The sequence below is a fragment of the Desmodus rotundus genome, chromosome X (genome assembly GCF_022682495.2).
Source record: "Desmodus rotundus isolate HL8 chromosome X, HLdesRot8A.1, whole genome shotgun sequence".
NCBI lineage: Eukaryota > Metazoa > Chordata > Mammalia > Chiroptera > Phyllostomidae > Desmodus > Desmodus rotundus.
Window position 1 is genome coordinate 70,234,935 of NC_071400.1, and position 288,358 is coordinate 70,523,292.

Below are 288,358 nucleotides of genomic sequence, written 5' to 3' on the forward strand. Positions count from 1 at the left end.
GGGGACAGGGGTGGCCTCAGAGATCCTTTAAAGGTTACTGTTTCTCTTATGACCAAGGCTTGAGTTCTAATTCAACCCATTTTTGACCTCATAGAGTACAAGGTAACTGATTACCTTGGTCTGGAGAAAATAATGTTTGTCAGTGAGTTTTCTCTATACACACCATGGAACCATGGTTTGTCTCTTGGCCTATTTGCCAGTTGGACATTAAGAAGGGATAGTCAATCTGTATTGGACTCAAAGCTTTAGATGGCGAGGCTCCTGGCTGACTTTGCATTGGTGGAGCCAAGCAAAAGAGACTCTAAGCAGATCTTACAAGTATCAACCCTCTCCATCCGTCCTACCTCACCCACTGAACACATGATTCACTTGGAGGCTAGGTGAGGAAATAGAGTGTCCATAGCTAAGGAGCCTGCATCTTCAAGGCTCTGTCAATGGAAGTAGATGTGCACAGCTTGTCAAGGAGGAAGCTAACATAGGCTGTCTGAAAGATGGGGTAGTGGGAACATAGGCTCAAGTTTCAAGTCCAGGAACTGTTTTATACCAAAGCAGGAGAGATAAAAGTTTCTAGAATCCAAGTCAGAGCTGGTCTAAGACTTTTTCTGCCACCAGTAACTTATCGGTCACAGGCATACGCAAACCCTTTTCCAGTCTGAGGGCAGCAGAAGCTCAGGATGCTTTGGTAGCAGGTGGATACATTGACTAGGGTGGGATGACAAGAAAGTTTGCTTCAGGTTCTCATCAATTCACCAGACCTGGAGCCAGCACCCCACTGTAGCTAGCTAACCCGAACAAAAACACTATATATAATTATTTCTTCAAAAGTCATCCTACATTGCTTCTTTCCACTTTTCATTCTTAGATGTGGCTTTCCTAGTGGTCTGAAGAACTATACCTCTGTTTTAATTGGAGCCACCTCAGCTAAAACACATGATATCTTTTTTCTTTTCCCAAATTTATTTTTAAGTATTTTATTAATTTTGATACTATAATGAATGGAATTTTTGAATTTTATTTTCTAATATTTTGACAATAGTATGAAGGATTACAATTGAATTTTCTATCTTGATCTTGTTTCAAGCAGTGTTTCTAAATATACTTTTTAATTATAATAATAGATTTCTCTTTTTTCCAGTTACAGTTTACATTTAATATGATTTTGTATTAGTTTCAGGTTTACAGCATAGTGGTTAGACAATCATATGCTTTACAAAGTGACCTCAGCAATGTTGCCAGTACCCACCTGCCACCATTCATTATTGACTATATTCCCTATGCTGTACTTTACATCCCTGTGGCTACTTTGTAACTACCAATCTGTACTTCTCAATCCCTTCAACCTTTTTACCCAGTCCCCCAACCTTCTAGCAACTCTCAGTCTGTTCTTTGTATCTATGAGTCTATTTCTGGTTTGTTTGTTCATTTATGTTGCCCTTTAGATTCCACATGTAAGTGAAATCATATGGTATTTGCCTTTCTCTGACTGACTTATTTCACTTAGCATAATACCCTCTAAGTCCATCCATGCTGTTGCAAATGGTAAGATTTCATTCTTTCTTATTGTATATATGTACCACTGCTTTTTTATCCACTCTATTGGTAGGCACTTGGGTTGCTTCCATAGCTTGGCTGTTGGAAATAGTACTGCAGTTGAACATAAGGGTGCATATATTCTTTCTAATTAGTAAACACCTGTAATATTGTTGAATCACCCTTATGTTTGGCAAAGCCAGGATCCACTACCCACATCCCAGGGCCATAAATAACTCCCTTGCTGTTTAAGGGTGGGGCTCCAGATTCTACACTGCCCATCCAAGTCATTGCCCTTGCCACCGTCAGTTTTCTAGGTTCCTACCTGAACAGCTCCTAGCCCTGACACACTGATTTGCTCAAGGAACAGTTGATTAGTTTGATCATTTGCAAAAGTGTGGCAATTTAAGATTGTCTTTAGATTCTGCATTTGCAATACTAGGGAAGAGCCTTCCTGATTTAATTGTGGGCATATGGGCAGGGGAATTGGGGAAAGAAGTGGGTATTCGAAAGGAAAATGAGAAATCTGAGAATCCCACTCAAGTATGTGCCAAGGTAATGGCAACACTGTGTGGTGGGTCAAAGTGTGTCTCAGAATTTTGCTGGCTTGTTTTTTTCTTTCTGGCTTTTTATCTTGCCTTCACCAGTCACTATTTTATCTCACTTTCCTCATGTGTAAAATGGGTTGTTGCAAGTTTCAACTGGAATCATGCAATGTAAAGCCTTAGTAAGGTGCCTGGTACCTGGAAAGAGCTCAATTAATATTTGTTACTATCTGTATTGGTCCATTCCGGGAGTAATTGGGGTGCTGGAGGAAGGCACCCCAAATTGCCATCTTCCCAACCCCCAAGCTCAATCGTGCACTAAGGAGGCTAATGGGAAAATACTGTGCAGAAGGCGGCCAAGGGGTGGTGCCTCCAGGAAAGGACTTTTGCAGGCTCCAGATCGACCTCTCTGCCCAGGAGCCCTTCCTTCCCCAGGTCTGAGCCTCACAGCAGGGCGTGGACCTGCGGGCGGGGCTACGCTCCCCAGCGTCGTGGGCAGGCAATCTAGAGGTTCAGCAGAGGCAGTAGTTCTTCGGGCAGCGCTGTGGGTAGGAGCCGAGACCGAGAGACCAGAGCAGCTGGCACCCAGGTGGCCTGGAGAGGGGCGAGCGTCATGAGCAGAAAATGCGACGTGGTCGTGGTGGGGGGCGGCATCTCAGGTCAGTCGTGGTTGCTGCGCGTCCTTCTTCTTGCTCCAGCGCTCGGAGAAGTGCCGGCTAGGAGAGGCGTGCAGGGCGGCCATGGGAGGGGGTTGTGCCTAGGAGCCCTTAGATTCTCCATGCACCAGCGGGGATCTAGTGTGTCCAGAGTGCTGCACAGAACGCTCCCTCAGGGGGCGTATTTGGTGCGTCCCTGAACAGAAAAGCATAGGACTGGAAGTCTGTCAAAGGTATGAGGATTTGACTTTCTCACCTGGAAGAGTGCAAAATCTATGTTTGCTGTAATTTTCCAAGCAACGGGTAAGGAAGGTGGGGGGGGCGGGCAGGAGAGGGACTCCTACTTGGGGTTAGCAAAGGTCTGTCATTTGCCCCAAGCGAAGATGAGTCACTTGCTCCAACGGGACACTCCACACCCACGCTTGGAGCAGGCAAGCACCACAACTGTATTGTTATCCTGACATCAGGAAAATGTCCTTGAACAGCTCCCGCTTCAGAAAGAAGGGGTTGAACTCTGTGGCAACCGATTCCCAAAGAACCTCCTGACCCCGATTCTCTGGGGTTCCATGATTGTCATGGTTCTACCTGGGGCTGCAGGGCCTTCTTGGCAAATGTCTCTTCTCTCATGCTCTCCTCCTCCCCCCACCAACGCAGGACAGCCAAACCACCCAGCAGGGTTGGGCTGGAAAAACTTGGCTCTCTCTGGCACAACCCATATTTGGCAGATATGGGGTCAGAGACTACCCTATGAGAAATGAAAGTAGGGGAGGATGGGTGTTCACACAGAGGGGCTGCCAAAGACAGAAGTCAGAAGGAAGGATGAGGTCAGTGGGGGACCCCGCTCTCTGAGGAGGGTCAGTCAGATCATATGGGGGGGGAGTGGTCAGTGGGAATAAAAAATGCTTCCCCAACAGCCTGTTTAACAACCCTCTGGAGATGCTTTGCCCGAACACACAGGGCTTCCTGGTGCTTGAGCAGTAATGAGGACACCAATGAATGTGTTGGCTAAGACTTGCAGATCTCAGGAGCAGGGGTTGGTCTTGTTCCCAGTGAGGTCAGCAGGACAGAGGTGCTCTGACTCTGCTGTGCTTTTTGAGTAAACCAAGGCATTGGGTCCTGGGCACCTTCCTCCACTTCAGCCTTCTTTACCTTAGAGTCATATTTCAGGCTACCACTTCAGTCAGCTGGGATGTCTTGAGCTCACCCACACTACACTTTGTGCACAGTGCTGCAGGTACATAGATGAATAGATACAACAGCATGCTGAGGTGGGCCAAGGTTATATAGATTTAGTTTTCTTTTAACATTTTTGTTATCTTCTTTCCTGGAGGAACTTGGACTTAATAGCACGTCTATCTAGGTATTTTAGAAAGTATTACTAAGTGCTTCTTGATGCTTCCCTATAAAGCACCCCATCTTATGGAAGCTGAAATTTCTCTTCCCAGGTCCTCAAAGTCTTTTTTGGTCCCAAGTATATCTAAAGGGTTCAGATTCTTTTATTCTACCCCCTTTATTTTGCTCTTTCTAATTCATACTCCAAACTGTCAAGCTCACTCAAGTTATTTATGTTAAATTCATATGGGAAGGATAGGGTGGGTTTAGCTATTTTTACAAAAAGTTGTGAATCTCTATATTCATCCTCAAACTCTAAAAACCAGGGACTGCTGAGCAGATCTTCCTTTTCTCAAAAACATTACATAGAACAGGCATTGTTCTAAAAACCAAGGAACTAGGGTTCCAAAGCATTACTCAATTGCTCTACCTACTACCTCAGAATTACACCAACTTGTCATGGCTAGATTACAGGGTCTGTGTGAAGATCAAGTGAAACGTTGAGTGTGAAGATGGCTTTGCAATTGTCATGTATGACACAAGTTCCGACAAAAGTTTTGTTTACTCAAACAATAACCATTAGGATAGGTTGTGATAAGGCGTGCAAAAATAGATGACCTTGTTAGTGCCATGGAGATATGTCAATCCAGGAAGAGAGATGAAATACACAAACAAAGACAATATAAGATAGAAGACAGTACATATTACAAGAAGAGTCCATTAATTAATTAATTATTCATTAATGCAATGAATATTTATTTCCTGTTCCACATTTTTTAACTGATTTTATTGTTGTTCAATTACAGGTGTCTGCATTTTCTCCTCCCCACCCTCAATCCAAAGACACCTCCTACCCTTGCTTCCACCCCCGCCCCTGGTTTTGTCCATGTGTCCTTTATAGTAGTTCCTGAAAACCCTTCACCCCACTGTCCCCTTCCCACTCCCCTCTGGCTATTGTTAGATTGTTCTTAAATTCAATGACTCTGGTTATATTTTGTTTGCCTTTTTCTTTTCTTGATTATGTTCCAGTTAAAGGTGAGATCATATGGTATTTGTCCCTCACTGCCTGGCTTATTTCACATAGCATAATGCTCTCAGTTCCATGCATGCTATCACAAAGGGTATAAGCTCCTTCTTTCTCTCTGCTGCATAGAATTCCATTCTGTAAAAGTACCATTGTTTTTTGATCCACTCATTTGCTGATAGGCACTTAGGTTGCTACCAGCACTTGGCTATTGTAAATTGAGCTGCTATGAACATTGGGGTACTTAGGTTCTTTTGGATTGGTGTTTAAGGGGTCTTAGGGTATAATCCAAGCAGCAGAATTGCTGGGTCAAAAGGCAGTTCCATTTGTTTTGTGAGGAAATTCCATACTATTTTCCACAGCAGCTGCACCAGTCTGCATCCCCACCAACAATGTACTAATGTTCCCTTTTCTCCAAATCCTCTCCAACACTTGTTTGTTGCCTTCTTTATGATAGCCATTCAGAATGATGTGAAATGGTACCTCCTTGTGGTTTTAATTTGCATCTCTGATGGCTAGTGATGCTGAACATCTTTTCATAGGTCTTTGGACCCTCTATATGTCCTCCTTGGAGAAGTGTCTGTTCAAGTCCTTTGCCCATTTTTTAATTGGGCTGTTTGTCTTCCTGGAGTGGAGTCCTGGGAGTTCTTTATATACTTTGGAGATCAGATCCTTGTCTGAGGTATCATTGGCAAATATGTTTTCCCATACAGTTGGTTCTCCTTTCATTTTAATGTTGTTTTCTTTAGCCATGCAGAAGCTTTTTACTTTGATGAGGTCCCATTTGTTTATTCTTTTCTTTATGTCCCTTGCTTTAGGGACATGTCTGTGAAGATAATTGCTGCATGGAATGTCAGATTTTCCTGTCTATGTTTTCTTGTAGGGCTTTTATGATGATACAACTGATTTTAAATGCTTTTAAAATGCAATCCACCTTGAGTTCATTTTTGTGTATGGTGTAAGTTGGTGATCGAGTTTCATTTTTTTGCATGTAGCTGTCTAGATCTCCTAACACCATTTGTTGAAGAGGCTGGTTTTACTCCATTTTATGCTTCTTCACCCTTTGTCAAGTATTAATTGACCATAGAGACTTGGGTTTATTTCTGGGCTTTCTGTTCTGTTGCATGGGTCTATGTGCCTGTTTTTATGCCAGTACCAGGCTGTTTTGATTACAGTGACCTTGTAATACACTTTGATATCAGGTATTGTGATCCCTCCTGCTTTGTTCTTCTTTCTCAAAATTGCTGGAGAAAACTATTCCAGGTCATTTATCGTTCAATATAAATTTCTGAAATGTTTGTTTAATATCTGTGAAATATGTCATGGGTACTCTTAATAGGGATTTCACTGAATCTCTAAATCGCTTTGGATAGTATGACCATTTTGATGATGTTAATTCTTCCAATCCATGAGCATGGTACATGCTTCCATTTCTTTGTGTCTCCCTTAATTTCTTTCTTCAATGTTGTGTAGTTTTCTGAGTACAGGTCTTTTACATCCTTGGTTATGTTTATTTCTAGGTACTTTATTTTTCTTGTTGCTATATCAAATGGGATTTTTTTTCCTGATTTCTGTTTGTGAAGTTTCATTGTTGGTATACAGGAATGCCTTTGATTACGTTTTTAAAAAAAATTTTATTGTTATTCAATTACAGTTGTATGCCTTTTCTCCCCATCCATCCACTCTACCCCAGCTGAACCCACCTCCCTCCCCCACCTCCAACTTCCCTGTTGGTTTTGTCCATGTGTCCTCTATAGTAGTTCCTGTAATCCCCTCTTCCCACTGCCCCCCCCCCCCGGCTATTGTTAGATTGTTCTTAACTTCAATGTCTCTGGTTATATTTTGTTTGATTTTTCTTCTATTGATTATGTTCCAGTTAAAGGTGAGATCATATGGTATTTGTCCCTCACCACCTGGCTTATATCACTTAGCATAATGCTCTCCAGTTCCATCCATACTGTTGCAAAGGGTATAAACTCCTTCTTTCTCTCTGCTGCGTAGAATTCCACTGTGTAAATATACCATAGTTTTTGGATCCACTCATTTGCTGATGGGCACTTAGGTTGCTTCCAGTAATTGGCTATTGTAAATTGTGCTGCTATGAACATTGGGATGCACAGGTTGTTTTAGATTGGTGTTTCAGGGTTCTTAGGGTATAATCCCAGCAGCAGAATTGCTGAGTCAAAGGGCAGTTCCATTTTCAGTTTTCTGAGGAAATTCCATACTGTTTTCCACAGTGCCCTCACCAGTCTGCATTCCCACCAACAGTGCACTAGGGTTCCCTTTTCTCCACATCCTCTCCAACATTTGTTTGTGGATTTGTTTATGTTGGCCACTCCAAGATTTTATTAATGTATTTGGGTGCATATATATTTACAATGTTTATGTCTTCTTGATGGATTCTTCCCTTGAGTATTAAGAATTGTCCTTCTGGGCTGTTTTTGTGTCGCTTCTTTTGAAATCTGTTTTGTCTGATACTAGTGCTGCTACCCTGGGTTTTTTTTGGCTGTCTATTTGTTTGGAAAATTTGTTTCCAGCCATTCACTTTCAGTCCATGTAGGTGTTTTTTTCTGATGTGGGTCTATTGTAGGCAGCATATGTGTAGGTCATGATTTCTTATCCATTCCACTATTCTGTGTCTTTTGATTGGGACATTTAATCCATTTATGTTTAATGTTATTATTGAAAGGTATTGATTCATTGCCATTTTTTCGTACCTGTGTTCCTCTCTCTCTCTCACTGTTTTTCTTCCTGGTCTTAAACCAGACCGTTTAGCATCTCTTGCAGAGCTGGTTTGGAGGAGGTATATTCTTTGAGGCTTCTTTTGTCCAAGAAGCTCCTTATTTGGCCTTCCATTTTAATTGAGAGCCTTGCTTGATAAAGTAGTCTTGGTTGCAGGCCTCTGGTTCTCATTACTTGGAATATTTCTTGCTATTCCCTTCTGGCTTGGAGCATTTCCATTGAGAATTCAGCTGCTAGTCTTATTGGGGTTCCCTTATATGTTATTTCCTGGTTTTCCCTTGCTGCCTTTAAGATCCTCTGATTGTCTTGGAATTTTGCCATTTTAATCATGATTTGTCTTGAAGTGGGCCTCTTTGGGTTCCTCTTGCTTGGGACTCTCTGTGTTCCTGGATTTGTGTTTTGTTTTCTCTCATCAAATTAGGGAAGCCTTCCATCATTACTTTTTCAAACAGGTTTTCTGTCCCTTGCTCCTTTTCTTCTCTTTCTGGTATCCCTATTATATAGAGATTATTACATTTCATGTTGTCCTGCATTTCCTTTAACCCCTTTTCATTCTTTCTGAGCCTCTTTCCCTTTTCTTGCTCATTCTGGGTGTTTTTTTCTACGTTATCCTCCAGCTTGCTGATCCGATCTTCTGCTTTATTAAGCCTGCTTTTGATTCCTTCTACTGTGTTCTTCAGTTCAGAAATTGTGTTTTTCACTTCCTCTTGGTTCTTGTTGATAGTTTCTATTTCCTTTTTCATGTTGATACAGTTTGCAGTGATATCATTGTAGTTTCCCTGTAGTTTTTGGTAAATCTCTGTGAGCTCATTGAGCTTCCTTATAACCAATACTGAACTCAGTATCTGATAGTTGACTTGCCTGTATTTTATTTAGCATTCTTTCTGAGACGTCCTACTTTCATTTCATTTGGGGATTGTGTCTTGGTCTTCCCATTGTTTGTGAGACTCTTCTTGTTAGCCTCTGCTTCTTAAATTGATCTGTTCTGATTCTCTGGGCTTATGGTGTGAAATTCTGTGGTAGAATACCTGTGAGATTCAGTAGTACAGTCTCCTTGATCTCTCAAGCTCACTGATCTTGGGCTGTCCCTTATGTTGGCTTTGTGTATGTCTTTGGGTTTTGATTGTTGTTGGGTCTTTCTTTGTGGGTCCTTCCCACCAGCTGGTTAACTGAGGGTCACTCTGTCTTGTATTCTATTGTTCAGGTGTGGGCAGGTTGTGGTGGAGCTGGTTATTCCATTCGTACAAGGTTTTGAGGCTTTTCTCTTGCTCTTGTCCAGTTGTTTGTTCTGAGTAATTTCTCCACTGTTTAGTTGTAATTCCAGTTAGGTCCTGAGTTGAGTTAGTGTGGTTTCCACTCACTCCCTCACCTTCTTCCATTGTTATCTGTTGGTGGTTCCTTTGTTGGTGGGTTTCCTCTTCCAGCAGGTATCCTGGTGTTCACAGCTTGTACCTACTCTTTTTTGTGATCAGTTGGAGGGGGAAAGCAAAATGGTTTAAGACAGCAGGAGTGTATTCTATGATATTTAAAGTACCAGCCCTTAGAGAAGAGATAGGAGATCCTTTGGATATATATAGTGTTAACCATGATATTTCACCCAAGTAGCCACTTTTTAGAAAGGGTGAAAAGAAGATAAGACTCTTGATGCAGGGGGAGGATTATGAGTTGGATCTAGAAAGCAGTGAGCTTGTGGGAAGTCAGATTATGAGGTAAAGTGAGAGTAAAGTATAGAAAATAGGTGTAGTGTGTGAGAGAATAGATTTAACCACACCAGTAATAAAGTTCAGGAAACAATGAAGTGGGCTAAGATGTGGGAGTGGTGCTGTGTAGTATTTACAAATGTATGGAACAGGTATTATTTACAATATGGAGCAACAATCATATGACAGACTCTATGTGATTTGTATAACAAGAATAGGAAGTATAGGACCTAGAGTAGTGTGTTAATGAAACACAAGTGAAGTAAAAGACGGTAAATTGACAATACACTATGAAAGAGAGAATAAGGGGAAACCAGTCACACAATATAATTTAACCAGCCAAGCAAAGAGGACTAACAGAAAGAAGAGAAATACAAAAATACTAATAAAACGAGAGATGTAAGAATAATGAAAAAATAATAATACAAATATATAATAACTTGCAAGTTCTCTGGAGTAGCAAAGTGAAATTTGTCTCCCCTTCTCAGCTGTTGGGATGCCCCCTCTTTGGGTCCAACTCTGGTCTTTTCACAGTTCCAGGTTTTATTGTCTCACTTGTGGGAATTTTAAAAAAAAGAAGAAAAGAAAAAAAAAGAAGGAAGAAAGAAAAGATAAAAAGGGAAAGAAAGGAAGAAGGAATTAAACAAGAAAGGAGGAAAGAGAGGAAGAAGGAGTTAAAAAATAATACAATAAAAAACAATAAATTATTACTTAAAAAAATCCTCTTGCTGGGTTCAAACTGGCCAAGTCAGTTTTGCTGGTCTTCCTGACTGCAGCAGGCTGAGGGGGGCTTGGTTTCACTCTTCTTCCTTCCCTATAGGCACTTGGCCAGCCTCCAGCCCGGTTCCCTAGCAGCCTCTGGTCCCGCAGTTTCAGGTGCACACTCTCCTTTGGGCTTCGGTGTGAGCTCCGGGTTTTCCACATTGTGCACTCTCCCTGGGGCCTCGGGTATAACTGGACCCTTCTGCATCACCGAGGGAGCACTGTGTGACTAGTTGCGGAGGGGGCTGGAGTGGCTGTTGCAGGAGAATTGGCCAAAGACCCCCAAGTGTTTCTTTTTTCACTTTTTCTTTTTGAGAAATTCTTCCTGCTCAAGCCTGCCACTCTATACAAGGAAGGGCCTGTCCTCTCACATAGACCACCTCTCCAACTAGACTGGGGACTATCCAGGTTAGGGCCCCTCAAGGCTGGTCTACATAGTCTCTGTGAGTGCTCCCCACCCCTGTGTGTTTGCTACTTTGTCCTTATTCCCCTCCCTGCGACTTCAAGCAACCAGGTCTCTCCTGGTGCTGCTCAAACCTTGTTTGGCAGGGGATGGAGCTGTTGGCCTGGCTCTCTCCCAAGAGTCCTGCAGCAGACTCGGCAGGTGCTGGGCTTGTGGCTGCAGCCCCCTTGGTCCCCACACTGGTCCCAGGGACCTTATTGTCCTGAAGCACTGTCCTTACCATTTGATTTTTCAATGTCCTCTGAAATTTTTGGTCTCCTATCTTCCTATATGTTGGGGTACTGTTGGCTGTTCACTCTGTTCCTCGGTAGATCAGCTAGGTGTTTCACACGTGTGCAGGGGGGAGTGGAATCTGCTCCTACCTATCTCACTGCCAACTTAGCTCTTCCCTGTTCCACATTTTATCCCAAGGAAAATGAAAGGTGAATTATACAGGATCGTTGCCTCTGGGGTGCTCACAAGTTGATATGGGAGGCAGAGTCATGAACAAACATTAATGACCTATGATGACAGGTGGAAGAGGTCTAGAGAAAGCTGAACTCTATCTGGGAAAATCTGAGCAGACTTCACAGAGGAGGTGACAGTTGAAGTAGGTCTTAAAGAATGAATATGAATTCACTGGAGGTCTAGATGAATAAAGCATTTTAAGCTAAGGAACAGCTTCAGAAGGGAAGAGGGTGGAGACATGTGCAAAAAAAGTGAATAGGATTAAAAGGTACACATTTCTAGTTATAAAATAAATAAATCATGGGGATGTAATGTACAGCATAGGGAATATAGTTAATAATATCATAAAAACTTTGTATGGTAGCAGGTGGTTATTAGACTTATCGTGGTGATGACTTTGTTAGATATATAAATGTCAATCACGATGTTGTACACCTGAACTAATATAATATTGCATGTCAGTTATAATATTTTAAGTTAATTTTATTTTATTTTAAATTTTTTATAAAGTTAATTAATTTAAAAAATCACAAATATGTGAAATAACCTGGTACCATGCTTATGAAACCTTGAGAACTTCAGTGTGGATAGTTGGGGGGTCTAGTAGAAGACCAAACCACAAAGGTCAGTTGAAATGAATTGTGGGGAGTCTTTTTTTTTTTTTTTTTTTTAAATATATTTATTGATTATGCTATTACAGCTGTCCCATTTCCCCCCCCACTCCACTCCATCCTGCCCACCCCCCTCCCTCCCACATTCCCCCCCTATAGTTCATGTCCATAGGTCATACTTATAAGTTCTTTGACTTCTACATTTCCTACACTATTTTTACCATCCCCCTGTCTATTTTCCACCTATCATCTATGCTACTTATTCTCTGTACCTTTACCCCTCTCTCCCCCTCCCACTCCCTTAATGACAACCCTCATGTTCTAGTTGTTTGCCTAGTTTGCTCTCATTTTTGTTTTATGTGTGGCCGTTAATAACTGTGAGTTTGCTGTCATTTTTACTGTTCCAATTTTTGATCTTCTTTTTCTTAGGTAACTCCCTTTAACATTTCATATAATAAGGGCTTGGTGATGATGAGCTTCTTTAACTTGACCTTATCTGAGAAGCACTTTATCTTCCCTTCCATTCTAAGTGATAGCTTTGCTGGATACAGTAATCTTGGATGTAGGTCCTTGCATTTAATCTTGGGTAATGTAATTATGATGTGCTTTGGCGTGTTCCTCCTTGGGTCCAGCTTCTTTGGGACTCTCTGAGCTTCCTGGACTTCCCGGAAGTCTATTTCCTTTGCCAGATTAGGGAAGTTCTCCTTCATTATTTGTTCAAATAAGTTTTCAATTTTGTGTTCTTCCTCTTCTCCTTCTGGCACCCCTATAATTCGGATGTTGGAACGTTTCAAGGCGTCCGGGAGGTTCCTAAGCCTCTCCTCATTTTTCCAAGTTCTTGTTTCTTCATTCTTTTCTGGTTGGATGCTTGTTTCTTCCTTCTGGTCCACACCATTGATTTGAGTCCCAGTTTCCTTCTCATCACTATTGGTTCCCTGTACATTTTCCTTTGTTTCTCTTAGCATAGGCTTCATTTTTTCATCTGTTTTTCGAATAGATTCAACCAAGTCTGTGAGCATATTGATAACCAGTGCTTTGAACTGTGCATCCGATAGGTTGGCTATCTCTTCGTCGCTTAGTTGTATTTTTTCTGGAGCTTTGAAGTGTTCTGTCATTTGGGCCATTTTTTTTTTTTTTTGTCTTGGCGCGTCTGTTACTTTAAGGGGCGGAGACTTAGGTGTTCACGGGGGCGGGGTAATGCTGGTCACAGCGCTGTGACGCTGTACGAGGGGGAGGGGTCGAGTGGGAGCAATGGCGCCCCCCACACTCTCCTCCGGATTTCAATCTTTCACTCCGCTACCCATAATCAAACTGGGCCACTCTGGTGCTGGTTCCCGAGTGGGTGGGCCTGTGCACACTCTAGGCCCCTGTGGGTCTCTCCAACAACCTCTCCCGTGAGGCTGGGAGTCTCTCCTGCTGCTGCCCCAACCCCCACGGGCGTTTTCAATGAGGTTTGAGGCTTTATTTCCCTGAGCTGGAGCCCTGGGTTACGCAGTCTGCTTCGGTCCCTGCCGTTTGTCCGGTTTATCTGTGGGCGAATGTGGTGCCGCGGGGTGCTACCCACTGCTCTGCCTGCCCCGCTCTCCGCCACTCTGAGTCCGCCCCTCTGGGTTTATCTGTGCAAATGTGGGGCCGCAGGGTCTGCTAGTGCTCGGACTGCCTGCGCCATTTGTCCCACACTCCACCAGTCTCGGTCCCGCCACAGCCACGTGAGTCCTCTCCACCCCGGTGCCCGTCTCCGCCCCTCCTACCAGTCTGGATGAATGGTTATTTTCTATTTTCTTGGTGTTGGTCCCCCTTGCTGTTCGATTCTCTGTCAATTCTGGTTGTGCGAGGAGGCGCAGTGTGTCTACCTACGCCGCCATCTTGGTTCTCTCAATTGTGGGGAGTCTTGTATGCCACCTCAAAAGTTTTAGTTCTTTCTGTGGTCATTGAATGGCCACTGAGGATTTTTCATTCACAAAGTGACATGTTTCAAGTGACAGTGTTAGCAAAAAAAGCCATGTAAGGAAGAGGATAGTAGGTTTGGGGGAAAGATGGGATATCTGGAGGTGGAGGTGCTGGAAAGACACCGGGGAAAGATGTCTAGCAGGTAGAAATGCAGGGAAGAAGTTGGGCTTACAAAGAAGTTTTAGTTGAAGCCACTGAAATAAATAAAATGACCCAAACCAAGAGTGTAGAGAAGAGAGGAGGCCAGAACAGAACTAGAAGAGAAGGCACTTACTTCCACTACATGAAGGAAGATATTTAGTCATTCTCTATATGAGACAAGGAAACTGAGAAAATGGAAAACACTTTATTAACCTCAAATCTTAGCTCAGATGTCATTTCGCAGGGCAGCCTTCCTGAATCCCTCCCAGATGGTATTAGATGCCTTTGTTTAACTCTCCTCTGCCACTTTGTTCTTTCCATGAGTTTTTAATTGTTTACGTATTAGTATAATTATGTACAGATATACTTTGTTTTATTGCACTTTGCTTTATTGTGCTTTACAGATAGTGTGTTTTTACAAATTGAAGGTTTGTAGCAATCCTGCATCGGGAAAGTCTATTGGCACCATTTTTTCAACAAGTTCAGATGATAGTTAGCATTTTTTTTAGCAATAAAGTATTTTTCAATTAAGATATGATTGTTTTTTAAAGATATAATGCTACTGCACACTTAGTACACTACTGTATAGCATAAACAGAGCTTTTATATGCACTGGGAAAGCAAAAACTTTGACTTGCTTTCTTGTTATATTTGCTTTCTTATGGTGGTCTGGAACCAAACCCTTGATATATCTGAGGTATGCCTGTATATTCAATATGTTTCTTTTTCACTAGACTGTAAGCCTCTGGATCCCACAAAGGTATCTTTTTTCCTCCCGTGAGGACCCACAACCCCCAGCTCCAGAGCTCTGCCTGGCCCAGTTAGCACTCAGTAAATATGTCAAATTAATGAACATTACACCAACAAAGTAACAATTGATTGGATCCAAAATCCACACCAATTTATAACCAACCCTTTCAGATTTCCTGCCAAATCATGTTAAGAATAGGAAACATAGTAAAATCAGAATTTTAGAATTAGTTAGGTGACTGATCCCATGATTTACATTTAAAACTGTCTGAATTTGATTCTTGTTTTTAAACTTTATTAATTATTAAACTTGGTACATTCTGATCATGCACATGTACTGATTTTTAGAGCTGTCAGCAAATTTTAGTCACTCCCATTGAGATAAATAGAGCTGTTGTGGGGATATAGCTGGTTAATATAGAACTTTGTTTTTTGATGCTTGAAAAATTCCAAGCAAATTGTGAAACAGCTTTTTAAAAATATGTGTGCAATCTAGATGCAAACCTATCAATAAACCCTTCATGTAAGGAGCAGATCATCTCTGGAACATTGGCAAAGTAGCTGCATTTTCCAGATGGAACTGGACCGTAGCACATTGTTTCTGTTTCAATGCCCAGTTTTAGTGTTCGGGCTGGTGGAACCATGGAAACTATCTTTTGCAATTCTGGAATGGCTCTTGCTCAGTCCTCAAAATAAAATCTAATAAAAAAGGGAAACTTGAAGTAGAAAAGAGAAAGTGTGTGCTAGGCTTAAAAGAGGAGATTCATCCATCTGAGTGTGACAGGCACTTGGCTAAGATCCTGAAAGAGTTGGAGCTCCAAAGTTGTAAGCAACATGTGGCAGATGGTCTGTGTGCTCAGGAGAGCAAGTTTGCTGCAAACTGGCAGGGCTAGTCTGGGCAGGGAGTGTCAGACATGGCCCACAAGGGATTTTGAGTTGAGTGAGGGATGCGGTAGGCAGTTATGGCCCAACTGTTAATGGCAAAGCCACCTCCTCATCTTGGATGAAAAAAGATGGAGAACATCCCTGGGCTCATATAGCCCACCTGAATGATTTAAAAAATTATAATTGTGTGGAAGTGCTTAGAAATTTGGATATGCTATCCAAGGAGAGGACACAGAGAAGCTGTATGTGAAAGTAAAAAGAACACATACTTTGCTGTCAAACAGATGCATTGTCTATCCCATTTCCTTTACTGACCTGTGCGTCACCTTAAAAGTTCTATAACCTCTTTGTTCTTCAGCTGCCTCACCTGTAAGATGAAACTTTAAATGCCTTTATGGCCAAGGATTAGAAAGGATGAAACTGAATGGTTGTACACTGTGTTAGGATTAGATAAAATGTACATGAAGGACAGTGCATGGAGGTCATTATGGGTACAGCTTGTACCTTTATGGAAAATCTATCCTTGTTTAGCTTCTAGGCTTTTTAAAAATATCTACGGGAGTAGAAGCATACATTTTTGTGTAATCACATATTCCTTTTTCACCAACCAATAATGTTTCTTGCTGTGAGGCCTTTATAAGGTGGCAATAGCATTTGAGGTATATATGCAGGCATCAACAGGTACCTGCCTGGTTCCAGCTACATCCTGCCCCAGCCTGTCCCTTTATTTCATCTAGTGAGGAGCTTGAGAAGTTCAGGTTCACTGTGATTCTGGGATCCACTGTGTTCCTCATCAGGAGAAATTTTGAAAACCTAAGATGTGTATTTCATCAACACTCTAGTCCGGCTCTAATTCTGATTCTGACCTGGTCCTCACTTCAGCCACCTGACTCTCCTCTTAATTATAATAAATAACAAATGTATTAATAATAAATGATAATATTATTTATTAAATAATAAGTAAAGTTGGCACGTTGAGCACTGTCTACATGCTGAACAAGATGTTAGGAACTTGACTTTTCACAGCAGTTCTGTGAGGGTTTTGAATGATAAAGCCCTGTTCCTTCTGCTTAATTTTACTAACTGGAGCACACTGGGAGGGGCCTGCTTGGTAGGCCATGTGGACAGAGCCAGGTGCTACTAGAGTAACAATTTCTATGTCCCTATGTATCCTCAGAAGTCACTAAGGCATGTTTAAGGCTTGGCTTGGCTATTATCAATGGTGACAGTTTTCTTTCCTTTTTTTATAGGATTTTATTTATTTATTTTTAGAGAGGGGGAGGGAGAAAGAGGAAGAGAAACATCAATGTGTGGTTCCCTCTTACTGTGTTCCCTACTGGGGACCTGGCCTGCAACCCAGGCTTGTGCCCTGACTGGGAGTCCAACCGGCGACCTTTTGGTTTGCAGGCTGGCACTCAATTCACTTACCCACACCAACCAGGGCAGTGGTGAGCTTTTCTTTCTCCTCTGCCTGGGTGTTAAGGTCTAGGCTCCCTATCCTCAGGGACAGTGGTGGAGCATAGAGGTTAAGATCATGGTATATAAACTAGTTCCACTGCTAACTAGTTCTGTCACCTTAAGCAAAATCAATAACCTTTCCATGCCTTGCTTTTCTTATCTGGAAAATAGGGATAATAATGGTATCTGTTTCAGAAGTAGTTGAGAGGATTAAAAGAAAATTCATGTAAAAAGAAAAAATTCATGTAAGGTGCTTGGGAGTGGGGCTTGGCATCTGGCAAGCACAGAGTAGATGTTGGCTAGTATTGTTAATTGGTGTGATAAAATAACCACCAACCACTAGCAGGTATGAAGTGCCAGTGTGCCAACTGATTCTACTCTCAAACTTTGGGTTGAGGAAGTGGCTAGCATCTGTGTATGCACATGCATATGCACACACATGAAATATTATCATGTAACAGGGATACCACTTCTCAGCCCTGCTTTCTTGGCTTGCATATGATTTGCTAATGTATTATAGATGATGCAAGAAAGCCAGCAGCTAAATTTAAAGGCAAAGCTTAAACTCTAATTATTTTTACTATATTTAAGAGATAAATATATCAAGAATTTTAAATGCAGAACACATTTCTAAATGAAGATTTCTAATTCACTTGGTGTCAATACTAGGCTTGAAAGGTTTTCTTAGGCTCCGCCGAGGAAGAAATGCCAATCAGCCACAAAATTAGGCAGAACAGAGCTTTATTGGGGTTTGCACACCCGGGTGAGGTTCCCCTGTCCGCAGAGCAGGGCCTGGGAAGTCGCGCCCAAGCAGGGAATATGGCGGGGTTTTATGCACCAAATTCTGGTTGGCTTTCTTTGTGGGGGCTAGGGATTGGTCTCCTTGAACAAAGCAGCAATCTATCATTGGTGGTTCCCTCGTTTGATGTCAGCCGTCTCTTCCGGGTTGTAGTTTGACTGCCATTTTGTTCTACCCCGCCCATCCTGACATTTTGACCTCTTTGATAGGATAAGGGGCGCCGTGTTCGATCTGGCTACTTCCTACTGTCTGGGGGGCAGAGGAGAGGGGCTAGAGGTTGGCGGCTTTAGACGGATGATGACGGGGGGGGGTGATGGGAAGCTACAGTTGGGGTAGAAGTGTCCCATACTTGTGGGTTGACAAGAGACGGGAAATAGGTGGAGCTGGAGGAGGAGTTGGATTTTCTAACAGTGGAAGGATAAGGGAGGAGGAAGGGGTAGGGATTCTGGTGACCTGGAGAGTGGCGCCTAGTAGTTGGAGAACGTCCCTTCCTAGAAGCGGGATAGGGCAGGAGGGTATGACAAAGAATGAATGGGAAAAGGGAAAGCCGTCCAGACTGCAGTTAAACACAGGGGTTCGCCACGGACGAGATGGGGACCCATCAACCCATATGACTGAGATCTGGGAAGGAGCAAGAGGTCCTGAAAAAGATGGTAAAATAGAGTAGGTAGGCCCCGTGTCCACCAGGAAAGGGATGGACTTACCCGCTACCTGCAGTGTTACCCTGGGCTCAGCGATGGTGATGCGGGTCTTCGAGTCCGGGACGCTTCAGTTGTCTAGGAGTCTGAGAAGTTCCGGTGTGGCCAGGGAAGAGTCCACACCTTGATCGGCTAGTCCCCCGCATGGAGGCGCCAGGGACGAGCCTCTAAGGGTACAGGCATCCCTCCACTGGCCAAGCTGTCAGCAATTGGGGCAGGGCTTCGTTAGTGGCTGAGGTTGAGGACACTGGCGGGCCAAGTGTCCTTTTTTGCAGCACTTGAAACAGGCCCTCAGTGGGGCGTTCTTCGGCCCGGACTTAGGCTTCTCCCCTGCGCTGGTGTTTGCCTCCAGCCGCAGGGCAGCTAGCTTGGCTTGGGTCTGCAGGGCCACCTTTTGCTGTAGGCGTGCCTGGCAGGCAGCCTCAGCCTCTGCTTCCCAATTATTGAAAACCTTAAATGCCATATTTACCGGATCTCGGATGGGGTTTGGGGGCCATCCTTGGCCTTTTTAAATTTTCTTCTAATGTCTGGGGCCGACTGAGAGATAAAGTGAGTAGCTAAGACAGTGGCCCCAGCGTTAGAAGCCAGGTCAAGGCGGGTATGGAGCACCATTGCCTCAGTTAGTCTGTTGAGAAATAGGGCCGGATTTTCTCTGGGGCCTTGGGTGACTTTTATGAGTTTATCGTAATTGACTGCTTGAGATGAAGGGCAAGGGGAAGGCAGAGACCTCCTTTTGGGAATTACAGTTGTTAGAGGTGGAAAGAGCCTAGGCGTTTCTCAATTGAAGAGAGGTCAGTTAGTGAGAAGGGGACATGGACCCGAACGACACCCTCTTCTCCTGCCACTTCCTGGAGGGGGCAAATACAGGAGTCTAGGGGCTCTAGATTCTGGCAAGAGTGCGTGTGAGCTGACTGGGGAGGAAAGGTCTTCAGAGGGAGGGGAAGAATCCGGCTGAGAGGGGAGGGCCAGGGCTGGAGTAGTCCTTGGCGGGATCTGATAAGGAGGAGGAGGAGGAGAAGCAAGATCTTCAGTGGAATCAGAAAAGGAGGAAGGGTTTTCTGGGGCAGTTGGCTTAGGAGGCCATACGGGTCAGAGTTCCCTCGGGCCAGGAGAACCTGAGCTGTGGAGCATTGGGCACACAGATCAGGGCGGGAGCACAAGGCCCAAAAGCCCTGAATGTATGGGACCTCAGACCATTTGTCAGTCCGTCTGCAAAAATTATCTAGGTCAGTAACGGTAATGAAATCGAAAGTACCTTCAGGAGTCTAGGTTTCGCGATTATCGAGCTGATATAATGGCCCGGCCATTAGAAAAATCAGCTGTTTTCGCTTGAGACCAGGATCAATAGCCGGCAAATTTTTCAGGAGGCACCCTAGAGGTGACTTAGGGTCTGGCTTGGACTCCTGCCCCCCCATTCCTGGTCCCGGGAGGATTAGCAAGTGGGAATCAGCGTCCCTCAACCCAAGTTGCTGATCCGGTCAGGTAAAGATGAGGATCTAGGCCCAGGGACGTCTCCTCCAGTGCCTACAGCCCCTCAGCAGAGGGAGAGCAGCCTCTCCTGGAAGGGTCACCCCGACGCAGCGCTGCGAATTGGTGGGAGAGCAGCCTCTCCCAGCAGATAGGGGCCTGGAATCAGTGTTTGGGAACCAGAAACATAAGGGCAACAGCACATACCCTGGTTCTTAGTCCGGACTGGTGGGGTGACCACCAGGCCTCCTCGGGGAGTAGGAATAGGAGTGGTCTTCAGCAGACAACAACTCCTCCCGGGTTTCGGCACCAAATGAAAGGTTTTCTTAGGCTCCACCAAGGAAAAAATGCCAATCAGCCACAAAATTAGGCAGAACAGAGCTTTATTGGGGTTTGCACACCCGGGCAAGGTTCCCCAGTCTGCAGAGTGGGGCCGGGGAAGTCGCACCCAAGCAGGGAATATGGCAGGGTTTTATGCACCAAATTCTGGTTGACTCTCTTTGTGGGGGCTAGGGATTGGTCTCCTTGAACAAAGTGGCAATCTATCATTGGTGATTCCCTGGTTTGACATCAGCCATCTCTTCCGGGTTGTAGTTCAGCTGCCATTTTGTCCTACCCCACCCATCCTGACAGGCTCACCTCAATGTTACTCAATTTAGCATTTGTTTCCTTAATGGATTTCCTCTTTTCCTGGTGAAACCATAATTACAGGAGCAGCTATTTCCAGGCTTTTACCCTTTACTCATTTTCATATCAGCTATTTCCTCCATAACAAGAACTTATAATGTGTTTGGACAACATTTGTTCACAGTTACATAGGTGCAAAGACACACATTGAGAGGATTTTTGTAAAGCGGTTACCTTATACAACTGATATGTATGTCATCAAAGTTGTTTGAAAACATACTACAGTTTATAGCTGAAAAATCAACTTGTTTTAATGGCTCTTGCATTTTTGACACTAAATACACAGATGACTTCTGGGTCAAGTTTTTCCAGTGAACTTGAAGAGATAATTTAGTTTCTAACTTACTTATCTGACATTTGAACCTCAGTAACACTTCATGTTACATTGACAGAGTAAAATCCTTATAATGTTTTAGTGTCAAGTATTACTTTTCCAAGTATCAATAATGACAACTAGTATGTTATCACCAAATTCTCAAATGTACATTTCTTTATTCCTGTCAAGATTGAAACTACATATGCATATGCACTTGACTGATGTACATTGAATTAGAACATCTACAGTTTAAATAACAATTAAGATTACTGAATATTAAATTATTATGGGTGACAAGATCATAGGATAATGGCAGATGTCAGTCAGCATCTGGGACAAATTGTGGGGGGTTCCACCCGCAGGGCCCCCCTGGCCGCCACGGATGGGAATAAGTCTACCAAGACATGATCTGCTTGGGGAGGAAAGGTGGCCGATCTCTCAAAGGAAAAGGGCCAAGAGACTTTTCCTCAATGGGCTTTTATTGGGTTCAATTTGCACAGGAATACAGGTAAAGCTCATCAATCATTGTCAGGCAGTAAGGATCAAACAATAGATAACAAACAAAGAACTCTGAGGGTTTATTCTGAGTCAGGGTCAGTTAGCTAAAGGGCTATAAGATTTTGGGAAACAAACTCATTTCAGGCTTGGACCCTTATCATTTAAATTGTGGGTATTAGCAAAGCAGGTTTCACAGGATTTTATGCATTCTTTCTTAGGCCTGATATCCCCAGGGAACCTGCCCTTTCCAGCACAGGGCTGCACCCACCTCTGGCATTGTTTCAGGCTTAAGTCAAGCAGGGGAAGTAAGGCAGCCAAGAGATTAGGAGACTTCTTGCAGACAGAATGAGGACTCAGGCTATGTCAAAGCTGAGGAGCGAGGGTCCATCACTCGCTTTTTCTATAGCCCCCCAAGTCCTTCCCTGTGGGACTCTTCATGACCATGCCTGTCTTAGGTTGTCCCTCCCTTGAGGAATCTTACCCATCATTGGCTGGCTAGTCAGGCTCAGGGCCAAGCAGGGTAAAGTGGTCAGGGGCGGCGCCCAGGCCGGGGAGACAAGCTTTGTGTCCTTAGTGGCTTATGATCCCAAGGTCTCTGACTCAGCCTTAACCATGGGAGGTTACAGCTTCTGACACCATGTAGGGTGGTTCCCAACAACAAATGACCTGTGTCCTGTTGCATTCAAACCTTTAATTTCATCTAGGGAGTTGATGGCATTATATTTATAGCCTTAACAGTGCTCCCTGTGTATCTCTATTACTAAATCTCATTTAAATTACTTGTTTAAACATCTGTAATCCCACACCTGACCATAGGGCTGACCAAATTCCAGGACTTTGTATGATTGATTTCTTTATCTCGGGTGTTTAGAAAGGAATTCATCCCACCTAACCCCTAGAAATTGAATTAAATTGGTAGAGTCCCTTGAACATGACCATGGGTCTCCTCAGGATTTGGACCCAGAAAAGGTAAGCTCCACAATTAGAAACCTATTGAAAAAAAAATGGAGCAAACTTTTCAACTCCTGGAGGAAGCAGGATAACACAGAAGTTAAATGGTTCAAATCCTACCTATGTCCCTAACTGTAGCTTGGGCTCAAGGTTACCTACTTCCTCAGTCTCTAGATCCTCACTTATAAAGTGGAATGATGGTCCTAGGGCTAACTCCTGTGATGCTGAATAAATGTTAAATATGATATTTTTACCAGTGAACTGATAGTACTTAATGGAGGGGATCCTGGAAATGTACCAGATCAAATACTCTTCTAAGTCTAAAAAATGAGCCAAATTGAGAGGCTGTGTTCAGAATGAGTGTTTTTATCACCATAAAAGAATTCTTTGGAGATTTACTCAGGTTAAATGGGTAACATTACCATTTTGGAAGGGCTCAAGTTTTCTAGGCTTAGTTTTATAGTAATGTCTCTGCATAAAAGTCATTATTTCCCTTAATAGAGGGAGTATAATGGTACAAAAGTCTGTCTTGATTTTGAATATGCAAATCACATAAAACTCTTCTAAGCTAAAAAGACGTTTGCTTTAGTAGAATCATTGGTGTCTGAAGGTGATGAAAGCATCTTTAGAGTTTTTAGCTACTAGTGAGAACACCTGGTTTTCTGTCCAAGGAAAAACAGGCCAGAGAGGCCAAAAGGACTCCAGGACTCACAGCCACTTCTTTTGAATAAAACTACTGCCCTGGGGAATGCACCCCAGATTTATGAGGAAGTGCAATTGAAACAATAACCTGACCAAATGATGCTGAGTAGAAGGTAAAAATCACTAATACTTTGAAAGCACTGTTTTTACATTTTACTTTCATATTCACAAAATGGATCCATCTTTGACTCCTTCAGTTAACTCAGTAAACAAAAGTACTATACAAAACCAAGTCCCAGTAGGCAATGTTGATAAAGCCAGCACATACCGGTATTTATTTACTGAAGGAAGTTATAGAAAAAGGGTAAGACCAAGTTCTTACCTTAGGAAACAAGACCAACACATAAGGAACCATTAATAATAATATATAATTGAGTTCTGTACCGTGGGACCCAATGGCTAAGTTACAAAGAAGAAATAATTGAAAATCCAAGGAGTTGGAGAAGGTCTTATTAAGAGAGTGTGTCATGAGCAAGGGAGCATCGCGGAAAGGAGTCACTGACATACCTTTGTGGCTTTGCACAATATCATGTTTATTAGGGGAGACCTCCCCAATAGGCCAATAGAGTTATACACAGGTTACACACAGAAAAGGAGGAGGGCTTACTGGATAGAGCAAACAGAGCAAGCATCTGGTGCAAAGTTCTGATTGCTGGAGGCTCCGCAGATGGAGAGGAGTGCATTGGTCTCAAACCAGGAGGCTACAGTGGCAGCACACTCCTGGTGGACCAGAAGTCCTCTAGGGCTTTGAGTGTGGCCTGTGGTACAACCAAGCTTGAGCATGGAGTGGCTGCAGCTCTGGGTTCTTATAGCCCACAATGGGCGACAGTCATGTTCATATCAGTGTCCAGGTGGAGTCCTTATCCAAGTGTCTAGACTTGCAGTTTTACATGATCTGGGCCCATGGGGCATTCCCATTACACCCCATTATTTCAATCCTGGGCATCATGCCACTTGACATAACTGAAATGGCTGACAGTGACTCCATATTGGATTATCAAAGGTATCCAAAAAGTCTGCTCCGCTCTTGCTCTATAAAAAGTGGAATTCAAACAGGTCTTTTTTTATATATCCTCACCTGAGAATGTGCTTATTGATTTTAGAGAGAGGGGAAGGAAGGGAGGGAGGGAGAGAGAAAGAGACAGACAGACCGGCATTGACTGATTGCCTCTCACAGGTACCCTCACATTGACCGGGGACCGAACCACAACCTAGGCATGTGACCTAACTGGGAATCAAACCCATGACCTTTTAGTTTGAGGGGCGAGACTCCAACTGAGCCATATTGGCCTGGGCTTTAGTAGGTCTTGAAAAACAAATAAGATTTGGGTGGGTGGACAAGAAGAGACAGTCTTTAAAGTTTAGAAGAATAATATAAATCATAGAGACACAACAAGTAACAGCTATTTCTGTTTATATGAAGGTAGAAATCTCAGCAAGACTAGAATAATAGGATGGGGAGACAAGGGTAATAAAGTTAATAGAAAGAGGGCAGGATCAAATGATGACATATTGAAAAGCAAAGGTAGTAGTTAGATTTTTTTTTTCTGTGGTTGGAAATAGGGAGCCATTGAAAATTTATGCTATAAAGATAAGGTGAGCAGTTGTGTGCCTAATAGGTGAAAGAGGGTAAACCTAAAGCCAGGGAAGCCAAGAGATAGGTAGAAGTTCAGGAACAAACTGAGAGGTGATCAGCTGATTATAATGAGTTGGGTTATCTCAACCCTCAAGGAAAGTTGCAAAAGAGGCAGAGGGGAGGCAAGAATAGGAAGGAGGTCTTCAAAGGCATGCTCTGCTTTCTTCTATTTTGCTGAGAATCCACCTAGAAAAGAAGTATCACAAAAAATTAATGTTTTCCCTCTAAAGTTTTATCATTAGAATTAAACAACTTGACATTATTTAAATTTTTTGCTTAAAAAATAAAATCAGAGATCTTTCTAAGGGCTTTGACCCAATTTACTAAATGACAAACACACATCTTGGGCAATCTCAAACATGAATGAATGGTTCATGCTATTTGTTATATAAAAGTTGTCATTGAAACCTGTTTGTTATAGGCTGTATCTTTTCTGCATTGCAAGACAACAGAGTTATCTAATTAATGATGTTAAACCTCTAGAAGCACAGGATGAATGACATCCAAAAATTTTAAAGTATTATAAAAAAATAGCCCTGACCAGTGTGGCTCATTTGGTTGTCGTCCTGCAAACCGAAAGGTCATGGGTTCAATTCCCTGTCAGGGCACATGCCTGAGTTTCAGGTTCAGTACACAGTCGGGCCACATGAAATAGGCAACTGATTGCTGTTTCTCTTTCACACTGATATTTCTCTCCCTCTTTCTCCCTCCTTTCCTCTCTCTCAAGAATCAATAAAAGAAAAACAATTGTTTTAAATAAGATTTAAAAATTACATATAGATATATACTTAGTAAATAATAGTAGAGATATGAAAAATCAGTTTGCCAACATATTGTAGAGAACAAAATTTGCCAACAGTGAAGTTTTATAAAACTAAAAGTATTTATAACTTCTAGTACCTACAACTTCATTAAGTTACAACTGCAAACTTCTGAAGAACCATGATTTTTCTCTGTATTGTTTTGGGGTGGGGGACAATGTTGGTTTCCTTTTGAAGTAATTAAAAATCCCATTATTAAAATTCCACCATAAAGAAAATTGGTAAAACTTTCTTGAGATGACAATTTTGCAACTCTTATTAAATGCCTTCAAAGGATTACCAACATTTATTTCTATGAATTTTCTAAAGAAATAATCAGAATCATGCAAAATGCTTTTTATTTCTAATAGCTTTAAAATAGCAGAAATTTAGAAATAGAGGTGTTTAGCAATAGGAGATTGGTTAAATAAATGAAATATTATCACATGAAGTAATATAAAGTTATCAAGATTGTATAATAAAGAGTACCTAAGACATAACTAAACATTCATAATATGCTATTATTTATTTTAAAAGAGCTACCAATGATGTGGTAAATACAACATATTGTGCACAAGTAAAATATAGGTTGCAATATTAATAGTAGTTAGTTTTTTTCTAAGGTAAATTATGGATAATTTTCATTTTCTTTTTGCCCTTTTCTCTAATTTACACATTTTCACAATAAGTACTGTTTCTGCAATTCACATTATTAAAAAATTATTCCCATCTCTCCAAAAAATTCTTAAACTGTAAATCAAGAAAGAATATGAGTTCATCTTTCATTTACATGAGTGGTGTTCTTCTTAAAAATTTTGAGGGAATCTTGGTTATTAATTAATTTGGTTATTAATTCCTCACTGTAGCTTATGTTATCTGAAAAAGAGGTCAGGTTGGATAACAAAAACTCTTCCAAAGAGCTTGTCGTTCTTTCTAGTAGAAAACTTGAAAATACCCATTGGAGGTATAATTAAAAATATAATTTTAAAGACACAGTTTAAGACAGAAACACAGCTGGGATCACAGGAATTAAAAGTAGGTCCAACTCCAAAAGATGAGGTCAGGATTCCAAATTCAATATAAAAAAAATCATTGGAAATGTTTTCAAGGTAAAAGAAAAGGCAGGATTACTTAGGCTGGAAGGAGAGCAAATAAAACTATAGACCTAATAGGTCACCTTCACCATTGTGCAATGCTGAGAAATGATGATGAGGCTAGAGTGAAAAATGGCCTTTGTTAAGAATAGTACAGGAAATGTAGAAGCCAAAGAACTTATATATACAACCCATGGACATAAACTAAGAGGGGGGGAGTGTGGGTGGGAGGAGTGGTGCAGGGCAGAGGGGAATAAAGAGGGAAAATGGAACAACTATAATAGCATAATCAATAAAATATATTTTAAAAAATAAAAATAAAAATAAAAAATAGAAATGGCCTTGGTAAGAGATGACTAACAGAAGATCAAGAGCTTAAACTTCTGACATTATGTAGAATTAACTAGAATATGATGTTTAAGATGCTATTAAATGGAGACTATGGTAACATGACAAATATTTGAAAGTTCAGACCTAACCATAGATGCTTTCTGATTATTTTTACCCATCTAGATAAGACATGAATATAGCCTTTGTCTATAGTCTATTATGACAGCTGATCAAAGATCTGTTTCCTGTTTAAATGTTAATTTCCTCTCTAGTTTACATTGAAATCCTATGATAGATTTTAATTTACTTAGGAGCCATGTAAGATACAGTTGAGTTTGAGAATAGCCCTTTTATTCCATGTCAGTCAAAATGAAATAGTCCTTGTTAAGCACTGATGATAAGCACACACAAAGGCATACACTCAAATGAATCATACTCGGTCATCAAATGTGTTTTCCTATCTTGTTTATTCAGTGGAGAAAAAGAAGTCACGTTTGCTCATTTGTTAATGATTGATTGATTCCTTTATTCGGTATACCATTATTAAGTGTCCTATTTACCAAGCACTGGGCTAGGTGTGGGGATATACAGATGGGAGGGGCACATCAAACAGAGGGTGGCAAATGCTGAGGGCTGGTGGAGGACCCAAATAAAATTCATTTGGTTCAGATAACACAGAGGAGAGGAGGATAGCAGCTTTACCTCAGGGCCGTAAAGGACCGGAAGAATGATTTGGTGATAGGAATTATTAGAAAGATAATCAGCCAATTTAAATATTCCTGTTTAAAATATAGCTTAAGTGGTTGAAACTCAAATCTATGCTCTAAACAGCGATTCCCCAACCCTTGGGCTGTGGACTGGTACTGGTCTATGGCCTGTTAGGAACCAGACCAGACAGCAGGAGATGAGCGGTGGGCAAGTGAGCAAAGCTTTGCTTGCTTTACCACCTGTCCCCACCCCACTTCCCCCACTCCCTGTCTGTGGAAAAATTGTATTCCATGAAACTGGTCCCTGGTGCCAAAAGAGTTGGGGACCACTGCTCTAATACACACAGGGCACTAAAATTTCAGTTACTTTTTTTTTTTTTTTTACTGTTAGCCCTAAAATTGCAGTGCAGTGGAAGCCATAGTGGGCTACCTAGCCCTGTTCAGGACAGTTAGTCCCCCATCTCCTGAGAGTGTTGACTAGTGCTGGTTCACATCTGGGCCCCTCTCTGAAATTTGTCCTTGACTGAGAGGAGCTGACTCACCCAAGGGAATGCCTCTTCCCTGGGGTCACCCTACAACAGATGTGGAGGTACAGAGGCCTGGCCCCCTTGCTCAATTCATGACAACTCTGAAGGATAATCTCAGCTGTGGAGCTCGTTGTAGGATTGGCCGAGGCGTCCATAGTGACTGTATGTTCATCTCCCTCTGCTCAATCCTGCTTTTCTTACTGCTTTACATGTATTGAACCCTGATAAAGCTTCTACATGCAAATTTGTCTTAAAGACTGCCTACCATGGACCCTAATCTAGACATACAATGATTGAACAGCATTTTTGTTCTGCATGTCAGAAGGTGCTCTAACCATGAAGCTTCAGTAAGTTGGAGGTGGATGCTATGAAAGGACTTGGGCTTTTTTAGGATGCCAGAAGCCAAAAGGGCCTAGGGAGAGTGCTGAGTCACAACATTTTGAATTGGCATGTCCAGAGATATGATCCTCTATGTAATTCACCAAATGATATAAGGGCCAGGAAAAAATGTAACATGATATGATATGATATGATATGATATGATATGAGATATATATGGGACTCCCAAATCCCAGAATTTATTTATAAAAAAATGTATACTTATTCTTATATGTTTAAACTTCAGTCACCTTCAAACTACTCTCCATTTGATGCAATATACCTATTGAGACTTTTTTCCATTGCTCAAAATAGTTTTTGAACTCATTGATTTTGATGCCTTTTTAGTCCTTCTGCTGTTTTTTGTTTCACGTCTTCCACACTGGCAAAATGTTTCCCTTTGAGGACTTATTTCTTCTGGGGAAACCAAAAAAGTCACTCAGAGGTCATGGTGTTTTAGGTCAAAAACTGCTGACCATTCAGCGTGGTGTGGGCAGGTGCGCTCACAAATCACCCATCATGAAATGAGCAAATGTGTTGAAAGAGTCTTCAAAAAAAATTCACTGAAGCTGAATGCAGCCTCTCACAACAACCCCAGCTGGTACACTGATACAAATGGGTTCCTGTAACACTCACCAAGCAGGGAAACCTGTACTACTAAAGACCCACCCTCCAGAAGATAATTCTGGTGGGGGGTATTCTCCCACATATATATGAGGTCTATCTGAAAAAAGTCTAGGTATTGTTGATATAACAAGAATGGTTTGCATGCCATCAATGTAAACAGGCAGCCAAGGAGAGTGGACTGGAACATGCATGCATGAACAATGATAACTTCATTGTACTGGTCATTGTGGGAGGTAGACACCGGTAAGTGAGCATGTGTACTCTGTGGCCTTCACATTCAAAACGACTGAGCAAGTAGAGCAATGAATCTGCATCAAAGTTTGTGTTAAACTTGAACATTCTCCCAGAGAAACTCTTCAGATGACTCAGAAGGCTTCAGCTATGGGCAACTGGTCATTGGTAGCTTCATTACTACAATGCACCTGCTCATGCATCACGTCTTGTGCAGACTTTTTTGCTGAAACATCAGATCACCCAGGCAACTCAGCCCTGCTACAGTCCAGATTTGTTGCCCTGTGACTTCTGGCTTTTCACAAAACTAAAATCACCTTTGAAAGGGAAGAGTTTTCAGACCATCAGTGAGATTCAGGAAAATACAATAGGGCAGCTGATGGTGACTGGGAGAACTATGTGAGGTCCCAAAGTTCCTACTTTGAAGGGGACTGAGGCATCATTGTCCTATGTACAGTGTTTCTTGTATCTTGCATCTCCTTTAATAAATGTCTCTATTTTTCATATTACATCGCTGGATACCTTCTGGATATATATACATATACACACATACATGCATACATATGTGCATATACATACACACATATACACATATATACGTATATATATGTGTATGCACATATACATATATACATATATATAGTTTTAGTAATCTGCTATTGGTTTTACAGTTGGGCAAAGGAGACAATTGTCTTTAGAGTATGTTTAGGATGACTTAAAAGGCAGGAATCCTGTCCTTTGGGTTCTGGAGATTCTAAACAGAGGTGTCTGTTCAAATTGTAAGCACATCACTGGGTGGGGTAACCGACACCTCAACTGCTGAGTTGTGTGATTGATGTACATCAGAATGGTGAGAATACTCAAAGCAAGGTGCTTAGGGTCCAGCAGTGCAGAGTAGTTGGGAAACAAAGACAGAGTTTTTCTACCAGATCATTTTCTTGAAGATAATTAGAAATGCATACGGAAGGGCAGGGACTGTATATAATTCAGAATTATATGAAGTCCAGTGGTGAGAACACTATTCCAGGGAGAGAGAAAGACAAAGAAACAAATCCTCTCCTTCTCAGGCCTGTGAAACCAAACCAGGTAGAGCTAGACTACTAGTGTGATGACATTCTTTGATGATTCTCTTCTCTAACAGAAAAGAAACAAAGCATATTAATTATCAAAATGTCTGTGAAAGGAAATTGTGGGCTACTTTTTAATCCTGTGATTCAGCCTTTTATATTTACTATGTACCCAAAATCTTAGCTGGCAGCACGCCAATGTATCTCCCTTTGTCAGCTGCTAGTCTTTCATTTAGAAAACATGAGGTCAGTGCCTTCTATGTGCTATATGCTAAGAATAAGCAATCAGAAAACAGTGCAGCTTAACATGTGCACACACATACACACAATGTGTTAAATTATATTTCCTGTGCCTATTAATTGTGGGCTCATGCAAAAAAAATGTACCTTTTAAATAGAAGAAAAACTAGTGTCTTTTAAAGTAGCTCGCTTTTGAAGTTAGAATGGATGCTAAGATAATTTTGGTTTTGGTTTCCAAGTGTTGTGTCCTCAGCTAGCTTTTTTGGTCTTACTCATAGATAGTGTGATATTCCTGGCTTTATGAGGGGTAAGTAGAATATCATACTTGCCTTTTATGTCATCTGAAGTTGGGCTTCTCATAAGAGTGGTTAGAGTCTGAAAGCAAATCACATAGTCTTAGTTGATAAAAGACAGAACATCCATAATACACTGCCTGTGATCTGCTTTTCTACCTTTTTTACTTTCCCTCTGATTTTAAGGGGAATGTGTCTACAGGGAAATTGAGTTTTCTGTAGATAAATATGTCTACCAGTCCATAATATTGAGCTTCCAGTGGACAGGCCTGAGAAATAGGGAAGAGTACAAAGAGGTTGAGATGACTATAATGTAAGAGATGCAAAAACATTTTGTGTGCAGAAGAAAAATTATTTGGGGTATATGCCTTATTTCTGGGTTTTAGTTTGTGAACACAAAACTGTGAGAAGCTGGTGAAAATTATAAAGCTGTTTTCCCTCCTATTGTGTTCTTTTAAAGGAGGGTATGTGTAGGGTAAATGGTGATGGAAGGAGACTTGATTTGGGGTGGTGAACACACAATACAGTGTACAGATGATGTGTCATAGAAACATTGGCAGGAAAATCTCAGACATCCCATGCAGCAACATCCTCATAGACATGTCCCTTAAAGCAAGGGACATAAAGGAAAGAATAAAGAAATGGGACCTCATCAAAATAAAAAGCTTCTGCATGGCTAAAGAAAACAGCATTAAAATGAAAAGAGAACCAACAGTGTGGGAAAACATATTTGCCAATGATACCTCAGACAAGGATCTGATCTCAAAAATATATTAAAAACTCACATGACTCCACTCCAGGAAGACAAACAGCCCAATTAAAAAATGGGCAAAGGACTCGAACAGACACTTCTCCCAGGAGGACATACAGAGGGCTCAGAGATATATGAAAAGATGCTCAGCATCACTAGCCATCAGAGAGATGTAAATTAAAACCACAATGAGGTACCATCTCACACCAGTCAGAGTGGCCAACATAAACAAATCCACAAACAAATGTTGGAGAGGATGTGGAGAAAAGGGAACCCTAGTACATTGTTGGTAGGAATGCAGACTGGTGAGGCCACTGTGGAAAACAGTATGGAATTTCCTCAGAAAACTAAAAATGGAACTGCCCTTTGACCCAGCAATTCCACTGCTGCGATTGTACCCTAAGAACCCTTAATCACCAATCCAAAAGAACCTATGCACCCCAATGTTCACAGCAGCACAATTTACAATAGCCAAGCACTGGAAGCAACCTAAGTGCCCATCAGCAAATGAGTGGATCCAAAAACTATGGTACATTTACACAGTGGAATTCTACACAGAAAGAAGGAGCTTATACCCTTTCCAACAGCAAGGATGGAACTGGAGTGGTTTATGCTAAGTGAAATAAGCCAGGCAGTGAGGGGCACATACCATATGATCTCACCTTTAACTGAAACATAATCAACAAAAGAAAAAAGCAAACAAAATATAACCAAAGACATTGAAGTTAAGAACAATCTAACAATAGCCAGAAGGGAGTGGGGAGGGGATAGTGGAGAGAAGGGTTTTCAGGAACTACTATAAAGGACACGTGGACAAAATGAAGGGGGAGGGTGGAGGTGGGGGAGGGAGGTGGGTTTGACTGGCGTGGGGTAGAGGGGTGAGGAGAAAATGCAGACAACTGTAATTGAACAACAATAAAAAAAAAGAATGGTGCATCTGAAACATGTACAATTTTGTTAACCAGTGTCACCCCCATAAATTCAATAAAAAAGAAAAAGTAAAATGTAAAAACATCAAAAATTAAAGGTATACTTCAGTAAAGAGATGTCTTTTAAATCTGGCTTCCTTCCCTATAGATGAGTTCCTTTGAAAGTGGTTTTCACATTTAAAGATTGCTTGAGAATAAGTTTAAACCAATCTTTAATATTAAAAGCATTAGTGAAATTTAAATTTCCAATGAATATATGTGTCTGTGTGTGTTAAGATGTTTAAATAACTTTTCTTGGAAAATGGGGATTTGAAAAATATTAGCACTTAGAATTTAAACCAATCTTCAAGTCATGCTTTCTATGTATAAAGTCCTGGCGTTGTTTTTTAATATTTTTTGAAATACAGTGGATGAAGACTTCAATGACAATGAAAAATGATGTTTGTGAATAATTCATAAACTGAGAGCTTATTCAGTCTTCCTGTGAAAATAATGGCAACTATGTGTGAAGAACAAACAAAATTCTTATTCAAAATAATAGTCACAATATCTGCTTCATATTTCTAAGGGACCTTGGTTCCATATAATTCTTGTAGACATAAAAAGGCAATATCAGATTTTTCTTCCTCAACAAGTACATCCTTCCTATAAAGTAGTTTGTGTAGTGTCTTGATTTGTATAATTGTACATAAAGGGGAAGGTCAAAAAAAGATGAAGAGTTGAAACGCAGGTTGAGGGCTTGTATTACTCTCACACTATTATTTGTCTAGTTAAATATTGTTTTCACATCTTTGGCCTCTGAGCCTGAGGGTGTTTGGACCTTATAAATACTTATTTAACTAATACCATTTTCCAAAATAATTCCCGCAATCTAAGAAAACACCTTCCAGCTTTTCATGCTATGTATTAACCAGGCATTTTAAAACATCCCTTCTCATCAAAGTTCCCTGTTTCCCTCCTACCTGTCTAGCTGTTCCGCCAGTCTCCTTTGCCTACTCTCTTCACCTCCAGTGTTCCATTTTGGGAAAGAAAACCACTTTCAGACTAGTTTTCAAACTGACACCCTTGACATTTGTAGTGGACACTGCAGGATTCCTACCATCCCCCCCGGCACCCACTCCCATATACAGAGACTTATGGTTTCTGACTGCTGCAAGTCTTTGCCTGAGGACTTTCTCTGGCCAATGGAACCTTCTTGCCTCCCATCCAGGACAGACAAGCAGTGGGGTATGGTCAATACCTCCAGGAACAGCCATTACTTAGGGATGACAGGATAAATAACCCAACTTTCTTACCTCTTAGTTGGAATCATTGAGATGTGTTCCACACAGTCTCTCAGAGGCCCCCAGTGGGATGGAGTTCTTGTGCCCACATTGGCAGCCTGCTTGGTACTGCAGCCCTTATTGCCTACCTTCTTTCCCTTGACTCATATCCCCCAGAACCTATCAGGACTTCTTGAGACCACCTCCCAAATAAACTAGTGATACCCAACTCCTTGTTTCAGGGTCTATTTTTGGATACTAGATGAGATACTTTCTAATTTTTGAGGAATCTCCATACTGTTTTCCACAGTGGCTGCACTAATTTACAATCCCGCCAACAGTGTATGAGGGGTCTTTTTTCTCCATATTCTCCACTTGCAAAATATAGCTCAGACCTGTCCACCTCACCGTCTCCTTGACCTGGGGTTCCTCACATGGACCACAGTAGTTCCCAGAGTCTGCTTATTTACATCCCATCATTCAGCCCAGCCCTTCTCCAGTCCACTATTTTCTTTCATTGTGATAATATATATAGTAAAAAACATACCATTTGAACTATTTTAAGTGTACAATTTAGCAGCATTAAGTATGTTCACATTGTTGTGCAACCATCGCCACCATCCAGCTCCAGAATTTTGTCATCATTCTAAAGTGAAACTCTGTGCCCATTCCTTACATTCCTCGGCCCCTGAAACCCCCATTCTACTTTATGTCTCTATGAATTTGACGACTTTGGAAACTTCATATAGGACAATTCATACAGTATTTGGTGTTTTTGTGTCTAGCTTATTTCACTTAGCATAATGTCTTCAGTGTTCATCCACCCAGTCCATTCTTACACTGAAGGAAGAATAATTTGTTTTCAATGGAAAAAATTCTAAGCTACACAAAAGTGTTTATTGTTGTCATGAAGCCAATAAAGTTGTTCAAAGACAAAGTTGATTAACTATTGGTCTTACCCCATCCTAATCCTCCTGAGGTGACCCCTGCTAACAGCCTGGCATGTGTCCTTCTAGATTTTTCTTCTGGTAGGGTGATCTTTCTAAAATACAAATCTCATGAGGTCACTCTTTTGGTTTAAACCCTTCAGTGGTCTCCCATTAACCCCAAGATAAAGTCCAAAGTGATGGATGTGGCTTGGACACACTGCAGACCTGAGCCCTACCTGCCTTGGAAGTTTCATCCCCCATCATTTTCTTTCATCTGCTCTGCAACCACACTGGCCCACTTTGATGTCCTTGAATAATATACCACAGTCTCTGGCCTTTGCACTAGCTCTTCTCCATGTGGAATTTCTTCCTAACTTTCCTCCTTTCCACATATCACTTTGGTAACTCTTGATGATCTTCCAGAATTTATTTAAAAACTCACTTTTTGGGGGGGTCTCCTTCTCTGATAGCCTTCTGCAAACTACACTGCTTCTCCCAGCTCTACCTTTCTGGCACCTTGTTTTATATTTTTCCTGCCTTCCTTATTATGAACTCCTGGGTGGGGGCACTCTGTCTATTTTCTTCATCACCTGGTTCAGTGCCTGCACCTAGTAGATTCATAGTAAATGTTGTTTGGCTTATTAAATCTTTTTTTGACAACTAAATTTAGAACTGTGGGTTTTAAATTGCATTTATATTGTGTTGTTCCTCTTTTCTGAGTTACTTTAATATAGTGGTTATGGTGGATTAATAACCATTAAAGCACCTGTTGGCTAGGAAAATTGTATTTTTAATGAACAACAGTCCTCCTTTTTCCTGAGTTTTCTTGTCCCATTTTCAACATTCATGTCCTCAACACTTAAGCGATTGCAACTATGGTTCTCACCTACCCTCATACAGGCTACAGTCCCTTATCTGCATTTCCCAAGTGCTCAGAGATATGAAAATTGAAAATACTTTCTGGATCTTTCATCAAAACCTGAGCAGAACTGATGTGTGTGCTTTGCTATTCACCATATAGGGTTGGGCAAAAGTAGGTTTACCACTGTTCATATGGAAAATAATACAATTAATAAATAATAAATATGAGAATAAAGTGTTTCACATACAAGTGTAAACCTGCTTTTTCCCTTCCTGTATGTTACTGCAGACATAAAAGTGCAGTAATTTAAGGGTGGGTGTCCCGATTGTCATTAGGACTATTACATAAAATATGCCTATGTACTGTTTTATCTCTCTAATATCTGAAAACTTCAAAGGTTTCAAATTCATTTGGTTCCAAGACTTTCAGATCATTGAATTATTTGCAAATATAAGTTAGGAAGATGGCATACATTGGAAAATATAATACTTAAAATAAGACAGTCATACACTTGTTATGTGCATCATGAGATTTATGTTTATTATTTGGTGGTGTTTATTTTTGCTAATCACATGGTTTATTGTTTTCAGAAAAGATATGATATTCTCACCAAACTTTTCAGCCAAAATTTAATATGTAGGAGTCTCAACATTTTCCTATTTTATGCTGTCAATACTTTTATAGTAGTGCTTCCATGGTGTCTGTTTTTCTATCCCTCTGAGTAGTGCTGCTATGCCAACTGAACCCCAGAGGACAAGAAGGGTTCCCTATTCACCAACAGTTTGCTGATTCTGGAACCTTCCCTGTGCTGGTCTCAGCCAGTTCCAAAGTCCCTGCTCTGCTCTCCTGAAGCCCTTGTTGCTGTTTCCATGGGCTGGAGACACTGCATGCAGCCCTTTCACAGTGTTGCACTGGGAGCTGCTCCTTCTATACTTGTAGGCTGAAGCCTCAGAGTCCTCTGGTCTGAGCCCCCAGAGCAGATGGTCGCTCCAGAGACCCCTGCTCCAAAGGCCACCACATTTCCCATGCAACCTGGTATGTAAAGATTGGTGGCAGCTATTACAGAAATGTAGGGAAGCTGGGCATTATTTGTAAACATAATTCAACAAAATCTAATTAAACATATAACCACAGAAAAAAATTTTAATGACTTAACCAATTGTCATTTCCCATCATTCTAATGGGGCATGACAAGGATATTATTTGAGAAGGCAAGAAAGAGTAACAAGTATCTTGCCTTGGGTTCCCCAAGAAACTGATCAGAAACTGATCCTGAGATAGGATGTGAGTGCAAGTAATTTATTTGGGAAGTGATCCCAGCAAACACCGATAGAGGAGGCAAGGAAATCAAGAAAGGGTGCATTTTCAAGCATGTTTCCACTGTGGGTGATTGGGGTTCAATCTTGTAGGGGACTTCAGGGAATCAGTGTAAGATATACCTCAATTATCTCCACTAAGGTGTGAGGCAGCTGGGGTACTTAATGGCACCTGCAGCAAGAAATAAGCCCTTGGACATAGTCAGTTTTAGTTATGGGCTCAAATAAGAGTGGATTAGGAAGTAATATGGGTGGTGCATCCACAACACATACTAAAATCTTTTACTAAAACCTCAAAATAACTTAAAAAAGTAATAATAATAATAAAAAAAACTTACCTAGTACTAAAATTGCAACTTGTTAAGATTTTAAATAACATTTTTATTGCTATGTATAATTCACATACCATATATACAACTCACTCATTTAAAGTGTACAATTTAATGGTTTTTAAAACATATTCACAAGGTTGTGTAATAATGATCTCAGTGTAACTATTGAATATTTTTGTCTTCCCAAAAAGAAACCCTACATCTATTAGTTGTCATTCTTCATTCACCAACATCAGTACCACCATGACCACCATCCAACCTCTGGAAACCACTAATCTAGTTTCTTTCTCTAGATATTTGCTTGTTCTGGGCATTTCATATAAACAGAATCATGCCAGACATGAACTTTTAGGTCTGGCTTTCACCCAGCATGATGTTTTCAAGTTTCATCCATATTGTAGCTAGCATGTGTTAGTATTTTATTCCTTTTTATGATTGAATAATATTCCATTATATAGATATACCACATTTTGTTTATCTCTTTATCAGTCGATAAACATTTGGGTTGTTTTGACTTTTTGGTTACTGTGAATTATGCTACTATGAACATTTGTGTACAAGGTTTTGTGTGGATGTATGTTTTTATTTCTCTTGGATATACATATCCATAGGAGTGCAACTGCTGTGTCATATGGTAACTCTATGCTTAACCTTTCGAAAATTATCTTCATAAGATTTTAAAATGTGATTTTCAGTGATTTTTCTGTATACCACGTACTATGAGTTCACCTAGAAAGTCATTTTGTGTTGCTTTCTGGAAAGAAAAGTTGACTGTGTTAGTGGAAAAGATTAGAAGAAGACAGGAAAGACGCTAATTGTAGTAAAGGCACATAAGTAAAGGTGCCTGACCAGATTAGCTGCCTGCTTCTTCCATATGTTTTTCCTAGATGGTTGGGGCTGCAGGAGCTCCTTTGAGCAAAAAGTTCCAACATTCATATGAGTCCACACATGTAAGAAAATACTTATATGTGTATTTAAGTGTATACTTACATATAAGATGTGTATATTTACATGAATATATTTATGTGCATATTTAGACATTATATTTAATGTGTAATAAGTATTTTCCTTAGTCACAGTTATTCTACAAATGTTGGGGCATTTTAGTTGGCACATGAGCATGGAGTTACAGATTGTGATGCAAAACATTCCCTCAATTGGTGAACATTGTATTCATCAGTTTAGAAAGCACAATATAAACTATATTATTAAGTTCCAACATGTACGCAATAATCTAATAAAAATAGTGATCAAAGAAAAGCAATTAAGAGAAATAGCTTCTGAGCCTTGAAAAATATAAGGTGCATCTCTCTCATTTTCCCAATCCATTTATTGTGTTGTAATTGAAGTAAATTTCATAAAATATCAAGTAGTTGTTTATTTTTATTTGATTTTATATAAAGTTGACCTTTGGAAAAGCACTTTTATCAATTTCCTTGCATTTTATTTTTCTGAAATAGGAAGGGTTAGTGGCAACAGACTGTGGTTTAAGAGAAGTTGCAATTATGTGACTCTTAAGTGCTTGATTTTAGGTCTCTAAAAAGTATAATTTTTTAAATTTTAATTTCTTATTGTTATTCAATTACGGTTGTGTGCCTTTTCTCCCCATCCCTCCACCCGACCCCAGCCAAACCCCCCTCCCTCCCCCACCTCCACCCTCCCCCTTGATTTTGTTCCTGTGTCCTTTAGAGTAGTTCCTGTAATCCCCTCCCCTCACTGCCCCGTCCCCACTCCCCCCTGACCATTGTTAGATTGTTCTTAACTTCAATGTCTCTGGTTATATTTTGTTTCCTTTTTTTTTCCTATTTATTATGTTCCAGTTAAAAGTGAGATCATATGGTATTTGTCCCTCACCGCCTGGCTTATTTCACTTAGCATAAACCACTCCAGTTCCATCCATGCTGTTGCAAAGGGTATAAGCTCCTTCTTTCTCTCTGCTGCGTAGAATTCCATTGTGTAAATATACCATAGTTTTTGGATCCACTCATTTGCTGAGGGGCACTTAGGTTGCTTCCAGTAATTGGCTATTGTAAATTGTGCTGCTATGAACATTGGGGTGCACGGGTTTTTTTGGATTGGTGTTTCAGGGTTCTTAGGGTATAATCCCAGCAGCGGAATTGCTGGGTCAAAGGGCAGTTCCATTTCTACTTTTCTGAGGAAATTCCATACTATTTTCCACAGTGGCCTCACCAGTCTGCATTCCCACCAACAGTGCACGAGGGTTCCCTTTTCTCCACATCCTCTCCAACATTTGTTTGTGGATTTGTTTATGTTGGCCACTCTGACTGGTGTGAGATGGTACCTCATTGTGGTTTTAATTTTCATCTCTCTGATGGCTAGTGATGCTGAGCATCTTTTCATATGTCTCTGGGCCCTCTGTATGTCTTCCTTGGAGAAGTGTCTGTTCAAGTCCTTTGCCCATTTTTTAATCAGGCTGTTTGTCTTCCTGGAGTGGAGTCGTGTGAGTTCTTTATATATTTTGGAGATCAGGCCCTTCTCTGAGGTATCACTGGCAAATATCTTTTCCCATACTGTTGGTTCTCTTTTCATTTTAATGCTGTTTTCTTTAGCCATGCAGAAGCTTTTTAGTTTGATGAGGTCCCATTTGTTTATTCTTTCCTTTATGTCCCTCGCTTTAGGGACACGTCTGTGAGGATGTTGCTGCATGGAATGTCTGAGATTTTCCTGCCAATGTTTTCCTCAAGGACTTTTATGGTGTTACGACTTGTATTTAAGTCTTTCATCCATCTTCAGTTTATTTTTGTGTATGGCGTAAGTTGGTGATCGAGTTTCATTTTTTTGCACGTACCTGTCCAGATTCCCCAACACCATTTGTTGAAGAGGCTATTTTTGCTCCATGTTATGCTTCTGTCTCCTTTGTCAAATATTAATTGGCCATAAAGACTTGAGCTTATTTCTGCGCTCTCTGTTCTGTTCCATTGGTCTATGTGCCTGTTTTTATGCCAGTACCAGGCTGTTTTGATTACAGTGGCCTTGTAATACAGTTTGATATCAGGTATTGTGATCCCTCCTGCTTTGTTCTTCTTTCTCAAAATTGCTGCAGCTATTCGGGGTCATTTATCGTTCCATATAAATTTCTGAAGTGTTTGTTCTATATCTGTGAAATATGTCATGGGTACTCTAATAGGGATTGCATTGAATCTATAAATTGCTTTGGGTAGTATGGCCATTTTGATGATGTTAATTCTTCCAATCCATGAGAATGGTACATGCTTCCATTTGTTTGTGTCTTCCTTAATTTCTTTCTTCAGTGTTGTGTAGTTTTCTGAGTACAGGTCTTTTACCTCCTTGGTTATGGTTATTCCTAGGTACATTATTTTTCTTGTTAGTATATCAAATGGGATTTTTCTCCTGATTTCTGTTTCTGCAGTTTCATTGTTGGTGTGCAGGAATGCCTTAGATTTCTCAGTATTGACTTTGTATCCAGCTGTTTTGCCAAATTCATTTATTAGGTCGAGTAGTTTTTTGGTGGATTCTATATGATTTTCCATGTACACTATCATGTCATCTACAAACAGTGACAGTTTCACTTGCTCCTTTTCAAATTATATGCTTTTTATTTCTTTTTCTTGTCTGATTGCTATGGCTAGGACTTCCAATACTATGTTGAATAGGAGTGGTGAGAGAGGGCATCCTTGTCTTGTTCCTGATCTTAGTGGGAAAGCTCTAAGTTTTTGTCCAATGAGTATGATGTTGGCTGTAGGTCTCTCATATATGGCCTTTATTATGTTGAGGAATGCTCCCATTATTCCCACTTTGCTGAGTGTTTTTATCAGAAATGGGTGTTTATCTTATCAAATGATTTTTGTGCCTCCATTGATATGATCACGTAATTTTTGTCCTTGCTGTTGTTGATGTGATGTATTATGTTTATTGATTTGCAAATATTGTACCATCCTTGCATCCCTGGGATGAATCCCACTTGGTCATGGTGGATGATCTTTTTAATGTATTGCTGGATGCGGTTTGTTAATATTTTGTTCAGAATTTTAGCGTCTATGTTCATCAGCAATATGGGCTTGAAGTTTTCTTTCTTTGTTGTGTCTTTATCTGGTTTTGGGATTAGGATGATGCTGGCTTCATAAAAAGAGTTTAGGAGTCTTCCATCAGTTTGGATTTTTTCGAATAGTCTATGAAGGATAGGGGTTAGCTCTTCCTTAAATGCTTTGTAGAATTCTCCTGTGAAACCATGTGGTCCAGGGCTTTTGTGTGTTGGGAGTTTTTGATGACTGCTTCAATTTCGTCTGCTGTTATTGGTCTGTTCAGGTTTTCTGCTTCTTCTTCATCCAGTTTTGGAAGATTATATTTTTCTAGAAATGTGTCCATTTCACCTAGGTTTTCAAATTTCTTGGCATACAGTTCTTCATAGTAATTTCTTACAATCCTTTGTATTTCTGTGATATCAGTTGTAATCTCTCCTCTTTCATTTCTAATTGTGTTTATTTGGAACCTCTCCCTTTTCTTCTTGATGAGCCTACTTAAAGGCTTGTCGATTTTGTTTATCGTTTCAAAGAAACAGCTCCTGGATTCATTGATCCTTAGAATTGTGCTTTTAGTCTCTGTGTCATTTAACTCTGCTCTGATCTTCGTTATTTCCTTCCTTCTGCTTGCTCTGGGCTGTCTTTGTTGTTGTTCCTCGAGTTCTTGTAGGCGTAGGGTTAGGTTGTTTGTTTGAAATGTTTCTATCTTTTTAAGGTAGGCCTGTATTGCTATGAACTTCCCTCTTAGGACTGCCTTTGTTGTGTCCCATAGGTTTGGGGTTGTTGTGAATTCATTTTCATTTGTTTCCAGAAAGTTTTTGATTTCTTCCCTAATCTCAATTTTTAAAAAAAATTTTTATTGTTATTCAATTACAGTTGTATTCCTTTTTTCCCCATCCCTCCACACCACCCCAGCTGAACCCACCTCCCTGCCTCACCTCCACCCTCCCCCTTGGTTTTGTCCATGTTTCCTTTATAGTGGTTCCTGTAATCCCCTCTTCCCACTGTCCCCCTCCCCCCCAGCTATTGTTAGATTGTTCTTAACTTCAAGGTCTCTGGTTATATTTTGTTTTGCTTTTTTCTTCTATTGATTATGTTCCAGTTAAAGGTGAGATCATATGGTATTTGTCCCTCACCACCTGGCTTATTTCACTTAGCATAATGCTCTCCAGTTTCATCCATGCTGTTGCAGAGGGTATAAACTCCTTCTTTCTCTCTGTGGCATAGAATTTCATTGTGTAAATATACCATAGTTTTTGGATTCACTCGTTTGCTGATGGGCACCTTATCTCATTCTTGACCCATTCATTGTTTAATACCATGCTATTCAGTCTCCATGATTTTGAGTGTTTTGGGTTTTTTCCTTTCGGGTTGGTTTCTACTTTCAGTCCCTTGTGGTCAGAGAAAATGCTTGATATGATTTCAATTTTCTTGAATTTGTTGAGGATTGCTTTATGTCCTATCATGTGGTCTATCTTTGAAAAAGTTCCATGTACACTTGAAAAGAATGTGTATTTTGCTTCTTTGGGATGAAAAGCTCTATATATATCAGTTAAGTCTATTTCCTCTAGGGTATTGTTAAGTGACACAATATCCTTTTTGATATTTTGTTTGGAAGACCTGTCCATTTTTGACAGTGGGGTGTTACAGTCCCCTACTATAATTGTGTTTCTGTCAATATCTTTCTTGAAGTCCTCCAAGATTTTCTTTATGTATTTGGGTGCTCTTATGTTGGGTGCATATATATTTACAATGTTCATGTCTTCTTGGTGGATTCTTCCTTTGAATATTATGAAGTGACTTTCTGTGTCTCTCTTTATGCCCCTTCTTTTGGAGTCTGTTTTTTCTGATATGAGTATTGCTACCCCTGCTTTATTTTTCCTGTCTGTTTGCTTGGAAAATTTGTTTCCAGCCCTTCACTTTCAGTCTGTGCAAGTCTTTTGTCCTGAGATGGGTCTCTTTTAGGCAGCATATATTTGGGTTATATTTTCTTATCCAATCAGCTATTCTATGTCTTTTGATTGGAGCAGTTAATCCATTTACGTTTAAGGTTATTATCGATAGGTAGTTATTGATTACCATTTTTTCCTACCTGTGTTCCTCTCTCTTTCTCTTTTCCTTCCTTTCCTTAAAGTAGTCCCTTTAGCATCTCTTGTAGAGCTGGTTTGGTGGAGGTGTATTCTTTTAGGCTTCTTTTGTCTGGGAAACTCCTTATTTGGCCTTCTATCTTGATGGAGAGCCGTGCTGGGTAAAGTAGCCTTGGTTGCAGGCCTCTGTTTCTCATTACTTGGAATATTTTTTGCCATTCTCTTCTGGCTTGGAGCATTTCCATTGAGAAGTCAGTTGCTAACCTTATTGGGGCTCCCTTGTATGTTACTTCCTGTTTCTCCCTTGCTGCCTTTAAGATCCTCTCTTTTTCTTGGAATTTTGCCATTTTAATTATGATGTGTCTTGCAGTGGGCCTCTTTGGGTTCCTCTTGTTCTGGATTCTTTGTGTTTCCTGGATTTGGGTGACTTTTTCTCTCATCAGATTAGGGAAATTTTCCATCATTATTTTTTCAATCAGGTTTTCTACCCCTTGCTCTTCTTCTCCTTCTGGTATTCCTATTATATGGATATTGTTACGTTTCATGTTGTCCTGCATTTCCCTTAATCCCTCTTCATTCTTTCTGAGCCTTTTTTCCTTTTCTTGCTCTTTCTGGGTGTTTTTTTCTCCTTTGTCCTCCTGCTCGCTTATCCGATCCTCTGCTTCATCGAGCCTGCTTTTGATTCCTTCTACTGTGTTCTTCAATTCCGAAATTGTATTCCTCATTTCCTCTTGGCCCTTGTTGATAGATTCTATTTCCTTTTTCATGTTGATGTAGTTTGCAGTGAGTTCATTGTAGTTTCCCTGTAGTTTCTGGTAGTTCTCTGGTAGCTCAGAGAGCTCAGTGAGCTTCCTGATAACCATTGCTTTGAACTCAGTATCTGATAGCTGACTTGCCTCTTTTTCAGTTAGCATTCTTTCTGAGGCTTCCTCCTTTCCTTTCATTTGGGGAATGTTTCTTTGTCTTCCCATTGTTTGTGAGACTCTTCTTGTTAGCCTCTTCTTCTTAAATTGATCTATTCTGACTCCTTGGGTTTATGGTATGAACTTCTATGGTAGAATGCCAATGGGATTCAGTGGTGCTGTCGCATTAATCTCCTGTGCTCACTTGTCTTGAGCTGACGTTTATGGGTGTAACACGGTCTAACTCTGGTCTTTTCAGCACTCCAGGTTTTGTTGTCTCACCTGTGGGAAAAAGAGAAAGGGGGGAAAAAAGAAAAAAAAGAAGGGAGGCAGGGAAAGAGGGAATAGAAAAGGAAAGGAAGGAAGGAAGAAGGAATAAAGAAAGATCAGAGGCAAGATAAGAAGGAATTTTAACAAAAATTAAAACAAAAGAATAAATAAAAGAAGGCAGGGAGAAGGAATAAAAAAGGTAAAGGATGGAAGGTAGAAGGAATAAAAAAAAGACAGAAGGAGAGAAAGGAAGAAGGAGTTCAGGGTGAAAGGAGGAAAGAAAGAAAAAAAAGTCTTCTGTTGGCTTTAAACCGGTCAGCTTAGTTCTGCTGGTCGTCCTGTCTGTGGAATGGGAGGGGGTGGTTGGAAGGATTGGTTTCACTTTTCTCCCTTCCTGAGCCACACTCTTCACTGTTGTTCAGCCTCCAGTCCAGTTCCTCAGTGTCCTTCTGCTCCCCACTAGGCCTTTAGTTCACCAGTTGTGCTGTCCTTGAGGTGCACCAATTAGGGGCAACTCACACTCCACCTTCTTGCTCTTTGCTATCTTAGATTCTAGGGGCTGTGTTGGTGATGCTATGGAGTAGTTCAGCCCCCTACTGGGTCGAGTCTTTCCAGGGAATGCAGTCTCCCCTAGGCCTGCAGCTCCCCTCTGCTGGGTGTTCTGCCTTTGTCCTAGAGAGCTAGTAGGCCCTGCATGGCTCTGTGCGCAGGGGCTAGGTAGGAGTTGTAGGTGTGGTCCCTCAGAGGCAGCCAAGCAGTGGATCAGCCGATCTGCTGCTTTGGGACTAAGTTGCGTGCGGCTGGCAGTCTGGCCGCTTTGGGTCTGAGTCCCGCAGCCCTAGGGTCCACTGCTTTGGGCCTGTAGGTGGTGCAGCTAGCCTCTGCTCCCGGTGCGAACCCACCGAGGTTTCAGGTGTGGGCGCCCCTCCCGCTAATCAGGGTGCCGGTAACCAGGCTTCAGGTGAGCGCTGGGGCTGCTTAGTTTATGGTCCAGGGGCTGAGGGGGGAGGGGCGCCAGAGGCTGCGGCTGCTGCGGAGAGTTCTCTAACTAGCCGCTGAGTGCCTCTATTTTCTTTTTCTTTTTGAGAAATTCTTCCTATTCAAGCCCCCCTGGTCCAAACAAGCACCTGGCTGCTCACACAGCCCAGCCTGGCTCTCTCCCAAGAATCCTGCAGCAGACACTGCGCCTGAGCCGGGGCGTCAGCTGCCCTGGTCCCTGCGCTGGTCCCAGGGACCTTATTGTCCTTAAGCACTCTTCTTACCGTCTGATCTTTCAATGTCCTCTATCTTTGGTCTCCGATCTTCATATATGCTGGAATACCGTTGGCTGTTCACTCTGTTCCTCAGATCAGCTAGGTGTTTCACTGGTGCTGAGGGGAAGTGGACTCCGCTCCCACCTATTTCCCCGCCATCTTCCCCCAATCACCCCCTCTAAATCTTAACTCCTCTACTCCTTTAAAGACACCTGGAAGACGCACCTTTGTTACCTGCACTGTGTACTTTCCAGTCTCCTACAGTATCTAACTATTGGGCCATTTCCATAGCATAAAACTGGAAACATAGAAAGCTAAGAATGCTACACACCACTGATTTCCAACCTTTAAAATAATTTAGGTGTCTAATCCAAATTTAGGTATCCAAATAATTGAGTTTGTCATTACTTTGATGAATTTTTTTCCAAGTAAACTGCTTGGGAAGAGAGATGCAATATTCTTATAATTTCATGGTATTAGGCAGTAGTCTGCCATTATTTCCTGTGTGCCATGCTATGATTATTCATCCAAGGGAGACTCCCTGAGCCAACATCTTATAGATCCTGCACCATTTGGAAGCAACAAATAGGATGATCTTATCAGAAGCTTGTCAGGGGCACGTAGGGACTGCTTCTGAAAGTGGTAAATGATAATTTATTTGTGAAGTATTAATTGATCCTGCTAGTTAAACTGAACTTTAACTAGCTTTTTAAAAAGTACAAAGTGATTATAAGCTTGATCCTAAGTTGGTTGCAAAAGTTAAATATCCATTTAAGAGAAAAACTGGTATTTTAAGATTCTTATATTTAGATGGAGAGCAGAATATTTTATGGCACTTTATATCAATCAGTTTATCAAGTTATTATATTTTTCATTTTTTCCTTTTTGGTACCAGAGTGGTGGCTAAAAGTTCACCTTTAGGGCTGAAATCTGACCCTGCCATTTACTAATTATATAATCTATGGCAAATCAATGAATGTCTCTAATCCTCCATTTTTCTTTTTAAAATAAGGATAATAATACTTCTGAGCATTCTGGTGAAGATCGGAAGCACTTTCTGTGTAAAGCACTTCACACAGAGTAAAGCAAATGCTTGATGCTTTCTGACAATGGTTGTTGTTATTGTAGATATATTGTTTTTAAAAAGCTTACTGTAGGAACTACTATAAAGGACACATGGACAAAATCAAGGGGGAGGGTGAAGGTGGGGGAGGGAGGGGGGTTTGGCTGGGGTGGGGTGGAGGGATGGGGAGAAAAGGCACATAACTGTAATTGAATAACAATAAAAAATTTAAAAAAAAGCTTACTGTATTGTGTCAGGCAGTGATTGCTTAAGTTTTTAAACAGTGCCAATTACATTGTTTAGTGTTTTAGGGCAAATGCACTTCTGCTACTTTATGATTTTTTTCACAATAACATTGCATTTGAGAATTCCCAGACTTGCCAGAGAATGTACCATCTCTTATATTTTGTTGTATGGCAAAACATGTTAAAAGTTCCAAACAACTGACATAGAAATGAACTCAGGAACAACCCTGTTGTAAGTCAGGGCAGCTCTGTATAGTTTTTTTTTTAAATTACTTTATTGTTTTTCAATTACAGTTGTCTGCATTTTCTCCCCACCACTCCCCCCCCAGCCAAACCCACCTCCCTCCCTTGCTTCCACCCTACCCCTTCTTCCCACTGTCCCCTTCCCCCTCCCCTCTAGCTATTGTTAGATTGTTCTTAATTTCAATGTCTCTGGTTATATTTTGTTTGCTTTTTTCTTCTGTTGATGTATAGTTTATTGTTTGCTTACTCTTCCATCAGTCAAACCATTAGTCCTTTTCGCCAGTCATCACTGAGGAATGCATTGACAGCTATTTCTCTTTTTTTTAATTTTTAAATTATCTTATTGTTGTTCCATTACAGTCATCTGCATTTTCTCCCCACCCCTCTACCCCACCTCAGCCAAACCCACCTGTCTCCCCTACTTCCACCCTCCCCCTTGGTTTTGTCCATGTGTCCTTTATAGTGGTTCCTGAAAACCCTTCTCCCCACTGTCCCTTCTTAATGACCAGACTCCAACTCCTCAGGTTCTTGGGCGTTCTAAAATCCCCTCCAGTAAACTGAAGTGACTTCCTTAAGCCACTGATATTTGGGCCAGTTACTTTTCCAATCAGTTTTTTTCAGTTGATATCCAACTAGAATTTTGAATGGCCCCCTATGAAAATCAGTGTGACAAATTGTAAGATATTTCCGAGAACTTACTCTTGTATTGCTCTATTTGAAGATAGTTTTGTAATTTTCTATCTATGACTTTTAAGACACAAGAGCATATAGAACTCTATTCAATGATTCAGTGGTCTGATAGGACCCTGGGTTGTTCTAATAATTGTTTATGTTTAGTATTGGATACTATTGAGTAACTGCACTTACTAAATGACAATACATTTTGTGGAATATAAAATGGTTGTATAAATGAGTGATATATTTCATTCTGAACTTTTTTGTTTTAGCCTCAGCATGCGTAGCAGGTCTGTCTGAATTCCCTGATAATAGCTGTTACCATGGATGCATCTTATTTCATATTTTATTTGTTGAACTGATGCTTGATAAGAAAAATGACATTGAATTGTCCACAATTTTGAATCTAAATAGAAATATTTTCTCTCTCTTTTTTTTTTTTCCTTATGTAAGTGAAATCAGGATACTGGAGTTAAAAACCCAAACCCAATATTAGGGTTTTGCAATGCTCATGCACACTGTATGGGGGACTGTGGACTTTGGGACCCTTACCTCCCCACTCCCTGAAAAGCTCTGGCCCTGCCCCCAAGGACAGGGATGAGAAGATGGATTAACTCAAGTAATGAAGTGTCAAATCAGCCTCTTTAAAATATAGGGTCCTTCTTATAGGTTGGCTGTTAGATGATGAATGAAGCTTTAGCTTTTCATTATGGCTTTTATGGTGGGCTCATATCTTATGTTTCACAGATTATTCTCAAACAAGATACAAGTATGTTTTTAAAAACATGTCAATCCAAATAAAGTGAAAAATATCTTTCGAAATATAATTTCTCCCTTTAGCAAAAATAGAGAGATGTGATCTATCAATATAAAGAGGATGGCACTGAGGCCCGCTGGAAAGCAATAGTCATGGTGTTCACAAATACTGACACTGGAGTGAAATGACCTGACTTTGCCTTCTGGCTCCTTATGTGACCTTGGACATCTTTTTGCCCTTCAATTTCCTCAGCCATAAAATGGGAATTATAAATAGTACTTTTCTTATTGGATTTCTGTAAGAAGTCATTGAATTAATATACAATAAATTTAGAATAACTTTTCAAATGTAGTAAGCACTATATGGCTATTTTTATAGGAATCTTTTTTCACATTAGGCAGGAGTATAAAAGTCCCAGAACTATTATTTTTGAAAGATAAGATTGAAGCTGCTTCATTTATCTGTAAGGCACAGTGTCTTGATCTTTTCTTGATTTTGTTTGGTCTCATAAAAACAAATGAGTAATGTAATTGGGACTGAGAAAATTCAGTTAATCATTCAGAGCATCAGAATTCTGTTGTCTGAGAAAAGTTATACAATTCTGTAAGAGTGGATTTAAAGACTTGGGATTTTAAGACCTCTACGATAAAAAGAAAACTATATCCAAGATGGACTTGTATGTTGTCAAAACTCATTTGGTATATATGTACCACATCTTCTTTATCCATTCATCTACTGATAGATACTTGGGCTGTTTCTATATCTTGGCTATTGCAAATAACATTGCAATGAACAGAAGGATTCCTATACCTTTCCGAATTAGTGTTTTGGATTTCTTTAGATAAATACCCAGAAGTGGAATTGGTGGGCCATATGGTAGTTCTATTTTTAATTTTTTGAGAAACCTCCTCACTGTTTTCCATAGTGGCTGTACTTTTTTGCAGTCCCACCAACAGTGCACGAGGGTTCCCTTTTCTCCACATCCTCACCGATACTTGTAATTGAAAAATAAATAAATAAACAAACATCTCATTGGATAAAGTTTATAGTATGTAAATTTATCTCAATAAAGCTATTTTTAAAGCTAAATCTATAGTGGTGAGTATGTAGTAGGCATTGATTATTTTTGATTACATTAATAATTAAATGGATGAATGAATGCAGTCATTTAATTCTTCAATGATGGATCACATGGGGATTAGGACACATAAGGGGGTAAAATGTATGTCATTGGTTTTGGAACATTACATCAACCTCTAAAAGTCTAATTTCACTGTAAATCTTAGGTCATACGTTGATGGTCCACTCACCCCCCACCCCCAGCAATTTACCAGTTTTTCAGATTTACCTTGGAAATAAAATTGGTGGTTACATTTGGTTCTGAGTCTTCTGGGGCTTACGCATTTCTCTTAAGTGAGGCCTTGTGTTTTTATCTGTGTTGTTGATGTATAATCATACAATTTATTCCTTAAAGATAGACATTTTGATATACTGACCAGAGTTGTTTTTAAGATTTGAGACATTTACCAAAAATAAAATCCCTTTTGTTCTTTCTGCAAATAGCAGTTGGTTTTCTGACTTGGAATTTGGGTCTCTGTTGAGAAACCCTGACCATCAATAAGTTAAATGTAACAGTAGGCCATGTTTGAACCAACATGAACTTTTCTCATTGGCTGAAGAACTTATCTGGAGTCCCTATAAAGTGTTTAATTCTGATTTTTTATTGTATTTTCTCCCAGGCATGGCAGCAGCCAAATTTCTGCATGATTCTGGCCTGAATGTTGTTGTTCTGGAAGCTCGGGACCGTGTGGGAGGCAGGACTTACACTATTAGGGTAAGACATTAGGGTAAGATGGAGGAGAAAAAGGGGATCTTTTTTTTCTTACTGGAAGTCTTGAATTTCATTTCACTTTTTCTAAGAGAATGAAAATTACTCTAAAATATTTCCCACAGCCTCTCTCCCAGTGTGTCTTTTTCAACTCTTTCTACTGGACCTTTTTTTCTTTTTACATCATGATACTTGACACTTTCCCAGTAAATTATTGCACCAATGAATAGGTGTTTAGAATGCATCTCTTAATAAAACAAAGATTCTTGCTCTTGTGAAATGTATGTTCTTTGGGGGCAGGGAGCTAGACAATAAAAAGCAAACAAATAACCAGAAAAGGAGGGATTTCTCTGGTGTTCTTGACTAATAGTTACCCAGATTTACTTGAACACATTCAGATATAAGGAATTTTTCTAATAACTTCTTGTTCAAAGGTTGGTCCTTAGTCATTGGATGTGAAGCTGTTTCAAAACTATATAGAAAAGTTGCTATTGAACATGAGAGCAATCTCAAAGGTTTAAATTATGACCAAACATTCCCCAATGTAATCTTTCAAACATCTAGATTGGCAAACAACAAAGAAGTGATCATTTCCTTTCTTGATTTTTTCTCTAACATTAGATGCCTCAAACTAGCCTCAAGTACTAAGTATAGAAAATTCACCAACAATTCAGAGCTTATAAACCTAAGGTACTAAAAACCAAACCATGTTGTGGTACATTGTGAATGATGGGATTCAGAAGTCTCTTGCCTATACAAAGTTCTATCAATTTTGCTTTAAATTAAGAAATTATTTAATAACTGTTAAATTACATGAATGTAGTTAAGAATAGAATCCTTTTTTTTTGTGCGTGGATACACAAGAGGTGACTATAACCTATGAAATGCCAATTTGCTTATTTAAGGACCCACTTTTTTATCTTACTAATAACATTTTCACGACTATTTATTTTTATTTTTTCCTTGGGTAAACAGAATGAAATGGTTAAATATGTGGACCTTGGAGGATCGTATGTTGGGCCAACCCAGAATCGTATCTTAAGATTAGCCAAAGAGCTAGGATTGGAGACTTACAAAGTGAATGAAGTAGAGTATCTGATCCACCATGTAAAGGTAAGTCTGGCCAGCATTTGAAGCATTTGAAGGCTACCCTATGGGTATTTCTATATATGAATTCTAGATTGATCTCTCAAATAAACTTTTGTGTCCTTGGATGTGTGCAAAAGTATGTATTTTATAAGTGTATTTCAACCACTTTGAGAATTTTTTTCACTGTTATCAAAGTAGAATTAACTGAGAATTCTCAACCTATTTGGGAAAGTAATTCAGCATTATTGCCCATTTGGTAAAAAGTTTAACAAAACTAATAGAGAAAATGCATTTGTGATTAATTTATTTAAAACCTTGGGCTGTTTTATGTGATACAAAAACTTGTGTACAGTTTTACAAGTGCTACCTTAGACTTGACATTATAAAAAGTATTTGCTATATGTCTGATGTAGTATTTTGAAATTTTATCATTGTATCCTATTAAACAGCTAAAGTTACTTATTAGAGGTTTACATAACAGTGGCTCAAGTCACAAATTCCATTTCTTTTTGTGGGGAAGCTCCATTGATCTTCCCAAGATTTCCATGCATTTACTGCATCTCACATTCTCATGATCATTTGTGGCTCATGGTTCCTGCCTCCATGACACCGATGCTCATTCACATCTCATGCCCTCTGACTCTTTTCTTCCTTTTTCTCTATGCCAGCCAGGGTTGAAACTCACCTCTTCATTGTGATTTTCCTCAGACCACCCCAAGCTTTTGTGTCTAGCAGACTTGACTGCAATGTTGAGCAATGTGGTGTGGGAGCTATGGTTAATTGCAGAAACACTAACCTTTAACTTAGAATTGAATATTAGACATTCTAATTCTAATAAGCATGTGTGTCCCTGGGGATTTTTCTTTTTCTTTTATTTTTAAAAATATATTAATTGATTATGCTATTACAGTTGTCCCATTTTCCCCCCCTTCACTCCACTCCATCCTGCGACCTCATCCCTCCCACATTTCCCCCCTGTAGTTCATGTCCATGGGCCATACTTATAAGTTCTTTGGCTTTTACATTTCCTATATGATTCTTACCCTCCCCCTATTTTCTATCTACCATTTATGCTATTTATTCTCTGTACCTTTCCCCCCCTCTCCCCCTCCCACTCCCCTGTTGATAACCCTCCATGTGATCTCCATTTCTGTGGTTCTGTTCCTGTTCTAGTTGTTTGCTTAGTTTGCTTTTGTTTTTGTTTTAGGTGTGGTTGTTAATAACTGTGAGTTTGCTGTCATTTTTACTGTTCGTATTTTTGATCTTCTTTTTCTTAGATAAATCCCGTTAACATTTCATGTAATAATGGCTTGGTGATGATGAACTCCTTTAACTTGACCTTATCTGGGAAGCACTTTATCTTCTCTTCCATTCTAAATGATAGCTTTGCTGGATAGAGTAATCCTGGAAGTAGGTCCTTGCCTTTCATGACTTTGAATACTTCTTGCCAGTCCCTTCTAGCCTGTAAGGTCTCTTTTGAGAGATCAGCTGACAGTCTTATGGGAACCCCTTTGTAGGTACTCTCTCTTTTTCTCTTGCTGCTTCTAAGATTCTCTCCTTCTGTTTCATCTTGGGTAAGTTAATTATGATGTGCCTTGGTGTGTTCCTCCTTGGGTCCAGCTTCTTTGGGACTCTCTGAGCTTCCTGGACTTCCTGGAAGTCTATTTCCTTTGCCAGATGAGGGAAGTTCTCCTTCATTATTTGTCCAAATAAGTTTTCAATTTTTTGTTCTTCTCCTTCTGGCACCCCTATAAGTCGGATGTTGGAACATTTAAAAAGATGTCCTGGAGGTTCCTAAGCCTCTCGTCATTTTTTTGAATTCTTGTTTCTTCATTCTTTTCTGGTTGGATGTTTCTTTCTTCCTTCTCATCCACACCATTAATTTGAGTCCCAGTTTCCTTCGCATCACTATTGGTTCCCTGTACATTTTCCTTTGTTTCTCTTAACATAGCCTTCATTTTTTCATCTAATTTGTGACCAAATTCAACCAATTCTGTGAGCATCCTGATTACCAGTGTTTTGAACTGTGCATCTGATAGGTTGGCTATCTCTTCATTGCTTAGTTGTATTTTTTCTGGAGCTTTGATCTGTTCTTTCATTTGGGCCATTTTTTTTCCTTGGTAAGCCTGTTAGGTAAAGGGGCAGAGCCTTAAGTGTTCCCCAGGGTGGGGTAATGCTGCTCGCTGCCTTTCGAGGCTGTATGTGGGGGAGGGGCCGAGAGGGAGCAATGGCGCCTGCTCCACTTTCTGCCAGATTTCAGTCACTCCCTCCACTACCCACAATCAAATTGGGACCCTCTGGTGCTGATTCCTGAGTGCGTGGGCTTATGCATGCTCTAGGCCCCTGTGGGTCTCTCCAGTGAACTCTCCTGTGAGGCTGGGAGTTTCTCCTGCTGCCACCTCAACACCCACGGGTGTTTTCAATTACACGTTTGAGGCTTTATTTTCCCGCGCTGGAGCCCTAGGTTGTGTGGTCTGTTTCGCTCCCCCACCATTCCTCCTGGTTTATCTATGCGTGAATGTGGGGCCGCGGGGTCTGCTAGCTGTCACACTGCCTGCCTCATTCCACAATCTGCCACCTCGCTGTGTCTGCCAGCTGCCACCTTGCCGCGAGTCCTCTCCACCCCGGTTGCTGGTCTCCGCCCCTCCTACCAGTCTGGATGAATGTTTCTTCTTTATCTCCTTGGCTGTTGGACTTCCATGCAGTTTGATTGTCTGTCAGTTCTGGTTGTCTTTTGTTTTTAAATTGTTGTTTTCCTTCTTTTCGTTGTGCGAGGAGGTGCAGTGTGTCTACCTACATCTCCATCTTGGCTGGAAGCTCCCCGGGGATTTTTCACTAGCCACATTTCTCTGTGTATTCTAGTCTCCCACCATGTTGCTGGGCTTCAGACTTTTATGATATCTACCTGATCCTTATTTTCCCAGCATCATAGTTTTGGGCCAAAAATTCACTGATGTTTTCCAACAAGCTGAGAATCACCTCCTCTTACACTCCTCCTAGAGTCCCACAGGAGAGCTGGCAGAGGTTTTGAATTTCAGTCTGTCTTCCTCACTTGCCTCTGTAGGTGGAAGTGAGCAGTATAGACATATTCCTCGCCAGTAGAAATCATCCTCTGAGGAGACAGGAGAAACTAGCAACAGTCAGTTTGATTCATATAACAATGCTGACACATTGACACACTTATATTATTTATGAGTGATAATATCAAAAAAGACAGATAACAGACTATACATTATGAATCATTTAATATAACAGGAAAAAAATTATCTAATTTGGCACAATGAGGGTAAAAGATTTCTTTAATTCATACATAAAAGTTTTGGTTGAATGTCAGATTTTGTTTTATAAGCTTTTTCACTTTGCTTCCATATGTATCTAACAGAGAGAGAGGCACATCATTTACAAGTGAAAATGTAGCATCGTGATAGTGCAATTTGTTGAACATCAATCAGCAGCACTTACTAAACATCCTTCATTGGGTTCCTTGCTTTTAAATGTAGGTCACATTGACTGATTTCTTCTGTCTCCCTTGTCCTAACAACTAAGACTTACAGAGATTTATTTCCCAGAACACTGGTGGCTCTTTTAGGTTTCTCCAGACAAAGGAGATGACTACAGTTTATATTCACTCTTCTGTCTTTGTGTGTGCAGGGTTTCTTGGCAGTCAAGAACTATGTTCAAGATGTTTGTTTTTCTGGTAATATTTTAAAAAGATTTTAATACATTTTATTAATCATACTATTACAGTTGTCTCATTTTTTTCTGCCTTTTATTCCCCTCCACCCTGTACCCCCCTCCCACCATCATTCTCCCCCCTTACTTCATGTCCATGGGTCACACATATAAGTTCTTTGGCTTCTCCATTTACCATACTATTCTTAACCTCCCCCTGTCTACTTTGTACCTTCCACATATGCTTCTTATTCCCTGTACCTTCCCCCCATTCTCTCCCCTCCCCCTTGCCACTGAAAACCCTCCATGTGATCTCTATTTCAGTGAATCTATTCCTGTTCTGGTTGTTTGCTAGTTTGCTTTTGTGTTTTTGTTTTTTAGGTTTGGCTGTTGATAGTTGTGGGTTTGTTTTCATTTTACTGTTCGTATTTTTTGTTTTCTTTTTCTTAGATAAATCCCGTTAACATTTCATATAATAAGGGCTTGGTGATGATGAACTCCTTTAACTTGACCTTATCTGGGAAGCACTTTATCTGCCCTTCCATTCTAAATGAAAGCTTTGCTGGATAGAGTAATCCTGGATGTAGGTCCTTGCCTTTCATGACTTCAAATACTTCTTCCCAGTCCCTTCTTGCCTGTAAAGTTTATTTTGAGAAATCAGCTGATAGTCTTATGGGCATCCCTTTGTAGGTAACTCTCTCCTTTTCTTTTGCTGCTTTTAAGATTCTCTCCTTATCTTTAATCTTGGGTAATGTAATTATGATGTGCTTTGGTGTGTACTTCCTTGGGTCCAACTTCTTTGGGACTCTCTGAGCTTCCTGGACTTCCTGGAAGTCTATTTCCTTTGCCAGATTGTAGAAGTTCTCCTTTATTATATTTTCAAATAAGTTTTTAATTTCTTGCTCTTCCTATTCTCCTTCTGGTACCCCTATGATTCAGATGTTGGAATGTTTAAAATTGTCATGGAGGTTCCTAAGCCTCTCCTCATTTTTTTGAATTCTTGTTTCTTCATTCTGTTCCAATTGAATGTTTATTTCTTCCTTCAGTCCCAAATCACTCATTTGAGTTCCAGTTTTCCTTCCCTTCACTGTTGGTTCCCTGTATATTTTCCTTTATTTCACTTTTCATAGCCTTCACTTTTTCCTCCATTTTGTGACCATACTCAACCATTTCTGTGAGTACCCTGATTACCATTGTTTTGAACTGTGCATCTGATAGGTTGGCTATCTGTTCATCACTTAGTTGTATTTTTTCTGGAGCTTTGATCTGTTCTTTCATTTGGGCCATATTTTTTTGTCTCAGCATGACTGTTATGTAGTAAGGGGTGGAGCCTTAGGTATTCACCAAGGTGGGGCAACCCACTTCAGTGCATTGTGGCATTGTATGTGGGGGAGGTGTCTGAGAGGGAACAATGCCTCTTGCTCAGCTCACAAGCAGCTTTCAGTAACTTTCTACACTACCCACAAGCACATTGGGCCCTTCTGGTTCTGATTTCTGGGTGGGTAGTATTGTGTACATTCTAGGACCCTGTTGGTCTTTCCAATGAACTCTTTTGTGAGGCTGGGAGTTTCTCCCACTGCCACCACAACCCCCACAGGTTTTTTCAGTCAGGGGTTTTGAGGCTTTATTTACCCACACTAGAACCCTGGGTTGTGCAGTGTGGCCCGCTCCCCAGTTGTTTCTCCCAGTTTACCAGCATGCAAATGTGGGACTGCCTACTCTGTCAGCTGCAGCCTTGCCCCGTCCACCAGCTGCTGCCTTGCCCATCCTGGGTCCTCCAGCTGCCACCTTCCACTCATCCTCTCTGCCCTCGCTGCCCATCTTCATCCCTCCTACCAGTCTGGATGAATGTTTCTTCTTTAACTCCTTGGTTGTCAGACTTCCATACAGTTTGACTTTCTGGCAGTTCTGGTTATTTTTTTGTTTTTAAATTTGTTGTTGTCCGTCTTTGGTTGTGTGAGGAGGTAAAGTGTATCTACCTATGCCTCCATCTTGACCAGAAATAGTGTTTTTTCTGGTAATCTTATGACTAACATTAAGTCCTTATTTGAAAGAGATTGTTTACAGTCATCAACTGTGAAAACAATACTACACAAAACTTTTTCAGAGTGATGGCCAAATGTGCTATTTTCTTAGACTAATTCAAATAATGTAGGTGCAACTACAAAAATACAAGCTATTAAGCAATATCGCTGTCTCGATGCAGGGTAAATACATACACTGACAATGCTCTTTATAAAACTTAAAATAAATGTTATTGATCATTCAAATCAAGGTAGTGCTGTAGGAAGACAAGGCTTGCCTCTTCATACAACCACATCAAAATTAAAACTAAACTATAGAACAACCATCACTCAGAACTGTCAGAAATCGAGGTGAGTGGAAGTCTGACAACTACAAGATTAATGAAACCACATCCATCCAGACTGGTAGGAGGGGTGCAGATGTGGAACAGGCTGGTCCCTCACTCACATGTGATAGACAAAAATTTGGTGGGGATATCTCAGGAGTAAGGAGTCCCAGCCCTATACTAGGCCCCCTGGCCCAGGGTTCCAGTGCCATGCAGATAAGTCCCCACAACTCTTGGCACCAAAAACCAGCAGGGATTGAGTTGGTAGAAGAAACTTCTGGAGCCCCAAGCAGTTCCTCTTAAAGAACAGTCACATGGATTTACCTATTCAGACTCACTCCCTCTGAGCTCCAGCACCAGGGTAACAGCTTGAAAGGCACCAGTGGCATACCAGGAGGAACTCAAGTATGTGGCATCAAGGCAAACAGAGGACGTTGTCCCTTTTCTAAACTCTCCCACCACAGAGCTAGCAAGCTGGAGCCATTTATGAGACTCCATCAAACTGGCTAACACTGTTTGACTCACCTTGGAGATCCCCAGAGACTCTGCCCCACCCAGCATATGGCCCCACCTAAGCTGATTTTCCCTATGAATGGCTGGTCTTGGCTCCTGCTTCACAACTTCCTCAATCCTCTCAAACAAACAACAGCTGGCCGCAATGAGCCTGACGCCCAGCAATAGCAGCTGCAAGCCTAGTTTCACAGCTTGGCTTCCCCTGGGAATCTCCAAGGCCAGCACAAGTAGCAGCCATCTCAGATTGCTTTATAGATCATGCATGGTGGCTCTGGGCAAAACACAGGTAGGGGCTGACCTTGGCCTACATGGCCCAGGAAAATCCAGGGCCAGTGTACCCAAGGGACAGCTGTAGACCACATTGGAACACCACCACCCTGCCCCTGCATATCTGATCCTCCATGGAGGATGGAGGTTGACGGTCCATGGTCACAGCAAAGCCTTGCAGGTGACTGGCCTACGTAAATCCCTCTCATAGACTTGCTAATAGCAACCAAGGCTCAACTATAAGAGGAGGGTGTACTCAGCCCACACGAAGGGTGCACCTTCAGTACCCAGCTTGGGTAATAGGTGAGACTGTGCCACTGGAACCTACAGGAAACCTACTACTTTAGGCCACACTATGAATATATGGAGTCAAAGCAGCTCTATCTAATACATAGAAACAAATATGGGGAGGCTGCCAAAACAAGGAGACAAAGAAACATGACCCAAATGAAAGAACAGATCAAAACTCCAGAAAAAAAGCTAAATGGAATGGAGATAAGCAGTCTATCAGATGTGATGTTGAAAACACTGGTTATAAGGATGCTCAAGGAACTTAGTGAAGACCTCAGCACCATAAAAAAGATCCAGTCAGAAATGAAGGACACACTAATTGAAATAAAGAACAATTTACAAGGTGAAAGAAGCACAAAATGGAGTAAAACCAGCCTCTTCAACAAATGGTGTTGGGAGATCAGGACAGCTACATGCAAAAAAATGAAACTCAATCACCAACTTACACCATACACAAAAATAAATTCTAGGTGGATTAAATACTTAAATATAAGTCACGACACCATTAAAGTCCTAGAGGAAACATCAGTAGGAAAATCTCAGACATTCACGCAACAATATCAAGGGACATAAAGGAAAGAATAAACAAATGGGACCTCATCAAAATAGAAAGCTTCTGCATGGCTAAAGAAAACAGCATTAAAATGAAAAGAGAACCAATTATGGGGAAACATATTTGCCAATGATACCTCAGACAAGGGCCTCATCTCCAAAATATATAAAGAACTCACACAACTCCACTCCAGGAAGACAAACAACCCAATTAAAAAATGGGGAAAAGACTTGAACAGACACTTCTCCAAGGAGGACATACAGAGGGCCCAGAGACATATGAAAAGATGCTCAGCATCACTAGCCATCAGAGAGATGCAAATTAAAACCACAGTGAGATACCATCTCACACCTGTCAGAATGGCCAACATAAACAAATCCACAAACAAATGTTGGAGAGGATTTGGAGAAAAGGGAACCCTAGTGTGCTGTTGGTGGGAATGCAGACTGGTGCAGGCACTGTGGAAAACAGTATGGAATTTCCTCAGAATTCTAAAAATGGAACTGCCTTTTGACCCAGCAATTCCACTGCTGGGATTATACCCTGAAAGCCCTGAAACACCAATCCAAAAGAACCTATGCACCCCAATGCTCATACCAGCACAATTTACAATAACCAAGTGCTTGGAAGCAACCTAAGTGCCCATCAGCAAATGAGTGGATCAAAAAACAATGGTACACTTACACAATGGAATTCTACGCAGCAGAGAGAAAGAAGGAGCTTATACCCTTTGCAACAGCATGGATGGAACTGGAGAGCATTATGCTGAGCAAAATAAGCCAGTCAGTGAGGGACAAATACCATATGATCTCACCTTTAACTGGAACATAATCAACTTAAGAAAAAAGCAAACAAAATATAACCAGAGACATTGAAATTAAGAACAAGCTAACAATAGCCAGAAGGGAGAGGGGAGGAGACTGCAGGGAGAAGTGTTTTCAGGAACTACTATGAAGGACACATACACAAAACCAAGGGGGAGGGTGGAAGCAAAGGAGGGAGGTGGGTTTGGCTGGGGTGGGGAGGAGTGGTGGGGGGAAAATGCAGACAACTATAGTTGAACAACAATAAAGTAATGTATGAAACAAACAAAAAAGAACAATTTACCGGGAAACAGCAGTAGAGTGGATGAAGCCAAGAATCAAATCAATGATTTGGATCAAAAGGAAGCCAAAAAACCCAAACAACCCCCCCCCCCCCCCAAACTGATCAGAGTAACAAGAAGAAAAAAGAATCCAAGAAAAAAAATTAAGGATAGTATAAGCAGCCTCTGGGACAACTTCAAGAGGTACAACATTCACATCATTGGGGTGCCAGAAGGAGAAGAGAAAGGCCAAGAAATTGGAAATCTATTTTAAAAAACAATGAAAGAAAACTGCCCAAATTTGGTGAAGGAAATAGACATGCAAGCCCAGGATGCCCAGAGAGTCCCAAACAAGGTGGATGCAAAGAGGCCCACTCCAAGACACATCATAATTAAAATGCCAAAGGTTAAAGATAAAGAGAGAATCTTAAAAGCAGCAAGAGAAAACCAGTTAGTCACCTATAAGGGTACCCATAAGATTATCAGGTGATTTCTCAAAAAAAAATTTGCAGGTTAGGGGTGATTGGCAAGAAATATTCAAAGTCATGAAAAGCAGGGATTTGTAGCCGAGATTGCTCTACCTAGCAAAGCTGTCATTTAGAATAGAAGGGCAGCCCTGGCTGGTGTGGCTCAGTGGTTGAGTGCTGGCCTGTGAATCAAAGGATTGCCGGTTCAATTCTAAGTCTAGGGCACATGCCTGGGTTGTGGGCCAGGTCCCCAGTTGGGGGCATGTGAGAGACAACCACACATTGATGTTTCTCTCCCTCCCTTATTTATTAAAAAATAGAAGGTTAGATAGTTTCCCAGACAAGAAAAAGAACTAAAGGATTTCATCATCACCAAACCATTATTATATGAAATGGTAAAGATGCTTATTCAAGAAAAAGATCAAAACTAAGAAAAATAAAATGGCAAAAAATACCTATCTATCAACAGTTGAATCTGAAAAACAAATGAAGCAAACAAGAACAGAGAGAGAATCAGAGACACAGAGATCGTTTTGATGGTGGCCAGATGGGAGGGGTTTGTGGGGAAATGGGTAAAGAGGTGAAGGGATTAAGAAGTACAAACAGATAGTTACAGAATAGCCATGAGGATGTAAAGTACAGTATAGCAAATGGAATAGCAAAAGAACTTATACGTATGATCCATGGACATGAACAATGGTGTGGAGATTGCCTGAAGGAGTTGGGGTTGCTGGGTAGAGGGAGACAAAGGGAGAAATAAAAATCAGGACAACTATAATAGCATCATTAAAAAAATAAATGTTATTTCTTTTTAATTATTACAAAGATAAAGCATTTTGTTGTAAAAGTGAAATTAGAGAATATCAGTAAAGAAAAACTGAAAAACAACCCCCCCCCCAAAAAAACCTCTATAAACCTATCTAGAGAAAATCAAATATTCTCTTGGTTCACAGATGCTTCATATTCCTGTATTGCTATTTTCTGATCTCTATTGGAGTAAATGAGGAATATCAATGAACTTAAAATATTGTATGCATATGCTTATGCATAGGTGTACATGTTTGATACACTAACTTACTCTAATGAATTCTCACTAAAGAGATAATTGAAACACTAATGAGAATATGAAACAAAGATTTTTTATTTCAATCTTGATAGATGTCCTAATTTGACCTCCTCATGGCCATAACCCATGAAGAATTATATGATAATGTTATGATAAATCCTTATAGCTAAGAAGTCTTCCCCAAACTAAATACTTGTTCTCCACCATCATCACTTCTATGTCCTTCATTGTCCACATGTCATTGTTCTCATTCTTAGCCTGTAAAAACATCTTGGATGGCTGCAACTACTTATGGAATTATTGACCAGAATTATGACATTCTATCTGCAACTACATTCCAAAGAATGTAGTTCAGAAATTTGTCTCTTCTGTCATATAGGCAGTACTTTTGACATTTTGACATTACTGTCTATTACATGTTTTAAATGCTACTGTCCCAAGTGCAAGCTATGGTTTATGCAAGTATATAGTATATTTTTTGCCTTATTTCTTCAGAGGACTTGCACGTATTTCTTAACCCAGAGGCTGAGAGTATGAAGTATGCTTCTTACCATATTGTCAGATCCTGCTATTTGAATCAGCCTATTCAAGGAATGTGCATTTTAGATTTTTTACATGATTGTTAATGGAAGACAGAGTTTTATGTGTAGCCTTAACAACATCAGGATAAGGAACTTGGGTATGCTGGTCATAACTGGAACTAATGAAATGGAGCTACCCACAAAAGGGAGAGGTTACAGCAGCTCATCATGGGCTAGCTACCTAAGGGAAGGGTGTCTTTGTCAAGAAATGATGACTCAGGGTATCTCTAGTTCCCTAATATTTGTAGGAGAAAATGGTCTGCTGATAGGGTGTGTTCATGCCAGCTCTATAACAGGAAGCCCCTAGTGTGCTGTGATGTGCACTCTTTACTGTCTGCCCCCTATCTGTTGGAAATGTTTATATGTACTGAGTAGCATTCATTTTTAGTGCTACTGTGTATCTGTCTCATGTTGCCAAAATGTGGTTTTCCAAAGCCTTGTTGGTGAATAAAAGATATGATACCAATCTATATTGGGATTTATTTATCAGTGGGAAAAAATTATCACTTCAACTCAGATCTATATAATTTAGGTGTTTTCCTCACTTCTAAAATAGTGATGCAGCCATTAGTGCTTAATGCTTATTGTTAAGCATCTACTAAAATTTTTAATCTGTTTAGAAATAGTCATGCTAATTTCTGCTAGTATAGTTTATAAGGCAGCTGTTTAAGTGCCTTGGAAGTGGCTTATAAAAATTATTCCCTTTTAGGCACTATCTCATAATTAAAAAGAAAAAGACAAAAAAATAAAAAAAATATTAAGCAACATTGCTATATGTGGACTTACATCCCTTCCTCTTTCACCTTCTTTGTGTGTCTGTTTGCATGTTCATATGTATTTGGTTGTTTCATTGTTGTTTGCCTTTTGTTCTTTTGCATTTTTAGTTTAAAGAAGTTAGGGCCTGGCCAGGTATCTCAGTTTGTTAGAGTGTCATCCCGATACTCTAAGGTTGGGGGTTCAATCCCTGGTCACAGCACATACAAGAATCAACCAGTTCTCATTCTCTCTTTCTCTCCCTCCCTCCCCTTTCTCCCCTCTCTCTAAAGTCAATAAATAATGAATTTTAAAAAATAATGAAGTTAGAGAAAATTCTTCAGTTTGGTAGTTTAGACTCTTGGAAAGTAAAGTTTCACTGTCTCAGAAGCTTTTATCAGTATGAAATTTGGAACTAAAGTCTAATCAAAGTACACATGAACTGCTTTAGGCCTGAAGGCTGAACTGTTAAGAGTTGGGTAAATGTGAATATGCAGCATGACTTAATATTAATAGTTCAACCTCACATTGATAATAATTTCCAAACTTCAGCTATCTGGAGAAACTGATTAAAAGATGCTCTGTTCTTAGTATGCTTCCCAGTGGGCAGAAGCCAAGCTCATTGTCAAAGCCCCTTTTGTGTTGTATGTCATCAGTGTCAATGCTTGAAAAGTTATCTGAATGGGGAGACATCTCTCAAATATATTGCCTACTTGTTGCTCCTGTGACTTCTATTGCTCAAACAGCCTCATGGAGGAGGCAGTATTTAACACATTCTTCAGTTTGTTGAGAACTCTGAAATCCCTTTGAAAATACAAGTACGGAAAAAGCACATAAATGCAAAGAACGGTGGAAACCAGACCTCTGTTGATGAGACCAGTTCAGTGAATTTCTTGGAAGAGATCACAGGCGCTGAACTGTCTCTTGGTATTGCAAAAAAGCAACGAAATTGGAGCCAAAATACTGAAAAATAAAATATTCAAATTATCATTGCATTTGGGAAATAGAAACTATCTTGTTATATAGGACCTCAACATATCCTAGGAATCAGCAGACCAGAATATCCACTATTCTTCAGGCTCTTAATATCTCCTTCTCCATGCCTGTACCTCCAACCCTATTAATCAAGGGAAGCCTGAATCAAAAAGTTCAGGGTGCAGTTGCTTCTCTCATGATGACAGAATTCTTCAGGAACAGGTTAGACAAATGCTCGTATTTCACCGAGGAACAGCTGCCCATTTTCCATGAACTTACCACATGTTATACAGACCTCACTGGCTCCAAGAGTATACCCTAGATAAGATGAGCTTCATGAACCTTCTCTTCTGGTCCCACCCATTTCATTTCTTATTTTTTGGAAACAAATCTGACTTATCATCATGGGAGATTCCCCCCCCCCAAATGTGAAGAATAGTAATTTCCTCTTTACCATTTGAAATCTACTTTTCTAGTGATTATTCTAAAGCTTATGTTAAGTTATTCTGGAAAACAAGATACTCATTCTGTTCTTTAGAAAATGCAGGCAGATTTTTGTCATGTAATAGTTTGCTGAAAATTATGCCTTCAATGGGTGGATTTGGAGCAATATTTTGGAATATAAGATGAATTATTTCTAAGCCTTCAAGGTTTCCATTTGGAACTTAAAATATGATAAAACCAGTAAACATATTCTCTGTGTACAAACACACCCATTTGGATAAAGTGGGTAACACAGAGATAATTTTAAATTATGTTGGAAAGTAGAGAATGTATAGAATTCAGTTTCAATAGTGAAATTCACTAATGGAAACAGACTTGTAGCTTAAACCTCGTGCAACTTCTATAGTGTCTATATTGTGTCATCATGGGGTATGGCCAAGTAATCCAAAGGAGATGCAATAACAGGGGCCTAGCTCACCAAATGAAGGTGAAAAATAAGGGCAACTCTGTAACAGGTCAAAGAGATTCAGCAGCCTTCACTAGGGAGGTACTGGCAGGAAGTACAAGATGCCTAAAATGTATTAGTCTACCTTGCCACTCCCTAAAACAGCAGCAGCCTATGGAAAGGCTTAGATGTGGTTCCATGCCAGCTGATAACAGACCCCATGCCTTTCTCTTGGCTTCTGCTACAACTAGAAAATAATAACAATGATAATATTCTTTTGGTATGGACATCTACAACCTTCTGTGTGCTTTCACACATGGTATCTTATTTGGGCCTTACAATTATGAGTCCTAAATAACTAGAACTTATTTGATTGTGAATAGATGAGAACATAAAGGCTATGAAGAGTAAATGACATATGGCAGAAGCAATGGGGGCAGAGCATGACTGAGGTCTTCAGGTGCCAAGAATCCACTGTACAGAGCTCACTGTCCCCTGGCTGGAAGGTTTTCTGTTATTTCCTTCTGAGCCCCAGCAACTGGTTTGCTTGCCTTCTTTCCTGCTAAATGTACACTCTCACATCTTGGAAAAATCCAGTTCAAGATCCTCTTTTCCTTAAAATTTTCTGTACTTGACTACAGTTATTCCACTGGCTGCCTCCCAAGCCCTGTATTCTTATTACTTTCCTGATTACACTTTGTAAAACTTGTTTGGAAGTAGGATGAATAGTGTTTTGTTATTTGTACTTCAAGATTATACACATACACACACATACATATACAGCATATTTTCTTTATATTTAACATTCCTAGATTCCTATTTTTATATGTTCACAAAAAAAGTTTTTATGTATGCTTTTTACTTATGAATATTTAACCAATTTTTACCAATGTTGTTAAAAATTCTCTGTTGAAAGCATTTTAAATAGATACATAATATTCTATTATAAGAAAAAAGTAATATATAGTAGATATTTTGCCAATCAGTTACTGTTAATCATCTACATTCTATTCAAATCATCCAACATTTATTGAGCATTTAGTATGAGTTACTACTATGCAAAGCCCTGTGCTAAGTAATTGAATTTGAGACAATTTGCATTACAGTTGGTGTGGGATTGTGGGGTCAAAGAATCTCTTCTCAATATAAAAGGAAATGAATAAAAGTAGGAAAAAATGACTGAATAAAATAAAGTCAAAAATGAAAGATTCCCATGCCACAGTTAAACCAGACAAAGACAGCAGGTTTAGATCATAAAATTTGATAATTGATGGCAAGGAAAACTTAAGGGTTTTAAATCTGGCTGCTGAATCCCAGAGCTATGACATTGCTGAAAGCAAATTGGTAAGTAGTTTGTCTGCCTTTGAAATTATTCAGGCAATAATATTGGTAATGCTTTACTAATTTCTCTGCCTTTCTATCCTGTGGCATCTCTTTTCTGACCATATGCATCCTGTCCACTAAGCCAATTGCACACAATTTAACATTTTGTCATAGCAGCATCCCATGTCAAGGGATCATCAAATTATTCAAAATAAAGAACTCAAAAATGTGTAAGCTTTGATAAAATTGATGATTATAGTATAGAATGTACTACAGACTGTGTTTAAAAAATTATATATGGTGAAAAATATGTAATCTATAAAATCAGAATGTGGGGAAAGTAAGAAGGGAAGATTTTAGAATGTGGACTCAAACTGGCTGAAACAAATTGGTTGATACCTTAAACTGGTAACCTGTTGTTCCTCTGGCATATTATTCAGGATGGTTCCACTAAAATTTTATTTTTCAAAATATTTACTTCACATTATTGTACATAAGTGATCACATGTCAGTGTTCCAAATGTATCTTACGTAAAAATTAGCTAATGCCCTAACTTAGATGGTTTTTGAATGCCCTAAATTAGTCTGTACATTTGGTATTGTTTGACTCTTAAACTTTTATATCTCTTAGCATGGAAGATGAAGAAAGGCTGTACATTGTTGCTTGAAAGTCTATACACTTAGACCAAGTTTGTATTTGCATTGTCAGTATGGCAAATGAGTGAAAAAATATGCTATTGGATTTTGTTCTTTCTTCCTCCCCTTCTTTTCCCTACCCCTCCCCTCCCTTCCCTTCCCTTTCCTCTTTTTTTTTGGATACAGCTTGTACCAGGACTGAAAACATCAATTTATGTTTATGACAGTGGGGATTTTTAAAAATGTCTACATTCTTTCTAATAAACTGTTGGAAGACTTAAAAAAATGTCCTTCATTGCATGGAATCAGTCTATACCAAAGTTAAACTTATAGCTAATAAAAAGAAAACAAAGACTCAAATATATTAATGATTTTTATGATCTTTTGATTTTATGCTATTGAGCTCTCTCAGGAACAACTATTTCTTTAGGTTTTTCTTTTTTTCATTTGAAGTTTAGCACTTCTTCAGTTTTCCCCTCTTCTTCCTTTCATCCTTCTTTATGTTTTTGTTTCCTTCCTCCCTCTTTAAATCATTTACTTTGCACTGGCTGGTGTGGCTCAGTGGATTGAGCGCTGGCCTGCAAACCAGAAGGTCGCCTGTTTGATTCCCAGTCAGGGCACATGCCTGGGTTGTGGGCCAGGTCGGGCCCTCAGTAGGGGATGTGTGAGAGGCAACCACATTGATGTTTCTCTCCCTCTCTTTCTCCTTCCCTTCCCCTCCCCTCTCTCTAAAAATAAATAAATAAGATATTTTAAAAAATAAACCATCTATTTGTTCATTTGTCTATCCATATCAACAATCCATCCATGCATCCATCATCTGTCTTTCTATATTGTAAATACTTATAAAGAGGTCTGGAATGTCATGCACCAAATGTTATAGCTATTTTAAAACCTGGACTATGAAATTGGAGGTAATTTATTTCCTTCTTTGTATTTTTTAGTACTGCTCCAACTTTTTATAGTGTACTCCTCTCATTTTTACTTTAAAAATGTAATTAGACACAGACTCTACTTTTGAGAACTCACGATCTATGAGATGAAGTTAGGCCTAGTGTTTCCAGCAGATCTGTGAATTTCTCACCTGCCTAAGCAGCAGTCTCCCAATTACAGATCTATTAACAATAACCAAACTGCTTACAGCTTATTACCTGAGCTTTGACCCTTTGAGTTTAGACAGTCTAGATCCCAAAGGAGATGTTCAAATGCAGAACCTCAAAGGGTCTTATCCTGGCATTACTAGGCTGCAGAATTTTCCATCTTTCTTATACACATGCACACACACACACGCTTCATTGTTGAATTTTTGTGTGACCTCGGCCATGTTATATATGCTCTGTGCCTTGATTTCTTCATTTGCAAAAGAAGGATATTTGTACTTGTCCTGCTTAGTGCTTTGAACTTTTAACGGGAAAAGATGATAATGTAAGACTGCTTAATATGATTCTCACGAACAAGGCTTCTATGGTACACTGAAGATACTAAGAATGTTTTGATAGTAAGGCTAGAGTCTCTTTACTTTTCTTTTAAAAACAAAGTTTTCTAATAGGCTCTAGGGATTCTTACTTCCAAGTAAGAATTTAACTGGCAGGATACTAGGTAAGATGAACCTTTACTAATTCTTTTCAGAGAGAACAAAGTCAATAAACTTACGTTAAAAATAATTTATAGGCCCCTTATATACTGAACTTCTCCTGCTCTTAAGTCTGTCTTCTCCTTTATTTTTTTCCCCTCATATTACTAGTAGGCTAAGACACCAGCATTTGGCTGCAACCAAACTTAGATGTCTGTACAAACAGAGTAAACAGATAATAGAAACAGAAAAGAAAATCTTTTTTCTGGCTGTGTTACCTTCCAAGTTTCCTTCAGCTCTGTTTTGATGTCTTTATTTTTTTAAAGATTTTATTTATTTATTTTTAGACAGAGGGGCAGGGAGGAAGGAAAAGAGGGAGATAAACATCAATCTGTGGTTGCCTCTTGTGCACCCCCATCTGGGGACCTGGCCCACAACCCAGGCATGTGCCCTGACTGGGAATTGAACCAGCAACCCTTTGGTTCACAGGCTGGCACTCAATCCACTGAGCCACACCAGCCAAGGTTGTTTTGATATCTTTAGATCCTGCTTATGGGACAGTGGTTATTATTTGGCTCCACTGAGACTGTCTCTTCCAGGTTACTAAGTGGCAGTGCTGGCTCTCTAGTAGAGCTCTCAGGAGACAGTGGGTGTGTCAGAGTTTACTAACCTCTAAATGATCTAAATTCAGAGAATCAAAATGCATTCATTTCCCCCCTTTTTGACATATACATGAAATCTTGGAATACTCATTAAAATTTGAAACAGCACTGTCCAACAGAAATATAACATGTGCCACATATGTCATTTTAAATTTCCTAGTAACCATATTGAAAAATAAACAGGTAATTACTTTTTATTTTAATAATACATTTTATTTAATCCAGAATATCTAAAATATTATCATTTGAACATGTGCTCAATATAAAACATTATTAATAAGATATTGTATATACTTTTTTGTACTAAGCTTTTGAAATCTGGTATATATTTTTACCAGATTTCAAAATAAAATAAATTAAATTAAACCAAATAAAATTAGCAAGTAAAAGAACAAGAGCCTAAGGAGGGCACTGACATGAACTGTCCATTTGGTTAAATTTAGGGCTATTGAGAGACACTGAACCATTTTATTTCATTCTTAATCCAGAAATTTAAAAAAGCATTAAAGCTGCTCATTCTGGTAACACTACTGGAACTCTGTGTCATACCAGATAAATATCTCACATTCATTTCACTTTTCCATTGCAAATTATAAACCAATACGGTTAGAAAAACATTTCTGTATGTATGACTTTCTACTTAGGCAGAAAAAGAAAGTAAAACTATATATTTAAGGATGACTTAGGTAGAATAGATGTTTTGGCAATTGAAGGTTGTCATTATGATACCTAATGACATTGATCATTTGGATTAGAAAGGATGACAGTCCATCTAAAAACAACAGGTTGTTTTTAAGCTGCTACCTCTCTTTCTAAGGTCAGGATAGTTGTCCTGCTGCTATTTTAGGGACCTCATGTTTCTCTCTTATTGTTTCCAGGCACTTCTCCCAAATCATTGTTGATATCTTGTTTATATATCCAGTCTCTAGCTAAGGTTTTTTGACTCTAGAACTCTGGAAGGAAAGCAATTAAAAATAAGTTAGAAGAATGAATGAAGTTAAATTTTTATGATGGCCTATAAGAACCTAGGTGATATGCTCCTACCAACCATTTGACTCAGCTCACTTTAGTCCGAACACTCTGGATTCTAGTATGCCAAGTTTTTTCCTACCCCAGGACTTTTGCACTTTGAGGCAGATTAAAGATGACCACATATTCTTTGTCATTCTTTCTGCAGAGAAAGAGAGGTGGATATAGGTCCAGTTTGGAGGCATAAGCCTTAAGAAACTGGCAGATTCCACTTGTCCCTTGGAAAAATCACTTTTGGAACATTGAGTTACACCACATAAGAAGCCCACATACCTTAGACCACCATGCAAGAAAGGCCAGATGTAAGCACTCTGGTCACCTGTCCCAGTTGCATCCAGCCTTTCAGCCATTCTTATCAGGGCACTAGACTTGGGAGTGAACTTGTCTTGGACCTCCAGCCAATTGAGCCTTCAAGTGACTCCAGCCCCAGGCACTCTCTGATGCAGCCACATGAGTGACTTCAAGCAAGAACTGTCCAGCTGAGCCCAGTCAACCCATAGAACTATGAGAGATAATAATAGGTTAATCTTTTAAGACATGGGGTTACTTCTTTATATAGCAATCGATAACCAAAACATGCTTGTATTCCCTCCACTTTGAATGCTTTTTCTTGGTCTTAATTCAAACATCTCCTTAGAGAGGTCTTCCTTGATAACATGATATCTTAAAAAGTAGCTCCCCTCCAACCTGCTATTCTCCATCTCTAAGTTATTACTTCTCTGCCTGAATGTTTTTTCATAGTACTATAAATGTCTAACATTATATCATATTTGTTTTTCATCTGCTTTCTCCTAGTAGAATGTAAACTCCATGAGGGGAGATTTTTTTCTATTTTGTCCACTATGGCATCTCCAGTACTAGGATAAGGACCCGGCATACAGTGTGCTTTAGGTAAATGTTTCTTGCATGAATGACTGAAAGAATGTGTCATTACCCCTTTGTGAGTGTGTCCTTATAGAGCACAATTGGGTAGACTTTTATTTGGCATTGCTTTTGGAGGCAAAACTAAAATATTTTATTACAAGTAATATAGTACTATAGGAAAATAAGTGCTTAACTTAGATAATGTCAATAGGTCAGTCCCCCCATTTCAATGCATACACCACCAGCTACCACCAAAATTCCATAACAGAAGACTAGTTCCTTTGTCCACAATTAAGTTACAAATAAACTTACAAGTACAGAGGCAAACAAAACATACAAAAATCCTTCAGCTCCTGTAGCTTATGCGTTAACTGGGGCAGGGGGTGACAGGCAGTAAACAAACAAAATATATAGAAAAAACAATTTATATACCTAAGATAGGATTGTGATTTACCATGTTTGATTTTATATTGCTGTCCACTTACAGTAACAAGTGCAATCAAGAAATATGGTAAAATGCAAAATAAAAGTGGTATAAACTATGGATTTTCTTAAAATGAAGTTAATTCAGATGAACCAAACATTCACATATTACTTTGCCTGAAACTTAAAGATGTTAATTTTTAATTTAACACTCTAAACTCTAATGTATATATGAGTTGATTTTCAAATATATTTTGGAGTTATAACCCCATTAACCACCAATTTGTTGAATTATTCAAAAAGCTTTGGCTTTCAAAATCTGTTAGAACTCTTATGTCTACAAGGCTTTGAACTTTTGAGTTCGATCTATTAAATCTCCCATATATATTAAAGCAATGTGTAATGAAACATCACAGCAATCTTTGAAAAATAACAATTATCTTGACTATTACAGAAAATGGGGGGTGTAGAGATTTGAGAGAGTAGGATCCAAATTCAAATAGAATAATCAGGTAGGGCCTCCCTGAGGAGGTGACATTTCACCAAAAAACTAACTCTCATCTGTAGGGTTTGCATGGTATAAATACTTCACCATGGCTCATGTCAACCTACCAACTTATCATTACTGAATGCAGAATTGAGAAGAGAGAAACACAATCAACTGGTCTCGTGAGCCAGTATGAATGAGCTCCAGCACAACACTGGAAGGTCAGAGAGGTAACATCCAGCAGATGGCAGAGGGTCTACAGACAGTTATAAGAACACAACCTTTTACTCTTGGTGTTATGGGAACCCACTGAAAGCTTTTAATAGAGAACTAACATGATCTGACTTGTTTTAAAAGTAATGTTCCACAGAAGTTGGCTCATGAGTAAATAAATAGTCTGTGTGTGTGCATGGACACACACAAATGCATGGATATGTATATATTTCTGTTTCATATATGTTAGTTCACCCAAACACCACACCTTTTCCTATTAAGTCTGATCATCTTTCTTCATTCTGGCATTTAACCAAAAACCTGCTGAAAAAGATATCATATATTATCATGATTTTAGAGTATCTGGCTTATTTAACCCTAGAAATTCTCACAAAACTGAAATTTAGCACATGTCATGAATCCTTAAGTTGTCATCACAATTATTTATACAACTTCATTTCTTTTTTTATATATAACTTCATTTCATTAATTGGTGATGATAGTATTCGTAAGATTTCACTCTGTTCTCCAGATCCAAAGCTCATAGCATTCTATTCAAACTGATATATGTACATTTGGAAAACATAAGTGATATCAGCAGACATTCAAAAATTTTGAAGAGGGACATTCTGAAACTACCCTAAGACCATCCTGCGTTTCTCATTACCATGGTCATCATTTAAACCTACATTAGTTCAGCATAAGTTAACTAGCACCTTCTGGCTTGCTTTGGAATTTACAGCAATCATATGAAACAACACCCCTGAATGGAATTTTAAAATTGAAGCTATGCATAAGAATGGTGTTGGTGGTATTTAGGAACCTTCTTAGTTAACAGATTAATTTTGAGTAAGTCTAAATGAAACAGATCAAAGAAAAATAAAATACTTGTATAGCAACAGACTTCCTGTACATAAATACCAAGGCTTGATGATGGAAAAGGTGAGGCAGTTGAATATCATGCCAAGAAGGAAAAAAAGAGGTAAATGCTTATAAATAGAAGGGAAGCCGTGAATTATTATACAGTCCATCTTAAAGAGTGTCTCTCCTCACTATGAAAGAAATAGGCTCAAAGACACATTGGAATTATCATAGCAAAGCTCCTCATAGCCTTGAAACATGTGTTATCAAGTGTATTTTTGGTGGGAAAGTCAAAAGATAAAACAACCAGTCTACATTTAATAGCATAAAGATTAGTATCATAGGCTTAGAACCCAGAGACCTAGATTTGACTTTCCTAGATGAAGAGGTGAGAGGATTAAGAAGTACAATAGGTAGTTACAGAATAGCCATGGGGATGTAAAGTACAGTGTAGGAAATGGAGTAGCCAAATAACTTATACACATGACCCATGGACATGAACAATGGTGGGGGGATTGCTGGAGGAAGTGGGGGGTGCTGGATGGAGAGGGGCAAAGGAGGAAAAATTGGGACAACTGTAATAGCATAATCATCAACAAAATATAATTGAAAAAACAGAAGTGATTCTTCCCTAAGTCAACACAATTTTACCACAAGGGATCAATATTTCTAGCAGTAAAGCTCCTTTTGGGGCCAAGGGAACCTTTCTATTTATTCATAAAGTTTCCTTTGACTTATTTCAGAATGGAGTTCTTATTTCAAAGCATTGAGTTTCTTTGGGAGGAATCTTCCAACTCAGTGAATCATCATTTTTGTTTGTACCATTAGAGAAAGTAAACATTTTCTCCAAACAATGTATAGAGTGAAAAGTTGGTATCTGTACCAGCATTAATAACAACTATGTAACTGGGTGAGTTATTTAATGGAGAGTAGAATACATGTTGTATTGGATACATTCAAGGACACAAATTTTCATCTTATGAGAACCTCTCTGTAGAGAAAGGTAGACTAACTCTGGAGTCACAGGACTCTGTTAACACCTTGGCTTTCAGTAAATGCACTATGGATCTTGGACACGTACTGCTTTGAAGAAGCCTCAATTTCTAGTCTGTAAAGTAGGACTGTTAGTTTCTACGTCCTAGTGTTGTCATGGAAATTAACTATGATAATATATAAAAATGACTATAAATATCAGGTACCTTCACCATTTTTATAACTATTATGTGATAGAGAAGCCCTTTAGGAGGAGATTATATATATATATATTCACACACACACACACACACACACACACACACACACACACATTTCCAGACTTAAATCATCATATATTGTAAGATTTCAAAATGATAGTCTGGTAACCTAAAGATGGTAATAACTGACATCTGAAGAAAACCCCATTTTGAGAAAAATCATTTATTTTAGAAGTACTAATGCTTCTCCCCAACTCCTCTATATTGTACTATGTCTGTACCCAGTTTACAAAGAGGTTTTTCATCTTCTAATTACTCTATATAGTTTAGGGACATCAAAAGCATTTGGACATCTTTGAAAGACTAGGGATGCACCTGTTGTCCTGCACCTGACTTCAGTGAGGCTATAGTTGGGGCAGGAAAATGGTGCAGTTGTTTGGGATTAGCTGAGCAGCTCTCTGAGACTGGAGTTCAGGGTCCAGGGCTGGAGGTTCAGAGAGGGCTTGACAAAGAAGGTGACTTGCTGAGCACCTTCCCTGACAAGGAGGTGATAGGGTGAGCAGTGGGAGATTAAATTTTCTGTTGGTAAATCCCAGCATGCAGAGTCATGTATGGGCAGGAAGCTTTGCACCTCCTGCTACAAGTCATCCATGGGATTTCTCTAGAGGGCCTAAAGAGCCTCTTTTCATGGGAAGCTCAAGATGAGTTTATAAAGGGGCATTGTGGTATTTATTAAAATAATAATAATATCCTTCTAAGCACTTTACATATATTATCTCATTTACTCCTCACCTCAGCCCTGTGCTTTTGCTCACATTTAACAGATGATGAAAGTGTCAGAGATGTAAAGTAATTTACCTAAGGTGATACAATTAGTATGTGCCAAAGCTCTCAACCTTTAAATGACAGTTGGCAGTACCTTTTGTGGAAAGAACAGTATAGGGACAGTAATGATAATATTAGTCAGTATTTACACATTTTCTATGTGCAAGGCACTCTGTTAAAAGTACATATGTATCATCTCACTGATTGCTGGCAATCACACCATGATAATAATGATTCTGTATACATTATACAGAGGCCCAGCAGTTGAAGTTGTTTGCTTGAATTCACAGTGTTACCTAGTGTTGTGTTGAATGTCATAAGTTGTGCTCTCACTTCTGTTGTAGGGAGTTAAGCAGACCTGAACAGAGCAAAGACAATAACCCAGGTATGGAAAGTCCCAGGGCAGAAAGCCCTGGTTGCTTAGCAGTGGTCAAAATTGTGAAAACAAGGATCTCATCCTCAGGGTAACCTTTCCTGCCTTAGCATATTGCTGGTCACACAGTTTAGACCCTGTGATTTTTTTACATCAATGATCATATGGCTTAGACCCCCCTCTTATCTTTCCTCCCCTGGCATGTTACTAGTCATGAGGGTTAGACCCCCTTAAAGGAGGAGGGAACAAGTGGGCTGGAGAATAGCCCCTATGCACTAAGCCTCCAGGACAATGAGGTTCTGATCCACATCAGATACATCTAGGCCTCAGTTGTGTTTCAGCTCCAGACCCACAAAAGCAGCAAAACCAGACAAGTGACATCTTGGCTTCCTGAGGACCAGCTGCATTAACTAATGACCCCCTGCCCTGGCACTAACCAATCAGTGGAGACCATGACCCTGAAAGGACACAGCTAGAAAGCTGATGAATATTCTGTTGGGATCCTCCCTGGGGATCTCCCCTAAAATCAACACACTTAAAGGTCCTGAAGACAGAGGACCCAGGGTGCTGTCCCTTCCAGAAGCACAGGCCTGTGCCTTTCCCCTCTCCCTGCTCATCTCCCCATGCAAGCTACCTTTCCTTTTCTTTCTCCTAAGCTCCCAGGGCCCTTCTTTTGCCTCTGTAACTTGTTTCCTGAGCTCTTTTATTCTAAAACTCACTTCTTCTACCTCTGTGACTTTCTTTTTTTGATTGTTGTTCAAGTACAGTTGTCTCCATTTTCACCCCACCACAACCCCCGACCCACCCATCCCCACCTCCCACCCTTGAACCTACCCTCTTTGGCTTTGTCCATATACTTTCTCTTATAGTTTGATTTTTGACTCTGAATTCTTTCTTAGCCAGAACTCAAGTACTGAGGTTGATGAACCAAGGTCCAGTCTGATCCCACTGGTCTAACTTCTGGTGTCATTTTTGCCACCACCAACACTTCTAATCACATGTATGTAGATGGGAAAATGGATAATTTCTAAGGATTTCTGATGTTTAAACATTCCAAAATAAGGGTTTGCAATGATCATAGTTAAGCGGGATGTTTGGTTTTATTTCTTTACTGTCCTACAATTCAATCACCTAAAATTCACTTTACATGTTAATATGATCTATTTTTTAGTTACAATACTTCTGCATCAAATATGTGTGTTTTTCTTTCCAGACAAACGAGTTTTTTAACTCTGGACACCAAATGGGTGTCCTACAATTCAATTCAATTTTGACACTAGCCACAGTTAATGTAGACTCCTCAAGGTAAAGACTCAGTCCCACAAAACTACTCTCACTTCAGATGCCAGTTGCAAATTCCAGGCCTCCCGTACTTCTGACTGACCAGCTATAAGTCGGATGTTCTCATGATGCCCTCCTCAGGTTCAAAAATTAAGTAGAACAGCTCACAGAACTCAGAAAAAAAACAGTTTACTTACTACTACTGGTTTATTATGTAGGATACAGATGAACAGCCTGATGAACATTTATAGGATGTGGTCCTGAAAGTTTTTGAGCACATGAGCTTCTGTTCCCATAGAGTTTGTAGAAAGGACAGTATAGGGACATTAATAATAATATTACTCAGTATTTACACATTTACTATGTGTACTACCCTCCAGGCATGTGGATACACTCTTGTTCACCAACCTGGAAACTCTCTAAACACCCTTCTTTAGGGGCTTTTATAGAGGTTTAATTATGTAGACAATAATCGATAAAATCATTCAACATTGGTGATTAAATCTATCTCTAGCCTTTTTTTTGATGATCAATCCAAATATTTATTTTATTTTTTTAAATATATTTATTGATTATGCTATTACAGTTGTCCCATTCCCTCCTCACTCAACTCCATCCTGCCCACCCCCTCCCTCCCACATTCCCCCCCTAGAGTTCATGTCCATGGGTCATACTTATAAGTTCTTTGGCTTCTACATTTCCTACACTATTCTTACCCTCTCCATGACTATTTTCCACCTATCATCTATGCTACTTATTCTCTGTACCTTTCCCCCCCTCTCTCCCTCCCACTCCCCTATTGACAACCCTCCATGTGATCTCCATCTCTATGGTTCTGTTCCTGTTCTAGTTGTTTGCCTAGTTTGCTCTTGTTTTTGTTTTAGGTGTGGTTGTTAATACCTGTGAGTTTGCTGTCATTTTTACTGTTCACATTTTTTATCTTCTTTTTCTTAGGTAACTCCCTTTAACATTTCATATAATAAGGGCTTGGTGATGATGAACTTCTTTAACTTGACCTTATCTGAGAAGCACTTTATCTGCCCTTCCATTCTAAATGATAGCTTTGCTGGATACAGTAATCTTGGATGTAGGCCCTTGCCTTTCATGACTTGGAATACTTCTTGCCAGCCCCTTCTTGCCTGTAAGGTCTCTTTTGAGAAATCAGCTGACAGTCTTATGGGAACCCCTTTGTAGGTACTCTCTCTTTTTCTCTTGCTGCTTCTAAGATTCTCTCCTTCTGTTTCATCTTGGGTAAGTTAATTATGATGTGCCTTGGTGTGTTCCTCCTTGGGTCCAGCTTCTTTGGGACTCTCTGAGCTTCCTGGACTTCCCGGAAGTCTATTTCCTTTGCCAGATTAGGGAAGTTCTCCTTCATTATTTGTTCAAATAAGCTTTCAATTTTTTGTTCTTCCTCTTCTCCTTCTGGCACCCCTATAATTTGGATGTTGGGACGTTTCAAGATGTCCTGGAGGTTCCTAAGCCTCTCCTCATTTTTTTGAAGTCGTGTTTCTTCATTATTTTCTAGTTGGATGTTTCTTTCTTCCTTCTGGTCCACACCATTGATTTGAGTCCCAATTTCCTTCGCATCACTATTGGTTCCCTGTACATTTTCCTTTGTTTCTCTTAGCATAGGCTTCATTTTTTCATCTGGTTTTCAAACAGATTCAACCAATTCTGTGAGCGTCTTGATAACCACTGTTTTGAAGTGTGCATCCGATAGGTTGGCTATCTCTTCCTCGCTTAGTTGTATTTTTTCTGGAGCTTTGATGTGTTCTGTCATTTGGGCCATTTTTTTTTTTTTTTTTTGGTCTTGGCGCATCTGTTACTTTAAGGGGCGGAGCCTTAGGTGTTCCCCGGGGCGGGGTAATGCAGGTGGCTGTGCGGTGACACTGTACGTGGGGGAGGGGCCGAAAGGGAGCAATGGCGCCTGCTCCCCTCTCCACCAGATCTCAGTCTCTCGCTCTGCTACCCACAATCAAACTGGGCCCCTCTGGTGCTGGTTCTCCAGTGGGTGGGCTGTGCATGCCCTAGGCCCCTGTGGGTCTCTCCAATGACCTCTCCTGTGAGGCTGGGAGTCTCTCCTGCTGCCGCCCCAACCCCCATGGGTGTTTTCAATCAGAGGTTTGAGGCTTTATTTCCCCACGCTGAAGCCCTGGGTTACCCGGTCTGCTTTGCTCCCCACCGTTTGTCCGGTTTATCTGTGTGGGAATGTGGGGCCGAGGGGTGCTATCTGCCACTCTGCCTGCCCCGTTCTCCGCCACTCTGAGTCCGGCCCTCTCAGCCTATCTGCGCGAATGTGGGGCCACAGGGTCTGCTAGTGGTCAGACTGCCTGCCCCGTTTGTCCCACACTCCGCCAGTCTAGGTCCCGCCACGGCCACACGAGTCCTCTCCGCCCCAGTGCCCTTCTCCGCCCCTCCTACCAGTCTGGATGAATGTTTATTTTTTATTTCCTTGTTGTCGGACTTCCTTGCCGTTAGATTTTCTGTCAGTTCTGGTTGTGCGAGGAGGCGCAGTGTGTCTACCTACGCCGCTATCTTGGTTCTCCTATCTCTAGCCTTCTTATACTCTCCCTGTAGGTCTAGGGATGAGTTAAATTTGCTGAGCTTCTAGTCATGTCTTTGGTTCTTCTGGCAATCCTGAAGCTATCTAGGGGTCCACAAAGAGTCACCTCATTAGAATAAACTCAAGTAGAGTTGAAAAAGGCTGGTTATAAAGAATAAGAGACACTTCTCTCACTGCTATCACTTAGGAAATTCCAAAGGTTTTGGAAACTTTGTACCAGGAACCGGACACAAAGACCAATTACATATTATCACAATATTGCACTTCTGTAGTAAAGTTTTTCCCAACCATAACATATCTATACAGGCATGCAATTTTATAACTCTTTAATGATGGTTATTTTAACAAACACTTTATCTGTATTTTTGTCTATGAAAAACCACATTAGATGTATTAATTAAACTGGAATATTAGAGCTGGGAAAACTGTCTCTTGTGTTAATTATTTATGGAGTATTTTACGAAATCTTTTAGTGAGACTAAAGTGTTGTTTCCTCTAATTTAAGATTACATGTAAGCTGATGCAGTTGTCAGAGAATGTTAAAATGCATGGAAGAGAATATTTTAATATTTAGACTTATTTAAAATTCATTGGAGTTTGGAGATCATGTGGATTTTAACTCCAAGGTCTTTTCCTAAATAACTCAAAATTATATCATAAGAGATTTTTTTAAAGGTCATTGGAGACATTTTTAAGATGGCAAATTTACTCTTGCTCCTGGCACAAACTTTTATATGAATATTAATGGGATTTTAAAATTATCATCTATAATGTAAAAATTAGCTTTGCCTTGTAGTCCTTACATTTGATTACAGACTCTCTCAATTCCCTGCTTTCAGTCTGATTATGTTTGTAACAGTAATACAGCTACTGCTGCATTTACCATTTTCATTAGCAGTCAGTGAAGATCATGGAGACAAAGAAGATTGTGAACTCCCCAGTAATTGTCCTAAAAGAAAACACTCCCATTCTCATATGCCTGGTGTCTACAAGTTTTTCCTGAGGTTTGGGACACCCCAGAGCCCTGGGATTAAGATTATTTCTACATTGCTGCAGTCTGTTGTGCTCATTCCAATGAATGACTGTTGCGGTGTTTCTCCCAAAGAAGCTGACCCTTGGATGGAGATTAGCATGCAGAAGGGCTATTAGGGGGTGTTCTGGAGACCAACAGCTGTGGATAGGAGGGGAAAGAAGCAGGAGCCAGCGAAAGGAGTAGTCAAATTGTAATGTAATTTCAATGGAAGCCTCAGACAACCCTGCAAGGAATTCTGAAGATGACTTCTCACATCAGTCAGGAAGTCATTGAACTTGTTTCATAGAGAAGGTGGCCTAACCTTGGGAAAAGTAGTTTTTCTGCAGCTAGGGTAATCCCTGAAGGGGCTAAGAACCAATGGTTTCCTGCCAGCCACACTCCTACCAGCTGAAGAAATAAGTCCCTTATTTCTCAATGAGGATGTGGGCAAGCTTATTACAGCATCCACCACATTGACCACATGGATAGTCCAAGTGGTAGTCTTTTCTTTACTGGTTTTAGGCCAGCCTTTACTTATTGGGGCTTCTGCAGACCTTGCCACTTGGCCAATGATATGGCTCATGATGAAGAGGTGTAGCAGTGTCTGGGATAAGATAGATGCAGTCATGAATCTTGCTGACTGTGCTCTTCATGAAATAGTTCCCTATACCCAAAGACTGGGGGTTCCACTAAGGAGCTTTTCAATACACAGCCATGTAACCAGGTAATGGTCATGAAGCCAGCCATGTACCATGCTTTAATTATGATGCTATAATTCTCTGTTTCTGTGGAGCTGCCTCTTCAGCTGGACTTTAAAAGTCCTTGACCCTGGGACCATCTCTTATTTTTGTATCTTCAGAGCATTATATGGTGCCTATCTCTTACCTTGTGGTTAATATGTTTTTACTGAATGAAAGAAGAAATTGCCCAAGTGTTAGTAACACTTAGAAGTACAATGCTTAGCGATTTTTTCCTGGGTCTAAGCCAATCTGTAAGATAATTTTGATTCTCTGCATTGTTTAGCTAAATACAGTGTTAGGTCTAATTTGATAGTTATCTTTTCATTTGTCTCTGTGCCTAAGGCTTTAAAAGTCACAATTACATTTAAGCAGACAGAGTGGCATGGATATGAATCTGGCAATATTTTTGCCTGTTGTTGTCTGTGCACCAGTGACCATTCAGATCTGGGATCTCCTGATGCATAAGATGTGGCATGAGCTGAGAAACTAGCTTGACCTTAAGTACAGCTGAATTTGAAAAACTCTCATTAGCTGTGTGATGCAGGGAAGGTTGTCCACCAACAGATGGGTAGATAAATAAAATGTGGTATATTCATACAATGAAATATTATTCAACCTTAAAAATGAAATGTTGATGCATGTTACAAAATAGATGAACCTGCAAGACTTTATGCGAAGTGTAATAAATAGTACACAAAATCAACTTATATGAGATACCAGAATAGGCAAATTCAGAGAGCCATAAAGTGGAATAGAGGTCTCCAGGAGTTAATGGGAAGGGGAAACGAATTAGTGTCTAATGGATATGAAATTTCAATTTAGAATGATGAAAAGTTCTGAAAAAGAATAGTAGTGATGGTTGCATGACATTGTGAATATACTTAATGGTACTGGATTGCACACATAGAGATGGCAAAAGTGGTAATTTTACATTATGCATATGTATTTTGCTGCAATAAATGGATTGATTTTATGGTATGTGAATTATATCTAAATAAAGTTGTTATTAAAAGGTAGGGTTTATTAACAGTACCTATTCCCCAAAAGATTTGTGAGAATTAAGAATGGTGGGACAAGTGTAACTGAACAACAATAAAATAAAATAAACAAAAAAATGATATATGAGAACTACCATGTATATGGTAAGTGCTTACTAAAAGGTAGTCGTTACTAAGCATGGCATAAAAATTAAGTAGTTATTTTATGCAAAAGAACCCATAAGTCTAAAAGGCAGTGATGCTTAATGACTGGGATGTGTAGCCCATTCTCTGGCTTCTAGATGGATGCAAGAGTCTTCTCAAATGATAATCCATACCTACACTTGGGTGAGAGCTGTCCTTTCTCAGAGTAGTTATGCTTCCCTGCTGCACCTCACCCCACAGTAATAGAAGAAGAACACCTGTTTTACCCAGGTCCTTACCCCCTCACTAGCCTGAACACCTCTGTAGTGAGTCGTAAGTGTTGTTAAGACAGACACAGTAGTGTTTCAGTTAATCACCATGGGACAGTGATCTGACTTCACAAATAAAGAACTCATAAAGAACAGCTTCCAGGTATGTGATTAAAGCATAGCTACCTTCTTGGCCTCATTGCTCTTTGCTATGAATCTCCTCTGTCCTTTAAACATGGTTTCAGATGAACATAGTATCAGATTTTTCTTTGTGGGTCATTGTAGATCATTCTTATTGCTGTATTATATTTCGTTGTAGGAATGTAACTCAATTTATTTATCCATAGTAATGTTAATGGACATTTAACATTTTCATGTATGTGTTTGGGGAATACTTCCTTGGGCATGTATCTAGAAGCAGGTCAGAAGCTATGTGCATATGGAACTTCAGTAGATACTAGCACAGTTTTTGATTAGTATGGGATGAAAGTTCTGGTTACTCCTTAATCTCACCAACACTTGGTATTTACCACACTTTCTCAACCTCAAATCCCTAAACTCTTAGGGAAGGGGCCAAAGATAAGCTTCTGGTACACTCTCCAGTTTTATGTACAGAACAGTTTGTATGTATGTACTTTCCTGGAGAGATCTCATGGTTTTCAATGCATTTTCAGAGGGGCCCTTGTCCTAAAGAAGAGCAAGAACCACTTTTTCAAGTTTCAAGCTTTCTTATAATCCCTAGCATTTTTATAGCATAGGCTTTTATTTGAACCAAGATTTCTCCTGGAAAAGCTAAAGCATCATTCAAGGCCAGAGCACTCTGGAATTTTGCTAGTGCTGGTGCATGTTGGGTGATATGTTGGGATGTTCAAAATTATTTTCCTTAAGTAAAAGGATATTTATTAGGATAATTTAAATGCCTGTGCTATTTGATCAAATAAGCACTTATGTGCCTACAAACTGAAAGAGTGAAAAAAAATGGTGCAGGAAAATGGATTTGAACTGTGGGCATAGTGCTTTGAAAACAACCTCTTGGCATCAATCATGTGTCCTGATGGCTTGCAATATGATATGACTGGAAATGGTTGATATAAGCAGCAAAGGATTAAGGGCACAAAACTCTGCATCCTTCTCAACAGATTCTTATCCTTTGAGGGGACTGTATCAGCCAATTTTCAAGACTCTCCCCTGTGAAACTCAGGCCTATCTCCCTTGGCAGGTGTATTTACAAGATATTATGAGGATAAAGATGATAAAGACATTGATTGGGTCTTTTGGGGGAAGAGGTACAATTTTCAGCTTCCTAGTTTAAATACTTGTTTTAAGTGTTTTCAGAAGAAATTAATTTTGATTGTTTAGAAAGCATTAAGTCAGATGCTGACTTAGGCCCTGAAGAATTCCTCTTCTAATGTTAATTCTATTTTCCTTAATCAGTTCAGGCTGCTATAACAGAATACCATAGACTGGGTAGCTTATAAACAACAGACATTTATTTTGCACAGTTCTGGAGGCTGGGAACTCCAAGATGAAGGTACCAGTAGATTTGATGTTGCTACATTTTCACGTGGCAGAAAGTTTTAGAGTCTCTGTTTTAAAATGTTTTATTTATTTATTTATTGAGAGAGAGGGGAAGGGAAGGAGAAAGAGAGGGAGATAAACATCAATGTGTGGTTGCCCGTCACATATCCCTAACTGGGGACCTGGCCTGCAACCCAGGCATATGCCCTGACTGGGAATCGAACCAACAACCCTTTGGTTCACAGGCCCATGCTCAGTCCACTGAGCTACACCAGCAGGTCTAGAGTCTCTTTTACAAGGGCAATGATCTCAGCCATGAGGATGCCCTCATGACTTAATCACCTTCCAAAGAACCCACCTTCAAATACCATCACACTAGGGTTTAGGTTTCAACATATGAATTGTGGGGGACACAAACATTTAGTCTGTAGCGCCATTCATCCAATCATCTGGTGCTCATCAAACACCAATTGAATATATAACACTCTTAAGCATTATGGGAGGATGCAAATGATTGGTTCCTTTCCTGAACTAGCTGGAGAGAGAAGAGATACCCATGTAGAACACCTAGAGAATAGTATCAAGATAACTTGGGAAAATGTAAGCTAATATGGTAGGGACTTCAAATGGAGTGAACTTGATCTTTAGAGCACTGATCAAATGTGAGGTGAATTTCAGAAGCCTTGGAGAAGGCAAGTCTTGAGTTGGGCATAGAAAGTGTTTTAAGCTTTGTACTGAAGAAGATTAGAAGGCAAGGAGCCTTTGAGAAAAAATGTAGCAATAATACAGTGATGAGGATGGCTTGCTGAGATGAAGGAAACTGCTTGACCAGAGCACAAAGGCCATCTTCTTAGCAGCCACCTTCTTCTGGCAACCTTGAGAAGAAGGGCCAAGAGCCTGGATGTGTTCCAGTGGGCAAGGAGATATTATTATAGAAAAAGAGACAGGATAAAGCTGCCTCCTTCCTATGCCTTCTGCAGTCTATTCCTAATCCCATCTCAGGACATTTGTTGAGGCCTCTGCCTAAAGGCACTCCCCTCCACCACCCTAAAACAGTTGCATGGTTTTCTCCCTCTCCTCTTTCATGTTATCACTTAAATATCATCTTCTAAGTAAGATCTTCTCTGACCACTTTTTCAAAATTGCAATCAACCCCAAACCACCAACAGTTCTTTGCCTCCCTTACCGGAAGTAGTTACTGGCCCTAAATGCCTTCCAGAAAGAGACCTTTAAACCAGCTTAGCAGTGGGTCATAAGAGAAGAGACCTAACTAAGACCTTAAACTCTGAATAAGCAAAACTGAGATTAAATTTTGTTTCCACTGCATACAAGCTGATGTACTTAAACAAGTTTATCACCCTCTCTGTGCATCAAAACTCATTTGTAATATTAAACATAAAATTAGCAGCTTACTGACTGTATTGTTGTGAGAATTCAATTACAGTCATACTTCAGTACTTGTTGGTTTCAGAACTCATCAAACTCTCTGTACTCATTGCATTTTGATGAGAAACTAATGTTTCAGCACTTGGTGCTTACTCAGGACTCATCACACTTGCTAGAACTTGTATGAGTCATAACACCACCCTGCAAGAGAAAACACTTCATCATTCAGTACTCATCAGTTTCAGCACAAGTTCCAGAATGAATTAATGACGCGTAGCAAGGTATCACTGCATATAATTTAATTAAAAATTTTAGCTCAGTGTCTGACAAGTGGTGTTTAATAATTATAATTATAATTAAGAGGCTGGGAAGCTTCATGATCAAAAGCATTAGCTTTTGTCTGAATTTAAATCCTGCTGCAATTTATTAGTTTTGACACATTGGGCAAATAATTATTTAATTTCTTTGTGTTTCAGTTTCTCCATCTGAAAAGGTTGTTGTGAAAATTAACAAATCAATATATGTAGAGTGCACAGAACAAGGCCTGAACAGACTGAATACTCAGTGTTAGCTATTGTTATTTGTTGTTATTATTACTCCTGCAGGGCTTTGCCTAGTTTCTCAGCTACTACCACCCCCATCTTTCCCATTTCTTCCTACACAGACAATTCTAGGTTTTTAATGTGCTTCAGTGCTGCTGGCAGTTTCCAAAAACATTGCCATTGTCGTCTGCCCCTCCCTCGAACTTTGAACATGTGATGATACAATCAGAAGACAGTGTCAGTGCCAGCTCCAGGTGCTTAGAAATGTGAACACGTGAACGTAAAAAGAAATCTATTTGCCTAAGTAAATTTGCCTATTTTTCCTTTTCTCCTCCTCCATAAAGAAGATTAAATTTCTTTTCTTACAAACTAGATCCCATGTGAATCAGTTTTGTTGGCTTCTTGAAAGCCATCCTGCATTTCCAGTGCTTTGAGAAACATCAATGGGTTGCCTCTTGCATGTCCTCAATCAGGGACCTCTCACACACCTCCAACCAGGGACCTGGCCTGCAACCCAGGCATGTGCCCTAACCAGGAATCAAACCAATAACCCTTTGTTTACAGGACAACACCCAACCCACTGAGCCACACCAGTCAGGGCCAGTGATTCCCAAACTTTTACATTTCTTAAAAATTATTGAGAACTTCAAGTAAGCTTTTCATCACATGACTCTATATTTCCCATATTAAGAATTGAAACTGAGAATTTTTAATATTATCTATTAACTCTACTAAAATAACACTAACCCTATTGCAAGTTAAAATATTTTATGAAGAAAATAGTTTTTAAAACAAAAAGTCAAGTTGAGTGACATTGATTTAATTTTTACTTATCTCGTTCACATCTGGCTCAATAAGAGACAGCTGGATTCTCTTTCATGCATTAGCATTCAGGTGTTGCAATATGTTGTTTTGGTTGAAGTATATGAAGGACACCTTCCTTCATGTGTGGTTAGAAAGACTCCATGAATGTGTTTTGGGGACCCTAAAGGGGTCCTTGGACCACAGTTTGAGAACTTCTGTTCTGTGAATATTATGAAGTATTATGTAATAATAATAATAATATGCCTAGTGAGTAAATGAACAACATTAGAAGTATGTAGAATACAACATTGACTGAAAACAACAGGACAATAATAACATGTATAAAAGACCTTAATTGTACAATGTATAAAATATATAAAAAGATGAAAGAAACATGCTGAAATGCCAATAGCCATGATAGAGTTCTACTTGGTAGGATTATAAATACTTACTGTTTCTCTTATAGTTTTCTTAAATTTTCTATAAGGATAAAATATATATGTACATATGTGTGATGTTATATATAACAGTTACCTCAAGTGTAACTCCTGGGCTTTGCCTTCTTCCTACCAGCAGAGAGGTCTGCTTTTAAGCTGAGATAATATTAAACATTTATTGTGAAGTTACTGTGTGCCAACGATCTATGCCAACAGGTCTTAGGCATGCAAAGATTATAATTACAACTGTAGCAACTGCAGTAATTACAACATTTATTGACAACTTACAACATGCCAACCAGTGTTCAAAGTAACTTACATGGATCAACTCACTTCATCTTTCCAGTACATCTATGAGTTACTGTCATCCCATTTGACACATGAGTAATCTGAGGCACAGAGACCTTAAGCAACTTAACACAGCTAGTGAGTGGCAGAGCCGTGACTTGATCTGGGTAAGCTGGCTTCATGAAGCTGGTGCAGTTAAATCAGTGGCAGGTGAAAGGTAAATGAAGAACTTGGGACACTGAGAAAGTCACCCAGTTGTTCATGGTAATCTGGGCATACTTTCTGGAAGAAGGTGGTAAGGCTAAGAGACATTGAATTGGAAAGATTGATATCTAGGGCCTAACAAGATTGTGCAACTAACTTGTTCTGTGTCAGTCAGCTTAGGAGAGGCAGAGCTGGGCAGGGATCCATGTGTCCTTTGTGGAGAGTGATCCCATGGGTCAATCAATATGTTTCTGCTGAGTAAGTCTATGTGCTGAGCTCTGATGGAGGCATATGTAGAGATTTTTAAGAATCAGCATGTAAATTTTATGGGATGGTATGTAAATTATATCTCAATAAAGCCATTTATTTTTTAAGCCAGCATACACCTAGCAGTCAGAAGTTGCTTCCAAATATCATTCTTTTGATAAAAGGAACAAAGGTTCCTTGGAGTAATGGCAGAACCTAGGGCTGGAACAGAGATAGTACAAGATGAGCCTGGGGAATCTTCTAGTGCCAGAAATGAAGGAAGTGCTTAAGAAACAAAAGGATGGAGGAATGTCAAAAGGATACAAGAGTTCCCAATGACTAGAATTAGAACAATGTAAGCAAAATAACAACAACAACAACAATAATAACAACAACAATATAATAATAACACAATAATATAGTATTGGATTACAACTCAAAGTGTAAAGTAAATATATGTAAGTCTATACTGACATAACACAAAAGTTTGAATAAATAAATAACAGGAGGAAAGAGGCAAATCTTCCTTTGAGAAGAATTTAAAAAATTTATGTGGATGCTCTCCCTCTGGAAAGTAGAACTTACTTCCCACCATCTCCTTTTGAAGATGGACTGAACTCGGAGACTTTCTTCCAAAGAACCATACATGGAAAGGGGAAAAATACTGACTTTATAGTGGAGAAACATGGCAGGTACCACCTTAACCAAGGAATCAAGTTTACATTACCAGTGATAAGTCAGGTGTATATCCTGATGTGATGAGAACCCCTGTTGTGTTCTTCCCCCAAACCCCCAAACCCTGTCTAAAAGTGAAAAACAACAACAACGAAAAAACTTCACACAAATACAAATTGAGGGACATTCTACAAAATATCTGAGAAGTATTCTTCAAAACCATCAAGGTCATGAAAAATAAGGGAAGACTGAGAAACTATCACAGACCTGAGGAGACCAAGGAAAATTGATGACTAAATGCATTGTGGTATCATGCATGGGATTCTGAAACAGAAAATTACATTAGTCAACCAACTTGTAAAATTGAAATAAAATTGGAAATTTCATAAGTAGTGTCAGTCTCCTAGTTTTGATAAATGTATGATGCTAACATTAGGGAACACTAGTTGACAGGTATGTGGATACTTTTTGTATTATCTCTGCAACTTCTCTCTAAATCTAATATAAAGAAGATTTTATTCTAAAATAAAAAGTGTATTTAAAGCATAAAGCATGATAAAAGAAAAGTTCACAGTATTGGGCAGGATGTGGAGCAAGTAGAACTCTCAGAAATTGCTGGTGAAATGTGAAGTGGTACAACCACTTTGAAAAACTTAAAACACTTAAAACTTCAAACTTTAAAACTTAAAACATTAAACATGAACCCACCATACAGCTCAGACATTCCACTCCTATGCATTTACCCAAGAGAAAGGAAAGCATGTACACAAAAAGACCTGTACAAGAATGTTCATAGCACCTTATTTACAGTAGATCAAAACAGAAAATAGTCATCCACAGGGGAATGGATAAACAAATCATAGTATATCCACACAATGGAATACTACCCAGCAATAAAAGGAAACAAAATGCAACATGGACAAAGTTCAAGAACATTATGCCAAGCAAAAGAAGCCAGGTAAATGTGGAATCATACATACTGCAAGATTGTGTTTTATTTATTTATTTATTTATTTATTTATTTATTTATAGAGAGGGGAAGGGATGGAGAAAGAGGGGGAGACAAACATCAATGTGTGGTTGCCCCTCACATGCCCCCTGCTGGGGACCTGGCCCCCAACCCAGGCATGTGCCCTGACTGGGAATTGAACTGGCGACCCTTCAGTCACAGGTCAGCACTCAATCCACGGAGCCACACCAGCCAGGGCAAGATCGTATTTTTTAAAAAAAATCTAAGACAGGCAAAACCAGTTTATAGTGACAGAAAACTGATCAATGGTTGTCTGTGGCAAGAAATGGGGCAGGAATTGACTGGGAAAGGGCAATAGAGAATTTCCTGGGATGATGGGAATATTTTATGTCTTTTAAAATCATTTTTATTGTTATTCTATTACAGTTGTTTCAATTTTCCCCCTTTGCCTTCCTCCACCCATCCCAACCCCCCCACTCCCACAGTCAGTTCTCACACTGTCGTCCGTGTGTGTGAGTCATTCATACATATTCTTTCTCTAGTCCCTCCAAAGAATATTTTATGTCTTGATTGTGCTAAATATTACAGAGATGTATACATGAGCCAAAACTCCCCAAATTGTGCATTTAAAATGGTTTCATTTTATGCAAATTATATCTCAGTAAAGTTGATTAAGAAGTGTAATGGTTAATTTTCTGTGTCAACTTGCCTGGTCCACAATACCTAGATATTTCTTCAAACACTATTTTAGATATTTCTGTGAAGGTTTTCTTTATTTTATTTTTTCATTTAATCAAAAATATTTTTACATTCAGTATTATTTTATATTAGTTTCAGATGTACAACATAGTGATTAGACAATCATATACTTTACAAAGTGCTACCCTGATATTTCCAGTACCCACCTGGCACCATGAATAGTTATTACAATATTATTGACTACATTCCCTATGCTGTACTTTACATCCCCATGACTATTTTCTAACTACCAGTTTGTACTTCTCAATCCTTTTACATTTTTCACCCAGTCCCCTAACCCTCTGGCAACCCTCAGTCTGTTCTCTGTATCTGACTGTTCTGTTTGTTCATTTATATTGTTCTCTAGATTGCACATGAAAGTAAAATCATATGGTATTTGTTTTTCTCTAACTTATTTCACTGAGCATAATACCCTCTAGGTCCATCTATGCTGTCACAAATGTGAAGATTATATGTATATACCACTGCTTTTTTATCCACTCATCTATTGATGGACACTTGGATGGTGTGAAGGCAGTTTTCAAAATGAGATTAACATTTAAATCAATAGACTCTGAATAAAGCAGATTGCCTTCCATAATGTGAGTGAGTCTCACCCAAGGGAATGCTGGCAGCAAACTGCTTTGGACTTAAATGGCAACTCTCCCCTATAGCCTGCCAGCCTACCCTACAGATTTTGGATTTGCCAAGTCTCCACAATTGCCTGAAACAATTTCTTTTTTTTAATTTTATTTTTTTATTGTTATTCAATTACAGTTGTGTGGCTTTTCTCCCCATCCCTCCACCCCACCCCAGCCAAACCCCTGTCCCTCCCCCACTTCCACCCTCCCCCTTGATTTTGTCCATGTGTCCTTTATAGTAGTTCCTGTAATCCCCTCTCCTCACTGTCCCCTCCCAACTATGGTATATTTACACAATGGAATTCTACACAGCAGAGAGAAAGAAGGAGCTTATACCCTTTGCAACAGCATGGATGGAACTGGAGAGCATTATGTTAAATGAAATAAGCCAGACGGTGAGGGACAAATACCATATTATCTCACCTTTAACTGGAACATAATAAATAGAAAAAAAAGGAAACAAAATATAACCAGAGACACTGAAACAATTTCTTAAAATTAATCTCCCTCTCCCCGCCCCTGCATACAAACAAATTATATTACTTCTGTTTCTCTGGAAAATGCTAATATAGGAAAAGAATGGAAGCCTGTATAATAACTCTTCTCTGAGAATCTTGTTGGAGAGAGAAGACAAACATGACTACAGAATTAATACAAGAATGAACATAGATTAAGAAGTAAAAATTGCCAGTTATAAAAATAGTCATGGGACTTCCAGCCAAAGGGAGGTGTAGGCAGATACACTTTGCCTCCTTGCACAACCAAAAGAAGGACAACAACAAATTTAAAAACAAAAAATAACTGGAACTGCCAGAAAATCAAACTGTATAGAAGTCTAACAACCAAGGTGTTAAGAAGAAACATTCATCCAGACTGGTAGGAGGGGTGGAGAGGACACACAGCAAGGTGGCAGCTGGAGGACTAGGTGAGGCGGGCACTGGCAGAGCAGGTGGTCCCACATTTGTATGCCGATAAACTGGGAGGAACAACTGGGGAAAGAGCCAGGCTGTGCAACCCATGGTTCCAGTGTAGGGAAATAAAGCCTCAAAACCTCTGACTGAAAAATCCTGTGGGGGTTGCGGCCACAGAAGAAACTTCCAGCCTCACAGGAGATTTCGTTGGAGAGACCAAGGTCCTAGAGTGTACACAAATTCACCCACCCTGGAATTAGCACCACAAGGGCCCAATTTGCTTGTGGGTAGCACAGGAAGTGACTGAAAGTCAGCTGAGAGCTGAGCAAGCAGCATTGCTCCCTCTTGGACCCCTCCCCCATGTATAACATTACAACGCACTCACGTGGGTTGCCCACCCTGGCAAATACCTAAGGCTTCACCCCTTATTCCATAACAGGCCCGCTGAGACTATACACACACACACACACACACACACACACACACACACACACACACACACACACACACATATATATCCCAAATGAAAGAACAGATCAAAGCTCCAGAAAAAATACAACTAAACAATGAAGAGATAGCAAACCTATCAGATGCAGAGTTCAAGGTAATCAGTATGCTCACAGAAATAGTTGAGTATGGTCACAAAATATAGGAAAAAATGAAGACTATGAAAAGTGAAATAAAGGAAAATGTATAGGGAACCAAAGAGAAGGGAAGGAAACTGGGACTCAAATGAATGATACGATTTGGAGCAGAAGGAAGAAATAAACATTCAACTGGAATGCAATGAAGAAACAAGACTTCAAATAAATAAGGAGAGGCTCAGGAACCTCCAGGACAACATTAAACGTTCCAACATCTGAATCATGGGGTGCCAGAAGGACAAGAAGAAGAGCAAGAAATTGAAAACTTATTTGAAAACATAATAAAGGAGAACTTCCCAAATCTGGCAAAGGACATAGACTTCCAGGAAGTCCAGAGTCCCAAAGAAGTTGGACCCAAAGAGGAACACACCAAGACACATCATAATGACATTACCCAAGATGAAAGATAAGGAGAGAATCTTAAAAGCAGCAAGAGAAAAGGAGACAGTTACCTACAAAGGAGTGCCAAAGGACTATCAGCTGATTTCTAAAAAGAAATCTTATAGGCAAGAAGGGGCTGGAAAGAAGTATTTGAAGTCGTGAAAGCAAGGACCTACATCCAAGATAACTCTGTCCAACAAAGCTATCATTTAGAATGGAAGGGCAGATAAAGTGCTTCCCAGATAAGGTCAAGTTAAAGGAGTTCATCATCACCAAGCCATTATTATATGAAATGTTAAAGGGACTTATCTAAGAAGAAGATAAAAAATACAAACAGTTGCCCTGACTGGTGTAGGTCAGTGGATTGAGTATGGGCCTGCAAACCAAAGGGTTGCCAGTTCGATTCCCAGTTAGGGCACATGCCTCGGTTGTGGGCCAGTTCACTAGTAGGGTGCACTAAACAGGCAACCACACATTGATATTTCTCTCCCTTCCTTCCCCTCTCTCTAAAAATAAATAAAGACAATCTTTAAAGAAATACAAAGAATTAAATGACAACAAACTCACAACTCTCAACAACCGAACCTAAAAAAAGAAAAACGAACTAAGCAAACAACTAGAACAGGAATAGATGCACAGAAATAGAGATCACATAGAGGGTTATCAGGGGAGGTGGTGAGGATGGGGGAAAAGGTACAGGGAATAAGAAGCATGAATGGTAGGCACAAAGTAGACAAGGAGAGGTTAAGAATAATATAGGAAAGGGAGAAGCCAAAGAACTTGTATGTGTGACCCATGGACATGAACTAAGGGGGGTAATGCAGGTTAGGGGGGGTTTAGGGCAGAGGGAAATAAAGGGTAGGAAAAAATGGGACAAGTGTAATAGCATAATCAATAAAATATATTAAAAATAAAAATAGTCATGGGGAAGTAAAGTACAACATAGGGATTATAGTCAATAATATTGTAATAACTATGTATGGTGTCAGATGGATACCTGACTTAACCAACTTTGGAAGGTATATAAATGTCTAATCACTATGTTTGTACACCTGAAACTAATATAACTGTATGCCAACTGTAATTAAAAACAAATTTAAAAATAAATAAAGAAATCCTCAAAAAAACTGAACAAACATGAAATTTCTTTTTATTTTGTGACTCAAGTTTTCTGCCTACAAAAATCAACATGAGATAAACCTTTACTGGATGATTGAGAGTTGTGATATTTCACTTAACTGTGGACCTTGAATTACTTTGATTCAGTTAAAAGATGACTCCTGACTCAGGTTTCAAATAAACCCAAAGTGGCTTTTGTTCATGTCCTTATATTTCATGCATCAAGTTAAGCCTTCCAGAGATGACTTGTAGCCTGTGTTATTATTTATCCTTGGAAAATGTGTTTTATTTATCTCTGTGTTAAGGTATCCCTACCCTGTTGGAGGAACCAGGTAGTATATACGTCCCAAGGAGTGATGTGAAGTTGTCTCTTTCTGCTTTGAACTTGCTGATCTGTGGGAACTTCTGAGTAGAGCAAGCACATCTGATTCTTTGGGAAAGCTTTCTGGGCCCTGTTTTGTGACTCTTCGTACAGATGGTTGCACCTCTGTGATTGGTTTTTCATCCCCTTCTGCCTCATATAATGTTTATAGTTGTAATTGCTGACCCTCTAAGAACACAGATATCCTGACTTAGATATTTTCAGGTATCATTGGCAAATGAAATTAATTTAGATAATCCTACTTCTGTACTGACATTTAAATTTTGCATAATTTAAATGTAGGGTGAAGGGTCCAATTTCAGAGGGCAATGTTTTTATTGTGTTTATTGTGGCACTACATTTATTTAGGTAAGAGAATTTCATTTGAAATCTCTGCTAAAAAGTTAAGTAGGGCTCTGATGCCATAAGGAACTAAAACACTTGAATGTGTATTGCATATTAATAACTAACATGATATTGATTGCAGACATTTACCTACTTAGCAGATTTAACTGCTTTTATGTTGTAGTAAATGTTTCCTTTAAAAAATATCTCATATCTCACAGGGCAAATCATACAAATTCAGGGGCCCATTCCCACCTGTGTGGAATCCAATTACCTACCTAGATCATAACAACCTTTGGAGGACAATGGATATCATGGGACAAGAGGTAAAGCTTTCCAAAGCTTCTGTGACTACATTTGTATTTTTTATAATAAGTTTAGTCCTTAAAAGAAATAAGATGCAACATATCACAAATGCCTAGCACATTGTGTGCACATAGTAACTCTCAATAAAGATTTGTGACAAGAATAAGTAAACTTGTTTCTAACCTCTAAAAGAGTGATATTCCCAACAGACTGCTATTTGTATACCACTTGTGAGGGAGGAGAAGATCACATATCACTCACCCTTCCTGGGATGATGTTTCTAATCTAGAAAATCCTCAGGACGTAGCAAAATAGGACCTCTGGGTCTTTCAGTCACCACTATGCCCAAACCATCAACCTATGAGAAAATACACACAAAGCTTGACCTGAAACTCCAGTTTAAACGTGATTTGTTATAGCTGTTTAATCCTTGTTAAGGAGTTGAACTTATGAATGTTCTCTCTAAATAAGTAAATTAGTCACTGATATTTGGAAATGGACTAATTACAACATAGTTTCTATTTCCTGTACAGAAAGTGTTATCATGAATTAAATGTGGATTATGTGGTATATAGATCTATAATTGAAAAGCTACACAGACAGCATTGACTTTCCAGTAAAAGGCACTATTGAGGGATTTTGTAAACTTACCTTTTCATTCTTTAAGTTAGAGTTTTTAATACTATTAAAATAGTTATTTAAAGTAGAACATTACATTTTCTCTCTCTGAATCCTCATCTGAATGTAGATTCCCAGTGATGCCCCATGGAAGGCTCCCCTTGCAGAAGAGTGGGACCACATGACGATGAAGGAGCTGCTAGACAAGATCTGCTGGACTGAGTAAAACTCTGCATTAGACACAGGAATTTATTGTGACTGTCTTTTGAGTTATTAAGCATACTATTCAATGGGAATGGAACAAGTAGCTAATTTGTGTCTAAAACCATGCCATTTGGCCAGGTGGCATGCTGAAAACTATTGGAAATGTGTCCTGCTTTAAAGTTGTATATACATCAAGCTGACTTCTTTGGCAGAATTTTGCATTACAAAGTCAGTATTATCCCATAAATTCCTCAGAACAGAACACAAAGAGCCACTTCCTTTAATTAGAACAGCTTTGAGATCATTAGTTTAAAGATGTAATTTATCAAGTTGTTGATGAGGAATGCTTTTGTGCTTCTCACTGGTGGTCAAGTGTAGGGAAGGTGCTTTAGCATATGTATTTGAAACACCTTATGGGTGTAATTCTTCAAGGATTTGAAAAGGAACTTCTAGAGAAGTTCTCTGGATAATTTACAACTGTAGAGGAAAAGTGGATGACTGGATAGACTGCTCTCATTAAATGAAAAGTATGTAGTGTTGAAAGCATGTATTCATGAGCAAAACATTAAATTCTGGTTGGCAAAGCTGGGAACTATATATAAACTGTGGAGTCTATATAGAGAAACAACATGAAGGGGACTCACTGCTCTTGAAGAACAAGGAAAATGGAAAGGATTGTAAGTCCATGGATATGGTGGATTTGTGATAATTGAAGAGAAATGGGAGCCAAGTTCAAGGAGATTATCCTCCCATGCTAAACAGCATGAGTAAGGAATTTGTTTGGCTCTGGGGTTGATGTCTTCATTCTCTAGGCATTGGGGAGGGAAGCTGAAGCACTGACAACTAAAAATAAAAACAAGTTTTTAGGGATAGATGAATCTAAGATATGGAAATAATCAAAAGACATAAAATTTACATAATACTTGATATATAAATTCAACTTTTTAGAATTTATCTTAAAGAAGGAGAGAGAAAAGAAGAGAGGGAGAAAAGCATATCAGGAGGAAGGGAGAGAAAGAGAGATTCATATCGTTTTTAAAAGGGGCAATGTAAATGTCTAATAATAGAATATTGGTGAAATTAATTGAAGGACATCTAAATAAGGAATACTGTACAGTCTTTTAAAATCATGTTGTAGAAGAATATTTAATGTAGAAAAATATTTAAAATCATGTTGTAGAAGGCTTGAAAAATTATAATATTAAGTATATAGAAATGCAAGCTATCATGGAGTATGCACAGTATGATATATGTTCTCATTTCTAAAAAGGAAACTCTATACTCCTATGTTCATTGCAGTGTTATTTACAATAGCCATGATTTGAAAGCAGCCCATTGTCCATCAGTAGATGAGTGGATAAAAAGCTGTGGTACATCTACATGATGGAATACTAGTTGGCCATAAAAAAGAAGGAAATCTTACCCTTTGTGACAGAATGGAAGGACCTGGAGAACATTATGCTGAGTGAAAGAAGCCTGTCAGAGAAAAACAAATTCTATGTAATTTCACTTACATGTGGAATCTAATAAGCAAAATACAATCAGGGGCATAGATACAGAGAACAGACTGACAGCTGTTAGAGGGGAGGGGGGCTGGGTGAAAAAGATGAATAAATTAAGCAAAAAAGACAAATAAAAAAATACACAGACACAGACATCAGTATGGTGATTATCAGAGGGAAAGGTGGGTCAGGGGAGGTAGGAGACGTTAAAGGGGCAATAAATGGTGAGGGAAGGAAACTTGACTTGGGGTGGTGAACACACAATACATTCACACATAATGAATTATAGAGTTGTACCCCTGAAATCTATATAATTTTATTAACCAATGTCACCCCAATATATTCATAAAAATAAATGAATAAAAAGAAAACTGTAAAAACACTGAAAAGCAATAGACATCCATCAAATGTCTTTAATACTTAATATTACAATGCAAACATTTAACCACAACTTTAGAAATGCTTCATTAAACATCCTATTTCATGTTTGCATAGTATTCTATAGAAAGTGAATACCATAATCTATTTATCCATTAGGATTCTGTTGGGCATTTTGGTTACTTCTAGTTTTTTTTTATTATTAATATATAATTATCTGTGATAAACCTCTTTGTATGTCTCCTATGTCTTCAACTTTTCAAAACAACCAATTCTGGAATAGTAAAATTCTTTTATTGTCATGAAGTCAATGCCTATTTTTATTGTGTTTGTATAACACTTACCTAATGCTATTTACTACCTTTTTGAGATTGTAATCAGTAACATACCGATTGTAATACAATCACAGAATTTACTTATAAATTCTATATATTAGATTTTCAAAATATTTTGGGTATTTAATTACCTGCACTTGTTTTATGAGTTATGTTATGAAAAACTTTTAATAAATTCAGTCAGCTTTTTCCCCCAAAGAGCTTTAAACCTTCTTGAAGATAGGATTAATTATATTCTTTTGGGATCCTAGAGATCTGACTTTTTGTATCATAGTCCTTGGCCTAGTCCTTCCCTTAGTTGTTGGTTGGATGACAAAATAAAGCATTCATAGATATTAGGAACATATAAACATAAGATAATTTTCTAACTTTTCCTAAATAATATATAAAAGATTATGTGTGTGTGTATGTGTGTGCATTTCCTGGTTTTAAAGGAAGTAATCCCAAGAATATCCAAACGATCATGATTCAAACTAAAGCACAATCATATGTTCAAAGACTAATGTTGATCATTATTTTAGTTATTTAGAAAGTGCTTTTCAAAAACATAAATTAAATTTGCAATATGGTCAGCTATGTAAATATCCTTTTAAAAACCTATAACTAGAGTTCCAGCCAAGATGGAGGTGTAGGTAGAAACCCTTTGCTTCCTTACACAACCAAAAGGAGGATGACAACCAGTCTGAAATCAGTAAACAACCAGAAGTGCCAGACAATCAAATTGAATGGAACTCTGACAACCACAGAATTTAAGAAACAGTCAACCATACCAACCAGCCCGGTAAGATGGTGGACAGAGTGAAACAGCAGAGAGGCGGCAGGCTGCACAGGCGGGGGTGACTTTAGGGGAAACTGAGACTCAGAGGTGGCTGTGGACAATGGCAGTTGCTGCAGTAGGAGAAACTCCCAGTCTCACAGGAGAGTTCCTTGGAAAGGGGGGCTAGAGCCAAGCAAGCAAGCTGCATTGTTCCCTCTCTGGCCCCTCCCACACAGACAGAGCCCAACACAGCAAAGAGGGTTGCCCTGCCCTGGTGAATACCTAAGGCCCTGCCCCCTTACAACTTAACAGGTGCCCAGAGACAAAGAAATAGGGCCCAAACGAAAGAACAGAGCAAAAATTCAGAAAGAGAGCTAAGTGAAGAGGAGATAGCCAACCTATCTGATGGAGAATTTAAAGCCCTGGTAATCAAAATGCTTACAGAACTGATTGAGCTTGGTCACAAAATGAAAGAACAAATGGAAGATACCCAAAATGAAATAAAACAAAATATTCTGGGAACCAACAGTGACAGGAAGGAAACCAGGACTCAAATCAATGATTTGGAACAAAAGGAAAAAATAAACATTCAACCAGAACAGAATGAAAAACAAGAATTCAAAAAAATGAAGAGAGACTTTTGAACCTCTTTGACAACTTGAAACATTCCAATATCTGAATTATAGGGGTGCCAGAAGAAGATAGCAAGAGCAAGAAATTGAAAATTTATTTGAACAAATAATGAAGGAAAACTTCCCCAATCTGGCAAGGGAAATAGACTTCCAGGAGGTCCAGGAAGCCCAGAGAGTCCCCAAGAAGTTGGGTCCCAACAGGAACACACCAAGGCACATCATCATTAAGTTACCAAGGATTAGAGACAAAGAGAAAATCCTAAAAGCAGCAAGAGAAAAGGAGACAGTTACCTACAAAGGAGTGCCCATAAGACTATCATCTGATTTCTCAAAAGAAACCTTATAGGCAAGAAGGGGCTGGAAAGAAGTATTTGAAGTCATGAAAGACAAGGACCTTCATCCAAGATTACTCTACCCAGCAAAGCTATCATTTAGAATGGAAGGGAAGATAAAGTGCTTCCCAGATAAAGTCAAGTTAAAGGAGTTCATCATCACCAAGCCATTATTATATGAAATGTTAAAGGGACTTATCTAAGAAAAAGCAGATCAACAATATGAACAATATAAAATGACAAAAACTCACAACTATCAACAAATAAACCTAAAAAAAGAAAGAAAAACAATGAAAACAAAATCTAAGCAAACTAGAACAGGAACAGAATCAGAAAAATAGACATCACACAGAGGGAGTTCAGTGGGGAGGGGGAAGGGAGGAATAGCAGGGGAAAGGTACAGGGAAGAAGAAGCATAATTGGTTGGCATTGAATAGATGGGGAAAGGTCAAAAATGGTATGGGAAACAGAGAACTCAGAGAACTTATATGTACAATCCATGGATATGAACTAAGGGGGGTGATAAAAGGGGAAAAATTGGGAGAACTGTAATAGCATAATCAATAAAATATAATTTAAAAAATAAAAATAAAAAAATTAAAACCTGTAACTAGAAAAAATGAATCAAAATTAGAGTAGTGATTTTCTTTTGGGGAGCAGAAGTATGCAAGATACTCCTTTTCATAAAAAGATTCTCTTTTATTGTATGAATTTTCCAAATTTTATATAATGTATATTTTTTCCACTTAGAAAATATAACAACATTTATCTTTTAAAAAGTCAACAGGGCAAAGAATGCAAAAATATCATTGCACTATCTTTCTTGGCCTTCCATCCCTCCCTTGTTCTTCTCATTTCTTTTCTCACTAAATCTTTCAGAGTAAATCAAATAAAGGACTAGGAATGGCGTGACCCTCCAAAGAGAATTACTTTTAGATCTCCCTCCATTTCAAACCAGGATTATTTCTTTCTGACCAAATTGGCAGCAATAACAACTGCAATCACAGCAATATTTTTATGTTTAATATTGGCTGTCTAGCTAAGCCAGTGCTGTTTTAGTTATTTATTACTCCCTTTACTTTATGCCATCTCAATTCACCTATAAAACAAGAAATAAAAGAGACAGGACATCAGGAAACAGCAAAGGATATTTTCACTTTGAAGCAATATTTTAAACCAATGTTTGGATATTTGCTTTATATAGATGCCTATTGCAAATTGCCTCTGCAAAGAAACGACAACTCAACAATTTCTATCCCTTCAGTTATCATGAGGAGTCTTACAAAACTAACTCTAAGTCACTTCAGCATATGTATTACACTATTTGCTGACTAAATGATGGGGATTGTCACAAAAGTTCTGTCAGGCTGTTATGGCTACATTGTCAGTAACTGGTACATGTGTTAGGTGTGATTCTACACACTTCCAGAGTAACAGTGCAGAGTAGACGTGCCCCTTCATGAGTCAAATTGTCAGTTTACTAATTGTAAAGCATTTTGAGGTATTAAAATCATGAGGTTTGCATCAGGTATGGTGAGGTTTCAAGTTGTACCATTTAGTGAGTTGTGTACTACATATTAATAACCTCTCTGAGAGCTTGTGAGCTGGGGAAAATAGTAAAAATTATTTCAAAACTATTTTACAGTTATGACAATTCAATAAGACAGTAGGTGTAAAAACCATGGAGTGTGAAAGAGTTCAATAAAAGGAAGACAGTATTCCACCCATAATCAGCAGCACTATCAGGTGTCAAATTCTGAACTGCACATAAGCCAATGAGCAGCATGCAAAGTTTATGTCAAAGTCAAAAGGACGATTGATCCTTGTTAAAGATATCCCAGAGTACACATTACTGGTGAATTTCAAAGTATGTTAGATATAACTGAGTCATTGGAATTCTATGAAATCATTCACTTTCCAAAGTACCTGCAGATAGCAACTCTTGCCACGTACCTGACAACTTCAAGCAAAAGTTCACCTATCTATGCTCTATTAATTGTTTTTCCCCCTCATCCATCCTTTGATCTTGTCTTCCATTAGGCAGTAAAATGGCTGAATAGATAACTATGACTAATTCTGTGTTTGGTCCAGCACTTGGTATATTCTTTGTGCATTATAGATAATTTAAAAATAATGTTAAGCTGATATTTCTCATCAACCATTCATTCAATTATCAATAAGTAATTATTGAGTGTTTACCATGTTCCAGGCACTTTTATTAAAGGGGGCACTATGGTGAGCAAGAAAATTAAGATCCATTTTATCATTGGTTGATATTCTAGAGGGGGAGACAGCAATACAAATAATAAAACAATAATTAAGGTAATTTAAGAAGGTGAAAGAGTTTTAAAGATAACTCTACTGTAGTAAAATGATAGAAGATGCCAGGGGTGCTGAGAATGTGGAAGTCAGTGCTCATTTTCATAGACGTATAAGAGTTCATCTTTTGTCCCTGGCTGCTGTGGCTCAGTGGATTGAGCGCTGGCCTGCAAACCAAAAGGTCACCGGTTTGATTCCCAGTCAAGGGCACATGCCTGGGTTGCTGACCAGGTCCCTGGTGGGAGGTGTATAAGAGGCAACCACACATTGATGTTTCTCTCCCTCTCTTTCTCCCTCCCTTCCTCTTTCTCTAAAAATAAATAAATAAATACAAACTTAAAAAAAGAAGTTCATCTTTCTGAAGAGACATTAGAATAAGTAGAGAGTGTACAGGAAGAGATAGAGAAGGTAGGCATAGGCTACCTCACTGAGAACTTTGGAGGCTATCATAAAAGATCTGAATCTTATTATGGCTTTGATAGGATGCCACTGGATGGTTTTAAGCAAGGGAATTGCATGACTTGATTTGCACTTTAGAAAGGACACCATGGAGGGGAAGGAGATAAAAAGCTTCTGGCTTTGAGTGTAATGAATAGATACCGGGTGAGGACAAGTGGAGGTAGAGAGACTGGTTGGGAGGAGACAATTGTAATACTCCTGGCAACAAAGGATGCTAATTTGGATTGATGAAGGTGGAGTGATGTGGTGAAAGACAATAGGACTTTCTGATGGATTGGATGAGGGGAGAGTGATAGAAAGAGAGAAATAAAGATTGATTTCTGGAGTGTTGGCTTTAGCAATTGGGTGAATGGTGATGTCTTTTACAGAGATGGGGATTACTGGAAAAGTAGCAAGTGTGTGGGGAGAAATCATGATAGTACAGAATATGGAATACAAGTTGATCCTCAGGTATTTTTGTTAAGGGGAAATAAATCTCATATTCCCCACATTTCTGACCTCATGTTTTATAATACAGGATTCTAATAACAATTTTTGTGACTTGCTAAGTTGTGCCAAATGTAGCCAAGTAAATTTATTGTTTGAATAATTTCCATAGAATTAAAATGATGCTCTACTTTTGGATTTTCCAGTTTTGCTCTTGTTTCTTCTTGAGTAGATCTGCAAAGAAGCTTGCTACTCTCTTTGTGAACCTGTGTGTCACTGCAGAGACCCATGAAGTTTCTGCTTTGTGGTTCCTCTGGTATGTGAAGCAGTGTGGGGGCACAACCAGGATCATCTCAACAACAAATGGAGGGCAGGTACCTATCTATAACCCCACCATTCTAACAGAAAACCAGCACTGCCTAAATGAAAGATTGACATTGTTCTTCAGTCATCAGGAGGCATCCTTGTAGCTCTTAGGACTTTATCATGGCAGCTCAAGGTGGCTTTTGTGAAGGACAGTCTGTTTGTTAGGTACCCAATGTGAGAACCCAGCAGGCAATGTAATTTTAAGATTAGGCTATTCTCTTTTATATACTTTTGCAATTTTCCATTTGGATATACATTCAATTATTATTTGATGAGCTTATAGGAGAACATCTGATGAACATAGCTTGAGCACTTCTTGGAAAAGTCAACAAAAAGTCAGAAATGCATTTTCAACTTATACACATGTGGAATTCGTTCATTACCTATTTCCCCAGCATTAGGTTTGGCACTGTGACACTGTGTTTGGCACAGAGGGAAATGGACTAGAGTTCTTATATAATCTGCTTGGTAGTCATTTTCCTTTCCATTCCTTCTTCTTCCATACTCCCTTCCCCATTTTCATTCTCCTCTTCTTTCTTTTTTCCCTCCTCATTTTCTTATTCATCTCCTTCTCTTCATTCTCTTCTTCCTCTTTCTTCCTAAACTTATTTGAAATAGTCTTTTAAAAAATTATCCCTGGCTGGTGTGGCTCAGTGGATTGAGTGCCGGCCTGCAAACCAGAGGGTTGCCAGTTTGATTCCCAGGCAGGGCACATGTTTGTGTTGCAGGCCAGGTCCCTGGTTGGGGGCGCATGAGAGGCAACTACACATTGATGTTTCTCTCCCTTTCCTTCTCCCTCCCTTCTCCTCTCTCTAAAAGTAAATAAAATCTTTAAAAAAATTAACTGAACTGAAAATTTAAGAAGAGACAGTCAGCTCAACTGTGTACACAACTGTGCAGAACATTTGGAAGTTTTACAATGGCGCAGGACAGGTGATGCAGTGGCCACAGAAGCAGCAGGCACCTGACCCAGGATGAGATGGACAGTTTGCAACAGGGAGTAGGCTGGCCTGGCAATGGGTGTGCCAAGGAAGTTCTAAGCCTAAGTAATAAGGATGGAGAAAATAGTCTCACACCAGTGGTAGCCCAACTTTAGGCAATAGCTTCACCAGACCCAACAACCCAACAAAAAGATGCAGATAAGACATAGAGCAAAGATAGTGACCAGACAGATGGGACATGGGGTTAGGGTGAGGCTGTTAGAAAATCTGTAATTTTGTCAAAATTCAGCAACCAGTAGTTATACAACAATAGTAAAAGATGTTATTCATGATAGAAAAATAAAATTTTATGTATCTCACAAAAATATATATGATGAAAACTACCAATTTAATAATTTATACCCATTCCAATATTTCCTCTGTACCTATGTACATATTCCTATGTACCTCTATAATCCTTTTTTTCTTTTCAGGAGAGGAAATTTGTGGGTGGATCTGGTCAAGTGAGTGAGCGGATATTGGACCTTCTTGGGGATCGAGTGAAGCTGGAGAGGCCTGTGACCCACATTGACCAGACAGGAGAAAATGTCCTTGTGGAGACCCTAAACCATGAGGTGTATGAGGTAACCAAGAGTCTTAAACTAAGGGGAAAAGACCAGAGTCTCACAGATAACCAAAGCTTAAATAAGCCAAGAATATTCCAGGCTTCATAGACAATTCCTTTGCCAAAAGTGAAAAAACCAACTCTATCTGAAAGAAAAGAAAAGAGAACCAGAATATTTTTGAGTGGGGGATTTATAAAAACATATTTTATCAGCCCTCTGTATTGGAGTCCTACATAATTAGAAAAACAAATAAAATATTTGATATATATCAAGTGCCTCCTATCTGCCTGGTATTATTCTAGGAGTTGGGAACAGAACAGTGAACGAAACAGATAAAGTTCTTTGTATTCCTGTGGTTTACACTCTGGTGAAGGAGAAAGACCATAATCAAATACATAGTTAAAATATAGAGTATGCCAGGTAGTGATAAGTACTATGGAAAAAATCAAACAGGGAAGTGGGGTGGGGGTAGTCTGCCAGAAGGTGGGGTGGGGCAACTGGTCATACAATTTTAAATAGGTCATCAAGGAAAAATTCAGTCAAAAGGTGATATCTGAGCACACAACCAAGAGATAAGGGACTGAGTCATGTGACTCTCTGAGGGAACAACATTCCAGGTAGACAGAACAGCCAGTGCTAAAGCTCTGAGGTAGAAGCAAGCCTGACATGATGAAGGAACAGCAATGTGGTCACAGTGGCAGAACTAAGGAACGAGGGGAAGAGTAACAAGAGGTGAGATCAGAGACATAACAGGGGTCCATTTCACTTATGGTCTTGGAATTGACTTAGGAACTTGATTTTGACTCCAAGTGTGATGGGAGGTCATCAGAGCTTTTGAACTCCGGAACAATAAGGGCACATTTTGGGGCTAGCAAGATCCTTCCGGTTTCTCTGTTTAGAAGAGACCGAAGTGTGGAGGAGTGAAATGGGGGAGAAACATTAGGAAGAAAGCACAACCTACCAACAATTTTTGCCAACATTTTTTTTTCCTTCCAGGCTAAATATGTGATTAGTGCTATTCCTCCTGCTCTGGGCATGAAGATTCATTTCAGTCCTCCTCTGCCAATGATGAGAAACCAACTGATTACTCGTGTGCCTTTGGGTTCAGTCATAAAGTGTATTGTTTATTATAAAGAGCCCTTTTGGAGGAAAAAGGGTGAGTACTTTCCTTAAATAAAGATTTTTGGGAGAAGATCTAAGAAAATTCATGCAAAGACACACATTTGCATGTAACTGTTTTTATTAGAATGCTGGACAGAAAACATTAGTCCAGGTTCTAAGTACAATTCTATCAAATAAAATGTATTGGCACAAAGTCATGGAATTATCTGCCCTTAGAATATGACCAACTCTTTATAATTCAATATAAAGTTTATTTAATCCTCTCACAAAATCTTGTGAAAATAGGTGATTAACATTTTCTAATACAATTTTTTTAAAGTGTGAGTTTAATGTGTGGTGCCGGGGGATACTTGAAATGTCAGGGGGACATTTTGGAAAGTAATATGATTATTTAATCAGTATGCTGTACATCTGAAACTAATACGAAGTAATCTTGAATATAAACTGTAATCGAAAGATAAAAAATAAAAGTATGAGTTTACAGGCTATTCAGAAAGGTGAGGGTTCTGAAAATTTCCAGGCAAGTTCTCACTTGTGTCAAGATTCTATTAAATTAAATTGAATTAAATCAATTTACTCATTTATATATATTCAGCAAGTGTGCAACTGTATTGGGCATAACATTACAGGGATGCTCACTAATGTGCTAGATTCTGGAATGACAGAAATGTTCTAGAACTGCTCTATTTAATATGGCACCCACTAATCACATGTGGGTGTTGAATACTTGAAATGTAGCTAATAAGACTGAGGAATTTTATGTTTCTATTTTATTTCACTTGAATTGTTTTAAATCCAAATGCAAAAAGCCACATGCAACTAGTAGCTACTGTATTGGATAGTACAATATTAGAGTCCTATCACATTTACATTTATCACATCTACTTTTCTTCTAAGAGGAGGTCTTGGTATGAACAGTCAGTACCTGGGACTGAGAGTAAAGGGAAGGATGGACTGAAATGAGAAACTAGACTGCAGAAAAGGGAGAAATTATACTTGAGGCACAGGGGGAAAGTTTCACAATTTTATGTTAGGTCAGTTCTTCCTGTATATATACTTTTTCCAGCCACATCATAGCCTTCTAATTCTCCACATTTGTGAGAAATCCTATTTAGAACTACTATTGAATTGGTGGATCAGTTAAGCAAATAATCCACCTTGCAAAAAGGACAATGTGTGGTGACCCACTGTGAATAGCATACTGCTGCTAAGTTGCTTCCTCTTACAATCCAGGTGTTCCATTTTAGATAGCTGGCTAATAGCAAGCTGATAGGGTTTAAGACCATGGGATAGAGATTTTTGTCTTATGACTTGAATATCTTTATTTGTGGAGAGAATCTATAACTTTCAATTCATGTCTGCAAACCTCCATCTTAGGCCTGCTATGTGCTGGGCAAGTTCATTGTTAGATAGTGGTATCAAAAAGAAAACTGAAGTTTTCTACCCTTAAGAAGAGGCTTGAGCATATACGAAGATCATAGACCAAAGATAGAGGACATTGAAAGATCTGACGGTAAGAAGAGTGCTCAAGGACAATAAGGTCCCCAGGACCCCGGAGCGCGCGGTAAAAGGGCGGCAGAAGCGCCAGCCCTGGCGCAGGGGCTCCTGCAGGAGTCTTGGGAGAGGGCCAGGCTGCGCTGTGAGCAGCCAGGTGCTTGATTAGACCAGGGGGGCTTGAAAAGGAGGAATTTCTCAAAAAGAAAAAGAAAATAGAGACACTCAGGGGCTAGTTAGAGAACTCTCAGTGGTAGCCGAGGCCCCTGGCGCCCCTCCCCCCTCCGCCCCTGGACTGCGAGCGGGGGGATGGGCAGCACCGGAGTGACTGCGCTCACCTGAGGTCCGGTCGCACGCATGCGCGCGCACAGATTAGCGAACGGGGCCCATACATGAAACCCCGGAGGGGCGCCCACACCTGAAACCTCCGAGATCATTTGGAGCTGAGGCTAGCTGCTCCACCCACAGGCCCAAAACCTCGGAACCGAGGGCCGCGTGATACAGTCCCAGGGCGGCCCCGCCCGCCCGAGAGACTCAAGCCCAGGGCAGCTGGAACGGCCCCCAAGCATAGAACCTCAGGCTCGGCGGGTTGCGCGCTCACTAAGCGCAGGGCCGGCTGGGTGCGCGTTTTCCAAACACAAAGCTGCTGGCAAGGGTCCTAACGCCAAGGTGGCTGAACCTGCCGCCTGCGCGCCAGCGTCCCAAGCCCGGGCAGCTCGATTGGTCGGCCAGCTGCGCGCTCAGCCCTCAAAATAGCGTCACAACCCAAAGCGGCTGGATTCCCCTGCTGCGCGCTCACACGTCCCAAACCAAAGCGCCTGGAGCCTCCGCTTGCGTGTCCCAAGAACAAAGCTGCTGGATTGGCTGATCAACGGCCTGATTGACTGCCAGGGACCACACCTACAAAACAGCGAAGAGTGTGACCCAGGAAGGGAGAAAAGTGAAACCAATCCTTCCAACCATCCCCTCCCGTTGCACAGACAGGACACCAGCAGAAATAACCTGACTGGTTTAAAGCCAACAGAAGATTTTTTTTTTTATCCTTTTTTTTTTCTCTTTCTTTTTTTTTTTCCTTTCCCCCTGAATTCCTTCTTCCTCTCTCTTTTTTTTCTTTTTTTTCATTCCTTCTTCCTCCCATCCTTTACCATTTTTATGTCTTCTTCCTGCCTTCTTTTATCTATTTCTATGTTTTAATTTTTGTTAAAATTCCTTCTTATCTTGCCTCCGATCTTTCTTTATTCCTTCTTCCCTCCTTCCTTCCTTTCCTCCTTTCCTATTTCCTTTTTCCCTCCTTCCCATCTTTGTTTTGGGTTTTTTTTGTGGGTTTTTTTTCCTTTTCTTTTCTTTCTCCCCCCCTTTTCTCTTTTTCCCACAGGTGAGACAACAAAACCTGGAGTGCTGAAAAGACTAGAGTTAGACCATGTTAAACACATAAATGTCAGCTCAAGACCAGTGAGCACAGGAGAGTAAGGAGACAGCACCACCGAATCCCATTGGCATTCTACCATAGAAGTTCATATCATAAATCCAGGGAGTCAGAACAAAGCAATTTAAGAAGCAGAGGCCAACAAGAAGAGCCTCACAAACAATGGGAAGACAAAGAAACAATTCCCAAATGAAAGGAAAGGAGGAAGTCTCAGAAAGAATACTAACCGAAAAAGAGGCAAGTCAACTATCAGATACTGAGTTCAAAGCAATGGTCATCAGGAAGCTCACTGAGCTCTCTGAGCTCAAAGAGAACTACCAGAAACTACAAGGAAACTACAATGAACTCACTGCAAACTATATCAACATGAAAAAGGAAATAGAAAATATCAACAAGAGCCAAGAGGAAATGAAGAATACAATTTCTGAATTGAAGAACACAGTAGAAGGAATTAAAAGCAGACTTGACGAAGCAGAGGATCGGATCAGCGAGCTGGAGGATAAAGTAGAAAAAAACACCCAGAAGGAGCAAGAAAAGGAAAAGAGGCTCAGAAAGAATGAAGAGGCAATAAGGGAAATGCAGGACAACATGAAACGTAACAATATCCGTATAATAGGAATACCAGAAGGAGAAGAAGAAGAGCAAGGGATAGAAAACCTGTTTGAAAAAGTAATGATGGAAAATTTCCCTAATGTGAGAAGAGAAAAAGTCACCCAAATCCAGGAATCACAGAGAGTCCCAAACAAGAGGAACCCAAAGAGACCCACTGCAAGACACATCATAATTAAAATGGCAAATTTCCAAGACAAAGAGAGGATCTTAAAGGCAGCAAGGGAGAAAAAGGAAGTAACATACAAGGGAGCCCCAATAAGGTTAGCAACTGACTTCTCAATGGAAACGCTCCAAGCCAGAAGAGAATGGCAAAAAATATTCCAAGTACTGAGAACCAGAGGCCTGCAACCAAGACTACTTTACCCAGCAAGGCTCTAAATCAAGATAGAAGACCAAATAAAGAGTTTCCCAGACAAAAGAAGTCTAAAAGAATACACTTCCACCAAACCAGCTCTGCAAGAGATGCTAAAGGGACTGCTTTAAGGAAAGGAAGGAAAAGAGAAAAACAGAGGAACACAGGTAGGAAAAATTGGCAATGAATAACTACCTATCGATAATAACCTTAAAAGTAAATGGATTAAATGCTCCAATCAAAAGACATAGAACAGCTGAATGGATAAGAAAACATGACCCACACATATGCTGCCTACAAGAAACCCATCTCAGGACAAAAGACTTACACAGACTGAAAGTGAAGGGCTGGAAACAAATTTTCCAAGCAAACGGACAGGAAAAAAAAGCAGGGGTAGCAATACTCATATCAGACAAAATAGACTTCCAAAGAAGGGCCATAAAGAGAGACCCAGAAGGTCACTTCATAATATTCAAAGGAAGAATCCACCAAGAAGACATAAACATTGTAAATATATATGCACCCAACATAGGAGCACCCAAATACATAAAGAAAATCTTGGAGGATTTCACGAAAGATATTGACAGCAACACAATTATAGTAGGGGATTTTAACACCCCACTATCAAAACTGGACAGGTCTTCCAAACAAAAGATCAACAAAGATATTGTGTCACTTAACAATACCCTAGAGGAAATGGACTTAACTGATATATATAGAGCTTTTCATCCCAAAGAAGCAAAATACACATTCTTTTCAAGTGTCCATGGAACTTTTTCAAAGATAGACCACATGATAGGACACAAAGCAAGCCTCAACAAATTCAAGAAAATTGAAATCATATCAAGCATCTTCTCTGACCACAAGGGTCTGAAACTAGAAACCAACCCCAAGGGTAAAAACCCAAAACACTCAAAAACATGGAGACTGAATAGCATGCTATTAAACAATGAATGGGTCAAGAACGAGATTAGGGAAGAAATCAAAAACTTCCTGGAAACAAATGAAAATGAACTCACAACAACCCAAAACCTATGGGACACAGCAAAGGCAGTCCTGAGAGGGAAGTTCATAGCAATACAGGCCTACCTTAAGAAGTTAGAAACAGTTCAAACAAACAACCTAACCCTATGCCTACAAGAACTGGAGGAACAACAACAAAGACAGCCCAGAGCAAGCAGAAGGAAGGAAATAACCAAGATCAGAGCAGAACTAAATGACATAGAGACTAAAAGCACAATTGTAAGGATCAATGAATCCAGAAGCTGGTTCTTTGAAAAGATAAACAAAATCGACAAGCCTTTAAGTAGGCTTATCAAGAAGAAAAGAGAGAGGATCCAAATAAACAGAATTAGAAATGAAAGTGGAGAGATTACAACTGATACCACAGAAATACAAAGGATCGTAAGAAATTACTATGAAGACCTGTATGCTAAGAAATTTGAAAACCTAGATGAAATGGACACATTTCTAGAAAAATATAATCTTCCAAAACTGAATGAAGAAGAAGCAGAAAACCTGAACAGACCAATATCAGCAAAGGAAATTGAAGCAGTCATCAAGAAACTCCCATCACACAAAAGCCCTGGACCAGATGGTTTCACAGGAGATTTCTACAAAGCATTTAAGGAAGAACTAACCCCTATCCTTCACAGACTATTCGAAAAAATCCAAACTGATGGAAGACTCCCAAACTCTTTTTATGAAGCCAACATCATCCTAATCCCAAAACCAGATAAAGACACAACAAAGAAAGAAAACTTCAGGCCAATATCGCTGATGAACATAGACGCTAAAATTCTCAACAAAATATTAGCAAACCGCATCCAGCAATATATTAAAAAGATCATCCACCATGACCAAGTGGGATTCATCCCAGGGATGCAAGGATGGTACAATATTCGCAAATCAATAAACATAATACATCACATCAACAACAGCAAAGACAAAAATCACATGATCATATCAATAGATGCGGAAAAAGCGTTCGATAAGATACAGCATCCATTTCTGATAAAAACACTCAGCAAAGTGGGAATAAAGGGAGCAGTCCTCAACATAATTAAGGCCATATATGAGAGACCTACAGCCAACATCACACTCAATGGACAAAAACTTAGAGCTTTCCCACTAAGATCAGGAACTAGACAAGGATGCCCTCTCTCACCACTCCTATTCAACATAGTATTGGAAGTCCTAGCCACAGCAATCAGACAAGAAAAAGCAATAAAAGGCATCCAAATTGGAAAGGAGGAAATGAAACTGTCACTGTTTGCAGACGACATGATAGTGTACATGGAAAACCCTATAGACTCCACCAAAAAACTACTCGACCTAATAAATGAATTTGGCAAAACAGCTGGATACAGAGTCAATACCCAGAAATCAAAGGCATTCCTGTACACCAGCAACGAAACTGCAGAAACAGAAATCAGGAAAAAAATCCCATTCGATATAGCAACAAGAAAAATAAAGTACCTAGGAATCAACCTAACCAAGGAGGTAAAAGACCTGTACTCAGAAAACTACACAACACTGAAGAAAGAAATTAAGGAAGATACAAACAAATGGAAGCATGTACCATGTTCATGGATTGGAAGAATGAACATCATCAAAATGGCCATACTACCCAAAGCAATTTATAGATTCAATGCAATCCCTATTAGAGTACCCATGACATATTTCACAGATATAGAACAAACATTGCAGAAATTCATATGGAACCATAAACTACCCCGAATAGCTGCAGCAATTTTGAGGAAGAAGAACAAAGCAGGAGGGATCACAATACCTTATATCAAACTGTATTACAAGGCCACTGTAATCAAAACAGCCTGGTACTGGCATAAAAACAGGCACATAGACCAATGGAACAGAATAGAGAGCCCAGAAATAAACTCAAATCTATACGATCAATTAATATTTGACAAAGGAGGCAGGAGCATAAAATGGAGCAAAAACAGTCTCTTCAACAGATGGTGTTGGGAGATCTGGACAGGTACGTGCAAAAAAATGAAACTCGATCACCAACTTACGCCATACACGAAAATAAACTCAAGATGGATAAAAGACTTAAATATAAGCCGTAACACCATAAAAGTCCTTGAGGAAAACATTGGCAGGAAAATCTCAGACATTCCACGCAGCAACATCCTCCCAGACACATCCCCTAAAGCAAGGGACATAAAGGAAAGAATAAACAAATGGGACCTCATCAAAATAAAAAGCTTCTGCAGGGCTAAAGAAAACAGCACCAAATTACAAACAGAACCAACAGTATGGGAAAACATATTTGCCAATGATACCTCAGACAAGGGCCTGATCTCCAAAATATATAAAGAACTCACACGACTCCACTCCAGGAAGACAAACAACCCAATTAAAAAATGGGCAAAAGACTTGAACAGACACTTCTCCAAGGAAGACATACAGAGGGCCCAGAGACATATGAAAAGATGCTCAGCATCACTAGCCATCAGAGAGATGCAAATTAAAACCACAATGAGGTATCATCTCACACCAGTCAGAATGGCCAACATAAACAAATCCACAAACAAATGTTGGAGAGGATGTGGAGAAAAGGGAACCCTCGTGCACTGTTGGTGGGAATGCAGACTGGTTAGGCCACTGTGGAAAACAGTATGGAATTTCCTCAGAAAACTAAAAATGGAACTGCCCTTTGACCCAGTAATTCCGCTGCTGGGATTATACCCTAAGAACACTGAAACACCAATCCAAAAGAATCTGTGCACCCCAATGTTCATAGCAGCACAATTTACAATAGCCAAGTACTGGAAGCAACCAAAGTGCCCACAAGCAAACGAGTGGATCCAAAAACTATGGTATATTTACACAATGGAATTCTACGCAGCAGAGAGAAAGAAGGAGCTTATACCCTTTGCAACAGCATGGATGAAACTGGAGAGCATTATGCTAAGTGAAATAAGCCAGGAAGTGAGGGACAAATACCATATGATCTCACCTTTAACTGGAACATAAGCAATAGAAGGAAAAAGCAAACAAAATATAACCAGAGTCATTGAAGTTAAGAACAATCTAACAATAGCCAGGGCGGGGGTGGGGGGGTGGGGGCGGGGACAGTGGGTAGAGGGGATTACAGGAACTACTATAAAGGACACATGGACAAAACCAAGGGGGAGGGTGGAGAGGGGGGAGGGAGGTGGGTTCAGCTGGGGTGGGGTGGAGGGACGGGGAGAAAAGGCATACAACTGTAATTGAATAACAATAAAAAAAAAAGAAAAAAAAAAGAAAAAGTACTAAGAAAATGGGAGTTTCACAGACCTCCTCCAAAAATGGTAGTCCAGAGCCATGGAGGGCCCAGTGTTGCACTCTGGGAATAAGTGGGGAAGAACTCTTCCGTTGTTCACGTTTGAGGCCCTCATGTTACAGGAAGCTCCTCATTTCTGACCCTGTTACCACTGAGAGGAAAAACAATAAAACTGGCAGCTGCCCAGAAGATGGAACCCCCAGGGGACTCCAATACAGCTGTGTGAGGAACCTCTAACAAAAAGGACAGCACTGAGCCTGCCCTTGACGCTGGCTCCTGAGCCCATCACTGCGGGACAATAAAACCAAAGGAAAAAGCTGAGCTGGGAGTACCCGGAGCTCCCTGCTGGGCAGAGTCCTCTACGGGAGGCAAAAGGATGTGAAGCATTCCTCAATGTGAGCGTGTGAGAGGAGCTCTCAGAACTGAGCTCTATACTGCCTCGTCTCTCCACCCTTTCAGAACATTGCCTGGGTTACAAATTAATATGAGACAAAAACAGAATAAAAATCACCAGAGAATAGAAGAATTTTAATTACTGGTAAAGAAATTGGCACAATAATATACAATGACTGGGAACATATATTAAGAAAAACAACATAGTTCCTCAACTGTGTTTGAAAGTTTTAGCATGTTCCTCAAAAATAATAGATTTGGCAGGCAAAAGATTAGTAAAGTTATTGAATATTTGAATAATGTAATAATTAGCTAGAATTAACACATACAGTGTGTGGGGCCCAAGTCGGTTTACAGTTGTTTGTAGGGATTATGTACAATAATTAATAAATGATGCTACAAGAAAAAAAAAAAAAAGAAGAGGCTTGGTGTAACTTAGTCATGGTTGGTAATGAGCTTTGAGTTACACTTTAAAAAGTGATTGTGGACATGAAAGCCTCACAAAGGCATTTTTAACTTCTTTTTAAGTTACTACATTAATGTATTTCTTCAACCAACAAATATCAAACACTTATTGTATGACAGATGTCATGCTAGGCATTGGGAATTCAAAGTCATGTTTCCTTGCCCAGAAAATCCAGACTCCAGAGGGAGACAGTTGTGTAAACTGATAATTGCATGACAATGTATTGAGTTCAGTGTCAGTGTTACCTAGGCTATTGTGGAAACACAGGGAAGAAACTCACATCCAGGATTCCTGTTATACGGATAAGCGATTTGATAACATCTTGAAGGATTTTTTAAGAGAATGAAATATGATAAAGTTGATTTTTATAACAGGGTCTTTACTTTGTGTCAGACTGCCAAGGCCACTCATAAAGACACTGTGATTAATGAGTAACACAAAAACTCAGGGAATATTGAGCTAACCAGATAAAAGGGGGCAAATTTTGCATCCCAAACAACCCTAGCACAATGACTAGAACATATTGGTTACTCAGCAGCCAATTATTCAAGAGTTTTGCTTATTTGTTTGCTTTTTTGTTGTTGTTTTCTAAGTGAAGTATGGTTTGGTTATTAAAGATAAGGTAACTTTTTGCTTTTGATACAGATAGCCTTAGCCAGTTCTTGATTGCTTGTAGATTATCCTAGAAAATGCTAAATATTACCTATAACAGGTAATATTTTATAGCCCTGTACATAAAATATACTTTAAACACCAATTACCACTGAATATATTCATTTCTAAATTATACACATGGACCTCTGGAAATACATTTTATAATTATGAAATATACAAAGTATGCTTTTTTGAAAACCTGAAATTAAAAACTAAGAATTTCTGATATCTTCCTCCATTATCTAGATGTGCAATCCAGGTGTGCACATCCCACTCTGTATGTAAAAAAATTATATTAACTAGTCCTATGGCAGTACTGTACTATTTTAATCACTGTGGCCTTATATGTTTCATATCTGATCAGGCATTTTTCTCTTCATTATTTTTGTTGTAATTTTGTCCTTCCAGATGAATGTGATCACTTGCTTAGAACTTCTACACCCCCACACTCAAAAAGCCTCCATTGAATTATTTTATTCTGAATATTTCTCTTTATCACCTCCCATAGCTACAATATCTCTTTTCTCCCTGAGGATGTTATTTGCCAATTTTGGGGGAATTTCTTGTACTCCTTGTCTTTTTTTTCCTAAGAGTTCCTTCTTGTTTGTTTTTTCTTACTGTTTTTGTCATTGTCACTCTTGGTAAAGGATTCGTTAAATGCCTGGACATTCTTGAATGCCTTTTCCTTTTAAAGAGTGAGGCTGGACCAAGCTAACAGCAAGTCCCCTTGCATGGGAAAGCTCCCGAGCTTTCTACCTACACTGTTACTGCATGGTTTGTCCTAGCTTAAGCATGACTCTTTCCTTTGCCCTGTGTTCGTTCTCTTCTGCCCAGTGCACCTGCATGGCTCAGAGGGCAGATTTACACTGGGAAAGAAATGACCAAGAGTCCCTCTACCCAGAAAACAGGGCCTCCACCTCAGACAGCCAGGCATCCTCCGTTATCAATCCATCCAATCCAGCTGACCCCCATGTGATCGGTGTGCGCTTGTTCTTTTCTCTTATCACATCCTGTCCTGTTTTTCTCTCTCTTTCTATCTTCTTATAACAGGTGATTCCTTAGCTATTTCTCTTGTATTCTTAAATCTTGAGTTCCCAGATGTATTTTCAACATTTCTTCGTCCCACTCTTGAGTTTTTCTCAATTTTTTTTCCTGCCTCAGCATGCCTGATGGGTATACAAATACCCCTCAACCCAGTGGCTGACTGGGACATTGATTATCATGGATGCACAGTGGGAAGGAATGTGGGAGGAGAGAAAGAGAAGCAACTGCAGGTAAAAAGGCCTACAGGTGTGTCTGCTCATATGCAGGTCAGGGCAATGCATACCGTCAAAGTTCTTTCTCTGTTTTTTCTTCCTCACTTTTATTGGATTTTGTGTACAATATTCGTTCCAGAATCTTCCACTATAATTTTGTTCAGAGAACCTCAATTTGCAAGTAAGTGATGGAGCAGGAGGAAGGATGCACTATAGCACGATATTATTATAACATTTCAAATTCTTCCCTGACATTTACACCATTGCTTTGTCACAGTCTTTTGTTGAAATTGCATATATTTTGTTCAGGTGGTAAATGAGACAAGGCCTTTCTCCGGAATGAGCTGAAATTATTTTCCAAGTTGTTATGGAGGTTGTATTTGAAATGAGAGTTTGGAACTCTGTGAATTTTAATTATCCATATTCTCTCTGCCCTGTCTCCAGATAATCAAAAACTAGTTAATACAGAGTAAGTGGCTCCTCATAGAATGTGAATATTCAGTTCCTTCTGTTTTACAGTAATAGAATAGTATTTCTTTTAAACATCTTTGATTTTATCTGATTTCTTATGGAAGAGAAAATAGAAGACATGAGTATTGATGGCAAGGAAAACAAGATTTCATTACATGGTGGCCTGGACTAATTCATATCCCATTGTTTATTCTTTGCGGACAGGGGTCTACAATTTGATATTTCCCACAAAATATTGGCAGCTTAGCCTTCCTTTGACATCAGTTTGGTTTACCTTCATATATTGCGAGTATAATATCTTATATTCAGCTTTTGGCCTTCTGAGGTTGAAAAAAATGTGCTCATTGTAATTGCTATGGGTAGCTTGATAGGATAAGGAATATCTTCTTCCATTTTTCTGTTCTTAAAGATTACTGTGGAACCATGATTATTGAAGGAGAAGAAGCTCCAGTTGCCTATACGTTGGATGATACCAAACCTGATGGCAACTATCCCTCCATAATTGGGTAAGGCACAGTTATGGTGGTGTGAATGATATTTGGCATTGACAATGCATTCCCATACTATTAATAATGTACCCCAAACTCTTAAAAATAATATTTTACATAAAGTCATTATTCTCCCAATCCTGCAGTAGAAAAATTATTTTTAAATAGTGTTTTCCAATGAATGAATATTTAGAAAGAAATTAGAACATTTTAAAATTTGTTATATTAATTTTCTGCTTCATATTTAGTGCTAGCGGGGTGATATATTTTGGTAAGTTATCTTTCATAGAAGCATGATATAAAGACCTGACTTAGGGTGCTTTACTAAGAGGGCTTCTTGTGGGAGCTTATGTGAACATCAATGGTATTTATGTGGGATGCTGAGATTTTCCAAGTCCCACTAGAGAGGAGCCAAGACCAGCCTGGTCCTCAGCTTGGCAAGGAAGATGAATACAGATGGAGGATATGTTGGGGGACAGAACCTGGCCTAGAGAGGTAGTCACTTGGAGCACTCAAAATTAATATGGGCTCTAGAATATGTATGAGTTTATTTCAGACAGACCCAAGGGTCAGAGGTCAAAGCCAGTTGTTGTAAGGTTGAAAACAATCATAGGGCTACAAATGGAGGCAGATTCTAGAAGGCTGGGCACTAGGGAGACAGCATTGTGTACATAGAACCAAAGGGCAAGGGCTGGATAAAATTGGAAAGGCTTAGACATGCCTTAATTGGGCATTTAAGACCCAGGACTCATTCCTGTCAACTGCCAGCCATTTATGAGGAAGTAGGTCAGTCATAGTATTTACCCTAGGCAGAAATCATGGCCAGTGATCTATCTGTAGTCCATTAAATTCCTAAAACTACAAGGTATATTTCAGTGTTAGGAATATAACACATAAATAGTAAAACATTGAACATAAAATAACTACTGTGTAATTTGTTTCTTCTGGTTTATTTTTAACTTGTACGCTAGGCACATATGTAGCTATAGAAATGAGGCCAAGATGAAAGCAGCAATTAAGTCCCCCCTTTTACTCTTGTTTGCATGTTTTAGATTTATCCTTGCCCACAAAGCCAGAAAACTGGCACATCTTAGCAAAGAAGAAAGGTAAGAAAGTGTCTCTTTTTTCTTCCCCCTTCCTTCCCTCCCTTCTTTTCTTCCTTCCTTCCTATACCTCTACCTTCTTTCCAACCTCTTTTCCCCTCTTCCCCCTTCCTCTATTCTTTTCCTGCTTTTCAAAATTGTTTTCTGCCTACTTGACTGCTTTGCAATTTTATTTATCTTTTTAACTTAAATACTGCCTAATAATAGGTGTGTTTCCAATGCTACATGTGTGTTGTGTTAATTATAAGGGTTTTGTATAAAGGCACAGTGCTTATAACTTAAGAACCAAGTATTCAAATTATATTTGTTGAGTTTATTGTAATAAGATACCATGCAAGAAATTATGGATAATACATAATACACATACCACCTTAGAATACAAAAATAGATATAGTCCAGGAGATGAAAATTTACCTGGGGAGGAGTGCATTTCTAACAAATTCTTGGGTGATGCTGCTGCTGGGATCACACTGTTTTACATCATTAACAAAAAAATAATAATGTGAGTTTGTTAATAAAACTAAAGCTCTGAGAGTTTAAGTAACCTGCTCAAGAGCTTATAGTACATAAGGGGCAGAAGCACATTTTAAAGCTATTCCTGCTCCCTTCTTTTTCCACTCTGCCCATTGCTTTGCAGTGGAGCAGGAAGGGAGTAAGGATTATGTGTGGGTCCACCCAGTGTTTAGCAGATTGACTGACACTTAAGAGGTACACAATGCTTTTTACTTATTTTTGTAAAGATTTTATTTATTTATGTCTATTTTTAAAATTATTTTATTGTTGTTCAATTAAAGTTGTCTGCATTTTCTCCCTACCCCTCCCCATCTACCTCATCCAAACCCACCTCCATCCCTTCCTTCCACCCATCCCCTTGGTTTTGTCCATGTGTCCTTTATAGTAGTTCCTGAGGACCCTTCTCCCCACTATCCCTTCCTCCCTCCCCTCTGGCTATTGTTAGATTGTTCTTAACTTCAATGTCTCTGGTTATATTTTGTATGCTTTTTTCTTTTGTTGATTATGTTCTAGTTAAAGGTGAGATCATTTGGTATTTGTCCTTCACCGCCTGGTTTATTTTACTTAGCATAATCCATGCTGTTGCAAAGGGTATAATCTCCTTCTTTCTCTCTGCTGCATAGAATTCCATTGTGTAAATATATCATAGTTTTTTCATCCACTCATTTGCTGATGGGCACTTAGGTTGCTTCCAGTGCTTGGCTATTGTAAATTGTGCTGCTATGAACAATGGGGTGCATAGGTTCTTTTGAGTTGGTGTTTCAGGGTTCTTAGGGTATAATCCCAGCAGCAGAATTGCTGGGTCAAAGTGCAATTCCATTTTTAGTTTTCTGAGGAAATTCCATACTGTTTTCCATCTAGGCTGCACCAGTCTGCATTCCCACCAATAATGTACTAGGGTCCCTTTTCTTTGCATCCTCTCCAATACTTGTTTGCTGCCTTCTTTATGATGGCCACTCTGACTGGTGTGAGACGGTACCTCGCTGTGGTTTTAATTTGCATCTCTCTGATGGCTAGTGATGCTGAGCATTTTCATATGTCTCTGGGCCCTCTGTATGTCTTCCTTGTAGAAGTGTCTGTTCAAGTCCTTTGCCCATTTTTTAATCAGGCTGTTTGTCTTCCTGGAGTGCGTCGTATGAGCTCTTTATATATTTTAGAGATCAGACCCTTGTCTGAGGATCATTGGCAAATATGTTTTCCCATACTGTTGGTTCTCTTTTCATTTTAATGCTGTTTTCTTTAGCCATGCAGAAGCTTTTTAGTTTGATGAGGTCCCACTTGTTTATTCTTTCCTTTATGTCCCTTGCTTTAGGGACACGTCTGTGAGGATGTTGCTGCATGGAATGTCTGAGATTTTCCTGCCAATGTTTTCCTCAAGGACTTTTATGGTGTTACGACTTATATTTAAGTCTTCTATCCACCTTGAATTTATTTTTGTGTGTGGTGTATGTTGGTGATCCAGTTTCATTTTTTTGCACGTAGCTGTCCAGCTCTCCCAACACCATTTGTTGAAGAGGCTATTTTTACTCCATTTTATGCTTCTTTCCTTTTTGTCAAATATTAATTGACCATAGAGACTTGGGTTTATTTCTGGGCTCTCCGTTGTGTTCCACTGGTCTATATTGCCTGTTTTTATGCCAGTACCAGGCTGTTTTGATGACAGTAGCCTTGTAATACAGTTTGATATCAGGTATTGTGATCCCTCTTGCTTTATTCTTCTTTGCCAAATTGCTGCAGCTATTCAGGGTCATTTATGGTTCCATATAAATTTCTGAAATGTTTGTTCTATATCTGTGAAATATGTCATTGGTACTTTAATAGGGATTGTATTGAATCTATAAGTCACTTTGGGCAGTATGGCGATTTTGATGATGTTAATTCTTCCAATCCATGAGCATGGTACATGCTTCCATTTGTTTGTGTCTTCCTTGATTTCTTTCTTCAATGTTGTGTAGTTTTATGAGTACAGGTCTTTTACCTCCTTGGTTAGGTTCATTCCTAGGTACTTTATTTTTCTTATTGCTATATCAAATGAGATTTTTTTCCTGATTTCTGTTTCTGATGTTTCATTGTTGGTGTACAAAAATGCTTTTGATTTTTTAGTACTGACTTTGTATCCAGATATTTTGCCATACTCATTTATTAGGTCGAGTAGTTTTTTGATTAAGTCAATAGGATTGTCTATGTACATTATCATGTCATTTGCAAATGATGACAGTTTTGTTTTCTCCTTTCCAATTTGGATGCCTTTTATTTCCTATTTATTTATGTTTAGACAGAAGGGAAGGGTGGGAGAGAGGGAGAGAAACATCAATGTGTGGTTTCCTTTTATGCACCCCCTACTGGGGACCTGGCCTACAACCCAGGCATGTGCCCTGACTGGGAATTGAACCAGCAACCCTTTGGTTTGCAGGCCCGGTGCTCAATCCACTCAGCTACTCCAGCCAGGGCCACCATGCTTTTTAGAATGAATGAACAAATTCCGTGTGCTCCCAGTGATTTAGGCAATGACCCACTTTATTTTCTTTAACACTATTTATGACATAGATTTAAAACATTTGAAATAGAACAAAGTGCTTTGTTTTGAAAAATTAAATTGAAATGTCAAGTGGAAGCAATGGGTCAGTCTTCAATGTGGAGATGAATGCCTCTTTCTGTTTTCTTTCACTTCATTCATTTTTACATTTGCCTCCTCTTCCCCCAATAGGTTGAATATACTTTGTGAGCTCTATGCAAAAGTTTTGGGCTCCCAAGAAGCTTTGCAGGTAAGGCTGCTTCCTGACCTTTTCCTGAGGGATAGAGATCTTGCTTTGTCTTCAAGGGACTAGCAGGGATAAGCTCATCAGTAGGGCCCCAAAGCTCATGTTTTCCCTGATACATTCTTGGAGGGGTCTGTACAGGCCTAATTAACTTAGAAGTTGGCCCAAAGAATATCGGCCCTGGGTGTGTTGGTGGAAGCTCAGGAACCCTGCAACACTGCTGTGATTCAGGTGGTGTTACGCTTGCCCCTGAGATCAAAGCCCTTCCTGGAGCTGAGCATTGAGCTAGTCTGCTCCTAGCTTTGTCAGGGGGGTAGAATAGGGGTGCTTCTGCTATCCCTAGTGAGATCCTACATCCTAGCAGCCAGGATAGGGATGAAAAGAGCTTTCTCTTTCTCTGCTGATATTGTGAAGATACCAGAGTCCCATTTATATATATAAACTAGCATATAAACATTTCCTAACCTCTACCCCACCCCTCACTCTTTCATGGGTAAAAATAGGGTGGCCTGTCCCCTGTGCACATCCCTTTTTGCCTTGTTTTACCCTTGAACATTAGGAGTTACAGGAAAAGACATGCTGATTGACTCAAGGTGAACCCCCTCGGCAGGGTTTTCTAGACAACTTTGAAAGTAGCTTGAGGAAACTGATCTTCAAGTTAAACTAGTAGCACTCTACAGGTGGTCAAAGGTGGAATATAATGGTGTATGGAGGCATTGGGAAAGGGCATCTGACAACAGTCAGAAGGTCCAATTTAGTCATAACCAATGACCATAACTGCCTCCCTCATCAATATTTAAAGCAGTAGGTCAGTGTTCTTATTAAATTTACTAGACTGCTGGGTTTTTTTATGTTTTGACATGGATTAAATCTTCTTTTGAAAGCCATTATTAAATCCAGTTATCCATGAAGCATTTGAAAGCAATGGAAACTAATGACAAATGAGCAGTTAAAGTATGAGAAAAATCTAATGAGGAGACTAATAATGTTTAGCTTCTTGAGCCTCTTAAATACAAATTTCTTCAGTGTATACCATGACCTAGTTGAGCAGCTACATCTTATTATTCTAACACTAACCTTGTTCAGCTTTGCAGTGACTTGCTTCTTTCTAGTCAAGTTGTTGAGACATTTGAATTTGTCATTTTCATTCATTTTTTAAAGCATTTTTTTCCCTGTACTTGATATAAGTGAAACATGGGTTCTTAAGGATTTTGGTAGTTATTTCTCAGCAAATGAACAAGAATAATTAATTGATTCATTTAGATAAAAACATAATAATGAGGAATGTGTTTTGTTTCATTTTTTGCTTTCATATACCATTTAGCAAGTTTAAGTATGAGCATAGACTCTAAGCTCAATGGTGGTGTGAGTGAAGTAGCAAAACCACAGATATATATGTATATTTATATATGTATATATAAAATTATTTCACATCTGTTAAGAATTACTGGGTTTTCTGTTTACAAACACTGTTCAAGAGAGTGTACCCTGGTAGGTACTCCAATTTTTTTGAAGTTACATTCTGAGGCACTCTCAGGTTTACACAATTTGCAATTAAAATTATTCTAACAACCTGTTAGGTAGTTGTTTGTTAAACCTTAATTGGAGAGGAAAGCAATTCTTCTCAGATTTCCAAAAAAGTTGATCATTTTTAATTTGGAAAAGTCTATTTTTCTGTGAAGAATATGAATGATTAGTTGCTGATGTTAAAAATGAGTTGTTCCTGTCCTTGTTTGCTCTTGGCATAAAGAGGGGAACTTGCTTTACTCTTGCTTTGTTGTCTATTGCACAGAAGGAAGCAAGTCCTGGAAAGGTGAAAGATGAAGTCTGCCCTTTATTCTAACTGGCAGGAAACAACCAGAGAAGGGTGTTCATGAGGTGCTTATCACCATTTGATGCAGAGACAGAAGGCTGGCCATCAGACATGGGAACACCACAAGAGGCCTGGAGCAACTTACACCCCTTAGGCTGTGCCTAGTACTTTGTAAATAGGAGGCATTAAAAATGAGTACCCAAAGTTCTATGTGACTGCAATTTTTTTATTTCTGGAATTTTCCATTTTATTTAAAATTTTTTTCCAATTACGGCCGACATTCAACATTACTTTGTATTCATCTCAAGTGCACAGCATGGTGGTCAGACAACCATATACTTCTCAAAGCACTCTCACTGACACCTCCAACACCCAACTGGCACCATTCAGCGTTATTACAACATTATTGACCAGACTGCAAAATTTTTAAACAAAACATTTTATCAAAATCTATTTTTTGACTTTCTTTTTTATTGCTGTTGAGTTACAGTTGTCCTCATTTCCCCCCACTTCTCTCTGCTAAAATAAAAATTTTTTTCTTAAAACTTGCCATGTTGATTTTATCTTTTTAAAATCATGCTTAATGATAATGCATATGTTTAATTATATTGATAAAAAGTTTGAGCTTTGCAAAATATCACCTAATGTTTTCCCTGTTCATGGCAAAAACATACTTTTAGACTAATAATTGTTTATAAATACCACCAATAGAATTGCCTACATTCCATGAAAACATAAATTTGCTGTCTAGCTTCCTTCAACAAAGCTCAATTACACCAAAAACATGAATCCAATCATCCTGTTCCCTTGACAGATTTTTTTTTTTGCTTTTTCCTACTCCAACAGCTACAGAAGCATAAATCCTTTTTAAAACTTGTCTTGAAACCATTAGTGACTAAAACTTATTAATAGTTAAGACCAATTTAAAAATGGAACTTGACAATTGTGTTTTATGGACAGTACCTAAGTTATATATGAACAAATTGAGAAAACTTTCTGAAATCAGAATTTCTTAGAAGTTTATTACCAAGGATATTTACTTGCCCAAAGACAAATCTCTAAACACATCAGGATAATAAGGCTCTATTTCAGACATATAGTGGTTCTTTAATATGAAGCCTATTGGAATATGTTTGATTTATTCTGGAGTAAATAGTTTTCTTTGAGTTTCCTTTGAGTTTTTTCACTCTGCCTTGCAGCCGGTGCACTATGAAGAGAAGAATTGGTGTGAGGATCAGTACTCAGGAGGCTGCTACACGACCTACTTCCCCCCGGGGATCCTGACTCAGTATGGAAGGTAGACTAACAGTGTGCTAAGTTGAATCCAAACTCTAAATAGGTTTACATAGCTCTTCTTTTTCTTGGAAATGTTTTTAAAACCGCCCAATTTTATTTGTATCTTGTGAATCTCATGAAAGAAATCATAATTATGCATCATGGGGCTGCCTTTCACTCTTTTTATAAATTATATTTTATTGATTGTGCTATTACAGCTGTCCCAATTTTTCCCCCTTTGACCCTCTCCACCCAGCATCCCCACTACCTCAGGCAATCCCCACACCATGGTTCATGTCCATGGGTCATACATATGTGTTCTTTGGCTACTCCATTTCCTATACTGTACTTTATATCCCCATGGCTATACTTTAACTACCTATTTGCATTTCTTAATCTTGTCAATTCCTCACCCATTCCCCCCAGCCCCCTCCCATCTGGCAACCATCAAAACCCTCTCTTTATCCATGATTCTGTCTCTGTTCTTCTTGTTTGCTTAGTTTGTTTCTTAAATTCAATTGTTGATAGGTATTTTTTGCCACTTTATTGTTCATAATTTTGATCTTCTTTTTCTTAAATAAGTCCCTTTTACATTTCATATAATAATGGTTTGGTGATGATGAACATCTTTAGGATTTTTTTGCCTGGGAAACTCTTTATCTGTCCTTCAATTCCTTAGCAAGAGGTACAGAGTTTGGGGCTCAGTGAGGCCAGATGTTGCTTGTTTGATAGGAATTAGGAAGTTGTGAAGCATGAGCCAAGACCAGCCATTCATATGGAAAAGTCACAGTTCACAGTTTGTGTGTGTCTGTAGGTTGAGTGCAACTGAATCTCACGGGATCTCCAGGGTGTGGCAAACACTGTTAACCATGCTGATAAAGTCTCAGATATGGCACCCTGCCAGCTCTGTGGTTCTGTGTGGGGAGGACTCAGCAAATGGACATGGCCTCTGCCCTCCCTTCTGTCTGAGAGAAACCTGTCTCCAGCTCCTGCCTTGATGTCAGACACTTCACTATCTCCCTGTATGCCACTGATACCTTTCAAACTGCTACCCCAGTGCTGGAGCTCAGAGGGAGTGAGTCTGAGTAAGTCCATGTGTGGATTCTTTAAGGGGAACTGCTTGGGACTCCAGAAATTTCCGCCACCAACTCAATCCCCCCTAGTTTTTGCAGTTGAAAGTTAGGGGGACTTATCTTCCTGGTACTGGAATCCTGGGCTGGGGGGCCGGCTATGAGGCTGGGACTCCTTGCTCCTCAGATATCCCTCCTGAATTTTTATCCACCACACATGGATGTGGGACCAGCCCATTCTGCATCTACACCGCTCCTACCAGTCTAGATGGATGTGGTTTCTTTAATTCCGTAGTTGTCAGGCTTCCATTCAGCTTGATTTCTGATGATGGTGAGTGATGTTGTTCTATATTTTAGTTGTAATTTTGATGTGCTTGTGCGAGGAGGTGAGCCATGTTTACCTATGCCACCATCTTGACTGGAAGTCCTGCGTTTCATTCTTAATTCCTTTGGAGAACCAATCCCAATCAATATAACCAATAAATGCAGCGTAAGAATAGGTATTTAGATAGTTAGAGGGTTCACTTACATTGTAAGAAGTTTATACTGAGATTAAAGCTCAGTAAGAATTCTTCAAATAGAACTATGTAAGTGCCAACATGGGTACAGCATTATATAAAAGCAAAATGAGTTCTAGACTGAAAGTGAAGGCTCTTGGGTTCCCCTCCTGATACTAAAAATAACCAACTTTGTCATCCTGGATAGGTCATTTTACCTCTTTGAACCTCACTTTCCTTAGGAGGTATATGAGAAAACACAAATGGCATATCATAGACAATAATCAGTGTGTTAATCAGTCTGTTATTATTTAGCATCTTTCTTGACATATAATTCACATACCACACAATTTACCCACTCAAAATGCACAATTCAATAATTTTTAGTATTCAGTGTTGCACATCCAAATATAACTCATTGGTGTTTAGTTAATTGTATTTGATGACAGCAACAAGGTGTGTATTAATGATATAGCAGTAATTATTATGATTATGAGAGTAATATTAAACCAAACAATAATTTAATGCCAAAATCTCAATCTAAACAAAATAAGAAATGTAGAGTAGTTACTGAAAGGCTATTGAGAGTGTATAATTAAAAGAGACTGTGAATAAGTGTAAATGAATAATCAATCTGTCCATGAAAACTGGTCAAAAAATATTTAAATGACTTTGGTTAACACTTTTTTTCCCTCCTGAAGATGGCAAAATAATAATGAAATGATAGATGATTATGAGAACATTCTTGGGCCAAAGGGCTTCACCTATTAGCTACTGTATCATTGTGCTAATTTTTGGATACGGTGAGTGTAGAATATGTCAGTAGTAATGGTTTCATTCAGCATTTATTGGCTATGCCAACCATTTGCCAAGTCTTGTGCTGAAACCTTGGATACTAAGAAAAGCCCTCTCTGCTGTGAAGGATTGATGGGCTAGGATTGAAATGGGGAGATAAGAGAATATCAAACATTGCTCTAATGTTATGGTAAGGACTGTAATCACTATGGTAAGTATTCTAATAAAGGGGCATACTAATACCATGAGGACCCATGGAGGGATGGGCTAGCTTTACCTAGAGAAATCTGAAAAGGCGTATAATATCCACAATATCTGAAGATTGTAGAAGGCAGAGAAAGGCTATTGCGGAATACACTCTAGGTGGATGAATCTGTATGAGAAAATGCTTAAAATTCTACAAGTTCATGGAATGTCTGGGGAAAAGTTCTGCATGGTTGTGCTCTGGGTGATATTGAGGATGAAATGGAGAATCAGAAAAGTAGATAGGATCTCTTGCCTCATATAACAAACAGATTTGGGGATGCAAAACTTAACTTTTCAATAGAGAAAAGCCAATCAGAGCATTACTTTTGTTTTTGTTTTGGAATGTGGTTATATTTCTGACCATGGAGTGGCAAGTTTCATGCTCAGTCCCTTAACATATGTCAGGAAAATGCCTTTTGGCAATGGAGTGTGGGGAGGAAAAGAACACTCACCTGTACTGGCCTGACCTTGACCACGTGAAAGAAATAAGATGAACCCCATCTTATAAGGCATTAGTAGTGACATGGTAATGCCCTTTTTCATCTTTATTCCTTCCCAGAGACATGTGTCAGGCTACATATCATTCACTTCAATTAGTAGGATAGAAACTAAGGCACAGGGGAGAACCAAGATGGCGGCGTAGGTAGACACACTGTGCCTCCTCGCACAACCAGAACTGACAGAGAATCAAACAGCAAGGGGGACCAACACCAAGAAAATAGAAAATAAACATTCATCCAGACTGGTAGGAGGGGCGGAGACAGGCACCGGGGTGGAGAGGACTCGCGTGGCTGTGGCAGGACTGAGACTGGCGGAGTGTGGGACAAATGGCGCAGGCAGTCCCAGCACTAGCAGACCCTGCGGCCCCACATTTGCACAGATAAACCCAGAGGGCCGGACTCAGAGTGGCAGAGAACGGGACAGGCAGAGCGGCAGGTAGCACCCCACGGCCCCACATTCGTGCACAAATAAACCTGGACGAACGGCGGGGAGCGAAGCAGACCACGTAACCCAGGGCTCCAGCACAGGAGAAATAAAGCCTCAAACCTCTGATTGAAAACGCCCATGGGGGTTGGGGGGGCAGCAGGAGAGACTCCCAGCCTCACAGGAGAGGTTGTTGGAGAGACCCACAGGAGCCTAGAGTGTGCACAAGCCCACCCACTCGGGAACCAGCACCAGAGTGGCCCAGTTTGATTGTGGGTAGCGGAATGAAAGATTGAAATCCGGAGGAGAGTGAGGCGGGCGCCTTTGTTCCCACTCGGCCCCTCCCCCACGTACAGCCTCACAGCGCTGCTGCGAACAGCATTACCCGGCCCTGGTGAAAACCTAAGGCTCCGCCCCTTAAAGTAACAGACGCACCAAGACAAACAAGCAAAAAAAAAAAAAATTGGCCCAAATGACAGAACACTTCAAAGCTCCAGAAAAAATACAACTAAGCGATGAAGAGATAGCCAACCTATCGGATGCACAGTTCAAAGCAATGGTTATCAATATGCTCACAGACTTGGTTGAATCTATTCGAAAAACAGATGAAAAAATGAAGCCTATGCTAAGAGAAACAAAAGAAAATGTACAGGGAACCAATAGTGATGAGAAGGAAACTGGGACTCAAATCAATGGTGTGGACCAGAAGGAAGAAACAAACATCCAACCAGAAAAGAATGAAGAAACAAGAATTCGGAAAAATGAGGAGAGGCTTAGGAACCTCCCGGACGCCTTGAAACGTTCCAACATCCGAATTATAAGGGTGCCAGAAGGAGAAGAGGAAGAACAAAAAATTGAAAACTTATTTGAACAAATAATGAAGGAGAACTTCCCTAATCTGGCAAAGGAAATAGACTTCCGGGAAGTCGAGGAAGCTCAGAGAGTCCCAAAGAAGCTGGACCCAAGGAGGAACACAACAAGGCACATCATAATTACATTACCCAAGATTAAACGCAAGGACCTACATCCAAGATTACTGTATCCAGCAAAGCTATCACTTAGAATGGAAGGGAAGATAAAGTGCTTTTCAGATAAGGTCAAGTTAAAGAAGTTCATCATCACCAAGCCCTTATTATATGAAATGTTAAAGGGAGTTACCTAAGAAAAAGAAGATCAAAAATAGGAACAGTAAAAATCACAGCAAACTCACAGTTATTAACGGCCACACATAAAACAAAAACGAGAGCAAACTAGGCAAACAACTAGAACATGAGGGTTGTCATTAAGGGAGTGGGAGGGGGTGAGGGGGGGAAGGTACAGAGAATAAGTAGCATAGATGATAGGTGGAAAATAGACAGGGGGAGGGTAAAAATAGTGTAGGAAATGTAGAAGCCAAAGAACTTATAAGTATGACCTATGGACATGAACTATACGGGGGGAATGTGGGAGGGAGGGGGGTGGGCAGGATGGAGTGGAGTGGGAGGGGAAATGGGACAACTGTAATAGCATAATCAATAAATATATTAAAAAAAAAGAAACTAAGGCACAGCATATCTTAGTCATGTAACTACCAGTCTGAGCAAGGATTACCTTCCCACAGGGCTTTCCTCGACCCTTAAGGTTCATGACATTTGGAATACTGCAAAAAGTTTTATCTTCATAGCCTTGGAATTACACAGAAATTCAGTGAGAGAAAGTGATTTGCTAAATTCATTGGTAGAATAGCCAGATAGGGAACTAGGCCACGTGTTGGCTTGGGAACAGTTAGTGAACCATCGAAGTAGTTACACATGACTTCTTGTAGATGAAGCAAAAACGTGCTCCATTGATATCAGTGCCTTTACTTGTAAGCATTTATTGTAGGAGTGGACTTTGGCTTTTATTCCATTTTGTCTGTGACAAGGATCATGCAAGAGCTGGAGGACCCTGTGAACATTTTTCCAAAATTCTCAATGTACTCCTGATGTTTAGATCCCGAGGAAACCAGCCAGCTTTGATCTTTAAGTTTCTCTGGTTCTCTGATACTAACCGTTTTTACTTTGTTTTTGTTTCAAGGGTTCTACGCCAGCCAGTGGGCAGGATATATTTCGCAGGCACAGAGACTGCCATGCACTGGAGTGGCTACATGGAGGGAGCTGTAGAGGCTGGGGAGAGAGCAGCCCGAGAGGTAGGACCTGGGGTCATGGGCTGTGGAGAAAGAAGGGACTCATGGACCTGACAAGCAGGTCAAACATGTCTGAGAGCCTGGAGGCCAACTCTCCAATAACTTCCATCTGAAGATACATGAAACACAATTTTAACAGTAGTCTCAGTTGAAGTGAATACCTTAACTGAAAAGTAACAACAAAAATATCTATCATGTCACCCAAGATGAAAAGAGCTCATAGGACAGAAGATCACTATTGCTCCCCTTGAGAAATAACCTAGGTTTAATGTTATAGAACCAAACATGTTTCTATTAGGACTCAGAATTCATTTATATGTTTTCTGACAATTCCTCTGATCTCATTCCTACTAAATCATGTTTCATAAGTAAAATTTATGGTAAACCTAATGATTGGAGGTTTTTATGCCATCAGTGAAAGACTTTTTGGACCCTTTTAAATGTTAAGTGACTATGTTGGCTGTACCCTGGTGTTTTTTATGGATATCTCAAAATTCAGTCCTTTATTTAAAGAGCAGATTAGGAAAAATATGGTGTCACTTTCATTATTCACCAAGATACTCCTTCTTTTCAGATCCTGTATGCCATGAGGAAGATTCCAGAGGATGAAATCTGGCAATCAGAACCAGAGTCTGTGGTAGGTTATATTTTATTTCATGAATTGAAATCTCTGTCCTCTAAGAACAATTATTTGCAAAAAGAACACAACTTATATGTGAGTATATTCACATAAAATTCCCTAAGTGATTCAACCCATAAAAACTTATTAGCATGAGTTAGGTCAGAGGTGAGAGATTTAGAACTTTGATAAATTTGTAGCTGCCACATTCATTATAGATTATTAGAAAAAAATATGATCTTTTTCATCTGAGAGTTCTAGACATATTAAGAATTGAGCACATGCTTGTTGAATAAATCTCTAAATCTGGTGATTCTCAATAGGAGGTAGGATGTGAAAGTAGAATATAGCAGCATCCCCTGTCCAGTGGCAAAGGATTGGAATGAAATGGAGCAGATTTTGATTAAAAATTCATTTTCAATATATGCAGTATTAGTTTTGTAATAAAACCCCAGTAAGTCTTCCTGGCACATGCATGATAGAGTAAAATGTATTACAGAGAATAAGGGTGAAAAAGGTCAGAGTTATTCCTCTATTAAGTGTGAAGTCAAAAAGAATATCCCTGACAGTACAAGTTATTCTCTTAGGTACCTGTCAGGGCTGGAATTGAGGAGTGAGTAGACCATAGATTTATTCAACTCAACAAATACTTACTGTGTACCTACTCTGCACCAACTGTTATGATAAGGCTACAGTAGCGCTTTCACAGAGCTCAAGAAGAGGTTGAGAGAATAGATGATAACCAAAAAGCACAACTGTGATAAAGAAGTCATACTGAGAATGTTAAAAGAGGGACTATTTTAGCCTGGGGATACAGGAAAAGCTCTCTGAGGAAGTGAGGTATAAACTGAGACTTGAAGGTTGAGTCAGAATTAGTTAAAGAAAGGCCCCAGTAGGAAATGGGAATGATTGTTATGGCCAGAGGGAATATTATGTTTAACAGTCTAGAGGATGACAAGAGTGGGTCATGTTCAGAGAACTGGAGGAAATGTAGACTTTCTGGAGCAAAGTTCACAAGCCTTGTACTGACACCAAATGTTCTCTGAACCCAGGATGTTCCTGCGCAGCCCATTACTACAACCTTCTTGGAGAGACATTTGCCCTCTGTGCCAGGCCTGCTGAGGCTGATTGGATTGACTACCATGTTTTCAGCAACTGCTCTTGGCTTCCTGGCCCACAAAAGGGGTTTTTATATGCGGCATCTATAACCACCCCTTCTTACTTTACTTGGTGTGTGGGTGTGTGTGATAAAGTTCCATGAAGACATATAGACTCTAGTGTGAGGTGGGGAACATGAATGTAAGTCAGATAACTGACCATAGGAAACAGTATGTCTTTCTTCATTTTGGTTCCTGCTTATTGCCCCCTACTTGGCTTAGCATTCTGTCTTGCCCATTTCCAAATTTATTGCCCCTAGAATCTTCACAGTAGTTAAGCAGTCTTGTTTAAAGTCCTTACTGTCCCATAACACACCTTGCCCATGCACAAAAATACTAGTTTTTCCCTACCTCCATGGCTTTGCGCTTCTCCTTTCCTCACTGAGCAACATCCTAATCTTTCAAGTTTTCTGCATTTGTCCTTAAAATCCTGTATTTTTATAGCTAGAGGACCTTAGAGACCATCTAGTCTTCACCTTCTATTTTTAGAGTTCACCCACATAAAGCTGAGAGAGGTGGCATATAATTGCCCAAGGTCCAATAAGACCTTGATATTTTGGAGACTAGAACACAAGTCCATTGCTTTCCCACTTCCCAGAATGTATGCCTCAATAAACCTCCTCTACTTCCTGCCATGGTTACTGGTGTTTCCCCCTTGTATGGGTTTACTCTGTACTAAGTTGTTATGTGCTACTACTGTACTACTCCTACTATTGTTACACAATAAAGTTGCTTCACCAGATATCTGTTGTTTTTTCTTTTTAGGTAATGACAGATTTTTCTTTTCAAGGTTTTGACAGATTAAATCACAATACAATATTAGGCATATAATTATGGCTTTAAAGTATTTAGTCAAAATTTACTTGAAGCCCAGATGATGCATGCATTTTGATTGGATGGCCCATTTTGGGTGCTGTGTGTGTGAACACATGGTACATGATTTATAATGATATGACAAGGATGCTAAAAGACAGAACCCTTTGCCTTCACCATCCCCAAAAACTTTCAAAATAATTGACATTAATGAGCAAGATGTTTTAACTATTAATTACAATATTTCATCTGATCTTTAATATTTCTTATTAGTGCAAAGCTTTTTAATAGGTACACTAATTAATTTAAAACTACAGTTTCACATCCCACTAAATTCTATCTGAAGTACTCTTCAAATGATATTTTAAAGGACTCATAACTCTCAAATCGCTAAGCTTTTATCAAGATATATTTTAAATCTATAAATGACCATTCTCACACTTTCCATTAGAAAATAAGGCTTGAGGTAGGAGAGAAGATGGCAATGAGATAGGTTGGAGCAGAGTCCACTTCCCCTCGGCACCAGTGAAACGCCTAGCTGATCTGAGGAACAGAGTGAACAGCCAATGGTATTCCAGCATATATGAAGATCAGAGACAAAAGATTATAGAGGACATTGAAAGATCAGATGGTAAGAAGAGTGCTTAAGGACAATAAAGTCCCTGGGACCAGCGCAGGGACCAGGGCAACCGAAGCCACCGGCTGGGGCGCAGGGTCTGCTGCAGGATTCTTGGGAGAGAGCCAGGTTGGGCTGTGTGACAGGCCAGGTGCTTGTTTGGATGGGGCGGGGGCGGGAGGCTTGAATAAGAGGAATTTCTCGAAAAGAAAAAGAGAAAATAGAGGCACTCAGCAGCTGTCTAGAGAACTCTCCGCAGCAGCCAAGTGGCCTCTGGCGCCCCCATCCTCTCAGCCCCTGGACTGTGAACGCCAGATAAGCAGCCCCAGCACACACCTGAAGCCCGATTGGTGCACACCCAGATCAGCCACCCGGTGCCTGGGCGCACAGGTCCAAAGCACAGGATCTGTGTGCACCCCGATCAGAGGCTTAGGTGCCCACACCTGAAGCCCGGTTGGTATGCACCCTGATCAATGGCCTGGCTGCCCACTGGCGACCACACCTAAAGCAGCAGGGACTGAACACCTCCCACCTAGCCCCTGCGCACAGAGCCCTGCAGGGTGTACTCGCTCTCTAGGAGGAAGGGAGAATGCCCAGCAGAGGGGAGCTGCAGGGCTAGGGGAAACTGCAGTCCCGGGAAAGACTTGACTTAGTAGGGGACTGAACTACCCTGAAGAAGAACCAAGAACCCTAGCATCTAGGAAAGCAAAAAGCGAGAAGATGGAGTGTGAGTTGCCCCTAATTGGTGCAACTCAAGGACAGCACAACTGGTGGACTAAAGGCTTAGGGGAGAGCAGAAGGAACCTGAGGAACTGGACTGGAGGCTGAACAACAGTGAAGAGTGTGGCTCAGGAAGGCAGAAAAGTGAAACCAATCCCTCCACCGACCCCCTCCCGTTTCACAGACAGGAAGACCAGCAGAACAGACCTGACCTGTTTAAAGCCAGCAAAAGACTTTTTTTCTTTTTTTCTCTCCTTTTTCCTTTCTGTCCTCCTTTCTTTTTTTATTCCTTCTTCCTGCCTTCTTTTATTTTTTGTATTATTTTAACGTTTGTTAAAATTCCTTCTTCATTTCTTCCCTCTGATCTTTTCTTATTCCATCTTCCATCCTTCCTTCCTTTCCTTTTCTATTTCCTTTTTCCTTCCTTCCCTTTTTCTTTTTCTTTTTTTCCTACTCTTCCCACAGGTGACACAATAAAACTAGTAGCTCTGAAAAGACCAGAGTTAGACCCTCTTACCCATAAACGACAGCCCAAGACCACTGAGATCAGGAGATTAAGTAGATGACACCAATGAAACCCACTGGCATTCTAACATAGAAGTTCATACCATAAACCCAGGGAGTCAGAACACATCAATTTAAGAAGCAGAGGCTAACAAGAAGAGTCTCACAAACAATGGGAAGACAAAGAAACAATACCCAAATGAAAGGAAAGGAGGAAGCCTCAGAAAGAATGCTAACTGAAAAAGAGGCAAGTCAACTATCAGATACTGAGTGCAAAGCAATGGTTATCAGGAAGCTCACTGAACTCACAGAGAATTACCAGAAACTACAGGGAAACTACAATGAACTCACTGCAAATTACATCAACATGAAAAAGGAAATAGAAACTATCAACAAGGGCCAAGAGGAAATGAAGAATACAATTTCTGTAATAAACAACACAGTAGAAGGAATCAAAAGCAGACTTGATAAAGCAGAGGTTTGGATCAGTGAGCTTGAGGAAAAAGAAAAAACACAGAGAGAAAGAGCAACAAAAGAAGAGGCTCAAAAAGAATGAAGAGGGATTAAGGGAAATGCAGGACAACATGAAATGTAATAATGTCTGTATAATGGAGATACCAGAAGAAGAAGAAGAACAAGGGATAGAAAACCTGTTTGAAAAAGTAATGATGGAAAATTTCCCTAATCTGAGGAGAGAAAAAGTCACCCAAATCCAGGGAACACAGAGAATCCCAAGCAAGAGGAACTGAGAGAGGCCCACTGCAAGACACATCATAATTAAAATGGCAAAATTCCAAGACAAAGAGAGGATCTTAATGGCAGCAAGGGAGAAACAGGAAGTAACATACAAGGGAGCCCCAATGAGGTTAGCAGCTGACTCCACAACGGAAACGCTCCAAGCCAGAAGAGAGTAGCAAAAAATATTCCAAGTATTGAGAACCAGAGGCCTGCAACCAAGGCTACTTTACCAGCGAGGCTCTCAATCAAGATAGAAGGCCAAATAAAGAGTTTCCCAGACAAAAGAAGCCTAAAGAATATACCTCCACCAAATCAGCTCTGCAAGAGATGCTAAAGGAACTGCTTTAAGGGAAGGAAGGAAAAGAGAAAGAGAGAGGAACAAAGGTATGAAAAAATGGAAATGAATACCTACTAAACAAATTTTCCAAACAAATGGACAGGAAAAGAAAAAGTCCAGAGTAGCAAAACTCATATCAGACAAAATAGACTTCAAAAGAAGGGCCATAAAGAGAGACCCAGATGGTCATTTCATAATACTCAAAAGAAGAATGCACCAAGAAGACATAAACATTGTAAATATATATGCACCCAACATAGGAGCACCCAAATACATAAAGAAAATCTTGGAGGACTTCAAGAAAGATGTTGACAGCAACACAATTATAGTAGGGGATTTTAACACCCCACTGTCAAAAATGGACAGATCTTCCAAACAAAATATCAATGAAGATATTGTGTCACTTAACAATATCCTAGATGAAATGGACTTAACTGATATATATAGAGCTTTTCATCCCAAAGAAGCAAAATACACATTCTTTTCAAGTGTCCATGGAATATTTTCAAAGATAGACCACATGATAGGACATAAAGCAAGCCTCAATAAATTCAAGAAAATTGAAATCATATCAAGCATTTCCTCTCACCACAAGGGATTGAAACGAGAAACCAACCCCAAAGGATAAAACCCAAAACACTCAAAATCATGGAGACTGAATAGCATGCTATGAAACAATGAATGGGTCAGGAACGAGATTAGGGAAGAAAACAAAAAGTTTCTGGAAACAAACAAAAACGAAGTCACAACAACCCAAAAACTATGGGACACAGCAAAGGCAGTCCTGAGAGGGAAGTTCATAGCAATACAGGCCTACGTAAAAAACATAGAGACATTTCAATCAAACAACCTAACCTTACACCTACAAGAACTTGAGGAACAACAACAAAGACAGCCCAGAGTAAGTATAAGGAAGGAACTAACCAAGATCAGAGCAGAGTTAAATGACATAGAGACTAAAAGCACAATTCTAAGGATCAATGAATCTGAGAGCTGGTTATTTGAAAAGATAAACAAAATTGACAAGCTTTTAAGGAGGCTCATCAAGAAAAAAAGAGAGAGGATCCAAATAAACACAATTAGAAATGAAAGAGGAGAGATTACAACATACCACAGAAATACAAAGGATTGTAAGAAATTACTACAAAAAAAAAAAACTGTATGCCAAGAAATTTGAAAACCTGCGTGAAATGGACACATTTCTAGAAAAATATAATCTTCCAAAACTGAATGAAGAAGAAGCAGAAAACCTGAATGGACCAATAACAGCAGACGAAATTGAAGTAGTAATCAAAAACACTCCCAACAAACAAAAGCCCTGGACCACATGGTTTCACAGGAGAATTCTACAAAGCATTTAAGGAAGAGCTAACCCCTATCCTTCACAGACTATTCGAAAAAATCCAAAATGACGGAAGACTCCCAAACTCTTTTTATGAAGCCGGCATCATCCTAATCTCAAACCAGATAAAGACACAACAAAGAACGAAAACTTCACGCCAATATCGCTGATGAACATAGACGCTAAAATTCTCAACAAAATATTGGCAAACCTCATCCAGCAATACATTAAAAAGATCATCCACCATGACCAAGTGGGATTCATGCCAGGGATGCAAGGATGGTACAATATTCGCAAATCAATAAACATAATACATCACATCAACAACAGCAAAGACAAAAATCACATGATCATATCAATAGATGTGGAAAAAGCATTTGATAAGATACAGCACCCATTTGTGATAAAAACACTCAACAAAGTGAGAATAGAGGGAGCATTCCTCAACATAATAAAGGCCATATATGAAAGACCTATAGCCAACATCATACTCAATGGACAAAAACTTAGAGCTTTCCCACTAAGATCAGGAACAAGAGAAGGATGCCCTCTCTCACCACTCCTATTCAACATAGTACCTGAAGTCCTAGCCATAGCAATCAGACAAAAAAAAGCAATAAAAGGCATCCAAATTGGAAAGGAGGAAATGAAACTGTCACTGTTTGCAGACAAAATGATAGTGTACATGGAAAATCCTATAGACTCCACCAAAAAACTACTCGACCTAATAAATGAATTTGGCAAAACAGCTGGATACAAAGTCAATACTCAGAAATCCAAGGCATTCCTGTATACGAACAACGGAACTGCAGAAACAGAAATCAGGAAAAACATCCCATTTGATATAGCAACAAGAAAAATAAAGTACCTAGGAATCAACCTAACCAAGGAGGTAAAAGACCTGTACTCAGAAAACTACACAAATCTGAAGAAAGAAATTAAGGAAGACATGAACAAATGGAAGCATGTACCATGCTCATGTATTGGAAGAATTAACATCATCACAATGGCCATACTACCCAAAGCGATTTAGAGATTCAATACAATCCCTATTAAAGTACCAATGACATATTTCACAGATATAGAACAAACATTTCAGAAATTTATATGGAACCATGAACGACCCCGAATAGCTGGAGCAATTTTGAGAAAGAAGAAGAAAGCAGGAAGGATCACAATACCTGGTATCAAACTGTATTACAAGGCCACTCTAATTAAAACAACTTAGTACTGGCGTACAAACAGGCACATAGATCAATGGAACAGAACAGAGAGCTCAAAAATAAACCCAAATCTCTATGGTCAATTAACATTTGACAAAGAAGGCAGGAGCATAAAATAGAGCAAAAATAGCCTCTTCAACAAATGGTGTTGGGAGATCTGGACAGCTATGTGCAAAAAAATGAAACTCGATCACCAACTTATGCCATACACGAAAATAAACTCAAGATGGATAAAAGACTTAAATACAAGTCGTAACACCATAAAAGTCCTAGAGGAAAACATTGGCAGGAAAATCTCAGACATTCCATGCAGCAACATCCTCACAGACATGTCCCCTAAAGCAAGGGACATAAAGGAAAGAATAAACAAATGGGACCTCATCAAAATAAAAAGCTTCTGCATGGCTAAAGAAAACAGCATTAAAATGAAAAGAGAACCAACAGTATGGGAAAAGATATTTGCCAATGATACCTCAGACAAGGGCCTGATAACCAAAATATATAAAGAACTCACACCACTCCACTCCAAGAAGACAAACAGCCCGATTAAAAAATGAGCAAAGGACTTGAACAGACACTTCTCCAAGGAAGACATACAGAGGGCCCAGAGACATATGAAAAGATGCTCAGCATCAGTAGCCATCAGAGAGATGCAAATTAAAACCACAGTGAGGTACCGTCTCACACCAGTCAGAGTGGCCAACATAAACAAATCAACAAACATGTGTCGGAGAGGATGAGGAGAAAAGCAACCATAGTACATTGTTGGTGGGAATGCAGACTGGTGCAGCCTGGATGGAAAACAGTATGGAATTTCCTCACAAAACTAAAATTGGAACTGCCCTTTGACCCAGCAATTCCACTGCTGGGATTATACCCTAAGAACTCTGAAACACCAACTCAAAAGAACCTGTGCACCCCAATGTTCATAGCAGCACAATTTACTATAGCCAAGTACTGGAAGCAACTGAAGTGCCCATCAGGAAACGAGTGGATCCAAAAACTATGGTACATTTACACAATGGAATTCTACGCAGTAGAGAGAAAGAAGGAGCTTATACCCTTTGCAACAGCATGGATGGAACTGGAGTGGTTTATGCTAAGTGAAATAAGCCAGGCAGTGAGGGACAAATACCATATGATCTCACCTTGACCTGGAACATAATTAAGAAAAGAAAAAAGCAAAGAAAATATAACCTGAGACATTAAAGTTAAGAATAATCTAACAATAGCCAGAGTGGAGTGGGGAGGGGGGACATTGAGGAAAGAGGTTTACAGGAACTACCCAAAGGCACATGGACAAAATCAAGGTGGAGGGTGGAGGTGGGGGTGGGAGGTGGGTTCAGCTGGGGTGGGGTGGCGGGATGTGGAGAAAATGCAGACAACTCTAATTGAATAACAATAAAATTAAAAGAAAAATAAAATAAAGCTTATTAAACTTAGTATATTTGGAATTTAAGAAATCCCCTAGGATTAGTCAATCATAGTGTAAACATTCTGATTTTACAGTGACATTTATATTAATGAATTTATTGGTAATTTAGAGACAAAATGAGGAAATTAAAGAACCCACTAGAATTTCTATGTAAATTTTGTGTTTTGAATATATCTAAACATGTATTTGACAAAAGTATTTCTTCTTGACCATGCTACTGTCCAAGAAAATTCCCCCGAAAAGTAATCACATTACAGACTAACATATTCATTAAATCAGAAACCCAATGAGATATAATTTCACACCTGTCATAATGGTTGTCAACAATAAATTGACAAACAGTAAGTATTGGCAAGGATGTGGAGAAAACGGAACTCTCATGCACTGTTGGTTGAAATGTAATTGGTGTAGCTACTGTGGAAAACAGTAAGGAGTTTCCTAAAAAAATTAAATATAGAACTACCATATGATTCAGTAATAGTACTTCTGAAAATATATTCAAAGGAAACAAAACCACCATATTGAAGATATATCTGCAATCCCATGTTGGTACCAACATTCTTTATAATAGCCAAGACATGAGAACAATATGTGTCTATCAAAGGATCAATGGATAAAAGAGTTAAGATAAATATATGTGAAGGTCTGTCCGGAAAAAGTCCAGCCATTGTTAATATAATGAGAATGGTTTACATGATATTGATGTAACCTGGCTGTCAGGGAGAGTGGACTGGAATGCACATTCATGAACAATGATGACTTCAGTGTATACTAGTCAGTAGGGGTGGTAGATGCCATTGAGCGAGACTCTGTACCGTGTGGCTGTCACATTCAAAATGACTGAGCTAGATTCACAGTACCGGCCAAGATGGAGGCATAGGTAGAAACCCTTTGCTTCCTCACACAACCAAAAGGAGGATTACAACCAATCTAAAATCAATAAACAACCAAAAGTGCCAGAAAATCAAAATGCGTGGAACTCTGACAACCAAGGAATTAAAGAAAAAATCAACCAGAACAACCAGACTGCTAAGGCGGACCCAGCAGGCAGACTCAGAAAAACCCTGTCAGGGTGGCTGAGGGGCGGGGCTGACTGCCGAGCTAGCCAGAGCTGTATGGAAGGACTGACTTAAGGGGAAAACTGAGACTCAGAGGTGACTGTGGGCTAAGGCTGGGGTTGCTGCGGTGGGAGATACTTCCAGTCTGACATGAGAGTCTGTTGGAAAGTGCACTAGAGACTAGCAGACAAGCTGCATTGTTCCCTCTCTGGCCCCTCCCCTGCAGGCAGCAAGGAGGGTTGCCCTTCCTGTGTGGATACGTAAGGCCCGCCCCTTGCAACTTATCAGGTGCACCAAGACAAAGAAATATGGCCCAAATGAAAGAACACAGCAAAACCTCAGAACTAAGTGATGAGGAGATTGCCAACCTATCTGATGGAGAATTTAAAGCCCTGGTAATTAAAATGCTCACAGAACTGACTGAGTTTGGTTCATTTTGAAAAATGAAAGAACAAGTGAAAGATACCAAAAATGAAATAAAGCAAAATATTCAGGGAACCAACAGTGACAAGAAGGAAACCGGGATTCAAAGCAACTATTTGGAACAAAAGGAAGAAATAAACATCCAAATGGATCAGAATGAAGAAACAAGAATCCAAAAAAATGAAGAGAGGTTGAGGATTATCTGGGACAACCTGAAACGTTCCAATATCCAAATTATAGGGGTGCGAGAAGGAGAAGAACAACAGCAAGAAATTGAAAACTTAATTTGAAGAAATAATGAAGGAGAACTTCCCCAATCTGGCAGAGGAAATAGACTTGCAGGAAGCCCAGGAAGCCCAGAGAGTCCCAAAAGAAGTTGGACCCAAATAGGAACACACCAAGGTACATCATAATTAACTTACCCAAGGTTAAAAACAAAGAGAAAATCCTAAAAGCAGCAAGAGAAAAGGAGACAGTTACCTACAAAGGAGTTCCCATAAGACAATCAGCTGATTTCTCGAAAGAAAACTTACAGGCCAGAAGGGGCTGGAAAGAAGTATTTGAAGTCATGAAAGGTAAGGACCTACATCCAAGATTACTCTATCCAGCAAAGCTTTCATTTAGAATGAAAGGGCAGATAAAGTGCTTCTCAGATAAGGTCAAGTTAAAGGAGTTCATCATCACCAAGCCATTATTATATGAAACATTAAAGGGACTTATCTAAGAAAAAAAAGATAAAAAATATGAACAATAAAATGACAACAAACTCACAACAATTAACAAATGAATGTAAAAGAAAAGAAACAATGAAAACAAAAACTAAGCAAACAACCAGAAAAGAAACAGAATCAGAGAAATGGAGATCACACAGAGGGAGTTCAGTGGGGAGGGGGAAGGGAGGAATAGGGGGAAAGGTACAGGGAAGAAGAAGCATAATTAGTAGGCATAAAATAGACGGGGAAAGATAAAAAATGGTATAGGAAACAGAGGACTCAAAGAACTTATATGTACAACTTATGGACATGAACTAAGGGGGGGAATGCTGGAGGGTTAGGGGGGCTGGGTGGAGGGGGGATAAAGGGGGAAAAATTGGGAAAACTATAATATCATAATAAATAAAAAATACTTAAAAAATTACTGAGCAAGTACAGCAACGAATCTACATCAAATTTTGCATTAAGCTTGAACATTCCTCCATAGAAAGTCTTCAGAGAATTCAGAATTCTGTAGCTATGGGCAACTGGTGATTGGCAGCTTCACCATGAAAATGCCCCTGCTCATGCACATCGTCTTGTGCAAGTTTTGGCAAAACATCAAATTACCCAGGTGACTCAGTCCCTCTACACCCCAGATTTGGTGCCTTGCGAGTTCTGTCTGGCTTTTTCCAAAACTAAAATCGCCTTTGAAAGGGAAGAGATTTCAAACTGTCAACAAGATTCATGAAAATACGATGGGGTAGCTGATGGCAACTGGGAGAACTGTGTGAGGTCCCAAGGGGCCTACTTTGAAGGAGACTGAGGCATCATAGTCATATGTACAATGTTTCATGTATCTTGTATCTTCTTCAATAAATGTCTCCATTTTTCTTAGCCAATGGCTGGATACTTTCTGGACAGACTATATATGTGTGTGTGCATATATGTATATGGATTTTGAGGGCATTATGCTAAGTGAAATAAGTATGACAAAGAAAGATAAACACTGCATGATCTCACATATGTGGAATGTAAAAATAAAAACTCTGAGACACCCACTTGATAGTCAAATTACATAGAAGATCAGAAAATGATTACATGAAATTGAGGATGGTGGTTTCCACCAGGAGCAAAGGAGAGATCTGTGACCCTTGTGGAAATATGAGACACTTCTGAAATGCTGACTATATTCTATTTCTTGATCTGAGTGAAATATAGGTGTTGCTTTATAATTACTCACAATTTTGCACATTTGTTTTATACATTTGTATGTATTTCATATTTGACAATTTTATTTTATTTTTTAAATAATCTTTTATTTAATCTTTTATTTATTTATTTATTAGAGAGGGGAAGGGAGGGGGAAACAGAGGGAGAGAAACATCAATGTGTGATTGCTTCTTGTGTGTCCCCTATTGGGGACCTGGCCAACAACCCAGGCTTGTGCCCTAGACAGGGAATCGAACTGATGACCCTTTGTTTCACAGGCCAGCACTCAACTACTGAACCACACCAGCTAGGGCATATTCCACAATTTTAAAAGGGAGAGAATAAAAAATTACCGATCCCCCAAAAAACTATTAGAAAAAAATATCAGATTTGTGGTTACCAGAGGCAAGGGGAGGGGAAATTGGAGGAAAATGGTAAAAAGGCACAAACTTCCAGTTATAAGATAAATATATGCTATATTTAATAAAGGTCTTAGCCAAAAGCTAAGAATCACTAGTTTGAAGGTACAGTAAGGCTTGGGCATCTGGAGTTGAGCCTTTCTCACAGCACTGCTACTCTGCTTCCATTCTTTTTCAGTTATATCAGGGTGAAAAGATGCTTATAAAAGACTGCAATAAACGGGAACAGCAGTTTTCTCTAAAAGTTAAGCATTAAGTCAACAAGTTAAAAAGTGAGACATGTTTCCTGGATGATAGGAGCTAATTGACTAAAGAAAGATAATCTTGATTGGAAAGCATGGTTGTCTTACGGTGGGTCCTCCCCAAAATCAATCAGAGGCTCAAACAAGGGCTTTTATACATAATGTTTACTTTGGGAAGTGAGCTCAGAGAACAGAAGTGGGACTGAGAAGAGTGAAACAAAATGAAGATAAAGCCAACCCAAGGTTGTGTTATTGAATTGGTCACTGCTATGGGCTACTGAGGCTCAGTCCTACCAGGGGATCTCTGAAGAGCTGTGCAGAATGCCCCTCAGACTAGATCACCTGAGGGAACTAAAGATGGGAGTTTATCTCCCATTGGTCAAAGTGTTCACTATTAAACTTCCAGGTCTGCCTATGTATCAGAATGACTGCTGAGGAAGGTGCTGTCAGTAACTTGTGCATCTGGTTGCTGGTTGTTGAAGCAATGACTGAAGTTAAAAGATAGGCTGAGAGGATGTGGTGGTGTCCAAGAGGGGTCCTCTATATAGGGGTCAATATACAACTTAAAACATAAGTTAAGAGAAACTTAATATTGTGGGCTTTTTTGGTTTTGTCAGTTTGCTTGCTTGTTTTTTTAACAGAGAAATTCTGAACCTTGAGAAAAAAATATGTTTATGTGACACTCTTATAGATATTTTAATTATAAAACTATATCCCAATGTGAGATGGCCAAGGCTGTACGACTACGGTAAATGCCATCTATTGGTAACTTCTCATGCAAGAAGGGTGTCTATGAAACATTGAATGTTTGCCATGCCTGTGGTCTCTTTGTAAAAAAGTGATCAGAAGTGGATCCTTGCAGATAGACCACCTGTTTTTGTGACTACTATCATCGACACAAATGATTGGACTAGGGTTGATTTCTGAGTCAAAGATAGCACTCTATAGAGTGGATAATGCTCCAAGATTTCAGGTGGCCCAAAGCCTTCTTGTGGCAGTAGTGAAGACAAAGTGGGCACAAAGAGAGGGCAGGCTAAGTCACAAGAATGGGGTAATGATGCCCAGTCCTGAGGGTGTGACAATAGAGAGGAAGCTATGTCACTTGACCTACAGAGACATCTCAAGAGCAAAGAGCATCCCTCCAGGACATTACGAGGCTTGACTGAACCACAGAGGGCTGATCTCTCCTACTTTCTCACTGACCTTAGTGTTTCTATGAAAACTGAGTGTACCTAACTAATAGAGATGTCTTTCCTCTGCCAACAGTCACCTCCCTCCTTTCTGATTTCTTTCAAACTTCAAATATGCTTGTCTCCAATTATCTAATCCTCTGTCACTGTGCCTATAGGATCTTGTTTCCTGGACAGTTTTAGAATCCTTTATTTCCTTCTCAGACTTGACCGCAAACTAAGAGGGGCAACTCTTCATTTCAACAATAGAATAAACCTTGTAACAAGATAGAATAGTATAGAATACTCTAGACTCTAGGAAACTGTGTAGACAACTTGGTGTAATGTGGTCTTGGATTTGTTGTGGTCATTTGTTTATTTCCTGTAAATTTGATTTTTAAGTACCAAAAAAGACTTACTGAGTTGAAAATTCTCCTGGAGAGTGATCCTACTGACATTTTAGTCTGTGTATGCTAGAAGCCAAGCTCTGTATTGGAAATAACTTATTTAATTAGACCCTGAATTTACCCAGGGCTGCTATTTTGTAATGTGATTGTTCTTGTCAGTTCTGCTGAGACTACGCAATGAGCCACTGGCAAGTCATATACAATTTTAGCAAAATGACATTTCAGACTCTAGCCTCCATCCATTATCTTTTTGACCTCTTCTTTCAGCTTTCTTTACATCTCTAGTCATCAACTATTTTTCCCTAAGCATTCTGCTTCAGTTTATTGTCCTTGAAAGTCCATTTCCCAACAAGGCAAAACACTGAGTGGCACTGAGCTTTTGCTCTTGAGTTTGACATATCTGTCTTACCTCTAGGCCATTTCATTGTATTATATTTTCTTTTTCCTAACCTGCTGTCAAAATGTTTTCAATACCAAAATCTTACCTAAGCTACAAAAAATCAAGGAGAAAATTCGGGAGTTTTGTGGGGGCAGCGAGAAGAAGACCACCAGCTGTTTCAGAAGAGTTAGAGCAGGCATGGACCATAAATCCCTTATCCCCATGACCCATCGGTCTTCTCTGGCCCCATTTTGTCCCCTACTCACTCTCCTGATCTATCTCCAGTGCTGCTAAATGCTTAAGCCCCCAGTCTATTGGTCAAGGCTGAGTTTGGATAAATATAACTTTTTTCCAACCAAGGTTGACTGGTGAGGTTGACCCTTAGAACTATGCATCCCTATGTTTTGGGAGTACTGCAAGGTCAGGATTGTCTTTAAAATAATATTTTCTAAAAGCTGTTTGGAATGTTAAAACCAGGATAAAAATTCTGTATTCTTAATTAACACAAGAACCTCCCTTCCAGCTCCCTGCATTCTTGATCCCCTTTTACTTTAGGTGCCCAATGCCACAGGTACTACTTAAGCAAAAGACAATATAAGCAATGAAACCTGTCATAGAAAGGAGCAGCATAGGAAGAGGGTTCACAGAGGGGGCTCTAGGTTATACAGACCATTCCCATTGGCAATGGTGATTTCTTTTGAGCCACAAGTTAGTACAGAATGTTGGGTATTAGACTTACTCAATATCTATTCTTCTACCTTCTTTCTAATGTCTTGATTTTGTTCAGCTATTCAACTTCATTTATACTTCAGGATAGGTAGGCTAGTCACACCCTCAAGAGTCAGTCAGCACTGGTGAGTCTAAGCTAGTTGTGGTGGGCCTATTTTCTTTGTCAGTGATTAACTTAAGCCTGGGTATATTATACAATTCTGGCTAATAGCACAAAAGGAGAAGTCTTTTGGGGAAAGCTTCTTGGAAAGGGTCCTTCACTCGTAAAAACAGACCTATGAAATAAAAAGACTCATTCCATCTTTTCTTATATGTGATATGACACTTGTAATCACTGTAGCCATCTAACTTTCAGGCCAAGGATGAGGACCATATATGGAACAATGTAAGGCCAAAAATGTCATAGAAATCCAATTGTAGACCTGATATACCATGTGTACAAGCTACCCTGTCTTGGGATGGATGTTCATATGGGAAATAAATTCAACAAGTTTAAATATGAGTTTTCTGGTACTTACAGTCCAAAGTGTCCTAAAAAATCCACATGATTTGACAAAATTAAAGACCTGATAAGAATTTGGCTAATAATCATGCTTGTTTTTAATTATATTATTATAATAGCTACTTTTCATTAAATGTGTTATTGACATGACCCTATACATCATCTCATTTTATCCTGAAATCACATCCATCATTTCCATTTTACAGATCAGGAATCTGAGTCTTAGAGATGCAATAAGGTAAAGGTGCCAAAATTAGTAAGAGCATTAGTCATGGGCTTCAAATTCATCTGGGAATTGTACTAAACCTGTGAGTGTTCTCTGTACTGTCTCTATTCCCTGAACCACTTATCCAGAATACCTAGAACCTGACCTTTCTGAATTTCTGGTATTACCAACACTTAGATATTTCAGTTTCAAAAGAGCTTTTTCTTGCCCTCTTACAGCTCAATCTAACCCTGACCTCTTCTTGATAATGTTCTTTTGCCTATTCCATTATATGGATTAAAAAATAATAGACAGTAAATGAATGAATGAATGAATGAATGAATGAGTGAGTGAGTGAATAAATAAACACTGTTATATATACTGTTAGTGGACAGAAGTGTTATCAAGAAAATGTAAGCAAGGCAAGGGATAGAGAGAGTAATGTGGTGGGGGTTGGTTATTGTAGATTGGGTGATCTACATTTAAAGTTACATTTAAGAGAAAGTTACATTTAAACAGAGATCTAAGTAAAGTAAGGTAAAGAAGCATGATGCTATTCAGAGGAAGAGCATCCCATGAAGGAAAAACAGCAAGTGCAAGTCCCAGAGGTGAGAGTAATATTGGAGTATTAAAGGACAGAAAAGGGATCAGTATGGCAGGAGCAACAGTAACATAAAACTAGTGGTAGGAAATGAGGTTGGTGATTTAGACAGGGGCCAGAATCATTTAGGAAGTATCAGGATATAGTAAAGGCTTTGGCTTTTATTCTACATGTGAAGACAATCCACTGGAGGGTTTCTAGTAAGGGAGTAGGTCTGGGAAATGTTTACGAGAATCACTCTGTAGGGGGTGCTGTGGTGCACTGCCCAGATCCTTCCTTATGGACTGAGGCACTCATTTTTCCAGATGCTGAAAATTGGGAGGCTGACAGCCTCATGGCTGTGTCCCTTTCTGTGGGCTGAAAAAGGACCTCCGGCCCAAAGACATGCCCTTTTCTAGGGGTAGTCTACATTCAATGACTGGGCAATGAGAGGGTACAAAGAACTATTCCAACTCCAGGGCTTTCACAGGATCAGCTGATGCCTCTAGTGCAATTTCATCAGAGTTCAGCTTCACTTTCTGCCCAATTTTGTTTCCCTCACTCCCTCATAGGTGTTAATTCCAAGGGACCCTTAAATAAATTTCCTGAATGCAAATCTCCATCTCAGAGTTGACTTTCTGGGCAATGCAGCCTGTGACACACTTTGCATTGCCAACAACAGACTATTATGCAGTAAAAGTGGAAGCAGGAGACTTAGTTAGACCAGGGAAGTTGTCTAAGCCAGAGATTTTGGTGGCTTGGTCTAATGTAATAGACTGGAGATATCCATTCAATACTTGTGGATATCCAAGTGGATATGTTGGATAGACTGTTGAACATATGTGTCAGAGTTTAGGAAAGAGTTTGGGGTTGATAATATAACTTGGGGAGACATGGGATTGAGAATAGATAAATGTCTGAGGATATACCCTATGACATACAAACTTTACGTGTAGAATGTTTTATATATGTGTGTGTGTGTGTATCCACTTTATATATATATTCTATATATATACATATATATGTTCTATATATGTATATATAGAGAATGTTATATATATATATGCATACATATAAATAGAATGTTATACACACACACACATATGTATATATCCACTTAGAAATAGCTGTGATATCTAAAAGGAATGTATATAAGAACCATCACAGTGGAAAAAGATGGCAGCGAAATAGGTGAGAGCGGAGTCCACTTCCCCCTGCACATGGGTGAAACACCTACCCGATCTACTAAGCAACAAAGTGAACAGCCGACAGTACCCCCAGCGTTTATGAAGATAGGAGACCGATAAGTATAGAGGACACTGAAAAAGCAGACGGTAAGGGGATTGCTTCAGGACAAAAAGGTCCTTGGGAGCAGCGCCAGGACCAGGGAAACTGCAGCCCCAGGCCCGTGCCTGCCCTGCACCTGCCGGGCCTGCAGCAGGACTCCTGGGAGAGAGCCGGGTTAACGGCTCCCTCCCTTGCCAAACAGGGCTTGAGCAGCACTGAGAGAGACCTGGTTGCTTGAGGTCACAGAGAGGGAAATAAGGATGAAGTGTGGTAAACTCACACAGACTGTGGGCGCAGGTGGGGAGAGTGAAGAATTGGGCTGTGTAGGGCTCTGACCTGGACAGTCCCCGGTCTAGCAGGGACAGGTGGGCTGTGTGAGAGGACAGGCACTTCCTTGTATGGAGTGGCAGGATTGAGCAGAAGGATTTTCTCAAAAAGAAAAAGACCCTCGGGGGCACTTTGGGGAACTCTCCTGCAGCAGCAGCTCCAGTCTCCTCTCCACCCGGCTGCTGGTTGCTCCGGCGCTCCTGCGGGGCTATGGAAGATATAGAGCCCAAATCCTAAGCTTTGGGGTGTGGGGAGTGCTCACCTGAGACCAGAGGCACGAACTGGGGAGTGTGCAACTCAGAGAGAGGTGAGACCACAGGCATCAGGGAGAGCGCGGAATCAAGGAAGACCCTGAGCACCACACCCATAGCCAGGAGGAGGGTGAGTGCCTTAACCTGTGGGTCCGGGGGCCACTGGAGACCTGGGCCTATGCTTCCAGAGTGCTGGTTGGGACAGAGAAGAGCTGGGCTAGGCTACCTGAGTTGGATGCAGCCAAAAAGACCAGCAAAATTGGCTTGGCCAGTTTGAAGCTAGCAGGCTTGGGGTTTTTTGGTTTTTTTTTAAAAAGTAATCTTTATTATTATTTTATTATTCTTTCTTTCTTTTAACACTTTCTTCCTCTTTTTCCTTCATTCTGGTTCTACTCCTTCTTTCTCTCCCTTTATAGCTCTTCTTCCTTCCGTCTTTCTTTTAATCCCCACAAATGAGACAATAAAACCTGGAACTCTGAAAAGACCAAAGTTGGACCCAAAGAGGGGGCATCCCAACAGCTTAGACAGTGAAACAAATTTCACTTTGCTACTCCAGAAAACTTGTAAGATATTTCATATTTGTATTATTATTATTTTTTCATTATCCTTATATCACTCATTTTATTAGTATTTTTGTATCTCTCTTCTTTCTTTCCATGACTGGTTAATATGAATTTTTTGACTGGTTTCCCCTTGTTCCCTCTTTCATAGTGTATTGTTAATTAACTGTCTTTCACTTCACTTGGGTTCCATTAGCACACTACTCTAGGACCTATACTCCCTATTCTAGTTATCCAGGTCACATAGATTCTGTCATATGATTGTTGCTCCATTACTATTGTAAATAATAGCTGTTCCATACATCTGTAAATACTACATAGAACTTCTCCCAGATCTCAGCCAACTTCACTGTACCCTGAACTTTATTACTGGTGTGGTTAACTCTATTCTCTCACACATTACACATATTTTCTACCTTTTACTCTCACTTTACCTCATAATCTGACCTCCCACAAGCTCACAGCTTTCTAGATACAACTCACAACCCTTCTCCCCCAACAACAAGAGTCTTATCTTCTTCCTACCCTTTCTAAAAAGTGGCTACTTCGGTGAAATATCACTGTTAAAACTATATATATATATATCCAAAGGATCTCCCATCTCTTCTCTAAGGGCTGGTACTTTAAATATCATATAATACACTCCTGCTGTCTTAAACCATTTCACCTTCCCCCTACAACCTACCATAAAAAAGAATAGGTAGAAGCCTGAACACCAGCATACCTCCTAGAAGAGGAAGCCCACCAACAAAGGAAACACCAACAGCTAAGAACAGGAGAAGGTGAAGGAGGGAGTGGAAGTCACACTAACTCAACCCAGAACCTATCTGGAAATACAACTAAATAGTGAAGAAATTACTAAGAACAAACAACTGAACAAGAGCAACAGAAAAGCCTCAAAACCTTGTACATATGGAAGAACCAGCTCCAACACAACCTGCCCACACCTGAACAACAGAAAACAAGAGGTGGGGGACAGACTGACCCTCAGATAACCATCTGGTGGGAAAGACCCAACAAAAAAGTCCCAACAAGAACCAAAAACCAAAGACATACACAGAGCCAACAAAAATCATAGCCCAAGATCAGTAAGATCGGGAGATCAAGGAGACTGTACCACTGAATCCCACAGGTATTGAACAACAGAAGTTCACATCATAAACCCAGGGGGACAGAACAGAGCAAATTAAAAAGCAGAGGCTAACAGGAAGAGTCTCACAAAAAATGGGAAGACAAAGAAACAAGCCCCAAATGAAAGGAAAGGAGGAAGTCTCAGAAACAATGCTAATGAAAAAGAGGCAAGTGAAGTATCAGATATTGCGTTCAAAAATTGGTTATAAGGAAGCTTAATGAGCTGACACAGAATTACCAAAAACTATAGGGAAACTACAATGAACTCACTGCAAAATATATCAACATGAAAAAGGAAATAGAATCTATCAACAAGGGCCAAGAGGAAATGAGGAATACAATTTCGGAACTGAAGAACACAGTAGAAGGAATGAAAAGCAGGCATGATGAAGCAGAGGATCGGATCAGCAAACTGGAGGACAAGGTAGAAAAAACACCAGAATGAGCAAGAAAAGGAAAAGAGGCATCGAAAGAAAGAAGACTGGTTAAGGGATATGCAGGACAACATGAAACAAAATAACATCTGTATAATAGGGATAACAGAAGGAGAAGAAGAGCAAGGGATAGAAAGCCTGTTTGAAAAAGTAATAATAGAAAACTTCCCTAATTTGATGAGAGAAAACGTAACACAAATCCAGGAATCACAGAGAGTCCCAATCAAGAGGACTCCAAAGAGGGCCACTGCAAGACACATCATAATTAAAATGGCAATATTCCAAGAAAAAGAAAGAATCTTAAAACCAGCAAGGGAGAAACAGGAAATAACATAAAAGGGGGCCCTGATAAGGTTAGCAACTGACTTCTCAATGGAAACGCTCCAAGCCAGAAGAGAATGGCAAAAAATATTCCAAGTAATGAGAACCAGAGGCCTGCAATCAAGACTACTTTACCAAGCAAGGCTCTCAATCAAGATAGAAGGCCAAATAAGGAGTTTCCCAGACAAAAGAAGTCTAAAAGAACACACCTCCACCAAACCAGCTCTGCAAGAGATGCTAAAAGGAGTGCTTTAAGAAAAGGAAGGAAAAGAGAAAGAAAGAGAGGAACATAGGTGCAAAAATTCAACAATGAATAAGTACCTATCAGTAATAACCTTCAATGTAAATGGATTAAATGCTCCAATCAAAAGACATAGAATAGCTGAATGTATAAGAACACATGACCCACATACATGCTATCTAAAAGAGACCCACCTCAGGACAGAAGACTACACAGACTGAAAATGAAGGCCTGGAAACAAATTTTCCAAACAAATGGACAGGAAAAAAAAGCAGGGATAGCAGTACTCATATCAGAAAAAACAGACTTCAAAAAAAAGGGCCATAAAGAGAGACGCAGAAGGTCACTTCATAATACTCAAAGGAAGAATCCACCAAGAAGACATAAACATTGTAAATATATATGCTCCCAATATAGGAGAACCCAAATACATAAAGAAAATCTTGGAGGACTTCAAGAAAGATGTTGACAGCAACACAATTATAGTAGGGGATTTTAACACCCCACTGCGAAAAATGGACACATCTTTCAAACAAAATATAAACATAGATATTGTGTCACTGAACAATACCCTAGAAGAAATGAACTTAACTGATGTATACGGAGCCCTTCATCCCAAAGAAGCAAAATATACATTCTTTTCAAGTGTACATGGAACATTTTAGAAGATAGACCACATGATAGGACACAAAGCAATCCCCAACAAATTGAAGAAAATTGAAATCATATCAAGCATTTTCTCTGACTACAAGGGACTGCAACTAGAAACCAACCCCAAAGGATAAAACCCAAAACATTCAAAATCATGGAGATTGAATAGCATGCTATTAAACAATGAATGGGTCAGGAACGAGATTAAGAAAGAAATCAAAAAGTATCTGGAAACAAAGAAAAATGAACTCACAACAATCCAAAACTTATGGGACACAGCAAAGGCAGTCCTGAGAGGGAAGTTCATTGTGACACAGGCCTACCTAAAAAGAACAGAAAGATTTCAAATAAACGGCCTAACCCTACACCTACAAGAACTTGAGGAACAACAACAAAGACATCCCACAGCAAGTACAAGGAAGGAAATAACCAAGATCAGAGCAGAGTTAAATGACATAGAGACTAAAAGCACAATTCTAAGGATCAATGAATCCAGGAGCTGGTTCTTTGAAAAGATAAACAAAATCGACAAGCCTTTAAGCAGGCTCATCAAGAAAAAATGAGAGAAGACCCAAATAAACACAATCAGAAATGAAAGACGAGAAACCACAACTGATACCATCAAATACAAAAGATTGTAAGAAATTACTATGAGGTATTATATGCCAAGAAACGTGAAAACCTGGATGAAATGGACAAATTTCTAGAAAAATATAACCTTCCAAAACTCAATGCAGTAGAAGCAGAAAGCCTGAACAGACCAATAAACCCTGATGAAATAGAAACAGTAATCAAAAAGCTTGCAACACACAAAAGCCCTGGACCAGATGGTTCCACAGGAGAATTCTGAAGAGCATTTAAGGGAGAGCTAACCCCCATCCTCCACAGATTATTTCAAAAGTTTCAAGAAGATGGAAGACTCCCAAACTCGTTTTATGAAGCCAACATCATTTTAATCCCCAAACCAGATAAAGACATAACAAAGAAAGAACTCCTCAGGCCAATATCGCTGATGAACATAGATGCTAAAATCCTCAACAGAATATTGGCAAACCGCATGCAGCAATACATTAAAAAGATCATATACCATGATCAAGTGGGATTCACCCCAGGGATGCAAGGATGGTACAATATTCACAAATCAATAAACATAATATACCACATAAACAACAGCAAGGACAAAAATCACATGATCATATCAATAGATGTGTTAAAAGCACTTCATAAGGTACAGCACCCATTTCTGATAAAAACACTCAGCAAAGTGGGAATAGAGGGAGCATTCCTCAACATAATAAAGGCCATATATGAGAGACCTACAGCTAACATCATACTCAATGGACAAAAACTTAGAGCTTTCCTATTAAGATCAGGAAGAACACAAGGATGCCCTCTCTCACCACTCCTATTCAACATAGTATTGGACCAGCAATCAGAAAAGAAATAAAAGGCATCCAAATTGGAAGGGAGGAAATGAAACTGTCACTGTTTGCAGATGACATGATAGTGTACATGGAAAATCCTATAGACTCTACCAAAAAATGACTTGACCTAATAAAAGAACTTGGCAAAACAGCTGGATACAAAGTCAATATTCGGAAATCAAAGGCATTCATGTACATCAACAATGAAACATCAGAAACAGAAATCAGGAAACAAAATCCCATTTCATATGACAACAAGAAAAATAAAGTACCTAGGAATCAACCTAACCAAGGAGGTAAAAGACCTGTACTCAGAAAACTATACAACACTGAAGAAAGAAATTAAGGAAGACAGAAGCAAATGGAAGCATGTACCATGATCATGGATTGGAATAATTAACATCATCAAAATGGCCATACTACCCAAAGTGATTTAGAGATTCATTTATAGATTTATTTGCCTATTAAAGTACCCATGACATATTTCACAGATATAGAAAAAAGACTTCAGAAGTTTATATGGAACCCTAAATGACCCTGAATAGCTGCAGCAATTTTGCTAAAGAAGAAGAAAGCAGGAGGGATCACAATACCCAATATCAAACTGTATTACAAGGCCACTGTAATCAAAACAGCCTGGTACTGGCATAAAAACAAACACATAGACCAATGGAACAAAACAGAGAGCCCCAAAATAAACCCAAGTCTCTACAGTCAATTAATAATTGACAAAGGAGGCAGGAGCATAAAATGGAGTGAAAATTGCCTCTTCGACAGATGGTGTTTGGAGAGCTGGACAGCTACATGCAAAAAAATGAAACTCGATCACCAACTTACACCATACACAAAAATAAATTCAAGGTGGATAAAAAACTTAAATATAAGTCATAATACCATAAAAATCCTAGGGGAAAACATTGGCAGGAAAATCTCAGACATTCCATGCAGCAACATCCTCACAGACACATCCCTGAAAACAAGGGACATAAAGGAGAGAATAAATAAATGGGACCTCTATAAAATAAAAAGCTTCTGCATGGCTAAAGAAAGCAGCATTAAAATGAAAAGGGAACCAACAGTATGGGAAAACATATTTGCCAATGATACCTCAGATAAGGGTCTGATCCCAAAAATATATAAAGAACTCACACGACTCCACTCCAGGAAGACAAACAACCCAATTAAAAAAAGGGCAAAGGTCTTCCAGCCAATATGGAAGCATAGGTAGACACACTGTTCCTCCTCATACTACCAAAAGAAGGACAACAATAATTTAAATACAAAAAACAACCATAACTGAGAGAAAATCAAACTGTATGGAAGTCAGAGAACCAAGGAGATAAAGAAGAAACATTCATCCAGTCTGGTGTGCCAAGACAAAAAAAAAAAAAAAAAGGCCCAAATGAAAGAACAGATCAAAGCTCAAGAAAAAAATACAACTAAGCAATGAAGAGATAGTGAACCTATCAGGTGCACATTTCAAAACACTGGTAATCAGAATGCTCACAGAATTGGTTGAATTTGGTCGCGAATTACATGAAAAAATGAAGGCTATGCTAAGAGAAACAGAGGAAAATGTACAGGGAACCAGTAGTGATGCGAAGGAAATTGGGACTCAAATCAATGGTGTGGACCAGAAGAAAGAAAGAAACATTCAACCAGAAAAGAATGAAGAAACAAGACTTCAAAAAAATGAGGAGAGGCTTAGGAACCTCCAGGACATCTTTAAATGTTCCAACATCTGAATTATAGGGGTACCAGAAGGAGGAGAAGAAGAACAAAAAATTGAAAACTTATTTGAACACATAATGGAGAACTTCCCTAACTGGCAAAGGAAATAGACTTCCAGGAAGTCCAGGAAGCTCAGAGAGTCCCAAAGAAGCTGGACCCAAGGAGGAACACACCAAGGCACATCATAATTACATTAGCCAAGATTAAAGAGAAGGAGAGAATCTTAGAAGCAGCAAGAGAAAAGGACACAGTTGCGGCAACATTCAGCAGTACAAGTAAACATGAAGTTAATGAAACAATACAGAAAATCAAGACTTGTTTGAAAGAAGAAATTGTGGATAAGCAATAGGTGGATAAGGAGAAGCCAGAAAAGCAGCTGGACACAGGGAAGGCCAGCTGCCATCTAGGTGGGGAATCTGAGGGACTCCAACAAGGACTGGGACCTGAAATGTTTCTATTTTATGTTGTCACAGTGAAATATTACATCAGAAAGCCTCTTGGATTGGGGTCTCTCAAATGCACATTTGGCCCACCAACTGAATTCTTGGCTTGTCTCACCTAGTGTGAATAAGCTTCATTAAAATGTGGTCAACCCAGATATAAAATGAGCTCTGAAGTTTAACTTCTCTGTAACATCATCACAAGGTAACTGCAGATTATTGGAAGACCCAGTGATTCCTCCTTCCCCATCACATTCCTGGGCTTGTCTTTCTGCCCACCTTCTCAATGTCAGCTTTTTCTCATATCTGTCCTTGGCTTCCTCCTGGCATACTTTCAGTGGACAATCTCCTTTTCCAAGATCCTGATGATGGAGGAAGAGGGTCCCTAATGTGTCCAGTGCTTCTTGGGGGCCAGCAGGTGAATGCTGAAAAATATTCTTTACAGCTTGACCTCAGAAAGATGGGCTCCCTATTTGAAAGAGCTCTATGAAAAAGCAGATGGGTGAGAGAACCAGAATAAAGATAGGTGAGGAGGGAAGGCTGCATTAACTTCTACTAACCTTTTGTCCACTCGGCAGACTGTGACCTGAGAACCTTCCTTTGGGATTTGTGCCTGCAAGCAGTACTATTTTCTCTTCCTTGGGCATACACTCCTGTTGTCAGCCTGGAGAATTTCTACATTTTGTCTTCAGCTACTCAGCTCCAGAATTTCTTTCTTCAGAAAGCCAAGGAATGGAGAGCCATCTGGGTCCAGTGAGGCTCTTCCCTAACCTCAACACATCTAGGTTTACAGGACCAATCTCACGGTATGCATGGCTTGGTAGAGTGATCCAGATATTTGAGCAAACCAAAGCAGCAGGATCCCAGGATGGGCTGACAGGTGATTCAGTCAAGGTTCTATGGAGACTAGTCCAATGGATTCAGGGACCCAGACCTCAGCAGGGATGTGAAAGTCATATTCATTTGGGGTAGGGGCAGAGGGTAGGATACTGACAGCACCTGGGTTCCAACTATGTCCCTGTCTCATAGGGAGATGTGGTGAGAATAGAGTAGTTAAGAGGTCCATTGCAGACCAATGACCTAGGACTAGGTGTCAGACCCCACCCTTTCACAGAGATGAGTCTGCCTGAGAAGACAGGACTGAGACTCTGTGCCCAGTAGCTATCAGCAGTCTCCCAGGAATTCCAAGAGAGGCTCTGCCTCTGCTCCTTGTGTGTGGGGCCCTCTTGCCTACACTCGAATGTGTACCCTGATCGAGATCCAGATTACCTGTTGTCATCCTCTGCCACACCCTGAAACACCTTGGAAAGCAAGACTGAAGATGGCTGGACCCTTCCATGGTAAACCCAGCTTTTCCTCTGAACACTGCAAGACCACCTAGGCTATAGTTTCCCTTTGCCCACCCTTGACATCCCACTATGTTGGCTTTGCCCCAGGGGATAGGATTGAGCCAGGCATATGCTCCTTCTTTCTGTCTCAGAAGGATTGACCACACAGATCCAGTTTTCCTAGGCATTGATTCATAAAGGATGTTATCTGCTGAGTGCTTGAAAGCACCCATCTAATGCATGCAAGGGTTGGAGGAGAAAGTTGGCCCAAATTTAAGAAGCCAGGGGTGCCCTTCGGTGCTGTGCCCAGTGTCAGTCCTAGCCCCTGAAGTGATCCAGAGAGAGATTGGATTTGTTCATTTCTGTGCTTGTTAATTTTGTATTTCAGCTATATACCCAGCTTCCCCTTGAGACTGGTCATTTTATAAATGATCAAGTGAAATAAATAATGAATAAATGCTTCTCTCTTGTATTCCAATTTAAATCCAAGGAGCCCTAGTGAGATCTGAGGACTCATCTTATCAATTATTTTTTCCCAGACTGACCTCTGGTTACTAATTGGCTCATTTAAATTCCTTTTTTTTTTGAGGACATGTTACAATGACGGTAAAATAAAGAGCAGCAAACTTGAATTTGTGGTTGGATACCTTTGAAGCTATGACATTATCATTATGATACTGGGTACCTTATGAAACTGTGGTCTGGGGAAATGATAGCGGGTTTTAATTTTTCTTCCAAAAGTGATGTTTTATAGTAAAGTGTGAACATTAACCATTATCTTTGATCTTTGTTTCCTTATATTTGTATGTGTACCAAAAATACTGGCTTAGGACAGTGATTCCCAAACTTTTCTGTATCATATCACACAGAAAAAAAAATGATTGCCTCTGTATGGCATAATGGATAAATGGATAAGGTTACTCCATTCCTGGAACTGAGCAGCTTGGGAGCTCCAGCCATCAAAGACCCTGGACCTCCTTCCAGAGTGCTGACAGCTTACAGACGTCTACGCATATATAACCCATTTGTGGTGGGGCCTATCATTTGGGGGAGACATTAGATACCATTTAGGATAGTACTGGGGCCAAGATGGAGGTGTAGGCAGAAACGCTTTGCTTCTTTGCACAATTAAAAGAAGGATAACAACCAATTTAAAAACTAAGAACAACCTGAACTGCCAGAAAAACATTTGCATAGAAGTCCAACAACCAAGGAGTTGAAGAAAAACATTCAACCAGATGGTAGGAGGGGTGGAGATGAGCTGCAGGGCAGAGAGGACATGGAAAGGTGGCAGCTGGAGCACTGGGGCAGGCAAGGCAGTGACTGGTGGACTGTGTGGGCAATCCCACATTCACGAGCAGACAAGCCCAGGGGAAGCAGGGGAGCTGGGGGGACCACAAAATGCTGGGTTTCAGTGCAAGAAACTAAAGACTCAAAACCACAGGCTGTGGAAAAGATCTGTGGGGATTGTGATGGTGGGAGAGACACCCAGCCTCACAGGAGAGTTCGTTGGAGAGACACACAAGATCCTACCCACCTGCTTGCAAATCAGCACCTAGAGGGTACAAAATGCTTGTGGAAAGGGAGTGAAGTGAAGGAAAGAGAGCAGAGCAAGGGGCATTGTTCCTTCTCTGACCCCTCCCTCACAGACAGTGCCACAACACAGCAAAGAGGGTTGCCCTGCTCTGGTGAATACCTAAGGCTCTGTCCCTTACATGCAATGGGTGTGTCAAGACAAACAAATACAGCCCAAATGAAAGAATAGATAAAAACTCCAGAAAAAGAACTAAGCGACAAGGAAATAGACCATCTCTCTGATGCAGAGTTCAAAACACTGGTAATCAGGATGCTCACAGGATTGATTGAGCTCGGTCACAAAATGAAGAAAGAAATGAAGGCTACACAAAGTGAAATAAAGGAAAATATACATGGAATCAACAGTGAAAGGAAGGAAACTGGGACTTAAATCAATGATTTGGGAAAAATAAGCATCTAACTGGAACAGAATGAAGAAAGAATTCAAAAAAATGAGGAGAGGCTTAGGAACCTCTGGGACAACTTTAAATGTTCCAACATCCAAATCATGGGACTGCTGGAAGGAGAAGAGGAAGAGCAAGATATTGAAAATTTATTTGAACAAATAATGAAGGAAAAGTTCTCCAATCTGGCAAAGGAAATAGACTTCCAGGAAGTCCAGGAAGCTCAGAGAGTCCCAAAGAAGTTGTCCCTAAGGAGGAACACACCAAGGCACATCATAATGACATTACCCAAGATTAACAATAAGGAGAGAATCTTAAAAGCAGCAAGAGAACAGGAGACAGTTACCTACAAAGGAGTGCCCTTAAGACGATTAGCTGATTTCTGATTTCGCAAAAGAAACCTTGCAGGCGAGAAGGGGTTGGTAAGAAGTATTCAAAGTCTTGAACAGCAAAGACTTGCATCCAAGATGACTTTATCCAGCAAAGTTATCATTTAGGTTGGAAGGGAAGATAAAGTGCTTCCCTGATAAGGTCAAGCTAAAGGAGTTCATCATCACTAAGCCTCATAAACTTTAAAACCCCATAAACCTATGAACCCTGTCCTAATTTCTTCTAATTTTTGAGAAACTATTAAGACTGTCAATGTGATGTTCTCTGTTACTGCAGTGAGTCTAACAAACTTAGCTTTCCTCGATTGGCATGTTTTCTGGTAGTCTTTTTGGGAAGTCAACAATTGACAAGTGTCTGGTAGGATACTTTGCTTTGAGCCTCCAGCTACTAGAGAGAGGCCTGAGAAGGTTCATATAAGAACACAATATTTACTCATATACAGAGTGTGAACAAATTTGGATTCGAGCGTAGAAATATCAGTTCTCTAGTTTCTTAAAGGTATGGAATTGGAGTCTAGTTTTGTGCTCATACAAGACAAATACAATTGCTTCTGAAGATCAGATTCTCAACTTTCTGTATCTAGAAGACAAAACTGGAAAAGGCTGTACTAAGGTGTATGTGTGGTGGTGCAGGAGATGGGGGATATTGTGGGGGCAGGAGAGAGCCCATATGGCTTTAAATCATTAAACGTTACACTTACTGCTTCAAATGTAAGTGCCTGGAATTGCAGGAATTTGAGGACAGGACAATACTGACATCTAATTCTTGGTCTGTGTGCCAAGCTGAATAATGGCTGTGAAAAGATGTTCATATCTTAACCCCAGAACCTGTGAATATATTACATTAAATGACAAAAAGTTAAGGAACAAAAAATAGAGAGATTACCCTGGACTATCCAAGTGGTCCCAACATAATTATAAGTGTCCTCATAAGAAGGAGGCAGAAGGGTCAAAGTGTGGAAGAGGTGATGCGTCCATGGTAGCAAGAGATTAGAGTGATGTGGACATGAGCCAAAGAATGCTGGAACTTCTAGAAGTTGGAAGAGGTAAACAATGGATTCTCCCCTAGAGCCCCCAGAAGGAGCCAGCTTTGTTAACACCTTGTTTTTTAGCCCTATAAGACTCATTTCAAACTTTTGACCTCCAGAAATAAAATATCAATAGTTTGTGTTGTTTTAAGCCACTAAGTTTGTGGTAATTTGTTACAATGGGAAACAAATACAGCCCATAAAATTAAAATGGCTTACATAGTAAAGGTGGTTGGGCTGCTTGTGAGAGAAGCTAATCTGCCCTCATTTCCTTTGGCCTGTCTGAATTGTCCCCACCTGACAGTGAACATGTCTTTAGGATGCACACTGTGGTTCTGCACAATGTAAACACAAATCCCATCAAACACCAGCAGCCTCATTGGGTCCATCCAAGAGCCCCACATCTGCATCTCCCATGTTCAGTGTTTGATGCTGATACACTGGTAGCTGGCTGAATACACATACAGGATAAGCAGACCTCCTTTGCTCATTTTTTAAAAATATAAATTGAATTCACTGCCAGACCTATTATGTGTCTCTCCAGTCTGGGGTGTATGGTTTACTGGATTAGAGGCTGGTTTTTTCATGGCAGAATTTTTGAGGTCTTTTCTGTTTAGTTCCACTGAGATCCCACAACTGAACTTACAGAACTCTTTAGACACCGTTGAAGATGCCAGAAACTATTACCCATCTCTTTTCTGAATTTATATAGCCCAGGATAACATAGGCTGTTTGGGAAACCTCTAAGGTGGTCTCAGTACAATATACTGTCTAAAAGAAACACAATTTTGACTCCCAAAGCATAAACAGCAGTGCAAATATTTATTGCACCACATGCATCTTAGTCAAACTTCCTTAAAATCCTAACTTTCTGTCTATCTGGGCTGTCAAGGCAGCTTTTGAAAATCCCTTCTTCCCTCCAGCTGCACTCCATAATTACAAGTTGATTTTCTGAAAACTTCTGTTCTTGCTACCTGCTTTCTTCTGCTTTTCCTAGATTAGTTCCTTGCCCAATCTAAAGTAAAAGGAATTCCACCTCTCTCAGCTCCCACAAATTTTCCCCCTCACACATTACTCAGATGGATACAACAAAGGCTGAGGAACCAAGCAGTTCTAACAAAAAATCTTCCTGGGAGATTAGGGCAGAGGAAAGGCTATGGATATTAAACATTAATACTTTTTATTCATGTTGCAACTGGAAGGTAAGAAAGAGCAGGCAAATGTGTTTGGAGGAAATTCTGGATGGAGGTGACACCTCTTAGTTTCCCTTAAGGACAAAACTGAGTTGAATATTTTAGGGTTTTCATTGGAAGGAAACAGCAGTGTTTGGCCAGAAGATGGCACCCTTTTAAAACAAATTTAGGTGGCTCCTTAGCACAAGGGGCTGGAAGACTGTCTCAGTTGATAAATATCTCAGGTTGCAGTGAGTGCTAGGTAGACAGGAACAATAGAAGACTAAAAGTTTGAACAATGGTGAATGGAGCAAGTGGGATTTAACATTCAGCACTTACTGATGATGCTTGTGATTTTCTTTGCCATTTAGTCATGCCATCTGATATGATGGAAATGTTTGTGCACCCCCCCCCATTTGCATCTTGAATTTCTAACCCAAAAGTCGATGGTATTAAGAGGTAGGGCCTTTAGTAGGTGATTAGGAAATGAAAGTGGAGACTTTATGAATTGAATCAATGCCCTTATAAAAGAGGCTCCACAGCTATCCCTCACCCCTTCTACCCTGTGAAGTTACAGCTTAAAATCTGTGAACCAGAAAGCAGGACCTTACCAGACACCCCATCTGCTGACATTTGGGCTGTGAGAAATAAATTCCTGCTGTTTATAAGTCACCCAGTTTATGGGATTTTGTTATAGCAAAAACCCCATCTCATTTTTTTTTCCTTTCCCCTCACTGACTTGCTACACAGTGACCTATGAAAGTTTGAGGACAGAACCTAGAAACCTGTCCTTAAATCTAATGACCCTCTAGAAACGTTCCCTGCATTCACAGTATTTTATGTTTTCCATAGCACTGGCCAGAGCCCAAACAAATGTGTTGCCTGGCATATACAGTGGACTATGTGCTCCATGAAGGGAATTCTCTCTTTTCACTGCTGAATTCTAGCATGGTGCCTACCAACACATAGCAGATGCTCAGTAAGTATGTGTTGAATGATTACAAAAATACAGGGCTCACAAAATTTTAAAATTACCTTCTTTGTGCTTCTATTCTAAAAGGTCAATGCGTAATAGCTAATACTTACTATTTGCTATGCTAAGCCCTTACCTTCATTACCTAACTTTTCCCAGCAATTCTATAAGGCAAGTCCTGAGTTACAGAGTAAATGACAAAACACTCAGGGGTACCCTATTCACTTTGGTGGTATCAACCTATCAAAATTGTCATCATGTTGCTTTATGGACATTTAAGCACCCCCCCCATTTTCCCTTCTCTTTTTCTTGTTCCCACCCCACCACCCAAGCATACACCCACACCAATACATTCTACCACAAATTCATATATGGATCTTGATGGTTCTTGGAAAATATCTGAGGCCCATTAATAGAAAAACATGGTTTCCATTGAGGTGTGGCTGTAAAGGAGTATAAATAAATAATAGTCTTGTACGGCTCATACATGCATTGAATGGAGTCTTGCTTGAGTGGCTCATGACCCACCTTGAAGTAATTCCTAGCTCCCTCAAGCCAACTTTTTCACATGAGGCCCCAAAGCTGCCTTCCCAAACTTGGCTCCAGGCTAAGACATGTTTACACCAGCTGTCACTCTGAGACCTGCATTTGGATTCTGGAGACAATAGGCTTGGTCAAGGAAGGAAACCAAGCCCTGAGCTCTGATAGAGGAAAGGGAATTGTTACTATTACGCAATACCTTCCTTTGTTACCACCTTGTTCCTCCAAAGTCTCTAGGATAAGGCACTTGCCTTTTATTTTTGTTACCACCTTGGTGTAAAGTGGTCAGTATGAGGCAGGGTAGTAAGAACGTAGGAAAATACCTTGGCAAGTGGAATGGGGAAACTGAGACAGACAGCTGAACACAATGGCCAAGCAATTTATAGCCAGGTGCAGATGGTCACTAGGGGAAGGCCCCAGTTCCTGGCAGGGGGCAAAACTGGGAAAACAAGGTCCTCACCCCCAGGGTAACATTTCCTCCCCTGGTGTTTCCTCCCTGAAGATAGGCCTCAGCTGTCTTTCAGCTCCAGGCCCAGAAAAGCTGCAAAATCATGTGAATGACACCAGGATCAGCTTAAATGATTAACATGACCCCCTGCCCTGTCACTGACCAATCAGTGGAGATTACGACCCTGAAAGGGCACACCTGGAGAACTGATGAATATTCTGCTGAAACCCTCCCCTGAGACCTTCCCTAAGATTCCCACCTGCAAGAAAAAGAGAAAAGCCTCAAGACTAAGGACTCTGCTTCATTGTGCTCTCCTTCTGGGGAGCAGCCTGAGCCATTCCCTTTCCACTCTTCTTCCCTCACAAACACACAACGCTAGCTAAGGCAATGGGCAGTTGGCACATTTTCGCAGGCTAATCCCCTGATCCTGTCTCCAAAGCTCCCTTTTGTCTGACTTCCCAGTGAGCTAAGGCAACACAGCCGAGGCTCTCATGTTGCTTCTTCTATGCTAAGCCCTTCCTTGTTTCATTGTCCCCAGCTTAAAAAAGTGGATCCTCATAGTCACCTGGACTTGTGGTGTGAAATCTTTCCTACACAGTCAAGAATGCACACACTACAGCTGGCCCTCGGTTACAAGTATAGTTTTAAAAACTCATTCATTCAATGTTAATGTCCTGCTTATTGGAATTGTATCATAGTCAACAGAGATTAACCACTGACAATAGTTGATTTCTACCTTATAGAGAGGATGCAATTTTTCCAATAAAGTTTGGAACTTCTCTTGTCAATCATGACCTTCACATAGGTGATAAGCATTGCATCGGGATGCACTGGGGGGAGGGTTATTTATTGATGGAGATTTCTGATCTAAAAGGGCTTTTCCCCCTCTCTCCTCCTACCCCTTGTCTTTTTGCCTGCTCTAAGAAGTTTTACAAAATGATTGCTGGTCTTTGTACTCATTTCTCAAGAAAAATCAAAGACATCCAAAAAGAATTTATCATTTATACAATGTAAAACAAAACCTTGCACTTATTTATGAGACTTGAGAACAATTTGGACATGTGAACAAAGCCTTCAAATGTGTCTTAATTGGTTAGCAATCTTTTAAAGAAATCTGAATATAAAAGCTTTTCTGAGGGGCAGATACTGCCCAGATCAGCCATAGTTTCCACTACTCCCTAATGTCTCATGCCTGCTGCTCATTTTTGGCTGCCTGACTCCTGAAGACATTAGATTTTGGACTCATGCTTATAAATGCACACTCTTCCCTACTACCCACTTTCATCTTTCTATCACTCAATTGTAGAAGGGTATTCCTTCATTGAGAAAGAAGTTGAAATATTTCCAGAGTTCCTTCCAATTTTGATTTTTTTCTTCCACATAAATAGCGCAGAAATATAAACTTCTAAAATAGTTGCCTTACCTAACAGGGGCAGTTTCACAGCAATAGCTCCATTCTATCTGTCAAAACCAAAGCTCAAATCCACATCTTTTACATGACAAAGAACAATATATATTTTGGGGGGTGGGGAGAATAATATATATTTATTTTCCCCACCCCCCAATATATATTTTGGGGGGTGGGGAAAATAAATGCTGCTGTGGGTGCTTCTCCGTGGATTCTGCAGCTGCTGGGGATGCAGGTTGATCTTAGGTCATAGGTGTAGTTCTCACCCAAGTTAGCACACCCTTGCAGAGGATGGCTAATGAAGGGGTACAGAGGCCAAACCCCTTTGCCAGAATGGAGGACAATTCTGAAGGGCCTTCCCATCTCCCCCTTAGGATCTGCTGAGGTCTAAGTGTCAACTGCTTGGTTGGCCAACTCCTGCCCAATCCTGCCTGCCTCACCTCTGTAGTTGTATTTCCTGAGAGCTGTTTCCAATAAGCTTTCTGCCCTGATTCTGCAACTCAGAGTCTGTTTCCAGGAAACCCAACCTAAGACAAAAGATACAGAAGGCAGAGTGATTTGCTCCTGCCATACTGATAAGCAAACATAGAGTGCTGGCAACAAATGCATAAATCACATAACGCTGCCATGAAAAGAATCCTTGGAAGTCATCAAGTGCAACCCACCCTTTTCCAGATGGGGAGACTGAGGCAGAGAACTAAAGTGATTTGCTCAAGGTATTATATACTAATTAGGTGAGAAAGCTTTGATTAGACTCTACACTGACTAATTATATCCAGGCAGAGAATATCATAGCATTTAATCAGCTCCCAGGAATCCTTGATAAAACATGAGGGTCAAACCAAACTATGAGATGTTGGAATCAATAAAAAGTGGCTTTTTAAACCCATCATCCATGGATAATGTCTCATTATGACCTCCTAACCTTGGGACTATCAACTAAATAGAGAAGCAAGGTCTGAGTCAGGGGTGGTAGTGCACTTTATTAACAAACAAAACAGTACCATACAGGCAAAATCATATTTCAATTGCAAAACAAACACTTATGCATACTCCCACATGTAGCACTTGGGCACATTTCCGACACAACATTAGGCACCAAGTTTACAATCATACTAAATGTAGTTCATGGTCCTTCAATATTTTTTCTTCAGTGTAGTATAAGTCCTTATTTAACAGTTGTGACAAAAGGGTAACTTTTAAAATCTAATTCTCAATCCTACAATGGAGTAAGACCCATTCAGCCTTCAGAACTGTGAAGCAGATGCCTTAACAGAGCCTGGCTCTATCAGCTGTTGAATTGACTAGCTTCTCTGGAATGGAGAAAAGACCTATGGTATCTTTCTTAGTGTTGAACAATCTCCTATATGGTAGGAGTTTTCAGCTCCAACTTTATGTTTATGCACATCTGGACTGGCATCCATTTTAATACTCAATCTATATAGCTTAATAGGGCTGACCTAATTAGAATAAATTAATTGGTTTTCTAAAAAGTTTGAGGAGAGGGTAATGGAATACTCAGGAGTTCTTCAATATTCAAGACTTGGATATGCTATCAACCTGATTATTGTTAAAGCTGTTGCCAGTTGAGATTTTCTCAAAAGGGTGTGTCAGAGCCAAGTTAATAAGTAAGTGAACAGAAACAATTGAAATAGATCAGGGATGTGATTTCTATTAAGTGGTTTGGTATATGTGCACCTCCCTATGTACTAGAGCATATCTAAGGCATTGTCAAAACTCCTAAATTAGTTAAAACACTTTTCAAATGAAAGTTAAAGAGCAGAAGAAAAATCCTACTCTTTGCTCTTCGGTGAGGCAAAACAAATACCTTAACTCCTCACACCATGGCTATAACTTAATTTTGGATTTATGATAAGGTTGATTATATAATAAACTTGGGTTGGTCTCCTTTGGTGGTCTTTAATTCTCATTCAATAAAAAATAGATTTGGTTAACGGCTGTTAGAAAATAAAGAGGATATGAAATAAAATGCTGAATATGGGAGAAGACAGAAGAAGCAGTCAGTAGCCTACTCAACAGCTACAAAACAATCATGTGACATTTTGTAGAAGGGCAAACATGATGGTATCACTCTATTATAAAAACATAATATAATTCAGGCATATAATGATTGACCTTATTAATAAAAAATTAATTGCATGTAACTTGTTTACTAATGTATGGAAATATGTTCATTGAAATTTTTATTTAAAATTTTTGGCACATAAAAGAGTAAGTTTTGGCTATCTAGAAACTTCATTTGATATGAAAGAATGAACGTTCATTCATTGATACTGCACAATAAGGTTTTACTGTGTATCCACCACGTGTGTACCTGAGTCCACTGAATCTTCTCAATTGCTTTATTTGATCACATCTATGTTGATTTTTCTCCATATACTTATATTGAAAAAAAAGCAGTGGTTTGTGGCTGAAACCTTTGGAAGGGGCTTTTAAAAATCTGATAGTTTTTAAAATGGGAAAGGCAAGAGGTGGTACTGCTCTGGGCCCAAGTAACTCCTTAGAGAACTTAGTCTTCATATGTAAAATCACCTAATTTCATGTCTTATATAAAACTTAATAACTACAGCAGGTGAATTTATAATATAGAGCCATAAATTTTTTTATGTATCTCATAGTCTCAACAAATAACAATAAGAAATTTTTAATGTCCATTTCAGTTATTTGAGAGAAACTGGAAAGTTAACAGTAGGGCAACCATATTGAAAACATATTGAAATTAACAGATCTAACTCTCCTATGGTCATAGGAAAAAAGAAAAAAATATGTCACTAAGGGCTTTCAGATAGCCAGGGTCTACTTGAAAGAAAGGAAAATACTGTTTTCCTGAAATTGGTAGAGAATGTTATCATCAATGATGAGTGAAGTGATATCTAGCTATATTCCAGGAAGAAGAGAAGATGCCTCATGTAGAGCTAGTCAGGGAGGCCTGTTGGGAACAATCCTAGCACTAGTTTACTCTGCTTACCTGGGGAGATATACAGAAGTCACAGAAAGTCAATTTAATAATTATGCCTTGGTAAACACTGTCCTATTTAAGAAGCAAAAGGGAAAACTATACAAGTGAGCTAACACTGGGACTAGATGTCTAGAAACTTCATAGGGATTAGAAGCAGTCCAGAGATTCCTGAGACAACAGCATACAAAATGCCCCTCCCCTCCTCACTCGTCTACCTCTACTGCTTTCATGTACTATTTCCTCATCCAAAGTGGGAACAGCTCACCCCAAGAAGCTGTGACCCCCGGTGCTCTGGACCTACACTTCACCATTTCCTAAAGACTGAAAAGATCAGTCACAAGCTGGGCTTTCACCTATTTAACCTCTACAGAAAGTTAAATGCTTCATTTTTGCAATCATCAGGCATTTTATGTTAAAGGGGAAAAACAGGACATAGAAATTATTTCTGATGAACACTTGAACTTGAAATTTAAAAAAATGATCACAAGGTTTTATTCTACCAATCAACATGAATTAGTCTACACAGACAAGTAAGATGGAGCTTGCGCTTAGCTTACTGATTTTAATGAGGTGACTCCGTGAGTTGTTTTTACTTTAACACAGACTAAACTAAGGGGTTACATCCAGTGCACTTAACGATAGTCTAATGAGACACAGCCATTAATTTGTTGACAATTTCTTGCTGATAGTACTAGAAAAGACTAAGACTGAGTGTACTTCAGGATCATTTCAGCAGCCTAAACTTGTATGCCACAAAACACAGGGCAGTTACTGATGTGGAAAATCCAATGATCTTCAGAAGGCCTGGCACTGAGGGGAGATGTCTTTCCCAAAATGTATGCCTGATTTCAGTAGCTGGAACATCCTAGATGAATGGACATAGATCATTAGCAGAAGACTCCTGAACTGACAAGGAGGGGCAAAACATATGTTCAAAATGAATGCATGGATATGCTTTGGAGAGTGGCAGCTACAATTACATCAGAGGCTAGAAGATGAAAGATATGAGATCTATATACAGTTACTGGTACATGGAGATGAAGCTGCCAAATTTACCTCTGATTCAGGTTCTTCAGCGTCTAGATTTGCCACCTTCCCCATAACATACAAGATCTGAAAGAAAGCAGCAATAGTATTGTGAAATGAAGTTCTATAGTTTTGACATATTCAAGGCACTGCTGGCCACAGATGAGCCCCCTGAGTGGAGTGAGGGGCAAAAAAATAGACATAAATATTTATTCATGTCAAGATCTAGAAAGGTCAGATACAAAAAACAATGCTGGACTCAGGAGGGCAGGTAACTTGGCTTCCTCCCTTACCGATCTAGCTGCTCGTTCTCCAGCTTCAACAGCTCCTTCCATATACCCGCTCCAATGTGTGGCTGTCTCTGTTCCGGCAAAATAAATCCTGCCTACTGGTTCGCGAATCACCCTTTAAATGAACAGAGAGGTCACAGTTCATTTAAAGGCACCGAAGATTAATGAGTCAATCACTGCCCTCATTTACCCCATAGAACACAAGGTAACCCAAATTGTTTCAAAAACTCCTATGTGCCTCAGCCCAAAGTGAAAGGCTCCTCCTTGTTTCCTAGGCCTGCACCCAAGGGTCTGAACTTTCAAGCCAGAGAGAATCAGGCTGTCAGATCATCAATCACTAGAGGCGATGTTGACCTTTTCCTAGCCATCCAGAATTGGAATATAAGAACATTCATTGAATTCACAATCAGATTTATTTGTTGTATGTTTCCTGTTTGTAATCCACTCTGCTCCTTATACTGTCTTTCCAAAGGGGTGCATTCTGCAAGAGATCTCATCTGACAGCTGACTACAGCCAGGAAGGCACTTCCAGGCTGCCAGAAGGAACTGTACTGGCAAGTGGAAATATACGGTGATTAAATGATCTCTGTCAAGGAAAAGACCTGAGGGATTATAAATCTCTGTCTTAAAAAAACAACCTCTGGGAGCTTCTGGCCAAGATGGAGGTGTAGGTAGACACACTGTGCCTCCTCGCACAACCAAAAGAAGGACAACAACAATTTAAAAACAAAAAACAACCAGAACTGACAGAAAATCAAACTGTATGGAAGTCTGACAACCAAGGAGATAAAGAAGAAACATTCATCCAGACCAGTAGGCAGGGTGGAGATGGGCAACCTGGGCAGAGAGGACTTGCAGCAAGGTGGTGGCTGGCGGACCCAGTGAGGTGGTGGGTTGTGGAATGGGGCAGGCAGTGCGGCAGCTAGCATAACCCATGGCCCCACATTTATGCATAGATAAACCAGGAGGAATGGTGGGGGAGTGAAACAGACCGCACAACCCAGGGCTCCAGCTCAGGGAAATAAAGCCTCAAATGTCTGATTGAAAACACCCGTGGGGGCTGAGGAGGCAGCAGGAGAAACTCCCAGCCTCACAGGAGAGTTCATTGGAGAGACCCACAGGGGCCTAGAGCATGCACAAGCCCAACCACTCGGGAATCAGCACTAGAGGGGCCCAGTTTGATTGTGGGTAGTGGAGGGAGTGACTGAAATCTGGCAGAGAGTGGAGCAAGCACCCTTGCTCCCTCTCGGCCCCTCCCCCACGTACAGCATCACAGCGCAGCAACCAGCGTTACCCCACCCCAGTGAACACCTAAGGCTCTGCCCCTTTACTTAACAGGCACGCCAAGACAAAAAAAAAAAAAAAAAATGGCCCAAATGAAAGAACAGATCAAAGCTCTAGAAAAAATGCAACTAAGCAACAAAGAGATAGCCAACCTATCAGATGCACATTTCAAAACACTGGTAATCAGGATGCTCACAGAATTGGTTGAATTTGGTCGCAAATTACATGAAAAAATGAAGGCTATGCTAAGAGAGACAAAGGAAAATGTACAGGGAACCAATAGTGATGGGAAGGAAACTGGGACTCAAATCAACGGTGTGGACCAGAAGGAAGAAAGACACACCCAACCAGAAAAAAGTGAAGAAACACGACTTCAAAAAAATGAGGAGAGGCTTAGGAACCTCCAGGACATCTTTAAACATTCCAACATCTGAGTTATAGGGGTGCCAGAAGGAGAAGAAGAAGAACAAAACATTGAAAACTTATTTGAACAAATAATGAAGGAGAACTTCCCTAATCTGGCAAAGGAAATAGAATTCCAGGAAGTCCAGGAAGCTCAGAGAGTCCCAAAGAAGCTGGACCCAAGGAGGAACACACCAAGGCACATCATAATTACATTAGCCAAGATTAAAGAGAAGGAGGGAATCTTGAAAGCAGCAAGGGAAAAGAACACAGTTGCCTACAAAGGGGTTCCCATAAGACTGTCAGCTGATTTCTCAAAAGAGATCTTACAGGCAAGAAGGGGCTGGCAAGAAGTATTCCAAGTCATGAAAGGCAAGGACCTACATCCAAGATTACTGTATCCAGCAAAGCTATCATTTAGAATGGAAGGGCAGATAAAGTGCTTCTCAGATAAGGTCAAGTTCAAGGAGTTCATCATCACCAAGCCCTTATTATATGAAATGTTAAAGGGACATATCTAAGAAAAAGAAGGTAAAAATATGAACAGTAAAAATGACAGCAAACTCACAGTTATTAACAACCACACCTAAAACAAAAACAAAAGCAAACTAAGCAAACAACTAGAACAGGAACAGAACCACAGAAATGGAGATCACATGGAGGGTTCTCAACAGGGGAATGGGAGTAGGAGAGAGGGGGAAATGGTACAGAGAATAAGTAGCCTAAATGGTAGGTAGAAAATAGACAGGGGGAGGGTAAGAATAGTATAGGAAATGTAGAAGCCAAGGAACTCATATGTATGACCCATGGACATGAACTATAGGGGGGGGGGGAATGTGGCAGGGAGGGGGTGTGCAGTATGGAGTGGAGTGAAGGGGGGAAATGGGACAACTGTAATAGCGTAATCAAAAAATATATTTAAAAAAACAAAAAACAACAACAAAACAACCTCTGTAGAGTTAGCATCTAAGAATTTATCTGGGGGCTAGCTAAGGGCAGGAAATGGGCCTTCATTACAAAGAGGTCTCAGTGAAGAGAACCACGGAAGGGCTGGGCTGAATGGGCAACCAAGTATCCTTTCCTACCTTGTTAGGTTTGACTCCTACAATGTCTATAGCCACTTTCATAAAATCTCCTAAGCTGCCTATCTCTACCCCAAAGGCCTTCAGCTTAATTAATAATTTAAAAATCCCATGTAAGGAAAGGGTTAATAAATTCTTTTTCTTTCATGGACAAATATGATCTTCAGTTACCTTTCTAACTCTGTTCCTTTGGAGACCTGATGAAGGTATAATGCCATCTATGTTACTGGGCAATACTGCTTATGCTAAAAATGTCTCCCCCAGCCCAACAATGGTAAATTGGATCTGGGTGGGGAAGACTGGCATGAATTATAAATACCTAGTAGGAGACTATTGCTTTGGGCTTCAATGAGTGTGGTACCTCTTGTGACTGGGCATATCTCTTGGAGGGACCCTGGGCACTATGCCAATTAGGCTATTACAAGAGACCATGGTTCCTACTGGGTTTCTAAACCAAAATGGACTCCCCCACCCTGTAGGGCTATCACCTCCTCACACCTTAGCTGCATATAGTGATGACCCCTCTCCCTGAAGAGGAATATATGATACTGCTCTGCTAGCAAGATGTGTTTAGTCCATGTCCTTCTGTGTAGACTAGTGCCAGAGCCTAGGGTAGTTGTGTGAGACTAAATGTGTAATTGAGCTCAAGAAAGCCCCTTGAAGAACACTGCAACTTGGAGAATTCTCACATGTGCTACTGACATCTGAAATCCTCACCAGTATTCTGCTATTGTTCTCTGTGTAGATAGCTATTTTTCTATGTACCAACATAACTTATTTTCCTATGGACATCCAGAAATACACAAACTGACTACTTGAGACATTATAAATAGGAATGTTGACTACTATTTCTAAAATTCCCATTGAACTTTGCTTATTTTTGTAAGTTTGGTATTTGGGTAGTACCTTCCATATTGAGTCATGATGCCAGGAGGAAAGTAGGCGGTATAACAGCCCCCCGAGTACTGTTCTTCGCACCAGTTCTTTTCTTCATAATGTACTGGCTGAAATTCAATGAGGAGAAAATTCCGAAAGAAAGACACAGCTGAAATTCTGTCAGTCAACAATGAAGGCTCTTGTGTATTTTACTTTTAAAAAGTTTACATTTTTAAAAAAGATGGACCTGGTTTTCCAGCACATTTATGGGGAAATATAGCAGAACCAAGTAATGTAATGGTCTTTTGTGAGGTACCAAGCAACTAAACATGTATACTTTGACTTTCTCAACCTCTTTACTCTGGACACAGGGCATCTCCAGGAAGATTCTGAAGTCTTTAGACCTAAGTCTACAGGATACCCCATCAATAATCAGGTTCTGGTAAGGTCTACTCAAATCTCTGGATTCTCTAAATAACAGACTTTACTTCCCCATCTACCAAGGAATTACTGCTGAAAAAAGGGTGGAAGGGAAGAGGTAGAATATAAATACAGTGTCTATGAAAGAGTTTTTTTTCAGAACCACTTCTCCAAGCTAGAAAACTGAATGATAGGAAATCTGATAAAAGGGGGAGAATTAAAGATTAAGATGTTTCTCAAGGGACATGAGAGAACCTTCTCTGATTTTTCCTAACACATCCTGCAAATTTGTTATTTGAACAGTTCAGATATAATCCCTTAAAAGAGCCCTAAGCTATCTGGTAGGATCTTCAGAAAGAATTTCATTTGCATAATTACTTTCAGTGGTGGATTGAAAGCACTGAAATTTCCAAGTGAGCTGTGAATTGAGTTTACAAATGGAAAAATAAATTAATATGACCTTGACCTGGCCAGAGAGTCTAGATTCAGTTGTATTGTCAAGTGTATACTGCAGTGCCTTCACCAACAAATGATGATATATCTGGCATTTTATTTCACAGCAGTCAGTTGACATTGACAGGAGGGCAGGCTCTTGGTTGTGTGAACTGCTCTCATCCATCCAAGAGATAATACCTGAAGCTCCAGGCTCTGACTACAACTGGCCACCAGTTATTCAGTGAATATTTAAATGGCTCAAGGAACCACTGCATCAAAAATTTCTTGCACCTATCAGCAGTTTTTAAAGGCCTTCTGTGATAGCTGAAGTTAATCCTCCAGTAAGCATATCCCTTTATACTTTCTTCATAAGCCTGTCAGGGAACCAGAATCTGCTTTGTTTTACCCTTAAGAGCAAACAGAGAACAACCTGCCAGGTATTCAAGCTGAGTGTTCTTACTTGTAAAGCTTCTTCAGATCCCAGCACTTTGGAGTACAACTCACAGATTTTTCTCTTTCTATAAAAAAAGATCCAAAAATGTTAAGGAAGTAGTAACTGATGAGTATAGAACAAACACTACGAGTTCCAGGGCTCTTGCCAATGAACCAGATTTATCAAGGAAAAATTAAAATCAATGGTCTTCTGTAACCACACAAAATAAACAATTCCATGAATCTTTGCACTCCAAGTAACTCTATGCCTCAATACAGTTATTTGATTTAAAGATTAACAGCATTTTCCTTCTTTTTTATAGTTTGCCTCTTACTGCCCAGTGTCATATCTAGTTAAGATTAAAATTGGGGAAATAATTTTAAGTTAAATTCAGTCATTTTAGGGATTGATTCTAAGTTACTTTTCTGGAATATGTACATTTCTACAATAATCCCTATTATAAGTCTGTAGTACATATGATTTTTTAAACCATCCTATATTTGTTTTACAGATACTATGAACATATAAAGCTCATTAAATCTTTTAAGCAGAACATAATTATGCTAGACCAGGAGATGCCTATGGTCATTCCAGTCTAGTAATCTGTAACTTTAGAGAATGGTTTGTGCACACAGGGTTCCAAAGGGTGTCTGGGGAATGAGTACGATGTGATGTTACCTCAAACACAATCTTTGGTTACCCTCATAAATCCTTATGTAAGTGACTAACACAGAACATGGCACATACTATGTTTTAAAAATCAGTAGCTTAATTTATCTAAGCACTTCTTGGAAAAGATATATTTTGAACTCACAACCACTCTTAGTGAAATTTAAAAGTTCTAATTTACTAAAATTGCCCATTTTAGAAATGAATGGTTCTATTTTGGGATTTTTTGGAACAAATGCAATTATATACTCTTGGTACTTACCTTCTTTAGTCTTTATATAGTTTAAACATTGAAAGTACTCCAAAATATTTGGTATAGGCTAACAGGCAACAGGAAAAAGGAGTTGCTAAAAATGTGGCAAAGGGTTTAATTCAAATATGCAAAGCAATCATTAAAAGCTGAAAAGACAGACCTGACTGGTGTGGCTCAGTTGGTTGGGCATTGTCCTGCAAAGCAACAAGTCACTGATTCCATTCCCAGGCACGGAATATGCTGAGTTGTGGTTTGGCCCCCCAATGAGGCTTGTGCTAGAGGCAACCAATAGATGTTTCTCTGTCGCATCAATGTTTTTCTCCCTCTCTTTCTCCCTCCCTTGCCCTCTCTCTAAAACTAAATAAACGAAATCTTTTTTAAAAAGCTAAAAAGACAAATGGCCAAGAATGGGGGAGGGCAGAAGAGGGAGAGAAGGGAAGGTTATACTTACCAGGAATAAAACAGATTTTAAAAGATGACACATGTTTCCCATTACATTAGAAATTAAAAAAAAATTATCCTCACCTGAGGTCACTTTATTCCCCATTGCTTTTTAGAGAGAGAAGAAAGGAGTGAGGAAGGAAGAGAAAGAAACATAGATGCTTTGCATTGATGGGTTGCCTCCCATATGATGTGCATGTGTGGGGACCTGGCAACAGGGATCTGGGATCCAACACACAACCTAGGCATGTGCCCTGACCTGGAATCAAATCCGCAGCCTTTCAGGTACATGATGCTCCAGCCAACTGAACCACAACCAGTCAGGGCTAGACAATATTTTGAAAACATTCTCCTAGTGTCTTTGAATAATGTTGGACAGAATGTAACCTTATAAATTTATCTAAATGTTCATGTTTACACCATTTATATAACTGTCAGAACTTCCATCTTGTGGATATACAGTGTTAAGACAGCAGGAGGATGAGGTGGAATTGTAAACACTGCCTACTGCAACCACATTACCATCAAATGTTTTAAGGGGGAGACAAATGAGGTAATGTCATGCAATATTAGGTCGCTATTTAAGTTCCAGGACAAACAGAAAAAGTTTGGTTTCCCTTCAAGGACCTGTTTATACTGTAGATCAATAATTATAAAGGAAAGGAAAAACTGGAAGAAGTCTCAAAACTGCTATCCTCCTATCTGTCTCTCTCTGTCAAATCCAAGCCCTTCATTTCAGAGATGAGAAGGTTAGGGCTCAGTGCACTAAAGAGAGTTGTTCCATGTCACTCAGCTAATTAATGGCAGGGCTGAAGCTGAAGTCTCCTGAGCATCCTACCTGTAGTTAGTGCTCAATAAAAATTTACTGAATCAAAATCCATCCTCAGCCTAGTATTGTATCCTCCATGATATAGATATAGATGAGTGATTCTTAACTCCTTCATATGAGGTTACAAGGAATAATGCTAACATTTTGAGTCAATTAGAAAATAAAAGGATTGACAATCATTCTGAAAAGCTTAATGAAGTTTAAATTATTTTTGGGACATGCAATAAAATCTTTATTAAAACAGTGTGAAAACTAACATCTAATGAAACTACAAGCAGTTATTTTTTAAAATCATGAATGATAAACCATTTATAATAGAAATATAAGTCATTTGACTATTTTTCATATTATTATATAAGTCAAGAATAAGTTCATACAACTATATCAGGAAATTACCTTCCCCATTGATTCCTCTCATTAAATTTAAAAATATTTTAGAAAAGTCTGGGAAGATGGTGGCGAGATAGGTGGGAGTGGAGTCCACTTCCCCTTGGCACCAGTGAAACACCTAGCTGATCTGAGGAACAGAGTGAACAGCTAATGGTATTCCAGCATATATGAAGATCGGAGACCAAAGATAGAGGACATTGAAAGATCTGACGGTAAGAAGAGTGCTTAAGGACAATAACGTCCCTGGGACCTGCACGGGGACCAGAGTGGCTGAAGCCCCGGCCCGGGTGCAGGGACTGCTGCAGGATTCTTGGGAGAGAGCCAGGTTGGGCTATTTGAGAAGTCAGGTGCTTGTTAGGAACCAGGGAGCTTGAATAGGAGGAATTTCTCGAAAACAAAAAGAGAAAATAGAGGCACTCAGTGGCTAGTTAGAGAACTCTCTGCAGCAGCCGTGGCCTCTTGCGCCCCTACCCCCTCAGCCCCTGGAATGTGAACGTGGGATAAGCAGCCCCAGCACACACCTGAAACCCCTGGTGGGTGCGCACCTCGATCAGCAGCAACCCGGCTGCCCCGGAAGCACAGGCCCAAAGCCTGGGACAGTGTGCATCCAGATCAGCAGTTCGGCTACCTGGGTGCACAGGTCCAAAGTGCGTGGCTGGGCGCGCACCTCGAATCAGCAGCCTGGGTGCCCACACCTAAAACCTCAGGTGGGTGCGCACCCGGATCAGTGGCTGGCTGCTCTGCACATAGGCCCAAAGCCTGGGATAGGCCCCACAACCCTACTTGCTCTCAAGGAGGAAGGCAGAACCAACAGAAGAAGGGAGCTGCAGGGGTAGGGGAGACTGCATTCCCCGGAAAGACTAGACCCAGCAGGGGGATGAACTACCCCATAGCAGCACCCAGAGCCCCTAGCATCTAAGACAGCAAAGAGCTAGAAGGTGGAATGTGTGTTGCCCCTAATTGGTGCAACTCAAGGACAGCACAGCTGGTGAACTAAAGGCCTAGTGGGGAGCTGAAGGACCCTGAGGAACTGGACTGGAGGCTGGACAACAGTGAAGAATGTGGCTCAGGAAGGGAGAAAAGTGAAACCAATCCCTCCAACCACCCCTTCCCGTTTCACAGACAGGAAGACCAGCAGAACTAACCAGACCAGTTTAAAGCCAGCAGAAGACTTTTTTTTTTTCTTTTCTACTTTTTTCTCCTTTCCCCCTAAATTCCTTCTTCCTTTCTGTCCTTTTTTCTGTTTTTATTCCTTCTTCCTTCCATCCTTTACTTTTTTATTCCTTCTTGCTGCCTTCTTTTATTTACGTTTTATATTAATTTTTGTTAAAATTCCTTCTACTTATCTTTCCTCCTATCTATTTTATTCCTTCTTTCTTCCTTCCTTCCATTCCTTTTGTATTCCCTTTTTCCTTCATTCCCTTCTTCTTTTTTTTGTTTTGTGCTTTATTTTTTCCTCTTTCTCCTTTTCCCACAGCTGAGAAAATAAAACCTGGAGCTCTGATAAGACCAGATTTAGACCCTGTTAGACCCATAAACGTCAGCTCAAGACCAGTGAGTGCAGGAGATTAAGGAGACGGCACCATTGAATCCCACTGGCATTCTACCATAGAAGTTCATACCATACACCCAGGGAGTCAGAACACATCAATTTAATAAGCAGAGGCTAACAAGAGCAGTATCACAAACAATGGGAAGACAAAGCAATAATCCCCAAATGAAAGGAAAGGACGAAGCCTCAGAAAGAATGCTGAATAAAATAGAGGCAAGTCAACTATCAGATACTGAGTTCAAAGGAATGGTTATCAAGAAGCTCATAGAGCTCACAGAGAACTACCAGAAACTACAGGGAAACTACAATGAACTCACTGCAAACTATATCAGCATGAAAAAGGAAATAGAAACTATCAACAAGGGCCAAGAGGAAATGAAGAATACAATTTCTGAATTGAAGAACACAGTAGAAGGAATAAAAAGCAGACTTGATGAAGCAGAGGATCGAATCAGCGAGCTGGAGGACAAAGTAGAAAAAAACACCCAGAAAGAGCAAGAAAACGAAAAGAGGCTCAGAAAGAATGAAGAGGGATTAAGGGAAATGCAGGACAACATGAAACGTAATAATATCCTTATAATAGGGATACCAGAAGAAGAAGACTAAGAGCAAGGGATAGAAAACCTGTTTGAAAAAGTAATGATGGAAAATTTCCCTAATCTGATGAGAGAAAAAGTCACCCAAATCCAGGAAACACAGAGAGTCCCAAGCAAGAGGAACCCAAAGAGGCCCACTGCAAGACACATCATAATTAAAATGGCAAAATTCCAAGACAAAGAGAGGATCTTAAAGGCAGCAAGGGAGAAACAGGAAGTAATATACCAGGGAGTCCCAATAAGGTTAGCAACTGACTTCCCAATGGAAACGCTCCAAGCCAGAAGAGAATGGCCAAAAATATTCAAAGTAATGAGAACCAGAGGCCTGCAACCAAGACTATTTTACCCAGCAAGGCTCTCAATCAAGATAGAAGGCCAAATAAAGAGCTTCCCAGACAAAAGAAGTCTAAAAGAATACACCTCCACCAAACCAGCTCTGCAAGAGATGCTAAAGGGACTGCTTTAAGGAAAGGAAGGAAAAGAGAAAGAGAGAGGAACACAGGTAGGAAAAAATGGCAATGAATAACTACCTATCGATAATAACCTTAAACGTAAATGGATTAAATGCTCCAATCAAAAGACATAGAATAGCTGAATGGATAAGAAAACATGACCCACACATATGCTGCCTACAAGAGACCCATCTCAGGACAAAAGACTTGCACAAACTGAAAGTGAAGGGCTGGAAACAAATTTTCCAGGCAAACGGACAGGAAAAAAAAGCAGGGGTAGCAACACTCATATCAGACAAAATAGACTTCAGAAGGAGGGCCATAAAGAGAGACCCAGAAGGTCATTTCATAATACTCAAAGGAAGAATCCACCAAGAAGACATAAACATTGTAAATATATATGCTCCCAACATAGGAGTACCCAAATACATAAAGAAAATCTTGGAGGACTTCAAGAAAGATATTGACAGCAACGAAATTATAGTAGGGGACTTTAACACCCCACTGTCAAAAATGGACAGGTCTTCCAAACAAAATATCAACAAGGGTATTGTGTCACTGAACAATACCCTAGATGAAATGGACTTAACTGATATATATAGAGCTTTCCATCCCAAAGAAATTTGAAAACCTCGGTGAAATGGATACATTTCTCTTTTTTTGATATATTTATTGATTATGCTATTACAGTTGTCCCATTTCCTCCCCTTCACTCAACTCCATCCTGCCCACCCCCTCCCTCCCACATTCCCCCCCTATAGTTCATGTCCATGGGTCATACTTATAAGCTCTTTGGCTTCTACATTTCCTACACTATTCTTACTCTCCCCTTGTCTATTTTCCACCTATCATTTATGCTATTTATTCTCTGTACCTTTCCCCCCTCTCTCCCCCTCCCAATCCCCTCCTGATAACCCTCCATGTGATCTCCATTTCTGTGGTTCTGTTCCTGTTCTAGTTGTTTGCTTAGTTTGTTTTTGTTTTGTTTTTAGGTGTGGTTGTTAATAACTGTGAGTTTGCTGTCATTCTTACTGTTCATATTTTTTATTTTCTTTTTCTTAGATAAGTCCCTTTAACATTTCATATAATAAGGGCTTGGTGATGATGAACTCCTTTAACTTGAACTTATCTGAGAAGCACTTTATCTGCCCTTTCATTCTAAATGATAGCTTTGCTGGATACAGTAATCTTGGATGTAGGCCCTTGCCTTTCATGACTTGGAATACTTCTTGCCAGTCCCTTCTTGTTTGTAAGGTCTCTTTGGAGAAATCAGCTGACAGTCTTATGGGAACCCCTTTGTAGGCAACTGTGTCCTTTTCTCTTGCTGCTTCTAAGATTCTCTCCTTCTGTTTCATCTTGGGTAAGGTAATGAAAATGTGCCTTGTTGTGTTCCTCCTTGGGTTCAGCTTCTTTGGGACTCTCTGAGCTTCCTGGACTTCCTGGAAGTCTATTTACTTTGCCAGACTGGGGAAGTTCTCCTTCTTTATTTGTTCAAATAAGTTTTCAATTTTTTGTTCTTCCTCTTCTTCTGGCACCCCTATAATTCGGATGTTGGAACGTTTCAAGATGTCCTGGAGGTTCCTAAGCCTCTCCTCATTTTTCCCAATTCTTGTTTCTTCATTCTTTTCTGCTTGGATGTTTCTTTCTTCCTTCTGTTCCACACCGTTGATTTGAGTTCCAGTTTCCTTCGCATCACTATTGGTTTCCTGTATATTTTCCTTTGTTTCTCTTAGCATAGGGTTCATTTTTTCATCTAGTTTTCAAACAAATTCAACCAGTTCTGTGAGCATCCTTATTACTAGTGTTTTGAACTGTGTATCCCATAGTTTGGTTATCTCTTCCTAGCTTAGTTGTATATTTTCTGGAGCTTTGAAGTGTTCTGTCATTTGGGCCTTTTTTTTGTCTTGGCGCTTCTGTTACTTAAAGGGGCGGAGCCTTAGGTGTTCCCCAGGGCAGAGTGGGGTAACGCTGGTTGCTGCACTGTGACGCTGTACGTGGTGGAGGGGCTGAGAGGGAGCAATGGCACCCACTCCACTCTACACCGGATTTCAGTCACTCCCTCCGCTACCCACCATCAAATTGAGCCCCTCTGGTGCTGGTTCCCGAGTGGGTGGGCTTGTGCGCACTCTAGGCCCCTGTAGGTCTCTCCAATGACCTCTCCTGTGATGCTGGGAGTCTCCCCTGCTGCCGCCCCCACCCCCACGGGCGTTTTCAATCACAGGTTTGAGGCTTTATTTCCATGCGCTGGATCCCTGGGTTACATGGTGTGCTTTGCTCCCTGCCATTTGACGGTTTATTTGTGGGCGAGTGTGGAACCTCGGGGTGCTATCCGCCACTGTGCCTGCCCCGTTCTCCGCCACTCTGAGTCTAGCCCTCCCAGTTTATCTGTGCGTGAATGTAGGGCCACAGGGTCTGCTAGTGGTCAGACTGCCGGCCCCGTTCATCCCACACTCCGCCAGTCTCAGTCCTGCCACAGCCATGCGAGTCCTCTCTGCCCTGGTGCCCGACTCCGCTCCTCCTACCAGTCTGGATGTATGTTTCTTTTTTATCTATTTGGTGTCGGACTTCCTTGTGGTTCGATTTTCTGTCAGTTCTGGTTGTGCGAGGAGGCGCAGTGTGTCTACCTACGCCGCCATCTTGGTTCTCCGAAATGGATACATTTCTAGAAAAATATAATCTTCCAAAACTGAATGAAGAAGAAGCAGAAAGCCTAAACAGACCAATAACAGCAAACGAAATTGAAGCAGTCATCAAAAAACTCTCAACACACAAAAGCCCTGGACCAGATGGTTTCACAGGAGAATTTTACAAAGCATTTAAGGAAGAGCTAACCCCTATCCTTCACAGACTATTCAAAAAAATCCAAACTGATGGAAGACTCCCAAATTCTTTTTATGAAGCCAGCATCATCCTAATCCCAAAACCAGATAAAGACACAACAAAGAAAGAAAACTTCAGGCCAATATCGCTGATGAACATAGATGCTAAAATTCTGAACAAAATATTGGCTAACCTCATCCAGCAATACATTAAAAAGATCATACACCATGACCAAGTGGGATTCATCCCAGGTATGCAAGGATGGTACAATATTCGCAAATCAATAAACATAAGACATCACATCAACAACAGCAAAGGCAAAAATCACATGATCATATCAATAGATGTGGAAAAAAATTTGATAAGATACAGCACCCATTTCTGATAAAAACAATCAGCAAAGTGGGAATAGAGGGAGCATTCCTCAACATCATAAAGGCCATATATGAGAGACCTACAGCCAACATCATACTCAATGGACAAAAACTTAGAGCTTTCCCACTAAGATCAGAAACAAGACAAGGATGCCCTCTCTCACCACTTCTATTCAACATTGTTTTGGAAGTCCTAGCCACAGCAATCAGACAAGAAAAAGAAATAAAAGGCATCCAAATTGGAAAGGAGGAAATGAAACTGTCACTGTTTGTAGATGACATGATAGTGTACATGGAAAATCCTGTAGACTCCACCAAAAAACTACTTGACCTAATAAATGAATTTGGCAAAACAGCTGGATACAAAGTAAATACTCAGAAATCAAAGGCATTCCTGTTTACCAACAATGAAACATCAGAAACAGAAATCAGGTGAAAAATCCCATTTGATATAGCAACAAGAAAAATAAAGTACCTAGGAATCAACCTAACCAAGGAGGTAAAAGACCTGTACTCAGAAAACTACACAACACTGAAGAAAGAAATTAAGGAAGACACAAAGAAATAAAAGCATGCACCATGCTCATGGATTGGAAGAATTAACATCATCAAAATGGCCATACTACCGAAAGCGATTTATAGATTCAATGCAATCCCTATTAGAGTACCCATGACATATTTCACAGATATAGAAGAAACATTTCAGAAATTCATATGGAACCATAAACAACCCCGAATAGCTGCAACAATTTTGAGAAAGAAGAACAAAGCAGGAAGGATCACAATACCTTATATCAAACTGTACTACAAGGCCACTGTAATCAAAACAGCTGGCACTGGCATAAAAACAGGCACATAGACCAATGGAATACAATAGAGGGCCCAGAAATAAACTCAAGTCTTCACAGTCGATTAATATTTGACAAAGGAGGCAGGAGCATAAAATGGAGCAAAAACACCCTCTTCAACAAATGGTGTTGGGAGATCTGGACAGCTATGTGCAAAAAAATGAAACTCGATCACCAACTTACGCCATACACAAAAATAAACTCAAGATGGATAAAAGACTTAAATATAAGTCGAAACACCATAAAAGTCCTTGAGGAAAACTTTGGCAGGAAAATCTCAGACATTCCACGCAGCAACATCCTCACAGATGTCCCCTAAAGGAAGGGACATAAAGGAAAGAATAAACAATTGGGACCTCATCAAAATAAAAAGCTTCTGCATGGCTAAAGAAAACAGCACCAAATTACAAACAGAACCAACAGTATGGGAAAACATATTTGCCAATGATACCTCAGACAAGGGCCTGATTTCCAAAATATTTAAAGAACTCATACAACTGCACTCCAGGAAGACAAACAACCCAATTAAAAAATGAGCAAAGGTCTTGAACAGACACTTCTCCAAGGAAGACATACGCAGGGCCTAGAGACATATGAAAAGATGTTGAGCATCACTAGCCTTCAGAGAGATGCAAATTAAAACCACAATGAGGTACCACCTCACACCAGTCAGAGTGGCCAACATAAACAAATCAATGAACAAATGTTGGAGAGGATGTGGAGAAAAGGGAACCCTAGTGCACTGTTGGTGGGAATGCACACTGGTGAGGCCACTGTGGAAAACAGTATGGAATTTCCTCAGAAAACTAAAAATGGAACTGCCCTTTGACCCAGCAATTCTGCTGTGGGATTATACCCTAAGATCCCTGAAACACCAATCCAAAAGAACCTATGTGCCCCAATGTTAATAGCAGCACAATTTACAATAGCCAAGTACTGGAAGCAACCTAAGTGCCCATCAGCAAATGAGTGTATCAAAAAACTATGGTATATTTACACAGTGGAATTCTACGCAACAGAGAGAAAGAAGGAGTTTATACCCTTTGCAACAGCATGGATGGAATTGGAGAGCATTATATTAAGTGAAATAAGCCAGGCGGTGAGGGACAAATACCATATGGTCTCACCTTTAACTGGAACATAATCAACAAAAGAAAAAAGGAAACAAAATATAACCAGAGACATTGAAGTTAAGAACAATCTATCAATAGCCAGGGGGGAGTGGGGAGGGGACAGTCAGGAAAGGGGATTACAGGAACTACTATAAAGGACACATGGATAAAATCAAGGAGGATGGTGGTGGTGGGGGAAGTGAGTGGGTTCAGCTGGGGTGGGGTGGAGGCATTGGGAGACAAGGCAAACAAGTGTAATTGAATAACAACAAAAATTTAAAAAATGAATCAAAAGTAATGCAAGGCAGTTGGAGCAATGCACTGTCTGATTAGTTGGGCTCTAAAATAGTTGGAACATTTTAATGATGACCAAAAGTGGTCACTGTGTAAATAATTTTGTAGTTGAATTTACCCACTGGTTTGTAAATCCAGATGCTCATTACAATCACTTGCAAAGCTCCTTAAAAAAATACAAATCCTCAGCCCTCACCCCTAACGTACGGAATCATGATTTATCAGCTTCACACAATATATATTTTCCAAACATTCTTTTTAAAAATTTAAGTGTTGTTGGTATACACATATATTGGTTACATTAGTTTCAGGTGTATAATATAGTGATTCAACATTTTTATACCTTACAATGTAATCACCCCACTAATAATCATCTGTCATTATGTAAACTTATCTCCATATTATTGAGTAGATTCCTCTTTCCCTTTTTACCCATCCCCCTACACCCCTTCCCTCTGGCAACCATCCAGTTGCTCTCTGTTCCTATGAGTCTGTTTGGTTTTAATTCTGTTTGTTTACAGTATTTGTCCTTCTCTGTCTACTTATTTCACTTAGCATAATACCCTCTAGGTTCATCCATGTTGTCACAAATAGCAAGGTTTCATTCTTTTTTTATTGCTGTGTGATAATCCAGTGTATGTGCATGTGTGTGTATGCACCACATCAAGCATTCTATGGGAGATTTTGATGCAGTCAGTTCTGTGAACTGTTGTTCCAATCAATAACATATTAAGACTTCTAAAGGTTTTGTCTTATGAAAACTTTTGAGAAGTTCAGTCACCATGTGGAATCATAACTAAATGTCTACACCTGGGCTGGTATTTACTTTACTATTAATAAGTAAGGGGAAGCAGGAAATCCAAAAGAAAATGTCAAGCTTAGTGTGGTGTAATGAAAGAAAGTATGCATTAGATGCTATTCCTGACTTTGTCATAAACTAGATGTGGAGCATTGGCCAAATCGTTCCCCACCACTGAACCCCACAATTTTTCCTCTATCATGTGAGTAGCTGGACACTAAAATAGTTCCCTTCCTGACAGCAAATCTCATGGAAATTCAAATAAACTAATCCATGTGAAAATGTGGTAACTCCTGCAGCTTTTTCTGACTTCCAAGTTCATTCAAGTAACTTAAAGCAAGGGCTGTTAGTGGATTTGCTGTTTAATGTTTAAATTAAATGCAGGGAGAAGTACATTGTGTGTATATTGGTTCTTGTCAAAAGCTAATGAGGGATTTCAGGCTACCATAAAAAGGGGAAGTCCAGAAATTCCCCGAGGTAGCCCCCCAACATCCAAATGACTGTTTCCAGGTAAGATTTTATTTGAACAAATAACTCCAAGGCAAAACAAAACAAAGCAAAAATGCAAAAATGCAGAAAGAGAGAAAGGGAGAAAGGAACATTCATTGTCTTTAAATTCTTTTATACTAGGAAGCTCTTGAAAGAAGGAAATATCAGAACTGTATCCTGGATAATCTAGCTAATCCTCCTAATAAAAGGGGAATACTTTTATGTACGTAAGTTGAAGCAGGTTGAAACACATATGCACGGATTTGCTTTTTAGAAAAAGTGCATGTCAGAGAAACTTGGTCTTGCAAGGTTATTGAAACTGGGTCTCTAATAGTTTTTTCACAGGTAATGTCTTCTATGATTTTTCTCCATCCATCTTACAAAGAAACCCTAACTTCTCAGTCACTATAAAATAAAAACAAATATGTAAAACTAAATTAATATATGCTTATGTACAAAGGCTGTTCAAGGCAGCTGTAGAAAAATCCAAAAAGGTTGACTTATTAGGATTTTGAAAATATTAGTGAATTATTGTTTTTCATAATGCTATTATATTGTTAGTGCAACAAGCACAATATAAAGCTAACCTGTTACATGTTTCAGAAGTAAATTCTTACCTTTCATCTTTACAGAGATTTGCTAGTTGGACAGCTTTTCGAGCAAGAATGAAACTGGAGAGAGAGGTTACATTTAAACAGTTAGGTGACAACAGTTTATCTTAAGAGCCCCCTTTTTGAAGTGTTCTTGCCTCCATGTACTCAGCATTAATGAAATCTCCCACACCCCCCAATATTTCCCTCTGCTAGAACAAATGCCATGCTGTCTTTCGTCTGCCTCTGTATCTAAAACCCCTGCTAGGCTGTGGGCTCCTAAATGACAAGTGGCATCCTACTCAACATTTCACCCCCAAAGTTTGGTACCGTTCTTGGCATACAGTGGGAAATCAAATGTCAGAAAAATTGATGTTGAATTAAATGATTATCCTGGTAATGACTATTACCTTCTGCCAAATACTTGATAAAAGCTGGAAAAACAAATATAAATACATGTCTGTAGTGGATGCCATGGTGGGACACCCAGAGCATTCATTGCCCTCAGCTCACAGCTGAACCCTTCTCTAGCAATTGTATTCTGCAGCAGAGAACTGCCTGCCTCAAAATCCCCTGCCTCTCCCCAGCATGACTAGCTGAGGCTGCATGATATCTCTGAAGGATCATCCAGCTCCAGAGCTTGCTGTAGGATGGCTTAGGCCTTCATTGGATCAGCACTGGAAACCGATCTTTTCTCCTGTCTGATCCTGATTCCTTTCTCACAGGCAGTGATCCCAGAGCACCTTCCAATGAACCTTCTACACTCAAATCTCTATCTCCAAGTTGGCTTCCTGGGAAACTTGCCTAGCACATTCACAAAATTCAGCAATTGAGTAAAAATCAGTTATAATCTGTCTGCTTCCTTTTAGTCAAATAGATTATATTTATTATACTGACATTACTAATAACATATATTTTAAAGAATTGAATTGCGATAAGAAGTCCTTATAATATTACTAGAAAATCATTTTTTTCAAAAATCTAAATGAGCTAAGGGACAATGAAATTATTTCTCCATTAAAAAAAGTTTAGAAATTGCATTTCTTTTGATATAGACAAAAGACAAGCAGATGAGCACTGAAAATTCAAGGACTAAAAACGGGTATTTTGTCCTCTCCCTCACCCCCAAATTAAACTGTTTCTCAATTTGATTTGGACATTCCTTTAGAGCTGTTGAGATCACTTCAGGAAGCAAAGATATAAAAACATATTTGTGTTAATACAGAGAATAGTATTTCAGAGGAAGTTGTACTTTATGGGAGATAGTCATAATTTTGCTTGATTTAATACCATATGTTATGGCTTGCTAGTAATGATCATAGCTAAATTTTAGGTTTATGCAAGAATCTATGATTTTAGACTTATGCAATTATTTCAGTGAAAATCACCAATATCTGATAAAAGATTAAATCATTTAGCTGAAAACCTTTTCAGATCTTGGGTGCTTTTCATAGTTCCTTTTCTAAAGGGCAGTTAAAGTTGGCTATTTTTGTTGAATCTAAAGTCAAGAATGAAATAACATTCTTGATATAATTCTATATGGACAACTATCCTTTAAGTTTCTTTGGTGTTTTATTGAGGAAATCAAACATGCTGGCTTTGGGGTGGGAATATTTCACAGCTCTAAAATACAAGTTCCTTTCTAATTTCCAGAAGGCACTAATTATCACAAACAGTACTGGGCAATTAATATTTCTATCTTCAAAGCTTTCCCTGCCCAGAGCAAAGAGCAGGGTGAAGGCAATATAGTTTCAAGGGAAGAACAGAGTAGAGGCAATTGTCCAGATAAATCTTTTTAGAAACTGCCTAAATAACCCTATTACCATCTGGAAGGCTTCTGCCATGCAAGTCCTTGTTAGTACAGCTGAAGAAAGCCCAGAGGGCAAACGCTACTATACCTAACTCTCAGGGTAAGAGAACATCAATGTTCTTCCTTCCACAGGTGGACTAATGTTTATTGGGTCTCCTAAAATCTCTACCTCAACCTCCTGCTTTTCTTTGGCATGTAGAAGGTAATGCCGAACTGCACAAACAATCTGTATCCTTTCCTACCCAGAGTGGTCAGAGATGAAGAGCCTGTATTGTCACTATGGTCATTATGTTGTGAGCTTCTTCCCTTTCCAGGGGGGCTGATGCTGTTTCTTATATGTTATAGCCAGAAAAGTGGTTACAAAATGGTTAGTTGGTAATCTGGCAGCACAGCCTGTTTTCTAAGTCCCTTGGGTCATGGGTCTGTTCCCCTCGATTTTGTAATTTCCCTTTAATAATGCAATACACATGAGCTCAACTTTCCCAGGGGTGAAGGGGAAAATCCCAGGTCCCTAAAAGTCACTTGACTGCTATATAAGCTGTGCTCTTTTGTTGCCATTGGTAGACCGAATAGTTCTTTTGTTTGTACAGCTATGAGGAGCGCTAAAATACATGGCAACTTGGAGGCTGTGGCACTCCTTAGCAATCTGTGGGAGCCTTCCTTCCTCTCTGGATGCCTAGTACTCAAAGAGCAGAGCAGCTGTGTGTGGGATTCAGAAGAGAGGGGAAGAGCTCTCCTCTTCAAGACACAGAACTTCTCCCTAGACCATCCCTGGTGAAGGATAGCTATAGAACAAATGCTAGAACAAGTGCCATTGAGTTCAGGACTGGCACTGCTTCAAACTGTACTTCCTAATTAGTCATGCACCTTATATCCCAGGGAAACAATAAACATATTAACATTTGCTATGTAGCAATGTTTGGAATGGAGAAAAGGTTAAATCCCAGAAACTGTAACTTTGGAAGATATTACAGGATAAAAGTTTTCATTCCAGAATGGTTGTAGACATTCTGCCTCTAAGTAGGGTCATCTACCATACCACATAGTTATTGTTGCTTCTTTTGCTGTGTTCAGTATATATAAATATATATATATGTTTTATGGAGGAAAGAAATATATGGGAACAAGTTCAAATGGTGTCAATTCTAGTAAAGCTTCCCAGTGTTCTTATGCTATGTATAAAACATTAATATTTTAATACATGGAAACGTAATATATTTCTGTAGGGTTATTTATCATTGCTTGAACTTGATTTCAAAACAATATGCTCTGACAGCATCCACACAAATACACCAACACCATTTGGAAAATGCAGAACACCCAGCTCAAACTTACCCCATGATAGCGGGCAGAGATCCATCTGGTTTGCTGTCATCCAGGGTTATCGAAATTGGAGCCTCCTCATCTTGGATGATCATACAACCACAGTAGTCTTAACCAGAAGAAAACCAATAGGATATTGAGACTGACCTTATCAGAGATTTAGGGGAAAATTTATATATATTTATAAATATATATATACACATACATAAACTATTTAGCTAAGAGAAAGGCAAAGCTTTAACTATTGCTGTTTTCTCCAACTTCCTAGAAGCTATTTCCTATCAAATACACATACTTGACTATACAAAATTTTTCACCCAGACACATGGAAAATGACCCATCTTCATGATCTTTACATAAAGATCATATATGAAAAGTGCAAAACTAGAATTTTAAGATGATCTTGGAGCTCTGGCATACACAGGGAAAGAGAAGGCTGTGTTAGAGGGAATCACCCCTATGAACCCACAGAAGAGGTGGCAGGAAGTGATCCTTTAAGTATGAGCAGAAGGCTTATTAACAATAGCTACCATATCTGCCCAGACCCTGCCTCATTTAGTCCTCATGATAACCTGACAGTAGGTTTCATTGTTACCATTTTACACAAAGAGACTGATGCTGAGAGAGGGGAAACGTCACACCACAGGCCACATAGCTAGTAAGCAAGTGAAGCCCAGGAAAAAGTGACTTCAAAGCAGTACTCTTTCCATGGTGCCCCTTTGTCTCACTCAGCTCATGAAGAATAAGTGGGAGGACATATGCCAGGAGCCAGTGTAATGGTGGCCCTGCAACTACTGGGATCTCTTCCTCCCCTTTCACAGCCAGCAAGTGCTCTTAGAGTCATTTTCTGTTATGAGGGGCTATGAGGAAATGAACAGACTGAGATCTCTGTACCTTTCTCTACCAATTTGAAAGCACTTACCTTTTTTTCTGTTCAGTATCTAGTATAATGTTCCCCCCAAAAGTTCAGTTCTTCTTGTAATACAACTTAAACATTAATAAATGTAACCTACCCTTCTTCTTCCAAAAGGCTTCCTTGTAATACATCATACATTTAATGATAGCTCCCATTGGAAGACGTTGGACTAACTGGTTTCTTGCAGGTGGCAGCTCTGGAGTAAAGTGAATTTTGGCTGTCAGAGTTGGAGGGATGGCACTAATAACATATTTGCACTAAAAGACACAAACACAAAATTCTACTTCAGACATGAGTCAGTGTTTGCAGAGGGTGTAAAACATGATATTTATCATTTTGAATGACACTGAGCAGTAAGAATATACAAAATGAGGCCAGTGTGAGGCAAAAAACAATAAGGTAGGTCGGCCAAGACTGGTCATTTGGAAGACTGAGTTGGAAACATGCCAGTATTAATTATGCCACTGCCTGGATTATATTTGGTTAGAAACTACAGAAGCTACAGCCCTATTTAATATATGATCCTTTTGACTAAACTGAATTACCTCATAAACTTCATGATTCAATGTCTGTACGATGATGTTGTCACCTGACTGGTCAACACAGGTAACAGGACGCGTCAGCTTCACTCTGTTCCCAAGAAGGCTCATTATCTTTTCACTCACTTGAGCAGATCCACCTACAAACTTCCGTTCCTACAGGAGAAGGCAGGCAAGAAACAGCACAAAAGCCGAAGGAAGGACTATCATATTTGCCACTGATTAGAAAACCTACAGAAAGTCAGAGGCCCTCACTACCCTCTGTATACTTAACCGTTGGAAGAACTCATTAGGTAAGAGGCAAAGTCTACCAAAAGACCTTGACTATCATGTTCTGCAGTTCCTGGCAATAAAAAGCAGTTACTAGTTTATAAAGTCACAGAATCAAAAGAAATGTTCTATACTGGTCCCTTCACTGAATGCAAATATCAGCAAGTCTCTGGGCTTCAAATGCCCAAGAGTGCAGTGCATGGAGGAAATCCTGGGAAAGTGCAGGTGCTGTGCTTCTCCCAAAGGATATGGTTTCTTTTTTTTTAATTAATTATTTTTTTTAGTTTTATTGAACTGGGGATGCAGTTTATAACTCCCCTTGGTTTCTTAAAGCCCCAGCCAAGAGCTGTCTAGGCAGATTAAAATGTTCTCTAAGAGAACAGGTTCAGAGTACTCTTATAAAGAATCTGGTCATCACCTGGTGATGTTTTAAGAATCTAAATCTCAGATCTTGAATAACTTTTTGCAAAAATGGCTCAAAGTTTCAATGTGGGGGCAGAAGGGTGAAACCTAAACACCTTCCTGTTCTTTCAGCCATTGTTAAATAGGTCCTTTGAACAGCCCTATAAGACCATGAGTGCTCTTTCCCACTGTGATATGCTATATCCACAATGGAAATGGTTCCAGCTTAATCTAAGAAGGTAAGTCCTTAATATAATATATTTTGTAAGAACCAGGGGAATATATCTAGCCTGTTGTAGAAGATTCTTTGAATGGTTACAAATACATGTAGATAGACTGAGGCACAGGCCAACATTTGACAATTAGGTACCTCAGTCATGCCCCTCTACAAAACCTTATATGAGCAGCCACACAGTGATTTTTATGCTTTTCATAACTGGCCATTGTTCTAATGACACCATCGAAGTTCTTCATAAAAACATACCCATAGTAGTTCAGACCTAAATTCATGATCTGTCTTTCCTCAAGAAACTGGGACAATTTAATTTATAATTTGACCTCTGTTTTCCAAGACTTACTTTCAATTTTAGTATAGTGGAAATGGAAAGATCGTGGACTATTTCATCTTGTTCACTGCCTACCCCTTTATGTTTAGTATTGGTCAAATTAAATTATTAAAGAATAAATCTAAGTTCTTTATAAAGACATTGTGATAATTGTTTGAGAGTTATAATATGAACTGTGCTTTCCAAAAGTCCATGTAGAGTTTGGCTAGAAGTATCTTGACTCCTCTGAATGAGTCAAGATACCCTGGAAAGTAAAATACAGGTTTAAAGGAGTAATGTGTTATTTCTGCTTACATGTAAAGACACACAAAAAAATGCAACTGTCCTCTATTAGCTAAAGGTAAGGGTCAAATGGATAATAACTCTTGGGGCCATAGAACAACTTGGGGACTTCTGGATATCTCCTAAGTAGAAAAATAATTCACTTAGTAGATAAGGACTCTATACCTTGCACTATGGAATACAGCAAAGTGAGAAGTAAACTACTCCCAATTAAACCTCATCCCATTGAGGCATAATATTCCTAGAAAAGAGAGTCCCATCTTCTTTGGATAAGGGAGAGCCTTGAAACAATCTCAGAGACTAAAAAAATGGGAAATTAGGACTCTGGCCTCATCAATGATTTGCTGTGTGTCCATACAATAAGCTAAACAAGTCCACAACAGAAGTGGTATGGAGTCAAATTTTAGTTGGCAGCAAAAATTTAGAATCCAAAATATAGAATTTACTAATGAAAGAGTGACCATAAATTATTATGAAAATTAGAAGAAAGAATAGTCACTTCCATTCTATAATAGTTAACATAAGAGAATAACTGAGACACAGAATGGGACAAAAAAGCCTTATGTCTGGAGCAGAGATGACTTTAAACACAATAATTTTACAAGTACAATAATCCTCCCCTTATCTGTATGCAGTACATTCCAAGACCCACAATGGATGCTTGAAACCATGGAGAGAATTAAACCCTATGTATACTATATTTTCCCTATACATATACTTTACAGCTTCTCTTTGGCATATCTGAAATGCCAGCATCACTACTCTTGCACTTTGGGGCCATTATTAAGTAAAATAAAGGATACTGGAACATAAGCATTGTGATACCATAACAGCTGAGATGGTTACTAAGTGATCAACAGGCAGGGAGCATCTACAGTGTGGAGACAGTATACAAAGAGATAATTCATGTCTCAGGTGGGACACACTGGGAGGGCATGAGATTTCTTGCTTCTCAGAGTGTTGTGCAATTCAAACTTATGAATTAGTTATTTCTGGAATTTTCCATGTAATATTTTCAGACTGCAGACCACAGACAACTAAAACTTCTGACAGATGAACTATGGATGTGGAGGGGGGCAACTGTACCAGACATTTTTGGAAATTAGTTATTTCAGTAATTTAGCTTTGCCTTACATAAATAGCCTAATGTTACCTACCTTCAAAAGGAAATAACTGAATTCCCAGAAACTACATAATTCAAAATGAAACATTCTTTAGCTGTGAACTTATTTTTCAGGAATGAGAAATGGAAATGAGGACTTTTGTTTTCAGAAAAGTATTTTGAGATTATTTCAAGCTGCTAATTATTCATGTTTCAAAATGCAGAAGCAATTATTGAGACAGTGATCTGGGGGTAGGGGTAAAAATCTCAAATAAAGTTATATTTGCAAATGGACACTCCATACCTGGCCCCCATTGGTAACGGAGAATATCCGAGTGGTGCCACCACACTGCTTCACATACCACAAGAACCACAGGGCAGATACCTCATGCGGCTCAGAGGTCACATTGATGTTCACAAAGAGAGATGCAAACTGCTTAGCTGTCCTGGTCACAGAATAAGAGTGGATGTCAGAGGTAAATATATATATATGCTTCACTGGACATCATGTTTTTAAAACACAATTTAGTGTGGTTAGAAAATATTTCTATGGCTTCTAAAAAAAGGCCTCATGAACTAAATTTCTGAAGGAAGGCATATTTTAACTCTTAGGAAAAATTAACTTTTCCCTTGCTTTTAGGAAATTATGGGTCAGCTTCAAATATGCTAATCCCAGTGTAGTCTGAAGGATCAATATACTTCTCAGGGATAATTAAGGATATCTGTTCTCACATATTTGAATAACCCTCCTTTACTCTCCACCTCCACTACTCCCAAACTGGTGCAGGGTACCACTATCATCTGGGTTATAGTCGTGGCTGCTCATGGTTAGCCCTACCTGGCTATCTTATATTCCCTCTTGATGCTTCTCCAAATTATAGCCAATGTAGTCTCTTAACAGCTCAAAATGAAACAAAACAAAAAAAACTCCACTCCACCTAAAACCCTTCAATGGTCTTCATGGAAAAAGGCAAAAGTCTCAAATATGGCCAATTAATCTTGCACCATCAGCAAATCAACCAGTTCTCCAATCTGTCATTACATCACTTTCTCAGGGCCTCTTTAGGGTCCAGGAATACTGTCCACACCTTGCTAAAACATGACAATCTTCTAACTTCAGGGCCTTTATAAAAGCTGTTTGTTGCTCTCTCTACCTTGAAAACAACTTCTCCAAAATATCCACCCTTCATAACACCCACTGTTCACTGTGGCTCATTCCTAGAATATACCACCCATCAGACCATTTATCCTTCAGGTCTGCATTCATCCATAGTACATCATTCTTGGAAGATACCATCCCCTCACAACATCAAGGTATCACCCACCATACCCCAACTACTGTGGTATAATCCTGGAAGATACCACCTACAAACATCATTCAACTTTTCTGTCTCCCCCCAATCTACTGTGACTCATTTTTAGAAGATACCACCCTTCCACATCATCCATCCTTCCTGTCTTCCTCATGCACTGTGGCTCATTCCTGGAAGATACCATCTACACATGTCATCTACTCCCCATTCAATGTAGCTCATTTTTGGAGGACACCATCCAATCACACAATTCATTCTTCTCGTCTCCATATCAACTGGCCCATGATTGAAAGATACCATTCTCCCACACCATCTATTGTTTCTCTCTTACCCCAACTACTGTGGTTCATTGCTATAAATACCATCTAAACACATATTCCATTTCCTGTGTCTCCCCCAACAACTCTGGCTCATTCCTGGAAGATACCTATTCCCCATCCACCTCTCCATCCACCTCTCCTGCCACCCCGATCCACTGTGACTTATTCCTGGAAGATTCCACCCCCCCGCCCACAATATCCAATCTTCCTGTCTTTCCCCTACCCTATCCACTATCTCATTCCTGGAAGATACCCAATCCCCCATATGACCCATTTTTCCTCCCAATCCCATCCACTGTGGCTTATTCCTGGAAGACACCATCCCCCCCCCAACACAATCCCCCTACCTTCCTGTATACCCCCATAAAAATGTGGTTTATTCCTGGAATATACCATCCCACTACATCATATATCCTTCCTGTCTCCCCCCACAGTCACTAAGCATTCCCAGTTTATACCACTCCCTCAAATAACCTGTCTTTTTGTACCTCCCCATCCACTGTGGCTTAATCCTGGAAGATACCATCTCCTACACCATCTACCCTTCCTCTCACCCCAACCTCTATTGCTTATTCTGGGAGGATACCAATACCATCCCCCACATCATCCAGTCTTCCAGTCTCTCCCACTCCCGTATACTGTGGCTCATTCCTGGAAGATACTATTCCCTCTACCATCTAGCCTCCCTGTTTTCCCATCCACTGTGGCATATTCCTGGAAGATATCCTATCTCCACACCATACAGTTATCTTGTCTCTCCTCAACCCCATCCACTGTGGCTCATTGCAGAAAGATACCATTCATTCATTCCTGGAAGATACTCCTCTTTCACTCCATCCAGTCTTCCTGTATGCCCCACACCATTCATTAGCTCATTCTTGAAGTGTACCATCTTCACACACCATCCATCTTTCCTGTCTCCCCCCATCAACTGAGGCTCATTCCTGGAAGATATCATTCAACCAACCCATCCATCCTTACTGTCTCTCCTCATGTACTGTGGTTCATTCTTGGAAGCTACCACCTTCCCACAACATTCATCCTTTAGCCTTCTACTCCTATCTATTGTGGCTCATCCCCTTACATCATCATCTCTTTCTGTCTTGCTCCCATCCCCCATGGCTCATTCCTAGAAGATACCACTATCCTTCCATATCACCCATCATTTCTGTCTCCACCCATCCACTGTGCCTCAGTTTTGGAAGGTACCAATCCCCCACAGTATCCACCCTTCTTGTCTTTCTCCTGAAATATAGCATCCCACTGCACCACCCGTCTTTCCTGTTTCCTCCCCATGCACTGAGGTTCATTCCTGCAATATACAATTCCTCACACCATCCACTCTTCTTATCTCCCCCCAACAACTTGCTCATCATTGGAAGATATTATCCAAACACACCAGCCATCTTTCACGTCTCCCTCCATCCACTGTGGCTCACTCCTAAAATACACCATCTGCATACACCATCCGTATTTCTTGTTTTCCCAATCCATTGTCACTCATTCTGGAAACATACTGTCTTCTTACACTATACATCTTTGCTGTGTCTTTATTCATTATGGAACATTCCTGCAAGATACCATGCTGCAACACCTTCTACCCTTCCTTGTTTCCTCCCATCCTCTGTGGCTTATTTTTAGTTGATACGTCAACTTTTTTGTTTCTGCTTAAAGATTGCTTCATTAAAGAATATCTCCTTTATTCTATGACATTTCAGATTCACTGTTACAGTCACTCTCCTAGCATTATGTAATTTTGTCTATAATGTCAGTCTCCTGCTAGAAGAACGTAAACTCCATGAGAGTAGGGGACTTGTTTAGCAAATTCACCACCATTCCTCAGTGCTTGGTGCAGTGCTTTCACATAGGAGTCCCAAATGGTCACTGAATAATCTGTAACTCAGCTAATACACAGATTCTCACTGAAAACATTATAATTTATATTTTTTGTTAAAATATACTAGTGTCCCTTCAGTTTCATTTTTTATATCTATATAGAATCACTTTACTTTCCAAATTGCTTCTATATCTGACTTCTATATAATCTGAAAACATAATCACTTTCAAATCACTTGTGTTTTATTGCAAATCACAAAATTCTTTCATTAAAAAAAGTTCTACTTCATTCACCTACTTTTCTTCTTAAGCTTTAGGTTCATTTTATGTTCAAACATGCTCTGAAATCTCTAAATGTCCTTAATGTTGCTACTGACTGAAAGATCGTTAGATTTCCTCTTAACTCTTTTCCTATAATTTAGGAGGAAAAATGCTGCAGTTCAAGCTAGGATAGAAAGAATAAGAATTGAAGATAAAAAGTAGCTTTTAAATAGTCAAGATTACTGTGTCCAACAGATCTTTTCGATGAGGTCTTTCATCGTAATTCTGTCCCATTCATGTGCATGGGGAGCATTCCATGGCGCATCAGCTGGAATCTGCAGAGAAAGAAGGGCTCATATCCAGGTGTGATGGTTACTGCCCACTGCCCTGCCAAGATGCCCTAAGAAGAACCTCTGAAAACTGTTTTTTCTGTCCATGTTGGAATGTGTGATTGGCATACAATTCAACGTATAGCTCTTTGGATTCTATGTGTTAATGCTGTTGCTAGAATAATTAATAATAATAATAATAATGGCAATATATAAGTGCATGTATAAGTTTGTAATAAATTAATATGTAGTATGAACATATAAATTAATGAATTTTGATAATAATGATAATTACTATTATTGAAAGTTAACACCCATTTTAAGTCCCCAATTTAAGTTTCAGAGTGATGTTACAGAGCCTAAGACTAAGTAGAAAAACCTTGAGGAAACAAATCTGTCTTTCCTTTACTACTGAAGTGGCATCATATAAGTAGGATACCTAGCAAACATATGCCACATAGATTCTCAGTGGCAGAAAGTGAAAAGTACACAGGCATTAGTATTAGACACATGTGGGTTTGAATCCTGGTTCCCTTGCTATGTTGTCTTGGGGAAATCACATAACCCCTTGGCACTCATTTTCCTCATTTTTAAAGTGGAAATACTGCAAACTTTTCAGAGTTGTTGGGTGCATTGGAAATGATATGCATCATTATCCAGAGCCATGTTCCCTACACTGTAGAAGGATATTAAACAGCTGCTATTGTTACTACAGAAACAGGTCATGTGCAAACTGAACACACACACTTTACCTCCTTTCCCATGTTATCCATTGTCCGCCACAGGTTGTTGTAGTCCAGATATGCAATGGGGTTCCATACAGGAGGGAATGCACCCCGAAATGGGTAAGTTTTACCCTGTAACATAAAAACAAAGGATAATACCTTAAATGAGGATAGTATTTTAAAAACTCAAAAGCAAGTAACATATGAGCCATTTTCAAAGTAACAGAATCCTCTACTACAGGGGTGTCAAACTCATTTTCACCAGGGGCCACATCAGCCTCGCGGTTGCCTTTAAAGGGCCGAATGTAATTTTAGGACTGTATACATGGAACTACTCCTTAACTAGGGGCAAGGAGCTTGGCGCTGCTGCCAGGTAGAAACAAGGTGCCGGGCCGGATAAAACAAGGTGGAGGGCCAGATTTGGCCTGTGGGCCTTGTGTTTGCCACCTGTCCTCTACTGTGTCAAAAGCAACAAGTATAAGTAGTTTTTAAGGCCTTATTTACTAATTTAATTCCTTTTTCTTTAAACCCAAAAGACGTTGTGAATTTTCATAATGTCACAATACCTACTAATAGAATTTAGCGTGAGATTTTGATTTTTTATCAAATAAAAACATTAGAGCCGTAGCTGGTATGGCTTAGTGGATTGAGCACCAGTCTGTGAATCAAAGTGTCACTTGTTCAATTCCCAGTCAGGGCACATGCCTGGGTTGCCAGCCACATCCCCAGTAGGGGTGCACGACAGGGAACCACACATTGATGTTTCTCTCCTTCCCTTCCACTCTATCTAAAAATTAATTAATTAATTGAAAATAAAAGCATTAGATATTTTCAGAAAGCCTACTGTGTGCACTGCACAACATTAACAACTGTGTTGAATTTTTAAAAAGGGGCTAAAGCAAACTCCTGACCATCAAGGCAGGGACACAAGATGTAACAGTATTTGCATTCATGTGTGCACACACACTCCAACTAAGTAAAAATATACACAGCCAGTAAGTGACAAACAAGAAATTTTCTCCTCAACAGTAACAAATTCAAATAAGCTTGGCAGATAACATGATCCAATTTCTTACCTGAAAATACTATGTAATACTATGTAATGCTGTAATACTTTTTGGGACTCCAAAATCTTTATCATTACCACCACTAACATCACTAACATTTATTAAGATCTTTCTCCATGCCTGGCACTGGCCTAAGCTCTCTATATGCTTTATCTTATGTAATGCTTACCCCAACCCTGAGAGGCAAGCCCTATTAATATTCCCATTTTATAAATGAGGAAATCAAAGCCCAGGGATATTAGCTAGGAAATAGAAGAATACAAATTTCCTGTTCCCAAAGCAGTTGCCAATAAACATTAAGTTTTCTGGCCTCCCATGTAGTTGATGAAATGTTGAGATAGGCTTGTTCTAAAGACATCTTAAACTTCCCAACTTTTAAAATACAGAGAAATTTGAAATGTAAAAATTATAAACCTTCCACTCATATTTTTTTATAATTGTAAAGAGTAAAACTGGAGACTAAAAAGCTCTGAGGTATAAGATGACCACTCAGCAAACAAGATCAACTTTGGAAAATGCCAAAACATGTTCTGAGAGAAATGGGCAGAGACATTTTACCCACAACACAAAAAGTAGCTATTGAGAGGGGAAAGAATGAGGTTAAGCAATGGCTCACAGGCAGCATTGACAACAGATGGTTCTTGTTATAATTCTTCCCTTAATTAAAAGTGGGGGGAAATCTACATTTTTCTCTATAAGATGAGTTTATACTCAAGTCAATAGTCTCATAAAGCACTGATTTTGCTTTGAAAAAATATTTTTAAAAATTAAATATGCTCAATTGTCATGGAGCATTAAGAAAAGTATTATAAACATAACTCCAAAAAATATGCCCCACATTCCTATTGAAGTTCTTCTCAGGGCAAGGCCGACCTAAGTAAGATTTCATTCAAAGTCCTATGGACCCCATCACCTAAGCCTTGTTGAACAGAGGTGGCAGGAGAACTGAAGAATCCAGCAAGAGAGAAATGTCTAGCTCACAAATGGCAATCTTTGTAGGAATGGGAGCCATGGAATATTCTAAGAAGATTATAAAGACTCATCATGGCATTAATCTTTATATGGTTGAGAAAAGCACCAAATTGATAAAGGGATTTTAGTAATTACTCTTAGCATTTTCTGGCTTCTCCACTCTTATTCCACAGAAAAACCTAAATTTGCTAAAGAAATGCATATACTATGTGGAAAACAGTCACTTACACATCACTTCTTCCTTTCTCACAAGCCCCTGAGAGGCTTATTTCTTCCATAGCCTGCTTCTAAACTAGGTAACTGTTGAGACTACTCTTTGTATGTGTGAATCCCCAAAGTAGTGCAGTGGGAGGGCCTGGTGATGTCTGTTAGCTGACAACTCCCTGTTAACCAGACCTTTTCAGTTTCTTAAATGTAATGTCATAGTTTTCTCACAAAGGTGTCAGCAGTTTCTCAATCCCAAACCAACCACTTAGCAGCAGAAAGTGAGGAAGTGACTGGAAGCTGGCTAAGAGCTGACCATGTGGCATTGTTCCCTCTTGGACCCCTCCCCTACACGCAGTCCCACATTGCAGCTAAGTGGGTTGCCCTGATCCAGTGAATACCTAAGGCTCTGCCCCTTAATACATAACAGGTGTGCCGAGAAAACAAAATATGGCCCAAATGAAAGGACAGATCAAAGCTCCAGAAAAAAAAAATACAACTAAGCAGTGAAGAGATAGCCAACCCATCAGATGCAGAGTTCAAAACACTGGTCATCAGGATACTCACAGAAATGGTTGAGTATGATCGCAAACTGGAGGAAAAAGTGAGGCTATGAAAAGTGAAATAAAGGAAAATGTACAAGGAACCAACAGTGAAGGGAAGGAAACCAGGGCTCAAATCAACGGTTTTCAGCAGAAGGAAGAAATAAACATTCAATGAAAACAAAATGAAGAATCAAGAATTCAAAAAAAATGAGGAAAGGCTTAAGAACCTCTGGGACAACTTTAAATGTTCCAACATCCAAATCATAGGGGTGCCAGAAGGAGAAGAACAGCAATAAATGGAAAACTTATTTGAAAACATAATAAAGGAGAACTTCCCCAATATGGCAAAGGAAATAGATTTCCAGGAAGTCCAGGAAACTCAGAGAGTCCCAAAGAAGTTGGACCCAAGGAAGCACACACCAAGGCACATCGTAATTACATTACCCAAGAATAAAGATAAGGAGAGAATCTTAAAAGCAGCAAAAGAAAAGGAGAGAGTTACTTAGAAAGGAGTGCCCATAAGACTATCAGCTGATTTCTCAAAAGAAACCTTGCAGGCAAGAACAGGCTGGCAAGAAGTATTCCAAGTCATGAAAGGCAAGGACCTACATCCAAGATTACTGTATCCAGCAAAGCTATCATTTAGAATGGAAGGGCAGATAAAGTGCTTCCCAGATAAGGTCAAGTTAAAGGAGTTCATCATCACCAAGCCCTTCTTATATGAAATGTTAAAGGGACTTAGCTAAGAAAAAGAAGAAGAAGATAAAAAATACAAACAGTAAAATGACAACAAATTCACGACTATCAACAACTGAACCTAAAAAACCCCCCACAAAAGTGAACTAAGCAAACAAGTAGAACAGGAACAGATTCATAGAAAGAGATCACATGGAGGGTTATCAATAGGGGAGGGGGAGAAGGGAGAATGGGGGAAAAGGTACAGGAAATAAGAAGCATAAATGGTAGGTACAAAATAGACAGGGGGAGGTTAAGGATAGTATAGGAAATGGAGAAACCAAAGAACTTAGATGTATGACCCATGGACATGAACTAAGGTTGGGGGAATGATGGAGGGAGGGGGAGTTCAGGTCAGAGGGGAATAAAGGTTAGAAAAAATAGGACAACTGTAATAGCACAATCAATAAAGTATATTAAAATAGAAAAAATAAAAAAATGAAAAAATTTTATAAAATCTTAAACAAAGGTCAAGTTTAGTTTGTGCCTGTCTCCAAAACCTTCCTACCCTTCCAAGTTGGCTTTTAATCTTTAGAGGAAAATGTCTTTGATACAGCAAAAATTGTTGATGTGTACTGGAACACAATGTCCCTGGAATTGTGCCCAAAATACTTAAGTCCCTTTGAACAATCACATCCTTGATCTACCGACATTCATAAAAACAAGAGACTGGTGCCAGATGAGGACAGTTTATGGCTTCCACATCATTCTTTATTTTTGGTCATGTAAGATAAGCCAAGCTTATAGTAAGCAAGTAGCATTGGTATGTTAGAGAGTTTCATCTCTCTGTATTTTTATATTTTAGTTAAACAAAAGGAAATGAGTGGTATTAAAGGGTATCATAGGCCACTTAGGAAAGCTGCCAACTATTTTTCTTTAATCATCTTGAAAATAAACAGATATATTCTGGATTGGCTTAAGAATATGTCTGTAACCCATGTGAATTCCTTGGCACCCTTCTAGTCCCAATGTTTGTGAGAAGCCTATAAAAAATTTTAGTGATTTCTTTTCTATAGTTCATAATAATTCTTTAAATAATGAAATAATCTAAAAAGACACATTAAACAGGATGGCAGTGTTACATTGTATTAATAGTTAATAAAATAATTTTCTTTCTCTTTCCAAATGCAGGTGACTCAGCTCTCTTCAAACGTGCATAGTTCTACTCTACCTAGAAAAAGCCATCATAATTGATATGGAAAAAATCTATCCAATGTGCTGGTTCTCCCAAGTCTGCACCCAATTCCCATTCTTTTCAAGACCCTCCCTTCTCTCATCTACTGACTTCCCCAGCGTCCAAACTACAGACTTTTTCTTTTCCTCTGGCCAGCCATTTCCCTGGGGAACTCATCCACTGTCTGGGTTTGTTATTATATTTGTACACTGTTATGGTTTGCATTTTCATGCCTCTGCTCCCTTTATGTTTATGAGTATTACCAATTTGTTATCTATAACCTTTCACAAAAACTCAAGAGCTGGCAGCATGTTCCTGAATATTTGTTATGACCTGGTATTTAATCTTATTCTCAGCCTCCCTTCTCAGGACTTGCACAGCTATCAGCTAACACAGTGGGCACTTGAATTGTACAGTCCCATCTTTAGGAAAAGATAACCATTAAGCTCACATATAAATAATGACACATTATCAAGAATGAAAAGGTTTCAAATAAATAGTTATGCCATTTTCTCCAAGGAATTCTAGTTATATACAGTAATTACAAACAAAGCAATTATGATAGAAATAATAGGAGTTCTGGGGGCTGTTGAGTAAGTAAACATAATTGACAGAGCATTTTTAACAGCTTTAAGATATCATTCACATGCTCTGTAGTTCATACATTTAATATAATAGTTTTGGATATATTCAGAGAGTTGTGCAACCAACACATGTAATTTTACAACATTTGGTCACCCCAGGAAGAAACCTTCACTCATTAATAGTCATTCTCCATTATCCCCCACTCCATTTGAAGAACTGCCAAATTATTTTTCAAAGCAGCTGCATCATTTTACATTCCATTCTACATTATGAAGGTTCCAATTTCTTAATATCCTCACCAATACTAGTTATTGTCTATCTTTTTTTTATGACAGACATCTTGGTGGGTACAAAGTGGTATCTCATTGTAGTTTTGACTTGCATTTCCCTAATGACAAATGATAGTCAAAGTTAAATCAGGCTTAATGTGTAGAAGGTCATATTGTTGAGTACATCCTCACTACTGTGACACTTTGTATGTGGGCCCACTAAGAAAGTGACAGTGGAAAGACATGGTGTGATGGCTTTGTACTGTGTCAACTTGTTCAGGCTGAACTGGATTTCCCAGATTTTTCTTTCCTATACATTTCTGGTTAGGGTAGGTCACAAGACAGATTCTTATATGAGAGTTAGAGAGCATAAGTAAAGTAAAGCAGCACTCATTTTGTGGTTCACGCACACTGTTGCTTATCTCATGGCACAAGATGGTGGCCTATGGCACCTCACCATTTCTTACACTATATTCCACTGGTTTATGTATGCCTTACTTTCCTGACTAGTCTCAGTGAACCTGAGAAGAAGGACAATGTTTCACATATCTTTATTATCTCCTACACTGCCTTGTAAATGACAAGGTTCCAAGAAATGCACCATAAATGAAGAAATAAAAGGGAATATGAAATTCTTGCTTTTCCTCCGCCCCTTTAAGTAACAGAAGCAGCAAGACAAAAAAAAAAAATAAAATAAAATAAAAAAGGCCCAAATGACAGAACACTTCAAAGCTCCAGAAATAATTCAACTAAGCAGCGAACAGATAGCCAACCTATCAGATGCACAGTTCAAAACACTGGTAATCAAGAAGCTCACAGAATGGGTTGAATTTGGTCAAAAATTAGATGAAAAAATGAAGGCTATGCTAAGAGAGACAAAGGAAAATGTACAGGGGACCAATAGTGAGACGAAGAAAACTGGGACTCAAATCAATGGTGGGGACCAGAAGGAAGAAAGAAACATCCAATCAGAAAATAATGAAGAAACAAGACTTCAAAAAAATGAGGAGAGGCTTAGGAACCTCCAGGACATCTTGAAACGTTCCAACATCCGAATTATAGGGGTGCCAGAAGGAGAAGAGGAAGAACAAAAACTTGAAAACTTATTTGAACAAATAATGAAGGAGAACTTCCCCGATCTGGCAAAGGAAATAGACTTCCAGGAAGTCCAGGAAGCTCAGAGAGTCCCAAAGAAGCTGGACCCAAGGAGGAACACACCAAAGCACATCATAATTACATTAGCCAAGATTAAAGAGAAGGAGGGAATCTTAGAAGCAGCAAGAGAAAAGGACACAGTTACCTACAAAGGGGTTCCCATAAGACTGTCAGCTGATTTCTCAAAAGAGACCTTACAAGCAAGAAGGGACTAGCAAGAAGTATTCCAAGTCATGAAAGGCAAGGGCCTACATCCAAGATTGCTCTATCCAGCAAAGCTATCATTTAGAATGGAAGGGAAGATAAAGTGCTTCTCAGATAAGGTCAAGTTCAAGGAGTTCATCATCACCAAGCCCTTATTATATGAAATTTTAAAGGGACATATCTAAGAAAAAGAAGATAAAAAATACGAACAGTAAGAATGACAGCAAACTCACAGTTATTAACAACCACACCTAAAACAAAAACAAAAGCAAACTAAGCAAACAACTAGAACAGGAACAGAACCACAGAAATGGAGCTCACACGGAGGGTTATCAACAGGGGATTGGGAGGGGGAGGGGGGGAAGGTACAGATAATAAGTAGCATAAATGATAGGTGGAAAATAGACAGGGGGAGGGTAAGAATAGTGTAGGAAATGTAGAAGCCAAAGAACTTGTAAGTATGACCCATGGACATGAACTCTAGGGGGGGGAATGTGGGAGGGAGGGGGTGGGCAGGATGGAGTGGAGTGGGGGGGGAATGGGACAACTGTAATAGCATAATCAATAAATATATTTAAAAGAAGAAAAAAAAGAAACAAGCTATGAAGACAGTAAGCAGTTTTTTGGCCATCACTGATGGGTTGTCTATACTACTGAAATGAATGTCAAAAACACACGCTGGGTTGTAGATGGAAGCCTGGTGCCCTCTGAGTGGCATTGTTGGCTTCACTGTGTGACTGGCGATCCTCCAACAACAAAACCACCTACTGCTCATAAATTCATGTGTACAAACCATAAATTAAAGGTGTGTGACAAAAAAAAGAAATTCTTGCTTTTATAGCCCATCTCATATCATGTTTAGCTTTAAGCATCCAGTCTTTTTCTATGCAAATGACTTTTTCTTTTCCCAACTCAGACAAGATCTTCTAATGAATGTCAATTTAATACTAATTTTTAATATCAATTCCGCATACATGCCTTTTCTAAAATAGCCATAACCAGCATTACCATCAAATTTAGTAGAATTCACTATGTATAAGATGTTGAAGGGAAAAGAAAAAGAAGACTCAGTTCCTTAGGAAACCTAAATCTCTAAAAACATTCCCTATGTTAGCATTTCTCATTCTCATCTTTATGGCTGTTATATAAAAATGGGTTCCATGGTCATAAATTTAGGAAATCTCAGCTTATAGTTAAACAGCTTTAAAATTTTTTTTTTACTGCCAATCCTCATAGGACTCCTAGTTTGCTAATGGACATCTTGGCTCTCAAAGACAGAGTATGGAACACTTCCAAAAACTATCTGGCCAACAAACCCCCTCTTTGGCAAAGAACTTTTGAGAATAATGTTGCTAAGAAAATATTCCCTTAAGCATTCTTTCTTCATATTCTGGCTGGCATTAGCACGAGCCTGAGAGAAAAATGGGAAAACATGGGAAGATGCAATAACTAGAAAACTTATTTTCCAAATGCTACATTGAAATATATTTTCATGAGTACCTCTCCTGGACAAAAGAGTACATCATCCCACAACAATGAGTTGAATAAGAGACGTAAAAAAAAAATCACACTTGCACATCTACCTAAAACTGAAACTGCTCTGTGCTGAGTCTTGGGCTGGGACTTCTGCCACTTGGAACTGAGCAATACAGAGAGAAAGTGCGTCAGAACAGATCAATAGGGTCAAGGGGTATTAACTGAGTGCATTCACCTTGTTCATCCTGGTGACTGGGCACATGCAACCCTGACCTTCTACTGGATGGAGTTAACTCAGATATGGTTTCTATGATCACTACAGTGAAGATATAATGAGGACTTGCAGTGGGGAGGGAGGGTAGACCAGGAGCCATCAGATTCCTAGCACAATCTTCCCAACATTTGTACATCAGAAAAGTATTTTTAAGAAAATCTACACATTGGGAAAAGTCACAGACACTCAAAAACTTCTTTGGTAGGGGCCCAAATAATTATGTAGATTAGCAACTTCACCATGTCTGTGTCCCAAGAGCTACTTTTATCAATCACTACTGGTCAGGAAGTGTGAGCCAATAGTGATTCCTTCCCAACATCTGTGAAGCCTTATACTTTCTCAGAGATGTTTATCTGCTGAATATGGCTGTAGAAACTAGACTACTGAACACACAAAATTAAATCTTAGCCTGAAGTTCACTGTGTATAATTTGAGCCAGACAAATTACATGAAAGTTATGAGAATGAAAGGCAATGAACTAGTATTTCAGTAATTGTTCTCTTTGTTTGAAAAATCTGGCATCACAGCTTTCAGGATCAAAGTGTTCATTTCATTTAACTATGATAACACACATTTTCTGTGATTCTACCTAGAATTTTCTTCTTCTGGTTGCATTAAACTCAAAGACAAAGCAAAAAATAAAATGAAATGCTATGAAAATAGTATTGGCCTGCTCAAATACAAGGTATCAACATTATTATGATTATTTGTTCTTTTCAGTTTCAAGTTCTGTGTTTGCTAAAGCTAGTTATCCACTAGATTTTTACATTTATCTATCTGTCTGTCTCTGTCTCTCTTTGACACACTTCTGAAGGACCTTGAACTTTCTCCCATCTCTAAAGTAAGGATAACTGTCACTTACTGAAACTCTGAGGCCCACTAAGTTTTCAAAAATTATTTGAGTTTGACACAGTAGTGAAAAACCTTGGAGTCCACACCTGAGGGAGAGGGGTATGTAGCATCATCGATCCTATTAAGTGGCAGGACAGGGCAATGGCTGAAAAGATTTTCTGGCTGGGTCAGAGTGTGTTCATGGGACAATGGAACTTCCCTTCTTTAGGAAGTGTCTAGAATGGAGCAGGTATGGGATTCACAGTACATTAGAAACTTTTTTCAAGGTTTCAACTGTTAGAAAGCTATTCTGCAAAAGTTTGAAAACTGCAGACCAATGATTAAGCCTTTTGGTTGAGTTACTGGGTGTATGGTCTGGGATGAATGTAGGGGCTTCAAAAGGGCAGAATAGGGAAGAAGTACAAAGCGAGAAGTAGGGAGGAAGGGGGACATTCTAACTTCAAACTGGTAACTACGTTCTAATCTGAAAGATCAAAACCTCCAGGAGTTGAGTTATCATGAAGACTAGAGCAATTATCTTGAGGAAGTTGCTTATATAATGTTTCATTCCATTCACAAGATACTTTTTGCCATTAGCCAACATGTTGAGGCCCCACTTGAGGAGGTAATGACAAAGTTCCAGAGACTTAGTGAGAGAAATCCTCTGTCTGACTTAAACCAAGGTAGGAGGGTGACTCTACATAATTTCTCAATGAATGATTAGAAAACAATTTATGTGGTAATAAACTCCCGACTAAAAATGAATGGAAGGAAGATTAAAAGAGTTCTGTAGATGGATGATGGTAGCAAAACAGTGTGAATGTACCTAATGTCACTAAAATGTGCACCTAAATATGGTTAACATGGTAAATTTTATGTGTATTTCACAATTGTTTTAAAAATTAATGGAAAAAATTAATAATTAACCTGAATTTGCTATATATTGGGATGTCTGTCACTTCAGCTGAGCAGAGGTTTTATTCTCTTTGCAACTAAATCAGAGACTTATCCCTGAAAATTTATAGGAAAAAGAAAGCCTTTGAGAGAAAATGGCTAATGCTGACTGAGCTTTCTAAATAGTACAAGGCTTTAAGAGTAATTTCTGTCACTTAGCTTTCCTGTGACCACAAGAAGTAAATGAAGTCTTTTTAAAATGGATGGGAAAAACAAAGGAAGTTACTAAAAACTACTCTTTACAAGCTATGTCAATATATCTTTATCGTGAATACTTGATATTTCAAAGTGAAAATATGTAAACATTTTTAGTTTCTCTGCTTTTAAAAACCTACACAATTGGGAAATAAGAGAGATGGTGGGGAGATAGGTGGGTGCAGAGTCCACTTTCCCCTGCACATGGGTGAAACACCTACCCGATCTAAGGAACAAAGCGAACAGCCAACAGTACCCCAGTGTTTATGAAGATAGGAGATCAAAAAGTAGAGAGGACACGGAAAAAAAGACGGTAAGGGGATTGCTTCAGGACAAAAAGGTCCCTGAGACGAGCTCTCAGAACAGAGCACTGCAGCCCCAGGCCCATGACTGCCGCCTACCAGGCCTGCAGCAGGACTCCTAGGAGAGAGCCGAGTTAACGAGTAAACGGCTCCCTCCCCTGCCAAATAAGGCTTGAGCAGCACCCAGAGAGACCAGGTTGCTTGAAGGGAGGGGAAGAAGGATGAAGTGTGGTAAACATACAGAGACTGTGGGCGCCAGCTGGGGAGAGTTGAGAGTTGGGCCCTGTGGGGTCCTGACCCAGACAGTCACCAGTCTAGCTGGAGAGGTGGGCTGTGTGAGAGGACAGGCACTTCCTTGTATGGAGCAGCAGGATTGAGCAGGAGGATTTTCTCAAAAAGAAAAAGACCCTTGGGGGCACTTTGGGGAATTCTCCTGCAGCAACAGCTCTAGTGTCCTCTCCACTCGGCTGCCCAGTGCTCCCGCCGGGCTGTGGGGGATATCCAGCCCAAATCCTAAGCACCAGGGGGAGAGTGCACACCCGAAATCACAGGCACAGACCAGGGAGTGTGCAACGTAGAGAGAGGTGAGACCACAGGCAACAGGGAGAGTGCGAATCTAGGAAGGCCCTGCACAGGCGCGAATACCCATAGCCCAGAGGAGGGTGAGTGCCTGAACCTGCGGGTCCAGGGGCCACTGGAAAGCTGGGCCTGAGGCTGCCCAAGTGCTGGTTGGGACAGAGAAGAGCTGGCCTAGGCTGCCTCAGTTGGCTGCAGCCAAAAAGACCAGCAAAACTGGTTTGGCCAGTTTGAGGACAGAGGGCTTGTTTGGGGGGATTTTTTTTTCTTTGTTTGTTTTCTTAAGTAATTTTTATTATTATATTTTTTATTATTTTTTTCTTTCTCTTAACACCTTCTTCCTCTAATTACTTCTTTCTTGTTCTATTCCTTCTTTCTCTCCCTTTATAGCTCTTCTTCCTTCTGTCTTTTTTTTTTTTTAAATCCCCACAAGTGAGACAATAAAACCTGGAACTCTGAAAAGACCAAAGTTGGACCCAAAGAGGGAGCATCCCAACAGCTAAGACAGTGAAACAAATTTCACTTTGCTACTCCAGAGAACTTGTAAGATATTGTATATTTGTATTATTATTATTTTTTCATTATCCTTACATCACTCGTTTTATTAGTGTTTTTGTATCTCTCTTCTTTCTTTGCTTGACTGGTTAATATGCATTTTTTGACTGGTTTCCCCTTGTTCTCTCTTTCATAGTGTATTGTTAATTAACTGTCTTTCACTTCACTTGGGTTCCATTAGCACACTACTCTAGGACCTATACTCCCTATTCTAGTTATCCAGGTCACATAGATTCTGTCATATGATTGTTGCTCCATTACTATTGTAAATAATAGCTGTTCCATACATCTGTAAATACTACACAGAACCCCTCCCAGATCTCAGCCCACTTCACTGTTCCCTGAACTTTATTACTGGTGTGGTTAACTCTATTCTCTCACACATTACACATATTTTCTACCCTTTACCTCATAATCTGACCTCCCACAAGCTCACAGCTTTCTAGATACAACTCACAATCCTTCTCCCCCAACAACAAGAGTCTCATCTTCTTTCCGCCCTTGAAAAAAAGTGGCTACATGGATGAAATATCACTGTTAAAACTATATATATATATATCCAAAGGATCTCCTATCTCTTCTCTAAGGGCTGGTACTTTAAATATCATATAATACAATCCTGCTGTCTTAAACCATTTCGCCTTCCCCCTACAACCTACCATAAAAAAGAATAGGTAGAAGCCTGAACACCAGCATACCTCCTGGAAGAGGAAGTCCACCAACAAAGGAAACACCAACAGCTTAGAACAGAAGAAGGAAAAGGAGGGAGTGGAAGTCACACTAACTCAACCCAGGACCTATCGGGAAATACAACTAAATAGTGAAGAAATTACTAAGAACAAACAACTGAACAAGAGCAACAGAAAAGCCTCAAAACCTTGTACATACAGAAGAACCAGCTCCAATACAACCTGTCCACACCCGCACAATAGAAAACAAGAGGTGGGGGAAAGACTGACACTCAGATAAACAGCTGGTGGGAAAGACACACCAAAGAAAGACCCAATAAGCCCCAAAATCAAAGACATACACAGAGCTAACATGAACCACAGCCCCAAATCAGTAAGATCGGGAGATCAAGGAGACTACCAATGAATCTCACAGGAATTCTATCACAGAAATTTACACCATAAACCCACGGGGTCAGAACAGAGCAACTTAAGAAGCAGAGGCTAACAGAAAGAGTCTCACAAACATTGGAAAGACAAAGAAACAAGCCCCAAATGAAAGGAAAGGAGGAAGTCTCAAAAACAATGCTAAATGAAAAAGAGTCAACTCAACTATCAGATATTAAGTTCAAGGAATTGGTTATAAGGAACCTTAATAAGCTCACACAGAATTACCAAAAACTATAGGGAAACTACAATGAACTCATTGTAATCTATATCAACATGAAAAAGGAAAGAGAATTTATCAACAAAGGCAAAGAGGAAGAGAAGAATTCATTTTCTGAACTGAAGAACACAGTAGAAGGAATCAAAAGCAGGCTCGATGAAGCAGAGGATTGGATCAGCGAACTGGAGGACATGGTAGAAAGAACTCCCAGAATGAGCAAGAAAAGGAAAAGAGGCTCTAAAGAATGAAGAGGTAATAAGGGAAATGCAGGAAAACACAAAATGTAATAATAGCCATATAATAGGGACACCAGAAGGAGAAGAAAAAGAGCAAGGGATAGAAAACCTGTTTGAAAAAGTAATGATGGAAAATTTCCCTAATTTGATGAGAGAAAAAGTCACACAAATCCAGGAATCACAGAGAGTCCCAAGCAAGAAAACCCAAAGAGGCCCACTGCAAGACCATCATAATTAAAATGGAAAAATTCTAAGACAAAGAGAGAATCTTAAAGGCAGCAAAGGAGAAACAGGAAGTAACACACAAGGGAGACCCAATAAGGTTAGCAACTGACTTCCCAATGGAAATGCTCCAAGCCAGCAGAGAATGGCAAAAAATATTCCAAGTAATGAGAACCAGAGGCCTGCAACCAAGACTACTTTACCCAGCAAGGCTCTCAATCAAGATAGAAGGACAAATAAGGAGTTGCCCAGGCAAAAGAAGTCTAACAGAATACACCTCCACCAAACCAGCTCTGCAAGAGATACAAAAGGGACTGCTTTAAGGAAAGGAAGAAAAAGAGAGAGAGAAAGAGGAACACAGGTATGATAAAATGGGCAATGAATCTATTACCTATCGATAATAACATTAAATGTAAATGGATTAAATGCTCCAATCAAAAGACATAGAATAGCTGAATGGATAAGGAAGCATGACCCACACATATTCTGCCTGCAAGAGACCCACCTCAGGACAGAAGACTACACAGACTGAAAATGAATGGCTGGAAACAAATTTCCCAAGTAAATGGACAGGGAAAAAAAGGAGGGGTAGCAAAACTCTTATCAGACAAAACAAACTTCCAAAGAAGGGCCATAAAGAGAGACCCAGAAGGTAACTTCATAATACTCAAAGGAAGAATCCACCAAGAAGACATAAACATTGTAAATATACATGGTCCCAACATAGGAGCACCCAAACACATAAAGAAAATCTTGGAGGACTTCAAGAAAGATATTGACAGCAACATAATTATAGTAGGGGATTTTAACATACCACTGTGAAAAACGGACACATCTTCTAAACAAAATAACAACAAAGATATTGTGGCATTGAACAATGCCTGAGATGAAATGGACTTAACTGATATATATATATATATAGAGAGAGAGACTTTCATCCCAAAGAAGCAAAATACACATTCTTTTCAAATGCACATGGAACATTTGCAAAGATAGACCACATGATAGGACACAAAACAAGCCTCAACCACTTGAAGAAAATTGAAATCATATCAAGCATTTTCTCTGACCATAAGGGACTGAAACTAGAAACAAATCTCAAGGAAAAAAACCCCAAACACTCAAAAACGTGGAGATTGAATAGCATGCTGTTAAACAATGAATGGGTGAAGATTAGGGAAGAAATCAAAAAGTTTCTGGAAACAAATGAAAATGAACTCACAACAATCCAAAACCTATGGGACACAACAAAGGCAGTTCTGAGAGGGAAGTCATAGCAATACATGCCACCTAAAAAGAATAGAAACATTTCAAATAAACAGTATAACCCTACACATACAAGAACTCGAGGAACAACAACAAAGACAACCCACAGCAAGTACAAGGAAGGAAATAACTATGATCAGAGCAGAATTAAATGACATAGACACTAAAAGCAAATTCTAAGGATCAATGAATCCAGGAGCTGGTTCTTTAAAAATATAAACAAAATCGATAAGCCTTTGAGCAGACTCATCAAGAAAAAGAGAGAGAGGACCCAAATAAGCACAATCAGAAATGAAAGAGGAGAGATTACAACTGATATCACAGAAATACAAAGGATTCTAAGAAATTACTAGGAAGAACTATATGCCAAGAAATGTGAAAACCCAGATGAAATGGACAAATTTCTAGAAATATACAACCTTCCAAAACTCAATGAAGAAGAAGCAGAAAGCCTGAACAGACCAATAAAACCTGATGAAATTGAAACAATATCAAACAGCTCCTGACGCACAAAAGCCCTGGACCAGATGATTCCACAGGAGAATTCTACAGAGCATTTAAGGGAGAGCTAACCCCCATCCTCCACAGATTATTTCAAAAGTTTCAAGAAGATGGAAGACTCCCAAACTCTTTTTACAAAGCCAACATCATCCTAATCCCAAAACCAGATGAAGACATAACGAAGAATGAAAACTTCAGGCCAATTTCACTGATCAACATAGATGCTAAAATCCTCAAGAAAATATTGGAAAACTGCATCCAGCAATACATTAAAAAGATGATACACTGTGACCAAGTGGGATTCATCCCAGGGATGCAAGGATGGTACAATATTCGCAAATCCATAAACATAATACATCACATCAACAACAGCGAAGACAAAAATCACATGATCATATCAATAGATGCGGAAAAAGCATTTTATAAGATACAGCACCCATTTCTGATAAAAACACTCAGCAAAGTTGGAATAGAGGGAGCATTCCTCAACATAATAAAGGCCATATATGAGAGACCTACAGCTAACATCATACTCAATGGACAAAAACTTAGAGCTTTCCCACTAAGATCAGGAAGAACACAAGGAAGCACCCTCTAACCACTCCTCTTCAACATAGTATTGGAAGTCCTAGCCACAGCAATCAGACAAGAAAAAGAAATAAAAAGGCATCCAAATGGGAAAGAAGGAAATGAAACTGTCACTGTTTGCAGATGACATGAAGTGTACATGGAAAATACTATAAACTCCACCAAAAAACTACTCGACCTAATAAATGAATTTGGCAAAACAGTCGGATACAAAGTCAATACTCAGAAATCAAAGGCATTCCTGTATACCAACAATGAAACAGCAGAAACAGAAATCAGGAAACAAATCCCATTTGATATAGCAACTAGAAAAATAAAGTACCTAGGAATAAATCTAACCAAGTGGGTAAAAGACCTGTACTCAGAAAACTACACAACAGTGAAGAAAGAAATTAAGGAAGACACAAACAAATGGAAGCATGTACCATTCTCATGGATTGGGAGAATTAACATCATGAAAATGGCCATACTACCCAAAGCAATTTATAGATTCAATGCAATCCCTATTAAAGTACCCATGACATGTTTCACAGATACAGAACTAACATTTCAGAAATTTATATGGAACCATAAATGACCTCAAATAGCTGCAGCAATTTTGAGAAAGAAGAACAAAGCAGGAGGGATCACAATACCTCATATCAAACTGTACTACAAGGCCACTGTAATCAAAACAGCCTGGTCCTGGCATAAAAACAGGCACATAGACCAATGGAACAGAACAGAGAGCCCAGAAATAAACCCAAGTCTCTATGGTCAATTAACATTTGACAAAGGAGGCAGGAACATAAAATGGAGTAAAAATAGCCTCTTCAACAGATGGTGTTGGGAGATCTGGACAGCTACATGTAAAAAAATGAAACTGGATCACCATCTTACACCACACACAAAAATAAATTCAAGGTGGATAAAAGACTGGAATATAAGTTGTAACACCATAAAAGTCCTTGAGGAAAACATTGGCAGGAAAATCTCAGAAATTCCACACAGCAACATCCTCACAGACACGTCCCCTAAAGCAAGGGACATAAAGGAAAGAATAAACAAATGGGACCTCGTCAAAATAAAAAGCTTCTGCATGGCTAAAGAAAACAGCACCAAATTACAAAGAGAACCAACAGTATGGGAAAACATATATGCCAATGATACCTCAGACAATGGTCTAATCTCCAAAATATATAAAGAAGTCACACGACTGCACTGCAGGAAGACAAACAACCCAATTAAAAAATGGGCAAAGGACTTGAACAGACACTTCTCCAAGGAAGACATACAGAGGGCCCAGCGATATATGAAAAGATGCTCAGCATCACTAGCCATCAGGGAGATGCAAATTAAAACCACAGTGAGGTACCATCTCACACCAGTCAGAGTAGCCCACATAAACAAATCCACAAACAAATGTTGGAGAGGATGCAGAGAAAAGGGAACCCTAGTACATTGTTGGTGGGAATGCAGACTGGTGCAGCCACTGTGAAAACAGTGTGGAATTTCCTCAGAAAACTAAAAATGGAATTGCCCTTCGACCCAGCAATTCCACTGCTGGTATTGTACCTTAAGAACCCTGAAACACCAATCCAAAAAAACCTATGCATCCCAATGTTCATAGCAGCACAATTTACAATAGCCAAGTGCTGGAAGCAACCTAACTGCCCATCAGCAAATGAGTGGATCAGAAAACAACGGTACATTTATACAATGGAATTCTATGCAGCAGAGAGAAAGAAGGAGCTTATACCCTTTTCAACAGCATGGATGGAACTGGAGAGCATTATGCTAAGTGAAATAAGCCCGGTTGTGAGGGACGAATACCATATGATCTCCCCTTTAACTGGAACATAATCAACTTAAGAAAAAAGCAAACAAAATATAACCAGAGAAATTGAACTTAAGAACAATCTAACAATAACCCGAGGGGAGTGGGGATGGGATACTGGGAAGGGGTATTCTCAAGAACTACTATAAAGGACACATGGACAATTCTAACGGGGAGGGTGGATGCGAGGTAGGGAAGTGGGATTGGGGGTGTGGCGTGGAGGGGTGGGGAGAAAATGCAGACAACTGTAATGGAACAACAATAAAAAAATATTAAAAAATAATAAAAAAATAGAAACCTACACAATTGTAATTTAGAGAGAAAACAAATAATCCTTTTTGTATTACCTTATTTTTACAATCAAAATACACTTTCTTATCATGATCACAGGCCCACTATCACTTGCTTTCCCTAATTGTCTTCTCTCTCCTACCGTAATTCATAAAAATTACTTTAAATCCTCTTTTTCCTTTCTTTTTTAACCAAGCAGAGTATAATGGCATAAAATATTCTTGGACATACTTTGGCTAATGACTTTACATAAATCATTTATCAAAAATTATAGCCAACAACTCCAAACCATGCTCCAGACCTCTGTACTTAGTATTTTAACACAATAATAAAATCCACCTGTTGTCTTCAGCCTAGTGAGCCTAACTGACATGGCCTGGGGTTGCTCTGGTGGCAGGTGCTCATGAATGCCAGAGGGGATCCAGATCTGTAACTCAGTATCTTCTCAAGACAACAGAAGCCACTCTGCTGAATGGTGCCACATATGGCCTCCAGGCACACACTTTTACTCGTCAGGTCCACGGGAACCCTTGATACCAAAGTGGCAGGTAATTTTTGTCCCATCTTGGAGCAGTTTATTAAAGGTTCACAAGTTGACTTTCCGCCCATGGAATAAGGGACAATGTGGTATAGCCCACAGAACCCTGAGTTTAAGAGCTGGAAAATCTCACTTTGGCCCCTAAAATTCTCTGAGCCCCTGTTTTCTTATCTGTAAGATGGGGGGAAATGTTTATTACTTCACAGGATCCTTGGGAAGCTCAAATTGAGGCACAATAGTAAAAAGCTAGGAAAATTCCTTGGCAAGTGGAATAAGGAAACAGACAAATACCTGAACAAAGTGGCTGAACAATTTACAGCCAGGTCCAGGTCACCAGGGCAGAAGGCCCTGAGTTCCTGGCAGGGGGCAAAACTGGGAAAATATAAGGACCTCACCCCCAAGGTAACCTTTCCTCCCCTGGCCTTTCCTCCGTGGAGATAACATCCAAGCCTCAGTTGTATTTCATTTCAAGGCCCAAAAAAGCAGCAAAAACACTCTATTATTACAAGCAAGAGGTAAAAGACAGTTATACCTGGCAAACATTAAGACCACCACCAACAAAAACTACATCCTCTGCTTTCAACACAGCCTACTGGCTAAACTAAAGTTCACCTCCTAGCAATAACAACAACAACAAATTACTTAGCATTCCACACACACACATTCTGAAAAACCTTTGATTTTAGTTGTTGGCATAGAAACCTGGAGTAAATGCCTGTGGGAAGAACAGAATAAATACAAGGAAAAAAATGCTTCCTGAGTTGTTACTATCAGGAAAGCCTGCATTGTTTCAAATAAATCTTTATCACACCATTCTCTAAAAACAAATATGTGGTATATATTTACAGATTCTAATTTTATTTAGAGAGGATGTGGAAAGCAGGGAGAAAGTCAGAATGCATGAATATGCCAATTTGTCCTTCAAAGCAGTTCCTGAAAAATGCCTTGCTCCATTTCTGGTAGTGTTCTCCATCTCCACACCCTACCTATATTTCTAAGATCTGAAGGAACTGATGGAAAAAATATCAAGCATTTCCTCCTTCCTCCCCAAGACTTGGCATTGCAAAATTAAACAAAAACCTCCACAACTCAGTGAAATTCACTCATAAAACAATCATAATAACCGCACATTTTATTTACTAATGCAAGTAATGAATCAATAAATCCAAGAGGCATTCAAGTCTATCTGCTTCCCTTAATACATAAAGAAAAAGAATCATTAAAGAAGATGTTTTAAACATATCTAGCTGATGCCACCTTTTAGCTTAAAGGCACATGATTAATTTGTAGTACTTTGACAAATCAGAGAAAATCTATAAAGCAAAGCCATATCAAATTCACAAATTCATAAAACCTGTTCACTATTGAAACCAGGCAAGAACGTTTTATGTACGAATCTGGATCCAATAAACCAGAATTAGAATAAGAATTCTATTCACAAGATTCATGAAGGAAAACGCAGAAATGTTAGCTAATATTATTTATTGTTATTGTTTACTTGTCTCCTCCTTTTAGATGGCAAGCTCCATGTGAGCAGAAACTTTGATCATGTGCCCACCACTGTATTTCTACCCTGGAATGATATCTGGTACAGAGTATACTTCCCAGTAACTGTTTATTGAACCGATGAATGAATTTAACATAAGGATGTGAATCTTCTGTGATTGAAGTAGATAGACATAGTCCATTAGGGAAGGGAAAGGGTATAAAACACTAAACATCTATCCCTGTGCTCAGCACAGAGGCTCAGGTTCCATATTCCACATTGTTAGGTCAAAATTTGCACCTTAAACACAAGCTAGCAAAGGTCAAGAATAGTTCTTTGGTGAATACTAAAGTGGAGCTGGATGCACTGCAGACTGCTGACAGAAGAAACAATTGAGGCATTCTCTCAAGCTGCACAGTAGGAAAATTGAAGAACTGAAGCAATCTGGATCATAAATAATACTGCTTGGTTTAACTAGACAGTGGCAATCTTCCAGTGATTCACCCACTTCATTATGGTGTTATTTAAAAAAAGAATCAGGAAATCCAAGATGGCAGTGGAGTAAGTAAAAGCTACACTAACATCATGCTAGGACCAATCTGGAATTACAACTAAATTATAGAGAAATCATCTTGAATAATGACCTGAACACTACCTGGAGAGAAGTTCTACAACCACGGACAGACATAGAAAAGCAAGGACCTGCAACCAAGGCTACTTTACCCAGCAAGACTATCATTTAAAATTGAAGGAGAAATAAGGAGCTTCCCAGACAAGAAGAAGCTAAAGGAGTTTGTTAACACCTTTACTGTACAAGTACCACAACACATGTTAAAGGGCTTGCTTGAAGAAGAAGAAGAAAAAGGGAAAGAAAAACAAACCAGAGGAAAAGAGTCTAACAATAAAATGGCACTACATCCATATCTATCAATAATCACCTTAAATGTAAATGGCTTAAATGTTCCAACCAAAAGACATAGGGTAGCTGAATGGATAAGAAAACAAGACCCATATATATGCTGCCTCCAAGAGACCCATCTCAGATTGAAAGATACACCCTGACTAAAAGTAAAGGGTTGGGCAAAGATATTTCATGAAAATGGAAAAGAAAAAAAAAGCTGGGGTAGCAGTACTTATATCTGACAAAAGAGACTTTAAAACCCAGACTGTATTAAGAGACAAAGAAGGGCACTACATAATGATAAAGAGAACAATCCAAAACCATAGTAAACATTTATGCACCCAACATAGAATCACCTAAATATATAAAGCAAATCTTGATTGACATAAGTGGAGAGATTGACAGAAATACAACCATAGTTGGGGATTTTAACACACCATTGACTTTAATGGATATATCTTCCAGGCAAAAAATCAACAAGGAGACAGCGGACTTAAATGACACACTAGATCAAATGGATTTAATTGATACTGCAGAGTATTTCACCCCAAAGCAGCAGAATGACATACTTTTCAATGCACATGGGAAATTTTCCAGTATAGACCACATGCTAGGACACAAAAAAAATTTCAATAAATTTAAGAAGATTTAAATCATATCAAGCATCTTCTCTGACCACAATGCTATGAAATTAGAAATCAAAAACAAGAAGAATACTGAAAACCACGCAAAGACATAGGAGCTAAATAACATGTTATTAAACAATGAATAAGTCAACAATGAGGTGAAAGAAGAAATCAAAAGATACCTTGAAACAAATGAAAATGAGGACACAATGATCCAAAATTTGAGGGATGCTGGGAAAGCAATCCTAATAGGGAAATTTATAACATTACAAGCCTGTCTCGAAAAACAAGAGAAAGCTCAAATAAACAATCTAACTTCACACTTAAAGGAACTTGAAAAGGAACAACAAAGAAAGCCCAATGTGAGTAGAAGGAAGGAATTAAGATCAGAGCAGAAATAAATGAAATAGAGTCCAAAAAAATGATACAAAGATCAATGAATCCAAAAGCTAGTTCTTTGAAAAGATAAACAAGATTGACAAATCTTTACCCAGACAAATCAAGAAAAAAAAAGAAAGGATCCAAATATGTAAAATCAGAAATGAAAGAGGAGAATAACAACTGGTGCCAAATACAAAGTATTGTAAGAAAATATTATGAACATTTAAATGCTGACAAACTGGACAAGCTGGATGAAATGGAAAATTCCTAGAAACATACAATCTTCCAAAACTAAATCAGGAAGAATCAAAGAATCTGAATAGACAGATTACACCTAGTAAAATTGAAGCAGTAATCAAAGAACTCCCAACAAATGATAGTCCTGGACCAGATGGCTTCACTGGTGAACTTTACCAAATCTTCTGAGGACTAACACCTCTCCTTCTCAAAATATTTCATAAAATTCAAGAGAAGGGGAGGCTTCCAAACTCATTTTACGAGGACAGGATTATGATAATCCCAAAACCAGATAAAGACACTACAAAGAAAGAAAATTATAGGCCAATATCACTGATGAACATAGATGCTAAAATCCTCAACAAAATATTAGCAAACCAAATCAGCAATGCATCAAAAAGATTATACACCATGATCAACTGGGATTTATTTCAGGAATGCAAGGGTGGTACAACATTCACAAATCAAAAAAATGTGATTCACCACATAAACAAAATGATGGATAACAACCACATGATTATATCAACAGATGCAGAAAAACCTTTTGATAAAAATCCAGCATGCACTTATGATAAAAACTCTCAGCAAAGTAGGAATAGGGGGAACCTACCTAAACATAATAAAGGCCATATGTGACAAACCCACGGTTAGCATCATATTCAATGGGCAAAAACTATAAGTGTTCTCCTTAAGATCAGGAACAAACAGGGATGTCTGGTTTCACCTCTCTTATTAAACATAGTACTGGAAGTCCTAGCCACAGCAATCAGACAAGAAGAAATAAAAGGCATCCACCCCTGGCTGGTGTGATTCAGTGGACTGAGTGGCAGCTTGCAGACCAAAGGGTTGCCTGTTCAGTTACCAGTTGGGGAATATGCCTGGATTGCAGGCCAGGTCCCCAAAAGCGGGTATGTGAGAGGCAACCACACATTGATATTTCTTTCCCTCTCTTTCTCTCTCCCTTCCCCTCTCTCTAAAAACAAATAGATAAAATCTTTAAAAAAAAAGAAATAAAAGGCATCCAAATTGGAAAGGAAGAGGTAAAACTGTCTTTATTTGCAGATGACATGATACTGTATATATAGAACATAAAGGATTCCACCAAGAAACTACCAGAACTGATAAATTAATTAATCAAAGTAGCAGAATACAAAATTAATATTCAGAAATCAGTTGCATTTTTATATGCCAATAATGAACTAACAGAAAGGGAAATTAAGAAAGCAATCCCATTCACAATTGCTTCAAAAAGAATAAAATACCTAGGATAATCCTGACCAATGATGTAAAAGACCTGTATGCGGAAAGTTATAAGACACTGAAGAAATAAATTGAGGAATATACAAATAATTGGAAGCATATACTATGTTCATGGATAGGATGAACTAACATCATTAAAATGTCCATACTACCCAAAGCAATCTATAGATTCAATGCAATTCCTGTCAAGATTCCAGTGACATATTTCACAGAACTAAAACAAATATTTAAAAAATATATGGAACCACAAAAGGCCCTGTATAGCAATTGCAATTCTGAAAAAGAAGAACAAAATTGGAGGAATCACGTTACCTAATATCAAACTATACTACAAGGTTGTAGGTATCAAAACAGCCTAGTACTGACATAAAAACAGACACATGGATCAATGGAACAGAACAGAGAGCCCAGAAATAAAGCCATACTTTGTGGTCAATTAATATTTGATAGAGGAAACAAACAAATGCAATGGGCTAAAGATGGTTTATTCAACAAATGGTGTTTGGAAAATTGGACAGATACGTGCAGGAAAATGAAACTAGACCACCTTCTCACACCACACACAAGAATAAATTCAAAATGGATCAAAGACTTAAATGTTAGACCCAAAACCAAAAGAAAAATTGTAGAAGAAGACATAGGCAGCAAAATCTCGGACATTGCTTGCAGTAATTTTTTATTGGATATATCTCCCCAGGCAAGGGAAACAAAAGAAAAAAATGGGACCTCATCATAAGAAAATGTTTTTACACAGCAAAAGAAATCATCAACAAAATAAAAAGATGACCCACAGAGTAGGAGAACATGTTCACTGATACATCTGATATGGTGTTCCTATCCAAAATTTATAAAGTACTTATGAAAATACCAAAAAAACAAACAACCAAATTAAAAAATGAGCAAAGGACCTGAGAAGACACTTTTCCAAAGAGGATATACAGATGGCCAATAGACATATGAAAAGATGCTCAACATCACTAATCATCAGAGAAATGCAAATTAAAAGCACAACCAGATACTATCTCACATCTGTCAGAATGGCTACCATCAATAAATCAACAACCAATAAGTGTGGTGAGGATGTAGAGAAAGGGGAACCCTTTTGTGCTGTTGGTGGGAATGCAGACTGGTGCAGCCACAGTGGAAAACAGTATGGAGATACCTCAAAAAATTAAAAATGGATCTGCTTTTTGACCCAGTGATCCCACTTCTGGGTATATAGCCAAAGGAACCCAAAACACTAATTCAAAAGAACATAAACACCCCTTTGTTCATTGCAGTGTTATTTACAATCACTGGGATATGGAAGCAGCTCAAGTATCCATGAGTATCAGAGCAGATAAAACAACTGTGGGACATTTACACAATGGAATTCTACTTGGCCATGAAAAAGAAAATTTTACCCTTTACAATAGTATGGATAGACCTGGAGAACATTATGCTAAGTGAATTAAGCGAGTCAGAGAAAGACAAATACCACATGATTTCACTCATATGTGGGATCTAACAAACGAACTGAACTAACAAGCAAAACAGAAACTGACTTATAGACGGAGAACAGATGACAGCTAGTTGGGGAGGGATTGGGGGTGGAGGGATTGAGTAAAAAGGAAAAAGGACTCATGGACATGGACAACAGTGTGGTGATTGCTGGGGGAGGTTATAAGGGGACTAAATGGTAATGGAAAAAATATAATAAAGAGTATATGTTTAAAAATAAACATTATAGGAAAAGTTAAAAAAATAAAAAACAGAATTGCCGTATTATATTACTGAAGCCAGGGTTGTCATGAAAGAATAATATAATTTGCATTACTAACCCAATACACTATCCTTTTGGGGAAAAGTCCTTTTTTTCCCCCTAGAAGTGGACAGAACAGTGAAAGTTAAGATAGTTTTAAATAAGGAGACTTGTGTTTTGCTATGCAGTTTATTAGCAATCTTACCTCGAATGTTTAACTGAATATCTTTCTGCTTTTCTCTAATCTAGCCTGTTCCCTTTATAGTTCATTGGTTGCCATAAAAATATCCACTACACTGAGTATTTCTCATTGCTGAAATGATATGATATTATCAGAAACACTACCAGAAATGAAGCACTCATTCAGTTAAAATAAATGCAAACCAATCCACTACTTTTTTACCTTAATATTTCTGTCTACCTTGGTTGAAAATATGTGTTCTTTGGCAGGTTAAAGTATGTGAGAGGATGGTTGAATGTTACTTATGTTCTCCATCTTTTTGTTAGGTGAGATTATATCTTAAATGAAAAAAATGTTTAGCATCTTGAATGTGTTTACTTCTACATACTAACATTCAAAATAGAGCTTCAACATTCATTATCCAGCACTTAAATGAGTGTTTTCCAGTTACTACATCAATCACAATAATCAAGACACAATGATTGTGTTATGGCAGATAGCTACACTGCTCTTCCAGGCTCAAAGGCCAAAGGACTGAGTAAAATGATCCCCGGCACTGTCTTCAGGGACATGATGAAGGACACAGAATGACTCTTAGAAGAGAGTCTTCAAAGAAAACCAGGACCAGCACAAAGGCAACTTCATGGAGTTCAAAGCCATGACATGGGAATCTGGCATAGGAAGAAACAACATGGAAAAGTGAAAAAGCCTTAACCTAAATTTCAGCTCTGTGGCCCTTACTTGCTCAAGTAGGTTATTTGGCCTCTGACCTTCAGCCTGTTTCTGTGAAATGGGGCTACAGCCCCTGCCTTAGGGTCCTTGTGAGGGTTCAGTAAGATAATGGAGGCGAAGATCCTGGCACAGGGTGTGGAACATACAAGGATCTTAGTAAAGGTGAGCTAGGGTTGTCCATTACTACAGGAGTGCTGTTGACCTTAAGGGATCAATCACTGTGACCACTATTTCAGTGTGCTCTTTGTTGTCCAAAGTGCAGGTTAAGCAGTATTCTTAGCACCAAGCCTGCCACATGCTGCATGTTCAATAATTATGACAGAACATTATTTCTATTGTGTTGACATGCATGGCCATGCAATGACAAAGATCCAGAGGTTAATAATGCCTTACATTCTTGAATTCAGCCTCTGGCTCCCAAGTCCCATGCCACAAGATGCCTTTTCCAGTAGGTTATGTGACAGCTCAGCTATACTTGTATTTTTGTTGAAGAAAAATGTGGTAGCAGTTGAGTAGCTTTGCTCTATGGAAAGCTGTTTCTTTGGAACAAGACTATCAGGGATCTGTGGCCCTAATCTTAGAGAGAGGGACTCAGTAGCAGCAACAAAGAAAGTGACCCTGAATACTACTCTTAACATTTCCCTTTCCTTACTTGGGCATTTGACATAGCATTTCCTTAAGTTTTTCTACAAGTTCATTCTCTACTAATGCTTGCAGCAGGACCCTGTCAAAGTATGGAATAATTACAACTGGACTTTTGGTTGAATGCAGCATTCACCATAAAGCCCAGTAAATTCCAGAGGTGTTAGAAAGCCTAAGCTAATGATGCTTAACTCATTAAGGTCCTGTCAACAAGGCTGAGCAACATGCCATGATTTGTTGATAAATTTCAAGCAAAGGCAAAATTCCCAAACATCATTTCCTTATTTTACTCCCACCCCCACCTCCATCAGGAACAATGAGGAGTTGAATTATTACAAAAGTTGGCTGGGTGATGCTCTCAAAAATCTTACCTTAGCATCATGTTTTAGAGTGGGTATAGCTGGGAGATTAACAAGTACTTAGTTGGAGGACATAGCTACAAATTTTCAGGTTTTCCCTCTCAAACTGTGTATAAAGGAACATGGGACTGGGAGAAGAGTAAGGGAAAGATACTTACTTTTTCAATAACTGTATCTATTCCATGCCTGAGCTGGGTTTCAGTGAAATAGATGGTGGGATACCTTACAATGGATATGTGTTCAGTCACAAAAAAAGATTGGAGGGCCAGTATACTTCATTCAGGACCCTGAGTTTCATTTCCTACATCACATATTGGGATCACTAAGAGCGTGCAGTCAAGGGGTAGTCAGACTGTTACTAGTTACATAGTCCTCTCAAGTCAATTTACATCTCTGAACCTTAGTTTTCTCCTGGGTGGGAAGGGGATAACCATGCCTGCCCAGCAGGGTGGAACTAAGCATTGAATGAGTTGATGTATAAAAACCTCTTAGGTGTTTATTGTGAGGTTCCAGATAAATTTTTTTTAATCTCTCAGCACGTGAAAGTTATGGAGGAAGAGATTATAAGCATGAGTCTGCTCAGATTCTAGGATAATCATCAGTTTCATTTGCTTCCCAATTGGAGTGGAGAGTAGATATACAAGACTGTTTAATTAATACTTGAGTGCAAAGGATTTGGTCTGTCTTCCAATGTTAAATGTGCTAATACACAGAATAGTACTCAATATGTTAGCTGCTATTATTCTTACTGTTGTTATTACTTACTAGTCTGGAGAAACACCATGCCATGCAGAAAGGAGAAAATGGGGAAGCAGAGGGATTTTTCCTTCTTGATTGTGTCTATTGAAGGCAATATTTCTCAACACTTTGTTTAAGTGTTTATACTTTCTTCATTCCTTCACTGACCTCTGATTCCACAGTTTTTCTAAGGGCTACTGATTTGTTTTTTTCCCTTGTATCACTGTTAGACTCTCCCAAGCATCCCAAACCACTTGGCTATCAGTTTTCCAAGATTCCTGATGGAACATACATCACAGGTATCCTTAACTCTCACCTCCAAAAGGCTGGGGAGACACCAGACTCATCTGATTACCTGGATTTTAGTGGAGGATAGCTGTGTCTATTGAGAAGTGATGCGGTTACTGGCGTGGGAATCCTGGCATTACAATGAGTAAGTGACCCCTGGCCTAGTGATTCTCATTCTAGGAAGTGGGCTACAATGTCAGATTGGAAACATGATTTCTCAAGACATATTTCCACACTCCAGCAGCTCTGTTTGGATTCACTAAGAAAGAATACCACTGGCAAGAACAGCTGTTCCTTGAGTGGATATCAGCATTTGGAGGTTAAACAGTCGTTTTTTTAAAAAGTAGGAAACTACACAACCACGCTAGACTTTGCCAGAGTCAAGGCTAGGTGCAGAAGAAATTACCAAGGCATGTAAAGAAATGTCAGGTAAGAAGGGGAATGAATATTCCTGTCAGTATTTAAAAAGTGGCTTCAAACTATTGTGTTTCTAGGGGCCATAGAACTGTATCATAGGTGACTTAAGGGCTGCCAGGGGCTGCCAGGAGCTGTGTGTGTGTGTGTATGTGTATCACAGGTGCCGTCCCCCCGACTCCAGAGGGGGAGGAAAGGAAACTGAGACCCTTCCATCCCTAGTCCAATTGGACTGGGGTGGGGAGCAGCCTTCAAGTGCCTCAGTGGGTTATGTGGAGGAGGGCTAAGCTGAGGCCTGACCACTTTCAGTAAAGGCAGAATACTACTTTAAAGCCAAGAACCAATTTTTTATGATTGTTTTGAGAAAAACAAACTCAAAACAAAACCAAACTTTCCCCCAAATACAATACTCCTCCATTGGTCTCTTGAATAAAATATCAGACTTACCTTAATATATTGTACAACACGCTCATTTACATTCACTTTGTAAGTTTTTAAACCCAGCTCCTTAGATAATCTTAAGATCCTATTCTGGGTGGGTCCCACATAAGCACCGCCAACATCTACGTAATCGACATGTTTATTCTGTAGAAAGAGAAAAAGTGTTAAAAGACTTTAGTTAAAACTTGAAAAAGAAGGTTGTCATAATAAAACATTTACTTTTTACAACTTAAATGTGCCTTTAAGTTGAAAAGAACAACCCTTTTAAGTTGAAAAGAACAACTGAAAAGAACAACCCTTTCTACTCTACTCAAGAACTGGGCACAACCCTGTATGACATTCATTACCAAGCAACCCCATTTGCATAGTTATTGGTGAGGCCATCTCAACAACAGCATACATAAAGAATAAAGAACACTTGCCCTGGCTGGTGTGGCTCACTGGATTGAGTGCTGGCCTGAGAACCAAAGGGTCACCAGTTTGATTCCCAGTCAGGGCACATGCCAGGGTTGTGGGCCAGGTCCCCAGTGGGGAGCATGTGGGAGGCAACCACACATTGATGTTTCTCTCCGTCTCTTTCTCCCTCCCTTCCCCTCTTTAAAAGTAAATAAGTAAAATCTTTTAAAAAAAGAATAAAGAACACTGTAGTACATCCTGCCAATCTAGAACCATTTTAAAGCACTTAGGTTATTTTCTATGCTTTTCTTTGGGGTTGCTGCTGCAGGAGCCACCTTGGGATTTCTTATGCCTAATTCTCTGTTTTGCAACAGATGAAATCTCAAATGAGCCCACACTGATGGGCTATTGATGTGATTTTAAAACACTGGGAAGAATGCATCATAGGAAAAGAGTGCAAAAATGTATTAAAAAGATGCATATATCTAACAAATTAGTTTATAAATATGCAAGCTTTTTTCTTAAATTGAAGTTTACTTTTCCCCTCTTAAATGCAGTTCTACATTTCTCCAGCTTCTTTATTAACACATTTCCCAATGAATTAATCAATAAATTAAATACTGGTGAGTTATAACTTCTCCATGTGTTTGTAATAACTTTTTACAGGTCCGTTTCTACTTTGTTGTTTATACCAATTCTCATTCATATTGCCTTCTCTAGTTTACCTGATTATTTTTTATTGCGTGCCATTTGTTGAATCTGAAAAACTGGAAACAATTTTAATCCTAGGAGGATAATATCTTTCTTAGAGAATATTTATGTCTGCTTCTGCCCAGTAGCTGGGTTCACTAACAATACCTAATAACTTTATTTCATTTTCTGTGCCTGAACGATATGAAGCTGGGCTGAATGTACTCATGGCCTAGTCCTTAGTGCTAGGACACAGTCCAACCCAAAGCATGAGCAATTTACCAACATTTCTCTCCATACGCACACACTTTTCTGAACTTTAGGCTTGACCTTTAGTTGTCCTAGCTTTGTAAGACTTTTGAAAGTATTATTCAGCCTCTCACTTGCTTCTTCAGTGGTCAGCAAACTCCTCCCTCCCCAATGCACCAGTGAGGAGAAAAGTAGGTCAATCTTTCCATTTCAGGTGTAGAAGGGTTGGTACAATTTACCTAATATGTTATTTCCAGAATATTGTCTAGTATTATTCAACTTTGACTTCCTGGAGTAACTCAACCTCATATCATCTTTCTATTGTAGGATATGCTTTGCTAACATATTGTTTAAGATTTTTGCATCTATGTTCATAAATGAGAGTGGGATCATCCCATGATTCTCCTTTCTTCTACAGTCCTTGTCTGTTTTTTCTGCATTAGAGTATTGCTAATCTCCTAAGTTAATAATCATACTTTCTGTTCTCTAGAAGGGTTTGTCTATAAATTGAATGAACTGTTCTTTGAACATTAGGTAGGACACCAAGCCTAGATAGCTATAGAGCTGTAGAGCTATCTAGGCTTAGCATTTTCACTATGGGAAAATAAACTACAGAGTCAATTTATTTTGAGGCAAAAGCAGTACTCATATTTTCTATTTCTTTTTAACTCAGTGTTAATTTCAATAAATTATATTTTTCTTATAATATATGCATTTCATGTATGCTTCAAAATGTGACTGGTAGGGAGTGCGGTGGAGACTTGAGAGAGCTGGCTGGGTGTCCACGGGCAGCAGTGCCAGAGGGATAATTAAGTGTCCAGTTAGATCTCCCTGAGAAGAATGGGGGCTAAGCCCTAAGCTAGGATTCCCACCTAGAGCACCAGGGCCCAAAATATACACAGATATCAACCAACAGTGAAAAGTGGCAGGGCTGCAGAGACAGATGGCTGGAGATGCAGGAGCAGTTTAAAAGGCCAACACACAAATTTTCATTTGCAGCCATTTACCCTGGGCTCTGGCAACGGCAAGGGCATAGTGGGCTGGTGATGCCAGAAGAGAGTCTAAGGACTGAAGCTTGGGGGAGAAAACTAAGAGAGTAGACACCAGGGTCCTGGTGCTGACTCATCCCCCAGAAGCCATCCTGCTCAGGAAGACCTCCCCCCTCTGAACAGCAGCAGCCTGAGGGGAAACAATAGCCCGGACCCCAGGAGGAATTCTGCCCTGGCCCTGTGGAGCTTAAGCCTGACTGCTGAGTGCAAAGTGACCGGATTAACAATTGAAGGAGATAGCCAGAGTCAGTAGATCCCTGGAAAAGGGGAGGGGCAGAGTGGACTGGAGATGCTTGAGGAGAGACTGGGGATGGAGCCTTGGGGAGAGAACTGAGAGAGTAGCTGCTGGAATCCAGTGCTGAGCCAACCCCCATATGCAGCAATCATCCTGCTCAGGCAGACCACTCCCCTCCAAAAAGCAGCAGCCTGAGGGGAAAGGATACCCCTCACCCCAGGAAGGATTCGGCCCTGCCCTTCCGTGCCTAAACCTGACTGCTGAGGGCAGAATGACTGACGTGTTGTACCTCAGTCTTTAGGGTCTTGATTTCAATCTCATTACACAGCCTTTGAAGAGTCCACAAACATGCAACCCTATTAGAAAACAAATACACCATTCCTTTGGTAGCCCTGCAGGCATTTCAACTTAATTAATTTGGTTTTTGAGAATTATAGAGGAATCACACTAGAAAAAAATTGGAAAGTTCTGAACTAATAGAAGACCTATCTGAACAGCTGCCAAGTGACAATATTAAATTTGACATTTCAGTACTTAAAGATCCAGAGTAATTAACTTTTATGTCATCTCCTCAACAAGTAATCCTAATTGCTTATACTATTAGATGCAATTATGATATTATTCAATTCAGTTTCTTATTAAATCCCATTTCTGTTCCTGTTTCCTAAAGCCCCCTTTTTCCTATTCATTTGAAATCTTATAAATGTTAAATTCTAGTTTTCAAGCATTTCAGGGTTCCTTTCTTATATAACTAAGGGGAGTTATAATATCATGATCAATATACAATAGTTCCTGTATAGTGTCAACATACATAAACTATGCAGCATGAAAAAGCAGCCTGGGCCAATAACATATTAGAATTCTCATTTCCCTTATACAAAGAAATTTATTCTTAACTGAAAATCTGCAACATGCCTGATGTTCTTATTTAATACCCAAAGGTTTTAGAGATAAGAAAAGTATGGCTAAAGGGCAACAGAAAATGACAGGAGAATCATATCTAATGAGGTTGTACAGGCAGAATATGCAATCTTTCTTTTTAACTACAAACACTTGCCTTCAATTAGAATTTGAGTTGGAAGCGAGCTTCAACTACATTTAAATTGAATCTCACTGCTCAGATCAGAACAATGAGATGTAAAGAACTAGTAAGACTTACCCAAGGTAAGACAGTGTGTCAAGCCAGTATAGGGGCCAGAATCCCAGTCTCCTCACTCCCAGAACAATAACTTCCCAGGGGACTACATCTGAGGAAGTACTAAGAAATTCTCCATATACAATTATTCTGGATATACAGTAATTTAAAGCAAGTAAGCAAGCAAACAAATATACATGATAGAGGAGCATTTCTGTAGTATTCCCTGGCAAAATGCAGATTCAGCTTCAGCAGGTCTGAGACAGGTCCTGAGATTCTGCATTTCTATCAAGCTCCAAGGTGATTCTGAAGCTAGGGGCCTATAGGACACTTTGAAAACCAAGGCTGTAGAGCTGTCTTAGAGCTGAACAAAGTGAAAATAGGCCCATCATATACCCCTGTACATCTAAAAATGTAAGAAGCAAATGACAGAGAGGAGCATAGCATGGTGTGACTGAAACAGCTGGTAGAATATCTTAGTTTAGATGTTGCTCTTTGGCTACTCCATATCCATTCATATTCTCTTTCCCATGCCTGCTTTTATTATGTATCTTGAAAATGTTAAATACTTGCTTTCCCAGGATCCCTAGCAGCTAAGGGTAGTTAAGTACCCTAACTCTGACCAATAGGACACAAGCAAATGTCTGCTGGGGTCTTGGGGTAAAGGAAAAACTCAGTGGTAGGTAACTTGGTCACCTCTTCATGCTCTTTCCTGCCTTAAATGAGGACCTGATGCTCAGAGATGCAGTATCCATCTTGTTACCACTGGCAATAAGCCAACATATAAAGAATAAGGTGAAAGACTAAAAGAGCATAATCTTGATGACAAAGCTGAACCCCTGCACTAGCCTGAACTACCTACCACCAGACTTCTTATGTAAAATAATTGAATGTTTGTATTGCTTAAGCCATTCTTATTATCATGATACAAGCCATTCTGTTCTAAGTCTGATACATCTTCTAATTAGACAGATGCTTCTTTTCCTTCCAGTCACTTCAATAATTTCATTTTGTCCCTACAGCCAGTCCCCAGCCTTTAATACTCTATTTGTGTGCTCTAACAGAGTCTCATAAATGACCTTTTAACTGCCCAAAACAAAGGTCTTTTCAATCTTCATCGTATATCAAATGCTGATGGTATTTGACTATTTAGCCTACCTTCCTCTTTCCTGTACTGATTTGAATGGCACTGTTCTAATGTGGTCCTCCTGTGCCTCCGCCCCCCTTAAATCTACATGCTCCCCAAAATTCCATCTTTGGCCCTATTTCCTTCCCACCCTATGTCATCTAGCTGTATACTTTTATCTGCTGCCAGAGGTTCAACCACCTGCATCCATTTCCTTGAATAGTATTAATCAATAGTTAGTGTGCATTGTTCCAGAATGGTGATATAATCTCAAGCACAGGCAGACCTTAGAGAGATGGCAGGTTTGGTTCCAGACCACAGCAATAAAGCAAATATCCAATAAAGGGACTCACATAATTTTTTAGTCTCAATGCATATAAAAGGTATGTTTATACTATAATGTAGCCTATTAAGTGCGTAATAGCATTGTGTCTAAAAAACAATGTACATTCTGTAATTTAAAAATACTATATTGCTAAAAAATGATAACCATTATCTGAGCCTTCAGCAAGTCATAAACATTTTGCTGGTGGAGATTGTTACCTTCAATTCATAATTAAAAAAATGCAATGTCTGCAAGGCACCAATAAAACAAGGTATGCTGTATAAAAATCAGTGATGTAGTGAGAACTGGGTTTCTTGTCATGTCTAGATGACTCTACCTGATCAAAAAGTATCTCTGGCAGCAGCACACCATTAAGGGAACAAAGACCAAGGAAAAAGTTATGCAAAAATATGCTATATTTGTTTCTTCTTACTGCAGCTACACTTCTTTTAAGTTTTGTATCCTTGGATAAATAAACAAGGAACCTATACTAAGTGCACTTGTGTCATGGGTGTATAGTTACGTTGAGTCGGGTCGAACTGTAACCCCACCCTGAGACACTACATCCTCTATTTAGGTCTCTAGTATAGAAATTTTGACATTGTGCTAAAGTTATTTGTTCACGTTTGTGTTCTTCATTAGAATGTAAGCTCCTGAAGGTCAGAGACTGTCACACTTTTGGTGAGTGCTTATTGAAAAGAAGGGACACTTATTTGACAGAGTAGTTTAGGGCTATGGAGGACAAATGGCTTCACTGCATGAACTCTTGAGATCTCTTCTAGCTCTGTGTCTTCCAATGATCCTGCTTCTACTTTGTGTGAGATATTACATATAAGTATTTAAATTACTTACTCTTACAGTGTATGTTCTACCTCCAACTCTGTCCCGGGCTTCTAAAACCAAAACACTAACTTCAAGTTCAGCTAACAGTTTAGCTGCAGATAATCCTAAAAGGAAAAAAAAAAAAAAGAGAAACAAAATCAAAGAACACATTAACATCTAAACATGAAACATCCAAGATTTAATCAGATCTACACATAAAGTTAATGCAAGGTATCATACAGAATCCATTGATTTTTCTGTCTTTTTAACATATTCTGACTGTACTATGATTAACTTTATAATATATCATATATTATATAAATATATATATAAAATATAAACATACAATATAATATATAATATAATATATAATATATGATATATATTATAATATATTATATTACCCATCATATTTTTATTATCTATCAAAAGTATAGTTGAACAAAGTATAATAATTTTTAAATATATATTTTGTAGTTCAAAAATAATCAAATCACATTTAAAAGAACTTGGTGCACCTTTAATCAGTCTTTATTGTGCACCTCTTCCAGAAATCCTGATTGTATAAACAGAAGAGTAAGTTTTCCTGGAAACTTCCCCTGGCTACATCTCAGTATATCTGTGCTTTTCTCAACTTAAAACTCCCCTATAATCACTTCCTGTGATGTAATACTTGTATTACATGCTTGCCAGATCATGTTTTCCCCACTCCATTTAAAGTTACCAAAGGTAGATACTATGCTTTATACCTGATTCATTCACTTAAAGCTAAGAAAACATTTTCAATTGTACATAAAAACTTTCATAAAAGCTTGATTTTAAACCAGTATACTAATACCAGAAAAGTGGAGAAAGTGTTGTGAATTAACATTATATCAAAGGTGCCTGTTATTGACATTACTTATCATTGATGTTAATCTTGACCAACTGGCTGAGTTATTGTTTGCCAGGTTTCTCTACTGTAAAAGCTACCCCCGCTCCTTCCATGCTATACTCTTTGAACAGAAGTCTATGCACAACCTACACTTTAGAAGATTCAGAGAACAGATTTGCCAGAAAGGCTTGGGGGGCTAGGTGAAGAAGGTAAAGGGAATAAAAATTGCAAGTTGGTAGCCACAAAATAGTGCCAGGGATATAAAATACAGCATAGGAAATATAGTCAATAATACTGTAATAACTATGTATGGTGCCAGGTAGGGACTGGAAATATTGGGGGACTGCTTTGTAAAGTATATGATTATCTAATCACTATGCTATACATCTGAAAACTAATACAAAATAATAATGAATATAAACTGTAATGAAAAATAAAAATTAAAAAAAGAAGTGGGAAGTTATGCCCCAGTTCCTTGAGGATGAAGTAAACACATAAATTATTTTGAATTCTTCTGCTCAAGAGATTTGTCTCTTTCCCCCCATTTATTTATGTGTTTAATGATGTATTTATATCAATATGGACTCATAAATGGCTGTTTTATACTTTGGATTATAATCCAATACCACATTGTTTATTCTGTTTTGCTCAAATTCTTCTAGCTTTGGTCACTGGGAGCTGTTTCAATTGTCTCGTGTGTTGCTTTGACATGCTCCCATCATTTTGTATATATGTGTCTGTGTACTTCCTTAATTTCTGGCATTACAAGATGTTCCAATCTCATCATTTCTCTCTCTGCCCTGGTCCTAGAATCAGCCATTTCTCCCATGAGCCTTTGTTCCTTTTATTAGAAACCAATATCTGGACTCTTGGTGTGTCCCATTGTTACTTGGGGTGTCACTGCTTCTAGAGCCTCTCGGCTCACAGAGTAAGAAAATATATGTGTGTACACACTTATTTTTAAATATATATATTTTTTACTTCTAATGGTATTTTATACCTAGTTATCTTTATACTTCTATTAGAAAAAATATGAAGCTGACTACAGAGATAAATATACTTCAAGGAGAAAAAAAATCATTAGTCAGAACATTAGAGTGAAAGAGGGAAAAGAATAACACCAGGGATAAGATTAGTAAAATGATACAAATGATATCTAAATATGTATAACAGTGGTAGAGGAGATGAACTATTCTCATTGATTTTTAAACCTAGTAATTTGATAGGTCACTCCTAATGGCATATATCTTAAAAACAAAAAGAACTGCAAATATTTTGTTCAGTAACCATTTCATTGGTACTAGTATTGGTATTGTCATTTTGAGATTATTATGTATGTGGTATGGGATAAAGGATCTGACTACATTCAAAATGCAAAAACCAGAAAATGGGAAAATAGCAGATCATAGAAAGGCAAATTTTTAATAATTTTGCAATTTAAGTGTTTTAAATGGGAATGATGGCTTTAAAACAATACAGTTCCGTAACAGAGGAGTGAAGCCAATATGGCCGCGAGATAGGTGGGAGCGGAGTCCACTTCCCCTCAACACCAGTGAAATACCTAGCTGATCTGAGGAGCAGAGTGAACAGCCAATGGTATTCCGGCATATATGATCGGAGACCAAAGATAGAGGACATTGAAAGATCAGACGGTAAAGAAGAGTGCTTAAGGACAATAAGGTCCCCGGGACTTGCGCGGGGACCAGGGCGGCTGAAGCCCCGGCCGGAGCGCTGGGTTTGCTGCAGGATTCTTGGGAGAGAGCCAGGCTGAGCTGTGTGAGCAGCCAGGTACATGTTTGGACCAGGGGGGCTTGAATAGGAAGAATTTCTCAAAAAGAAAAAGAAAATAAGAGGCACCCAGCGGCTAATTAGAGAACTCTCCGCAGCAGCCTCGGCCTCTGGAGCCCCTCCCCCCTCAGCCCCTGGACTGTGAACGCAGAAAAGCAGCCCCGGCGCTCACCTGAAGCCCCATTGCGCACACCCAGATTAGCAGAGTGGGGACCCACACCTGAAACCCCGGCTGGTCGCCCAACCCTGAAACCCGGCCCCACCTGAACACTCGGGTGGGTGCGCACTGGGAGCTGAGGTTAGCTGCCCCACCCACAGGCCCAAAGCAGTGGACCGAAGGGCTGCGGGACTCAAGCCCAAAGTGGCTGGATAGGCCCGCCACGAGAGACTCAGTCCCAAAGCCGCCCCGCAGGCCTGCGAGACTCAGGCCCTGAGCTGGGGACCAGCCAGCCAAGCTCGACCTAGGCCCAAAGAAGCATATCCGCTGATCTATGGCCTGCAGGCCTGCTAGGGACCACACCTACAACTCTTACCTAACCCCTGTGCATAGAGCCCTGCAGGGCCTAATGGCTCTCTAGGACTAAGGCAGAACACCCAGCAGAGGGTAGCTGCAGGACTAGGGGAGACTGCATTCCCCGGAAAGACTCGACCCAGTAGGGGGCTGAACTACCCCATAGCAGCACCAAGAGCCCCTAGCATCTAAGACAGCAAAGAGCAAGAAGGTGGAGTGTGAGTTGCCCCTAATTGGTGCAACTCCAGGACAGCACAACTGGTGAACTAAAGGCCTAGTGGGGAGCAGAAGGACCCTGAGGAACTGGACTGCAGGCTAACAACAGTGAAGAGTGTGGCTCAGGAAGGGAGAAAAGTGAAACCACTCCTTCCAACCACCCCCTCCCTTTCCACAGACAGGAAGACCAGCAGAACTAATCTGACCGGTTTAAAGCCAGCAGAAGACTTTTTTTTTTTTTTCTTTCCTACTTTCCCCCTGAATTCCTTCTTCCTTTCTGTCCTTCTTTTTTTTATATTCCTTCTTCCTTCCATCCTTTACCTTTTTTATTCCTTCTTCCCGCCTTCTCTTATTTATTCTTTTGTTTTAATTTTTGTTAAAATTCCTTCTTATCTTGCCTCCAATCTTTCTTTATTCCTTCTTCCTTCCTTCCTTTCCTTTTCTATTCCCTTTTTCCCTCCTTCCCTTCTTTTTTTTGTTTTTGTCCCCCTTCCTCTTTTTCCCACAGGTAAGACAAGAAAACCCGGAGTGCTGAAAAGACCAGAGTTAGACCGTGTTACACCCACAAACGTCAGCTCAAGACCAGTGAGCACAGGAGATTAAGGAGACAGCACCACTGAATCCCATTGGCATTCTACCATAGAAGTTCATACCATAAACCCAGGGAGTCAGAATAGAGCAATTTAAGAAGCAGAGGCTAACAAGAAGAGTCTCACAAACAATGGGAAGACAAAGAAACAATCCCCAAATGAAAGGAAAGAAGGAAGCCTCAGAAAGAATGCTAACTGAAAAAGAGGCAAGTCAACTATCAGATACTGACTTCAAAGCAATGGTTATCAGGAAGCTCACTGAGCTCTCTGAGCTCACAGACAACTATCAGAAACTACAGGGAAACTACAATGAACTCACTGCAAACTATATTAACATGAAAAAGGAAATAGAAACTATCAACAAGGGCCAAGAGGAAATGAAGAATACAATTTCTGAATTGAAGAACACAGTAGAAGGAATGAAAAGCAGACTTGATGAAGCACAGGATCGGATCAGTGAGCTGGAGGACAAAGTAGAAAAAAACACCCAGAAAGAGCAAGAAAAGGAAAGGAGGCTCAGAAAGAATGAAGAGGGGTTAAGGGAAATGCAGGACAACATGAAACGTAACAATATTCATATAATAGGAATACCAGCAGGAGAAGAAGAAGAGCAAGGGATAGAAAACCTGTTTGAAAAAGTACTGATGGAAAATTTCCCTAATCTGATGAGAGAAAAAGTCACCCAAATCCAGGAAACACAGAGAATCCCAAGCAAGAGGAACGCAAAGAGACACACTGCAAGACATATCATAATTAAAATGGCAAAATTCCAAGACAAAGAGAGGATCTTAAAGGCAGCAAAGGAGAAAAAGGAAGTAACATACAAGGGAGCCCCAATAAGGTTAGCAACTGACTTCTCCATGGAAATGCTCCAAGCCGGAAGACAATGGCAAAAAATGTTCCAAGTAATGAGAACCAGAGGCCTGCAACCAAGACTACTTTACCCAGCAAGGCTCTCAATCAAGATAGAAGGCCAAATAAAGAGCTTCCCAGACAAAAGAAGTCTAAAAGAATACACTTCCACCAAATCAGCTCTGCAAGAGATGCTAAAGGGACTGCTTTAAGGAAAGGCAGGAAAAGAGAAAGAGAGAGGAACACAGGCAGGAAAAAATGGCAATGAATAACTACCTATTGATAATACCCTTAAACGTAAATGGATTAAATGCTCCAATCAAAAGACATAGAATAGCTGAATGGATATGAAAACATGACCCACACATATGCAGCCTACAAGAGACCCTTCTCAGGACAAAAGACTTGAACGGACTGAAAGTGAAGGGCTGGAAACAAATTTTCCAGGCAAACGGACAGGAAAAAAAAGCAGGGGTAGCAACACTCATATCATACAAAATAGACTCCAAAGAAGGGCCATAAAGAGAGACCCAGAAGGTCACTTCATAATACTCGAAGGAAGAATCCACCAAGAAGACATAAACATTGTAAATATATATGCATCCGACATAGGAGCACTCAAATAAATAAAGAAAATCTTGGAGGACTACAAGAAAGATATTGAGAGCAAAGAAATTATAGTAGAGGACTTTAACACCCCACTGTCAAAAATGGACAGGTCTTCCAAACAAAATATCAACAAGGATATTGTGTCACTTAACAATACCCTAGAGGAAATGGACTTAACTGATATATATAGAGCTTTTCATCCGAAAGAAGCAAAATACACATTCTTTTCAAGTGTCCATGGAACTTTTTCAAAGATAGACCACATGATAGGACACAAAGCAAGCCTCAACAATTTCAAGAAAATTGAAATCATACCAAGCATTTTCTGTGACCACAAGGCACTCAAACTAGAAACCAACCCGAAAGGAAAACACCCCAAACACTCAAAATCATGGAGACTGAACAGCATGTTATTAAACAATGAATGGGTCAAGAACGAGATTAGGGAAGAAATCAAAAACTTTCTGGAAACAAACGAAAATGAACTCACAACAACCCAAAACCTATGGGACACAGCAGAGGCAGTCCAGAGAGGGAAGTTAATAGCAACACAGGCCTACCTAAAAAGATAGAAACATTTCAAACAAAAAACCTAACCCTATGGCTACAAGAACTTGAGGAACAACAACAAAGACAGCCCAGAGGAAGCAGAAGGAAGGAAATAACCAAGATCAGAGCAGAGTTAAATGACATAGAGACTAAAAGCACAATTCTAAGGATCAATGAATCCAGGAGCTGGTTCTTTGAAAAGATAAACAAAATCGACAAGCCTTTAAGCATGCTCATCAAGAAAAAAAGAGAGAGGATTCAAAGAAACACAATTAGAAATGAAAGAGGAGAGATTACAACTGAAACCACAGAAATACAAAGGATTGTAATAAATTACTATGAAGAACAGTATGCCAAGAAATTTGAAAACCTAGGTGAAATGGACATATTTCTAGAAAATATAATCTTCCAAAACTGAATAAAGAAGCAGAAAACCTGAACAGACCAATAACAGCAGACCAAATTGAAGCAGTCATCAAAAAACTCCCAACACACAAAAGCCCTGGACCAGATGGTTCCACAGGAGAATTCTACAAAGCATTTAAGGAAGAACTAACCCCTATCCTTCACAGACTATTCAAAAAAATCCAAAGTGATGGAAGACTCCCAAACTCTTTTTATGAAGCCAGCATCATCCTAATGCCAGAACCAGATAAAGACACAACGAAGAATGAAAACTTCAGGCGAATATCGCTGATGAACATAGATGGTAATATTCTCAAGAAATATTGGCAAACCGCATCCAGCAATACAGTAAAAAGATCATCCACCATGACCAAGTGGGATTCATCCCAGGTATGCAAGGATGGTACAATATTCGCAAATCAATAAACATAAGACATCACATCAACAACAGCAAAGGCAAAAATCACATGATCATATCAATAGATGTGGAAAAAAATTTGATAAGATACAGCACCCATTTCTGATAAAAACACTCAGCAAAGTGGGAATAGAGGGAGCATTCCTCAACATCATAAAGGCCATATATGAGAGACCTACAGCCAACATCATACTCAATGACAAAAACTTAGAGCTTTCCCACTAAGATCAGGAACAAGACAAGGATGCCCTCTCTCACCACTCCTATTCAACATAGTATTGGAAGTCCTAGACACAGCAGTCAGACAAGAAAAAGCAATAAAAGGCATCCAAATTGGAAAGGAGGAAATGAAACTGTCACTGTTTGCAGATGACATGAGAGTGTACATAGAAAGTCCTATAGACTCCACCAAAAAACTACTCGACCTAATAAATGAATTTGGCAAAACAGCCGGATACAAAGTCAATACTCAGAAATCAAAGGCATTCCTGTATACCAACAACGAAACAGCTGAAACAGAAATCAGGAAAAAAATCCCATTTGATATAGCAACAAGAAAAATAAAGTACCTAGGAATAAACCTAACCAAGGAGGTAAAAGACCTGTACTCAGAAAACTATACAACACTGAAGAAAGAAATTATGGAAGACACAAACAAATGGAAGCATGTACCATTCTCATGGATTGGAAGAATTAACATCATCAAAATGGCCATACTACCCAAAGCAATTTATAGATTCAATGCAATCCCTATTAGAGTACCCATGACATATTTCACAGATATAGAACAAACATTTCAGAAATTTATATGGAACCATAAACAAACCCGAATAGCTGCAGCAATTTTGAGAAAGAAGAACAAAGCAGGAGGGATCACAATACCTCATATCAAACTGTACTACAAGGCCACGGTAATCAAAACAGCCTGGTACTGGCATACAAACAGGCACATAGACCAATGGAACAGAACAGAGAGCCCAGAAATAAACTCAAGTCTTTACGGTCAATTAATATTTGTCAAAGGAGGCAGGAGCATAAAATGGAGCAAAAACAGTCTCTTCAACAGATGGTGTTGGGAGATCTGGACAGCTACGTGCAAAAAAATGAAACTCGATCACCAACTTACGCCATACACAAAAATAAACTCAAGATGGATAAAAGACTTAAATTTAAGTCGTAACACCATAAAAGTCCTCGAGGAAAACATTGGCAGGAAAATCTCAGACATTCCATGCAGCAACATCCTCACAGGCACGACCCCTAAAGCAAGGGACATAAAGGAAAGAATAAACAAATAGGACCTCATCAAAATAAAAAGCTTCTGCATGGCTAAAGAAAACAGCACCAAATTACAAACAGAACCAACAGTATGGGAAAACATATTTGCTAATGATACCTCAGACAAGGGCCTGATCTCCAAAATATATAAAGAAGTCACATGACTCCACTCCAGGAAGAGAAACAACCCAATTAAAAAATGGGCAAAGGACTTGAACAGACACTTCTCCAAGGAAGACATACAGAGGGCCAGAGACATATGAAAAGATGCTCAGCATCACTAGCCATCAGAGAGATGCAAATTAAAACTACAATGTGGTACCATCTCACACCAGTCAGAGTGGCCAACATAAACAAATCCACAAACAAATGTTGGAGAGGATGTGGAGAAAAGGGAACCCTAGTGCACCGTTGGTGGGAATGCAGACTGGTGAGGGCACTGTGGAAAACAGTATGGAATTTCCTCAGAAAACTGAAAATGGAACTGCCCTTTGACCCAGCAATTCTGCTGCTGGGATTATACCCTAAGAACCCTGAAACACCAATCCAAAAGAACCTACGCACCCCAATGTTCATAGCAGCACAATTTACAATAGCCAAGTACTGGAAGCAACCTAAGTGCCCATCAGCAAACGAGTGGATCCAGAAACTGTGGTATATTTACACAATGGAATTCTACACAGCGGAGAGAAAGAAGGATCTTCTACCCTTTGCAACAGCATGGATGGAACTGGAGAGCGTTATGTTAAGTGAAATAAGCCAGACGGTGAGGGACAAATACCGTATGATCTCACCTTTAACTGGAACATAATAAATAGAAAAAAAAAAGGAAACAAAATATGACCAGAGACATTGAAGTTAAGAACAATCTAACAACAGACAGGGGGGAGTGGGGAGGGGACAGTGAGGAGAGGGGATTACAGGAACTACTCTAAAGGACACATGGACAAAATCAAGAGGGAGGTTGGAAGTGGGGGAGGGATGTGGGTTTGGCTGGGGTCGGGTAGAGGGATGGGGAGAAAAGGCACACAACTGTAATTGAATAACAATAAAAAATCAAAATTAATAAAAAGTAACAGAGGAAATAAAATTTAAATTTAACCTACTTAGGTAGGCATTTATTCAAGGAAAAAAACCCAACAATACAGTTCCTCTCCTGATTTCTGTCTTCAATCATTTGAATTTTACAGAAACCAAAATAAAGTAGGTTAATGGATTTATTAGAGAGGTTTTTTTTTTTTTTTAAAGCAACTCTACTAAAAGCTCACCTCGTTTGAGAGTTCAGGCAATGGTAGTCCTAATTATTATATCTGGAGAGCCAGGGTGACAGTAGGCAGCCAGCATTTTGAGGTTGTCGTGGCAATCTCAAGCCAAGTTCCAGCTTCTTAAAGCTGCTGCCCATGAAAACTGTATTCCCACAGATTCTGCACTGCTTCCAACATACTGAGATAGCTACTCTTCCCATAGCAATGATATAGTAAATGATTGAACCCACACAGTGTACCCAAAGAAGGAGTTAATAACATCTGCAGTGGCCTTGGCTGTGTGGCTCAGTTGATTGGAGTGTTGTCCCATAAACTGAATGAGTGGACACAGGTTTAATTCCCATTCAGGGTACATGTCTAGGCTGTGGGTTCCATCCCCAGTTGGGGCACATACAGGAGGCAGCTGATCAATGTTTCTCTTTCATATCGGTGTTTCTCTCCTTTTCTCTCTCCTTCTTTTCCCTTCCCTCTAAAATAAATAAGCATGTCCTTGGGTGAGAATAAAATTAAAAAACCTCAAGACACATCATAATTGAGTTATCCAAGGTTAAAGACAAGGAGAGAATCTTAAAAGCAGCAAGAGAAAAGGAGACCGTTACCTACAAAGGAGTTCCCATAAGACTATCAGGTGGTTTCTCAAAAGAAACCTTGCAGGCAAGAAGGGCTGGAAAGAAGTATTCAAAGTCATGAAAGGCAAGGACCTACATCCAAGATGACTCTATCCAGCAAAGCTATCATTTAGAATGGAAGGGCAGATAAAGTGTTTCCCAGATAAGATCAAGTTAAAGGAGTTCATCATCACCAAGCCCTTATTATATGAAATTTTAAAGGGCCTTACTTAATAAAAGAAGATCAAAACTATAAACAGTAAAATTACAACAAACTCACAACTACCAACAACTGAACCTAAAAACAAAACCAAAAACAAACTAAGCAAACAAATAGGACATGAACAGAATCACAGAAATGGATATCACATGGAAGGTTATCAGCAGGGAGTGGGAGGGGTAAGAATGGGGGGAAAAGGTACAGGGAATAAAAAGCATAAATGATAGGTACAAAATAGAGAGGAGGAGGTTAAGAATAGTATAGGAAATGTAGAAGCCAAACTACTTCTATGTATGACCCATGGACATGAACTAAGGGGGCAAATGTTGGTGGGAGGGGGTGCAGGGCAGAGGGGGATAAAGGGGAAAAATGGGGCAACTGTAATAGCATAATCAATAAAATATACTTTAAAAAACATCTTCAATAAAGATTTCAAGGAAATAGTCCTTTACTTCCTGAGATATAAATCTTAGTATCTTGTTACTGTAGAACCTAGCTTCACACTTACTCTTGCCTTCTTTACCTCAGCAAGGGTCTTTCCTTTACCTTACCTCTTAAAGCACATTCACCATGCTTTATTTCAGAAAAACAGAAATTGGTCCATTTCACTCATGCCACCCTTTCCAGTTAAATTTCTGGTTTGTTTATTTGTTTCTTTCTTTTAATCTTTTTATTGTTGTTCAAATACAGTTGTCTCTATTTTCCGCCCTCCTCTCCCCCAAACCCAGTTATCCCTACCTCCCTCCCCTGATCCAAATCCCCCTTGGTTTTGTCCATGTGTCCTTTATAGTTGTTCCTGAAAACTCTTCTCCTTTCCCCCCATTATCCCCTCCCACCTCCCCTCTGGTTACTGTCAGTTTGTTCTTAACTTGGTTTTCCTTCTACCAAACGATCTAGTTTCTCCACTTCCTCACTAGAAGAAACCTTTAAGTGTAGTGTATTCTTCGCAAAAAGAAATAATGATAATAATAATGTCCAGTGATCCTATTGTAATATAGATGAGTGATATAATCATCTGACCCTGTTATCCTGTTTTTTTTCTTAGCACACATTACCACCTGGCACATTAGAAATATTAAAACTCAGCAGATTCTAAATACTACTAGTACATTTTCTGGTCTTTGAACCAGTATTGCACTTTTTAGCAAAAAGCAACAGAGAATACCACATGCATACACATTTGTTTGGTACATACAACCATTTGTATCTATCTATCTATATATCTATCATTTACCTATCCATCCATCCATCCAACCATTTATCTATCTGTATATTCATCTGTATTTCCTGCTTCTTTTCAGAAACAATTCTCTGCTTTTGAAAATGCTAAATCTTCTAACCCTTTTGTTAAGCTCAAAGACAGTGTTGTCTCAAATGATAAAGAGATAAAAACTAACAATTAACTTTAATTTGTCCTGAATTGGATAGACTGGTTGTCTAGACAGCCCCAATTTCTTTGATTATTATTCAGCATTCATCTTCACTTTAGATAAATGGATCTCACCCAAGCTAGGGAATGCAATTACCCCTTAATTCATTTTTCATCCTATTCTTTCATTGAAATTTAAAATACACCAAGGGCGCGCACCACACTCCTGTCCTCAGATTCTGCACACTAAGATGCACTGTGGTTTAAAGCAGTAGTTTCCATAATATTTTATGGAACACTAGTCCTCAAGATGCTCCAGGGAAAGTATCAATGTTCATGGAAGTTGGGATATCTCATGCTATTTCTCTTTCTGGGAAATGTATCGTGTACACTGGCATATTAAAGGCCCTGACTAGTCCTATAATGAAGAGACCTGTTTAACTCAGCATTTCTCTACCCTCTGCCTTAAAAAAAGAAAAAAAAAACCTCAAAACACATTTTGGGAAAGCTGATTCATATCTTAAAATATTGTTCAAATATTTACAGTAATAAACTACCTTAGGCAAGGTCCCAGGTGAACAATGCGTAGAACACAAGCTCAAAGTAATGAAATAAAGCTTTAATGTAGCTCTGGCTTATGCTCTGCTGACTCTTTTAGTTCTTTCCATGTATTCTTAAAAGTGACATGCTTGTTCAACTTTGACATTTATCACCACCTAGGAATGTGTATAGTATACATCACACTAAATTTTTTAAGTTAATTTTCTATGATTCAGTGAAGTGGTCTCTGGACGACAACATTCTTACATAACTGATACTTGGATTCTTGGATTGAATACTTACTCTGAGGACAATAAAAAGCATCATCAAACATCAGCTCATAGTGAAGTTTTAAAAGCAATATTCCTGAAGCAGGAAAACAGAGAGCAAAAATCATAAATTTTGCTCAAGGCATATAGTGACCAGTTAATTAAGAAATACTTATTAAATGAATGGACAAACAAATGCAGGATAAAGGGTTTTGATTTAAGCCACAGGTCACAGTGAATTCATTTAACCTGGAAATGGTTACCTAAAAGGTCAACTTCATTACATTTCAGATTTTATCCAAAATCCACAGCACTTTTGTCAAGTACTATTTCCTCCATGAAATCATTTCCCCATCACTCATTTTTTGTTCCCTTCTCTGTATCACCATTGAACCAATCTCAAGCACCAAGAGCACTTCACGCTCATAGTTATAACCCTTACTACGTATAAGGAGTCCTGTGCCTCTCATGGTTGTTGCAGAGAGAAATGAACTGACAGATAAAGTAGAGAACTTAACTCTTTCATTTGGGTCTGAATTTTGTAAAATGCTTCAATGATCAATGATCTTTATAAATTATTACACATGCATATTAAATCAGAAGTGCGTATAATCATGCACTGCATAATGATATTTTGATAAATGACAGATTGCATATATGATGGTGGTATATTATATAGCCTAGGTGTATAGTAGGCTGTATTATCCAGGTTGGTGGAAGTACACTCTATGATGTTTGCAGAACAATAGAATTGCTCAATGATGCATTTCTCAGAATATAACCACCTCCATTAAGTGGCACATGACAGTATTTGACAACAATGGCTTCACTTTAATATGTAAGATCTGTAAATACCAGTCTTAAAAAACTACTAAAAAACCACATCAGCCACACAGGCTTCCATTTTCTTCACCAATGTTTTCTCCACAGATTATTTATTTTTATTTTATTTTTTAAAGATTTTATTTTATTTATTTTTAGAGAGAGGGGAAGGGTGGGAGAAAGAAAGGGAGAGCCTCTCGCACACACTCTCTACTGGGGACCTGGCCCACAATGTAGGCATGTGCCCTGACTGGGAATCGAACCAGCGACCCTTTGGTTTGCAGGCCAGCACTCAATCCTCTGAGCCACACCAGCCAGGGCTCCAGATTATTTATTCTCAAGCCATGTCAGGTTCACTGTTCTATTTATCATGGTCTTAATGTGGAAAATGCAGGTGCCTAGTATCTCAGCCAGGATGTCTTGACTTTTTATCATTGTCTATTTACAAATTCATTATTAACTATTTAATGACCTAAAAAATCCTTTAAATTCTTATTTATCACCAATTTTGTGACATCTCAGTATGAGTCCAAAATATATACACTACAGGGGCAGTGACACTAAAGAGATTTCCATAACATCAGATATTGGCTTGTTGCAGAAAAAAAGTATATCCATATAAATATGCATATTTTTGGTGAAAAGGTCTAATAGCTTTCATCAGATATCCAAAGGGACATTTGATCCAAAAGGTTAAGAACCACTTATCTAAACTATTCAAACAATCACTATGTACTGTCTTGCACATACTAGGAACAATTTTTCAAGAAAGAAATAAATTCTTTATATAAAGGTCATTTGACCTAATAGAGTACCCCATATTTTTAATTTAAATGTTCATGAATCAGTAACATTACATGTAATATATTTAAAGTATAAATTGCTGTGTAACAGCAGTCACTACTAGGTTTTAGACCATCAAGCCTCAAAGTAAAGCAACAATAAGGTTTACTACAATTCTATGAATGACCATATAGAGCAAGCCCAGGGAGGCAGGGTATAGAAGGAGCACTGTCCTAATGGTCAATATTTTAGAGGCCAAAAGTCAAGTTATGCCACTAAGAATTTTGTGGCATATGGTAATTCACTTGATCCTTGGAATCTCAGTTTTGGTACTTTTGAACTTTTACAGGGTGCAATTCTGTGACTTTGAACATAAGTCAACTCTCAAAGCTAATGTGTTTTTTGGTTTTATGGACACTCTGACCTAATCAATTCATTAAATATTGCTACAAAGTGGCGTTTTAATTACTCTGGCCTACCAACAACTAGAAAAGGGCTTTTAACTAAGGCTCAGAGGAGCCACGGGGAAAGTGTGAATGAGAACCTGTAAGACCCAAATCCTGATTTAAGGTAGTGTAGGATGTCAATATGAGACATGATGCAAACCATTTCCAGAAAACAAAATGGAAGAAAAAAATATTGAGGAGGAGTCTGAAAGAGAAAGCTGAAGAGACAGACCTTTAAGAAGCTTCCAATTACTAAAAAAGATACTGGAAGCTATACATATAGAACTTAACCCAACATCTAATTTTACAAGTTGAATGAACTTTATCTTACATTTAATGGGCAATTTTGTCATTTTGCCAGTACTAATTGGTTTGAATCTATAAATAATCCTCAGCTAATATGAAAAATATATATTTTAAAATATATTCAACAGTAATTAAATATATTTTAATAATTTAAATTAATAATTTCAATAATTATATAAGTATTATTGAAATAATTATACTTCTATAATTTTATATTAATTATTTTAATAATAATCATATAAGTATAGTATAATTGGGTCACAGAGACAACTTATTGAGAAAAAGGAATGTGGAAGCCTGCTCTTGGTGAATATTGGGTCACAAAATCTTTGTGTAGATGTGACATAAACTTATTTTCCATATGACAAATCTTGCCAGTATTTGGATCAGGTATACCAAGAAAGATTGAAGTTATAAGTTTTATATCACTTGCAGGGGTTTGCAAGAGTATAGACATCTAATTAGCACTTGCTTGAAGTCTATACTTTCATATATACAAAATGGATAGATTTCATAATGATAGTGACTTCTCATTTTAGCTGTGAGTTATTAGAACTGCACAAAATGAATCAAAAGAAGTTCACTTACATTTTAAAATGCTGTCATGTTTGAGACAAGTTGATTATTAGGACTGTTTTATCTTTTTATTTTGAAAAATATTTCATAGTTTTACCATCAATTTTTATTTTCCTTGGATAATGTATTCCTCGTTATGTTTTTGTCTAACATTATGAATCAGGGCAACTTAAAATCTTTGAACCAAAATGCCAAAATTGCCCATTAAATGTAAGATAAAGTTCATTCAACCATGAAGATATCAAAAAATTAGAACCCCCCAAAATATAATTCTTGTATTCTTCATTCAATATAAAAATAAGTTTATAAAGTAAAAGTATTAGTTTATTTTTGAGAAAAAATACAAAATCGGGGCAAAGAAATATCCTAAAAAGCAGAAAGTTAATGCTCAGCCTGAACTGAACTTCAGAGTATCTACATAACTAAGGCACCAAAAAAAGTGTCATTTTTTAATATAAGCTTTCTTAACCACTACAAAGCCACAAGTATGTGCTTCCAAGTTCTGGGTTAACATGACTAAAATGCCTTTAGCAGAAATGACTTCAGGGTGAAATATTTCAGCAAAAAGGGAAATTCTGGTATGTTGTACACTCAATTGTCAACATTCAAAACACTATCAGTCAATCTTCTTGCACAATGGCTTTTCTGGCTCATGACAGAAAGACTCAATCCCTGCTGATTTCACACAGCACCAAGTTCAGGGAGGCTAGTTCAATTCTTGTAGTGGAGCTCGGCTCGTGGATAAAAAATATAGGTGAGTTCTCTATTGCTTAGACACTATTCAGAAATATCTTTTAATATATCACACTTGGAATTTCATTTCAAAAAATATGGAAAAAATTTTAATCAGCCAGCACTATCCTGTGTTATGACTAAAGTGTTTTCACTGTGCACTCACTGAACATTCACAGGGGCACACACTGGCATGATCTCAATGACCACCAGGATCGCATCCCTAGAGGCACAGTAGGCAACTATTTTCCTTCCCTGGAGCTCTTGCCATAGGCTTAAATTAAACCCTGCTTATGTATGGATCGTTGTCTCATGACTCAGTATCTGTGCTCCTCTAGTCTCTCCTGTTTTTTTCATCCTCTTATCGCCACCTGTTAAAAATTCTACTTACCTTTCCAGGTCCCAGCAGTTTGTTTATATTTGTAACATTAATATTTCTCTCACTGCATTAATGTCAATTACTTTCCCACTCGATAACTTCTTACAAGAGGATAAGGCAGGACACTACCCACTCATCTTTATATATACCTCTTTCCTTGTGATCTAGACAGTGCTTGGCACATGGTAGAGACTCCCAAAAATGCTTGACCAATTCCAGGCACCACAGCTACCTGTGCTTATAATGAGCTACTTTGAGGGATAGAGCATTCCCTTTTCCTAGATGTGTTCAAAGCTACAGACAGATAATCACTAAGGAGATGCTATCGAGAGAATTCAAGTCTTGGGAGATTGGACTAGATAGACTGCCATTTAAAAACCCCTTTTGCTGAAAGACTCTAAAGTATGCATTGTCCCCTGGTGTTGGCTTTTTCTCTCTCCCTAAAGAGAGCCAATTCACAAATATTCAGTTAAGGGCAGATTTTGAAATCTTATGTCACTGGGTTTCTGTCATTTGTTACCTTTGCATCAATTCATGAGTAAGAACTAGCATCTAAAGTCAGCAATTGATCCATTATACTTAAAATAACATGAGGGAATAGAGACAGAAAATAAGTGAAAATTGTTAGATATAGATTCTAAGCTCTATAAGACTAAAGAAAAATGAAGGGGGAGCCACACTGATCAAGGAAAGCACCCTTAATCAGGTATTGGAAAATAGATAAAATGTAAATGGTCAGAGAGAACTTCCATGTTAAGAAAAACAAAAAATAGGGAAGAAATGGAGGAACAAAATAAACATGGTGTAGCAATGAGGACAAGAAAGCAGAGTGATTAAAGCTCAAGTTGTTGCTGGGGATAGTGGGGAATGCTACTTGTCTAAAAATGTGGATGGGGCCAGATAATTGGAGGTGTGGAGGGGAGCTTAAAGCACTGGTAATAGACAATAAAGGTCTTGTAGAAGAGTGAGGTGATGAAAGAAGTTTTTTAAAAAATCACGTCTGGGAGAACATTGCAGGATGGACATGAAAGGAAAGTCCAAAGTAAAAAGTAGCCACTGGGAAGATGCTCATAATGTAGTGAGCTGAAGGGGTCAAGTTTCTGTCATAGGGACAGAGGTGTCACTGGGAATTGAGAAAAGGAAGAGCCCGAGAGGAGCTAGCAGGATCTGTTGACTGGATATAGATGCTGTAGAAAATGATGTGTCAAAAATGATGAAAGGTGGTGGTGCCAAAGAGTTGAGGAACTCAGGAAGAGAAGCTGGATCAAAGGGCAAGGAGGCATTGGTACATGTAAAATATGAAGAACAAGACATTCAAGTGTGAAATATTCAAGAGCATATATGCTATGTGATAGGAGTTCAGAGGAAGGAAAGGATTCAAACTGGAGACTTAAGAGCTCTCTATAGATAAGGGAAAGCTGAAGTGCTAGAATGAGAAAGAGAGGAGGAAAGTGCATAAGAGCCCAAAAGTAATGAACAAGGAAAACTTGAGGCCATTTCAAAATTAGAATTTCACAAGAATATGGGCACAATGAAAGGAATAGAAAAGGATCAATCAGTGTGGGAAAAAACTCAGGATCCAATAGTGTCACAGAAAACATGAAAGGAGTTTTAGAAAGGACTTGATAGATGATGGATGATGGACAAGGGTGAGAGCATGTAAAAGATACCATTATGCTACTACAAATGAGCAGAGGTTTTCCCCCTCTCAACTACTAAATACTACATAAAATAATTTAATGGGGCCCTGGCTGGTGTGGCTCAGTGGTTGAGTGTCACCGGCCTGTGTGAATCAAAGGGTCATGGTTCGATTCCCAGTCTAGGGCACGTGCCTGGGTTGTACTGTAGTCCCCAGTAGGGGGCATGAGAGAGGCATCCACACATTGATGTTTCTCTTCCTCTCTTTCTCCCTCCCCTCTCTAAAAATTAAAATAAATAAAATCTCTAAAAAAATAAAATAAAATTATTTAATTGGTGAGTGTACAGAAAAAGAGATTTTGTGGCTTTGGGTTATACTTTGTTTTATGTATCTTAATGGCAAAAAGGAGTTATATTAAGATGTTGCTATTCTGAGTGCAAAGATATACAAAATGAAAGATAATTCTGCTGATAAGGAATTGATTTTTGAGGAATGTCATTTAGAATTTGTACTCTTCTGGAAGTTATTTTATTGTATAATAGGAGTAATACTGCAGATGATACATATTGGTCATATATTTGAAGTGTGCTGGTAACACAGTAAAATGTACAAGTCCTGACAAAAGTTATAAGAAACATCCAAAACATTTACAACTGATAGAGGGACTGTTAAGTCACTCATGGGATACTGCTAAACACACACAAAATGATGTGTTTGAGTTCTCAAGAGCCCTTAGGAAGTAATGCCTCTCTCATTTACTAGTGAAACACCCACTCTGTGTGCAAGGTTTATCCAGAGCCAGACTTGTATCTATGGACCATCTGGGAAGGCACTACAGTCATAAGGCAGTGTTTCTGGTCAGTTTTGGTGTTTTGTTTTTGTTTTTTTTTTAAATTTATCCATATGACAGAATATTTTATTTGGCAATACAAAGAAATAAAGTACTCACACACAATACAAACCTTAAAAACATTGTGTTAAATGAAAGGAGGCAGTCACAAAGGACTACATAATTATATAATTCCATTTGTATTAAATATCCAGAATAGGCAAACCTATAGTTTTGGTGTTAAAATCACACAAATCTGACTGATTGAGATGATATGAGAGGAAGCCCAGTGCCTTTATCATTGTCACTGATGTACTGGAAGCTGGCTTCTGGAATAGGGGTATGAACCCTTGTGCAAGAAATTCCCTTTTCTTCCCCCAAATAGAAATTAAAAATTAATAAATAGCAAGCATGGACAGATTCAGATTTTATGGGGCCTGAAGCTCACAGAATTTGGGTGCTCTCCTTAAGAGAAAAGAATGCAAAGATTCAATATGAAGCTGGTTATTTATTTAGAATGAAAACAAAAGGGGACCCACATTTGTAAGGTCATAAAGCATAAGGGTCATCAGCTTCATGGTAAATCCATGTATGGAAAGGGAGAAAGAGCAGGTAATTAGGCAGAGGAAAAATTTAAGACAAAATGCTCCGGAAGAAATATGGGAACACGGAACAAGAAAAACACAAGAATAATATCCCAGAAAGAACCCTGAATTGTAAAATATGGATAGTATGGAGATGGGAGAGAAGATAGAAATCCTAATCAATTTACACAACACATCATCGTATTTATTTTTCAGTGATCAAACATCATATTGCTTCTAGGTATTTGGAAATACCAGTCCACTTCATTGCAGGCACTGGAGTGAGTGAATGAATGAATGAATGAATGAAAGGAAGGGAACTACTTATTTTTCTTACTCTCCACCGGGATCTACTTTCCTGTGATGCTCCAACATACATGCATGTTTTTGCTGGCACTGGCTGGAGTTGTCAAAGCAACAGCTTATGGTAATCGTTTCTCTGGTAATTAAGACTGTTTATCCTTAACAAGCTAAGTAAAAAACTATGTTCACACAAAATTAATTTGTAAACATGTTCAGAGTCTTCTCAAAAGGATTATACATAAAAATGGCTATTGTGGGGCTACCCTAATTACTCCCTTCTTGCCTTTCTCCTTCTTTCCAAATCAGATCCTGCTGGTATACTTCAAAAATTATTAACCCCCTTCCTGAGTTTTGGACAGATTAGTGTGGGATTCCAGATAGGACTAAAACATAATTTGTAGATTTCAAACATTGATATTATTTATGTCAACATAAGTGACAATTTAATATATCAGTCATGATGAGGTTTCCAGGAAGATCCTGAAAAGCCTTATCTACCACTGCATTGGTCAGCTACAAACCCAAGCCAGTCCCAGGGCAACCTAGACTCACCAGGACATAATTTGGGGATGGGGAGGAGCTCTTATTAAAGGACACAACAAGGCATGCCCTAACCTGGTCTTGACTCCAGCTTCACAAATGGATTCCCTTTGGGCAATAAATAACCTACATCTTCCTTCAAGTTATAAAAAAGCAGTGGGGGTAGGTTAAAACTAAAAGCTCATCCCTCTCTCTTTTTCTTTTTGTATTTTTCTTTTTTATTGTGGCAACATAGGTTAATAATATTATATGTTTCAGGTTAATTATATTGTATATTATAATATTACCTATAAAGATTATATTTTTATAGATAATGTTATATTTATATATAATATAATACCACTATACTTGTAATATATATTTATACATTATATATAATTATATATATTATTTCTTAATAATTACATATCATTACCTCGGTGTGTAATAATTATATATAATATAATATTATAATATAATGTTATTATATTATACTAATATTTAATATGTCACATTATAATTTGATTTCTGTATACACTATATTGTTGTCACAACCAAAATTCTAGTTTCCATCTGTCGCCGTGTATTTGAACCTTTTTCCTTACCAATTCTTCCTCCTTCCTCTTCACTTACCAAATTTTCTAAGGAAAGGTGCTTTAAGAGCAGGATTGGAATAACACTGTTATTACATAAATACTACATAAACCCATATACTGATGTACTTTGCCATTTTAGGGCAAAGTACTTGAAATCAATGAGGCAAAGAAGCTACCTCAGGAATTAGAAGTGAGAATCTCAAATAGGAGAAAATCATTTAGACACTTGCCAGCTAGGTTATTTGACTTGAAATGCTCCAGACCTCAGTTTCTCGGTTTTGTAAAATGGAGGCGAATATATTACCCACTTGTCAGGACTGCTGAGGATGGAGAAAATCCACATGAAGTGCTAAATATAACTGCACAGCAACAGCTAATTAAATGTTAGTATTTAATAGTAGTAATAAAGTATTGTTCCTGCCTCTCCCACTTCACACCATCAGCAACACTGGCACAAACCCCATTCCTGCCCTGCCTCGGCCGGGGGCCAGAGAGGCCACTGTTGCACTCTCGAATGCCTGAGAAACCATCCCTGTCCCCAAACGTCCGGGCGCTACTGCAAATCTAACTCTCCGGCCACCAGGGCCCCTCTGGCTACTGCTGTGGTTCACACTTACCTGATATGCCGCCTCCTATCACGACTACGTCGAATGTGTTGCCCGAGATGCTCGCCTTCTCCCGACTCGCCATCTCCTGGTTGACAGTCTCCCTGCGCGTGAGTGTAGGAGAGAGGCTGGCCAAGGGCGTTGCGGACTTTTCTACTGACTCTCCTGGGGAGCTCGGGGGCGGAGCCGATTCTTCCAAGGATTGCCTGGCGGAGCCCCGCCCTGAGGGCGGAGCAGATAGTTGTACTGATACCCGGGTAGAGTCCTGGGGCGAATCCGATCCATCCACCAGCATTTGACGGGTATCTGGTCCTGAGCGCTGGGTGGACATTCGTGCCAATATTAGGGAGGAGTTCACCGGTGTAAGAGGTTTTTGTCCGGAATGCAGGAGGAGGCGGGACACTGAGGGGGGGCCGGACTGTTGTAGCAACCCTCGGGAAGAGTGATAGACCCTGACAGTTTCTTGTATGGAACTCCGTGGGAGGTTGAGTTCTGAGACCGGGGGGGATCCCTGAATGGACTCGAGCGAGGAGCCCAAGAGCATGACCCGTTCTTGTACCGAACTGCGTGGGGTGCTGAGCACTGAGGACGGGGCAAGGGCCTGAATAGACGCTCTGGAGGAGCCCGAGAATGGGAAAGATCCACATATAGATTCTTGGGAGGAGTAGGTTACTGAGGACTCGATGGACTCTGATAATGATACCCGGGGGGTGTTATTTGGTGTCAGAGGCACTTCCACTGAATCCCAGGAGGAGGTGAACAATGAGGAACGGGTGTAGTCAGGTAGTAATATTTCGGGACTGTTACTGCGTATAGGAGGTATTGGTGGTACTGATACCCTGAAAAAGCCAGGCATCAAGGGGTGGATGGCTCCTTGTACAGATCCTTGGGGAGTGTTATTGGTCGTAGGAAGTTCACGTACTGACACCTGGATGTTGTCGGCGTCCGGGATGGAGTCGGGGGCAACGCTCTCAGAGTTGCTGGAGTGGGTGCCCGACAGGGGCGTCTGGTGGGTCAGGCCATAAGCGGGAAAGCCCCAAAGGCCGATGTTAGAGTCAGTATCAGTTCTTAGGCCAGTACTGGGACTGAGTTGGGAAGGAGTGCTGGAGCTCCATGAATCGTCCGCATCCTGTGTAGAAGTGTTACACTGGCTGCTGGAAGACAAATAAGAAATGGTCCGCCACTCAGATTGGGTACTGGACCCGGATGCGGAGGCCAGGGCCGGGATCTGGTCTGAGGCGGTCCCGACTACGGGCGTTGGTTCTGCCTCTGGCCCACTCCCGCTGCCACCGCCCTGTGAGCTCAAAGTCCGGATGCCGGCTGGAGGTTCACGTTTTGCTCTCCTCTGCCCCTCCCCAACGGAAGCTGGCCTCTCGGACATTCTCCGAGCCCAGACCTGGGAACCCGAGGCGTTGTTACGGCCTGGCTGCGCCTACTCCAAATGCTCCGGGCTAGAGCGTTGGGCGAGAGCGTTCTGAGTGGTCACGTGGCCGGGCGAAGCCACTTCGGTGGGTGGATGGCTGAGTTAGATTGTGGGCGTGGTCGGGTGGGAGTTTTAACCTGGTGCTCTTATTCATTCGATTTAACTAAAAAGAGACTGGGCCAGGGTGGGCTTGGGAATTGGGTACTTTAAGGAAGCGGACTTGGAACGCAGAGTCGCAGGTCCGCCTCTCCACTTGGTTTAGCTCATTTATGACGTAACAAGGAGCCCGGTGAGGTCTGCTCAGCCGCGCACCCCACCTAGAGAAGGGACTAGTTGAAGTGGTAACTGTCACTTGGAGGAGACTTGGCAATTATTGGTTTTCCGTGACTTTTTTCAAGCGAAGTGCTTAACCAAAACTGAAGCAAGTAGGTGACAAAATTAACAACTCAGCTATCACAGATTAAGTGGGATCTGCACTTTAAAAGTGAAGGTCAAGGGATGGTTAAAGTGCAGAAACAAAACAAAAAAAAACACGTGTTTCCCTGTCCTACTGGAAAGAGGAATATTTAACGTGCATATTCTACTGTACAGCAATCCTCTTGTCTTGCTACTTTTATTCCTTAAGTTTTCCACTTTTTTCCAACTAGAGGTGAATTTGCCATCACTGAGCCCTTAAAAATAAATGTAATTATGTCATGAATTCAAAGTAAATAATGAGAACTCTAGGGCGTTAACTAGTATCTGTTCCCACCTATAAACATATCTTCCACTTAACCCTCATCCCATTCTGTATCAAATAATATCTTGTTGAAGAAACTGTAAGGAATGGGAATTTAGTCTTCATCCAGTTTTAATAGCTAAATAAGAAAAGGATTTAAAACTTATGGCTAAATAGGTATCATTTTTATCTTGTTAGACATTGAAGCAGAACAAGAACAAGTAATAGGTATAAAGAATTCAGCTCTTTCAAGTATGATCCTGTCCAAATTTCTCCTTTTTCCTGTTCTTTGCATGTCTTTTCATTCAAATATTTTATTTCATATATGTGCTAGGTGCAGGGCAAGGTACAGAGGATACACGGGTGACACAACGCAGTTGGAGACCTTCATTGATCATGCACCAGAGGAGCTACTAGAGAAGATGGACAACCACAAGCTTGATTGTGAAACCAAACTCTAATCAATGTTGTATTGCAAAGGTCCATAGTGATAAGAAAGACTTAGGGAGGTTAACTTTGGGAGGAAGGGTATAAAAATGAATCCAGAAAGAGGGAACAATGTGGACAAAGGCAAGGTACAAGCATTTGTAGAAGTATTGTTCACTGGAGTAGCTGAAAACCAGCCAATGGAGCTATAGTAAGGGGAGAAGACAGAGACAAAGGTACTGAGGTCCACTGGGCCAAAGCACAATCTCTGTGTATATTACAAAGCAACGTAAGCCTCTGCAAGATTTTAAGCAGGGAGCAACACAACTAGATTGCATTTAGCAAAGGTCTGTCTGCCTGCCTTGTGAATAATGTGTTGAAGAGGACAAGAGTAAATAGATACAAGGAAACCAAATTTTGGAATTCTTCAAAGAAGAGGTGATGGTGTCTTGGACTCAAGTGGGGAACAATGGTGGAAATGGAGAGATATGGACATATTAGAGACATTTACATGTAAAGTTGATAGGACTTGTCACTAGGATTTGGAAGATGTTGAGCATGTTTTTGGACATGTTGGGTTTCAAGTGCTTTTGAGACACCCAGATGAAGGTATAGAGTAAGCCTGAGATTCAAAGCAGGAATTCAGCTAGAGATAAAAATATGGAAGTCTTATTAAATAAATGATGGGTGGAATACATGGGTAGAAACCTGAGTATTTTCTCTATTCATTTTATTGTTTGTATTGTATATTTCATGTGACTTTTGTAATAAAAAGAATAAAAATTATTTTAAAATAGATAAATCGAGCAATAATTGTCACATATTGTACAAGTATTATTTCATCCCTTGTGTGACCTGGGGCAAATTAGTTAACTTCTCTGTGCCTGTCTCCTCACCATACAGTCTCATCAATTGTATCAGTTCCAGCAGGAAACAGAAAACTTGAGATTATTCAAAGAGAGTTATCATAAAGAAAGTATATTAAAAGATATGGGCAAAATAAAAAAAAAACCCACAAGGAATCATCTGTGACCTGACTGGTGATGGCAACAAACCATTACTATAGAAGAAAGCAGTAATCAGAACCTAGCAACAGAGGTTTTTGGAAAGGGTTGCAGGGCTGCCTGACTCAAGTTATGGCCTTTAGTTCAGAGAGGCAGTCAGCCCACAGGAAACCCTCAAAGAGGGAGCCAGGACAAGTAAATACTCAATACCCCTCTACTCCCACCCCTCCTCCAATTTCTGGCTGGTCTTCTCCATTGACCTAACCTAATCAGAAGCTAGAAGCCAAGGGAAGCTGTTCATGCAGTCCTTACAGGTCAAGCATCAGGGGACAGAACAGGCTAGAGAAGAGCTGTGGGTGCACCTGGAAGAGCCAAGGGAATATATCCAGTACCATTGTAGTGAGGTTTCAATGAGCAAATGAATATGAAATACTCAGATAATTACACAATACATACATTTTAAGTTCTAAAAACTACAATATATTCATGTCATGGGCTATTATTTACTTAACCATTATCTTCTAACATTAAGGATTTAGTACTTTCCTATTTTTATATGATATAGCATGAGATGAACATTTTCACGCATAAAACATTGTCATATTTGTCGGAATTTCGTGGAAGTAGAATCCTAAAAATAGAATCATTGGGTAAGAAAGTAGAAGCATTTTAAGTCTTTTTGACATTACCAAATTATAGTACTTGCCCAAGAGATCATACAAATTTATACCTCACACCAATGTCTAACAATGGTTGTCTTCTTACTGCCCTCATTCCAACATTATCCAAGTTAACTTTTTGAATTTTCCTTTTTTATTGATGTTCTATTACAGATGTCCCAATTTCCCCCATTGCTCTCCTCTGCTCCACCAACCCCCTACTCCCGCAGTCAATCCCCACCTTGTTGTCCATGTCCAAGGGTCCTTTATACCTGCTTGTCCATTAGACCCTTTCCCCCCTATTCCCCCTGCTGCCTCCCCTCTGGTCTCTGTAAGTCTGTTCCTTGTTTCCATGCCTCTGCTTTTATTTTGCTTGTTTGTTTTGTTCATTAGGTTCCCCTTGTAGGTGAGATCATATGGTATTTGTCTTTTACCACGTGGTTAATTTCTCTTAGCGTAATACTCTCCAGTTCCATCCATGCTATCACAAAAACTAGTTCTTTCTTTCTTTCTGCTGTGTAATATTCCATTGTATAAATGTGCTTCAGTTTTTCAATCCACTCATTTAATGATGGGCACTTAGGCTGCTTCCTGCACTTGACTATTGTAAATTGTGCTGCTATGAACATAGGGGTGCATAGGTTCTTTTGAACTGGTGTTTCAGGATTCTTAGGGTATAATCTCAGAAGTGGAATTGCAGGGTCAAAAGGCAGTTCCATTTTAAATTTTTTGAGGAAATTCCTCACTGTTTTCCACAGTGGCTGCAGCAGTCTGCATTCCCAACAACAATACACTAGTGTTCCCTTTTCTCCACAACCTTGCTAGCACTTGTTGTTCATTGATTTGTTAATGAAGGCCATTCTGACTGGTGAGAGGTGGTATCTCATTGTGGTTTTAATTTCTATCTCCCTGATGGTTGTGATGTTGAGCATCCTTTCATATGCCTATGTTCCCTCTGTATGTCCTCCTTGGAGAAGTGTCTGTTCAGGTCCTTTACCCATTTTTAAATTGGATTGTTTGTCTTCCTGGTGTGGAGTCCTATGAGTTCTTTATATATTTTGCAGATCAAACCCTCATCCAAGGTATCATTGGCAAATACGTTTTCCAACACAGTTGGTTCCCTTTTCATTTGGCTGATGTTTTCTTTAGCCATGCAGAAACATCTTAGTTTGATGTAGTCCCATTTGTTTAGTCTTTCCTTTATTTCCCTTGCACTAGAGGATATATCAGCAAAAATATTGCTGCATGGGATATCTGAAATTTTATTGCCTGTGTTTTCCTCTAGGACTTTCATAGTGTCACAGCTTATGTTTAAGTCTTTCACTCATTTTGAGTTTATTGTGGTGCATCGTGTAAGTTGCTGATCTAGTTTAATTTTTTTTTTTGCATGTACCATTCCAGTTCTCCCAACACCTATATCAAAGAGGCTATTTTTACTCCATTTTATGCATCTGCCCCCTTTGTTGAATATTAATTGACCTTAGAGACATGAGTTTATTTCTGGGCTCTGTATTCTGTTCCATTCATCTATGTATCTGTTCTTATGCCAGCAAGAGATTGTTTTGATTACCGTGGCCTTGTAATATACTATGATATTAAGTATTGTGATCCCTCCTACTTTGTTCTTCTTTCTCAAGATTGTTGAGGATATTTGGGGTTGTTTTTCATTCCATATAAAATTTTGAAATATTTGTTCTAGATCTGTGAATGATGTCATTGGTATTTTAATAGGGATTGCATTGAATCTATAGATTACTTTTGGTAGTATGGACATCTATTCTAAATGAATAGGTTTTTCTTTTTTATTTTATTTATTTACTTATTTAAAGATTTTTATTTATTTATTTTTAGACAGAGGGGGAGGGAGAAAGAAAAGCAGGGAATCATCAATATGTGGTTACCTCTCACACACCCCCACTGGGTACTTGGCCTAGGGGGACCTGTCCCAGGGGGACCTGTCCCACAGCACAGGCATGGACCCTGACTGGGAATCAAACTGGCAACCTTTTGGTTTGCAGGCCGGCACTCAATCCACTGAGCCATACCAGCCAGACAGTAGTATGGATATTTTAATTATGTTAATTCTTATAATCCATGAACATGGTATATGCCCTGCTCCCATATACTTGTATCATACTTAATTTATTTCTTCAGTGTTGTACAGTTTTCCAAATACATGTCCTTTACCTCCTTAGTTAAGTTTATTCCTGGATACTTTATTTTTCTTGTTGCTATAGCAAATGGAATTTTTTCCTGATTTCTGTTTCTGATATTTCATTGTTGGTGTACAAAAATGCCTTCAGTTTCTGAATGTTGACTTTTTCCCCTGATGTTTTGCCAAATTCACTTATTAGGTTGAGTAGTTTTTTGGTGGAGTTTCTAGGGTTTTCTATGTACACTCTTACATCATCAGCAAACAATGACAGTTTTGCTTCCTCCTTTCTAATTTGGATGCCTTTTTTTCTTTTTCTTGTGTGATTGCTGTGGCTAGAACTTCCAAAACTATGTTGAATAAAAGTGAAAGAAGACACCGTTGTCTTGTGCCTGATCTTAGGGGGAAAGCTTTTAGGATTTGCCTGTTGAGTATGATATTGGGCTGTAGGTTTCTTGTATGTAGAACTTTATTATGTTGAAGTATGCTCCCTCTATTCACACTTTGCTGAGGGTTTTATCATAAATGTGTGCTGTACTTTATCAAATGCTTTTTCAGCATCTATTGATATGTTCATGTGGTTTCTGTCTTTCATTTTCTGTATGTGATATACTATGTTTATTGATTTGCAAATATTGTACTATGAATGCATCCTGGGATAAACCCCACTTGATCATGGTGTACGATTTTTTGAATGTACTGCTGGATCTGGTTTCACAATATTTTTTTTGAGGATTTTAGCTTCTATTTCCTTCAGCAATATTGGCCTGTAGTTTTTTTTCTTTGTTGTTTCATTACCTGGTTTTGGAAATAAGGTAATACTGGCCTCATAAAATGACTTTGGGAGTATTCCCACTTTTTGAATTTTTTTCAGTATAGTTTGAAAAGCATAGGAGTTAGCTCTTTCCTAAATGTGTGGTAAAACTTGCCTGTAAAGTTATCTGGTCTAGGACTTTTGTGTGCTGAGAGTGTTTTGATAACTACTTCAATTTCACTAGTTGTTATCAGTCCATTCAGGATTTCTGCTTTTTCTTGATTCAGTTTTGGAAGATTATATGTTTCCAGAAATTTGTCTCTTTCACCCAGGTTGTCAAATTTCCTGGCATACAGTTGTATATAGTAATTCTGACAATCCTTAGTATTTCTGTGCTATTGGTTGTAATTTCTTCTCTTTTATTTATGATTTTAAGTATTTTGGTCCTCTCTCTTTTTCTTGATGTGTCTGGTTAAAGGCTTGTCAATTTTGTCTATCTTTTCAAAGAACCAGCTCCTGGATTTATAGATTCTTTGAATTGTTCTTTTAGTCTCTATGTCATTTAATTCTGCTCTGATCTTGATTATTTCCCTCCTTCCACTTGCTCTTGGCTTTGTTATTATTCCTCTAGTTTATGTAGATGTAGGATTTTGTTGTTTATTTGAAATGTCTCTATCTTTCCTATAGAGGTCTATATTGCTATGAATTTCCCTCTCGGGACTGCCTTTACAGTGTCCTATAAGTTCTGGGCTGTTGTGTGTTCACTTTCATTTGTTTCTAGAAACTTGTTGACTTCCACCTTGATCTCATTGTTAACCATTTCATTATTTATTAGCATGGTATTCATTCTCCATATATTTGAATGTTTTTTGAGTATTTTCTTTGAAGTTGGTTTCTCATCTCAAGCCATTGTGATCCAAGAAGATGCATGTGTTGGGCCTGGCAGGCCCACTCCAGCTTTGGGGAGACAGAAGAAAATCCATGGAGCTGGGGGATGCTTGACATGCCTTTATTCACAGGTGGACAAGCCATGCACGCTGCAAGCTGTGTGTATCTAGTGAGAAGCCCCTACAGCCTTAAGTACTAGAGGAGAACAAAGCTGGCTTCCAGCCAGAAAATTATATAACATAGCATAATTCTGCACACGCAAACCTACTTCATGTTTTGGAGACAGTTTATTGGATCAAGTCTCAAGGCTATGAGAACACTCCTTATCAGACCCCTTCAAGATTATGGGAACACTGCTTCCCTTAGTTACCCAGGCACCTGGGTGAGGAAGCCAGACTGCCTCCATTTACCCTACTCCTTCTGGGTTCCTCACTGCACAATCTACATGAGGATGTCTTCTGTAAGGTCCCCATGATGAGGAGGGCAGAGCCCTGCACCCATAACCCACAACAACAGTACAAGCTACAGCAAGAAGCAAGCAAAACACAACTGCTGCCACCCAGGACAGCAAGAACCCACCTCCATTCAGTGCTTAGGGATGCCCACCATTCCTGCAAAGGATCTCCTATCAGGCATTCAGTAGCACAGTTCTCAGAGGCTAATGCCCATTAAGCTTGGCAAACATTGTGATGGACATCAGTAACATAGACACATCATTCTGCCACTACTAAGGCACATAGACCACCTTGGGATGCAGTAAGCATATCTAAAGCCATATGATTTTGCAAGGCTCCTTTTCTTAATTGATACACTTCATTTAACAGGCTTAAGGAATCATGTGTGCATTCGATGCAAGACCAGCGTGCAAAGCCAAAGCAATTATGGTCGTGATGTCATTTATGCGATGACCAACAAATGGCGTGAGAATCACCATCAGCTAGCCAAAAGAGGAGGGAGGAGTGTGCTGGAGCATGAGATCCCTCATTCCAGCTGTAAAACATTCTTCATTAGGGCCCTGTGTGTTGGGATTGAACATGGTCTGGTGCATGCCTAACTCCCCCAAGATTTGAACTAAGTCTGTGAAGAATAGCCACTTCCTCACCATATCTGGCATGTCACCTGCATTCACCCAGACAGTACGGATAGCTGCCATTACCCATTCCATCAGAGAATGCGAGGCCTGACCCCCACTGTGTTTCTGGCTATTCTGCAGCCGCTGGTGCAGGGAGGGGTGTTTCATGATGGATGCTGACTTTTCTATCTCACTGTCAGAACACATGATGCTATCACCCTTAGGTCCCACAAGTGCAAGAGCCACTCAATTAAGGGCTCCCCAGGTTGCTGACAAAACTGATTCATGAGATCAACCAGCTTGTCCTGTGTGTAAGGTCTATAAGTGTGGTATGTTCTACCATCTGCACAGGACCCACAGGGTTCCCCCCAGGTGCCATAGGCTACTGGAATTTCATTTTTTGTATCACTACAGGGCAGGCCTTCCAGGAATGTTGTTTTTCATCGAGGTCATCTTCCTCCGACTCCGACTGTCTGCTGCTGCGGGAGACTGTGATCTGCGTCACTGTCCGGTCGCTCACAGATCTTCCAGAGCACCAATTCTGGCTTCCAGGGCTTCTTCTCATCCTTGGAGCTCATGTAGTTTTGCTGCGTCATGAAGCTTGGTCTCTGTATCAGCTGGCAAAGCTGAAACACCCAGCCCACGGCTGTGGCCGCATGGGTGCTGGGCCACTCCAGGGTCCCCCCTACCTTCTGTAGGGATTTCTCCTCAGTGTTAGGTGTGTCCTTGACATTGGGCCGTACCCTTAATGGTGCCCATGAGGACAGGAGGCTCACCACCGGTTGCCATGGCCCCCTGGGATCAGCCCACCCAAGGAGGCTTCCCTTGGAAGAGCCTGTGGGATCATCTATTTCCATACCATGAGAATCTTGCCAACTACACCAATTGTGTTGCAGCCTGTGAAGTCCTGGCAAGTCCACTCTTCAGGGAGACAGAGGAAATGCGCAGAGCCAAGTGGATGCTTGATATGTCTTCATTCATGGGTGGGCGAGCCACACACGCTGCAAGCTGCGTGTGTCTAGTAAGAAGCCCTTACCGCCTTAAGTACTAGAGGAGAACAAAGCTGGCTTCCAGCTGGAAGATTATATAACATAGCATGATTCTGCACATGTGAGCCCACTTCATGTTATGGGTACCTTTTATTGGACCAAGTCTCAAGGTTATGAGAACACTAATTATCAGGTCCCTTCAAGATTATGGGATCACTGCTTCCCTTAGTTACCCAGGCACCTGGGTGAGGAAGCTAGACTGCCTCCACCTCACCTACAATACTTGATATGATTTCAATTTTCATGAATATTTGGGGCTTGTTTTGTGTCCTACCATGTGGTCTATCTTTGTAAATGTTCCATGTGCATTTGAAAAGAATGTATATTTTGTTTTGGGGGGGTAAAAGTCTCTGCATATCAATTAAGTCTGTTTGATATAGAATGTTGTTCAATGCCAAAATTTCCTTGTTGATTCTTTGCTTGGAAGATTTATCCATTGTTGACACTGCAGTGTTAAAATCCCCTAGCATAAGGGTTTTGCTGTTGATATCTTTCTTGAAGTTCTTCAAGATTTTCCTTATATACTTGAGTGCTCTTATGTTAGTTTCATATAAATTTACAAGGGTTATATCTTCTTGATGGATTATTCCCTTAAGTATTATGAAGTGTCCTTCTTTTTCTCTGTTTATAGCCTTTGTTTTAAAATCTATTGTGTCTGATATAAGTATTGCTGTCCCATCTATTTTTTCATTGTCATTTGCATGGAATATTTTTTCTACCCTTCAATCTCAGACTGTGTAGATGTTTTGTTCTGAGGTGGGTCTCTTGTAGACAGTATATATGTGTGTCATGCTTTCTTTCCAATTCAGCTATCTTATGTCTTTTGATTGGAGCATTTACTCCATTTACATTTAAGATTATTATTGATAAGTACTTATTCATTGCCATTTTTTCCCTTTGTACCTGTATTCCTCTCTGTCTCTCTTTTTCTTCATCTTTTTAAAGCAGTCCTTTTAGCATCTCTTGCAGTGCTGATTTGGAGGAGATGTATCCTTTTAGCCTTTTTTTTTCTGGTCTTGGAGGCTCCTTATTTTGCCTTCCATTTTAAATGAGAGCCTTGCTGGGCAGAGTAGTCTTGGTTGCAAGCCTTAGCTTCCATTACTTGCAATATTTCTTGCCATTCCCTTCTGGCTTGTAGTGTTTCTGTTGAGAAATCAGCTGATAACCTTATCAGAGCTCCCTTGTAGTTACTAGCTGTTTCTCCCTCGCTGCCTTTAAGATTCTCTCTTTGTTTTTAAATTTTGCCATTTTAATTATGATATGTATTGGAGTGAACCAGTTTGGGTTCATCTTGATTGGGACCATCTGTGCTTCCTTGACTTCTGTGACTTTTTTCTCTCACCATGTTAGGGAAGTTTTCTGTCATTATTTTTTCAAACAGGGTTTCTGCCCTTGCTCCTCTTCTTCTCCTTCTGGTATCACTATTATACATATATTATTATGTCTCATGTTATCTTGCAGCTCCCTTAAACCCTCTTCATTCTTTTTAAATCTTCTTTTTATTTCGTTGATGTGTCTAGGAATTTTTTCTACCTTGTCCTCCAGCTCACTGATTCGAGCCTTTCCTTCATCTAGCCTGCTTTTAATATCTTCTACTGTGTTCTTCATTTCAGATATTATACTCTTCATTTCCTCCTGTCTCTTATTGATAGTTTCTATGTCCGTTTGTATGTTAGCATAGTTCGCAGTAAATTTCTTATAGCTTCCTTGTAGTTCTTTGTAGTACTCTTTGAGCTCATTGAACATCCTTATAACCATTGTTTTCAATTCACTATCTGATTATTTGCTCTCCTCAATTTACTTTAACACTCTTTCTGGAGTTTCTTCCTTTCTTTTCAATTAAGCGTTGTTTCTTTGTCTCCCCATTTTAGGTGACTCTTGTTTGTTTATGCTTTTTAGATGGATCTGCTCTGACTCCCTGTCTTTTTGGTGTAATCATCTGTTGTAGGAGACCTGTAGGATTCAGTGGTGTAGTCTCCTTGGTCACCTGAAGTTGATGCTCTTGGGATGCTCTTTATGCTGCTTAGGTTGGCTGTCTGGTTGTAATTGGGTCTTGGTTGTTTTTGGGTCATCCTTTGGTAGCTACTTCCCTCCAGTTGGCTGACTGAGAGTCACTCCACCCACCACATCTTGTATATTGTTGTGCAGGTGCTGCCAGAACAAATCCACAAAGGCCAGGAGACAAACCCACACACACAATATTAACACCCACCCACAATCCCACAATCAACAGCAAAAGAGTCAGCATTAATAAAGGTATAAAGACACTAAGACTGTTATAAGAAAATAAAAATGAATATGAGATGAATAACTGAAAGAAAAATGATTTTGAGAGAGTAGAGAGAGGAACAATAATAAGAGTAAGGAATAGGAACAAGGCAAATAGAGAAAGAAAGAAAAATTTACAACATAAATAATAAAGGGAGGGAAAATGGCAGAATGGAGTAAGAGAAGAGAAGCATATAGTATTAGATATAAACAGAAATTTTATTTATTTTATTTATTTTTTAATTTATGTTATTTTTTTATTCAGGTACAATTGTCTGCATTATCTACCCATCCCTCCACCCCACTGCAGCCAGTCCCATCTTTTTCCACAACCTCTACCATCCCCCTTGATTTTGTCCTTGTATCCTTTATAGTAGCTCCTGTAGACCCCTGTCCCCACTATCCCCTCCCAACTCCCCTCTAGCTATTGTTACATTGTTCTTAATTTCAATGTCTCTGGTTATATTTTGTTTGCTTTTTTATTTTGTTGATTATGTTCCAGTTAAAGGTGAGATCATATGGTATTTGTCCCTCACCATCTGGCTTATTTCACTTAGCATAATGCTCTCCAGTTCCATCCATGCTGTTGCAAAGGGTATAAGCTCCTTCTTTCTCTCTGCTGCATAGAATTCCATTGTGTAAATGTACCATAGTTTTTTGATCCACTCATTTGCTGATGGGCACTTCGGTTGCTTCCAGTACTTGGCTATTATAAATTGGGCTGCTATGAACATTGGGGTGCACAGGTTCTTTTGGATTGGTTAAACATAATTTTTTAAATAGATAAATAAATAAAAAACATTTTCTCTGACCACAAGGGACTGAAACTAGAAACCAACCCGAAAGGAAAACACCCCAAACACTCAAAATCATGGAGACTGAATGGCATGCTATTAAACAATGAACAGGTCAAGAACGAGATTAGGGAAGAAATCAAAAACTTTCTGGAAACAAATGAAAATGAACTCACAACAACCCAAAACCTATGGGACACAGCAGAGGCAGTCCAGAGAGGGAAGTTAATAGCAACACAGGCCTACCTAAAAAGATAGAAACATTTCAAACAAAAAACCTAACCCTATGGCTACAAGAACTTGAGGAACAACAACAAAGACAGCCCAGAGGAAGCAGAAGGAAGGAAATAACCAAGATCAGAGCAGAGTTAAATGACATAGAGACTAAAAGCACAATTCTAAGGATCAATGAATCCAGGAGCTGGTTCTTTGAAAAGATAAACAAAATCGACAAGCCTTTAAGCATGCTCATCAAGAAAAAAAGAGAGAGGATTCAAAGAAACACAATTAGAAATGAAAGAGGAGAGATTACAACTGAAACCACAGAAATACAAAGGATTGTAATAAATTACTATGAAGAACAGTATGCCAAGAAATTTGAAAACCTAGGTGAAATGGACATATTTCTAGAAAATATAATCTTCCAAAACTGAATAAAGAAGCAGAAAACCTGAACAGACCAATAACAGCAGACCAAATTGAAGCAGTCATCAAAAAACTCCCAACACACAAAAGCCCTGGACCAGATGGTTCCACAGGAGAATTCTACAAAGCATTTATGGAAGAGCTAACCCCTATCCTTCACAGACTATTGAAAAAAATCCAAAGTGATGGAAGACTCCCAAACTCTTTTTATGAAGCCAGCATCATCCTAATCCCAAAACCAGATAAAGACACAACGAAGAATGAAAACTTCAGGCGAATATCGCTGATGAACATAGATGCTAAAATCCTCAACAAAGTATTGGCAAATCGCATCCAGCAACATGATAAAAAGATCATACACCATGATCAAGTGGGATTTATCCCAGGGATGCAAGAATGGTTCAACATTCGTAAATCAATAAACATAATACACCACATAAACAAATCGAAAGACAAAAATTACGTGATCATATCAATGGAGGCACAAAAAGCATTTGATAAGATGCAGCACCCATTTCTGATATAAACACTCAGCAGTGTGGGAATAGAGGGAGTTTTTCTCAACATAATGAAGGCCATATATGAGAGACCTATGGCCAACATCATACTCAATGGAGGAAAACTGAGAGCTTTCCCACTAAGATCAGGAACAAGACAAGGATGCCCTCTCTCACCACTCCTATTCAACATAGTATTGGAAGTCCTAGCTACAGCAATGAGACAAGAAAAAGAAATGAAGGGCATCCAACCTGGAAAAGAGGAAACAAAACTGTCATTTTTGCATATGACGTGATAGTGTACATAAAAAACCCTATAGACTCCACCAAAAAACTGCTCGACCTAATAAATGAATTTGGCAAAACAGCGAGATACAGTCAATACTCATAAATAAAAAGCATTTTTGTACACCAACAATGAAATGCCAGAAACAGAAATCAGGAAAAAAAAATCCCATTTGATATCTCAACAAGAAAAATAAAGTACCTAGGAATAAACTTAACCAAGGAGGTAAAAGACCTGTACTCAGAAAACTACACAACATTGAAGAAAGAAATTAAGGAAGACACAAACAAATGGAAACATATACCATGTTCATGGATCAGAAGAATTAACATCACCAAAATGTCCATACTACCCAAAGCAACTTATAGATTCAATACAATCCCCATTAAATTACCAATGGCATACTTCACAGATATAGAAACATTTCAGAATTTTATATGGAACCATAAATGACTCCGAATAGCTGCTGCAATTTTGAGAAAGAGAAGCAAAGTAGGAGGAATCACAATACCTGATATCAAAATGTATTACAAGGCCATTGCAATCAAAACAGCCTGGTACTAGCATAAGAACAGACACATGGACCAATAGAACAGAATAGAAAGGCCAGAAATAAATCAAAGTCTCTATGGTCAGTTAATATTCGACAAAGGAGGCAGCAGCATAAAATGGATCAAAGATAGCCTCTTCAACAAATGGTGTTGGGAGAGCTGGACAGCTACATGCAAAAAAATGTGATTCGACCATGAACTTACACCATACACAAAAATAAATTCAAGGTGGATAAAAGATTTAAATATAAGTCGTGACACCATTAAAGTCCTAGAGGAGAACATAGGCAGGAAAATCTCAGACATTCCACGCAGCAATATTTTCACCAATATGTCCCTAGAGCAAGAGACATAAAGGAAAGAATAAACAAATGGGATCTCATCAAAATGAAAATCTTTTGTATGGCTAAAGAAAACAGCATTAAAATGAAAAAAGAACCACCCGTATGGTAAAACATATTTGCCAATGTTACTTTAGACAAGTGATTGATCTCCAAAATATAAAGAACTCACAGGACTCCACTCTAAGAAGACAAGCAACCTAATTGAAAACTGGGCAAAGGACTTGAACAAGCACTTCTCCAAGGAGGCCATACAGAGGGTCTAGAGACATATGAAAGGATGCTCAGTATCACTAGCCATCAGAGAGATGCACATTAAAACCACAATGAGATACCACCTCACACTGTTGAGAATGGCCATCATAAACAAATCAACAAACAACAAGTGCTGGTGAGTTTGTGGAGAAAAGGGAAGCCTAGTGCACTGTTGGTGGAATTGCAGACTAGTGCAACCACTATGGAAAACATTATGGAATTTCCTCAGAATTCTAAAAATGGAACTGCTTTTTGACCTGACAATTCCACTGCTAGGATTATATCCTAAGAACACTGAAACACCAATCCAAAAGAACCTGTGCACCCCAATGTTCATAGCAGCACAATTTATAGTAGCCAAGTACTGGAAGCAACCTAAGTGCCCATCAGCAAATGAGTGGATCAAAAAACTATGGTACATTTACACAATGGAATTCTATGCAGCAGAGAGAAAGAAGGAGCTTATACCCTTTGCAACAGCATGGATGGAACTGGAGAGCATTATGCTAAGTGAAATAAGCCAGATGGTGAGGGACAAATACCATATGATCTCACCTTTAACTGGAACATAATCAACAAAATAAAAAAGCAAACAAAATATAACCAGAGACATTGAAATTAAGAACAATGTAACAATAGCTAGAGGGGAGTGGGGAGGGGACAGTGGGGAGAAGGGTTTACAGGAACTACTCTAAAGGACACATGGACAAAATCAAGGGGGAGGGTGGAGGTGGGGGAGGGAGGTGGATTAGGCTAGGGTGGGATGGAGGGATGGGGAGAAAATGCAGACAACTGTAATTGAATAACAATAAAAATTAAAAAATATGGACACTGTCACTTAGTAATTCAGCTTGAGGAAATTACCCATAGGAAATAATTATAATATATTCATTTATAAGCATGTTCATTGTTATACAAGTGATATATTGAGAAGAACCCAAATATAGGAGAAGTTAGTTAAATACATTTAGTTTATCTATAAAATGAATGACTATAACCATTAAAAATGATGATGTGTATTTCATTCAGGAGTAATCATGGCTATATTCAATCATTTATTTAATTAATAACTACTTATCAAATATGTTATGTGCTAGTGGCTGTTCTAGATGGTATGGATACACCAGGTGTAGAACAGACAATATCTCTACCCTCATAGAACTTAGGTTTTTATAGGGTTGTGGGAAGCAGAGGAAAAATAAATAAGTAGCTATATAAGAGTTCAGTGGTAAAAGTGCTCTGAATAAAAATCAATCACAGTAAGGAGAAGGAGAGTAATATCATAGGGCAGGAGTGTCAAACTCATTTTCACTGGGGGCCACATCAGCCTTGCAGTTGCTTTCAAAGGGCTGGATATAATTTTAGGACTGTATAAATGTAACTACTCCTTAACAGTTAAGCAATAGCTCAGCACTGCCGCAGGTAGAAACAAGGTGCCGGGCCAGATGAAACAAAGTGGAGGGCCAGATTTGGCCCGCGGGCCTTGTGTTTGCCATCTGTGGGGTAAGATTTAATATTTTGTATAAGGTGATCGAGGAAGGCTTTTCTGATATGGTGATATTTGAGTGGAGATGTCACTGAATTGTGGAGCAGAGCCAAGAAGATATCTGGAAAGAGCATTTCAGGCAAAAGAAGAGCAAATACAAGTACCTAATGTTAGACATATGCCTGACTTGTTTGAGGAACAGTAAGGAAACTCATAATGTTGCAGTGGAGTGAACAATGAAAGGAGTAGTAGTAGATGAGTATACTGAGAGTTTTGGCAGATCTTATAGGAACTTGTAGACTATGCTAAGAATTTTCTATTGTTTTCTTTCTCTCAAAGATGGGAAGCCACTCAAGGTATTGAGCAGAAGAGTAAAATGATCTAACTTTTATTTTTAAAGGATAATCCTAGCTGCTTTTTGATGTATAGACTATTAGGGTCTTTGTTCTTGAATCTGGGTGATCTGGGGACTGGTTGGAACAATAGAGTTTGGTAGAAATGATGTTATGTAACTTCTGAGGCTAGGTTACAAACAGTCATGAAGTTTCCACCTGATTCTCTTGGGACGCTTGCTCTGGTGGAAGTTGACCACCATATAAAAAGTTCGACTGGGGAATCTCCATGCTGGAATGGTCATGTGTTCAGCATTCCAGTCAATAGCCTAAGGTGAGCTCACAGCTGACAGCCACCATCAACTGTTAGGTCCTTTGAGTGAGACCTCTTGGATAGACAGCCCAGTTGAGCCTTAAGATGACTACAGCCCTAGATGACACCTGGCTACAACAGCATGAGGGACTCTAAGCAAGAACTGCCTAGCTAAGTCTTTCCAGAAGCCCTGACTGACAAAATCATGAGCAAAATAATGTGATTGTTTGATACTACTACATTTTGGAGTAATGCATGAAGAGTAACCAGAACACCATGTGAGAGATGACAATGACTTGAACCTGGGTAGTAGAAGTAGAGTTAGCTAGATGTAATCAGATTCTGGAAATATTTGGAAAGGAGAGCCAACAGAATTGAGTGTGGGGTGTGAAGTAAAGAGAACTATCAAAGATAAATAAGCCCACTAACATGAGGCAATTTACTCAGGTGTAAAGCTTAAAGGGCACCAAACACTGAGTAATCAAGATAAATAATATTTCAATGCATTGTTTGAAAAATCAATATTAATGCAAAAATTCATGATGTACCAAATATCAAAATGTTAAATAAAGACAGGACTGGTAATGCTCCAGTATGGCTAGGCATAGCATTGCTCCTGAGTGTCCCCAATATGTCCATTTATTGGTTTTACTCATCTCAGCAGATAGAAGATGCAAATGGGCCACTCTGTTCAGTTTCCCTGCATGCCATCATTGCCTACAAGTCATTGGGGTTCATATGACATTCTTTTTAGATTTTCCCTTTGACCTTCCTTCTTTTTTTTCTAGGGCACTTGAACATGTGTCATAGGAACCACTTGAGAGCTGAATGCTTGAAAATTCATCATCTTTATGTCATTTCAAGGCAGTTACCTGACTAAAATATTTACCACACGACTGACAGATGCCAAATCAGTCTCATAACTTGTACCTGCTTACTCTCCTCCAGCCAGTATGCATTCCTCCTAGCAGAAGCACAGTCCCTACAGTCACAAGGGCCATTTCTCTGAAATCAAGAGGATGCCTCCACCTCCCTCAGAGCTACTGCATCTAGCCCCTATTTGAAGAAGGGCCCCATCAGGAAAATAAAAGGCACACACGAATTGGGATAATTTGAGGAAAATTTAGTAATCAGAATATTCACCAAGGTGTGGGCACAGTGTATGGAAACTACAAAAAATATTGAGGTATCCCTGAGGAAGTAATAGCAGAGCTGTTACCACCCCAGGCAGGGCTAAAATAAATGAAATTTGAAAGGATAAATCCATATGAAGAAGACCACATTGAGAGGAGCTGTGAGCACTGGTTGAAGGACACAGTAGCTCTTTGAGAACTCACAGGGAAGGAACCATGGAATAAGTATCCCAAACTTACTCCCTTTAGCTTATTATCTCCCCATTGAACTCCCCATCTGGACAAATGTGACCAGAAGCCAGACTGTATGGGGGCCTGTTACAGGCCAGTGAGAGAGCAGCCTCTCATGGCAGCAAGCAGTATGCAGAAGAGTGGAAAGTAAATCTAGAGAGGTAACTGGAGAAATCAGTACAAATAACTTTCATTTAAAGCAAGAATATGTACCAGATATATTGTTTTCACAATAAAACATCTTTTGCCATTTTCAGGTCTAGTATCCAGAATTTATAGATCTTTGAATAAATCAATTTTAACTTGCAAGCACCCTCAGTCTCTGTTTGCCATTCATTTGCTATAACAAATTTAGATAGCAAAAACAAAGTCTCAAGATGTAACCAAGTGGTATCTGCTAGATCTGCAGGAGACAGTAAATCTATATTAATCTTCACTTCTCAAGTTCTCTAGTATTCTGCTGTTTGAAGAGCCTATTGATGTGTTTTATCAGAAATGATGATTTAAGAGTGCAGTGGAAGATTCTCTTACGCCTAACTCCTGGGAGAGTATATTGGTACAAACTTAAGAGGAAAACAATTTGGTGATGTGTATCAAAACTTTAATAACATTCACGCCTACTATTATTTCTATTTCTGCAAATCTTCCATAAAAATACAAACACAGACAAAAGACTTATGTTCAATCATTTTATAATATCTCCTTCCAAAAAAGAGCCCCTACAATTCAGAATAACTAAACATGCAACAATAGGAAAATTGATAGGAATGTGTCACAAATACACCATTGGAGGGCATGTAGTCTTCAAAAATTATGTTTATAAGAAATTTTCATGGTGTGAGAAAATTATTATATGTTTGAGTGACATGTAGTCTCAGTTGCATAAAGCAAAGTGTATAGGGTGGAGAATCACTGAAACATTAAGCTAAAATTTGTTTTTATTTTTGAAATAATTATAAACTCACAGGAAGTTGCAATAATAGTACAGTGAAGTCCAGTGTACCCTTCACCCAGCTTCCCCCAACAGTAACATCTTACCTAACCATAGGACATTATCAAGACCAGGAAATGTACTTACCTAGATTGGTACATGCCCACCAATATCACTGAAGTTATTTCTAAATGATAGGCCATATAAGCTCTTAGTTATCATCATGATTGAAAAGGTTTATTGGGAGTTAGACCTGTAAAAGGAAAAAAAATGAGCAGGAGCTGGCAGGAGGCAATGAAGTCTCTGCTGTTCCAGTGGGCAAAGGGTGTCAATTAAAGGAGTCCCAAGTTGGATGGAAATGGCCAGCCCAGAGTACCAGCGCGTTGGTCAGTCATTCACTGGGGGTTGCCATAAGAAAAGTGTTTTGCTTAGTCATTGGTTTGCACTTCCCCAAGAATATTGTGATGTTGGCTCTAAGGCTGAGATAAATCCTGAAGAAAATCACAGCTAGAGGTTGTCAGCTAACCACGCCCCTCACTTCTTCGTAGAGGGTCTTTTCTGAAGGGGGAACTGAGTGACACATCCCCATGCTTACCACAGCACCCAGGGCTACCTTCATGGGCATGTGACCTGTGCAGTTCTACATGGCCTCATATTCAGAAGGCTCTTTCCCTTGTTTTAATGCCTTGCTGTCACTGTCTTGAAATTCTTAATAATTTTGTCTTTGAACTTGTGATTTGTAAGTAAAGCCCAATGAGACAATGGGGCATGCATGTGCACTGAGAAGATACATGTAATCTGTTTCTTGTTGCCTCATTTGCATATAGCATTAACAGTGCCCTTTTCAAACAAGGGGTTTTGCATTATCATTTTCACTGAACCATGGGAATTATTAAGCTGGTTCTGAGAGCAACCCTCCCTGACCAGTCTCTAATCCTAGATAAATGACTATTCCCTGATCCTACATGTCCTACTGAATGTATTACATCTTTTACTGCAAGTAATATACATATTAAAATTTCCTATTCGCATATCTGTTGCCACATTATGGATACTAATTTTTTTTTAGTATTCACCCTTAAAAGGCATAAATGCCAAGAATTTATGCATTGTCTCTGTTCTTTTATCTATCTTTCTCCCTCTAGTCTTCTACTCATTTCTTACTTCTTTGTAAATTGTTAAAGAGCAAAATTCATCTAAGTGAATTTTAAAGCTTATTGATTTTATTCGACAACGTGAATTAGGCAGCATCCAATCTAGCAGATAGAAAGGAGCTCCAAAGAGCTGTACAAAATGAAAAACTTTTATAGGCAGATGGGATCAGGAAAAAGGAAGTTGTACTAGGCCAAAAAACAAGTGACTAGTTATTGGGTTATTGCAAGGTTACTTTTCTTTAGGGGAATGACAGGAATTGATATGGTAGACTACCTAACTGGTGTGGATCAGACAATATTTAATTGATTTGTTTAAAATTCCATTTCTGGGAGAGCCAAAACTATAATTGTCAGTGTGGTGACACTGGACTTAGCATAAGTGACTCCATTTGGGGCCTGTTGTCTTCTTTTTAATAAAATGAAAGATCACTCTGTTTATTTTTTGGAAGAGACATTTATCCCCCAAAATCTGTTTTCCATTTTTTCCCTGAGAAATAGAACCCATAATTTTAATGCTCCAAATAAGGACCATAGTTTCCCAGCCTCCCTTTCAGCTAAGTGTGTCTGCATTCTGGCAAATAGATATAATTGGAAATTTCATGTGAAACTCCTAGGAAGTTTTCTTAAAGGGAGGCATTGTCCCCTCTTCTTTTCTTCCTGCTACTGGAATATAGACTTGAAGGCTAGAAGTTATGATTCCATCTAGAACCATGAAATATAAGGAGTCTGACAGAGTAATAAATGGAAGGAGTTTCTAGAGTTCTTTTACATAAAAGATACTTTTTTTGTTTGTTTAAGCCACTATTATTTGGGGTTTTCTGTCACAGGCAGCTAAACTTAATACTTCTGATATAGTTCTTTAAATGAATGTGGAACAGTAAATGTGTCTGCTGTTGCCCTGCTCAAGAAGGATACTTCCTACTATTCCTATTTAATTTCATCTTACCAGCGACTGAAATTCTCCTCCTATGCCTCCCATACCTACCTTTTGGTCAAGAGTAGTATGGGGAAGGGGTCTTATAAATGTCCAATATTTTTGAAAGGTGGGTTGTTCACAGGATAAGGGGATTACTTTTACTCAGCACTCTGGATACTATGACAGAGAACTCATTCCTCATATTCTTCTGCCCTTCTTTATCCATTTGAGTCTCTACTTTGCCATCTTTTCAGACTCTGTTTAGGCTCTGTCTCATCTAATCTCTAGGACAGGAAAAGCTAGCGCACACATTTCTGAGACTCTTCATTTGACACAAAAGTTCAAAGTTTCTTTGAATATTTTCATGTACCTTTATTTTATCTTCAATGTAGATTGAAAGAGTGAAATTGGCCTTCAGTGTACCAGTGAGAACAAAGAGGGAGAAAGGGGAAAAACAACACAACCAAAATAATAGTTTAAAATACAGCCCTATTGTGGAAATGAACCACACTGGTTATTATGGTGATAACCAGTTATAGTATCACTGAGATATGGTATGTGTGGATTGAATTAAATTCTCAAAAGAGTCTCCTAAATACAAGAAGAAAATATAAATGTATGTGATTGAGTTCCTTAATAAGTGACAGGTGACTAAATTTCAGAACAAGGACTGGATGTAGAGTAGTGAGATGGGAACATCACCACAGCTGCTGTGTGGCTGAAGCTTCTGGCTCCTTTAAAGAGGTTATGCAATGACAGAGGATCAGGGAAAGATACAGCTTTCTAAGTACATCAAAATTATTTCTTTCCCAGACTTCTGGTCAGCAACGATATTGAATCAAGCCCTTTGAATAATTTTTTAATGTTGGCTCTGGCTGTCTGCATCAATTGCCCCTACAGGGGCCATGTCTGACATTTATAAACATGTTTACTCTTCCCTTCACCTAAAGAGGGTAAGAGAACCCTCTGATTCATGTGGCTGTAGGCAATTTGAAGTCCAGGTTCTTCTTTAAATCATCCCTTTAACTTTCAATTTTTCAAGACAGAATTTGAACAACAAAAATGATTAAAGAAACAGGCAGTACTCTCATTTCAACAGATAAACAATTAAGCTCAAATCAGCCTCACTTAATAGATGCAGCTCCAGGCATTCCCACTGACTGGGACCAGGAAGGCAAAGTAAAATGGTAAGGCAAACAAACAATTATCTACACAATTTGATCAATATAGAACCGGAAGTCAGGCAAACAAGACCTTCCTTAAAGCATCATCTTAAGAGGAGTTTCAACTTTATACCAGATAACTACTTTCAATTTCCTCAACTTGTTTTTGTATAAACACTGTTCAAAAGAGCTGAGAGCATATGCTGGTTATTTTCCACTTGTCACTCCTCCACACTGATTTTCCACCTTTCTCTACTCTGCTCTGACCTTCATGGAATACATGGTTTTGGCACCCATTCATTTTAGCTTCTGCCTGTGTTGTGCCTTGGGGTTAGGTGTTGACAAGAGACCAAAGGACAGAAGAGAAAGGTCAAGGCAATTATGCCATCACCATCAACATCTCTTCCCCCCCAACCTCCTACCCACTTAGATAAAGTCATGGCCATGTTTGCTTTCCTCTAACTCCTGTCCTGCCATCTTCCACAGCTCCCGCTCTCTGCCAGGATCCCTTAACATTACTCCCTTTCCATGCTTCCCACCATTGCTAGACCCTGCATGCTTCTGCACCTTTTGTTGGCTTCATTAATCCAGCCCACACCTTTGTAAATATTCCCTTTAAAGTCTATTCCAAAATCCCAACTGAATTTGTCATGTGTTTCTTATCAGGATCCTGATTATGATCAATGGCATCAATATGACCTACTGATAAGCAACACTTTGAAGCTATATTAACTTTTTATATACTATTATTGAATGAGTACCTTACATAGGTTGTAATTACAGTGTATATCCATCATGAATATACCCTTCTAAATTTACTGAACTGGAAAATAATGTTTAAAAGGAGAAGGTGTGACCTGACATCTATTATCAGTCACCATAATACTTTTTGTGAGGGTGAAAATTCTTTAGAACAGTTTGGAATGTTGAGTATGCACATGAAACAGCCTCATGGTTTTCATTTGCTTCATGTTCCCAATAAAATTGCAGAGCACCTGTGCCCACAAAAATCCTTCTAGATTATATCTGTGATATATTAAGATAATTTTTAAAAATTTACCCAGGGGGCCATGGCTGGTGTGGCTCAGTGGATTAAACACCAGCCTGTGAACCAAAGGGTTGCTGGTTCGATTCCCAATCAGGGCACGTGCCTGGGGTGTGGGCTGGGTCCCCAGTGGGGAACACATGAGAGGCAACCACACGTTGATGTTTCTCTCCCTCTTTTTCTCCCTCTCTTCCCCTCTCTAAAAATAAATAAATAAAATCTAAAAAAATATTTAAAAAAATTTCCCCAGGGGAAACTAAAGTCTGAAATCATGATTCTTACAATAAACATTTTTAAAAGAAGGTGAGAGTGATGTGGGGATTCAGAAATAAGGAAAGCAGAGAGAGTTAAGGATTAAAAGGTATGGCCAGATACTATGCAAGTAGCAAAGTTGCCAGGCCCTACACAGTCTACTGACCAGTTCTCTATGCTTTGAAGAGGGGAGGGGTCTGGAAAGGCTTGGCTATCATTTCTGAGCATGTACTTTGGTATATAATGGGGATTTTCACAGGTCACACTAACAGACCCAATATGGGAAGTATAAAAATAAGATGACAGATTTTTAGATTAGGGGTCCTTAACTTGAGGCCAACTAATAGAATTTAGAAGGATTTGTGAACTTGAAAAGGAAACATACATCTTCATCTCCACCAACCTCTAACTGAAACCAGCATTTCCTTCAATTATGAGTGTAAGTAACATACCATAGTAGTATTAGCAGTACCTGTGACTTTCTTTGTCATCAACAAGAATTACAGTCATTGTCATGTCATATAGTAATTCTTGCAGCTATCTTAAGACTCCTCTATACATCACAATACTTTAAAATTAGTCACAAATCCCACTGCTATACCTTGCTATTTAGTGCACTAATAAGGAATAGTTTGTTATTGTATTATAAAAATGTTAATACTTTGAATTGCTCCTCAGCCTTTTGGCTAGATCAAGTGTAAAAATGTTAATACTTTGAAAACTGTTTCAATGTAATTGGTTTCCTTTGTAATCTTAGATCTTTTATTAATTTAGAAACATTATTCAGACTGCTGAGGGATTCATGGCACAAAAATCTTTAAGGTCATGTGCCTTAGACAACCAACTCTGACTTTGAAATCATCGAATGTTTTCTAGTCTCTATTGATTATTAGGTCCCAATGTCCTCTTCAGTCATTGCTCATTGAATGATCATAATAGATGTTTGACTTGTGTTGAGTATAGGAGGGAGTAACCTCCATGGAAAATAATCCTAGGAGCACTGTCTCCTGGGGACAGAGGAATCTATTCTCTGTTATTTTTCCTGTTCCCATTGAAGGGTGGTAGAATATGACACACCAAAATATGCCACTTTGGCATAAAGATTATTTTGAGCTGAAGGCAAATGAGAATCAACAGATGCAAAATAAAACCTTCCAGAGTTTTCCACATCTGACTAAAAGTAGAAACTTCTGAGAAATGAGGACTGCCATAAATCCACCCTGCCAAGAAAGCTTTATGACTGTAAAGAAGAGAGAAACCACCAAAATGGACCTGCACACATAATCCTTATTTTCCTTTAGTTTCTGCCATATAGTTACCCTCCCACAGTTTGCTGCCCTTGGAAACCTAAACCCCTTTTCCTCTGTCTTGTCACATTGTTATAGGTTTATTGATTCTTTTGTTAAGTATTATATGAACCCCAGTTCTAACCACTTCTTTGAGTTACTCATCACTGAGTGCTCCTATGTGTATGCATGATGCACATATTAATGAACTTGTTTGTTTTTTCTTAATGTTTTTTTTTTGTCTAATTTACAGGGCCCCAGGTAACCAACCCAAAATAGGTAAAGGAAAGAGAGTCTTTTCCTTCCCAACAGCGTTTTGAAAAACTTCACTTGGCCACGATTGAGGAGCAAATGACGAAACTGCCAAGATTAATAGGTAAAAGTTATAAATATGTGCTGTCCCAGTAGAAACAACAAACAGCCCTTTCAACACTTAGACTAAACTTTTTGTTTCCTATTATTTTTGGGTTATATGTAGTCACCACTGCAGACAAATTTCCAGTTGTTACAAGAAGACTACTTTCATTTTCAACTTTCATTAACAATGCGGATTTTGTATCTCTATTTACATGGTCCAGCTTCCCAACTGGATTGCACACTTCTATATGACAGGTACTGTCTGTCTCATACTAGAAAATGGTACTTACATAGGTTGTTGGTACATGCTCACCAGTATCACTAAGTTATTTTTGAATGATAGTCCATATAAGCCATTAGCAATCATCCCTGACTTATATACGTATCACTATTGAAATGCTAACACTTCCATTTTTAAAATATTGTTACTTTGTAAAATCCAAGTGAGAGTTGTAGTGTAATTAATTGCATTGCCAATGTTAATTTTCTGGTTTTGTTCTCCATTCACCTCTCCATATGCCCTACTCCTTAACATTCGTGCACCAATGCACCCACCACATACATATTCTATACACTAACAAGAGCAGCACAAAGTTTCATAATGTCATCCTTTTATTTGTGCTGCATATTCCTTCTATATGAATTTCTGCCTAGATAATCCATATTCATTCTTCTCAGCTAAATTAATCACTATCTCTTTATGGAGCTGTATCTATCAGTAAATGTAGGGTCCTAGTTGTTTCAAGGGTCTACCTTTCTAGGCAATCCAGTTTCATTTCTTTCCCCATACCCCCAACTAATCATACTGAGGGTCTTTTTTCCCTCCTTTCATCTCTTTTTGTATTCTTTGTCTTTATACTCATCTTCTTGCCTGTTTCACACTTCTGTTACTTCCAAACTTGCAATTGTCCATGCCACAACTTTTAGATGTGAACCTATCTTTTCTATTTACATGAGGATCATTAAAAACAAGACCCAAACTTATTTTTATCATGTCTTCTCAAAGCTATTTGCCAAGAAGATATAGAGAAGATTTAGGGTGAAATAGCTGTTCCAAAGCAGCCTCGGGGGGGGAGATATATTCAATAAGATTAATCCCTTGCTTCAAGGAGGAAGACAGATCCAATATTCCTAACTCACTTAGGATATCTGCTTCTGTAGTTGGCACATCACATCAGGGATTGCAGATTACCTAGGCCTCTGGCCTTTCTTTGTTATCACTCTCTCTTTCTCTCTACTTAGCTCTAACCTAAGTGAAATGTAAAATCTTTCAATTGGGTTTAAGTTTTAAATACTAATGGATGTCTGAGGAAATTGGTCATTAGTGCAGTTAAATTAACAGAAGAGATTTAGTCCTCACATGTACTTCTTAGCTACCTTTTCTTGCCCATCTCATAGTCTGCAATTTGTCAAGTGAGTGCCTCCTGTGTATTCTAGGGGCTTTTAAATTTTTTTAATATTTATTTTTCAGAGAGAGGGGAAGGGAGGGAGAAAGAGAGAGAGAAACATTGATGTGCAGTTGCCTCTCATTCGCCCCCAACAGGGGATCTGGCCCACAACCCAGGCATGTGTCCTGACTGGGAATTGAACTGGTGACATTTTGCTTTAGCAGGAAGATTCTCAATCCACTGAGCCACACCATTCAGGGCAGCTTTTTAATTTTTTATATCCTTCTGTCTTGAATGGAGAGTTTTATATTATATTTGAACCAGGATTTTATTTGCTTAGTATTTTCTTTGTTTTCCCCAAATCTCTGAGGAAGAGATTGTATTGTTGACATTTTTATATAATATCTGTCTCTCCCATGGGTGTTATTACATAGCTGATGAGCTAGTGAATACAAAGTCAGTTAGTGACTGTCCCTTCCACAGGATTCTTCCAGCTCTGTTGCTATCCTTTGTGTAGTTCCCTAAGCTATTCATTAAAAAACAGGTATATACATTTTATATCCCTTTTTAAAGAAACTCGATCATCACATCTTATTTTTTAACAACCTTTGTTCTATTGAATATTGTTCCTGCTGTCTTATTTATTTATTAAGAGCATTAATGAGGTATGTGACATATAACAAACTATACATATTAAAGAGTGTCATTTGATACATTTTACCTTATGTCTACACATTTGAAACCATCACCACACTTAAGAAAATGAACAAATCTGTCAGCTCCTAAAGTTTCCTTGAGCCACTTTGTCATTTTCTCCTGCTCCTCCATATACCTAACTCCCAGGCAAACACTGATTGGCTTTCTATCTCTCTAGATTAGTTTGCATTATCTAGAATGGTGTATAGATGGAGTCAAACAGAATGCATTCTTTTTTATCTGGCTTATTTCACTCAGCATGTTATTTTGAAATTCATCCAAGTTGTGTGTGTATCGACAATTCATTCTTTTTTATTGCTGATATTGGGTGTTTGTCAATGATGGAGAATTATAGATATACCACAATTTATTTATCCACTCGCCTCCTGATGGACCTTTGGGTTGAATCTAGTTTTGAGTTACTACAAATATAGCTGCTCTGAACATTCACATGCAAGTCTTTATATGGGCTTATGCTTTGATTTCTCTAGGATAACACCTACAAGTGAAATAGCTGGATTTTGCAGTAGGAATATGTTTAACCTTTTAAGAAATGGCCAAACTGTTTTACATGTGGTTGTACTGTTTACATCCCTACCAGAAATGTCTGAGAGTTCCAGTTCCTCCAACTATCTTCTTGGCAAAATGGACTTGCTATAATTGCACCTAAAGAGAATGGCTTAAAGGCTTTTTCTTTTGGTAGAGGAGTGCATGTAAATCTCTCTTTGAGACAAAAAATAATATTGTTCTAACAAATGTTACCTGCTCTTAAAATTCAGTTTCCTATTACCTTCATATATAAAATCATATCTCACTGAGAGAAAATAAGGGAATAAAATTCAAGTATAAAAATTAAAACCATTGACTTCATATTTCAATAACTAAGGCATTTTAACACATATTAGGAAAATTTTTTACAAATGTATGTAACAAAAGTACATATGATACATTTCTCACTGCATATTTTGGTTTGAAATGTAAAAATAAACAGTGTTCAAAGATGAACACATTTCTTGGTAATATGTAAGTAACTTTTCAAGTACTTCTCTAATGAAGGAATACAATTTTATATGTATCAAACTCATCCAAGGCAATGAAGCTAAGGAAGTATCAATAAGTCACAGACCAAGCTATCTGATGGGCATTTCTTCTCTCAAGAATTATTGTTCAAAAATGCAGAGAAATACAATAGAAACATTTTTGTGTTTTTAGTACTTCACTGTAGATTTTATTCTGGAATGTTTGTACAAAACATGAAGCCATTACCTTCTATTCTGGCTGCACATAGCTCAAATAACATGTGGACTAATTGGCTTATGAAGTGTAGCTCTTCTTGACAGAACTAACACAACCAACAGAGCACAGCCAGGAAGTCTTTGGGCTTCCTTGTTGATGGCTTTATGGGTCCAGTCATGTTGAGGCAAAATTCCTTTGGTAGTTCAGTAAATAAAGTCTTCTTACTGCATATGCTGGAACAAATAGAGTTAGGGCAATGATCCAGGGCTTTGGACTGTTTAAAAGCTCTAAAATTCTTGGATGCCATTCCAGAGTGGGGCAATGCTTTAACCTGTATATGTATTATGCTGCAATCAAAGTTTCAGTGAACTATTCTGTTAGATTTCTAGAGAAAACTGATGTAAATGGATCATACCCAACCCAATAGTAATCATCTTAAAATTAAGTAAAACTGATAGAGATAATATATTTTCAGTATCCTAATTTATTGAGAGAAAAATATTTTTATTTATTTATTTATTTATTTAAATTGTTGTTCAATTGCAGTTGTCTGCAATGAGAAAAATATTTTAAATGCAATATATAATTGTTTAAAAGCAATATCAGATGGAAGAGAAATTTTCTACTCAGCAACAAAGAGGAAAATACAGAATGTACAGATCTTTCTTCTTTCACTTAGCACTAAGTTATGAGAATTTTCAAAATTTTTACTAATTCTTTGAAATCACTCTTTTTAAAAAAATTTTTATTGTTATTCAATTACAGTTGTGTGCCTTTTCTCTCCATCCCTCCACCCCATCCCAGCTGAACCCCCTCCCTCCCCCACCTCCACCCTCTCCCTTGATTTGGTCCATGTGTCCTTTAAAGTAGTTCCTGAAATCACTCTTTATGATTGCATAATGATAGTCCATCAAATGTATATATTGAGTTACTTAATAAGCCACATTTAGTCTTTTTCATGTTTTTGAAAATGAATTAATGCTATGATGAAAAATATGTAGAACAAAGTTCTTGATATATTTGGAATTGTTTTTTTAGGATATATTGCAAGAAATGGAATTACTTTAACAAAGAATATTAATCTCTTAGTTTTAATATGAAGTACTGGAGTACTTACAAAACAACTGCCAATTTGCACCTCATTGGTAGTAAATAAGAATGTGTTTCAATGAAATCTTACTAGGGTTAGGCATTTAATAATTTTTTAATGTATGATAATTTAATA

The 288,358-nt window shown here is 39.3% G+C and overlaps 2 protein-coding genes across 2 annotated transcripts; one reads left to right on the forward strand and one right to left on the reverse strand.

Moving 5' to 3' along the window:
* Positions 1–2,572: 2,572 nt before the first annotated feature.
* On the forward strand, positions 2,573–133,836 carry MAOB (monoamine oxidase B). Its single transcript, XM_024580009.4, has 15 exons — positions 2,573–2,734; positions 50,661–50,755; positions 51,725–51,862; positions 95,179–95,283; positions 96,012–96,103; positions 103,458–103,599; positions 105,006–105,155; positions 106,134–106,293; positions 118,081–118,177; positions 119,212–119,265; positions 122,483–122,540; positions 125,547–125,644; positions 131,210–131,321; positions 131,893–131,955; positions 132,990–133,836. The coding sequence occupies exons 1-15, from the start codon at positions 2,689–2,691 to the stop codon at positions 133,143–133,145; spliced, it is 1,566 nt and encodes a 521-aa protein (XP_024435777.1). The 5' UTR covers positions 2,573–2,688; the 3' UTR covers positions 133,146–133,836.
* A 36,432-nt stretch (positions 133,837–170,268) lies between these two features.
* Positions 170,269–257,629, reverse strand: MAOA (monoamine oxidase A). The gene is made up of 15 exons (XM_045187515.3): positions 257,445–257,629; positions 235,983–236,077; positions 229,932–230,069; positions 200,660–200,764; positions 199,822–199,913; positions 196,153–196,294; positions 193,233–193,382; positions 192,785–192,944; positions 191,784–191,880; positions 188,666–188,719; positions 176,158–176,215; positions 174,873–174,970; positions 171,202–171,313; positions 170,939–170,995; positions 170,269–170,747 (listed from the first exon to the last, which is right to left on the reverse strand). The coding sequence occupies exons 1-15, from the start codon at positions 257,515–257,517 to the stop codon at positions 170,607–170,609; spliced, it is 1,572 nt and encodes a 523-aa protein (XP_045043450.3). The 5' UTR covers positions 257,518–257,629; the 3' UTR covers positions 170,269–170,606.
* Positions 257,630–288,358: the final 30,729 nt, after the last annotated feature.

Excerpts from the sequence above, each read along its gene's own strand:
- MAOA (XM_045187515.3), bottom strand. The coding sequence starts at position 257,517 with ATGGCGAGTCGGGAGAAGGCGAGCATCTCGGGCAACACATTCGACGTA. Across the intron at positions 236,078-257,444 it reads GATAGGAGGCGGCATATCAG|GATTATCTGCAGCTAAACTG; the intron begins GTAAGTGTGAAC and ends TTTTCCTTTTAG. Across the intron at positions 174,971-176,157 it reads GATCTGAAGAAGCTTTACAA|CCAGTACATTATGAAGAAAA; the intron begins GTAAGAACACTC and ends ATTGAATTTCAG.
- MAOB (XM_024580009.4), top strand. The coding sequence starts at position 2,689 with ATGAGCAGAAAATGCGACGTGGTCGTGGTGGGGGGCGGCATCTCAG. Across the intron at positions 50,756-51,724 it reads GCAGGACTTACACTATTAGG|AATGAAATGGTTAAATATGT; the intron begins GTAAGACATTAG and ends TTGGGTAAACAG. Across the intron at positions 105,156-106,133 it reads TAAACCATGAGGTGTATGAG|GCTAAATATGTGATTAGTGC; the intron begins GTAACCAAGAGT and ends TTTTCCTTCCAG.